Source organism: Microcaecilia unicolor, chromosome 7 (assembly GCF_901765095.1).
Source record: "Microcaecilia unicolor chromosome 7, aMicUni1.1, whole genome shotgun sequence".
Classification (NCBI taxonomy): Eukaryota; Metazoa; Chordata; class Amphibia; order Gymnophiona; family Siphonopidae; genus Microcaecilia; species Microcaecilia unicolor.
The window spans coordinates 74,127,204-74,415,561 of record NC_044037.1 but is presented as its reverse complement, the minus strand read 5'-3'; the positions used below and the strand labels follow the sequence as shown (position 1 = coordinate 74,415,561).

General features: G+C 44.0%; 4 protein-coding genes and 1 non-coding gene across 12 annotated transcripts in view; 1 reads left to right on the top strand and 4 right to left on the bottom strand.

Moving 5' to 3' along the window:
- TRMT12 (tRNA methyltransferase 12 homolog) overlaps nucleotides 1-66,786 on the bottom strand; it is a 68,793-nt gene extending 2,007 nt beyond the window's left edge. Inside the window, exons 1-8 of one of the 3 annotated variants that reach the window (XM_030209688.1) lie at nucleotides 66,629-66,786; nucleotides 66,390-66,479; nucleotides 48,384-48,470; nucleotides 41,914-42,082; nucleotides 37,179-37,377; nucleotides 35,662-35,812; nucleotides 29,692-29,801; nucleotides 1,794-1,951 (exon numbers count right to left, since the gene is read on the bottom strand). In XM_030209688.1, the coding sequence (XP_030065548.1) occupies nucleotides 1,794-1,951; nucleotides 29,692-29,801; nucleotides 35,662-35,812; nucleotides 37,179-37,377; nucleotides 41,914-42,082; nucleotides 48,384-48,457 (861 nt within the window). In that variant the 5' untranslated portion in view covers nucleotides 48,458-48,470; nucleotides 66,390-66,479; nucleotides 66,629-66,786. Of the gene's footprint in view, nucleotides 1-1,793; nucleotides 1,952-29,691; nucleotides 29,802-35,661; nucleotides 35,813-37,178; nucleotides 37,378-41,913; nucleotides 42,083-48,383; nucleotides 48,471-66,389; nucleotides 66,480-66,610 lie in introns of all 3 variants that reach the window. The other 2 variants (XM_030209687.1, XM_030209689.1) reach the window with 2 other exon arrangements.
- A 195-nt stretch (nucleotides 66,787-66,981) lies between these two features.
- CSTF2 (cleavage stimulation factor subunit 2) lies at nucleotides 66,982-131,669 on the top strand. Of its 5 annotated transcripts, none has more exons than XM_030209876.1 (15): nucleotides 66,982-67,062; nucleotides 78,255-78,333; nucleotides 79,324-79,493; nucleotides 79,916-80,052; nucleotides 83,349-83,468; nucleotides 83,567-83,683; nucleotides 92,549-92,657; nucleotides 99,377-99,439; nucleotides 110,981-111,040; nucleotides 111,640-111,778; nucleotides 111,909-112,084; nucleotides 113,383-113,909; nucleotides 127,791-127,868; nucleotides 128,114-128,239; nucleotides 130,456-131,669. In XM_030209876.1, the coding sequence occupies exons 1-14, from the start codon at nucleotides 67,005-67,007 to the stop codon at nucleotides 128,234-128,236; spliced, it is 1,956 nt and encodes a 651-aa protein (XP_030065736.1). In that variant the 5' UTR covers nucleotides 66,982-67,004; the 3' UTR covers nucleotides 128,237-128,239; nucleotides 130,456-131,669. The 5 variants fall into 5 exon arrangements, with proteins under 5 accessions (XP_030065736.1, XP_030065735.1, XP_030065738.1 ...); XM_030209875.1 differs by having other exon boundaries at nucleotides 111,906-112,084; nucleotides 130,456-131,668; XM_030209878.1 differs by lacking the exon at nucleotides 110,981-111,040 and having other exon boundaries at nucleotides 130,456-131,668.
- A 17,229-nt stretch (nucleotides 131,670-148,898) lies between these two features.
- NOX1 (NADPH oxidase 1) lies at nucleotides 148,899-181,394 on the bottom strand. 2 transcript variants are annotated; one of them, XM_030210451.1, is made up of 13 exons: nucleotides 181,232-181,394; nucleotides 176,400-176,495; nucleotides 172,549-172,659; nucleotides 172,309-172,393; nucleotides 171,454-171,605; nucleotides 171,136-171,317; nucleotides 170,432-170,564; nucleotides 167,731-167,823; nucleotides 166,462-166,697; nucleotides 162,593-162,755; nucleotides 161,304-161,450; nucleotides 157,790-157,914; nucleotides 148,899-150,315 (listed from the first exon to the last, which is right to left on the bottom strand). In XM_030210451.1, the coding sequence occupies exons 1-13, from the start codon at nucleotides 181,274-181,276 to the stop codon at nucleotides 150,189-150,191; spliced, it is 1,695 nt and encodes a 564-aa protein (XP_030066311.1). In that variant the 5' UTR covers nucleotides 181,277-181,394; the 3' UTR covers nucleotides 148,899-150,188. The 2 variants fall into 2 exon arrangements, with proteins under 2 accessions (XP_030066311.1, XP_030066312.1); XM_030210452.1 differs by lacking the exon at nucleotides 181,232-181,394 and adding an exon at nucleotides 181,032-181,105.
- Nucleotides 181,395-201,359: 19,965 nt separating this feature from the next.
- Nucleotides 201,360-201,524, bottom strand: LOC115475206. The gene has a single exon (XR_003942987.1). It is a non-coding gene; the product is annotated as a U1 spliceosomal RNA (small nuclear RNA).
- A 9,140-nt stretch (nucleotides 201,525-210,664) lies between these two features.
- XKRX (XK related X-linked) lies at nucleotides 210,665-269,431 on the bottom strand. The gene is made up of 3 exons (XM_030210248.1): nucleotides 268,108-269,431; nucleotides 219,192-219,451; nucleotides 210,665-212,665 (listed from the first exon to the last, which is right to left on the bottom strand). The coding sequence occupies exons 1-3, from the start codon at nucleotides 268,446-268,448 to the stop codon at nucleotides 211,917-211,919; spliced, it is 1,350 nt and encodes a 449-aa protein (XP_030066108.1). The 5' UTR covers nucleotides 268,449-269,431; the 3' UTR covers nucleotides 210,665-211,916.
- Between the last annotated feature and the right edge of the window lie 18,927 nt (nucleotides 269,432-288,358).

Sequence of the window (288,358 nt, the reverse complement as noted above, 5' to 3'; positions counted from 1 at the left end):
TTTTTAGGACAGTTTTCAAAGGAAGTTGCCCAAGTAACTTAATAGCTGGCTAAATTCCTTGGGTTGAAAATTTCTCTTACTATTCAAACAGGTATATTTTTACCATATTTTATTCAACAACATTACATACAAATTATGTAACAATGTAGCTTTAAGTGACTTTTTTGCTAGTATAACTGTGTATTATTGTAATTTTAGTGACATATTAGCAGTTAGCACTGTTAGCAGCTAACAGTGACACATATAACTGTCAGTTGTTACTAGTGGACACATGATTTAGGAAGTGGGTGCAAGGGTTTCACTGATCAGTTAAAGAGTGCAAGAACCAAAAAAGGTTAAGAACCCCTGATTTAAAGGAAATAAGATTGTATATAGTCCCTATACACTAGTAACAGAATTACTTTCAAGAGTTAAAGTGCTGCACTGGAATACAAATAAATGAAAGGGAATGGGACATGATATATGAATACCCAAACTCTTATTTGTGAAAAAAAGGCACCATTCTCAAGGTATTATAAGAGTGTCTCTTTTACTATTTGGGAGGAACTGCATGATGCACTCAGTAATCCAGGCAGGATTATGGGGTTATTGGCTCTCTATATAACAGTGTCTCTTAAGCCAGTTCTGAAGTACCACCTGGTTAGTCTGCATTCCAGATCACAAATACAAATAAAGTAGCATCAAAGATTAAGAATGAAAAACAAGATAACTAAAAAGATACTAAAAAGTATCTGCAAGAAATAAAACTCCTGGCCTAAGCCACAAAATCAAAAGTCTGGGCAAATGAATAGGCCTTGAGTCTCTTCCTTAAAAACAAGATTAATTCTTCTGCCCTAAGTATGACTGGTGCCTTGTTCTACTTCCTAAGACCAGCTATCAAAAATGCAGTTCTGTGGCACTGACAGATGTGCAGCCTTTAGAAAGAGGACAGACATTGAGATGCACCCTAAGACTGCAGAGCCCATATAACATTAATGTGCTACACAAAGAGCTCAGCCCATCCTGTCATGGCTTTAAAAATCAGGGTACAACTATTGACTATGCAAGACAGATTTGCATGCAATGTAGGCACTGTATGAAGATCAGTCTCATCCATATTAATCATAGTTTATGGACCTTGACCTTGACTGACCGCATTACAATAATGGTTTACAATAAAACCATTATATAACATAAAACACAAAGGAACTCCAATGGATATAGGAAAGCATACAACACATTCATTCCCAAAACATACTTTAAAAATCAATTAGCCCCCAAGATAAAAAGAAAAAGCTAAGATAAACAAATGGTCTTTTCACAGATATCCTGAAAAATACACTAGCTAGTGTGTACTCTAAGACTGACTTGAGAAACCCTGCTCTACTATCCGTTTTACTGTGTTCACTGCATATAGTGGATCAGAATCCAGTGCCAGGTCTGGCGAATCTGATTTTAAATATTACATATGGAAATAGCCCTTTTGTACACACTTATAGGGGCCCTGAAGAAAGGCATCTCAGTTCTTCTACTTTCTTTTAGAGGGAACCCCCCCACACCCCCCCATGAAGCTGGGTAAAGAGAGGAGAGAAAATGAGAAAGGAATTCTCTCTCTCTCTTTCCTTGGGAAAGGATACAAGATACTGGGCTACAGATTTCAGGAATGGAAGGAACAGCAATGTGCATAGAGTGAAAACAATTCCTATTCCTAGCCTGCACAGGATGGATAACAGAAATCACCCCTCCAATGCAGAGAGTCTCCTGCAGCTCTTGTCCAATGAAGTAGAAAGTACACAGTGTTGCTCAAAGCTCACCTGTCTGTTGTCCCCTTCATGAACTTGACACCGCTCTGACACACCATTCAGCTGCAGGTTCTTCCTCAGTGCTGTCACTGCATGAGGATTCCACTCGCAGGCATGAACAAAGGCTGCACCAGCGTGTACCAAGTATGGCAAGGTAAAATAGCCAATTCCTAAAGATGGAACAGATAGAAACAGTCAGCGAACAGTCCAGTGATCACAGGTCAGCAGCAATATGAACTTCTCCATGGATTCCAAACCCACCCTCTTCTGGGACAGAAAAGAAATTCAGCCACTATATTTAATACTGGCTATTACCAGTGAAAGACCCACACCCTGCCTTGTGGTGACTTCCCTCCCCAAAAGCAAGAACTTACTGAAACCCACTCCATCAAGGAGAGCAGTCTGATCTGGAAAGCACAGCCCTTCAGAGAAGAACATATTCGTCAATACTGAGCCAGAAGTAGTCAGCGTTGGCTCTGAATACCTGGGTCAGCGGTGGTACCCACAAGTTATGCAAAAAACAGCCAATATTCAGTGCCAAACCCGCATAGCTAACCAAGCAAAGAAAGGACAGTGATTTCCTGTAACTGGTCCTCCTTCCCTGATTGGTTATGTGGGCAGTGGAACTGAATATTGCCAGTGCCTGCAATAACTTCTGGCTCCACCCAAACTCTGTCCCCAGACCTCTCTGACACTACCCAGAAAGTGCCTAAATTGGTCAGAGGGGATATTCAATGGCACTGCCCAATTAAGTGCCACTGAATACCCCCTCATGACCCACTCCAGCCTGGATAAATCATTTTGATTATTGGGTCTATATTCTTTTTATCTTATGCTTTTCCCAAAGCTATTGATGTTTGCTTTCAGATTTCTCCAGCAATCGACTTCAATTTGCATTTGAACGGACCATCTTCCAAGTACTGTCAGCCATTAAAAGAGTGTCACTGAGTAAAGATTACTGAGAATTTGGAATTAGATACTGTGGGTTCAGAATGCTTGGCAAAAAGATGAGACCCAACAACCTCAACACAACTAGGAGAGAAAGACTAAACTTCTCTTAAAGATATGTACTGTGGAAGGAGGTTAGATTGAGAATAGAAGATGGTATGAGCCTATCTAGCCCATTAAATGGGCTGAAGCCAGTAGGCGGAGCTTGCTGGCAGTAGGCAGAGATTGGCATTATTCTTGCTCACCCAAAACAATAGCAAACGCTACTCAAAACAATAGCAAAAGATTATCTCTCTATATAAAACGCACCTCCAACGTTCTGAAGCCTCCACAAGTCCCAACGTTCTAAATGCATGGTGGTGAAACCAGGAATTCGCCCATGAGTGTTGACCCCGTCCCCCCACGTAAAACGTCATGACGTCGAGGGCGGACCAATGACACTCAACCAATCACATCGCGAACCCGTTACTAAGCGACGGAACGTGACATAAGACACATTGCGGAACAATGAAAACCAGCAGCACACAGTTGCTACGCGACATCAACAGCAACTCTAAAAGGACCATATAGATCTCTGCTCTCCACACAAACAACGGACACGGAGGACATATGAGGAAAGGAAAAAAAAACAGCACATACACACACACTCTCACTCTTAACTGGCTGTAATGAGCAACTGACCTACCACTATCACAGGGACTGCTAGCACCTCTCTCTCTCTCTCTCTCTCTCACACACATACACAGAGGGGATGGAAGACAAGGAACGAATCGCTGGGTATGGAGGGGGCGGCAGGGGAGATAAGGCAATAACTGCCTCATGTTTGTGCTGTGCTATGTACAATTATAATGCTGTCTCTTCATTTTGACCCTACCCTTTCACACTCTCTTTCACACAGATGCACACACACACACTAACACTGTCTCTATCTCACAAACACACGCACCCACATACATATACACACTCTCTCACACAGACACACAAACATGCCTCAAATGGTTCAGCTGTCCTATGTAAAATTTCACTGCTGTCTCTTCATTTTCACCCTACCTGTGCACACTCTTTTTCACACAGAGACACACACACACACTTTCTCTGTGTCACACACACACAGACACACATACATATACACACTCTCACTCTCTCTATAGCCTTGCTAGAGCCCGTTTCATTTGTTTACGAAACGGGCCTTTTTTACTAGTTAGAAATAAGGGACTGCCTATGTGTGGTCCATCTATAAAAAGTCATAAGTATTGCCATACTGGGACAAACTGAAGGCTCATCAGGCTCAGCATCCTGGTTTCCAACAGGGGCCAATTCAGGTCACAAGTACCTGGCAAGATCCCAAAAAAGTATAATACATTTTATGCTGCTTATCCTAGAAATAAGCAGTGGATTTTCCCCAAGTCCATTTTAATAATGGTCTATAGACTTTTCCTTTAGGAAGCCATCGAAACCTTTTTTAAACCCTGCTAACTGCTTTTACCACATTCTCTGGCAACAAATTACACGTTGAGTGAAGAAAAATTTTCTTCCATTCGTTTTAAATTTACTACTTTGTAGCTTCATTGCGTGCCCTCTAGGGAGAAGATACTTACCTGTAGCAGGTATTCTCCGAGGACAGCAGGCTGATTGTTCTCACATGTGGGTCGACATCCGCGTCGGCCCAGGAATCGGCATTTTGCAAGCAAAATATAAAAAACGTTTTGCCAGAGTCTTCTGGTGCGCATGCAGCGTACACCGCGCATGCACAGACTAATTTCCTGCCCGTCACATGAACGAGTTCCGCAGTTAAAACAAAAAGCATAAAAAGAAACAAATAACTCCAAAGGGGAGGTGGGCGGGTTTGTAAGAACAATCAGCCTGCTGTCCTCGGACAATACCTGCTACAGGTACGTATCTTCGCTTTCTCCGAGGACAAGCAGGCTGCTTGTTCTCACATCTGGGGTATCCCTAGCAACCAGGCTCACTCAATACAACGATCATTGGTCAACTGGGCCTCGCAAGGGCGAGGCAGGGCCGCCGAGAGACTGGGTCGGGCCCGGGACAAGGCCGCCCCTGGGCCCCCAGCCCTGCCCTCTGGGCCCTGCTCCCACTGCCACCCCCCCACGTTGTCTCCGCCCCCCCCCCCCCTGAGGGGGGCCTGGCGCCACAGTCCCACCCGCCTCCGCCATCGGGCCGGGCCCCTTCCACCCGAACCATTGCCAGCAGAAGTGCTGTCTTCTGACTCCGGCGTGCGCGGCCCACACAGACGCGCTCCTCTCAGCTGATCTTCACTGTACTCTGCAAGGCTTCTCCCATTTTGCAGTCACATCACTGGCCACAGTGCACAGAAGCCCTGCAGAGTACAGCGAAGATCAGCTGAGAGGAGCGTGTCTGTGTGGGCCGCGCACGCCGGAGTCAGAAGACAGCACTTCTGCTGGTGGGGGTTCATATGGAAGGGGCCCGGCCCGGTGGCAGGTGGGACTGCGGCGCCGGGCCCCCCTTGGAGGCCCGGGCCCCGGGAATTTTGTCCCCCCCTCTCGGCAGCCCTGCGGCAAGGACATAACTTAGATTGACCTGAAACCATAAACAACTAACAGAGTGGAGCTTGGAACAGAACCAAAATGGGTCTAGGGGGGGTGGAGTTGGATTCTAAACCCCAAACAGATTCTGCAGCACTGATTGTCCACAATGACTGTCGCGTCGGGTATCCTGCTGAAGGCAGTAATGAGATGTGAATATGTGGACTGATGACCACATCTTCAATGGAGGCTTATCCAGTCTGCCCATTCATATCATCTACAATCCCTTCTTCTGCCTTCGAGATCCTCGGTATTTGTCCCAAGCTTTCTTAAATTCAGATATAATCTTTGTCTTTACCATGAAGAAGTATTTCCTTAGGTTACTCCTGAGTCTGTCCCCTTTCACCTTCATCCTATGCCTCCTCATTCCAGAGCTTCCGTTCAACTGAAAGAGACTCGCCTCCTGCGCATTTATGTAATGGAGTTATTTAAAAGTCTCTTATCATATCTCTGCTCTCTTGCCTTTCTTCCAAAGTATATGTATTGAGATTGTCAAGTCTGTCGCCTCATGCTTTATGACAAAGACCATTGACCATTTTAGTAGCTCCCTCTGGACTGGCTCCATCCTGATATCTTTTTGAAGGTGCGGTCTCCAGAACTGTACACAGTACACTAAATGAAGTCTCACCAGAGACTCGTACAAAGACATTATCACCTCCTTTTTCCTGCTGGCCATTCCTCTTCCTAGCAGCACAAAATAGAGGCTGTTCAGATCTGCACCAAAAATAGAAGCAATACACAGTGGGTCCAGACATAATCTCAATATAAATGTCTATTAAAAGATCACCTGACTTGGTCCATGTTTCACCCACTAATGTGCTGCTTCAGGGGTGTCATACTAAAAATTATAATCATAAAGTACAATACAAAATATAGCAACATGTATATTAAATGGGATCCAGAGCAGTGTATGTAAACTATCATAAACTAAATTACAACATTTATAAAAAAAATTGATCATGCATGGTAAAGTGAAAATACTTACTTGTAGCAGGTATTCTCCGAGGACAGCAGGCTGATTGTTCTTACAAGTGGGTCGACGTCCGCGGCGGCCCAGGAATCGGGAAAAATTTTGCAAGCAAAATAATAAAGTCTTTCCAGAGAGTTCCGTCGCACGAGCAACGCGAGCTGCGCATGAGCGAACGACTTCCCGCCTGCTGCACGAGCGTGCCTCTATAGTTTAATCAAAAAGCATAAAAACAACAACGACGACTCCAAAGGGGAGGAGGGCGGGGTCAGCCTGCTGTCCTCGGAGAATACCTGCTACAGGTAAGTATCTTTGCTTTCTCCAAGGACAAGCAGGCTGCTTGTTCTCACATCTGGGGTATCCCTAGCAACCAGGCTCACTCAAAACAATGAACATTGGTCAACTGGGCCTCGCAACGACGAGGATATAACATAGATTGACCTGAAACCAAAATCAACTAACTGAGTGGAGCCTGGAACAGAATCAAAATGGGTCTAGGGGGGTGGAGTTGGGAGCACTTCTCTTCCCTCCAAAAAACCTCCTAGATGAGGAGGCTGTAGCAGAAGGCGCCTGGTGGGAGAGAGAATCCCTAGCATCATTATGCTACTTAATCTGATTAACAAGATCCTCTACTTTCTCTCCAAAAAGACTGTCCCCCAGGCAAGGAACATCCACCATCCGCTTCTGGACAGAATGATCCAGGTCAGAAACACGCAGCCATGAGAGTCTGTGCATCACTATACCTTGAGCAGCGATTCTGGATGTCACGTCAAAAGTACCCCTGGCCAGGAACTTGCGACACGCCTTCTGCTGCCTGACCACCTGGCGAAAAGGCTCGGCCAACTCCGTAGGGAGTGCATCAACCAAGATGGACAGTTGACTTATCGAGTCCCGCAAGTGTATGCTCGTGAAGAGCTGGTATGACTGGATCTTGGCAGCGAGCATAGCGGCCTGATATGTCTTTCTCCCAAAAGAGTCAAGAGTCCTAGCTTCTCTGCCTGGGGGCGCTGAAGCATAGTCTCTAGTACTCCTAGCTCTCTTGAGAGCGGAATCCACCACCATGGAATTGTGGGGTAATTGGGACCTCATCAATCCAGGTTCACCGTGGATCCGGTATTGAGACTCAGCTTTCTTGGGAATCACAGGGCCAGACAGAGGGGCAGATCAGTTTCTCATAAGGACTTCCTTCAGTACCTTAGGCAAAGGGACTGTCACAGCCTCTTTAGGTGGAAAAGAATAATCCAGGACTTCCAGCATGTCAGACCTGGGCTCATCCTCAACCTCCACAGGGAAGGCAATAGCCGTAGCCATTTCGTGGACAAAAGACTATCTCTGGTGGAGATAGTCTTCTTTCCAGCAGAGGAAAAGGGTCAGAGGGAATCTCAAAGGACTCATTGGAAGAGAACTATCTGGGATCTTCCTCTGATTCAAACGAGCGCTCCTGCTCAGTATCAGACACAACTTGTGTCAAGGTACTCTGACACTGGACCTACCTTGACGCCAAGGAACGATGTCCTCTGTGGCGATGTCGAGAAGTCGATGCCCGATCCGACTGCGGCAAAGCTCCCTCCACCGACGTCGAAGGGGAGTCGACCTTGGTGGCAGCTGACGCCGATACTGCAGGCGGCACCGGAGTCGGAGACCTCACCACAGGAGAAGGGCCAGACACCGCTACAGCAGATGGCACAGAAGGTGCAAGCACCCCCGATACCGGAGCTGATTGTCGCAGTAAGCTTTCCAGAAGTTCTGGAAACAAGGCCCGGATACGCTTGTCAAGAGTCGCCATTGGAGAAGGCTGCGGGGCCGGTGGAACAGGCGGTGTCAGAATCCATGGGGGCTCGGGAGTAGGTACCGGGCTGCCGACAGACCGATACATTGACACCTCCTGTACCGAGGGGGAGCGGTCCTCTCGGTGCCGACTCTCTCGACACCCTGGAGCTCCTGGTACCGTGCGAAAGAGAATGATGACGATGCTTCTTAGCCTTCGCTCAACGCCCGTCATCGAAACTCCTCAGTACCGATAAGGACGTGAAATCCTCACGTCTCCTCGTGGCCGGGTTCAACGAAAGTCGGTCCTGGGTGGGCCTGCATAACAGGAGGCCTCGAGACAGGTGGAGACCCACTCGACGCCTCACTGCTCCCAGCGCGAGTTGGTCTCTAAGCACCCATTACTTCTCTCCTCGACGTCAATGCTCCTGTCGATGTCGATGACCTTGGTACCAATGTTGATGTCGACGTCGAAGGACCGGACTAAGCCCCAAAAAGTTTTTCTCGCTGGGCTTCGAGACGCTTGGGTCCGTTTCTTCATATGAAGACACAGACTACAAGCGGCTGGGCTATGGTCGGGCACAAGGCACTGGATACACCAGGCGTGGGTATCTGTAACTGAGATGGTCCGGTTGCACCGAGTACAATGTTTGAAGCCGCTGGGTGTCTTCGATAACATGTGTATAATTATACTGCAGCAAGAGACCCTCACTGGATCCACCGGAAGGGTGGAAGGCCAGATTTTAGGACTCAGGCTGTAAAAATACCAGCTAGGTTTAAAAATCTATGACTGGCTGCGCAAGGACTTGCTTTTCCTGTAAGTTAATATGTGTCCCCGCTTGGGATCCATCCACTGGAATAGTGGTGGGTCAATTTACATACCTTAAATAGCTAAAACAACTGAAAAAGTACTGACTGGGCCAAACAACAAGAAAGTGATTTAATATTTGAGAATCTGCAAAAAGCAGGTCTGAACAATGAGTCCTGACACAAACTGGTACAACTGTCACTTTAAATCAGATGAACAAAATGGAGTCTATTAGTTTTGTATAGAAGGCTACAGAGGTTATACAGAGTTCTTAAGATGGTGTGAAAAGTATTGCGACACAGACAGATGTGGAACTGTTATCTCAACGCTGCCCAAAACATGCTGATAAGACTGTGTGGGAAAGTATCATCTCAGAAATTGAGAGCTAGGTATCTCACCATAGACTTCTATGGAGAGATTTGTGTATAAAAGAGGGGACAAATTGCCATAGCTTTGGAATTTTTCCCCAACGCTTCTGTCAGACGGCAGGGCTCTGTCCGGTTGTACCCAGAATCTGTCTGCTGATTGTACCTGATTAAAGTCTGATGTCTGTATTCGTACCAACTTGAAGACTTGTCTTTGGGTAAGAAATAAAATGTATCTATCTATTTAAACCTATCTCTGTCTTTATTCTATCTTCTCTTTACCTTACATTTAGCTTACAAGGCACATCACATACACTCAGTTTCTGGAGAAACTTAGACAGATTTTTATTAGGCATTATCTGGGAACATAAATGGCTCAGAGTATACCTAGCTCCAGGAAGACTGAAAGCAGTAGTTATGGGAATTAGAATTCGATTACAGCCCCTAATGCAAACCCAGAACAGACCTCCTTGTGATTGGGTGACAATGAAGGTGGGAGAAATCAGACAGAGCCTGTTATGTGAAATAGGTATCTTTAGTCCCCCGTGTGATCTGGAGTCAGAAAGAGGTCCAAGAGGGGGAAATTAAAACAGTGGTGACCAGCCGTACGCTGACCGTTCACTCTATCCTCCTTTCTCTTCTTTTGAACGCAAGAGGGGATACTTATATTGTGCGTTCAAATGTTCTATGTTATCTTTCTATCACTTTTTTCTCTTTTTCTTTCATTTTTCCTTCCCCACTCTCCCTGCTGTTATTCCTTCATTTTTTCCCTATCACGGCCACTGCCCACTTCAGGGGCATTAATGTTCTGTCCATTCTCACCCCCACTTTAAATACTCCTTTATTCTTCTGTCTTTTTACTTTCTTCCCTGAATGTCTTCATGCCTTGCACTGACCTAACACACCTGCTTCTCTGCCCTTGTCTACGCTGATCTCTATTTGTGGTCAAACCTTCGTTTCTGTCTTTCTATATTCTGTTCTGTTTTTTCTCACCTTTTTTTTTCTTTCTCCTATTCTGTCCATCCCTTTGATTTGAAAGATGTGCGCAAGACTGTGCTTGTTGTGTGAATGATGCATAACACCGAATCCAGGCGACTGCGATTTGGGGTTTGCTGTAAGTTTATTTCAATGTTCAAAATCTTTGGATTGGTCTTTATGCTAGCATACTCGCTTAACAATCCTCAGAGATTGTGCATTTTCTGTTTCCCATCCCACCCTGTGTTCTGTCTTAATCCCTCCTTATCAAATCCTTGTCCTCACTATGTATTCTGTTCTTTCTTCTTCTGTCGCCCCCCCCAATCCCTTTCCCTGCTCTCCTTCATCCTAACTTTCTCTGTCTACCTCTTCCTATTAATCCCCTGGGTCTAATCCTGCTCCGTTTTTCTCTGTATACTCCCGGATCGGGGGAATTTTCTTTACCCTAGGAGAACAGCACGTTTTCAGATTGCTCCCTTCTAAAATCCTTCTGGTTTCTCTGTTCCTATACCTGACAGCCCCCACCTTTCCACAAATGCTATTGCCTTTACTCTGTGTGTGCGGCACATACTTTTGCTTGTGCTGACACAGTTATCCTCGAGATTTTTTTTTATTATTGCCTCGGGACTGTCCCTCCTACTTCCTACAACTCTCTTCTCTTTTCAGCTGCAAATACTAATTACGGGGCTCCGCTTTGTAGCTGCTTACCGCTGTTCAACTGCTGTTTTCCCCTTATCTCTAAACTTCTCTGCCTCCCATGACTTTGAACAAATGCAAGCCGTATCCAAATCTTTGTGCACTACACTTCCCATAACACCCTATTCAGTTCTTTTAGTTTTCTGAACTATGCTTTCCCTCTAACAGCCCACGGCCCCCCTTCTTCCTGTACTTTTCTCGGCTTTTTTGCATAGTGCAGCATTAGAACCTTTGATTTCCGTTTCTCCTCATGGATATGTAGTTTCTATCTCATGCTCCTGTGTTATCTTTTCCGCTGTTACATACATTTCCTGATTCTGTATCTCTTATCTCCCCTTTTTTGTGGTCTGCGGGTCCGCTCTTTTTCCTTTTGCATCTTTTTGTATGTCTCTGCACTCCGTCTGATTGGGATTTTTGTGTGCACTATACTGTACCGTCTCTGTTTTTTTCTTAGTTCTTATCTCTGTATGCCGTTGTCTAAATCTGGCTTGGCTTTTTCACTTTGAATCGCATTTTCTGTTCTTTATTATTTACTGCGTAGTTCAACTGATTGCTCTTTTTCACTGCTGCTCAGTTCTGTGCTCTCACCCCACCCCCATAGCCGTTCTTTTTCCCTTAAGTCTAATTTGAATTCCTTCCTCCACAACATTTTGTTCTTGTTCCCCTTTTTCGGCCACAATAACCCTCCCTGCCCTCCTTTCTGATGCTCTACCGACTGTTCGTGGTCCGTGTAACATTTATAAGGGTGTGGCCCGCACGATACCAATTGGGGTAACTTAACACCTTACATACACCTTTTTGGCTTCTGGTACAAACTAGAAATTATTTTTTTGATTCCCTATAAAACTATTCTTTTTCCTTCTCAGTCCCATGTGGTGTGCGTTTTAATTTTTTTTCTGGAACAAAACTTACTACATTACTAGTAATTGTCATATTTCATATATACTCCCTCTTGGGCTTCGAATCTGCCTTTATAAATCCATTTAAATTTGTCCGAAGAGCTGAAGTTCTAAACCCTTTTTTCCCTCACATATCCTTATCCAGGCTTCCGAAACTGCCATTTCTTTCTGTAGCTTTTAACAAGTGCTGTAGTTTACTATCTCAAGGACATGAGAATCTGGGAAGCTTGCCCACTTTAGCTGCCTTATCAGTCCAGCACTGCTTCGGCAGTCACTTTTAAAAGCTCAGAAAGTGATTTTTTTCCCTCTCCTCTCCCCCTTTTCCGTTCGTTTTTTGTCCCTGTTCTATGCTGAAGTGGTACAAGTTAAACAGTCAATTACACAGGTATTCTTTTTAACCTCTCACTGTCTAAGTATTTCTCAGACTTTTTCAGCTTTGTTTGTCTTGCATGATTGCTTTTGTGCTGTTTGCTATATTATAACGTTATCTACACTTCCTCGCTTGCATTGTGGTTTCGTCCTCCGACTGCATACAGCCTGGACTGGCTTATTTTAAACATTTGTAATAATGAGCTAGGTTATAATATTTCCTGATGAATATTTCCACGTCCTGAGAATGACAATCGCTTTTAAATAATATGGTTCTATAAAGAGTTAAATTGTGTAAGTCTTTATAATAAGTTTGATATGAACCAGGATCCAACACAGAAAGTCACATAAAATTACAATGGTTTATTGTTACATTAAGAGCTAGATGATCCTTTGTATAACTTATATGATAGTATAAATATTCTGTACTATATAGAAGCATTTCTCTGCTTTTACCTTAATAGATATGCATATAAAATAAGTTTTACCTTTCCGGTTGAGAAGATGATGGCTGCGTGCCATGAGAATACAGCGTTGTTTCACTTCAGTTATTTCCTGTTGGTCCTTTATAACCCAACCTTCTCTTTCCTTCTAATGCTGCAGCTGTTCTGTTTGTCATCATTTAGACATATCATTTCAGTCACTGATTAGTATATATGTTTTATGCCGTATCATTGGAAGTTCTTGATGTAAGAATCACATGTTTTAATTTGTTTTTTTCCCCTTCACCTGTTTAGCCACAAAAGCTTTCTGCCATTGCATTCGGGTTTATTTTATTTACTATGTTCCTTTTCTGAGTGTATGGATATTAATTTGTCATATTTATGGGTATTAACTTGTCATATTTGCACAACGATTCTAGTGTCCTGTTTCACAATTTCTTGAATTATATGCTTCTCTTATATTTTCCTGTTTAGATGCTACTTCCAACCTATCCGGTACCCGCCCCAAAAGCATTTAATATGTATTTACCTTTATTTCATTTATTCTAGGGGTACAGCTCTGGACTACACATGCTACAATGCCTTTCTTGCCTTTTATTGAAATCGGTGTTTCAGTAACATATATGGTTATCCCCACCGTCTGTTTCCTTTCTTTTTTTAATGTATACTCTATATGTTTATTTTGTTTGTTTATTGCTCATTCCTTTACTCCCCGGTACTAGGGAGAATATAAAGCTGCTTGATTAATGGTCCGCAATGCCTGTCCATCAATCTCTAAGTCCCACCCACTTCCCCCATATTCTGCATGTCAGACATTTTTCAGACTTTTATGCTTGTGCTCAAGTTTGCCGTGTTTTAATTTTATGGTCATTGCTACACAATTTTTTTTTTATTTCTCCACTTTTTCTTTACATATAAATTGCTTTCCTGTTGTACTACAGGTATAACTGTATGGATGAATTTATTTTTATTATTTGCCCCGTCCTTGCTTAATTTCTTGTGTCCTCTTTAATGCTCTTGAGTTTCCTTCTCGTGGTTTGTTGAGTGGAAAACATATTGTCTAGCGAATGATGAACGTGTAATTTTTCACATTTTTTGTTCTGACTAATGTGTTCCAACTAATGACTTTTTTATGACTGTGCCTTCCCCGAAGAGCTTACATGTTTTTTTCCCTTTTAAAACAATTTTTTTTGCTTGCTACTTCTGAATTAGGTTTCAGAGGTTCTTTCTAGGAACATGCCATATTTCTTATTTCCTTTTTCCTTTTTCCCTTCATTTCTTAAATTTATTTTATTAATTTCTTCTACTAGTGTCATGCAATTAACTTTGATACCGATGTCTGGGACTTACATGCATTGAAGGGAATCCTTCAATGGATGACGGTATCTCATTTATTAGATTTTGAGCAGACTTCCATTCCATTTTTCGGAGTGGCCTGCGGGTTCGGCAGTATTGCCCACCTATGAGTTACTTGTATAGATGAGCGCGGGGTTAATAAAGAGACGTCTAACGACTTTCGTTGCGATTGTGTACAGGTTGACTCGGGTATTTAAAATTGTTTAGAAATGGTTAGTTGTATACGCGGGAGAGCCTAACCTATAAAATTTTTTATTTCACTACGTGCGTTGTAGCCACTTAAGGTTCATTGGGGTGATTATGTTGTAGCTAATCAGCGGGACCCATTGGACCGCTGCTCCTCGACTCAGGAGACCTTATTCGCAGGTTTTTTGAGTTCTTTTTGGGAGTGTTTGCAATGTCCCTTTTTGGGGGCTCTATCATGGCGTTGTAGCCCATGGCCGATAACTGGGAAAAGTTGTTGGCAGGCAAGTTGTAGCTGTCTTTAGAAGCACACTCTGGGGAGTAGTATTTATTAATTTGGGATAGAGTAGTATAAATATATAATAGCTGACACTAAGTATTTATTTACTTTTATACTGTCTCTCTAGGCATATTTCTGTTTGCAGTTTCTGTCTTGCTTTCTCCTAATGGCGCTTGCGGTGAAAGCGTAGAGCTTTCCGCCAATTAGTAATTTTCATTTTGGGTCCCTATGTTGGAGTACATTAGCAGATACGTGAGTATGAATGTGTTATGTCTCTGCATGTTTTACTATCAGGATAATTATTGCTTGTTTTTGTAAACTGTTAGCACCTTATCATTTCTAGATCTCCTTGTTATCTCTGAAGCTGCCTTTTGAATCGCTAACCTTGTACCAGGTTCTAGGTCTGGTCAATATATATATATTAATATTAATCTGGAGCTTATCTGTAGACCACTTGCTCATTATATATATTGGGTGATGATGTTCACTACCCATTATATCATATCTTCCTGTTACTCTTATTATAGTATGTAGAAGTGTCATGTCTTGTTTAATGTCTATATTTTATTTCTATACACAGCTCCCAATATAACTTTACAGTTTATTATTTGCCTTACGTTACAAATAGGCCCAGTTTTTACCATATAATATGTACACTTTACTTTTATTTCGCAGCTGGATCCTTAAAGTCTTCAGAATCAGCTGCCGCCCTTAAGGTGCCCTACAGTTCGTCCCTCATATACGTAAATATACAAACATGATGCCAGGCTCTGCTGTTACAGGCTGGAGATTATTGTCAGGTCCTTGTTTACATTTTGTAATTTAAAGTTGGGAAAATTTTTTTTACTCCAATTCCCTATACTCTATATCTTTTCTATTTCTATATCTTTATCTTGCAAAAAGAATAATTGACAATTACTGGTACTGGCAGGGTAACCGTGGTTGGGGTAACAGTAACTAAAATTATAAATTTTGCAATATACACCTATTTTAAGGTGTCCTCTAGTGAGGTGTTTGATTTTGCGTAACTTATAGCTGGTGTCGATCAGTTGCTTGGGATTCACTACTGATCTAGAGGTTAGTCGGGAGGGTATATCCTGGAGGTGTTGTATAAGACTAGATTTGCCAGTACAATTTGACACAACCCAGATATCGGTGTTCTACCATATCAGAGTTCTGGTACCCAATTCATTATGCTGCCTCTTGAAAGAGTGATAAATCACTTCCCAGGAGACCGCATAAATCTTATAAAGTTTTGCCAAATATGGCATTCCTGGAATAAGTTTCAGCCTGGACTCTCGTGGCCCCGTAAAGGCACCTTTAGAACCAAAAACCTGCAAAGGTTATTAGACTTTATTTACACATACACACCCGATTCTACCCGTCATCTCCATTATCAGATCCTCAGTAGATGGGTATCGACTATCACAGATTATGTGATCCCAGACACTGTAGATCTGACATCGTTATTGATACCTGATGAGGGCAATCTTAATCCGCAGCCTAGTAGACGGCCCCCTGCAAGGGCCGATTCACTCATTCCACATAACTCCAATACTCCTAGAGCTAACAATCAGTGCCGGGACTATCGCTCTCAGCCTACTCCCAGCCATCGAACTGAAGTACAGTGCAACCGTTGTTTCCAATTAGGACATTACGCCATGGAATGTCCGTGCTGGCACTTTCCTCATAGTCAATACCGTCAATCTCCTTCAGACTCCCCATCGCTACGTGTCTCCCGGATACGACAGCCACAGAGAGACCGCAGGCGACCGAGTGACCTCCCCTCGCTAGATAACCCACATCACCAGGACTGTAGGAATGATTACCCTGATAATTGTGGCCGCCGGTCTCAACCTAAAAAAAGCCCACCCGACACTAATAGACTACCTACGGACTACCATTCTGGCCCTAGTCCTGATCGCTATCCAGATGTCCAATGTTATCGCTGTTACCAATATGGACATTACGCACGTAAATGTCCACAACCACCACGGAACAGACCTAGAAATCAATTCCGCCAATTCCGGATCGCCGGTCATTCCCTTTGTGGAACCCGGATCAACGCCGTCCGCAGTGACCACTGATCTAGGGATCAATATTACCCACCCCATAATGACTAGGCGTTACCCCGAACCCGATTTGATTTTGTTGCTCTCAGTTACTTATACTACTCAGCTCCTCATTTAGTAGCCTGAAAACCATTTCTCTGTATATGTATTGGTGTGATGTTTCTATTTCTATTACAGATGACATGTTTTTATTTTATATTTCTACTGGTTTAATTTCAAGTGTATATTTATGGTACCCTACAAATGACCTAACTGAGTCAGCAAGTTATTTATTTATTTCTCTGCATACCTTCCCTGGGGAGTTCTTATCAACTGCAGGGATGAGTAATCCCCAGAGGATGTTCATTTTATGTTTTTATATGTATACCTGAACTGACTTATTTATGCCATTTTACTTTATACGGGATCCCTTTTTAATAAAAGCTGTGTATTGCACATTTTTAAAATGTATTCTGCTTTAACTGTTATGCTGTTTAAATTGATGTGACATTCACTTCTTTAGTTTTTTCATGAATATAAAGCCTTCATTTTTGAAATCTCTCTATGATATGTGTGACATCTGAAAGCTTTTCATTATTTCCTTGTCTAAGAAAGAAGAAATATTTAATAACCATTATCTGTTATATGGAATGAATGCGAGAAATGTTCCCTTGAACTGGCCATTTGGGGGATCATTTTGCGCTGCTCATAGATTTTGTAGTATTCTTGAACTGGGAATTGGTGAGGCTTTCAGACATGAAAAAGGAAAATTATGCACTCCACTCCTTTCTATTGCTCATTTTGTCTCTCTGTCTTTCACTGTGAGTATTTGTGAGAAAAACTGATGTAGATTGTTTGTGTGTTTAACTAACACCTTGCTTCACCTAACTCTTACCACGTGGTAGCTTTGACTGATTGAAAAGGATTACTTAAACTCTATGTGAAGGTCAATCAAGTAGCTACACTTTTTAATGTTTTTTCTTCCATTTCTCTTTTTTGAGGAACCTTGTTCTTGCATTACCATCTGAATATGCCTTGTTGCAATTCAGATGTATCATATTTTGTTTTATTATTATTTGTTTTTAAGCCTATTTTTATCTTACACCCTTCAGGGTGCTTTTTTTAAATATTTTAATTTTTTTTCAATTTACTTAATTTTTCATTCTCGATGCTTTGTTTCTTACCATCCCTCCTTCCTGGCCCCTATTTTATACCCACGATCCACCTCCTAACATTCTGACTTCTTTCAATAACTTAACCACATAAATTGCACTACTGGTCTGTTCAAGTTTTGCCTTTCCCCAGATGGATACAGGAATCCCGTTGACGTCCCTCACCGAGGAGACGACTGCTAGCAAAGAACAGCTACCCGATAATGTATCCGATCTGAAGGTTATGTTACAGCAAAGAATCGCTAAATTAAAAGACAGATGCACAAACCCCAACATTACCTGCTTTCAGAAACGAAACATTATTGAGCGTGAGTTTCAACAGATGCATCAATTGGTCCATGAATAAAAGAGACAGGCTCTCCACTTATTGAAGTTGCAAGAAAATTTGGCCTCTACCTTTCTTTTTGAATCATCTAACTTATAAGTCCTGCTGGCCTCCTACAGCTGAGGGCTCAACCCTTGGTGAATGGTAGTCATCGTAGGTGAAGATTCCATATCTATTGGCGATAAATGGCGACGCATTGCCCTCCATACATCAATAATTGAACATTTACCATCATCTCTAAATTTTAATTGTTTTTCTCTTTTGTTCCATATACTTTACCATTGTTATTTGATCATGTCTTTCTGAAAATTACCAATCTGTCTCGCACATTATGCAAGCCAGAAGTGGGGATATATTATGCAAATCCCAATTCCAAATCCCAATTCCAAATCCCAATTCCAATTTTAATTTTAAGTTGATGGTAGAATAAAGACATGGAAAGATCCCAATTTGTACACCATAAGTACGTCTTCAAGATCTATCCAGGTCCACATGATGTTAGATCCCCCAAGGTTGTGGCAATAATCTTTACACCTTGCAAACTACTGGACCACATGTGAAAGATATACGTGTTTACTCAGCCGCAGAACCAGATGTTACCAGCCTAACCATCTCAAGACCGTCCACTTCCTTCAACAGGCCAGCCTGAAAACCCTGCCCTGTTAGATCTTCCAGATCTCCGTCCAGATTCTTCAGCGCTTCCACCGCCTCAACCATGATCGATGAAAGAGAATTTAGAACTGATACTTAATTTGAGAATTACTGTTGCTGTTTATGGACATTATAGATTCATATTTTGTTTTATTTTCAGTTTAGCAGCAATCCTGTCTAGATATTGAAAAGGTTTTATTTTATTTTCCTATTATTTCCTTTATTGTTCTAATTGTTTTTCTAAGAGTTTCCCTGTTATTTCTGTTTAGGTAATTTAAAATTAAAGTTGATCTTGCTCAGATACAAGGGTAACATCAAACCCTAGTACGGGCTAAGATATCATAATGTAGATGTAAACTCTGTTAGTATCAACCAGCTATGCAATTGTTTAACTCTGGTGTAAGCTTACTTACGTTGCATGTCTTTCTGTAGGTTTGACTAAGCTCCAAGTGGGGTAATGGATATATAAATTGCTTCCCATACTTCCAGGTCATTATGCATATGTCAAGATCCATGCATGACCTCTGGTGATATGAATTTTTCTAGGATTGACAACCTCTTGCTTACTATCCACTTATTAGTGCTCATGGTTGGATGCCAATGATGAGTACTAGTAAGGTCCAGGAATCCCGACCTATTTAAGGATTCTGAATACCTACAAACCTTAAACAGCCTACAATCTGAATACTAGCCATATATTTGTTGAGCCCATAACAATGCTTAATCGAAACCACTGTTCCTTCTCAAGACTACTGAGATAGATACATTAGATTATCTCCCCATGTACTAAGTCATAACAAGACCTGAAAGTATTTATTAGTATGATCCACCTGAAATTGCTATTACCCGTATACCTATACTTCATGAGATTTTGTAGATGAACTCATGGTTTTGTCCCATTCATAAAACCTCTCTCACTACAGGTTTGAGTACACCTCAAGAGGGGTAACATCAAGATTAAGGCCCAAGGGGTTGGGTAATATAAAGGGAATTCCATATGCCCAGAAATATACCACCTAAAAATGAAGTTTTCTGTCTGGCATAATATCTGCTAGCAACCCATAAGAGCAAAACTCCCCCTCTCGTTTAATAGCTTGCCACCTTCTGGAATAGATGATGACACGCTTGACGAGTTTTGTGTCACCCCTCTCCAGAGGGGGTGACAAGTGGGGAATGTATAATTATACTGCAGCAAGAGACCCTCACTGGATCCACCGGAAGGGTGGAAGGCCAGATTTTAGGACTCAGGCTGTAAAAATACCAGCTAGGTTTAAAAATCTATGACTGGCTGCGCAAGGACTTGCTTTTCCTGTAAGTTAATATGTGTCCCCGCTTGGGATCCATCCACTGGAATAGTGGTGGGTCAATTTACATACCTTAAATAGCTAAAACAACTGAAAAAGTACTGACTGGGCCAAACAACAAGAAAGTGATTTAATATTTGAGAATCTGCAAAAAGCAGGTCTGAACAATGAGTCCTGACACAAACTGGTACAACTGTCACTTTAAATCAGATGAACAAAATGGAGTCTATTAGTTTTGTATAGAAGGCTACAGAGGTTATACAGAGTTCTTAAGATGGTGTGAAAAGTATTGCGACACAGACAGATGTGGAACTGTTATCTCAACGCTGCCCAAAACATGCTGATAAGACTGTGTGGGAAAGTATCATCTCAGAAATTGAGAGCTAGGTATCTCACCATAGACTTCTATGGAGAGATTTGTGTATAAAAGAGGGGACAAATTGCCATAGCTTTGGAATTTTTCCCCAACGCTTCTGTCAGACGGCAGGGCTCTGTCCGGTTGTACCCAGAATCTGTCTGCTGATTGTACCTGATTAAAGTCTGATGTCTGTATTCGTACCAACTTGAAGACTTGTCTTTGGGTAAGAAATAAAATGTATCTATCTATTTAAACCTATCTCTGTCTTTATTCTATCTTCTCTTTACCTTACATTTAGCTTACAAGGCACATCACATACACTCAGTTTCTGGAGAAACTTAGACAGATTTTTATTAGGCATTATCTGGGAACATAAATGGCTCAGAGTATACCTAGCTCCAGGAAGACTGAAAGCAGTAGTTATGGGAATTAGAATTCGATTACAGCCCCTAATGCAAACCCAGAACAGACCTCCTTGTGATTGGGTGACAATGAAGGTGGGAGAAATCAGACAGAGCCTGTTATGTGAAATAGGTATCTTTAGTCCCCCGTGTGATCTGGAGTCAGAAAGAGGTCCAAGAGGGGGAAATTAAAACACATGGAAGAAAAACCGGCTTCGGCGAAATCAAACGATGCGATTGTGCCAAAAAAAAAGCACAAAAAGGGGAAAAACCCGACCGCGCGGCTCAAAGGCCGGCCGCATCGAAAAAGAAAGGAAACTTTAATGTGGAAAAAAGTAAAAGAAGTACTGGAAAAACTACTTGAAACTAGTTTTTTTTAAAAATATATATTTAAAAGAAAAAAACAAAAGAATTAAAGAGGTGAGAATCGTGGAGGAGTAGCCTAGTGGTTAGTGCAGTGGACTTTGATCCTGGGGAACTGGGTTCGATTCCCACTGCAGCTCCTTGTGACTGTGGGCAAGTCACTTAACCCTCCATTGCCCCAGGTACAAAATAAGTACATGTATATATGTAAACCGCTTTGAATGTAGTTGCAAAATACCACAGAAAGGCAGTATATCAAGTCCCATTTCCCTTTCCCTCCCAGAAAAGTTCTTCCTGGGCCTGAGAGAGGAGTGACACGAAAACAAAACGCACCTCACCATGGAGAGAAAAGAACTAAAGAGGCACGCTCGCGCAGTGGGCGGGAACTCGTTCGCGTAACGGATCTCTCTGGAAAGACTATTATTTTGCTTGCAAAGTTTTTCCCGATTCCTGGGCCGCCGCGGACGTCGACCCACTTGTGAGAACAAGCAGCCTGCTTGTGCTCAGAGAAAGTGAATGTACATAAATGTGCGAGCAGTTCTGTGTGATACATACAAAATGAAAGTTTTTTTTTTTTAAATAGTAAACTCGTTCATTTGGGATTCAGTGTGACCTGCCAACAACTAACTCCTATGGAGAAATAGCCATTTATGGTGCATCTTGTGTGAACCCAAGGAGCTCACTTTCAAAGAACTTAGACTTCAAAGTTCCACAGATTACTATCAGGCTCATTTTCAAAGCACTTAGCCTCCCAAAGTTCCATAGAAACCTATGGAACTTAGCCTCCCAAAGTGCTTTGAAAATATGCCTCTATGTAACTTTGTAAGTCTAAGTGCTTTGAAAATATGCCTCTTAAGTGTACACATTGTAGTGTAAAACTACAGGCAGCAGTGTCTATAGGCACTTAATCATTACATACCAATGCACAATCCCAAATCGATTATGAGGAAATACTCAGCAGAGCTAGAAAGCGAATGCTACATACCTGTAGAAGGTATTCTCCGAGGACAGCAGGCTGATTGTTCTCACTGATGGGTGACGTCCACGGCAGCCCCTCCAATCGGAAACTTCACTAGCAAAGTCCTTTGCTAGCCCTCGCGCGCCCGCGCGCACCGCGCATGCGCGGCCGTCTTCCCGCCCGAAACCGGCTCGAGCCGGCCAGTCCAGTATGTAGCAAGACAATACACTTCAAGGGAAGACACAACTCCAAAGGGGAGGCGGGCGGGTTTGTGAGAACAATCAGCCTGCTGTCCTCGGAGAATACCTTCTACAGGTATGTAGCATTCGCTTTCTCCGAGGACAAGCAGGCTGCTTGTTCTCACTGATGGGGTATCCCTAGCCCCCAGGCTCACTCAAAACAACAACATTGGTCAATTGGGCCTCGCAACGGCGAGGACATAACTGAGATTGACCTAAAAAATTTACCAACTAACTGAGAGTGTAGCCTGGAACAGAACAAACAGGGCCCTCGGGGGGTGGAGTTGGATCCTAAAGCCCAAACAGGTTCTGAAGAACTGACTGCCCGAACCGACTGTCACGTCGGGTATCCTGCTGCAGGCAGTAATGAGATGTGAATGTGTGGACAGATGACCACGTCGCAGCTTTGCAAATTTCCTCCATGGTGGCTGACTTCAAGTGGGCTACCGACGCTGCCATGGCTCTAACATTATGAGCCGTGACATGACCCTCAAGAGCCAGCCCAGCCTGGGCGTAAGTGAAGGAAATGCAATCTGCTAGCCAATTGGATATGGTGCGTTTCCCTACAGCCACTCCCCTCTTGTTGGGATCAAAAGAAACAAACAATTGGGCGGACTGTCTGTGGGGCTGTGTCCGCTCCAGATAGAAGGCCAATGCTCTCTTGCAGTCCAATGTGTGCAGCTGACGTTCAGCAGGGCAGGAATGAGGACGGGGAAAGAATGTTGGCAAGACAATTGACTGGTTCAGATGGAACTCCGACACAACCTTTGGCAGAAACTTAGGGTGAGTGCGGAGGACTACTCTGTTGTGATGAAATTTGGTGTAAGGGGCCTGGGCTACCAGGGCCTGAAGCTCACTGACTCTACGAGCCGAGGTAACTGCCACCAAGAAAATGACCTTCCAGGTCAAGTACTTCGGATGGCAGGAATTCAGTGGCTCGAAAGGAGGTTTCATCAGCTGGGTGAGAACGACATTGAGATCCCATGACACTGTAGGAGGCTTGACAGGGGGCTTTGACAAAAGCAAACCTCTCATGAAGCGAACAACTAAAGGCTGTCCTGAGATCGGCTTACCTTCCACTTGGTAATGGTATGCACTGATTGCACTAAGGTGAACCCTTACGGAGTTGGTCTTCAGACCAGACTCAGACAAGTGGAGAAGGTATTCAAGCAGGGTCTGTGTAGGACAAGAGCGAGGATCTAGGGCCTTGCTGTCACACCAGACGGCAAACCTCCTCCAATGAAAGAAGTAACTTCTCTTAGTGGAGTCTTTCCTGGAAGCAAGCAAGATGCGGGAGACACCCTCTGGCAGACCCAAAGAGGCAAAGTCTACGCCCTCAACATCCAGGCCGTGAGAGCCAGGGACTGGAGGTTGGGATGCAGAAGAGCCCCTTCGTCCTGCGTGATGAGGGTCGGAAAACACTCCAATCTCCACGGTTCTTCGGAGGATAACTCCAGAAGAAGAGGGAACCAGATCTGACGCGGCCAAAAGGGAGCAATCAGAATCATGGTGCCTCGGTCTTGCTTGAGTTTCAACAAAGTCTTCCCCACCAGAGGAATGGGAGGATAAGCATACAGCAGACCTTCCCCCCAATCCAGGAGGAAGGCATCCGACGCCAGTCTGCCGTGGGCCTGAAGCCTGGAACAGAACTGAGGGACCTTGTGGTTCACCTGAGATGCGAAGAGATCCACCAGGGGGGTGCCCCACGCCTGGAAGATCTGTCGCACCACACGGGAATTGAGCGACCACTCGTGAGGTTGCATAATCCTGCTCAACCTGTCGGCCAGACTGTTGTTTACGCCTGCCAGATATGTGGCTTGGAGCACCATGCCTTGACGGCGAGCCCAAAGCCACATGCTGACGGCTTCCTGACACAGGGGGCGAGATCCGGTGCCCCCCTGCTTGTTGACATAGTACATGGCAACCTGATTGTCTGTCTGAATTTGGATAATTTGGTGGGACAGCCGATCTCTGAAAGCCTTCAGAGCGTTCCAGATCGCTCGCAACTCCAGAAGATTGATCTGTAGATCGCTTTCTTGGAGGGACCACCTTCCTTGGGTGTGAAGCCCATCGACATGAGCTCCCCATCCCAGGAGAGACGCATCCGTGGTCAGCACTTTTTGAGGCTGAGGAATTTGGAAGGGACGTCCCAGAGTCAAATTGGAGCAAATCGTCCACCAATACAGGGATTCGAGAAATCTCGTGGACAGGTGGATCACGTCTTCTAGACCCCCGGCGGCCTGATACCACTGGGAGGCTAGGGTCCATTGAGCAGATCTCATGTGAAGGCGGGCCATGGGAGTCACATGAACTGTGGAAGCCATGTGGCCCAGCAATCTCAACATCTGCCGAGCTGTGATCTGCTGGGACGCTCGCACCCGCGAGACGAGGGACAACAAGTTGTTGGCCCTCGCCTCTGGGAGATAGGCGCGAGCCGTCCGAGAATCCAGCAGGGCTCCGATGAATTCGAGTTTCTGCACTGGGAGAAGATGGGACTTTGGGTAATTTATCACAAACCCCAGTAGCTCCAGGAGGCGAATAGTCATCTGCATGGACTGCAGGGCTCCTGCCTCGGATGTGTTCTTCACCAGCCAATCGTCGAGATATGGGAACACGTGCACCCCCAGCCTGCGAAGCGCCGCTGCTACCACAGCTAGGCACTTTGTGAACACCCTGGGCGCAGAGGCGAGCCCAAAGGGTAGCACACAGTACTGGAAGTGGCGTGCGCCCAGCTGAAATCGCAGATACTGTCTGTGAGCTGGCAGTATCGGGATGTGTGTGTAGGCATCCTTCAAGTCCAGAGAGCATAGCCAATCGTTTTGCTGAATCATGGGGAGAAGGGTGCCCAGGGAAAGCATCCTGAACTTTTCTTTTACGAGATATTTGTTCAGGGCCCTTAGGTCTAGGATGGGACGCATCCCCCCTGTTTTCTTTTCCACAAGGAAGTACCTGGAATAGAACCCCAGCCCTTCTTGCCCGGATGGCACGGGCTCGACCGCATTGGCGCTGAGAAGGGCGGAGAGTTCCTCTGCAAGTACCTGCTTGTGCTGGAAGCTGTAGGACTGAGCTCCCGGTGGACAATTTGGAGGTTGAGAGGCCAAATTGAGGGTGTATCCTTGCCGGACTATTTGGAGAACCCACTGATCGGAGGTTATAAGAGGCCACCTTTGGTGAAAAGCTTTCAACCTCCCTCCGACAGGCAGGTCGCCCGGCACTGACACTTGGATGTCGGCTATGCTCTGCTGGAGCCAGTCAAAAGCTCGCCCCTTGCTTTTGCTGGGGAGCCGCGGGGCCTTGCTGATTCGCACGCTGCTGACGAGAGCGAGCGCGCTGGGGCTTAGCCTGGGCCGCAGGCTGTCGGGAAGGAGGATTGTACCTACGCTTGCCAGAAGTATAGGGAACAGTCTTCCTTCCCCCGAAAAATCGTCTACCTGTAGAGGTAGAAGCTGAAGGCTGCCGGCGGGCGAACTTGTCGAATGCGGTGTCCCGCTGGTGGAGAGACTCTACCACCTGCTCGACTTTTTCGCCAAAAATGTTATCCGCCCGGCAAGGCAAGTCCGTAATCCGCTGCTGGACTCTCTTGGACACGAGCATAGAGGAATGGTAGGCCTTCCTCCCAAAGGAGTCTAAGGTTCTAGCGTCCTTGCCCGGGGGCGCCGAAGCATGTTCCCTAGAACTCTTAGCCTTCTTTAGGGCCAAATCCACAACTCCAGAGTCATGAGGCAACTGAGTGCGCATCAGCTCTGGGTCCCCATGGATCCGGTACTGGGACTCGATCTTCTTGGGAATGTGGGGATTAGTTAATGGTTTGGTCCAGTTCGCAAGCAATGTCTTCTTCAGGACATGGTGCAAGGGAACAGTGGACGCTTCCTTAGGTGGAGAAGGATAGTCCAGGAGCTCAAACATTTCAGCCCTGGGCTCGTCCTCCACAACCACCGGGAAGGGGATGGCCGTAGACATCTCCCGGACAAAGGAGGCAAAAGACAGACTCTCGGGAGGAGAAAGCTGTCTCTCAGGAGAGGGAGTGGGATCAGACGGAAGACCCCCAGACTCCTCGTCAGAGAAATATCTGGGATCTTCCTCTTCCTCCCACGAGGCCTCACCCTCGGTGTCAGACACAAGTTCACGGACCTGTGTCTGCAACCTCGCCCTGCTCGACTCCGTGGAACCCTGTCCACGATGGGGGCGTCGAGAGGTAGACTCCCTCGCCCGCATCGGCGAAGCTCCCTCCGCCGACGTAGTCGGGGAGCCTTCCTGGGAGGTGGCCGCGGTCGGTACCGCACGCGGTACCGACGTCGGGGACCTCAACCTGGGCGATGGGCCAGCCGGCGCCACGCTCGACGGTACCGGTGGCGCAAGCACCGCCGGTACCGGAGGGGTAGGGCGCAACAGCTCTCCCAGAATCTCTGGGAGAACGGCCCGGAGGCTCTCGTTTAGAGCGGCTGTAGAGAAAGGCTGAGAGGTCGATGCAGGCGTCGACGTCAGTACCTGTTCCGGGCGTGGAGGCTGTTCCGGGCTGTCCAGAGCGGAGCGCATCGACACCTCCTGAACAGAGGGTGAGCGGTCCTCTCGGTGCCGATGCCTGCTGGGTGCCGAATCCCTCGGCGACCCAGAGCTCTCGGTGCCGACACGGGGAGGAGACCGGTGTCGATGCTTCTTCGATTTCTTCCGAAGCATGTCACCGGAGCTCCCCGGCACCGACGAGGAGGACGTCGAATCCACCCGTCGCTTCCTCGGGGCCGAGACTGAAGAAGGTCGATCTCGGGGGGGCTGTACCGCAGGAGCCCTCAGGGTAGGCGGAGACCCACCCGAGGGCTCACCGCCACCAGCAGGGGAATGGACAGCCCTCACCTGCACTCCACCCGATGCACCACCGTCCGACGACATCAGCAGACGAGGTCCTGGTACCACCGACGTCGATGCAGCTATCCGATGTCTCGGCGCCGATGCAGAGGCCCGATGCCTCGATGCACTCGATGCAGGGGCGGCCGAGAAAGATGGTCTGGACGCTGACGACGTCGATGCACTCGAAGATCCCGGTGCCGATGCCGACGAAGAGCCCGAGAACAACACGTTCCACTGGGCTAGTCTCGCTACCTGAGTCCGCCTTTGAAGCAGGGAACACAGACTGCAGTTCTGAGGGCGGTGCTCGGCCCCCAGACACTGAAGACACGACGAGTGTCGATCAGTGAGCGAGATAACCCGGGCGCACTGGGTGCACTTCTTGAAGCCGCTGGAAGGCTTCGATGTCATGGGCGGAAAAATCACGCCGGCGAAATCAAAAGCCGAAATGGCGAAATTCGAAGCACCAAATTTAGAGGGAGAAAAAATCTCGACCGAGGCCGAAAAAAGGCCTACCCCGACGACGAAAGAAAACTTACCGGGGCAAAAAAGCTGGAAGTACGGGGAGGATTTACACGAAACCCGGCGGGGGGTTTGCGGAGCACTTCCCGACAAGGACAAAGCTTTCCCGAAGGAAAAAAACACGTTCAAACAAATTGGACGCGCGAGGTCGACTTTCCGGGGCTCGACACGGCGAAAACACGACCGTACCGAGTGCGGACAAAAGAAGACTGGCCGGCTCGAGCCGGTTTCGGGCGGGAAGACGGCCGCGCATGCGCGGTGCGCGCGGGCGCGCGAGGGCTAGCAAAGGACTTTGCTAGTGAAGTTTCCGATTGGAGGGGCTGCCGTGGACGTCACCCATCAGTGAGAACAAGCAGCCTGCTTGTCCTCGGAGAAAACCTAATACAAATCTGTTAACAGTAATACTAATATTATACTTGTGCATGTGGGATTCAGTATAATCTACCATCAACTATCTCATCTAAAAAAAATCAGACATCTATGGTGCATCTTATGTAAAAATTGTGGTAAGCATCTGTAGTTTTGTACCACACTTTTTACATAAGTTGCATCATAGACGTCTGATTACCTAGGGAGATATTTGGGATTGTGAGCTCTCTAGTACTTCCAGCATTGGTATGTAATGGTTAAGTGCCTATAGATCCTGCTGCCTGTAGTTTTGCACTACAATTTGTACACTTAGGTTCACACAAGATGCACCATAGATGGATAGATGGCTGTTTCTCTATAGGAGTTAGTTGATGGTAGATCACACTGAATCCCACATGAACAAGTTTACTATTTAAAAAATATATATATTTTCATTTTGTATGTATCGCACAGACCTGCTCACAAGTATGTGTGTATCACTTACCATACATGATACATTTTTTAATAAATGTAATTTATTTTATGGATAGTGCACATACACTGCCCTGGATCCCATATATTTTATACGCATGTTGCTATATTTTGTATTATGTTTTAAGATTACTGCTTTTAGAATGAGGCAGCCCATGAGTGGGCGAAACGTGGACCACATCGGGTGTTATTTTAATAAAGATATTTATATTGAGATTACTTCTGGACTTGCTGTGTGTTGCATTCCTCTTCCTATGCACCCAAGCATCCTTCTGGTTTCTACCTATTTGGCCACCTTAAGATCATCACATAGGATCACACCCAAGTCCCGCTCCTCTTTCGGGCACAAAATTTCTTTATCCCCTAAACTGTACTGCTCCCTCAGACTTTTGCAGCCCAAATGCATGACCCTGCATTTTTTAGTGTTAAATCTTAGCTGCCAAATTCTGGACCATTCTTCAAGCTTTGCCAGGTACCTCCTCATGTTATGATGGAAGATAAAGATCAGTGTGGCTCACCTAGTGTGCCACTTTGTGCGGATTACCTTCTCCATGCCTTCACTGAAGAGCAAATGATTGCACACTGTAAGGGCAATTCTATAAATGGTGCACAAAAGTTTGCTACTAAATTGGCTAACGAGCCAATTAGCACCAATAATTGGGTGCTATCAATTATTGGCATTAACAATATTGCTTAATACTGGGGATCTGCACCTAATTTACATGCCAGGATTTACACCAGGTTTCAGTTGGTGTAAGTCCTCACGTCCAAAGCTGGGAACAGAATTTTGCTATTCTATAAAGAATGCTCATTCCGGATCGTCCTTTATAGAATAGTGCTGAGCGCTGATTTTTTTTTGAGGCCCATAATTGGGCACCATTTACTGGATCTAGTCCTGTGGGTATATACTACCGGGGACAGTGAAGTCCTCTGGAACCCTTGGACAGATGTGTGCCAGCCTACAGACCACCGGGAGCACTCTGAGCCTTTCACAGACAACACACTGCATGTATATAATGCTGCACAAGACAGCTCATCATTTGTATTTACAGCAAGTATTACGAATCTATTCAGCTTCAAATATGACCTGCTCAGACTAACTACTCATATCCAGTAAAATCCACCAACAGATTTTGAGGAAACTAAAGGTTGGATCACATATTGCTTCTGTTCACCATCTACGGGTGAGCCTCTATGGGAAAGAACACAAAGCTGTGAAGTGAGAAATGTAGAAAAGAAGAGCATAGCCTTCTCTCCTTCTTACCTGCATAGAGGTCCACAACCACTTCATCCCTGCAGAACAAACCTGCCACCCGTAACTTCTCTCTGATGTTTCCAGAAGAAAACATGCACTTGGTCACATCAAATGTATATCTAAAACAGCAAACATAACTTTGGTCAAATTATCTTAGCACCTATCAAAACAGCTTCTTCATTCAACATACTGTGATAGGAGAACCTCTTTCCTGCTACAAGCCTCTCATTTCCACCAAATAGCCTAGTTCAGTGTGTTTGTTCTTCTTCATTCCCACCCAACTACAACCCCCCCCCCCCCCAAAGTTCTTTACTGCAAGATTACATGCCGTGGTTTGTACTAACTAACATACCAATATATGGCAATTCACAAAATGACAAACAAAAGAATGAGGAATGTGCAACATGAACACTGAAGACAATTTTCTGAGCTATTTCCCTATCAAAATTGTCCTATCTGAAAACTGCCCTCTTCTGCCTGGCCCAGAGTATTCATGAAATGTTGAAAGGTGTTTCCAGGTGTGTGTTTAGGTCAGAGGAAAAGAAGTACATCTGACGTGAAACATGCTATTGTACCCTCCCTTTGCTAAGTACATAAGTACTTTTAACTATGCTGCCAGACAAAATAAGAGGTGCAAAGTAAGAAGGTGCATGCATACTTCACATTAAATCATTATCATCTACTGGGGGAGGGGGTAAGTCTATGAGAAGCTGCTTAGCTTTAGGCAGTAAGAATGCACAAATTCTAGACAGTCATTTATGAGCATAACTGGATACCTATGCATGTAAATAGCCTTTTATATAATATCAACTAGCAGTAAAGTACGCACCATGCTTCAATGGTGCACACGTTGCCAGTGGGTATGTGCGTGGAACTTTAGAGCAGGCATGGATGTTTAAAAATACCATCGTGGAAGCCCAGACCAGATATATTCCACGTATTAACAAAGATAGAAAGAAGAGCAGACAACATGGTTAAAAGGTAAAAGAGGGTATTAGAGTCAAAAGAGTATCCTTCAATGAATAGAAAAAGGATCTGAATGAAAAAAATAAGAAGCAACATAAGCACTGTCAAGCTAGATGCAAAGGATTGATGAAGAAGGATAAAAGAGAATAATTAAAAAAAAACTTGCCGCAGAGACAAAAACTCACAGTAGATCAGAAACAGGAAGCCTGGGAGGGAATCTGTGGGACCATTAGATCATGAAGGAGCAAAAGGGGCACTCAGCAAGGACAAGGCCATAACAGAGTGATTGAATGAATTATTTGCTTCAGTTTTGAGCAATGAGTGAGGTGATTACATTTGAAGATGAAAACTATTCAAAGTTGTCAAAACACATGCGGATTGTGAAAAATTGCAGGAAGACCTTAGGAAACTGGAAGACTGGGCATCCAAATGGCATATGAAATTTAATGTGGACAAATGCAAAGTGATGCACATTGGGAAGAATAATCCAAATCATAGTTTCCTGATGCTAGGGTCCACCTTAGGAGTCAGCCCTCAAGAAAAAGATCTAGGTGTCATTGTAGACCATACACTGAAATCTTCTGCCCAGTGTACAAAAAAGCAAACAGGATGCTACGAATTATTAGGAAAGGGATGCAAAATAAGACCAAGATTATTATAATACCTCTGTATCGCTTCATGGTGCGACCTCACCTTGAGTACTGCGTTCAATTCTGGTTGCCATATCTCAAAAAAAGGTATAACGAAATTAGAAAAGGTTCAAAGAACAGCAACTAAAATGATAAAGGGGATGGAACGCCTTCCATAAGAGGAAAGCTCATAGAAAACTGGGCAACAACTTTCAAACTCAAATTAAACAGAGACAAAACCAAATTCCTGGTTCATTCCAGCACACACAACCCCACAGTTCACCAAAATTTCACAATCAACCATACCAAATCGAAACACAACTAAAAATACTGGGAATTATCCTAGACAAACATCTAGCACTGGACAGTCAAATATCAGCAGAAACATCAAATGTTTCAGAACATTATGGAAACTGAGAAAGATAAGAGACTATTTCCCCAATCATTCCGGAAAATGATACAATTGACTATACTATCACAACTAGACTACTGCAATGCAGCATACATAGGGTGTAAGGAAAACACAGTAAAATAATTGCAAACCATCCAAAATACAGCAGCGAGACTGATTTTCAAAAAGTCGAAATACGAGAGAGCAACTCCACTACTTGAAACATTACACTGGCTGCCAATCAAGGCAAGACTACTCTTCAAAGCCAGCACCCTCATTTTCAAGATACTATTTGGAATGGCACCTGTATACATGCAAGATATGACTGAACTATCCCTAAGATATACAAGCCTAGATACCAGAAGCTACCTACTTCTCCACTTACCCAACTGCAGAAACATAACTTACAAAACCATCTACATAGCAGGATTTAGCTACCTGGGTTCTAAATGGTGGAACACAATACCAAAAGCCACAAGAAGTATCACTAACTATCTTCAGTTCAGAAAAGAACTGAAAACCTACCTCTTCAATGAATTCTACAGTTAATCACATAAGCTATTGATGCCCTCTTTATATCATAAATATAAACCACTGTAATTTCTTTACATCGTAAATGTAAAATACCACTGTAATTTCACCTAAATGTAAACTGTAAGCCACTTTGAACTGAAACAAACTAAATAAAATAAAGGTTAAAGAGATGGCGGAGGCAGGATATGACTGAGGTCTATAAAATACTGAGTAGGGTAGAATGGGTAAAAGTGAATCAATTTTTCACTCTTTCAAAAAGTACAAAGACATGGGGACACTCAATGAAATTACATGGAAGTACTTTTAAAACAAATAGGAGGAAATATTTTTTTCACTCAAAGAATGGGTAAGCTCTGGAACTTGCTGCCAGAGGATGTAGAAACAACTGTCATATCTGGGATTAAAAAAATTTTGGACATGTTCCTGGAGGAAACATCCATAGCCTGTTATCGAGACGGATATGGGGGAAGCTACTACTTGCCCTGGGATTGGTAGTATGTGAAACCCCGGGCAAGGATTATGTGATGGCCCTTGGAATAACTCAGCCAGACAAGGTATTAAGTGTGAAAGTAATTCACCTGAGTACAGGGACCTGTTACCTTACAGGCCTGGAACCTCAGATGCAACAGTTTCTTTAATTTAGTAATAGTCTTGAGTAGCCCTCTGAATAGCAGGACAAGCAGTCTGTGGCAGGTGGGGCGGCCCCGCACTGCCCCAAACAGAGCCTGTAAGTTCTCAGGTTTGGATCCAGTCAGACCTCAGCAAGGCTTGCAAGTTAATATCAAGTCCCATTTCCCTTAACAAAACAAAGATGGCTTACCTCAGCTAGATCACAGCAGCTAAACGCTTTTAATAAAGGCATAAAACTTGGGCTTCAATTCTTCCTTCCCTGAGCTACCTTAGCCTGGCCTTGTCTTTTAAACTCCCAGGTATGGACTCTGCCTCTCCCAGATCACTTCCTCTTGGGGTGGGATCAGTACTCTTAAGGTGGCCCATGCTAGTTAGAGAGGGACTTTTGTTAAGGGTGAGAGGTAGTGTTCTATAAACCCCCTCACATTGGGTTTCTGCCAGGTACTTGTGACCTGGACTGGCCACTGTTGGAAGTAGGATACTGGGCTAGATAGACCATTGGTCTGACCCAGTATGACTATTCTTTTGTCCTAGGAATTTGGGCAGAGCGCACATATATATGCTTATAAACTATGCTTATCTCAAGACACAAAGGAACACTATATAGAAAAAGAATGGAATCCAAGTAAAGCAACATTTAAATGACCTCATAACTGGAGTAAGCTTTGATGGCAGCTTCAGAGGTTGGGATGTAAGACCAATGCTAGACAGACTTCTATGGTATGGGTTCCGAAAATAGCAAAACCAGATCAGGATCAAGACTGAAGTGGGCTTCGATGGCAAATCCAGTAGTTGGGAAGTAGGACTGCTGCCGAGCAGACTTCTACACTTTGTGCCCCATTGACAGGGAGAGACAGAGATTAAATATATCATTATTTAATCAAGAAGAAGTAGAACCTGTGCAGAGTGCCATATTCAAATCTTGCCACCTTGCTGGGCACACTGGATGAACCTTGCAGGTCTTCATCTGCTGACATTTACTATATTACGTGTGTCTATGCATAATTCTAGATATGGGCATTTGCATCCAGCTGTTCCCTCTGTGAAGTAGGTTGTCATGAACAGAAAAGGTTTGGTTACATTTCTCTGTGAGCGCTACTATTCTATTCTAAATACTGTATCTGTATGCCGCTAATACCAATAGGACCTAAGTAGCTCACAAAACAAAGTCAAACTAAGTAATGTTTGAGATCACACAAATAAAATTAACAAATTACCAACAGAAAGCCTCTAACTGCATTCTTAAAAACAATTACGTCAAATACTTGTTATTACATAATATGGTAATTCCTAACAGAACACATTTGAAAATGCAATTATATATTTAATACATTTTTATATTTACAGATGTCTTGTAACACTTCAATAAACAATCAGGGATACAAGCAGCACATCACTCCCCACTGGGAGTCCAGCACCTCCCCCTCTCATCTTCTTCCCCCTGCAATTTGATATCTTCCTGATTCTCTCTTCCTCCATTCTCCAGCATCTCTTTCTCTCTCTTTTCCTTCGACCCTGTACTAGACTTGGCCGATACTATGCAACTCCAGATGAGGTCTGTTATACAGTCTCCTTAGCAGGTTGAAACTGATGTTGTGTGCTGCTGATTTCCGAGCTCTGGTTCAATGTATTGTATCAACTAAGCTTGATTACTGAAACACTGTGTACTTGGGTAAGTCAAAGAATCAGTGTCAAGCATTGCAGGTAGTTCAAAATGCTGCAGCCAAAATGTTGCTTCCCCAAGGTCCTACAGAATGAGGCTCTGTTCTATCTCAAATTCTAAGAATTTATCAGCCTGCTAGGGCCTTGAGATCAGAGGGAATTTTACAATTAATAATCCCAACACTCCATGAAATGCATTTTTCCAAGACAAGCGCTAGAGCCTTTTCCATAGCAAGACCATGGGAATGGAACTGGTTACCTGTGGATTTAAGACTGACCAGAACTACTAAGACAATTAAGAAATTTCTGAAGGCTCATTTATTTTCTTGAGCCTTTGTGACAGTTTAAGTGTGTGCAGTTATGGGCTTACAGGGCAGGCTTTGTTAGAGCTGTTTAATTTTTATGAGTCTGTTAGTCTGTTTAGCTCCTGCCAGGTTAAACCCCTCTGAACTGGCCATCCGGCAATATTCAGCGTCTCTTAAATGGTTAATGCTGCTAAATATTGCCTATGACTGCACAGGCACTGTCTGGTTAGTGCTGGAGCAGCTTGGGGGTGGAGTCTGGGCAGAGCCGGAAGTTAAACTGGTTAGCAGAGATATTAAGTCCACTAACTGGCTAAGTAAGCAGATAAAGTTAGGACAGCAAAAAGGCTGTCCTAACTTTATCCGCTGAACTAACTGGACACAGGTCTGAATGCTGGTTGGTGCCCGGTTAACTTCTGGTTAACAACACATAACCAGATATTCAATGTCAGAGCCAAGACATGGACTGGCTTTGAATATCTAGGGTAATTTCAGCCTGTGGCTGTAAGCAGCTTAAAAAAACACTGACTGCCATGGACTGAATATCTACCCTGCAATTAATAAATAGACAGATAGGTGAAAAAAATAACCATCTTCCTGGCCCTCTCTTCCTCCATCTATTCAGTCCATAGTCCAACAGCCCCTTGTTCCTTTCTAGCACATGCGTACTACACCTTAGGGGGAACACTGGTGCTGGTGTAAGCAGTTGTGCTTAGAGGTACGCATGTTCTCTGCCACTTAGGCTCAAAAGTCTAAATAATATCCAAAGCTTAGGCATTTTTGCCAGCAGGAAGTTTCAGAGCATGCAATGAGACTGGGTAGCAATAGACTTAGCAGTAGTGTGAAGAAACATCTAACAACAAACCTTATTCCATTGTCCACATGCTCCACCCAGCTGCTGTTTCCTAGTAGCAGGGTCACTGTCGGGGATCGCAAACCATCTGCAGACACTCGTCCCTGTTTGGCTACACGCTGGACTCCCAGGGTAGAGGCAACAGTGTCCCAGAGCTCTGTTCCTGAAAAAATGAAGTCAGGACACTGGTCAGTATTTGGGGGTGGAGAGGGAGGCAATTCTATAAATGGGCACCCTGATGTCATCTGGTGAGAGTATTTTTTAACAGCATCTGGGTGTCCAGATTCCGTTATAGAATACTAATATAACCTGGTATAAGCGCGTCTTACGTTTACACACCTACAGTTACAAAAGCCATTGAATTGATGGAACTGTGGTTTCATAAATGCTGCAGGTACTAATTTATACTGTAAGGTACGCGTGTAAGAGGGAGGCATGCCCATGTTATGGAAAAGGCACCATGCTTGCCCTTACATGCACAAATGCTAGTACAGTACAGTCTCACTTATCCAACCTTCAGTAATCTGACCATTCGCATATCCAGCAGACACGCTGGTGACGTCATCTAGTTTATTTCTATTAAAAATCTTTGTTTTATATCAATTTTTGAAAAGCAGGAACATTATGCCTTTGTTTATGCATTGTTTGAGGAGTTTATCCAGCGTTTTCAATATTATCCGACTTTTCAGTTACCCGATAATGGGTCGGTCCCATTTACATCGGATAATCAAGGCTGTACTGTATTCTGTATCTTTAGGCACACAAGGGGTGCGTAAATGTGGCTTCCCAGTTACAGAATTGCTACAAGAATGGTAAGGGATTTGCGTTACAAGATGTATGAGGAGAGACTTGAAGACCTGAACATGTATACTCTGGAAGAAAGGAGAAACAGGGGTGATATGATACAGACGTTCAAATATTTGAAAAGTATTAATCCGCAAACGAACCTTTTCCGGAGGTGCGAAGGCAGTAGAACGAGAGGACATGAAATGAGATTGAAGGGGGGCAGACTCAAGAAAAATGTCAGGAAGTATTTTTTCACGGAGAGAGTAGTGGATGCTTGGAATGCCCTCCCGCGGGAGGTGGTGGAAATGAAAACGGTAACAGAATTCAAACACGCGTGGGATAAACATAAAGGAATCCTATTCAGAAGGAATGGATCCTAAGGAGCTTAGCCGAGATTGGGTGGCAGAGCCAGCCGGTGGTGGGAGGCGAGGATAGTGCTGGGCAGACTTATACGGTCTGTGCCAGAGCCAGTGGTGGGAGGAGGGGCTGGTGGCTGGAAGGTGGGGATAGTGCTGGACAGACTTAAATGGTCTGTGCCCTGAAGAGGACAGGTACAAATCAAAGTAGGGTATACACAAAAAGTAGCACATATGAGTTTGTCTTGTTGGGCAGACTGGATGGACCATGCAGGTCTTTTTCTGCCGTCATTTACTATGTTACTATGTAAATGTGGCTTCCCAGTTACAGAATTGCCTTTCGGTGTGACACTTACTTCTATGACCAGCAACCAAGCTTTCTCTTACCCAGTGCCTTCCACACAGGAGCACTGAAGCAATCTTCATTCAGTACGATAAGGTCGCCATGACGCTGCCAGGTGTGAGGCAGGTCTCTGTCCAGTTCTCGCTGCCAACTGATCCCGTATCGTTCCATTAAGCAATGCAGCTCATAGCGCAGCTTTTGGGCTGGGGACTGAACACGAGCCCTTTTTGAAAGAACAGGATTCTGAAAAAAAAACAAACAAAGGAAAAACTCCAAGAAGGTCCACCTATAACTCAGAGCCTACTTTCTAACACATTTGCACCTACAGTTGCACATTTGTGTGGATGTGAATAAAAGCACCTCTGCCAGAATCCCCATGTGCACCATGTCATTTCATGAAAGGCTGTTTGGATAAGGCAACAAGTTAAAAAGTTAATAGGGACACCCAGTCACAGCAGTTTCATAAGATTTCTTTTTCCGGGGAAGAAAATAATCAAGAGAGTATTTGATTAGCACTAAGCTCGGTCGCAGGCAGTGGCATTCCTAGGGGGGCTGACACCCGGGGCGGATCGCCGATGTGCAACGCCCCCCTCCCCCCCGGATGCAGCACGACCCCCCCCCCCAGTGAAAGGACACTCCCCCCCCCCCCCCCGGGTGCACGCCGCTGGGGGGGGCTGCCGCGCGCCTGTCCTTCCTTCGTTCCACGCTCCCTCTGCCCCGGAACAGGGTGTGGTCTGCACCTGGGGCAGACCGCACCCACTGCCCCCCCCCCCCCATCAGGAACGCCACTGGTCGCAGGCTCCCTGAGGCTGCTGGTCTTCTCTTAACCTGGCCATATATGCCAATATTTATCAACAGAGTGGAGTTACTCATCATTGCATATTGCCGCCCTGTAAGTTCTGTCCAGCAGAGACTAGATTCAAAAAGAGCAGGTAAACACAGGCTCGTGAAAAGAACTGAAGATGATTCTCCCTTTAAGGGGGTAATTTTCTCATCTTTGATAAAGAGCTGCAACATCAGGTACAGACTATAAGGGAGGGGATCAGTTTGGTTACTTACAGTTAATCCACTGGAGCTCTTAGTTCTAGAATTAGGAGGCCATGGAGATTTTAGAGGGGAGTCAGTGTCATATTATCATAAGGCCTTAAATAAATTCATTCCACCAAAATACTATATGCATCTTTTGACTCAATAGGCAGTGCATGCAAATGTCTCTCATGAATATTCATTGTAGATATCCTGAAAACTTGACTTGCTGGGGTGCCTCCAGGACCAGGTTTGGGTACACTGCCCTAACCCAAAAATTGCATCCCTAGCAAGGAGACAGCATTATGAACAGGTTGTGTTACGCTCAGGGTTTATAAGATCCAGACTAATAAGAACCTTGTGTTTTAGTCTATCAACAGTCTATATCCATACCTCTGTTTGTCAAGAGGCAGTGACACCACTCTATTGGTCTGCTTCAATTGTGTGCTTTCCTGACCTTAAAATTATTTGGCCTAATTTATTTAATCTTTTACACAAAGTACTCCTTACACCATATATATCTTAAACTTGTTTATTATATTAACGTGCCTATTTATTACTACTAACCTCGAAACTCACATTCTCATGTCGCATTCACACGTAGCTCACAATACTTTTGATATTTTTTGCCTAATACTCACCTCTCAACATAACACGAACAATTTCACCACCATTAACACACCCACACTGAATCTTCCAATCTCGGACACTCTAAAAATTCTTGGAGTCACCATTGATCGACATCTAACACTTGAGAATCATGCGAAAAACACAACCAAGAAGATGTTCAACTCAATGTGGAAACTAAAAAGAGTAAGACCTTTCTTCCCAAGGAACGTCTTCCGAGGTCTGGAACAATCAATGGTACTCAGTCATTTAGACTACTGCAATGCACTCTACGCTGGCTGCAAAGAACAAAGAATCAAGAAACTACAGACAGCCCAGAACACGGCAGCTAGACTCATATTCGGTAAAACAAAATATGAGAGTGCTAAACCCCTACGAGAAAAGCTGCATTGACTCCCTCTTAAAGAACGCATTACGTTCAAAATATGCACCCTGATCCACAAAATCATTCATGGAGATGCCCCAGCCTACATGTCAGACCTGATAGACTTACCACCTAGGAACGCTAAGACATCGTCCCGCACATTCCTCAACCTTCATTTCCCCAACTGCAAAGGGCTAAAATACAAACTAATGCACGCGTCAACCTTCTCCTACTTGAGCACACAATTCTGGAACGCACTGCCGCGCAACCTGAAATCGATCCATGAACTAACCAACTTCCGCAAACTATTGAAGACCCATCTCTTTAACAAGATATACCACAAAGACCAACAAATATGAACTCCTTCACACATACATAGTATTGTTTTTACTATTTGCTTGTTATATAATTCATGCTCCATCATTATCATGTTAATATAATACTAAATGTTTATCTCTTATATATCTCCACTATTCATGATCTATTGTAAACCACATTGAGTCTGCAGAGGTGGGAAAATGTGGGATACAAATGCAATAAATAAATAAAATAAATAAATATGATAAACATCTATATCACTTCATCATTTGATCCACCGTTTAGCTTTTACATCCACATTCTAATGTAGAACAGCAGATCCACAACTGCTTCAATTCCATATTTCAAACCATTTCAAATCGGTGCCTCCAGATCTATATCAGGCATCCTTCTTGAGCACAAATTATAGTGCTTACTACTGTTTATGCTGATCCGTCAGTTCAATTCATTAAGCTCAAAGTTCAAACGTCTTTGTAAACCCGGGCAGCTGTACTGAAAGGCAATTTGAGACTGTGTTCATTGGAGCAGACTCTGTGGGTGCTTGAGCACCTCCAATATTGAGAAAATTCCTTGTATGTGTCCAGGGAGGGGTTATTTTCATTGGGCTTAGCACCCCCAATAATTTTGAAAAGTTGGCTCCTATGCCTATGTTCCATGCAGAACCCCGCAGCGTGAGAAAGGCTAACGAGGGGCACAAGCCACAAACATTCACTCCTCAATGAAGAACCTTTTAAAGTCTTTTAAAGCCAGCTGATGTTCTACATCTTCTCCAGTTTCTCTATGCGAGACCGCATTTCAATATGCAAGACCACATTTCGAAAGTTTCCTTCATCAAGAAGAACTAATGCCCGATATCTGTGTAATATATATAAAAAAACATACAAATACAGGCACAAGTAATATTGGCTTCAATCATTCTATTATACTTGAATTACTCAATCTAAAACAAGGCTGCTTACCATCGGGACTTCAATCCAAGTCAGGGTTTGTCACCACACTCCAAAGAGTGCTGTACACAAGAGCATAAAGAACTATGGTTTAAATATCCCTTTACTCCACCCCTCTGGTGACGTAATCACGTTACAGCCACTCTACCTCAAGATAGAGGCCATTAGGGGCCACCATAGCCCATTCAAAAATATAACTCTGTTCAATATTATGAAGCTGAGTACTTATATCTCCTCCCCGAATAGGTCCTGTTAACTGTGTCAACACTACACATTTTAAATCTTCGATCTTATGCTTTTTTTCTATCCAATGATTGACCAATGAGGCATCTACCTTTTGAATTCTAATATTGCTAATGTGCTCAGCCAGGCGGTTTTTAAGCTTCCTCTTCGTGTGCCCTATATAGTACAGCAAACAAGGGCATATAATACAATAAATGACCCTTTCACTTTCACATGTTGTGTGGGTGGATAAATAAAACCATCTATTGGAACCAGGTATGTTAATCCAGCTGAAGTCCCGATGGTAAGCAGCCTTGTTTTAGATTGAATAATTCAAGTATAATAGAATGATTGAAGCCAATATTACTTGTGCCTGTATTTGTATGTTTTTTTACATATATTACACAGATATCGGGCATTAGTTCCTTGATGAAGGAAACTTCCGAAATGTGGTCTCGCATAGAGAAACTGGAGAAGATGTAGAACATCAGCTGGCTTTAAAAGACTTTAAAAGGTTCATCAATGAGGAGTGAATGTTTGTGGCTTGTGCCCCTCGTTAGCCTTTCTCATGCTGCGGGGTTCTGCATGGAACACAGGCATAGGAGCCAACTTTTCAAAATTATTGGGGGTGCTATGCCCAATGAAAATAACCCCTCCCTGGACACATACAAGGAATTTTCTCAATATTGGGGGTGCTCAAGCACCCACAGAGTCGGCTCCAATGAACACAGTCTCAAATTGCCTTTCAGTACAGCTGCCCGGGTTTACAAAGAAGTTTGAACTTTGAGCTTAATGAATTGAACTGACGGATCAGCATAAACAGTAGTAAGCACTATAATTTGTGCTCAAGAAGGATGCCTGATATAGATCTGGAGGCACCGATTTGAAATGGTTTGAAATAAGGAATTGAAGCAGTTGTGGATCTGCTGTTCTACATTAGAATGTGGATGTAAAAGCTAAACGGTGGATCAAATGACAATGTGATATAGATGTTTATCATATCAAAAGCATTGTGAGCTATGTGTGAATGCGACGTGAGAATGTGAGTTTCGAGGTTAGTAGTAATAAATAGGCACGTGTAATATAATAAACAAGTTTAAGATATATATGGTGTAAGGAGTACTTTGTGTAAAAGAATCTGGAGTGTGTACTCTGGTAATAAATTGGAAACCTCAGGTAGAAAACTAATTTATTTAATGACAGTTTCACTATTTAATATACACAAATATTCTATCATTTTTGGTTGTCAGTCAATACAAACAAAACCTTGCTGACCTTCATCTGTGTCACTGCACAGGTGCTCCCAGGGGCCACACTTGCCATGAGTTCCTGTAGGATCGACTCTGTCAGTTTCTCTTCCAGGACTGGTAAGGTAACAGTACCATCTGCCTGCTTCTGCATTCGGTAGCTATTTGCCAGGATCCCCTTCCTTTCCAAGTACTTCCTGTGATGTGAAAGAAAAGTTTGCAGAATCAAAAAAAGGAAAACAATTATTTGGCCACTAGACATTGTAGGCCAAAGGCTAGAACAGAATTTTTATGTGTGAAATTATATATTTTAGCACCAAGAAGGGGATTTTGACAGGCACCAAGCTACACAATCTGTTTTGGAAATGGATCATAGTTCTGGTATGTATATTGTAGGAAATAAAATGTCATCTAAGAGATCTAAAGGTTGTATAGACCTCGTTTTAATATTTCATCCAAAACCCAACATCTTCAGTAGCTGCAGCTGGAATGCCCAGAGTTACACCAGCTTTAGTAATGGCATAAGTGCTCGCACCTAACTGCCAGGCACATATATACCTGGTAGGCTAGTAGTTTATAAAGGATAGTAGGGACCTATGTTCTTTCATAGAACAGGCTCCTACCAGGCACCCTATGATTGAACTGGCCTTAATGTATCATACTGTATAACAATCCGGGACTTTTGATCAGGTTTCTTGATCGTGAAAGATATATGATGGGGTGCCCTGAAAAAATGATTTGGCGGTCATGATCAGCAAAACACAAACTCAGAAAACTTGGAAAAAATTACCAAGTGCAAGTGAACAACTGTTTAAGGGATGGTGTCATACTTACCCCAATTTCCTGAGTTTGTATTATAACAATTGATGATTGCACTCCACAGCCACAGTCTGTAGCTAAATATTTGGGTTACAGGTAGGATATAGCAGAGATTTAAATAGCTGGCTCAGGATAATAAAAGCTAGGTGAGAAGTTCTTGCAGAAAGCAAGCTTTCTAGTCAAAAGTGGCAGGAAGGCTAGATAGCAACTGGTTAAGACATGCCAATGGGTGCTCTCTTACCTGTGGCATTTCTTTGATCCGTCTCTGGAGTTTTATCAAGCTTCAGCATAGGAAAGAGAAAGGGAAAGACCTGGCAATATCTCTCTGCATTTGGTTCAGTCCCTGTGATGAGAGAGACCACTCTGGTGATTTACTGAGTCCCTGTGGCTTCTGATGTGGCTCTTCCCTCAACTGCACTGGTGGACTTGCAGGTTGGCAGTATAGATAGGACTTTTCTAAGCCCCGTCAAAAGGACCGCTCTACTGCAACTCAGAAGTAATGCTATGTGAAGAATCAGTATTTATTGGGTGAAGCTGGAAGTATGCTGGCCTTGTCGCTGTCAGAGGGACCCCCTCCACCACCATGGCTATATCTGCTCCCCTGAATAGAGCTGCTCAGATGGCAAGAGGTCAGCAAACTCGATGAATTGCGAGTGAAATTGCCCAAGTGGGGGGAGAAGTTGATTCTAATGTTGTAGTGCAGAAGTTACAGAAAGTGTCACTCTGGGATGTCATACAGGGGCGTAATTCTTCTCTCTTGAAGATGTTTGGCAAGTCTAAAGATGTTATAACAATTGTTTCTGAGACCAATGTGGCACAGGCCCAAATGCAGGAACAGCATGTCATTAAGTCTGGTTCTTTAACTTCTCTCCAATTAATAAACTCTTGAAGGGAAATCGACTGAGTTTAGATTTGGAAGCTGCAACAGCCCCTAAACCACAAGGACCCCAGGCTGCCACACCGACCACCATGAACTTTGCAGAAAAGTGCAACAAATCATACATGGAGGTGCATAATCGAACGAAAACATCTATCTCCATGGGCGTTTATCTCCGAGAACGGGTCCGTGAAGGGGTGGACCGAACCATATTTTCGCAAAAAATAGACGTCCATGTTTTATTCGACAATTTGTGAGCTGGGCGTTTTTGTTTTTCAGCGATAATGGAAAATGAAAGCGCCCAGCTCAAAAACGAATAAATCCAAGGCATTTGTTCGTGGGAGGGGCCAGGATTCGTAGTGCACTGGTCCCCCTCACATGCCAGGACACCAACCGGGCACCCTAGGGGGCACTTTTACAAAAACAAAAAAAAAGGTAAAACAGCTCCCAGGTGCATAGCACCCTTCCCTTGTGTGTTGAGCCCCCCAAATCCCCCTCAAAACCCACTGCCCACAAGTCTACACCATTACTATAGCCCTAAGGGGTGAAGGGGGCACCTACATGTAGGTACAGTGGGTTTGGGGGGGTTGGACGACTAATAAGCATTAAGCAGCACAATTGTAACAGGTGGGGGGGATGGACCTGGGTCCACCTGCCTGAAGTCCACTGCACCCCCTAACAACTGCTCCAGGGACCTGCATACTGCTGCCAGGGAGGTGGGTATGACATTTGATGGTGAAAATAAAAAGTTGTGAAACATCATTTTTTTGTGGTGGGAGGGGGTTAGTGACCACTGGGGGAGTCAGGGGAGGTCATCCCCGATTCCCTCTGGGGGTAATCTGGTCATTTAGGGCACTTTTTGGGGCCCTATTCGTGAAAAAACAGGGTCCAGGAAAAGTGCCCTAAATTCTAGCTACAAACGCATACTTTTTTTCCATTATCGGCAAAAGGCGCCCATCTCTGTTCGGGTGATAACCATGCCCCAGTCCCGCCTTCACCACGCCTTCCAACACGCCCCCGTCAACTTTGTATGCTTCCGCGATGGAGTGCAGTTGAAAACGTCCAAGTTCGGCTTTCAATTATACCGCGTTATTCGTTTTTGTGAGATAAACGTCCATCTCCCGATTTAGGCCGGAACTTGGGCGTTTTTCTCGTTCGATTATAAGCAGGATAGCATCCAAAAGGAAGAAAGCACCCATTTCTATCTTAGCTAATTCCTGATCCACCATAGCCCAGTCATCAGCCTCCCTGTCTAACACATGCTCTGCCCAACGGAAACAGGCTCTAGCTGCTACTAGACCACCGTAAATAGTAGCCTGAACCACTAAGGTCGTGACATCAAAACTCTATTTCAAAAGGGACTGCATTTTGTGATCCAGAGGATCCTTGAGAGCAGTACCACTATCAACAGGGACAGTATTCTTCTTGGTAACTGATCATCGCATGCACTACAGGTGGCTGCAAGGCTTCTCTATCTTGTTCAGGTACAGACACATCAAGGGGCATTTTCGAAAGGGACGTTCAAATTGCGATTTGGACGTCCTTGCAGAACGGTGAAATCTAGGGGCAGGGAAACCCATATTTTTGAAACAAGATGGACATCCATCTTTCATTTCGAAAATACAGTCAGGGACGTCCAAATCCTTAAATTTCGCCATCCCTAGATTTGGACGTCCCTAGACATGGTCGTTTCTGATTTTCAGCGATTTTCGAAACCAAAGACATCCATGTCAGAAACAACCAAATGCAAGCCATCTGGTCATGGGAAGCCAGCATCTGTAGTCATTTCAGGCACCTTTTTGTGCCTTAGTCGTAAAAAAAAAACAGGTCCGGGTGAAAACGTCCAAGTGTTCGTCAGGGACGTCCTTTTTGGATTATGGGTCAAGGATGTCCAAGTGTTAGGCACGCCCAAGTCCTGCCTTCGCTATGCCTCCGACATGCCTCCTTGAACTTTGGCCGTCCTTGCAACGGAGTGCAGTTGGGGACGTCCTAAATCGGGTTTCGATTATACCGATTTGGATGTCCCTGGGAGAAGGGTGTCCATCTTCAGATTTATGTCGAAAGATGGACGTCCTTCTCTTTCAAAAATGAGCCCAATCATAGACCAGGTAACCCTAAAGGGGGTGTCAGGAGACTTCCATTGCGTCTGAATCACATCCCTGATATCTTGATGCATTGGGAAGGATTTAGTAACCTTTCTAATCTCTTTTAACAATGAAGATACCACTCATGGAGGCTCCTTAGGTTCCTCCTCGAAACGCAGAACCATAGATACTTGATCAATCAATTCCTGAAAATTTGCATAACCAGAAGTCCTCCCCTGGATGCAGCTCCTCCATCCAACCCTCGGTGGCCCCCAAACCCTCCAGAACCAGAGGATTATCTTCAGGTCAATCCCTTTCTTCCTCAGAAAGTGGGGCATCATCATCTGCTAAATCCTCCCTATCCCAAGCTAGTCTCTGCCGCTGAGGAGGAGGAGGAAAATGAAGGGAGAGGAAGAAACCTGGGGGGGCGGGGGAGAGAAACGACATTTGGACCCTCGGCTCCAATCCTGACTGAACACCTGACTTCAGGAGGCAGAAGGCTCAGAATATGGCTAAAATAAAACCAGGAAAAAAAATCCAGCACCGAGGTTCTCAAAAGAGTTAGCATTCTGTTCAGTTGCCAGAGTGGCTGTCTCACTGAGGGAGCTGTCCAGAACCGATATGTCTGATGCTGCTGTAAATATGGTGGCGGATCCCGCCAAAGAAGGAACCACCATCATTAAAGATTCACTGGCACTTTCAGCAATCTAGGAGTCCCCGCGGGAGGAAGACACCCATGATTTGCCCCCTGCTCAAGTCGTGCAGGACTTACATGTTCCCGCTGTATCCAAACCCCGATGGAAACACACTGGGCACCTCTTAAGCCTCTCACCGCTCATACCACCACAAAATGAAAGCAAAATCGGCACCACAAATGGAGCCCCGAAGAGCACCAGACCCATGCAAATGCGAGGGTTCAAACAAAGGGCTAAAGGCTGCGGAAAGGCACCACAAGAACAGCATTGGCTATGAGTGCTATTTTGTTTTTTTTTACCAGCAGGCAGACTCCACAGGGTCTCAAAGATGCTGTCAGCCAGAAACAGCTAAGCAGCTGAGGCACCACTAAGAATGTGAGGTGGGGGATGGATCCAGTCCCCCCGGTTTGACATACCTGAGGCCAAAGAGACCCCCACGGGCCCCCATCTCAGTCCAGTAAAAGGACTCAGTACTAAGAGGGAAACCAGCCGAAACTAAACCTGACAGCAATTTTTTTTTAATTAGCAGAATCTTACCAAAGACTCCACAAGAGACTGAAGGAGAAGGAACCCCGCACGCCTAAGGCCTAGCTCCTGCAAAGACTTACCACCTCCACCTGCCGGAGACCGAGAACAGACCAACTCTAGGGGGACTGCACAGCCCACTTGTAGGTAGCTTAGAAGTCAGTAGTTCTCTGTCTCCACCTGCTGGTAGAGGTGCATAGTCCATTTGTTTGTGCTGGTCTGGCGGGACACTATAGAACAACTGTTTCTGAGACCACTGTAGCACAGGCTAAGTGCTGGAACAGCATGCTATTAAGACTGGCTTAATGTTGTAGGGCCCACTTTATGGAATGGGCTCCCTCTGGATCTCCGAATACAGCCTTCTTTCTCAAACTTTAAAATAGGGTTAAAAACATACCTATTTAGAAATGCCTTGCCTCTCTTTGGAGGTTATGGGACAGCAGGTCCAAGACCTGTGAGACCTTTGGTGAAGTGTTATCTTTTTTTTTTTGTGTTTTATTGGAGTTCCTTTCTCTTTTCTATAGTTCACATTGTAAATTGCTTGGATGGCCTGAGCCATAAAACAGTACCTCAAATAAATGTAACCTTGGAAGCTAGGACGACTAAGGTGCAAGATTTTAATGGGGCCTTGGGGAGAGATAAGAGGATTTTTTTTACATCAGTGATTGAAGTACTTGAGAAATCAGATGCGAAGGAATAATGTGAGGTTTCTGAACTGCCTGAAGTCTCCCTTGGTTTACCTGGTGGATATGGTGTAGAAGTATTTTACTGATGTATTGACAATGTTTTTTGGATGTTCTTCTGTCAGTAGAGAGGGCTCAATATCTATTAACTGTGGGATGTTCTAGGTCTCATATAGCAGGAAGTTTCATCTCATATGAATCTCACAGGTTTCCTGGAATTATCCTTACAGGTGATCACACAAAGGACAACCTTAGCAGTGACTAGATTGCAATGCTATCTTGTGTCTATATTTCCGCAATTTAGTGAGCTGTTTATGGGTTCAAAGATTCGTATACATACATAGAGGCTTATTTTCAAAGCACTTAGCCTCCCAAAGTTCCATAGAAACCTATGGAACTTAGCCTCCCAAAGTGCTTTGAAAATATGCCTCTTCGTAACATAGTAGATGACGGCAGAAAAAGACCTGCATGGTCCATCCAGTCTGCCCAACAAGATAAACTCATATGTGCTACTTTTTGTGTATACCTTACAAAGATTCGTATAGTTCCTGATTTTGTCATCTTAATTTAAGTAATATTTCTTTTCTGGTTTTGGCCCTTATTTATATACTGTGGACAAATATATATACTTTTTTTGGATTGTTTTTATGCTTAGCATGATTGTTCTATTTTGCTCATGTAACGGGCTTTTTGGATGTGATTACATTAAGTTGAAATATGATAAAAGTAAAGGAAAAAAGTGGTACGAAGACGATTACCATTCTAGATATTTGGCACCTTCATTCAAAGTAACAGCTCTTCTCACTAATCCATACCTGTAGAGCTCTGAAAACAGTGACTCTGTGACCAGTGCTGTAACTGTATTGTCCACCTTCTCTTCTTCTTCCATTCTGTATCCAAAGCTAAAAGAGAAACAAAGAACAGAGTAGTCTGATGGGAAAGATCACATGCTGTATTTGCTTACTTTCTGTTTTACTATCTTCCAGATCTAGTTTTCACTCTCAGTCCATATCAGGTAGAGAATGTACCAATAATTGGGGACAGGAGAAAAAGTTTATGGTTGGATTTCTTCGTAGTTAGCTGGTTGTAGTATGCAAGTTCGGAGTGGCAGAACACTGTCAGAGGTTATTGTGGTTTGGAGGGGGATACCACACAGATTGGTGCTTTTTGCCCTTCTGTTTAACATTTTTTTAGCACTGTTGTGTGAGGTTCTTAAAAATTTAGGTATGGAATATAGATTGTATCCTGATGACGTGAAGTTCTTTTTTCCAATGTGGGCTGTTGATTTGACAAGCCAAGTTTCAACTTACATGATATCATCTATTCAAGAGTGGATGGAGGCAAATGGATTGGTTCTGAATTAGAATAAAACTGACATGACTGTAGGATGAAAGAGGAATGATAGATGGCCTCAGATGTGGAAATGCAGATTAGGAATGAGATGAAATTATTGGGGGTAGTAATGGATGCACATCTTACTATGGAATCTCAGATTACCCGTATCATTGGTACATTATTTGCTCAATTACGTTTGTTATATCGGCTGAAACCAATGTTGTCTTTTTCTGATTTTCGCACTGTTGTGCAAAGTATGGTGATATCGAGGATAGATTATTGTAATTATTTGTACCTGGGGATGCCAGTTGTGAAAACTAAAATGCTGCAGATGGTGCAGAATGCTGTAGTGAGGGTCATTACGGGGCACTCGTGATGTGAGCATATCACTCCTGCTTTGAAGCATCTGCACTGACTGCCTGTGCAATATAGGATTCAATTTAAGATCTTGTATTTTATCCATCAGGTTGTGTATGGCTTGTGTATGGCAAGATTGCATGGTATTTTTGATCTGGGATCAAACTGTATCTGCAAGAGGGTTGAGATCTGACTTCACAATAAAAACTGGCAACTGACTTATCAAAAAAGCATGCACTATGCTTGTACATGGGTAGCAGCCTTTTTGGTTGCAAATCCTTGACTGTGGAATGCCCTGCCCAGCTATCTACATTACTGTACTAATGCAGGACATTTTAAGACATTTCTGAAGACTTATTTGTTCAGCCCTTTTAATATCTTGTGGCGAGACTTTTTAAAGTTTCTGGTTGCTTAGGAAGGGAAAATTAGGTTCTTACCATGATAATTTTCTTTCCTTTAGTCATAGCAGATGAAGCCATTACGTATGGGTTGTGTCCATCAACCAGCAGGGGGAGATAGAGAGCACTCAACTTTTCACAGTGCCTCATGGCCAGCTAGCTCCACTGCCTCTTCAGTATTTGAAGCTTCCAAAGCAGTATGGCAAACCGCAATGGCAATAACACGAACTTTCCTCACAGCGAACGATGGCCCCTTAACAAGGGCATGAACTCACAAAAGGAGGGAATGAACTCATCCTCCTGGAGGGAATAAACTCGTCCTCCACTTTGTATAAACGGAGGGAATACTTGCATCCTCCTGGAGGGAATAAACTCATCCTCCCAAACCATGAACTGGAGGGAATGAACTCATCCTCCTATAACTGTAACAAGAATCCTGAAGACTGTTTTCCAACTCCCCAAGGAAGGAATATAACTTCAGGAAACAAGAACAGCACCTAAAATCAGAATCACTGCAATACAGACAATCATACAGGGAGGGCTCATGGCTTCATCTGCTATGACTAAAGGAAAGAAAATTATCATGGTAAGAACCTAATTTTCCCTTCCTTGTCATCAAGCAGATGAAGCCATTACTTATGGGATGTAACAAAGCAATCCCTAAATAGGGTGGGAACAAGCCACACCACGCGCTAGCACCTGTGCTCCAAAACGCGCATCCCTCCTGGCAGCCACATCCAGCCTGTAATGTCGGGCGAAAGAGAGCTTAGAAGCCCATGTTGCAGCACTGCAAATCTCATGAAGAGATAGTGCTCCAGTTTCCACCCAGGAAGAGGAAATCGCTCTTGTGGAATGTGCCTTAAAGGCGGAGCCCGGCCAGACAGCAGATATGCTAAAAAGATAGCTTCTTTGAGCCAACGGGCAATAGTGGCTTTAGATGCTGAAGACCCTCTGCGAGGACCTGCAAACAGCACAAAAATATGATCAGAGGTCCTGAAAGAATTTGTAATTCGCACATACTGCAACAGAGTCCTGCGCACATCCAAAAGGTGCATTGCCCAAATGAATCTGGAAACTCCTCCTCAACAAAGGAGGGAAGAAAAACAGGCTGGTTTAGGTGAAACGCTGAAACCACCTTAGGCATGAAGGAAGGCACGATCCGAACCGTGACCCCTGACTCTGAGAATTGCAGAAAAGGGTCTCTACAGGACAGCGCCTGGAGCTCTAACACCCGTCTCGCCGAGGTAATGGCCACTAAAAAGACGGCCTTCAGTGTCAAATCTTTCTCTGAAGCACGCCGAAGCGGTTCAAAGGGAGCCCCCTGAAGGGCCTTCAATACTAACCCCAGTTTCCAAGCTGGACAAGGTGCCCGCACGGGAGGACGGAGCCGAAGCACCCCTCTAAGAAACCATGCCACATCTGGATGAGCAGCTAAGGACATGCCTTCAACCTTGCCACGCAGGGAGGCCAATGCTGCCACTTGCACCCACAGGGAATTATAGGCCAAGCCTTTGTGTACACCATCCTGCAAAAAGTCCAGAATCGGCGAGACAGGAGCCCGCAACGGAGAAAGCGCTCTTGAAACACACCAGACTTCAAACTGGCGCCAAATCCTGGCATAAGCCATGGAAGTGGAGCGCTTACGGGCCTGCAGGAGAGTGGAAATTACCTTATTTGAGTAGCCTTTATCTCTCAATTGCGCCCTCTCAATCGCCATGCCATAAGACCAAAGCGGCAGGCGTCCTCCATGGCCACCGGACTCTGTGACAACAGGTGCGGAACCAGAGGTAATGGAAAGGGAGCCTCCAACAGCATCTGTTGGAGGTCCGCATACCAAGGCCTCCTGGGCCAATCCGGGGCGATGAGCACCACTTCTCCTGAATGCAGCCGAATCCGCAGGAGCACTCGCCCTATCAAGGGCCACGGAGGGAAGACATACAGCAAGCCCAGGGGCCAGGGTTGAGCCAAGGCATCCAACCCGGCAGAGCGAGGATCCCTCCGTCTGCTGAAGAAGCACGGGACTTTGGCATTGGAACTGGTCGCCATAAGATCCATCACTGGCTTGCCCCATTTGGCACATATCTGCAGGAATACATCGTCTGCTAGTTCCCACTCCGTTGGATCGATCTGATGCCTGCTTAGTCGGCTTGCACGTTGCTCTGACCTGCAATGTGAGCTGGTGACAGGTACTGTAGATGCAGCTCGGCCCAGTGGCAAATTTGTTCGGCCTGCGCGGCTAGAGCTCTGCACTGAGTGCCGCCTTGTCGATTTATGTAGGCCACTGCTGTTGTGTTGTCCGACATCACTCGGACAGCCAATCCTTCCAGGGTCACTTGAAAGGCCAGAAGAGCCAGAAACACCGCTTTCAACTCCAGGCGGTTGATAGACCACTCCGACTCGTCGGGCGTCCACAGACCCTGGGCATGCTTCCCCTGGCAATGAGCACCCCAGCCCATTAGGCTGGCATCTGTCACAACTAGGCACCAATCGGGGAGCGCCAGCGGCATTCCCCACCGTAACATGCTGTCCGAGAGCCACCACTCCATCCTGAGGCGGGCCGCAGGGAGCCAAGAAAGTCTGCACTGATAATCCTGAGATACTGGAGACCATCGTTGAAGTAGAGAATACTGTAGAGGTCTCAGGTGCGCTCTCGCCCATGGCACCACTTCCAAGGTGGCCGTCATCGATCCCAACAGCTGGACAATGTCTCAAGCTCGCGGGCGGGGCATCCTCAGGAGCAGACGGACCTGATTCTGAAGCTTGCATCGCCTTTGCTCGGGAAGAAACACACAGCCCGAGGCTGTGTCGAACCTGGCCCCTAAATATTCTAGAGATTGCGAGGGAGTCAGGTAACTTTTGGCCATATTGACGACCCAGCCCAGAGATTGAAGGACTGAAACCACTCTGGCTGTAGCTAGATGACTCTCTTTTTCTGAGTCTGCTCTGATGAGCCAGTCGTCTAGGTATGGGTGAACCCGGATACCCTCTTGCCAGAGAAAGGTAGCTACTACCACTATTACCTTGGAGAAGGTTCGGGGAGCTGTGGCGAGGCCAAAAGGCAAGGCCCGAAACTGGAAATGTTTTCCCAACACCGAAAACCGCAGAAACTTCTGGTGCGGGGGCCAAATTGGTATGTGCAAGTAAGCTTCTTTCAGGTCCAGAGATGTGAGAAACCCTCCTGGCTGTACCGCCGCAATGACGGAGTGCAGGGTTTCCATGTGAAAATGCTGCACTCTTAAGGACTTGTTTAGCTCTTTTAAGTCCAGGATCGGAAAGTAAATGGAGTAGCGGCCTAGACCTTGTTCGGCGGGAGGCACCGGGGTCACAGCCCCTATCTGGCACAGACTGTGCAAAGTCTCCTCTACCGCCGCTCGTTTGGTCCGAAGATCCCTGTGGAAGAGCTCTTTTAAGCATGTACGCCCTATGCAGCATTAAAACAAAATCAGGGAAGAAAACCGCTCCCTGACCGCCCGGATCCTGCATAGGGCTGTCAGCTTTATTATTAGCCTCACTCAGTGGACCCCCCCCCCCCCCCCCGGATTCAGGGCTCTCCGTCGCAACGGAGGCCGCGCCATGTGGAAAATCCAAAATGGCGTCCGCTGCCAGCTCAGAGCGCGAAAGATCGCCGCTCGCCATGCTCGGGCCGGCTCTACTGTCTGTACAGCACGAATTACAGAGCCCCGCTGCTGATTTGCGCTTGCCACATTTAGAACAGCGCTTTACAGTCTCCGCAGCCATCGCCGAAAACGGCGGTAAAATTCAAAAAATGGCGGTGCGCGCCAAAAACGTCCCGATCGCAGGCCCACCCTGGAGGAGTCAGAAAACACTCTTACCTCACTAGACCGCGTATCACAGCTCCGGTCCTGCAGAAGAATCTCAAGAAAAAAACCTCTTTTCCAAGGTCGATGCAGTAAAGCACGATGCGACTTTTTTTTTTTTTAACGCTGTGAGAAAAGCAGAGGCAAAAGAGGTAAATAAAATCACTCCGGAGGCTCAGATAAGTGGGAAAGGCAGGGAAAGGCGAACCAATGTGCCTGCATCCACTGAGTGGGAAAGGCCAGGGAAAAGCAAGCTAATATGTCCACATCCACGGGGGCATGGGTAAGGCTGGGAAAGGGCTGACCTATGTGCCTTCAAAGTGAAGCTGCTATAGCCTCTAACACCCCGGCTAACTGGCAAGCCAGAAGCCACCCCCAGGCAGATTTTTGATGGACCTTGAAGAAGCTGCAGCCACCCTGCTTGGGGAGATAGAGAATACTGAAGAGGCAGTGGAGCTAGCTGGCCATGAGGCACTGTGAAAAGTTGAGTGCTCTCTATCTCTCCCTGCTGGTTGATGGACACAACCCATACGTAATGGCTTCATCTGCTTGATGACAAGGAAACAGTAGGTATTGTTATTGTTTGTATTATATGTGAATTTGTGATGTGATATTGTTACCCATTTAGGTGGGATATACATTTTATAAGTAAATAAATAAATAAGCACCACTGCCAACTACAGATACAGATGTTAGATATTAACAGCAATATCAAAACTTTCCTCCCTCAGCAAGATTGGCACCCAACTCTTTTACACTGAAACTTGCACTCGCTCCTATCCTTTTGCCTCTTTTGTGTGACATACTTAGGTTGGACGTACACATGGTCTGATGAAAATCACCAAAGCATTTGATCATTACAGGAAAAGGAAATATTCTGAATCATTTAACATTTTCATTCACCTTTCTTTTTGCAAAAGGTGACAGCCCTGTAGTAAGCATGCATGATATCAGAGGGCCAGTAGAATTTTCCTTTGTGCAACTATTTATACGCCAACTTTATACGCCGACTTTAAAGTTCTGTGCTATGAGACAAGTGTACCTCAGCAACAGGAGCGTACCCAGACTGCAGATTTTGGGGGGTCCTGAGCCCAAAGATGAAGGGCACAAACTTTTGCCCCATCCATATACACATAACTGAGCTAGTGGGGGTCCCCAAAACCTGTCAGCGGAAGCCCTCCTCCTCAAAAGCCAGGCAGTTGGTGGCTCTTTTTCTGGGCTGCCACCTTGCCAGCCATACTCTCCCCCCCCTCTAGCACCATGCACATGCTTGGTTTGTTGTGAAACTACATGTGTGAGGGAACACAACCCCCTGTGCATGTGCAAAAACTGAGCATGTGAAGGGGTGAGCCTCCCCTGTACATGCTAAGTTTCACAGAAACCAAGAGCATGCAGGGGGAGGAGGGTTGGCTGGTGTGGCGGCAGCCCAGGAAAAGTGCTGCTAACTGCCTGGCTTTGCGAGGAGGAGGGCTTCCACTGGCGGGACTTGGGGACCCCCGCCAGTCACAGTAGCAGACTGCATCTCAATTTTGGGGGAGGGGCAGGCCAGGCCCACAAAGCCCCTCCCCCATAGCTATGCCACTGCTTGGCAACTATAATACAAATATTGGGATTTAAAAAGTGTTATTTAAGTGTTTTAATGAAAGTAATTCTACACTAAGAGACCATTTTTACTAAAGCTTAGTGCACACTAATGAATTAGTGTGTGCTGAACGCTAAGCAGCTCACAGGTATAAAATATGCTTCTTAGCATTTAGCATGTATGAATTATGTTAACATGCGTTTAGTAAAAGGGCCCTTAAGTTATTTTAAAATATTTGTTTTAATTATTTAGAAATCATCAAATATATTTGAGTCCCTATTTTTATCAATACATATAAACATAATCATAGTAAAGATATATATCTGTACATGCCATTTTATGTGGGTAACACCAAACTATACAAGTAAAAGTGCAAAACAAGAAGGTGTGCTTTAACTGTAATTACTTAACAAATGAACATGAAGCAGAAATATGGTAAAATAAGTTAACTGCAATCTTTGGCATTTGCCCTTTTACTATAAACCTATTCAAAACTATTAGCCATTGTGGTGTGCTCCCTACCAACCAGAAAAAGCACTACCGGACTCCCCCAAAAATGCTCTCTGAGAACAGAGAAAAGAATCCACCCCAAATGTTCCTCCTCTAACAATGAAAAGCTGTTCCACTCCTTCCAACAGGAAATGCTAAAGAATAAGAACTTCCTTTCCCCAAAAAGAATCCCCCCAACCTCTTTCCAGTCACAGTCTATCTTAGCAGTCCCCTTTTTTTTTAGGGTGAGTGGATCTTAGTCAGTCTTTTGAACTCCTTTTCTCAATAGGAATAACCAGACAGTTACTTTGTTAGTTATTTCTTTCCTTTTTATTCTTCTAGAAGGAAGAACAACAGTCTCAATGTTCACGCAAAGGAAAATAGAGCTGTATGCAAATTAGTTCCAAATGAGTCAATGACATATGTCTTTCTAGCCCTCCCCAGTTCAGTCCCAATTTATGCCAGCTGGTTCCAAACAGTATTAGCAAAATCCTTCAGCAGTTCATCAAAGAAAACTCTTAGCAAAGTCTTTCAGAAGTTGATCTTTCTTCTTCAATAGTCACACATTGTAAGGAACCAAAACAAAACACTTTAATAAAATGCCTCCCCTACCCATTTTGAATTGAGCCCTCTTTCTTACCAAGCCTAGGGCTCAACGATTGGCAGATCCAACCCTTTTTCACACCACAGAAGGCTTAGACTGCAATGTGACCCACCCCATTTCTTCCAGTAACAGGGATTTCACATAAGGAAAAAGAGAAGTGTCCTATTTCTTCATAGGTTAATCATTCACTTCTTGTTTAAAGAGACTGCTACCTTTCTCCGGTTGTTAAAAGTACTAAACCTCCATCTCTTCCCGGAATCTCTAGGCTCAGACATCTCTTCATCATAAGTTCTGGTTTCCTCGGTCAGGGGATAATCCTCCAAGTCTAACTCACTGGGAGATTTTATACCATCTAGCTTAACCTCTCCCTTTTGAATCAGTCCAAGCCGGTCCTTGCAATATCTCCCCTCCTCTTCCTGTAATCCACATCCTCCCTCAGTTTACGTGAATCCCAGTGCCCTCTGTTGGGAAAGTCCTTCATAGAGAAAAATGGCCATTTAACCCTGCCCTCTATTTTCTGTCCAATAACCAATTCCTAAATCCACAGAAGGACATTGTCTCCTATCCTATGACTTTTTAATTTTCTCAGGATTCTCGCTTGAAGAACTTTGTCAAAAGCTTTCTTAAAATCTAGATACACTAGATCAATCAGCTCATCTTTATCCACATGCTTATTCACACCTTCAACGAAATGATGCAAATTGGTAAGGAAACATTTCCCTTGGCTGAACCCACGCTGACTCTGGCCCATGAAACCATGTTTGTCTTTGTGTTCCATAATTTTATTCTTTATAATAGTTTCCACTATTTTGCCCAGCAATAACGTCAGGTTTTCCTGTCTGTAATTTCCTGGATCACCCCTGGAACCCTTTTTAAAAATCGGCATTGCAATGGCCACCTCCAATCCTCGGTTACTACTAATGTCCTATCGAGGATTAAAAACTGGTTAAAAGACAGAAAACAGAGAGTAGGGTTAAATGATCGGTATTCTCAATGGGGAAAGGTAGATAGTGGGGTTCCCCAGGGGTCTGTGCTAGGACCACTGCTTTTTAAAATATTTATAAATGATCTAGAGATGGGTGAGGTAATTAAATTTGCTGATGACACAAAGTTATTCAAAGTTGCTAAATAATTGCAAGAGGATTGTGAAAAATTGCAAGAGAATCATAAGACACTGGGCATCCAAATGGTAGATGGCATTTAATGTAAGTGCAAAGTGATGCATATGGGAAAGAGGAACCCAAACTATAGCTACATGATGCAAGGTTTCATATTAGGAGTTACCACCCAGCATAAAGATCTAGGTGTCATCATTGATGATATATTAAAACCCTCTGCTCAGTGTGCAGCGGCAGCTAAGAAAGTAAATAGAATGTTAGGAATTATTAGGAAAGGAATGGAAAACAAAAATGAGAATGTTATAATGCGTATCACTTCATGGTGCGATTGCACCTCTAATATGTGTGCAATTCTGGTCATGACATCTAAAAGAAGATACAGCAGAATTAGAAAAGACAAAGAAAACGACAATTAAAATGATAAAGGGGATTAGATGACTTCCATATGAGGAAAGGGAAAAACACCTCTCACCTGTCCTCTGTGATCTCCAGCAGCATTCCATGCCAAGGATCTGTTTATTTCCTAGAAACCCAGCAATTCTTTTATGGCTCTACAACAGGAGGCTGGCTGATATCATCTTTTCCTGCTTGGTAGTATTTAAGGAAGTTCCTGTCTCCCAGCCAGTGAGCTAGTCCAAGCTAGAGAGCTACACGGGAATGGGGTTTGTGGGAACTCTAGGGTTCCTGCGGGGACGGAAGCAGCTCTGTGGGGTTCCTGCAGGGATGGAGGCAGTTCCTGTGGGGTTCCCATGGAAGTGTAAGCTGCACCTGCCTCTCATCTACCAAGTACCAAGTTCTTTGAGTGCTGTCTCTTCCTCCTCCTTACTTTAAACAGCACAAATGTGGAAAGTCTTACATAAAGGAGGTGGTAGAGACACAAATGATGACAGAATTCAAAAAGGTGTGGGATGAACATAGAGGATCTCTAACTAGAAAATGGAAGTTATAAAAAAACCTAACCTTAAATGGCTGTATGTGTGTGGCTGTGTCAAGTGACGCTTAGATGGCGACTCTGGCTGTGATGAACTAGGGCTGATACCGGGCAGACTTGTATGGTCTGTGTCTCATACGTGGCAATCTGGTTTAGGATGGGCTGGAAAGGGTTTTGACTCCTCCCTCTCCTTCAAGCCACAAATCAACATTGTCCTCCGTTCTATTTTGTTTGCTTTCCAACGTGTCTGTTCAGCCTGCCCTGTCCTGTCCTCTGCACTTCTACACAAGGTTATCCTGGGCCTTATTATCTCCCACCTAGACTACTGTATTCCCTCTACGCTGGTCTGCTTCTTCATGCCCTGAAAACATCTCCAACTAGATCAACCAGTCAAACTCTTCCACAATGCACAAAGATTTGATCATATTACCCCCCTCCTCCACGTGGAACACTAGCTTCCTATCTCTTCACACATTAAATTTAAGATTCTTCTGCTGGTATTTAAATCAAGATTCCCATCTGTTCCGACCTAACTCAACAATATCCTTATTCCCTACACCCCTCTGTGCCGTCTATGTTCTGCTGACAATTACCTCCTCACCCTTCACCTGTATATGATGCCCTCTACCCATGAATCCGCTTTCTGTATATGGGGGCCCAGCTGTGGAATGACCTTCCATTGCATTTCAGAAACTCATCTTTTCTAATACTACTTAGTTATTTTTTTCTGCTCCATTTTCTCTCTTATACCTCTTAGCTTTCTCCTTATTCTGCCCCCAGATCTTTCTCCCCTTCCCTAACTTCCTCTCTTTCTCTATTGTTTTTTTTTAATATAAACTGCTTTATACCTATGTCAAGGCCCTATGGGTATATCAGGTCTGTGAAATAAATAAATAGGGCACGCAATGAAGCTATTAAGTATTAAATTTAAAACAAACTGGAGAAAATATTTCTTCACTCAATGTGCAATTAAACTTTTGTTGTCAGAGAATGTGGTAAAAACAGTTAGCTTTGCAAGGTTTAAAAAAGGTTGGAATAATTTCCTAAAAGAAAAGTCCATAAGCCATTATTAAGATGGACTTGTGAAAATCCACTGCTTTGTTCTTGGATAAACAACAAAACATCTATTTTACTGTTTTGGGATCTTGCCAGGTTGTTGTGACCTTGATTGGCCACTACTGGAAACAGGATACTGGGCTGGATGAAGGTGAAATTAGGCCTTACCTGCTAATTTTCTTTCCTCTAGACCCTCCAGACCGGTCAAGACGCTTGGGTTATGCTCGCCTACCAGCAGAGGGAGACTGAGAACACTAACTTCAAACTATGTACATAAAACCTGTGCCTAGCCACCTGACGTCAGTATCCGCTTAGCAAAGCAGAAAACCAAAAAACCTGAAAACGAGAAACAAAACCCCTGTACCTGGAAAACCAATAGTCAAACACCAACAGTGTGCTTCCACAGACGGAACGTCCAAACGTCCCGCTCTGTACTGTTTTAGAGTCAAAGAAATTCTCTCCGACCACACTAAACTTGAAAGAATAGTCATAGCAGAACACGGCTCAAAATCACTTCTGATAATACACACTTCTGATAATACACAGGGCGGGCTCTTGACCGGTCTGGAGGGTCTAGAGGAAAGAAAATTAGCAGGTAAGGCCTAATTTCACCTTCCTCTTCAACCCTCCAGACCGGTCAAGACGCTTGGGAAGTACCAAAGCAGTAGAAACTTAAGGGTGGGACCCTCGAAAAGCAGAAGACAACACAGCCGCTCCAAACCGAGCATCCTCTTTTGCCTGAACATCAAGTCTGTAATGCTTCACAAAGGAATGGATGGAAGACCACGCCGCTGCCTTACAAATATCCTGCGGAGGAATAAAACTACTTTCCGCCCAAGAAGCAGCTACCCCCCGAGTAGAATGAGCCTTAAGCACCGAGGGCACGGCACGGCACGGCGTTTCAACAAGTACGCCGACGCAATGGTCTCCTTCAACCACCTAGCCAGAGTAGCCTTGGAAGCTGCTGCCCCTTTTTTGGGACCTCCAAACAACACAAACAACCTATCCGATGCTCGAAAATCCTGCGTTCTGCGCAAATACGACCGTAAAACGCGCCGTACATCCAACTTAGCCAGCCGACGTTGCGTAAGGTCCCCAGCGCGATCCCCCAACACAGGCAAGGAAATCACCTGGTTGACATGAAAAGCCGACACCACCTTAGGCACAAAGGAAGGAACCGTCCGTAAAGTCACTTTCTCCTTAGCAAATGACAGAAAAGGCTCCCTGCAAGACAGAGCCTGAAGCTCTGAAATCCTACGCGCCGAAGAAATGGCCACCAGAAAAACCGCCTTCAAAGTAAGATCCTTACATGTAATGGATGCCACGGGTTCAAACGGAGGTGCCACCAACGCCTCCAGAACCAAATTTAAATCCCAAGGCGGAACCAACGGACGACGAGGCGGCCGAATCAACTTCACTGCCTTCAGGAACCGCCCCACATCAGGAGAAGCCGCCAAGGAAACTCCCCGAATCTTACCTCTAAAACAAGACAAGGCAGCAACCTGCACGTTCAGGGAAGAGAGCGACAGTCCCCTCTCCAAGCCATCCTGCAGAAAATCCAAAACTTCCACCACCGAAGCACGCAAAGGGACATAAGCCCGCTCTTGACACCAGTTCTCGAAGGTGCGCCACACTCTCACATACGCCAAAGAAGTAGACCTCTTGCGAGACCGCAACATCGTATCAACCACTCTGGGTGAAAACCCTTTCTTTCTCAACCGGTGCCTCTCAAGAGCCAAGCCGTAAGCAAGAACGGAGAGGGATCTGCCATCTCTATCGGCCCCTGAACCAGTCGCACCCGAGGCCCCAAAGGAATCGGATCCTGCACCAGTAACCGCATCAGATCTCCGTACCACGGACGCCGGGGCCAATTGGGCGCTATCAGAACCACTAACCCCGAGTGACGACCGATCCGCTGTACCACGCGGCCCACCAGCGGCCACGGCGGGAACACATAGAGCAGCTGCTGAGGTGGCCACGGAAGCACCAACGCGTCGATGCCCTCGGCTCGAGCATCCCTTCGACGACTGAAGAACCGAGGGACCTGCGCATTGTCGGCCGACGCCATAAGATCCAACACTGGCCGACCCCACTGCAACACTATCTGCTCGAACACGGAGGGATGGAGAGCCCACTCTCCGGGATCCAACGTATGCCTGCTCAGATAATCTGCACTCACGTTGTCCACCCCTGCCACGTGTCCCGCTGACAGACTCTGCAGATGAACTTCTGCCCATGACAGCAACTCCGTCGCCTCTACCGCTAACCCGGGACTCTTTGTTCCCCCCTGTCGATTTACATAAGCGACGGCCGTGGCATTGTCTGAAAGAACCCTGACTGCCTTGCCGTCCAGAAGACTCTGAAAAGCCCGAAGAGCCAACCGAATAGCTCGCGTCTCCAGGCGATTGATGGACCAACTCGCCTCCTCCAACGTCCAACGCCCTTGGGCCACCTGACCCAGACAATGCGCCCCCCATCCTGACAGACTCGCATCCGTGGTCAGCACCACCCAGTCTGGCGTGTCCAACGGCATGCCCTTCGCTAGATTCGGAGAGAGGAGCCACCAGCGAAGACTGCCCCGAGCCACCTCCGGCAGGGAGAGCCTCTCCTCCAAACTCTGAAACTGAGGAGACCAGCGAGACAACAACGCTACCTGTAACGGTCTCATGTGGGCCCTGGCCCAAGGTACCACCTCTATTGATGCCGCCATCAGACCCAGCACCTGAAGATACTCCCGCGCCGACGGCGCCCTCTGAGCTCGGAGCTGCCGGATCTGAGACTGTAGCTTGGAGATGCGAGGCGCTGTCAAAAACACACGGCCTCTCTTCGTGTCGAATCGGACTCCCAAATATTCTAGGGACTGCGACGGAACGAGGTGACTCTTGGCCAGATTGACAACCCAACCGAGCGACTGCAGAAAGGACACCACCCTACCGGTGACCTCCTCGCTCTCTGCTTTTGATTTGGCTCGAATCAACCAGTCGTCTAGGTACGGATGGACCAAAATGCCCTGCAAACGCAGCGCTGCCGCCACCACTACCATGACCTTGGAAAAGGTGCGAGGCGCTGTCGCCAGGCCGAACGGCAGAGCACAAAATTGAAAATGTCTCCCCAACACCACAAAGCGAAGAAAACGCTGGTGTGCCTCTAGGATGGGGATGTGCAAGTAAGCCTCCGTCAGATCTAAAGACGTCAGAAACTCTCCTTCCTGAACCGCTACAATGACCGAGCGCAGCGTCTCCATTCGAAAGGAAGGAACCTTCAGAGCCGCATTGACCTTTTTGAGGTCCAAAATGGGCCGAAAAGCATCCTCCTTTTTGGGAACTACGAAGTAGATGGAATAACAACCCGTACCTCGCTCTCCTGGAGGAACCGGAACTACTGCTCCTAACTCGACCAGACGCGCCAAGGTCTCTCGCACTGCTCTCGCCTTGCGCCTGGAATGACAAGGGGACACGAGAAAGAAATCGGGCAGAGGACCGTCGAACTCTAACGCGTAGCCGTCTCGCACAATCTGCAGTACCCACTGATCTGAGGTGATCTGGACCCACCTCTGGTAAAACAAGCGCAAACGAGCCCCCACGCGAACCAGAGGTTGGGCCCCCACACCATCATTGCGAAGGACGGGACGCTACGGGCGTTCCAGACGAGGAACCTCGCCCTCCACGGCGGCCACCTCGAAAGGACTGAGTTCTTTGGAAAAAACGACCCCTAGTCCCCCCGGAGGACCTGCCAGGCCGATATCGTCGAGCTTCCTGAAACCGTCCGCGCACCGCGGACCCCCTAGCAGCCTTAGGACGAAGCTCCGGAAGACGAGGAACCTTAGTATCACCAAGACCCCTCACCAACTTATCCAACTCTTCCCCAAAAAGCAAAGAACCTTTAAACGGCAGCGAACACAGCTTTGCCTTAGAAGCAGCATCAGCCATCCAGCCCCGCAACCACAGGGCCCGACGAGCAGCCACCGCCAGGGTCATGTTCTTAGCCGAAGCCCGTAACAAATCATACAGTGCATCAGCCATGAAGGACGACCCCATCTCCAACCTTGCCAAATCTTGAACCATTGAGGCCCTATCAGCCGGCGGGCTATCCAGCAGCCGCTCCGCCCAGCGGAAACAAGCCCGGGCCACCAGGCCTCCACAAACCGACGCCTGCAGCGCCAACGCAGACAAATCAAAACTCCGCTTGAGAAACGTCTCCAATTTCCTGTCCTGCGGGTCCCGCAACGCGGCCCCCCCCATCCACCGGAATGGCCGTAGCCTTAGTCACAGCCGTCACCACGGCATCTACGGTTGGAGGCCGGAGGGAATCTCTATCCTCCTGCGGAAGCGGGTACAACTTAGCCATGGCCCGAGCCACCTTACACTGATCTTCTGGAGAACGCCACTCTTGGGTAATCATTTCTCTCAGATCCGCGTTCATAGGGAAAGTGCGAGATACCTGCCGAATCCCCTTCACCAAAGGATCCTGCGACCCGGCTGTCACTGGAGCTGACGCCTCAAACTTGAGAATCGATGACACCTGCTCAATAAGTTCTGCCAACTCATCGCGGTGAAAAATGCGGACCACCGAAGGGTCCTCCCCAGGCACAGCAAGCTCCTTCTCATAACCAGCCAACGGCCCCTCATCCTCCTCCAGGGGACTAAAATCGCCCTCTGACTCCGGAGGGGAAAAACTTTCCATGTCCTCCGACCACTCCAAACGTGGTCTCTTAACACTGGCACCCCCCGTCCCAAGACTAGGGGGCTCTGCTCGTGTCGGCCCCGCCTGCCAGGCCTGGAACAAAGACCAAATAAAATCCGGCGGGAAACCCATCCGACCAGGACCGTCCCCCCCAGAAAAACCGGACAACTGACAGCCCAAAGGTCCTCCGACCAACTCCGGGCCTTGCGGTGCCGATTCCAAAATGGCGGCGGTTCCCGCCAAAATCGGGACCGCCGCCACGCTACCAGCCTGAGACACGGCCGGCTCTGGAGGGCCCGACGCGGGAACCTCCGCCGCTAACACCGGCGGAGCGGAGGAAGAAGACTTCGGTTCGCCGCAGAAACGGCAAGAACCGCCAACAACTTCAACCCCCCGGCGCGCACAAAATCTACATCGTAGCGGCTTTCCCGCCATCGCGCCTAAACAAACAGCTGACAGCCCCCTCACCAGAAGCCTGCAAAACAGCGCCCCAAAGCAGCTGAACACCCCTGGAACCCCAGATTGCAGCTCGCTCAGCTCTCCACACCGCTTGGGCCTTCGATCTGTGAGAGATCTCTTTCTTTTTTTTTTTTTTTCAACAAACTTTATTGCAGCCTGAAATTGAGCCCTGCTGCTGCTAAAACTAAACGGCACTCAAGGCTGCAGCACAGAACTGCAGCCGAGGCACAAAGCTGCCCAAACGGGAGAGCCAGTTAGGGGGAGGGACCCGGCCACCCGGGTGTGACACCCCAAAGGGGACAATGGCAGGCCCCACCGGACCCACCAACCCCCAGCACACTAAAGTCTTCCAGGCACAGAGGATAAAACTGAAAAACAGACCAAAGAAGCTCTAAATAATCTCTGAATCCTACCAGACCGGACAAGCTGCACAGGTTGCTTGTCTACCCTCTGCTGAGACTGAGAAGATACTGACGTCAGGTGGCTAGGCACAGGTTATATGTACATAGTTTGAAGTTAGTGTTCTCAGTCTCCCTCTGCTGGTAGGCGAGCATAACCCAAGCGTCTTGACCGGTCTGGAGGGTTGAAGAGGAAACTTCAGTTTATCCCAGTATGGCAACACTTATGTCATGTTCTAATGGCCATTAACATGCGCTAAGTGCCACATGGTACACAGGTATAAAATAGGATGTGTAGCATTTAGTGCACACTAGTGACCATTAACACAAGCTAAGATTTAATAAAAGGGCCCCCACAATTGCCAACAAAAAAACTCAGAGAGAACCTTTATTTTTTTTCTGGGTTTGAATATCTGCACTCAAGATTAATTTGCTGTCTTTGCTTTTCAGCTTGATTTTCAAGCATCATGTTAAGCAGTCTTCTGTGTAACAAAGGGTTTCTGTTTCTAACTCTTGTTGCACCATATGAGACTTGTTTGCAAGTGATACTTTAAAAAATCTAGCTTCCATAATTTGTAGAAAATTATGCAGGAACTTTGGCATCCTGACAACATAAGCTGTTAGCTCGCCTGTCCTCATCATGTATGAAAACTTCCAGGTTTAACATACATTATTGCTTTGAAATGTTGTTGTAACCGTTTTTCATTCAGCCATTCCAATTTAACTGAAGTTGCTGTTTGTTTGCACATAATGCCTCTAAACAGTGACATTTCAGGCTGCATGTTTTATCAGACTTTTTTTTTAATGACTTTCTCTATAAAGCTACCAACTTTGATGCATTGAAATGCACGATTCAACAAAAGGAAGATCCAGAAGTTTTCAACAGAAAGATTTAGGGCCATAGATTACCTAAATATAATTGGTGCCCTCAGTCTGAGTTAGCTCATTTTCAAACTTAATGTGTTTTTCTACCATTTTTGCCACATGCCAGGTTTAATCCCATTCCATTAAGGGCCTCTTTTATCAAGCTGCGCTAGCGCCTCCTGTTGTGGCAATGCCGACAAAGCCCAGATTTTCTTGACCCCTTTTGCATAATTCTTTCCAGCCTCCCTTGAAGTGGAAAGAATAACAAGTTGCATAGCACGGTTCATGGAATTTTTTCCAACATCTCTGCATGTAAACGGATGTGTGTGTGGTGCGGGAGGGTGGTGCCCACCTCCTGGTCCCCTGCAACCTGTGAGTCCAGTAATGATCCTTCTGCCAGTTCACCATGGAAATCCTACCATCTTTTGCTTCCCCTAGAGAGTCAAATTTGGTTGTCTTCTCAGCCAGGGCCACCACCCTCCACAACAGGGCCAATTTGAGGACCTCACTAAACTATCCAATCAGTAGTACGTATGGCACTGTATAGTCCTTGACAGACTTGACCCAAAGAAAGCGAAATGCCAACAAATTATCTTACTGTAATTTTAAGTTATTGTTATCTGTGATAAGTTTTTCCCTTTTATTTTAACCACTCTATATATCACTTTGGCAACACATGTAAAAACTGTCATACCAATAAAGTTATCTAACTGAGCTTTCCGTTCTCACCTCCCTGCTACACCGTCCTAGCTTGCAGTTTCAACTCCTCATCAATGACAAAGATCGCGGATGTGTGGTGTCACCTCTTTCTTGTGATCACTGCCGGTTCAAGACAACATCCAACAACAGCCATCATTTTCCCAGCACAAAATGTGGTACGTTCTTATCATGGTATGAACAAAATAAAGCCCACGTGAACACACTAATACGGAAAAATTGTTTTTCCTTACCCTCCATAACAAACTCACCCAGTGTCTGTTTACAAACACTTCCCGAGAGTGCAAACACCAGACCGAAAGGATAGAGGAATTGCAAAGCCTCAGAGTTACACTCTATTCCGCCCCGACCTCTTCTTCCTCCCACAACGATGGTTCCAGCTCTCCCATAGCTTATACTCCATAAAGGCGTGCAGTTACACCCCATTCTGGCTGCTTTTCACTAACACTGAAAGCAGAGCTAAACCCTGCACGCTCCACACTGCGATCTCTGCGTCAACTGTCTGTTGCCACAAGGCCAAAGCGCCGAAAGCGGGCAGGGTTGCCATGGAGACCGAAAGGCTCGGATCGGAAGCAGCTGGAGCGTTATTCCCGCCGAACCGGAAGTTGTGCGGTTGTCTGGTGGAAGATGGCGAGCTTGGCGGTGAGGGATCCGGCGGTGGATCGCTCTCTACGTTCTGTTTTCGGTAAGAGCTAGGTGGCTGCTGGAAGAGACGAGTGCCTCCGGGCACTTAGCAGGAGAGTGGGGGGAAGTGTGTTTCTGCACGCGCTGGACCATAGACAGTGGCCAGAGCTGTGTGGGCCTGCGAGTAGCAAAAGTCCCTCGACCCTCGCACCTGTTCTAGATCTTCCGACAGGGTCTTCCATAGGAATGAATGTAACGGCTTTTTTTTCTGAGAAATCGCATAAAGTTGCCAACTAGATCCAGATTCTCCTGACAAGGTTGATCCATCCCTGGGCTTACCCCATTGCATGCAGGGACTTGTGGTTCTGATTTCCCCCATTGTAGCCTTGCTTTTCGAAGGGGATCTAAATCCCAATTCCTGCGTATATATATATATATATATATATATATATATATATATATATATATATATATATATATATTATTTACATTAAGATATATATATATATATATATATATATATATATATATCTTAATGTAAATAATTATTTCCTTAGATTATTCCTGAATCTACCTCTCTTTCACCCTCATGTTATGTTGACCTCCTAGCTTCCTTCCCAGACAAAGCTGGCGCAGAGGCTGGCTAATAAAACAGTCGACAACCTTTATAAAGGTATGGAGGGACCTCACATCCAGTCAGGTTTTCAGAGTATCCACAATACATTTGCGTGAGATACATTTGAGTATGTGGGGTCTCCAGTGCTTGCAGATTTATATCATGCAAGTTCTTTGTTGATATTAGAGGTGTGCTTGGTAGGGTTCTGATTGGGCATGTGGAGTAAGTGACTCATAAAGGAATAAGGGAATACCTGATTGAAAGATCTGAAAAGTCAGAACTAAGATCTTAAATGTTAAATGATATTGAAATGGTAACCCAATGTTCTGCTATTAAATTTCTTTGCTCTGTACATTACTTTGACTGTGGTGTTTTGAAAGAAAAAATGGTTTCTTATGGTTCAGGAAACGTTCTTGAAAACATCATCTGTACAGACATATTCATCTCTACAATATGAGTTTCTCTGCTTCAGCCTTTTATTGTGTTTTTATTTAATTCTATTTTTTGTTATTCCTTTGTTTTAACTATTGTTTAGTTGTCAGATTTTCAGTAATTTGCATATTTCTGCTACTGCTTTATTTTTATATAATATTGTATGGATATGTGAGCTGTTGACAGTGTTGTCACTCTCAAGTCAGTTTTATGATGTTTAAACTGTACACTACCTTGTTGTAACATTGTTAAGAAAGGTGATTTATAAATTTGCAAATTAATTTTTGTGATTTTTTTTTTGTTATATTTTTGTACCCCGCTCTTTCCCACTCATGGCAGGCTCAATGCGGCAGGCAATGGAGGGTTAAGTGACTTGCCCAGAGTCACAAGGAGCTGCCTGTGCCGGGAATCGAACTCAGTTCCTTAGTTCCCCAGGACCAAAGTCCACCACCCTAACCACTAGGCCACTCCTCCACAGTATCAAGTCTTTCAAACTTCCTTTCGTTTTCTCTGGAAAACAAATCTGCCAGTTGAATGAATTACAATATTAATTAACTGTAAATGTAGATATTCGACTTTATAACATCGAATGGTTGTTTAACTTCATAAACAACAAAAAAACAAGAGGACTTTCAATGAAATTAATGATTAGCAGCTTGAAAACAAATCGTATAAAGGACTATTTTTTAATAGAGAGCGTAATGAAGTTGTGGATTCTGTTGTCAGAGGATTTGATCAAGGCAACTAGCATAGTAGGGGCCCTGCTTAGTAAGTCGCGCTGTAGACACACTAACGTTTTAGTGCTTACTAACGATAGAGACACCCATTATATTCCTATGGGTGTCTCTGGCATTAGCGAGCGCTAATTTTTAGCATGTGCTAAAAAGTTTGGTTGCCTACAGCACAGCTTAGTAAACAGGGCTCTTGGTTTGAAAAAGAGGTTTGGACAAGTTACTGGAGGAAAAGTCCATAAATAATTATTAACCAGGTAGACTTGGAAAAGCCATTGCTCATCCCTGGAACTGCATCATGAAAAATAGATCTTGTTGGGATCTATTTTGTGTTTGTGACCTGGACTGGCCACTATCAGATACAGGATACTAGACTCACTGGACCCTGATCTGACTCAGCATGAGTTTTCTTAGTTCTAAGTACAGCATTGTCTTGTAACTGAAGCAAACTATCCACGTGACATGAAATTATTTACAAGATAATTTTTGAAAATGCTAGCATCTCTAATTTGTTTCAAATCAAAATCGGTGTCTGAAAGATGAACGTCATGACTCCTGAATCCAAACTTAAAATCATTTTTATTTTCTACTACTACTACTACTATTAAACATTTCTATAGCGCTACTAGACTTACGCAGCGCTGTACAAATTAACATGAAAAGACAGTCCCTGCTCAACAGAGCTTACAATCTAAATTGGACAGACGAACAGACAGCTAGGGGTGGGGAAATTGCAGTGGTAGGGGTGATTTTTATTTTCAAGGATTTTAATAGACATTACTCATGCATCATATAGATATAGAAATAACATTGCCATAATTTTTGCTATTGATTGTACCTGGCTCAGGGCACCATTGACATATGGATGAGTTATTAGTTAAAACAATAAAAGAAAAAAGCTGAAGATTTGCCTGGATTGGACTAAGGATCTCTACTCCTTTGTGTGTATTTTCAGAAGCAAAAGGGAAAGGAATCAGAGGCTATACTGTGCAAACCCTTAGCCGCCTTATTGCAGAAGCAGTATGTTCTTGACAGATTCCTAGATTGCACTTGTGGATTACATACCTGCAGACATTCCATTTTCTGCAGTTTTTTTAAAGTACTTTACCAATGTAGCAGGGCTGTGGAGTCGGAGGCAATTTTGGATGGCGCTGGAGTTGGTAAAAATGTACCAACTTCGATTCCAGCTTCAAAATAAAAAAAAGCATTATAATATTTGGTAAATTTATCATTTTATACTTATATATACATATCTTTTTTTTTCCTGGATCTAAAATTGTATTTATCAGTACTTTAGATCCAGAACAAAAAAAAATTAATGCCTAACATCAATAGGAGTCGGACAATAGAAAAATAGAGGAGTTGAAGGTTTGGTGTATTGACTTTACAGCCCTGCAGCATGGAGGATAATTGTGTACAGGTATAGGTAATCTAGGTTGGAAAATGGACATCTAGGTCCATGTGTTCAAAACTACACTAGTAGTTTATAACAGGCTCAGTGCGTGTGGAATCTCTTCTCTACTATAATAAAAAGCACCTCCAATGTTCTGAAGCTGACTCCATGGCTTCACTGAAGTGAAGGGTTTGTAAGGTTCGTCAGATTCGTGAATCTGTAATCATCTCTCTCGGCCCCGCCCTCGCGCCTCTGATAGGTCCGCCGCCCTCAACGTCATCACGTTTTGATGTCCGCAACGTCATCACGTTTTGACGTCGAGGGCGGCGGACCTATCAGAGGTGCGAGGGCAGGGCCGAGAGAGATGGTTACAGACACACGAATCTGACGAAATTTACCAACCCTTCACTTCAGTGAAGCTACGGAGTCAGCTTCACAACGTTGCAGGTGCGTTTTGTTACACTACACAGCTTCCTAATTTTTCACTTAAACATCGCAGGGTGGCTGGAGGGGGGGAAGGGGGGGGTAACTAGCCTGGAACTGGGAGGGAGGGAGAGAGGGGGGGCAACGACCATGGACCTGGGTGGGTGGGTGGAAGGGAGGGGGGCCGGACCCTGGAACTGGGAGGGATGGGGCAACGACCCTGGAACTGGGTGGGTGGGAGGGAGGACGGACCCTGGAACTTGGAGGGGGGGCAGACCCTGGAACTGGGAGGGAGGGAGGGGGCAACGACCCTGGAACTGGGTGGGTGGGAGGGAGGACGGACCCTGGAACTTGGGGAGGGGGCAGACCCTGGAACTTCCTACTTTACATAACAAAATTCTGTGTTACCTATTACTATGTAAGCTGCATTGAGTCTGCTTTTAGTGGGGAAAGTGCGGGATACAAATGTAATAAATAAATAAACTTGGAGGGGGGACGGGCGGACCCTGAAACTGGGAGGGAGGGAGGGGGCCCCTGGCACACACTCTCATTCTCACACACAGCTCCCTAATTTTTCACTTAAACATCACAGGGTGGCTGGAGGGGGGGGGGGAGGAAGAGGGGGGGCAACTACCCTGGAACTGGGAGGGAGGGAGAGAGGGGGGGGCAACGACCCTGGAACTGGGTGGGTGGGTGGGTGGGAGGGAGGGCGGACCCTGGAACTTGGAGGGGGGCCAGGCGGATCCTGAAACTGGGAGGGAGGGGGAGAAGGGGGAAACGACCCTGGAACTTGGAGGGGGGCGGGCGGACCCTGAAACTGGGAGGGAGGGAGGGGGTCCCTGGCACACACACTCATTCTCACACACACACACTCTCGCACACAGTCTCACTCTCTCTGTCACACACACTCACACATTCACTCTCTCTCTGTCATACACACTCACATATTCACTCTCTATCACACACACACACACTCCGAGAAAAACCTTGCTAGCGCTCGTTTCATTTGTGTCAGAAACGGGCCTTTTTTCGTAGTCTTTTATAAAATATGTATAGTGCTGCCAAAGAAACACATCATTCAGTTACACTCACAACAGAGGAAGCAATTTTATTAAAGAACATGTTCCAATAAAGCGTGGCATCACTATGGGTTCTTATGTGTAAGAGCTAACCCTTGGATTCTACATATAGTACTGTGAGTTGTATGCATAAATTTGAGCATGGGCCCATTTTTTGCACACAACTTAATTGAATAGCAAGCCAATCAGCGCCAATAATTGCTTAACTGGCAATAATTAAAATTTGCTTGTGTGTCATTTTAGGTGTATTCTACAAAGCGGTACGTGTAAACTCTAGTGCGCAGACCCAAAAAGAACCTGGGCGGGCTGGGAGCATTTCTACAATTTATGAACATTGTTATAGAAGTAGTGGGATCTGCGCGGAGATCTGCACCAGGTTTTCATCTGTGTAACTGGTCACGCCTAAATGTAGTCGCAGTTCCCGGTGCTAAGTGCTATTCTATAAACCATTCCTATTTTTAAGCACAGCTTATAGAATAGCGCTAAACACTATTTTTTCAGCAGCAATTTTTTTTAAAAAATCTAGTCCTAAATATATGCATACAGCACTATTATTCTACAAATGTGTGGGTGGTGAATTTTGTAAACCTGCATGTCCACAGAACCGAGCTCCAAAGATCAAAACTTCATAAAAGGACATATTACTACTGAATTCTAGAGAGCTGAACACAATTGCACTCTTAAATTAGCTAGGAGTTGTGTGGGTTTAGTTGTTTAGCCCACCTGTAACTGCTGACAGTGACTGCCTGGAAACACGCCTCCTTTAAATATATCTGTACTGCTGCATATACGTTTACTTCTTATTCGGTTTAAGCTGTGTACCTGTGTATGTGCACATAGATTGTGGACAATGTGCATGTGGCAAAACATAGCATGTACAAGAAATATAGTACTGCAGCAAATTGTAATTAAGTGTTATAAAGTAGTACAGAGAAACCAAACTGGTCACATCTTCCCGATCTTAACAGCTGAGCCAGACTACTTAGCTTAAAGTACCTCTCTGCTCAGTTGGCTCTTCAGATCTGAACCATAGGATGATGCTGTACAGCAGTGTGAATTGGTTGGTAACGGAGATAAAATAAGGGAAGGGGGATGGGATTTGATATATCTCCTTTCTGTGGTTATAATCAAAGTGGTTTACATATTATTTACAGGTAGGTAATTATTGTGTACTTGGGGCATTGGAGAGTTTATTTATTTGTTGCATTTGTACCCCACATTTTCCCACCTATTTGCAGGCTCAATGTGGCTTACATAGTACCGTCAAAGGCGTTTGCCCAGTCGGTTGATAAGAAGTACAAGGTTGAAAAGTGATTGTATGAGGTATATGTGGAGGGTCGGGAGGGATCTTGCTTGTTGCCCAGTACGGTCAAAGTCATGCTGTGTTGCTGGGTGAAGAGGTTTACATGGGGTCGTTGGGGTAGGCCTTTTTGAAGAGGTTGGTTTTTAGTGATTTCCTGAAGTTCAGGTGGTCATGGATTGTTTTCACAGCTTTTGGGAGGCCATTCCATAGTTGTGCGCTTATGTAGGAGAAGCTGGATGCGTAAGTTGTTTTGTATTTCAGTCCTTTGCAATTTGGGTAGTGTAGGTTTAATTAGGATCTTGCCCTGAGTCATAAGGAGATGCAGTGGGAATTTAATTCATTTCATTTTAAGTATTTATATACCGCTTAGACCTAAGCGGTTTACAGTTTCATTTTGCAGGTACTGGGACTGTCCCTAGTGGGCTCACAATCTAGGTTTTCACCATTGTACTACTGTTGTACCTGGGGCAATGGAGGGTTAAGTGATTTGCTTAGGGTCACATGGAGCTGCAGAGGGAATTGAACCTGGTTCTCCAAGATCTGAACCCACTGCCAACCATCAGGCAGCAGCAAGAATTGAACCCAGTTTCCCAAGTCTGCAACCCGCAACACTAACTGTTAGGCCACTCCTCCACTCATAATTAAACTCATAACATTACATGGAAGAATAGAGTGACACCTCCGTAGGTGAATATTTCTCAAAGGAAGATTGCTTTGTTAATCTTCTCATGGAGAAGGATGCTAGGCTGCATAGAGAGGGGTATAGCCAGCAGAAGAAAGGAGATATTGATGCCCCTCTACAAGTCGTTGGTGAGGCCGTACTTGAGTATTGTGTTCAGTTTTGGAGGCCGTTTCTTGCTAAAGATGTAAAAAGACTGGAAGCGGTACAAAGAAAAGCTACAAAAATGGTATGGGATTTGTGTTGCAAACCGTATGAGGAGAAACTTGCCGACCTGAACAGGTATACCTTGAAGGAAAGGAGAAACAGGGGTGACATGATACAGATGTTCAAATATTTGAAAGGTATTAATCTGCAAACAAACCTTTTCTTGAGACGGGAAGGTGGTAGAACTAGAGGACATGAATTGAGGATGAAGGGGGGAAGACTTGGAAGTAATGTCAGGAAGTATTTTTTCACGGAGAGGATGGTGGATACATGGAATGCCCTCCTCTTGGAGGTGGCGGAGATGAAAACTGTAACGGAATTCAAACATGCGTGGGATAAACACAAAGGAATCCTGTTTAGAAGGAATGGATCCACAGAAATCTTAGCAGAGATTGGGTGGCATCACCGGTAATTGAGAAGCAAAATCAGTGCTGGGCAGAATTCTATGGTCTGTGCCCTGAAAATGGCAAGGACAAATCAAACTGAGGTATACATATAAAGTATCGCATACAGTGTATAATGAGTTTATCTTGTTGGGCAGATTGGATGGACCGTACAGGTCTTTTATCTGCAGTTTTTTACTGTGTTACTATGTTTAGAGTACTAAAAGGGAATTGTAAAACTACACAAAAACATGAAACACAGGGAATTAAGACTATCAAAAGGACATTGGCCTTCTAAAAAGTTTTACTATCACAGACACCTGTCAACCCCTCCTCCTCTTATTTTTCCCTTACTGAACTGTTTGGCTTGGATGACTAAACAGAGGAATTAGATAAAGACCTGATCGCAGATATTCAAAAGTTGGGAAGCAAGAGAGAGGTGCTGTTGCTGGGAGATTTCAATCTGCCGGATGTAGATTGGAAGGTTCCCTCTGCGGAATCAGAAAGAAGTAGAGGGATCGTGGATGCTTTCCAAAGTGTTTTGCTCAGTCAAATGGTGATGGAACCCACGAGGGAGGGAGCGACACTGGATCTGGTGCTCACAAATGGGGATAGCGTGTCAAATATCCGAGTGGGTGCCCACCTGGGCAGCAGTGACCATCAAACGGTTTGGTTTGATATGACAGCTAAAGTGGAGAGCGGCCACTCAAAACTCAAAGTCCTGGATTTCAAGCGTGCTGACTTTAGTAAAAATGGGGGAATACCTGAGGAAGGAAATGATGGGCTGGGAGGAAATATGAGAAGTGGAAGGACAGTGGTCCAGGCTGAAAGAAGCTATAAATAGGGCCACGAACCTTTATGTAAGGAAAGTAAATAAAAGCAAGAGAAAAAGGAAACCGATATGGTTCTCCAAGCAAGTGGTTGAGAAAATAAAGGCTAAAGAGTTGGCGTTCCAGAAATACAGAAAAACTCAAGAAAAGGAACACATGGAGGATTACCGGATAAAAATGAAAGAAGCCAAGAGAGAGATACGACTGGCAAAAGCGGAAGAACAAATGGCTAGAAATGTAAGGAGGGGTGACAAAAATTTCTTCAGGTATATTAGTGAAAGGAGAATGACTAAAAAGGGAATTGTGAGACTAAAAGATACTGCGAACCGCTATGTGGAAAATGATGAAGAAAAAGCAAATTTGCTAAATAGATACTTTTGTTCTGTTTTCACAGAAGAAAATCCTGGAGAAGGACCGCGATGGACTGGAAATAATACAATTGAGAATGAAGTGGATAGAGCACCGTTCACGGAAGAAAGTGTTTATCAACAACTTGAAAAGCTAAAGGTGGACAAAGCCATGGGACCGGACGGGATCCACCCCAGGATATTGAGGGAGCTCAGAGAGGTTTTGGCGGGTCCTCTTAAAGATTTGTTTAATATATCCTTGCAGACGGGAAAGGTTCCGAGGGATTGGAGAACGGCGGAGGTGGTCCCTCTTCACAAAAGTGGTGATAGGGAAGAAGCTGGAAACTACAGGCCGGTAAGCCTCACTTCGGTTATTGGAAAAGTAATGGAAGCGATGCTGAAGGAAAGGATAGTGAATTTTCTGGAAGCCAATAAGTTGCAAGATCCGAGACAACATGGTTTTACCAAAGGGAAAGCGTGCCAAACGAATCTCATTGAGTTCTTTGATTGGGTGACAGGAGAATTGAATCAGGGACGAGCTATGGACGTAATCTACTTAGATTTCAGCAAAGCTTTTGACACGGTTCCCCACAGGAGGCTCTTAAATAAACTGGAGGGGCTGAAGATAGGACCTGAAGTGGTGAACTGGATTAGGAACTGGTTGACGGACAGACGCCAGAGGGTGGTGGTGAATGGAATTCGCTCGGAGGAAGGAAAGGTGAGTAGTGGAGTGCCTCAGGGATCGGTGCTGGGGCCGATTCTGTTCAATATATTTGTGAGTGACATTGCCGAAGGGTTAGAAGGTAAAGTTTGCCTATTTGCGGATGATACTAAGATCTGTAACAGAGTGGACACCACGGAGGGAGTGGAAAACATGAAAAAGGATCTGAGGAAGCTAGAAGAATGGTCTAAGGTTTGGCAATTAAAATTCAATGCGAAGAAATGCAAAGTGATGCACTTAGGGAATAGAAATCCACGGGAGACGTATGTGTTAGGCGAGGAGAGTCTGATAGGTACGGGCGGAGAGAGGGATCTTGGGGTGATAGTATCTGAAGATTTGAAGGCGACGAAACAGTGTGACAAGGCGGTGGCCGTAGCTAGAAGGTTGTTAGGCTGTATAGAGAGAGGTGTGACCAGCAGAAGAAAGGGGGTGTTGATGCCCCTGTATAAGTCGTTGGTGAGGCCCCACCTGGAGTATTGTGTTCAGTTTTGGAGGCCGTATCTTGTTAAGGATGTAAAAAGAATTGAAGCGGTGCAAAGAAAAGCTACGAGAATGGTATGGGATTTGCGTTACAAGTCGTATGAGGAGAGACTTGCTGAACTAAACATGTATACTCTGGAGGAAAGGAGAAACAGGGGTGATATGATACAGACGTTCAAATATTTGAAAGGTATTAATCCGCAAACGAACCTTTTCCAGAGATGGGAAGGTGGTAGAACTAGAGGACATGAAATGAGATTGAAGGGGGGCAGACTCAAGAAAAATGTCAGGAAGTATTTTTTCACGGAGAGAGTAGTGGATGCTTGGAATGCCCTCCCGCGGGAGGTGGTGGAAATGAAAACGGTAACGGAATTCAAACATGCGTGGGATAAGCATAAAGGAATCCTGTGCCGAAGGAATGGATCCTCAGGAGCTTAGTCAAGATGGGGAGGCGGGGCTGGTGGTTGGGAGGCGGGGATAGTGCTGGACAGACTTGTACGGTCTGTGCCAGAGCCGGTGGTGGGCAGCGGGACTGGTGGTTGGGGGGCGGGGATAGTGCTGGACAGACTTGTACGGTCTGTGCCAGAGCCGGTGGTTGGGAGGCGGGGCTGGTGGTTGGGAGGTGGGGATGGTGCTGGGCGGACTTGTGCGGTCTGTGCCAGAGCCGGTGGTTGGGAGGCGGGGCTGGTGGTTGGGAGGCGGGGATAGTGCTGGGCAGACTTGTGCGGTCTGTGCCCTGAGGAAAGATCGGGGTAGGGTATACACAAAAAGCAGCAAATATGAGTTATCTTGTTGGGCAGACTGGATGGACCGTGCAGGTCTTTTTCTGCCGTCATCTACTATGTTATGTTACTATGTTTTGTTATGTGCATTGACATCTCTAATCTTTAGGCCAGCCACCCATCCTCTGCCTGTAGCATGACTTGTTCCTGGTGTTCTTTGCCATATTTTTTTTAATGTTTCTCTGCTTTCTCAAACTTGGTGTTCTCAGAACTGAACATTTGATCTTCATTCATTGTACACTACAGTGTAGAAATGTGCCATCATCTGTGTTTCTTAGACTTTTGAATTTATTTATAGTTTCTCATATCTACTTAAATTTGTATCACCTTTCCTCCATGATATAAAGTCTTTGTTTCTCCAGCTGTTGCAAAAATATTCTCTGTTACTGTGGTGGGCATGGAAATAATACTTTGATGTAGGCAAAGTCTGAAGGTAGTTACTTCAGAATAGAATAATAGTACTTCAAGAAAGGGTCTCTGGACCATGGGAATCCAGAGACCCTTTCTTGAAGCTTTTCTGGTGGAACTGGATTAGGAACCAATACGACAACAGCAGCGGTTGTGATGATCTCTTGGGGTAGCAGCAATTTGCTGTGACATTGCTGTACGAAAGCCTGTCTTCTCTTTGATTTATTGGGAAAGAAGTGTACCAGTACAAATAGCTTACATGTGTAACACCATCTGAAAAGTTAATTGGAGAGCAGGCTCAACTTGATCTGTAATGCCAAGTGAAATCTAAGCCAGAAACACACTGAAAAATGGTGGTCCAATCTGGAAAATTTGGGCCTGCCTTAAGCACTAAATTTGACACCTGCATTTTTCCTCTTTTTGGTTTGGTGACCTGCAGTGGGGAATATTCCATATGAAGCAACAGAAGAGCAACTGAAAGACATTTTTTCTGAAGTTGGTCCTGTCGTCAGTTTCCGGTGAGAATGTAATTATTTATTTTTCAAGTTGAGTGAAAGATATACCTCTGTGTGTTTATGTACATATATACACCAGCAGCACATAGGGGTCCTTTTTGCTAAGCTGCGGTAAGTGCTATCACGCATTTACCGTGGGAACTATTCTAGTGTTCTGCAATAAGTTCCCACTCGATGCGCCCTAAAAATAATTTTTTATCTTTGTGTAGGGGGGTGGAGAGTGGGCATTCCAGTGCTGATAAGCTAATGTGTCCATATTACTGTGCACTAACTGATTAATGCAGGATTACCGCAGGAGCCCTTACCGCATATAACATAGGTGTCAGTAAGTGCTCATGTGGTATTTTTTTAAATTTAATGGCCGTGTTCTAATTGAACCATAAGTGCATTGCCATTAATTGAAAAAAAAAAAAATAGAAAATCGGCCATGTTGGTTGTTTCTGATCAATAAAGATTATCATACAAAAAAAAAAGAAAATTGGCCATTTTCTGGCTGCAGTAAAATTAGCCTTATCGTGCAGGAAAAAGCCATGTAAGAGCGTGTTAAGGTCAACTTTTACCACAGCTTGATAAAAGGACCTTGTAGTGATTCTGAAGTTGAATTTTATTCTGCATATCTTACAGTAATAGGCTTTGGTGTATACAGTACTGTGCATATTTTCTTTACCAGATGGGGGAGGGGGTGTCTTAGAGCTATAGGATGTGAAAATATCTAATGATGCAGATTAATGGATATCTGGAGAGCACAAAAGTGGGGGTTCCTTTCAGTACAGTTGATTACAAACTTGATATACGGCCTTAGAAATACCTGTCAAGGCAGTTTTACAACTATCAAAGAACTATAATAAAATAGAAAAGAGGGGAAGGACCAGAAGCCTAGGGCAGGAGTAACAGGAACTATCACAGAGCCAATGTTGCCAGGCTCCTAAATATCATACCGTTGCTTACCTGTCCAGAATGGGAATGTTTTCCTTTCTTTTCTGTATTTTGCAGGTTAGTATATGATAGGGAGACTGGGAAACCCAAGGGTTATGGATTCTGTGAATACCAAGACCAGGAAACGGCTCTCAGTGCCATGCGAAACCTCAATGGACGTGAATTCAGTGGAAGGGCACTGCGTGTGGACAATGCAGCCAGCGAAAAGAACAAAGAAGAGCTAAAGAGTGAGTAGAAGTTGTGAATAAATGAGTGATGGCCCCCTTTAATCTTCCCTATTTCAGGTGATGGCATGCAGTGGCATGTTGCCTCCAATCCCAGTCCTCTGTAGCTAGGGATTGAATAGTTAAAACTGGTTTGAGAATTCCTCTCTTAGTTTTCTTGTGCTCAAGTCTTTTCTAGTCATTAGATTGCATTACTTTGTCTTACTATATTATTCAGTTCATGTATTTACTGTGCTTTCTTCAGAACCAGCGGTGGGAAAAGATCTCATCAAAGCAAAGAATACACCTCAACAGCAAGGTGTTGGTGATAGGAATAGAGAAGACCAGTTGACAGCCTGAAAGAGCTGATATTAGCAACATGTACTCCTGAGAAACGACAGAGCTGAGAAATTTATCTTTGCTTTGAATCCTCTTTTCTTTGACAGATTTGGGCACAGGTGCTCCCATTATTGAGTCTCCTTATGGTGACCCTGTGTCCCCTGAGGATGCACCGGAATCGATCAGCCGGGCTGTGGCTAGCCTGCCTCCTGAGCAGATGTTTGAACTGATGAAGCAAATGAAGGTAAGCAAGAAAGGAATATAAATAATAATAAATTATATTGTTAGACTCTCCATACAAACAAGAGTGAAACGTGTTCAAAAAAAGTCCTGCTCATAACGGGTCTTTCGGAATAGCCACAGTGCCAAAAAACAACCTTACAGAAGGTCTGCAGTTTATAATAATAATAATAATATAACTAAAGCCTTTTATACACTTTCATTGTGTGCATGTAAAGTGGAACATCCAAATCACTTTAGAGGAGTTCTGTATTTTTCTCTAAAGCAACGTGGTCAGAACAGAGAAGATATCAAACCCCTGTCAAAATTGTGTACCCTCATGTTATATAAGTGGAGGAGTGGCCTAGTGGTTAGGGTGGTGGACTTTGGTCCTGGGGAGCTGAGGAACTGAGTTCGTTTCCCGGCACAGGCAGCTCCTTGTGACTGGGCAAGTCACTTAACCCTCCATTGCCCGCCACATTGAGCCTGCCATGAATGGGAAAGCGCGGGGTACAAATGTAACAAAAATAAAATAAAAAATATATATGTAAACCGTTTTGGTCGTACCACAGAAAGGCAGTATATAAAATATTTTTTTGAAGGGGTTTACTTAGCCATGTAGTACAATAGGTTACAGTACAATTGTGCTGTTCATTTCCAGTACAAACTGTAGAGCACATCCTCTGTATTAATGTGCACCTTTACTAATATTGCACTATTCTGCACAACACAGATCCATCATAAGAACATAAGAGTAGCCATAGTGGGTCAGACCAATTGTCCATCTAGCCCAGTATCTTGTTTTCCAAACAGTGGCCAAGCCAAGTCACAAGTACCTGGCAGAAACCCAAATCTGACAACAATCCATACTACAAATACCAGGGCAAGCATTTGCTTCCCATGTCCATCTCAATAGCAGACTATGGACTTTTCCTCCAGGAATTTGTCCAAACCTTTTTTAACCCCAGATACACTAACCACTGTTACCACATCCTCCGGCAAAGAGTTCCAGAGCTTAACTATTCGTTGAGTGAAAAAATATTTCCTCCTCTTTGTTTTGAAAGTATTTCCATGTAACTTCCTTGAGTGTCCCCTAGTCTTTGTACTTTTGGAACGAGTAAAAAATCGATTTACTTCTACTCGTTCTACACCACTCTACACTATCTGCAGCACTACAGGGCAACGAGTGTGACTCCACGTACTGATAGAGAGCCTCATCATTAGTGCACCCTGCTCCACTATATGACTATAAATGTGAATCCCACTGCTAGCATGCCCCTTCCCCAACTTTGCACCCTACTCTACTCTCAAGCCTGATTTATGTAGGGTTTTCCTATAGCAACATTGATATACTTGATACTATTTGGGCAGTATTCAGGGGATTTATCGAGATAACTGTGTCTCTGAATATAGCTAACTGAAGTTATCTAGATAACTACGGGGCAGCCTTTTGTGCAAACTTCCTTAGCGTCCAGATGCACCATCCTGTGTAACTGGGTTGTATCCCCTTCCTGCCAGCAGATTCACATAACCAATATAAGGACTGAGGAAAATCCAGTATTTTCTCTACCTCTAGCACGTGGTCGGTTTTGTGGGCTGGTGTCTCTGGTCCTTGGTCTAGCTCCCAGTGCACAGCACAGGCTCATACGTGTAGACAGGCCAGCGCTGCACTGCCTGTGGGAGCTGGTGGCTGAGCACAACTGCCAGTTCCTTTTGCCCTTAATGCAATGGGCATTTCTGACTTCAAAAATGGATCCATAGGGGATCAGGAGTTTCTTCCAGTATCAGGAGCTGCAATCCAGATGCCTTTGCTGGGAACACAGCCATTGTAGGTCCTGCTGCAGTTTCTGTACAGACAGAGCAGTCTCAGTCCCCATTTGAGTTTGGGAGGGGTTGGAGTTAGTGTCCCTTAACCTGCCTTGGGGGGGTGGGGCCCCCAAGCTCCAGCTGGCTGCAGCAAGTGGTCCTAATTGTTAAGCAGGCACTAGTAGCTGACACTGATTCCTGCTGCTTGGGGGGGGGGGGGGCCATGTGGGGAAATCTGCTCCTGGAGTCAAGACACGGGTTGACCATGTGCTGGCCGGAGGCTCTTCATCCTCTGGAGGAGACCATGATGAGGTGGGGGATCTCTGTTTCACTCACTCTGTGTCTGTGGCTCAGAGGCAGACCTCTCCACTCTCTAATCATTTGTGATAGAAAATAAGACAAAAGACAAAGAGTATTATCATGCCTCTGTATGACTTCATGGTGTGGTCTCACCTTGAATGTTGTGTGCAATTCTGGTCACTGTATCTCAAAAAAGATATAGCAGAATTAGAAAAGGTTCAAAGAAGGGCAACCAGAATAATTAAAGGGATGGAACTATTGATGAGGAAAGGCTTAAAATTTTAAAGCTCTTCAGCTTGTAAAAGAGACGACTGAGGGGGAATATGATAGAGGTCTACAAAATCCTGAAAGGAGTAGAACGGGTAAATTTGAATCGATTTGTTTACTCTTTCAAAAAGAACAAAGATTGGACACTCCGTGAAGTTGCATGTTGATATTTTTAAAACAAATAGGAGGACATGTTTTTTCCACTCAATGAATAGTTACGTTCTGGAATTTATTGCCAGAGGATGTGGTAAAAGTAGTTAGTGTATCTGGGTTTAAAAAAGGTTTGGACAAGTTTCTGTTAGAAAAGTCCAGAAGATGCCCTTAAGATAGACATGGGGAAAGCCACTACTTATTCCTGGGGGAGGTAGCATGGAAGCTTGCTACTCTTTGGGATTCTGCCAGGTACTTGTGACCTGTATTGGCCACTGTTAGAAATAGGATACTGGGCTACATTGACCTTTGGTCTGATCCCAGTATGGCAATTATGTTCACCTTGTTCACCTAACTATCTGGACAGTGCTGAATATCATTGATAACCAGATAAACCTTCGCAATGGCCCAGGAACACCTCCAAACCCATCTTGGGTTTTGCAGGTAAATTTCAAACATCAGGGCTTGACTAACTCCAAACAGCCAGACAAACCCTTTAACAGTCCCCTATGAATATAAATAACATTGCAGCTGTTTTCCCATTGGTTAGTGTGATGAACTAGGAATCAGAACTCCTAAATGCAACTGAGATTATGTTTATCACTAACTCACTGTGTAAAGGGTTGCCTTGTTCCCCTACCCCGGTGCCTTTGTGTAAATGTAATTAGGTAATAACACCATTTTCCTCCTTTTATCTTCTGGGACTATTTCAAACAGTGCAGATGCCAGAAATGCCAGAGTTTCTACTGTGGGATGTTACCTCTCTTATGTTGATGGAAGCAATGTGTCTTTTCTCAGCTCTGTGTGCAGAACAGCCCCCAGGAGGCACGGAACATGTTACTTCAGAACCCCCAGTTGGCATACGCTTTGCTGCAGGCCCAAGTGGTAATGAGGATCGTCGATCCGGAAATAGCTGTGGTGGGTTTTTCCCTTCCCTTCTTATTGGAAGTAGTCAGGTAGTTCCTTGATTATTTGTATTACAATCTTGGACTAACATCTTCCTCATCTTTTCTCAGAAAATTCTGCATCGCCCAGCCTGTGTCCCACCATTGACTGGTGGAAGCCAGCAACAGCCGGTTCCAAATGCACCTCTCAATCAACCAAATCCTGCAGTGTCCCATCCACAGCCAATGGTGAGAGTTCTTTAAGCTCATCTGAGCCTACTGAATATAAGGGTAAATGTAATGAGGTGTGGGTGTGTGTAAAAAAACTGATCATGAGTGTACTATCTTTACTGTGCTTGTTTAAAAAAAAAAAAAAAAAAAAAGAAGGCCTTTGTTATATGCTTGCGTATATATTTATTCAAGGATTCTAACAATGGCCATTTCATTGCCATCATCAGCAGACAAATCCTGACTTGTAGGTTATTTTCGTCGTATTCTTCACGTGGGCATCGAGTGTGAGGTTTCGATCAGTGGTAACTCCAAGAATTTTCAGATTTTGTGAGACGACAAGAGAATAGTATGGTGTGGTTATGGTGGAGAAGTTTTGTGTTATATTGTGAGGTGAGTACAAGACGTTTTCTGCGTTAAGTTTTAGCTGGAATGCATCCGCCCAGGAGTGCATGATTTGGAGGCTTTGCTTGATCTCGTTGGTGATTTTATTTAGATCATGTTTGAACGGGATGTAAATCGTGACATTGTCTGCATATATGTAGGGGTTGAGGTTTTGATTGGCTAGAAGTTTGGCTAAAGGTATCATCATTAGGTTAAAGAGGGTTGGTGAGAGGGGGGATCCTTGGGGGACTCCACATTCAGTTATCCATGGGGGTGATATGTCCGCATTCGTTGTTACTTGGTATGATCTTGTGGTCAGGAATCCTTTGAACCATTTGAGAACTGTACCTCCTACTCCTATTCTAGTATATGTAATAGTATTCCATGATTAACCATGTCGAAGGCACTGGACATGTCGAATTGTAGGAGGAGTATGTTGTTACCCGTTGCAATTGCTTGTTTGAATGAATTCATGCAGATACCTCTTCCCTGGGCTCCCTGATCTCATCTCATGGTTTCCAGTATCATCTCTATGCTGATGACACCCAACTGTATCCCTCCACTCCAGACATCACCGCGGAGACCCAGGCAAAGGTATCGGCCTGCTTATCCGACATTGCTGCCTGGATGTCCAACTGCCTGGATGTCCAACCACCACCTGAAACTGAACATGTCCAAGACCGAGCTTATCGACTTTCCACCAAAACCCACTTCTCCTCTTCCTCCACTTTCTATCTCAGTTGATAACATCCTCATCCTCCCCGTCTCATCTGCCCGCAACCTCGGAGTCATCTTTGACTCCTCTCTCTCCTTCTCTGCACATATCCAGCAGATAGCCAAGACCTGTCGCTTCTTCCTCTTTAACATCAGCAAAATTCGCCCTTTCCTCTCTGAACACACCACCCGAACTCTCGTCCACGTTCTCATTACCTCTCGCCTGGACTACTGCAACTTACTCCCACTTAGCCATCTATCCCTCCTTCAATCTGTTCAGAACTCTGCTGCACATCTCATATTCCGCCAGAACCGATATACTCATATCACCCCTCTCCTCAGGTCACTTCACTGGCTTCCGATCAGATACCGCATTCAATTCAAGCTTCTCCATCTTACCTACAAATGCACTCAGTCTGCTGCCCCTCACTACCTTTCTACCCTCATCTCCCCTTACGTTCCCGCTCGTAACCTCTGTTCACAGGATAAATCCCTCCTCTCAGTACCCTTCTCCACCACCGCCAACTCCAGGCTCCGCTCATTCTGCCTCGCCTCACCCTATGCTTGGAACAACCTTCCTGAGCCCTTACGCCAAGCCCCCTCCCTGCCTGTCTTCAAGTCTTTGCTTAAAGCCCACCTCTTCAATGCGTTCAGCACCTAACCCTTACCGTTCAGTGAATCCAGACTGCCCCAATTTGACTGCCCCTATCGGACCGACCGTTCACTTGTCTATTAGATTGTAAGCTCTTTGAGCAGGGACTGTCTCTCTTTGTTAAATTATACAGCGCTGCGTAACCCTAGTAGCGCTCTAGAAATGTTAAGTAGTAGTATACTAGAACAGTTTCGGTGCTGTGATTTGACCGAAATCCTGATTGAGATTCGTGCAGAATTGAGTGTTTGTTTTTAGGTATTCAGTGAGTTGTTTCGTCATTATGCTCTCCATGAGTTTGGTTATGAGTGGAATAGATGCTACTGGGCGATAATTGGTTAAGTCCATTGTGCTTTTCTTAGCATCTTTAGGCAGCGGAGTAAGTAAGATGTTTCCTTTATCCGTGGGAAAGAGACCATTTTGAAGCCTGTGGTTTACGTGATTCGTGAGGTCTGTTTTGAATTGTTTGGGGGCAGTTCTTATTAGGCTAGTAGGGCAAATGTGTAATTTGCATTGCGACTTGGCGTGTTTTCCGAGCCATTGTGAGATTTCATCTGACGAGAGCGTGCCAAAGTTGGTCCATGATCGGTCTGCTGGGTATTCCCCAGGTTTTGGGTCTAGACATTCAAGGATGTTTGTGTACTCAGTTATGTTGGTAGGTGTCATGAGTCGGAGCTTTATAATTTTTTCATTGAAGTAGTTTGCAAGATTGGTTGCGGATGGGGTGTCTATATTATTAGAGGTAACCGATGTAGTATTTAGTAGTTTTGGCATTGAGTGAAAGGGTTTTCCTCCTGAGTTTGTGGTACAGATGTACCAAGCTTTTCTGGTCCACAAAGCTGCTCCTGCGGATTTTCCAGGTAAGAGATTGTTGGACAGTGTGGGTTTTGTTTTTTTTTTTTTAAATGCATTGGTCGCTACACCTTACCCTATGAGCAATGTTTCATAGTTTAACCTTAACTTAGTCCCTCTAGTATAAGCCATTTGAACATTTTAGGAAGGCCACCCTGAAAAATCTCACCTTGAACACAGTGTTTCTTGCAACTATTTCTTCAGCCAGGAGATCTCGGAAATTCATGAACCTGGAATATGATGTCTGTATCCATGCAGTTCCATCCTTCCTTCCTAAGCTGATGTTTCCATTTCATCTGATCCAATCTATAGATCTCCCTTCTTTTAGTAGAGTGGATTTTGATACTCTGAAATTAACTGTTAGGAGATACCTGGATGTCACGAACAAATTCGGTACTGTGGATAGATTGTCCTGTGTGGTGGGTCCAAGGAAGGGACAACCTACTTCCAAGGTGACCATTGATCATTGGTTCAAAGAGATGATTTTAGCAAATATGGTTTTCCCTTTACTCTAAACATCATAGAATTGATATGGCATATGGGAAATAGGCATCTTTCAGCGCTTCTGTTATTTCTGCTGATGTCTCCATCTCCTGCCCTGTGAGAAGACTGCTTGATTACATCCCACACATCTTGAACTGATGTGGTGGGGCTAAGAAAGTAGAAATTTGGTCTTCTCTGAGGACAAGCAGGCCTACCTATTTTCACAAGTCACTAAAGCAGGCTGTGTGATCCTGTCTGGGTCTTATGACAAGCATAAGAAGAGCTTTGTGGAGCACGAGACATTCTCCACCATGCATGCACAAGTGCCTTCCCGCCCACTGCGCGAACATGGTCACCTCAGTTGCTTTTTTACCATGATGAAGAGAGGGTGTACTTTTTTCACCGTTTCCACACTTGCTTGTTTCAAGAGCTTCTTTTGTGCTTCTGGCGTGTTTTTCTTTGCCTTTTTTAGAGTCCTTCTATTCGTGGCACTTTGTTTTACCTTTTCCTTTATTAGGTTTTTTTGCCAAATTTTTAAATTTCCTTAATTTTTCGTCACCACAAGGCTGCTTTTGGGCCTTGGCCTCGGCCGGGTTCACGCTGTATTTTTTCTCAGATACCTCGCCCCTTTTATGGGCACCAAAGCTTCTTTTAATTTAGCCAAGGAAGTTTTCCTGTCCATGTCCACTAAAGCACTATATCTGGTGCAATTGGACGATCTCTGGAACAGACACCCATTCTTGGTGTCTCCAGTGTTTAGGGCCCGACCATAGCCCTGCAAACTGCAACCTTTGCCTTTGTATGAAGAAAAGGACCCAACTTTCCAGAGAGGCTCAACGCGAGAAACGTTTTGGAGCCAAGTCCGGTTCTTCGGCGTCTACATCGAGGTCAGAGGCGTCAACATTGCTGTCGAGCATCACACCAGCGTTGGGAGCATTGGTAAGCATGGCTGCTGCTAGGCCTGCAAACACTGGGAGCAGTGGTGCATCAAGTGGGTCTCCACCTGTCTCGAGACAGAGCTCCTAGGACTATCCATCGTTGGACCCAACTCTGAGGCTACGTGAGGATTCAGCGTCGTCCTTGGCACCGAGGAGCCTTGGTGACAAGTTTCGGGCGAAAGCCAAGAGTCATTGTCATCAATCCCCCTCAACTTGTGGTGCCGGGAGTTCCGAGGCATCTAGGGGTTCGGCATCTGAGAAGCATCGGTGCCGGGAGGACCACTCTCCGTCCATACAAGAGGTACGGTACCAATGTGCTCTTCTACCAGCAGCTGGCTCTGGTATTGACCCTGAAAGTCCTGCAAACTGTCTCTCAACCGGAGCCCCAGTTTTTCCCGATGTCAGCCCTCGAGCGCTTCCTGAGCTGCTTGATGGCCTTATGCAACGGTGTACATCGGCACAAGGGGTGCTTGCGCCTACCTTGCCTCCCGTTGCGGCCTCACATGGACCTTATCCTGCGGTGTGGCCTCTGACACCAGTAGCGCATGCAGCCCCGGTGTCGACTGCCAGCCAAGCCAGGACCCCCTCGATGTCGGTGGAGGAAGCTTCGCCGGAGTCGAGATGGGAACCGACTCCTTGATGTCGTTCTCTGGGACATGGCTCCTCTGCATCAAGGCAGGCTCAGTCTCGACCCTCCTACAGAGAGGTTTTGTCTAATACAGATGAGAAGCGCTCATGGGAGTCAGAGGAAGATCCCAGGTACTTCTCAGACGAGTCCTATGGGATACCCTCTGAAACCTCCCCTCCACCTGAAAGGAAAAAATCTCCCCCCGAGAGCCTTTTATTTCCATCCTTTGAAAAGGAAATGGTCAACGCCATTCCATTTCCTTTAGAAGTGGAGGACGAGCCCTTGCTTGCCGTACACATACTCTGCTTGAATACTTTCTACACCTATCAGACTCCATAAGGGTTCACTTTAGTGCAATTAGTGCTTACCATCATCGTGTAGAGGGTAAGTCCATCTCTGGACAGCCTCTAGTTGTTCGCTTTATGAGAGGTTTGCTTTTCTCCAACCTCCGCCTTTTTAATGGGACCTCAGCGTCATTCTCACCCAGTTGGTGAAAGATCCTTTCGAGCCACTGAATTTCTGTCATCTGAAGTATTTGACCTTGCACACCTTGAATTGCAAGAGAGCATTGACCTACTACATGGAGCAGACTGTCCACCCAACTTTTTATTTCTTTTGATCCCAACAGGATGGGGATCGCCATTGGGGAAATGCACCATTTCTAATTGGCTGGCAGATTGCATTTCCTTCACTTATGCCCAGGTTGAGCTGTCCTGGCCCTAGAGGGTCATGTCACGGTTCACAATGTCGGACCTATGGTTGCGTCGGTAGCCTACTTGAGGTCAGCCTCCATTGAAGAAATTTGCAAGGCTGCGACGTGGTCTTCAGTCCACACAATCACATCACACTACTTCCTTTAGCAGGATACCCGATGCGATAGTCGGATCGGGCAGAAAGTGTTGCAGAATCTGTTCGGGGTCTAGAATCCAACTCCACCCTCCTAGTCCCATTTTGTTCTGTTCCAGGCTGCACTCTCATTCAGATTGTATATAGTTTCAGGTTAATCTGCATTATGTCCTCGCCGTTGCGAGGCCCAATTGACCAAAATTGTTTTTGATGAGCTTGGATGCCATGGATTCCCCATTTGTAAGAATAGATCGGCCTGCTTGTCCTCAGAGAAAACGAAGATATTTAACCTGTAGCAGGTACTGTCCGAGGACAGCAGTCCTTATAGTCTCACAATCCCTCCCACCTCCCCTTGGTGTTGTCTCCTTTATTATTTTTCATTTTTTGCTGTTAAGGTGACGACGTTCTTGCGGCAGGCGGGAAGGCATTCACGCATGAGCAGTGGAGTGTGTATTGCGCTCCACAAATCTATTCTTATGCTTGTCATAAGACCCGAACCAGGCAATGCGGCCTGCTGTCCTCGGAGAATACTTGCTACAGGTAAGTATCTTCGCTTTACCAGCTAAGTGTCTTTTCTTTTGTCACACCAGATGCTCCAACGTTCCTCCCATATTTTGTTTGGGATCCACAGCGGTTTTTCCTTTCTTTACTTGATTTTCAGAAGCTTCAAGTTGATAATGTTCATGTTGGTATTATGTCTTTTATGTAGGTTGGTAAAACAGTAGTATATTTTATTTATTTTTTTATTTAGATTTTGCTCACACCTTTTTCAGTAGTAGTAAGTTTGTACCTGAGGCAATAGAGGGTTAAGTGACTTCTATTGATAACTTTAAGAGTGGACTAACACAGCTTCCACACTCCTTAACTAACCTGGAAAGGAAAGAAAGAAGAACAGCAGCAGCAGCAGGGTAAGACTTAGAAAATGAAAATCAGCTCACACGGCACAATTCTCTGGAAGGTTTTCAGTAGATTGTCTTTCTTTCAGAGAACTATGCACCCCCCCCCCCCCCCCCCCCCAGACTGAGAAATGCCTGCCCTGTTAAATATGGCATAACCTGCTGTTATATTACTTATATCTATCCCAAACAATTTATCATGGGAGCCCATTCTTAAGAATCTTACCTCACTATGGCGGCGGCTAAGCAAGGGGCAGGCAGGGCACAAGAGAAGAGTCAGAAGACAGAGACCAGACCGTCCCGCTGCAGCCTCGTGCTCTCGTCGACTCGCGATTATTATGGCAGCAGCTGAAGAGAAGGCGGCAGGCTGCAGACAATAGAAGTAAGCCACTGCGCCTGCGTGAAGCGTGCAGGATTATCACCAGCTGATGCTGAGCATGCAGGCTGTCTGGCACGCGCACGAGTACAGACGCTGCCTCTAGCCTGCCTGCGTCGCCGTCGCGCGTGCATCAGAGCAGAGGAGTTAAGAAGGTGAGGTGGTCACGTGCTCATCGAGAAACCTGGACAAATAAAGGAAATGCTGAAATCCGCCACGTGTTAGCGAAAATGGCACGTGTGTCAGTGCTGACACGCGTGTCATAGGTTCGCCATCAGGGCGTTAGACCATTCTTCTAGCTTCCGCAGATCTTTTTTCATGCTTTCCACTCCCTCTGAAGTGTCCACTCTGTTGCAAATCTTGGTGTCATCCGCAAAAAGGCAAACTACCTTCTAACCCTTCAGCAATATCACTCACAAATATATTGAATAGAATCAGCCCCAGCACCGATACCTGAGGCACTCCACTACTCACCTTTCTCTCCTCCGCGCGAACTCCATTTACCACCACCCTCTGGCGTCTGCCCGTCAACCAGTTCACAATTATGTCTAGTGAGCTCTGATGAGATACTTTGAAATCACTAATGATTGTCTTACATTGCACAGGTTATTTGGTCTTTTTGGAGGCTGTACTAAAGGGCAGGCTGCCTCTTAAGCTATGCTAGCTCGCTGGCTGATTATTTCAGCATATCTGCTGGCAGGTAAGCCAGCACCTCTTGAGTTTGAAGACTCACCCCAATAAGGGTGTTGCAACATCTTGGGCAGAATTACAAGCTGTTTTCCCAGCAGAAATCTGCAGATCAGCAACATGGTCTTCTCTGCACATATTAAAAAAAAAAAAAAAACATTACAGATTGGATGTGGGAAAAGCTTCCTTTAGAGCTACATCAGGGGTTACAGATTATCTCCCAACTTAGGACTGCTTTGATATGTCCCGCAAGGTGTAGGCTGGTGTATTGAGGATGCTAAGGAAGGAGAAATTAGATCTTACCTGCCAACTTTCTTTTCATTCGTCCCAACAGACCAATTCAGGTGCCCTGCGTAAGTTATGTCCTGGCTTTGATAGAGTCTGCTGTCTGTCTTCTCTGTTCATGCTTCAAATTCTTCTTACTACAGCTAAAAAAAGAAAGAAAGAGGAGGAATGTATGTCTCTTGTTTCTTCACAGGTGTATAAAGAAGGAAGAATATCTTTACACCTGCAGTAGGGTCTCACTGGTTCCACTGCTTTGTTATCGAAATACTGATCTGACTAAGTTCCACAGTACCTTATAGGGTAGAACTCACAATTCTGTTTCTCTATCTCTACCTGCTGGTCAATGGAAATAAAACCCACAACTTCTGGACTGGTCAGTTTGGACTAAAGGAAAGAAAATTAGCAGATAAGGTCTTATTTCTCCACAGAACATTTACCTCATGTAGTTCTTTATTCTAGAATTCTTTCCACTGCGTGGGTTCAGTGTGTTTAAACTCTTGCTTCAAATTTGCTTCATAGTACAGAAACTTATATTGTGAGCCCACTAGGGATAGAGAAAGTACCTGTATATAATAATGTAAACTGCTTTGGTTGTACCACAGAAAGGCGGTATTGCAAATGGAAGACCAATGACTCATACCCATATCTATACACAAATAGCTTGTTTTTTCATCCAAGGGTTTTTGAATCAGCTGAACTATTATGATTTAGCACAGTTGGCTCAATTTAACTTATGAGCCTTGTAAAACAATTTTTGAAAACGAAGCAAATTTGGATATGCTGTGACTAAGGTTATGAAGACTTTGTGGTTTCTCATTCTTAACTACATACTTTTAAAAATATAATTACATTGTGTGGATTGGTGAAAACCTCCTACTTTACTGCATTTTGAATTTTATTTTGTTTTAGACTGCAGAATTCTAAAAATATACAAGAGTGCAAAGACTTTTGCAAGACACTGTCATTTGATGCTTTTGGCCTTGGAAAATCTTAGAAATCTAGCAAACTGAATTGAATTCAAATAGTTCAACTTAGATCACAGAGAGAAAATTTATTGCCCTTTGATGACTAGTGTGATGCATGGTGGAGCTGTGACAGGTGTATGTGTGCATAGTACTTTGTTTTTTAATGATATGTTCTTTATACAGGGTGGAATGCATGTCAATGGAGCACCTCCTATGATGCAGCATCCTCCCATGCAAGGTGGCGTTCCTGCATCAGGACCAATGCCAACATCTGGACCTGTGGCTCCTGGAGGTCAGTTCCACTTGTCCCTTTTTATTTGTTTTGTTTTGTTTTTTATTCGTACGTAACATAGGGACTCTGAGGGAGCCTTGCTGAGATAGGAGACAAAAAAAGATTCAGGTCCTTTAGCTTTGTAGTAGCACAAAGCCCTGTCATAGTGTGAGGAAATCATTTGACACAAATTTGTACAAATAGGTGTGTTAGATGATGGCACTAAGTCTAGAGGATAAAAACCCTAATCACTAGTCCCAAAGCTCAGAAACTCTTTTTATCCACTTATTTACAGATAAGAAATATGGACCATCAGAAGTATATACAAGGTAGTGGTTTATTTACAGAGCAATATAGAGAAATATCAAACAGCAGTATTCCTGTAATTCCTAATACTTACGGCGATCAAAAGCAACCATGGTGCCTTTGATTCAGCACAGACTTCCATTTATGGTAAAAACCAACCAACTAAACCCAGATGTAAATGTGATCACAGAATTTAAAAACATACGACCTTTAGGTGTCAATAGAGCCTTCTCTATGATGGTAGCTGGAGGCAAGGTAGAAGAGGCCCAGTGGCTAGAGATGGAACTGACTGAGTCCCTGTACAGCCTTATATGTGGTTTGTTATCAGTCATGTCCTTGAAATCGTAATAGTACAGTGGACAATTACTGGAGGATACAATTGTTTACAGTAGCAAGCTAATCATGGAGGACCCTGTCGCGTCAGCCTCAGATATCCTGATATAGAGTGGAATTCCTCTTCCTGTAGGTTGTCTTGGATCATCTGAGCTTCATGTTAGTTGAGTCATTGCACATACTATTTCTGGATCAGGGTCACAGTCTTTATGCTTATCTGATGAAATGCAGTGAACATTTTTGACATAGAGAATCCATGTTGATGGCTTCTGACTTGGTCAGATTAAGGTCTGTGATACAGATACTAAGTTGTGACAGGGGCTATACCCCTTACAATAGAAGCATGAAATATGACAGCAGATGAGGATCTTACATTTCATCTGGTTTGCCCAGCTTCAAATGCTTTTATCATTGGATAATTCCACTGTAATGTAGCAGAAGTTCCAGAATAACATGGAGATAGCAGTACTCTTGACATGCAGGTGAGAGAGATGCACACTGATCTGTATCCCCCTAACCCAAGCAGCACAGGGTGGGGCCATATATGACCATTTGAGAATCCAGAAAAGTCAAATTTATTTCCACAGGATCATGTTTCTTGTGCCAGGACCTGCAGTCTTTCTTTAATTCTTTGTGGAATAAGGAAAAATCTGTTAGTTCATGTATACTTTGTGAGTGTAGAGAGGACTTTGTGTGGTGGGGGTATATACACCATAGTTTTATAATACTTCACAAAATAAAATATTGGCGTTCAGTTCAAAGTGATGAGAGAGAATGGAACCCAGAAGTTCAAATGAGGTCATTTTTTTAGGGTTACTTAATCCTGTTGAACTGTACCAGTTGACTAAATATTAGTCTTCTGTGCACGTGGTAGCGCTGTCCTTTTCCTGAAGTTGTAGAGTGTATGCATCCAGTATCCTTGTTCACCAGGGGTAATGTTCTAAGCACACGTTGGCTTGAGACATCTATTTGTATTGGTGATAACCAAATTATAGTTACTGGCAATGCCAGTAACCTTGAAGATACTGTTGCTTTTGATTCCAACCATCCTTTCTATACATGCCAAAGACGAAAGAGATCTAATGCAATGTATCTTCAGCATTAGTTCAATAAAAGCTCCGCTCTCTGCTGGCCTGTTTTTTCTCTTCTGCTTGGCCTATTTTAATTTGACCTAATTGTTCCTAGAAAAAGTAAAAAGGAGAACTGGCTGAGGATTTTCAGGGACAAGAAGCTGTCAGCAGAAATTACTCTTTCTCTGGCCACAGAGTTTCTGACTGCTTGCAGCCTGGGAGCTCTCAGGAAGAAGAAACTATCAGCAGAACTTTTCACACGTCATGCTGCCCACGAATTCTCAGGGACAGGAAGCTTCAACAGAGTCCTTTATTCTGATTTAGGATTCTTAGGCACAGTGGCATCTCTAGACAGATATATTTGGGATGGCACCTGGAGAGCAAGCTAGGTATGTGGGGAGGCAAGTCAAAGCAACATTTTTCACACTTCGTACCCCTCTTTCCCTTCAACTTTTTAATTAGCATTATTATTGATAGTGTCATTCAGCAAGTTGTTCTGAATGGAAACAAAGTCTGAATTCTCTAAAGAGTTGGTCAGAATTTCTACATAAACCCTGAAGCTCCAGTTCTATATCACAAACCTCATATTCCTCAACAATGGAGCTATCCCTCTTAGAACTTACCATAGAAAAAATATTCAAATTCTGATTATCACCTTATGAACAGCACACACTCCTTCCACTTCCAGACACTTTGTTTTAAAGTAGACAGGATTTTGTTTGTTTTGTGACTGTACAGGATGTGGAGACAACTATTACCGAGTATGTTTTTTTTTTTTTGGGTGACAATACCCCAGAGGCTGCTTCCAGAGAGGCCAGACACTTCAAAATAACAAAATTCTTTGCAAAAAGGCACTAAAAAAAAACTAATAGGAAAAACTTTTCAAGCCATAACAGCTCTGACCCACCTGTGAAAAGACAGTGTTATAAGTATTAGACTAGGCCCTAGAGTAGAGAGCTGCACAGGAACGGGGTTCGCGGGAATCCCACAGGGACAGAAGCAGTTCTGCGGGGTTCCTGCAGGGATGGAAGCAGTTCTGTGGGGTTCCCATGGAAGTGTAAGCTGCGCCTGCACCAGCCTCTCATCTACTGAGTACCAAGTTCTTTGAGTGCCGTCTCTTCCTCCTCCTCTTCCTCCTCCTTGCTTTAACAGCACAAATGTGGAAAGTCTTCCATTAAGGAGGTGGTAGAGACACAAATGATGATGCAACCTACTCCTCACCGGCCTCCCACGTAGCCATCTATCCCCCCTTCAATCTGTTCAGAACGCTGCCGCACGTCTTATATTCCGCCAGAACCGATATACTCACATCACTCCTCTCCTCAAGTCACTTCACTGGCTTCCGATCAGATACCGCATACAATTCAAGCTTCTCCTCCTTACCTACAAATGCACCCGGTCTGCGGCTCCTCACTACCTCTCTACCCTCATCTCCCCCTGTGTCCCCGCCCGTAACCTCCGCTCACAGGACAAATCCCTCCTGTCAGTTCCCTTCTCCACCACTGCCAACTCCAGGCTCCGCTCATTCTGCCTTGCCTCACCCTTTGCCTGGAACAATCTTCCTCAACCCCTACGCCAAGCTCCCTCCCTACCCATTTTCAAATCTCTGCTTAAAACTCACCTCTTCAATTCCGCGTTCGGCACCTAACCTCTCATGAAATATAGTATTACCTACCAGACGGACTCTACACTTGTCTTTAGATTGTACACCTGTCTTTTTAGATTGTAAGCTCCTTGAGCAGGGACTGTCCTTCCATGTTAAATTGTACAGCGCTGCGTAACCCTAGTAGCGCTTTAGAAATGTTAAGTAGTAGTAGTAGAATACAGAGGATCTCTAATTTGAAAATGGAAGTTATAAAAAACCTAACCTTAAATGGCTGCATGTGTGTGGATGTGCGAAGTGACGCTTAGATGGCGACTCTGGCTGTGATGAACTAGGGCTGATACAGGGCAGACTTGTATGGTCTGTGCCTAATATATGGCAGTCTGGTTTAGGATGGGCTGGAAAGGGCTTAGACAGCAATGTCAGTGGCTGGAACATAAGGACAGTGCTGGCCAGATTTTTACAGTCTCTGTCCCACAAATGAGAAGACGAGTAGACTGGAGTGGGCTTCAACGACAACTCCAGCAGTTGGAACATAGGGATAGGGCCAGATAGACATGGTCTATGTTCCAGAAACACCAAAGAAAGACCATAATCAAGTATATAATATCACGCTTGTTGATTTAATCATGAATTGATAATGAGTGTGACTATTGGGCAGACTGGATGGACCGTTCAGGTCTTTATTTGCTGTCACTTACTATGTTACAATTAATCCTCTTTGCTCCCGGGCTGATGTGCAGACCTCAGCTCTGATACAGGCATGAGCATCGGATGTCACCTGACCTACTGGTGTGTGCATGTGGTGACCTCTCAGTACACAGTGCCAGTAAATCAGAGACAAATCTTAGATATGCACACCAGAGTGTTCCAAGTTTCATCTTCCATTCCTTCCTTGCCTACAGTGCTGTGGCTCAAATCCAAAGAGAGACTGCGGGAGCTGACTGGAAATTTCTTTTATGCACCATTAAATTCTTACGGGGATGGGTGGGGATGGGTTAAATTCTTACGGGAACGGGTGGGGATGGGTTAAATTCTTGCGGGAACGGGTGGGGATGGGTTAAATTCTTGCGGGGACGAGTTGGGATGGGTTAAAGTTTTGCAGGGATGGGTAAGATTCCAGTGAGTATGGGTGGGGACGGGTAAGATTCCAGCAGGGACGGGTGGGGATGGGTAAGATTTCTGTCTGCATGCAACTCTCTACCCTATAGCATCAATATACCTCAACTGGGAAACTGGAACAAGATGGATTGTTGCACATTCCTACATAGACATTACCTGCTAGCAGAATCCTTCACTTCAGTCGCAAGGCAGAACAGGGACAGACCTTCACTTGATACAAAATAGGGGACCTCAAAAAAACATGCAGACAGAAACTGAAATGAAGATCCCCAAGAAATCCAGACTCTATAAGTAGTGGGAATACTGGTAAAAGAGAAACAGATGCATTTCTCCTGTATTCTACTAAATATAAAAGTAAAAAAAGATTGACATTTCCCCAAAGTGAATACATTACAATCCTTTAAAAGTTTTACATTTTTTTCCCCACCTTGGTTATCTGGGCACTTTTCTAATTTTGTTGGTCTGTCTGTTCCACTTTTTGTCTTGGTCTTCTCCTAAATTCTTTTTCAGGTTTCCCTTTCTATTTCTTCTCTTTGTTCCTGTCCTCCTTCCCTTCCTTCGTTATATCTGTCTGGCACAGATCTTTTTTTTATTTTTATTTTTTCACTTGTCTCATTTCTGCCTCTGTTTCCATCTGTATATGATTTTTACCCCTCATTCTCCCTTTCTCTCACCCTGTAGTCCTTAGTCACCTTCTTTTTACCTCTCGTCTGCCCTACTGGCTTTTCTAATCTCCCTCCACTTCTCTCCAACAATACTGTTTCCCCATCTGTCTTGTCTTGTTCCCCCGTCTGCTATCCCACCTCTGTCTTTCCCCCATTTCCATTCTCTATACTCTCCCTCTCAGTGCTCATCTTCCCTCCACTGCCATTCATCCCCTAACCAACCCCAGCTTCATGCCTGTTTCTCCTCCTTTCCCTGGTCTCCAGGCTATTCTGTCTCTCATCTCCTGTTTCCTCTCTTTGACCACATGAACTCCATTTCCATCCTTAACCCGTTCAGAGATCTATCTCCTCCTTTCTTATACTTTCCACAACACCCCATCCCAGCCTTGGACACGCATGCAGAACACGGTTAGCCTGTGTTGAAATACAGGATATGCAAGCAAAAAGTAAAAGTACTAATGAAGACAAAAATATAAACTGAAACCTGAGATGACAGTTTCTGCATGCAGAAAAATAAATGCTTTTCATCCTGCACAGTGCCAAATAATGCCAGCAGGTTTAAATTCTCAAGGCTGCCATAATTCAGTCACTAAACTGAAAATGAAATCATTTTCCTACCTTTATTGTATGATGATTTTATTTTTATAATCATCCTATTCCCAGTTTCTGCTTCTCTCTGTCTATGTTCTTAACTCTGTTTCCAGGGCCTCCTGTCCATTTGTTATTTCTTTTCTCACCTCCTTTCTTCTTCACTTCCTGCTCTACATCCATCTTTAGCACTGATCCTTCACATTTAGCTTTCTTCCATTTTTCTTCCTCTTCCTCAGATCTATCTTGTTTTCTACTTCTTCCCTTTTCCTCTATCAATGTGCAGTATTTCTTCTCTCCCTTCCATCCAAGTATAGCATTTCCTTCCTGTGAGTCTGATATCTCCACTTCTCTCCCCACCCCCACCCCCGCAGACCCTACAGACTTGTATGTTCAGTGGCACTGCTTACATCAGGCTCTCTCAAGCCACTCTGAAGCTTCTTTCCCTCTGCCACATCCTGCCCATGCGGCAACAGGAAGTTGCAACAAAGGGAAGGACCATGGGGCTGGCCAGAGAGAGCCTGATGTAAGCAGTGCCAGTGAACACTCAAGTTTGTAGGGCCCACACGGGAGGGTGGGGGAGGAGACAGAGGGAAGGGAAGCAGAGATGTTGGACATCCAGGAGGGAACGGGGGAGATGAAGGAGGTAAGGAGGCAATGCCAGACTTGTGGGGATAGTGTGCTGATTTTATGGTGGCAGAGAGGTGGCAAGGCAATTTTTTGGGTTGGCACTTGCCATCCTGAAGTGGCATGTATCTTAGGGACAGAATATTAGAGACAAGAAGCCATTCTGTAAAGCCCCTCATATTACATCTTTCTGTACCTTGGTCAGTGCTCTTTGCAAAAATGAATCAATGTCTCGTTTGGCTTTTGCTCTTAAACTGAATTAGGTTAGCATTAGTTAACTGAAAACAGACTGCTCTGCGGGCCCTTGTCCCTAATTGGAGTGTAGGAGCTGAAAGGAAGAAACATTCCCTCCCAAGGATCTTTGTGTTACTAGGGCAGGAAATGCATTCTTTCTTCCTGTTGTTCTCACTACCTTTCTGTTTACAGGGGTGCTACAGCCCCAGGTTGGGATTCCAGCAGGAGGACCAGTGCCTCTGGAGAGGGGACAAGGTAAAAAACAGAGAAACAAATGTGGTCCTTTTTTCATAACTTTGAAGTGCTGTCCTGCTTTTTTTGGACATCCAGCTCAGTCTAAACTGGCTTATCTTAGGCCTGCAATACCATGAGCCAGGACCTGCATGTTGCCAATATGCATTGGATAGAACTCTCTCCATCCCTGAAGGGTGACTCCCTTCCAGCTTAGCAATTGAACCCAGATCTCCTGTATGAACACACCTCCATATTACTTTAAAAAAATCTTGGTTTGTTTATATATTGAGTACATATATGAGCTAAATTATAACACATTCTACTTTAGAGACTTTTTCTTCAATTTGAAGTACCTTCTCTACCCTACTTTTGATAGACACTCATACTGGATCTTGTTCCTCGAAAACTGTTTTTGTTAATAAATTAAGCCATTATATAACATCCTGACTTGTGGGTTTGGCTCTTTCCGTACCTTTCCTTTGTTTGTACATTCTTATGGGAGGATTTTGTTTTCCTTTTTTTGCATGCCTTTTTATGTCCAGCAGAGAGTGCTACAGGCTATTCCCACGTTTCATCTCCTTCCTAGAAAAGGGTGTGTGTGTATGTGTTTGTGTACTTGAAATTGAGGTTCTAATGGGGCATTGTTTGAAATGATTGTCATATTAAACTTAGCTATCCATGGGAATACTACAAGGACCATGGCCGTGGAGGTTTCCCTTGTGGTTTTATAAAGATCTGAGGCTGAGAGATTATATATCTCAAAAATGGACAAAATGTGCAGCATTCAGAAGGGAATGTGTGTAGGACCTCATTCTGTACTAGGAAACGGCCAAAGCAATTTTAAGGGGAGGTGATATAGCATATAGTGAGAAGATAGGGAATTGGTGTGATTAAAGAAGCAGATCAAGAAGGATAGTCAGTGGGATTAATCGAACAGACACTAATGGATAGAAGTTGAGCTCCATTAGTGTCTGTTCGATTAATCCCACTGAAAAGGGGCAATAAGTTACACAGACAGCTCTCTATAGGCTGATGCATCAGAGAATACAAAACTCATTGTTTTATTATAGATATTAACTATGCAGATTTGGAAAGAATGGTCCAGGGTGTTGTAGAATTGTCTTTGTTTAAACAAAAGACCGATAAACTGGAGTACTCAGCTTTATACTGGACTATATTCTGAGTCAGAGGAAGATCATATACTATGTGGAGACAGATTATTTGAATAATACCAACTTACCAAGAATAATAGGAGAGTGACCTGTTTAGTGCAGCCATATCAATGGATGAGTTGAGCTGGGTGATACAGCAAAGTTGCTCAATAAAGCACCAGGTCCAGACAGATATGGAGGAGAAATTTGTAAGAGTTTGAGAGAGGCTATATTAACATAACTAGAGAGGATGTATAATCAAATCGTAGTGGCTGAGATTCTGCCTGATAAAAGCCAAACCCAAAGGGTAAAGGTGAAAAACTCCTACGTGTAATCCAAAGAAGAAATCCAAAAAGTAGGGGTGGACCATGTCAAGTCAAGTACACAAGTGGTGCTGAATAAAGTTTGCTCACAACTTCTATCTGGCTGTGAAGATTTTTTTTGGTCCACCCATGCTTTTTGGATTTTTTTCTTGTGAGATTCTGCCTGAGACACTAAACATGGCATATACTGTAGTCCTTCCCAAACAGGAAAGGACCCACAATTGGCAATGTCAGGTTAACCAGCATCATTATTAAATTTTGAGACCAAGCTGTTTGCCAAAATAATGGAGATAGTGGGACTCAGCTCTAGCAAAATACTTTACACCCCAGAAAAACACCACCTTGATCCCTTCCCAGTCCCCTTCCCCTGTAAAGTTTACCCAGCAGCTTCTTCCTCTCCCTCTCTCTCTTACCCCTTGCACCCCCTCACTCTTGGCTCCCATCCCTTCACCACAAGTCCCTGTACCTTATCTTGCTATCCTTTCTCTTCCCCTCCTGTTGTCATGCCCCCTCTTCCTATCCTGCGCCACCCCACACTCCCCTTTGTGCCCCATTCCTTCACTCACTCCTCTCATCACCCCTTCTCCTTTTACTTCACACTCCCCTCTTTCTTTCTTTCCATCCAGCCCCAACCCTGATCCCGTCTTTCTTCCCTTTTTGCCCCCCCTTTTTTTTTTCTTATTAAAAAACCCAACTCACTCTGCACTCACCTCTTCACACCCCACTGCCCCCACACTTTCTCTCTCTCCTTCCCTAAACTCCCCTCTCTCTGCCTCCCACCTGCCAAGGCCAAAAAGTAATAGAAAAGACTACAAAAAAGTAACTTAAAACAAATCTACCCTGGCAGCACTAACTTCTAAAACATGGATCCTATCTATCAAAAGGCAGTGTCTTAAATATTACGGTAGGTCCTACAACATCAGTACATCTATTTGGAAAACTGACCAAGCCAAATTACCACAGATTGCTAAATAAGCAGTGGAGGAAGAGCCTAGTGGTTAGAGCACCAGGCAGACAACCAGCAAAGCCCGATTCAAATGCTGCTGCTGCAACCTATGACCTTAGGCAAGTTACTTAACCCTTCATTGCCTCGGGTACAAACAGATTGTAAATCCTACTTCTTTACTACCCACCTCCCTTCCTCTGCAACATCCTATCATGTTATGCAGATTCTCATTACTGATCTCTGTCTCTCTACAGAGCACCACATTGTCCTCTATGATTTCAGCGTCTATTATGATCTTATTGCCCCTTTTAGTGATTGTCATGAAACGCCTAGCACCCACCTGGGGTTAACCCTGTAGCCACCTTGGAGGGTCTGACCCCAGCACTGCTTAGGCCCCCCTGCACCTGGGCACATGCTGTATACTAGCAAACTCCTCCCACTGACTGGGTACCACTCGCATCTGGGTTAGTGTCTCACTCTCAGGTTATTCCCCGGTGATTTTTAAGACTGTAGGGCCAAACTCCAGGGGTCCCACAGTTCCCAGAAAGCACCCGCATACCCAAAAACACAAACCAGGATTCTTAGTCTAGGACAGCAGAGTCAATAAACTAAATAAGATTTATTGTCACAGAATTTGAACAGTGAACAGAAAATGGTGAACTCAGCAAGCATTAACAGTTAACTGAATATGGATCAATTATAAAACCATCTCAACATTTGTTTACTAACTGGGTGGTACCTGGGGGAGGTTATGGTCTTGGTTCAATTCTCAGGTTTCATCCTAGCAGGACACCTCTCCAGGTTCCATGAAGAGTGGACCAAAATTTACCTCACACCAGTGTGTCTTGGAAATAATAAACAGGATTACAAACAGGAGTTTTCCCATTCCATTACAGATTATTTTCATGGAATCTCCATGCAAAGCTCCAGCCTAAATATCAAACAGTTCAAACCACCTTCCAAACTTTTCTTCATTTAGGCACATTAGAGACTGTTCCCAGATGCAGTTGAGGAATGGGAAGTTATTCCATTTACTTTGTAGTTCCTTCTACCTGGGTTTGGACTTCAAAAGAGTCAACAAAGTGTTAAAAGTTCAACATTTCACAGTGGAAACATTACAGTCTGTAATAGTTTCAGTCCAGCATGGAGAGTTTCTAACCTCCCTGGATCCCAAGGAACTTTGATATTCCTATTTGACCTCCCCACAGAAGATTTCTGTGATTTAGAACATTATCAGTTTATGTCCACGCCATTCAGCCTTTCTACTTCACCAAGGACATTTTTCCAAGGTCATTGTAGTAGTGGCAGCCTTCCTTCTCAAGGATGGAATTCAGATTCATCCATACAAATTCAGATTCAGAATTACAGCAGTTGACTTGCTGATTCATATTACTAAACCAAAAAGATCCCTTCCTATATTAATGGAAAGCTTTAGATTTTTTGGAAGAACAATGGCCAGCAGGAACAAGGAGGTGATAATGTCTCTGTATAAGACTTGTGAGACCTCATTTGGAGTACTGTGTACAATTCTGGATACTGCACCTTCAGAATGATATAAACAGGATGGAGCCAGTTCAGATGAGGACTACTAAAATAGTCAGTGGTCATCGTCATAAAGCACCTGGGGTCAAACATGTATACTTTGGAAGAAAGGCAGGAGAGGGGAGATATGATAGAGACATTTAAATACTTCCGTGGTTTGAAATGTCTATATGCGAATGCCAGGAGCCTAAGAAATAAGATGGGATAGAATATATTGCACTAAATGAAAACTTAGATAAAATAGGCATCTCTGAGACCTGGTGGAAGGAGGATAACCGGTGAGACACTGTCATACTGGGGTACAAATTATATCGTAGTGATAGGGTGGATCGAATTGGTGAAGGGGTAGCATTGTATATTAATGAGAGCCTTGAATCAAATAGATTGAAAATTCTGCAGGAAACAAAACACTTCTTGGAATCACTGTGGATTGAAATTCCATGTATAAAGAGGAAAAGGATAGTGATAGGAGTGTACTACCGTCCACCTGGCCAGGATGAACTGACGGATGCAGAAATATTAAAGGAAATTAGGGATGCAAACAAACTGGGCAACACAATTACCCCGATATTGACTGGGTAAATGTAACATCGGGGCATGCTAGGGAGGTAAAATTCCTTGATGAAATCTAGGACAGCTTTATGGAGCAGCTGGTACAGGAGCCGACAAGAGAAGGTAAAATTCTAGACTTAGTCCTTAGTGGAGCGCATGATCTGGTGCGGGAGGTAATGGTGCTGGGGCCGCTTGATAACAGTGATCATAATATGATTGGATTTGATATTAGCCTTAAAGTAAGTATACATAGGAAATCAAATACGTTAGAGTTTAACTTTAAAAAAGGAGACTACGATAAAATGGGAAGAACGGTGAAAAAAAACTTAGAGGAGCTGCTGCGAGGATCAAAAATTTACATCAGGCATGGATGCTGTTCAAAAACACCATCCTGGAAGCCCAGGCCAAATATATTCCGCGTATTAAAAAAGGAGGATGGAAGACCAAACGACAGCTGCTGTGGTTAGAAAGTGAGGTGAAGGAAGCTATTAGAGCCAAAAGAAAATCCTTCAGAAAATGGAAGAAGGAACCGACTGAAAATAATAAAAAACAGCATAAGGAATGTCAAGTCAAATGCAAAGCGCTGATAAGGAAGGCTAATAGGGACTTCGAAAAAAAGATTGCGTTAGAGGCAAAAACACATAGTAAAAATATTTTTTAGGTATATTAAAAACAGGAAACCGGCAAAAGAATCGGTTGGACTGCTAGATGACCGAGGAGTAAAGGGGCGATCAGGGAAGACAAAGCCGTAGCAGAGAGATTAAATGAATTCTTTGCTTCGGTCTTCACCGAGGAAGATTTGGGTGGGATACCGGTGCCAGAAATGGTATTCGAAGCTGACGAGTCTGAGAAACATAATGAATTCTCTGTAAACCTGGAGGATGTAATGGAGCAGTTCTACAAACTGAAAAGTAGCAAATATCCTGGACTGGATGGTATTCATCCCAGAGTACTGATAGAACTGAAAAATGAGCTTGCGGAGCTATTGTTAGTAATATGTAATTTATCCTTAAAATCGAGCGTGGTACCGGAAGATTGGAGGGTGGCCAGTGTAACACCGATTTTTTAAAAAAGGTTCCGGAGGAGATCCGGGAAATTATAGACCGGTGAGTCTGACGTCGGTGCCAGGCAAAATGGTAGAGACTATTATTAAGAACAAAATTACAGAGCATATTCAAAAGCATGGATTAATGAGACAAAGTCAACATGGATTTAGTGAAGGGAAATCTTGCCTCACCAATTTACTACATTTTCTTGAAGGGGTGAACAAACGTGGATAAAGGTGAGCCGGTTGATATTGTGAATCTGGATTTTCAGAAGGCGTTTGACAAAGTACCTCATGAAAGACTCCATAGGAAATTGGAGAGTCATGGGATAGCAGGTAGTGTTCTAGTGTGGATTAAAAACTGGTTAAAAGATAGAAAACAGAGAGTAGGGTTAAATGGTCAGTATTCTCAATGGAGAAGGGTAGTTAGTGGGGTTCCCCAGGAGTCTGTGCTGGGACCGCTGCTTTTTAACATATTTATAAATGACCTAGAGATGGGAGTAACTAGTGAGGTAATTAAATTTGCTGATGACACAGCGTTATTCAAAGTCGTTAAATCGCTGGAGGATTGTGAAAAATTACAAGAGGACCTTACGAGACTGGGAGACTGGGTGTCTAAATGGCAGATGACGTTTAATGTGAGCAAGTGCGAAGTGATGCATGTGGGAAAGAGGAACCCGAATTATAGCTACGTCATGCAAGGTTCCACGTTAGGAGTCACAGATCAAGAAAGGGATCTAAGTGTTGTCGCTGATGATGCGTTGAAACCTTCTGCTCAGTGTGCTGCTGCGGCTAAGAAAGCAAATAGAATGTTAGGTATTATTAGGAAAGGACTGGAAAACAAAAATGAGGCTGTTAGAATGCCTTTGTATCGCACCATGGTGTGACCGCACCTCGAATATTGTGTTCAATTTTGGTTGCCGCATCTCAAAAAAGATATAGTGGAATTAGAAAAGGTGCAGAGAAGGGCGACGAAAATGATAAAGGGGATGGGACGACTTCCCTATCAGGAAAGGCTAAAGCGGCTAGGGCTCTTCAGCTTGGAGAAAAGGCGGTTGAGGGGGAGATATGATAGAGGTCTATAAAATAATGAGTGGAGTTGAACGGGTAGGTGTGAAGTGTCTGTTCATGCTTTCCAAAAATACTAGGACTAGGGGGCATACGATGAAGCTACAATGTAGTAAATTTAAAACGAATCAGAGAAAAAGTTTCTTCACTCAACGTGTTATTAAACTCTGGAATTCGTTGCCAGAGAATGTGGTAAAGGCGGTTAGCTTAGCGGAGTTTAAAAAAGGTTTGGACGGCTTCCTAAAGGAAAAGTCCATAGACCATTATTAAATGGACTTGGGGAAAATCCACTATTTCTGGGATAAGCAGTATAAAATGTTTTGTACTTTTTTGGGATATTGCCGGGTATTTGTGACCTGGATTGGCCACTGTTGGAGACAGGATGCTGAGCTTGATGGACCTTTGGTCTTTCCCAGTATGGCAATACGTATGTACTTATGGCATAAATGCACAGGAAGTGAGTCCCTTTCAATTGAAAGGAAGCTCTGGAATGAGGGTGCATAGGATGAAAATGAAAGAGGACAGACTTGGAAAATACTTTTAACGGAAAGGGTGGTGAATTTGTGGAACAGCCTCTTGGTGAAGGTGATAGAGACAAGACTGTATCTGAATTCAAGAAAGCTTGAGACAAGTAAATAAGATCTCTAAGGGAGAGGAAGGGATAGTAGTGGGTATGAATGGGCAGACTGGACAAAACCAGAATGTTTACAATCTGCCAATGCTGATTTGATAGAGAAGACTAAAACACAATTAGATGGTTTGAGGGCCTCCCACTATCTTTAAGTGGGAGAATATGCCATTTAAAAAGATGACCTTATTTCCTAAGTGGTCATATGTCCTGTAATTACCAGTGTACTTACTAAGACAAGACTTCAGGTTACTAGGGAAGAAATCTAAGATGAAATATGAGAGGCTTCAAGGCAGTTGGAAAAGGGGAGACATGATTAAGTATAATAGAGCATGCCTTCTAAGGCGCTTGAGTGATTGGGTGCTTGGTAGACAGGACTGTCCCCTCACAGAATATGAGCGAGCTTATATGTACCCATGGCATCTGAACAATCTACTCTATGCCTATAGAGAAAGTTTCCTAACTTCTTAAGACACCGTATAATACTACAGCCATTGAGGGAAATTCTTGAAAGGAATTAAGTTATTATGACAAGATTTGTAGAGTTCCAATCAATTGACGATTAGAGACAATGCAGATTTTCCACCAGGTAATGAGAATGACACAAAACAAAATCTCCCTTACACTGGACAACTACAAAACTGTGTACCAGATAAGACCAGTGTTAATAGCCAAGTTATACATAGAAACTTAACACAAGAAAAGTTTGTTGCATATCTGTATATGAAAGGAACCCTTATATGTGGCTTTCATCCTAATATTGACCAATAGGGCTAATCATAGGACCTGATGAAAGATAGCTCATTTCTTAGCACTAAACAGTATGAAGTGCCTTTGTACTCAGTATTGTTTAATGTGTGCCAGAATTGAAGTCACTTTTATCTGATCTTAAAGCCAGCACCAGCCGGCATAATCAAATTCAAGTTCACTGTTACAAATGCCATTGTAATTTTTGACAGAGTCCCCCCTCTACTCATCAACCTGAAGTGATGCAAGGTTCCACATTAGCAGTCACTACCCTGGAAAAGAATCTTAGTTGTCTTCGTTGATGATACGTTGAAACCCTCTGCTCAATGTGCAGCGGCAGCTATGAAAACAAATAGAATGTTAGGAATTATTAGAGAAGTAATGGAAAACAAAAATGAGAATGTTATAATGCCTTTGTATCGCACCATGGTGTGACCGCACCTCGAATATTGTGTTCAATTTTGGTTGCCGCATCTCAAAAAAGATATAGCAGAATTAGAAAAGGTACGGAGAAGGGCAACAAAACTGATAAAGGGGGTGGGATGACTTCCTATGAGGAAAGGCTAAAGCGGCTAGGGCTGTTCATCTTGGAGAAGAAACGGCTGAGGGAAGATATGGTAGAGGTCTATAAAATACTGAGTGGAGTGGAATGAGTAGACATGAATTGCTTGTTTACTCTTTCCAAAAATGCTAGGACCAGGGGCACGCAATGAAGCTACTAAGTAGTAAATTTAAAACAAACTGGAGAAAATATTTCTTCACTCAACGTGTAATTAAACTCTGGAATTAGTTGCCAGAGAATGTGATAAGAACAGTTAACGTAGCAGGGTTTTAAAAAGGTTTGGATAATTTCCTAAAAGAAAAATCCATAAGCTGTTATTAAGGTGCAGTTGGGAAAATCCAGTGCATATTTCTAGGATAAGCAGCATAAAATCTGTTTTACTGTTCTGGGATCTTGACAGGTACATGTGACCTGGATTGGCCACTGTTAGAAACAGGATACTGGGCTTGATGGACCTTTGTTTTGTCTCAGTATGGCAACGCTTATGTTCTTGTTTTTCACTGAGGTCAAGACTCACCACGTGGGATGCATTCAGATTACGCTATGTCTAAAATGCTACCAAGGGGAGGCTACACTTACACTCCTTGGAGCTGGCCACAGATAGTGAATTATTTCCAACAGTTCTGTATGTAGCAAATATTACCAGACAAGTAATCAGGTTTCACCCAGTAGGTTTCCTGTTGGACAAAGTGGAAGTGCTGAGGGGTGAAGGGGAAAGGAGAGAGGCTATTTATGCAAAAGGTAAGCATAGTGTGTGGATGGCTGCCAGTGGGTTGTTTCTGAATTTTTAAAAAAACACAGGTTATGTTTTTTGGAAGGTCTGATGAAGAGAATTGGCCTTGATTGTCTTTGTGTGAATAATGTATGCTTTCCTATTCAGAAAAAGATGTAATTGCTGGGTGTAGTGCTTGATTCCAAGCTTTCTATGAAACATCAGGTGGTTGAGGGTTATCCAGTCATCTTTTGTCCAGCTTAATCTCTTGTATAAATTGAAGCCTATATTGCCCCAGTATGACTCCGAAGTATGTTGCAGAGTATGGTGGTGTCCAGATTGGACTATTGCAACACCTTGTATCTTGGGATGTTGAGTGTAAGGCACAGGGCGCTGCAACTGGTACAGAATGCAGTGGCAAAGCTGGTGGCAGGAATTTCTAGATTGAATCATATAACACCTGTGCTTAGACAACTGCACTGGCTGCTAGCCTATAGGGTTCAGTACAAAGAGTTATCTTTGATACATCAGGCTCTATATTTGACTGTACAGTCCACAAAAGCAGAATTCACGTCTTTTAGTAGTTAAAAAGGCTTTTATTCTTGCCATTTTAAAACACCTGATGTGGCCACATTTCGCCTTTCTAGAGACTGTGTCAGGGATTATTTATTTATTCAGTCTTGTATCCCACTATTATCCAAAAACATGTTTTGGTTCAAAGTGGCTTACAATATACAGTTAGACTAAGTTACAATAGTGTGTTGCAGTCACAGAGTGAAGTTACAGTAGTGTGTTGCAGTTACAGAGTGGAATGTGACATCATTACAAGGAGGAGACACACACTCTTTATTCTGCTGCTAGCTAATAGTTGATAATCCCTGATGCAGCCTCTAGAGAGGCGAAACATGGCCACCTCAGGTTGTGTTTTGAAGTGGCAAGAGTAAAAAGCCTTTTTAACTATTAGAAGATGTGTATTCTGCTTTTGTGGACTGTACTGCTTTTTCTGCAGTTTTCCTCTTCTGGATTTCCTTTCTATATTTGTCTGTGCCATTCTTTTTTACCCAAACAGTATGTGTCTATCGTCCGAAAAGGTTCTTGAGATCAGAACATACAGTGTGATTACCATTAGACTTAGTAGCAAGATACTGATATTAGATCTTCAACTTTTTCCTTTGTGGGTGTTCATTTGTGGAATGCACTTCCTAGACACATCCATTTATGTAATAATGTGGTGCAATTTAAAAAGTTATTGAAGACACGGTTATTTGCTGCAGCGTTTTATTAAGAGCAATTTGCTATATAGCCGCATTGAGCCTGCCATGAGTGGGAAAGCACAGGGTACAAATGTAACAAAATAAATAAATATTTTTCAGGTGTAGAGAGCAGCACTGTTGTTTTTCTGATTTGTGATAATTGTTATGTTCTGTTCTTAATTTTTAATATTTATTTTTAATTATGTATGGCTTTTTTAGAAACCACCTAGGTTGTAGGCGGTGTATGAATTTTTAAAATAAATAAATAATGGGGAGAAAATGTTGTCTTCAATGTTGGATACAGGGAAACACACCCTCCTTTTGGTGTTTGAGAAATAAATTACACTGTCCTATGACTATGGAGCAGCAGGAGGTGACAATCTCTCCCAAATACAGGAAAGCATTTCTAATGGTATAGAAAGTCTGTATTTATACAAAGCCCTGAGAACATGAAGCTTGGTATTAACAGTATGGGAGAATAAGTGGCGAGGCAAGTGAGGGGTTGGAACATGGAGATGAGAAATTCTGGACACGTGAGTGATTGTAGGGTGTCTGGACTTGGTGAGGGGGGGGGCATGGATCATATAAGAATAATGAGGGGTTAATAAGAGTAAAAACTTCTCACTCTGAGAGATATTAAGGAATATTAGGGTGGGGGGAGAGAAAAAAAAACATGAGAATGATGATAGTCTGTTGCTGATACATGGGAATGGTAGCTTTGTCTTTTTGGCAGTTGTAAATTGAATTGAATGTTGTATGTTTGAAATCACCAGTAAAGAGATTTCAACTAAACTTAGCTATTAAAATTCTATGCTGCACTTACTTTGGGTTGGAGCCTGATTTACAAATGTCTTGCTCAACTGCTTATTCTTTTTACAAACTTGGGCTGTGGTGCAGCATGACTGACAGCCGCCTTGCTTTGGCTGCTGTGTTGTTGCCTTTGGTATGCTTTTGGCAGGAGAGATGGATGTGTCTGTGAGAAGACTGACTGTTTTAACTACTTATCTCTACTCTCTTCCTATTGCTCACCAAGGGACCCTGCAGCATTCGCCTGTGGGACCCACCGGCCCTGCACCAATCGAGCGTGTTCCAGGTATCCTTGGCACACTCAACTTCTAATGCTTAGTGTGTGCTGCATGGAAACCAGCATTTTAACTCATCCATTCTTGTGACACATCAAACTTTCCAAGCAGTCTTTGAAACAGCTTGTTCTTTCTTATTTCCTGATGTGCTGCTTATGGGCATGCATCCTGTTGGTGCTGCAAAGCTAGGTGTTTTTTTTATTTTTTTGAAGGATGGAGAGTCATATTGAAAAATCCAAAGGTAGTTGGCAGCAGCCTCCATGGTGCAGCAAGGAAGCATCTGACAGTATTGGTTCAAGGAAGGGGTATTAGGCAATGTGACACATTGCAGGATTCAGGGAGAAGAATACCTGTCTGCATGCCTGTATGGTACATTGAAAGGAATTAGCTAACAGCCTAGGGAAGGGATGCCAGGCACCATGCCTGTTTGGGGCTGTAATGGTAGGGAGAGATAGTTGGAAAGGTATGAGCATCCTGACTGTATGATGCAAAAAGTGTTTATGCATGAATTTAAAGGAATGGCTGCTTAGTTAACTTAGTTAATGTGCTTTGGAAAGGTTCAACAGTGTGAAACTGGAAGTATTTTACCTTCATCTTTGTGTCCTCTCAGTTCCCATGGTTGATCCCAGAGCTCCAATGCAGCGTGGTCCACCAGCTTCTAGTGTGCCACCCCGAGGGCTCCTGGGAGATGGCCCAAATGACCCACGAGGAGGGACCCTGCTCTCGGTGACAGGAGAAGGAGAACCCAGGTAAGCTTACGTGGGTAGTATATAAAAGTAGTAAGAAGAAGTTAATTAATATGCATTAAATAAAATCTTCCTATTCATGCTGTAACTAATACTCTAACATCTGTAGCAATGTTTTGTCTTCTCCCAGTAGGGGTTACCTTGGACCTCCTCACCAGGGGCCTCCTATGCACCATGTCCCCACTCATGAAACCCGTGGGCCGCCCCAGCATGAAATGAGAGGAGGGCCAATGGGAGAACCCAGACCAATGATGGTAGAGCCAAGAGGGCCCATGATGGACCAGAGGGGACCACCTATGGATAACAGAGGTAAGAGAGTGTACATCAGCAGATTTAGATGGACTGTTCAGGGAATTTGACACTTGATAAAAGTCATGAAAAATTATCATTTCAACACAGGCAGTTTGTAAAAGGTGTTGTGCCTAGCTCAGCTTTGTCTTAACTAAATTGGCATAGTCATCACATTTAATTTGGTAAAAACAACATAAACTTATTTTAAGAAAATGATTCATTTTTGAAGAGGGTGAACTTTCCTTCTTTCTTCTGATTTCAGCCAACCTTCCAGTATCCCTGTCCTATTTATTGCTGCCAGGCCCTGTACCACATGCTGTCTGATCACATGGCTAGATCCCACTACTAGGACTACACTGAAGGACGTGCATACGTAGGATCAGGATACTTAGGAAGTTTGAACCCCAGATGATGAGTTTATGCTTGGCAAAATCTTACCTGATATTCCTTCACTCCCCCTTCCAACTGGGCCACATCTGTAGCTTTCTTGTAATTGAGAGAGCAAGAGGATTCCTCCAATAGTACCTCTGTTATGCATCTGTGGAAAGATGGTATCGAGAGATTGAAGAAACTAAACTATACTCTTATAAGCCACCATGGGGTGCATAAGTGGGAGGGGCTAGTCCCTATGGTACTCTGTCATCCCAAATGACAAAAGGAAGTGGGAATGGAAACCTGGATTCCCAAAGTCTGGACCACAGCGGTTGTGAAAATAAAATAAAGTTAATACATTTTATTTTATTTTCGCAACCACTGTGGTCCAGACTTTGGGAATCCAGGTTTCCATTCCCACTTCCTTTTGTCATTTGAGTTTCTCCGTGGGACTTCTTGAGTTCTCCACGTCTGTGGATTCTCTTTTGGTACTCTGTCATCCCAGCCACTCCAAAACATCTGAGCCTGCTCTCATATCTTTTATGTTAGAGCAGAGCATCTCCTGCTAACTGTTGGCGTACTTCCAAATAATACAGTATCTGAAAACTGAATCTGGAATTTAGCAAAATGCAACAGGTTCATTATTCTTACTTTTATAACAGCAGCCTAGGTTACCATCTGTTTCTAAGGCTTTCTGATTGGGACCTAAAACTGTAAAGAGAATGAAGAAACAGCCCTACCAGGAAAAACTGCAAAAGTCAGGAAATTCTGAATTCTAGTTATCATGACATCTAGACATCACAACACATGACTCTCAAGGGAAGCTGTTCCCTAGGAAAGGAAAAATCCCATAAGTGTGTGGCTGCAGAACATGATAAAAGCTCTGTGACTGAAATTTATTTCTAATCATTTTCTCTAAAGTACATTCTTCTTTATATCTACAGCTGGAAGAGATCCTCTCATGTCTGCCGCCGGAAGAGATCCTCTCATGTCTGCCGCCGGAAGAGATCCTCTCATGTCTGCCGCCGGAAGAGATCCTCTCATGTCTGCCGCTGGAAGGGATCCTCTTATGTCTGCCGCCGGAAGGGATCCTCTTATGTCTGCTGCCGGAAGGGATCCTCTTATGTCTGCCGCCGGAAGGGATCCTCTCATGTCTGCTGCCGGAAGGGATCCTCTCATGTCTGCCGCCGGAAGAGATTCTCTCATGTCTGCCGCCGGAAGAGATTCTCTCATGTCTGCCGCCGGAAGGGATCCTCTCATGTCTGCAGCCGGAAGGGATCCTCTCATGTCTGCCGCTGGAAGGGATCCTCTCATGTCTGCTGTCGGAAGAGATCCTAGAGCTATGGAACCCAGAGGACTAGAAAACAGAGGCCCAGGGCCAGGCCCTGCTCCTCGGGGCCCAATGCCTGTTGGAATGCAGGGCCCTGGGCCCCTTAATATGGGGGCTGCTGGTCCTCAGGTTCCCAGACAGGTAACATTAAAGAACAGAAGCAGAACTGTGTGCCAAATGATAGCTGGTAGAGATGTTTGATTTTATTTACAGAAATGTATAGTCTGCTAATCGGTTTCTAGATTTCTCTGCTCACTCATTTCTTTGAAAACAAGCAGGTTCATTAAGTCACACAAGTGGGTCATGCGATAGAACTGGTGCTGAACAGACAGATTCCTCCAGAGCTTTCTGGAAAGGCCTAAAGGCCTTTTACTACACGTGGGTGGCAGCTCTTGCACTGTCATGACCCTCTATCTTGCTTATGTCCCCGGTGCTAGGTCTCCGTGTTTGGTCCATGGACCATTACCTGATTGAGCTGCAGGAGTTGTGGTTCCTTGGCCAGGGCTCGGCTGCAGCCCGCCATTGGTAGGCTAGTACCAAGCAGCAAAGATCCAGTGGGATCCTGGCCAGCAGAAGGGAGGGGGTAGTTAGTGCTTGGGGAGGGGGGGGGGGGGAGGTGCTTCCTGCGGATCTGCTCTTAGATCTCTGTTGTTTTAGGTAATCCAACATATTGGGAAAGCTCTGAAGAAGGGGGAGAGTGGGCTGGAGAGACCTGGGCAGGTGAAGCACTGTCAGCAGCAGCATGTAGTTGTGTAATTTTGACGTACTGGACTACAGTGAGAAAGCCAGCATTGAGGGGAGAACATTTTAGGACAGAACTGAGGCCCAGATGGGACTCAGGTTGGTGGCAGTCTCAGATGGGGTTTTTCTGCTAGTGAGAAATGAAGTCATTTTGGGAAGTTCTAAAACTGTGCTATGCGATGACTTTGCTATTTTGCCGACGTTACTTCTTTGCTTAAAAAACATCATTGGCTGCCTGTTGAATTCAGGGTGAAGTTCAAGATTCTCCTCTTAACATTTAAAGTTTTGCCTACCTATTTACACAGTTTAACTGTATTCTGTGTGCTCCTTCATACACTACGATCCCTCGGTGATCATAGATTGGTTCTTCCCAGTCTGCATGCTGGCTATTATGAATCTACACCTCGCTATAAATTCTTTTTTTTTTTTTTTTACTGCTGCTGTGCTTCGGAACTCACTGCCCCTGACAATTTGGGGAGAGCGCTCCATCAAATGTTTCAAGATTGCCATTTAAACCTGGATTTTCAACCAGTCATATTCAGGCTGATTTGGGGGATTTCTGCAGATGTCGTCTACTGGATCCTACACTGTATGTTGGATTCCTGTAATCTGTTCTGTTATGAGTGGGTTTCTTTACTTTTAAGTACTTGTAGTTCCTTCCAGTCTCGTCAGTTAAAGGCAGTATAGTACATTGGGAATAAATAAAAAATAAATTAATAAAAAGTGAAGGGGGTAGGTCTGGAGGGTCCAGGGGGCATTGGATTCAACTGCAGAGGGAATCCAGCAGGTGAGTCTGGTCAGCTCTTCACTCCTGTGATACCAGCAGGTACAAACATATGCCAGCTGAGGCCAGAAGGTGTTGGCCTTACTCTGTTTATCCAGGCAGCCAAAGGGGTAGCAGGGGTTGTGTGGAAGAACCTGAAGAGGCCCAGGCTTGATGCTAAGCTACATGGTAGCTGTAGTCCTGTTAGGGATTCAGAATGTCAAGAGGACTGGCTCAGGGGAGATAGTGAGGAAACAGGTTCTCCTGTGCAGTATGTCCCCTGAGGAAGGGGAAGTCTACCATTCAGATGTGAATTAGTTCTCAGTGTTTGGCCTTTTCAGGACAGAGGAGCTGTCCTACCTGAGTATGGTGGAAACATCACTGAAGGAGTCAGTAAATGGGGTCCCAATCCTGAAGGGGTTAAGTTGGTCCATGAGATCCTTTCCCCTCCTTAAGGCCTGCTGTAGGATGGGGGGGTGGAAGAATAGAAGAAAAGAAGAAGGAAGAAATCTCCACGATTGGAGCGAACCAAAGAGCAAACAAAGAGTGGAGTCAGACAATGATGATGGAACAAGGTGATTTTCCTACGAGACGTTTCAATACTCACAGTTTCTATTGAATTCTTGCTCGCTGATCTCTCTTGAAGCTACCTTTAAGGGTAACACTGTTTATTGAACCAGTTCTCCGATTTTTTTTATAAAACCTGCAATTGTCATATCAGAGTGTTTACCCCTGACACAGGTATTTACTGTTGCCAAAACACATTTGTGTCGGGTTCTTCATCATTTACATTTACTGAAAAAAGAATCCCTGGTTCCATCGTTATAGACGGACTCCACTTTTGGCTAGAAGAATAGAAAAGCCTGGAGTTGTTGTTTAGGGGTACCAAGGTTGTGAGGAAATTTTATTGTCTGCCACAGGAGGAGTTGGATCAGCTCTTTGGGCTCCCTAAGGTGGATGCTGTTGTGACTGCGGTCATGAGTAAGACAAAACGATCCTGGTGGAAGGCAATGTGGCCCTCAAGGATGTCTAAGATAGGAAAGTTCAGTTGCTTCTCATAAAATGTTTGTAGCCTTGGCTGTGGGGACCCAAACAGCTATATGTGTGGGTTACATGTCCATGGCTCTTGCATCTGCTAATAGTAGTGTGCTTGGATCCAACTTTGTGATGGATGCACTTTATGGGTTAAGTACCAAGCCTCGGTGGTCATAGTGTAGCAGGCACTCTGGCTCCAGAATTAGGCCACAAGTTTGGCGTCCAAGCTGAGACTCAGCAGGCTACCCTTTAGGGGCTGGCTCCTGTTTGGGAGCAGTTGGAAAAGCTGGTTAAGGACTTGGGAGAACTCAAGCTATAGAGGCTTCTAGAGGACTGCACAGCAGAAGCTGAGAGAAGCTCTTTGAGCAGGTCCTGGCAAAGGGACTGGGTTCACCTCTGTCCAAGCAGGCAAGCTCAGTCCTTTTCAGGCTACATTTCTAGCCGTTTCAGTGTTCTTTCAGTGATCTATAACCTGTCGTTACAATCATCTCTAGTACCTGATGATTGGAGAGTAGCCAATGTAACACCTATTTTTTAAAAGGGATCCAGGGGTGATCAGGAAATTACAGACCAGTAAGCCTGGTATCTGTGCTAGGCAAAATAGTGGAAACTATTATAAAGAATAAAATCACTGAACACATAGACAAAATGTGATTTAATGAGACACAGTCAGCGTGGATTCAGCCAAGGGAAGTCTTGCCTCACCAATTTGCGTCATTTCTTTGAATGCATGAGTAAATGTGGATAAAGGTGAGCTGGTTGATGTAGTTTATTTAGACTTTCAGAAAGCATTTGACAAAATTCCTCATGAGAGACTCCTGAAAAAATTAAAGCCCATGGGATAGGAGGCAATATTCAGTAGTGGATTAGGATTGGTTGATGGATAGAAAACAGAGGGTAGGGTTAAATGGCCAGTTCTTTCAGTGGAAGAGGGTAAATAGTAGAGTGCCCCAGGATTCAGTACTGGTACTGGTCCTATCCTATATAATAATTCTCACCTCCAACGTTCTGTCTTGCCTGGGACCGTGGCTCCCTTGGAGTTGGTCTGCTAGGCTCCGTAGATCAGACTGACGTCACTGGCCGCATTATGACATGATCCTAGCAGACCAGCTCCGAGGGAGCCATGGACCCAGGCAACACAGAACGTTGGAGGTGAGTCGACGATAATGGCGCCGCAAACACCCCCCTCCCCCCCTTCTGTCGTTTCAGGACCCCCATTCCCCCAATCTGTCGTTTCAGGACCCCCCTCCCACTCCCCCCCCCCTCACTGGTCCTCCCCTTCGTAAGAGCCGGCTGCTTAAAAGTTTTTACCTCCTGCACGCAGGGACGCCGCTTCACACAGCGTTTTCTTTCGCTTCTGTTTCAGCTGTTCCTGTGGTCCCGCCCATGAGGGCTGAGGGGGAAGGGGGGAAGAAGAGGGAGAGGGGGTTCTGCAAACTCTCAGTCTCATACACTCTCAGTCTCACAAAGAGTCTGTGTATCGCACACATACTCTCACACACACTCTCTCACACACACTGCATCTGTGTGAAACACTCTCTCACTCACTGTCTCACAAATGCACTCGCACACACTGTCATTCTCACACACACACTCTCTCTCACAGACACACTCGCACCCAGTCTCACTCTCTCTCTGTCACACACACACACTCGCACAGTGACACTCTCTCTCTCTCACGCACTCTCACAAACATACACACTCCGAGGAAAACCTTGCTAGCACCCGTTTCATTTGTGTCAGAAACGGGCCTTTTTTAACTAGTTTAACATATTTATTAATGATCTAGAAATGGGAATGATGAGTGAGGTGATTAAATTTGCAGACGACACAATACTATTCAAAGCTGATAAAATGCATGCGGATTGTGATAAATTGCAGGAAGACCTTAGGAAGTTGGAAGATTGGGCATCTAAATGGCAGATGAGATTTAATGTGGAGAAGTTCAAAGTGATGCACATTGGGAAGAATAATCCAAATCACAGTTATTTGATGCTAAGGTTCACCTTAGGAGTCAGCACTCAATAAAGAGATCTAGGTGTCATTGTAGTCAGTATTCTGAAATCTTCTGACCAGTGTGTGGCAGTGGCCAAAAAAGCAAACAGAATGCTAGGAATTATTAGGAAATGGATAGAAAATAATACAAAGAATATTATAATGCCTCTGTATGACCATAACTTGAGTATTGTGTGCAATTCTGATTGCCAAATCTTAAAAAATATATAGCAGAATTAGAATAGATTCAAAGAAGGGCAGCCAAAATGATTAAGGGGTTGGAACTCCTCTCATAAGAGGAAAGGTTAGGATTCTTCATCTTGGAAAAGAGACAACTGAGGAGGGATATGATAGAGGTCTACAAAATACTGAGTGATGTAGAACAGGTAAACATAAATTGATTTTTTTTTTACTCTTTCAGAAAGTACAGAGACTAAGGGACACTCAGGAACTTACATGATACTACTTTTAAAACGAACAGGAGGAAATATTTTTTTATTTAACAAATAGTTAAGCTCTGGAACTCGATGCTAGAAGATGTGTTATCAGCAGTTAGTGTACCTGAGTTTAAAAAAAAAAAAGGTTTGCACAAGTTCCTGGAGGAAATGTCCATAGTCTGCTATTGAGCTAGACATGGGGAAAGTCACTGCTTGTCCTTGGGATCAGTAGCATGAATCTTGCTACTATCTAGGATTCTGTCAGGTATTTGACCTGAATTGGCCACTGTTGGAAGCAGGATACTGGGATAGATGGAACATTGGTCTGAGCCAGTATGGCTATTCCTATGTTCTTATGAGCATTTTTGGAGACCCACAAGCTAAGGGATAGCTGAGACCCCTCAGGTTCATGAGTTAAACCCTCACAGTGAGTGCCAGTGGTTCAATCCCGAAGAGCCACTGCAGGTGGAGAGTCATCTCGGTCAGTCCATTTCGGAATGGGCCCACATTACTACAGATCTTTGGGTCCTCGAGGTGGTGTAGCAGTTTCACCTTGGTGTTCACAGGGACTTTTTCAGATGCCTTTATGATGTTCACCAAAAGGCAAACAGTGTCTGAAATCTATCTTGTGCACACTTGGAACAGTCATTCCAATTCCCTCATCCAAATGGGTCTATAATTTGAGGTCCCAAAAAGAGAGGATCCTTCTGTCTGATCCTGGATTTCAAGGGCATCAATGTGGCATTGTGGATGCCAAGATGTCACATGGAACCCTGTAGTCAGTTGTCATGGATTTGTGGCAAGGGGGATTCTTTGTCTCCTTGGATGTGGTAGTCTGTTCAGCTGGACTACTAGCGGTTCCTCAGGTTCTGTGTGTTAGGGAAAAACCATTTATACTTGAGTATAAGCTGAGATTTTGGGGCCCAAAAATTGAGGTCTTGCTTCCCTCCTCCCCCTGAGGTGACTGGCATTTCTTATCACTGCTGCCGCCACAGTTGACAAGGAAGTGAAAGCAAGCTGGCCCAGTGTGGCGCCTTGAGCATCCATGCATGCTCAAGGCCTCTTGGTTCTCACCCAGCTGGGCGGTCTTGAGTACGCGCAGATGCTCAGAGCTCCACATTAACCTAGCTTACTTTCACTTTTGTGTCAGCGGCGGCAGCAGCAGCAGCAGCCAAGAGCGCGAATGGTAAGAAATGCCATTCACCACAGGGAGTGAGTGGGAAGCAAGAGAGAAGTACCGATCACGTGGGTGGCGGAGGGGTAGGAGAGGGAGAAAAGTAGCACTCACTGGCGGACAGTAAGGGTGGGGGGAGAGAGGGCTAATATGTCTTGGGCAACTTTTGAGAATTAATCCAGCATATAATAGTCTCAATACTTCAAAAATTTTCAAATTTGACTAGTGCAAATGATCCACGCGTAGTTTAGATTATAAAGAGTATGAAGGAGGAGTTTTTAGATAACAAACGGTGAGATGTGGAGCAGAGAGTAGAGGTTGGCTTGCAATGGAGAAAGGAGTTCCAAAGGGATCTGTCTTGTCTACTATGCTCATTAACTTATATTTATTTATTTATTGCATTTGTACCCCACATTATCCCACCTTTTTGCAGGCTCAATGTGGCTAACAGAGTAAGGTTATGATAAAGTCAGTACATGATTTAAATACAGTTGATCATAAGCTGAGGTAAGAGAGGTGATAGATGGGCTGATGTTGGGTAGGTTGTATGAGAAATGTTTTAGGTGTGTTTGGGTGATTTGGGGGATGAATTGTATCATTGAGGGTGGTTATTATAGGCTTTGTTAAAGAGGTGTGTTTTCAGAGCTTTGCGGAAGCTGGTTAGATTGTTCATGGTTTTCAGGGTTTTGGGTAGCGCATTCCAAAACTGTGTGCTTTTGTGTGCATTTTCCATAATAAGGACACATATGGAGGCTTTTTTCACTTCGAGGCATACTACTTTCCATTCACTCACACTCATGCCCGCATGTAAAAATATTTATAGAACTCATTTCCCCGTATAAATGAGAAATAGTCCCCTTTAGCTTCCCCAATAAGGCCCATAAATTTTCCAGATGCTCTGTCTCATTCAGGTCTACCCTCAACGACCCCTGGCTAGAAATATAATGTTTTACTTGCAGGTACAAAAACATATCTGTGTGTGCTAACCCATAAGATGCTTGGAGTTCCTCAAAAGAGTGCATTTCCCCAACATTTAAGAGATCTCGAAATTTAATAAGACCCTGTTGCGCCCATTCAACAAATGCTACCCTCTCAAAGCCTGCCGAGAAGCTTGGTTCTTGAATGATATGAGCAAATGAGGAGGGGGTACTAGAACCCCTCAACTTAGTTTTTAAGAAGCTCCATAGGGAGAGTAAGTGAGAAACAAAGGGGTTGGGTGAAAGACGTTTATATGCCCGACTGGAGAGAGAGGCCCAACTAGCAGCCCCCAGGGAATAATCCATTACAGAAAGTTGTCTAGGGTGGTAACAGCTAGCTGTCCCTTTGGATTCCAAACAGAGATAAGTTTTAACTGCGCTGCCCAATAATACCATAGAAAATTGGGCATTCCCCTTCCTCCCAGCTCTACCGGACCCCACATCACTTTCTTAGCCAGTCTGGAAGGGCGCCCTCCCCATACAAAGCTAGAAATTTCTGACTGAAGCAGCATTAATTCCGTCCACGGTACTGCTAAGGGGAGAGTTTGAAATAAGAACAACGGTAACAAATTCATTTTAACTGCCGAGATGCAACCCCCCCATCATAACCACCCATTCTTCCAGCTATTAGGTCTCGGCAGAGCTGGTGAAATAATGGGATATAATTTAGTGCAAACAATTTAGATATATCTTTGGGTATCTGAATACCTAGATACCGAAAACTGATCCGTATCCTGCAAAAAGAAAGAGTGTAGTAGCCTCTCCTCCTTCTCTCCCAGAATGGTAATGCCCATGAATTCTGAATTGTCATAGTTAACTTTGAATCCCAACATTATCCCAAAGGAATTCAGTTCCCTGATTGTTATAGGCAGGTTCAACTGAGGCACTCTCACATAAAACAGGATATCATCCGCAAATAAAGATACTTTGTGCTCCTCACCCTTTATCTGTATCCCTTTTATGTCAGACAGGTAACGAACCTGCTGAACCAATGGTTCAGTGGACAATTCAAATAACAGAGGAGGAAGGGGGCATCCCTGTCTGGTCTCCCTCTTTATGGAGAATTGTGAAGAATAGCCTCCATTAATCTTGATACGAACTACAGGAGCTTCGTAGACACTCTGCAGCCACCCCAGGAATTTGGGGCCGAACTCCATGAATCATAACTTCCCATAAATAGGGCCACTCAGCCCTATCGAACGCCTTCTCAGTGTCTTTAGTCAACAGGGCTAATGACTCCCCCTGGACTTGCACCCCCCCCCCCCCCCCCCCCAAGATTATCTTAAGAGTGCGTCTGATATTATCTGCCACCTGGCGTCAGGGCACAAAACCGGATTGGTCTAAACAGAGAATCTGCAGGAGTACCCAACTCAAGCAGTCCGCCATAATCTTTACCAAAATCTTTACATCAACGTTTAGCAAAGAAACCAGACAATAAGAACCACATACCTCTGGATCTTTCCCAGGCTTCAGTATTACCGAGATCACCTCCTCATGCATGCTGGCCAGTATGGAGTGGCCTTCAAAGCAAGCATATCCCACCCTTCTCAAAAGGGGGCCCAACTCAGCGACAAAAATCTTATAAAACTTTGCTGTATATCCTTAAACTCTCGGCACCTTCCCCCCTTTAAGACCCTTAAAATTTCAAAAGCTATGGGGGCTTCCAACTGATCACAGTCAGCTGCTTGTGATCCCAACAACCCATTTCTGGCTAAATACTCTTGAATCTCTGCTGTCTGAATCCCCTCTTCTCTAGAATACAGTTTGGTATAAAACTGAACAAATTGCTCTCAAATCTCCCTATCTCTATAGTAGAGGATATCTCCAGCCCCCTTGATTTTAGTGATGGCATGCATAATCTGGCGTTTCCTAATGTGCTGGGCCAGCATTCTGCCCACCTTGTTACTAAATTCATAGAACCGCTGCTGGACCAAGCACCTATAAAATTCTGTTTGGTTCACCTGAAGCCTTTGCAGTTCTGTTCTACAAGCTAGTAGCTGTGTTAAAATGATTGTGTGCCCTCCCCCTCCTGGTGTAGAGTTTCTAGACGCACTAACTGAGAATGAAGTTCTTTCTTTCCGCGCTTCAGCTTCCTTTTCACACCCCACTTAATGAGGTGTCCATAAACCACCTAAAAGTATCCCAGAGGGTCCCTTCAGATACTTCACCCATGTCATTCATCTCCGTGTAATTTCTAATAACCTCTCATATCTCTACACAAACCTCTGCATCCCCCAGCACGGACTCATTTAATCTCCAGAAAGTGTGATGTTTTTCGCCATTCAAGCCTCGCAACTGAGTCCAAACTGGAGCATGATCAGAGGCATGTATAATCTCAATATTAGTGCCCTGTACCTGATCCTACAAAGCCTGACTACTCCAAATCATATCTATTCTCATATAGGTCTGTTGTGCATGGGAATAGAAGGAGTATGAATGTTGTCACGGATGCTGCAATCTCCACACATCTAGCAACTGCATAAGTTCGTCACAGTGAGCCAAACTTCCCCCACCTCCTCCCTTAGAATGGTCGAGAGTTGTTAGTGATAGATTGAAGTGTCCTCCCATGACCATGTGCCCTGAAGCAAAATGAGAAAGTTCATCTTGCAAGGAGTCAAAGAATTCATCCTGACCCACATTTGGGGCATACAGATTAATAAAAGTTACTTGATGTTCATAGAGACTTCCCCTAATCGCCAAGCATCTCCTTAAATTATCCATAAAAATATTCTCTTTAATGAAAGGGACACCTTTTTTTATATATATCACCATACCCCCAGTTTTACCCCCTCTGGGATTGGCATGTGTATAACACCCACTTTAATCTCTATGGCGAAGTAATAAAACATCCTGTTTTTTAAATATGTGTTTTCTGAATCATGATAACATCCCACCGAAAATGTTTCATCTCTCAAAAAATAATACTTCGTTTTCCTGGGTCATTTAAACCATTAACATTCCATAAACCCACCCGTGAACCCAACCTTACATCCCCTCCCTCAAACCCAGTCTCCCTAGGCGACTGTCCATCTCCCCCACCGGCCAGTAATCCCCCTGAGGAAATGTGTCACTGCCAGAAAAGATCATATAGACATACTCTATATAAGCCCATAACCCCCTTTCAGACTTAACAAAACAATCAGTCTAGTAACTAGTGGAGGAGTAGCCTAGTGGTTAGTGCAGCGTGCTTTGATCCTGGTAACCTGGTTCAATTTCCACCGCAACAGCTTGTGACCCTGGGCAAGTCACTTAATCCTCAATTGCCCCAGGTACAAAAAACTTAGATTGTGAGCCCCCTAGGCACAGAGAAAGTACCTGTATATAGTGTGTACAGCGCTGTGTATGTGTAGTAGCGCTATAGAAGTGACTAGTAGTAGTAACCCCACAATCAAAAGTCCCCCCTCAGCTATACATCCAACCCAGCCATCACCCACACACAATCCTCTTACATATCAAATACCCCCCCCCCCCCCCCCCCCCAAAAAAAAAAAAGACTGTGCACACTGTCATTTTACTGAATACCTCTGCGGAAAGACATAATAATCAAAGAATGAAAGTCGATCCAAAGCAGAGTGCAAATCAAATTACTCTGCCCGTCTCAGTCTGTGGCACTGATACATGATGCCCTCTTCCTGAACAAACTCTCTACCAAGTAAGTGGATTTCTGTGTAGTAGGCAGCATTGATGTGCTTCCTTTAGCCACCTGGATTGGCAAATTCGAGCAGCCCAACTCTGATAGGGCCTTCGAAGCCTCAACCATAGTTTGGACCTTGCGTGTTTGGCCACCTATAGTAAATAATAAACCAAATGGGTAAAGCCGTTGGTATCTCAATCCAGATTGTTGCAAGTATTTTGTAACTTCTCACAATTCCCTCCAGCCAAATCTTGAAACACCATCACTTTACAGTTGTTCCAGGTGAGGTTGCCTAGATTTCTGGCTTTTCTCCATACAGTCTCCTTCACAGAGAAATCATGAAAACATGCAATGATATCATGAGGCATGGACTCTCTCTGAAGCCCCAAACTTCTGTGAGCTCTGTCCAATTTTATAATGGCTGCCCCAGAGTCACCCGATTTATCCTCACCTGGAGCCATAAGAAAAAAGCACATATTTCCTTATCTACCTGGGCGCAGCCCTTATATTTATCCTCCTCAAGTGTCCCCTTAAAACATACATTACATCGTTGAGACCTATTCTCCAGGTCCTCCATCTCCGCTTGTAAATTAGTCCTTGCCTGTCTCTCCATTTTAAGTTCCACCCTTAATGCCTGTAGATCGCCGTCCAGACCATCCATCCTCTCTTCCATTTGCTCCAGGCGATTACCAATCTCTCTCACTTCAGTTCCAAAACAGCTGGCTGTATATCTTTCCGAACCGCTAACATTTCTGCTTTCAACTCTTTAAACCAGTGGGCCACTTCAGTTTTTGTGAGATCTCTTTCGCTCTCGGTGAACTCCACGTGGTCTGGATCCGAGTCCATATCTACCCCCGCCATCTTGTTACAGAGCACCTCGACTTTCTGCAGCGTTCCCAAGCTGCTGATTAGCTTTTCTTCGGTATATTTAAATTTATCAAGCTTTTTCCACACGGCCATCACTCGTAGGGCACCAAAGGTGAGTGTGAAGGATAATCCACATTTAATTATAGGCGTACCTTTTATTTCTCCTCCCTCTCCAGTGGAGCTAAGGAATTTAGACTGATATAAATAAGAATTCAATTTTCTTTAATATTGGGATAAAAATAATTTTTATTGTAACCATTTATTTACTCTAATAAATTTTAGCATTATTATAAAAGAGACAAACTGAATTCTGGAGTGTTTTTCCTTTGCCAGAAGGGCTTTCTTTCAGTCTCTTCTGAAGTTGTTCAGCTCCCCCCCTTTAGAGGCAAGAGGAGGGACTATACAATCCAATAATAAGGCAACTGCACAGAACGTTAAATATGTCCTTAATTTGTATTTGTACCATGAACAAATAGCAAATGCAAGAATACTGACACATAAGGAGAACACACAATCCCCCCCCCCCCCCACCACCACCACCATTGATCCTCTTTAAGGTGGTTTCCCTTTTTCATGTGCTGACCTTCTTGAAGGAGGAGGGTAGCTAGGATAGCTTGTTAACCACATTGGATGCGCATCAGATTCTCCTATGTCATCTGAAAGTTGCAAACTCCTTTCAGAGATTGGATCAACTGTTCTGTTTCTTGGTTCACATTAAGTGGTAGGCTGCATCAAAGGCTTGTTTGGCCCACCAGATAAAGGCCATTGCTTTACCCTATGTATTAGAGGGTGATCAAGTCCCTGAAGGCCTTCAAGCTCATTTGATGAGGACTCGGACATCATCCTGGGCAGCGTTTTGTGTAGTATCTTTGGAGGACATTTATAAAATTGTGATTTGGTCCTGCCTTAAGAAAACTACAAACTGAAGGTTCAGGTGAGGGAGGATGCCGGTTTCGGAGATAAGATGCTATGAGCAGCCCTAGCTTTTTCCTACCCCTAGAATGGGGAAGCTTTGGTATTTCGCATTCATCTGAACCACTCTAGCAGGATGATGAAGATGAAATTTAATCTTATCTGTATATTCCTTGAATCCTTCTAGACCAGTCCAGGATCTGGCCAAGAAGCCGGGAGGTCTTGCTGATTTTCTGTAGAGATTTTTTACATTTTGCCAGCATTTGGCTTTTGTCAGCAGCAGAGTTTGTGTTTTCAGCTTCTGGTTGAATGCCTGTTCCTATTTTCCTTTGTGTTCTGGGAAAGTTGGAGATTACTACCCAAGTCCTGGGGATCTTGATCGGCTGTTTATTTTTCATAAAAGAGAAGTTTCTGATTTTTTTGATCTATTGAGCTTTTATACAAATTACTGGAGTATATCCTGTGGGCAAAGCCTCTTATATAAGTAGTGATGATGTCATGATGTCATTACAAAGCAGTGTTGTCTGACGCCATCTTCTGTCAAGGTGACATAAACCAATTCATCTGGACTTGTCGAACAGGATTCAAGGAAATGAAATTAACAAGTATAATTAAATTTCACCATCTATCTATATAATAAGCACAATATAAGATAATGTTTTGGTGTCTTGTTCCATCATTTTAACAGACCCTTATACTCATCACTGCATAATTTTCCAGAACATAGTAAAACATTTTTGGCAGGAGTTCACCAAGGCCTTTTAGACAATGCTGAAATACATGCCTCTTTTTGATGACTTGTTATAACTTGTGGGAGACAAAGTTATTAGGCTAAAGAAAAATAAAAAATAAAAGATGGTTATTACTAATCCTAAATGCAAGGAAAGCAATTTTCATTCACAGGATTGAGTGGTGCCTACCAGATAGAAGTTATATTTCATACTAGTGATTGATATATTGGAAATTAGTCTACCAACAGCCAAAATAAGCATCTATTGTAATAACTTCTGATAAAAACTGTGGTAAAATTTGTAAAGGTGTCTGGGAACTATGATCCTCCTACCTCCTTTTATGACCAAGACAAATGTCATTCCCTTCTTTTTTTTTTTTTTTTTTTTTAAGGATTTGTTCCTGTATAAACTAATCAACTTGGGAACTTATTTCCTTATAAAATATCACCAACTTATTGCTAGCTCCTGTTGTTCTTACCATTTTGTTGAGGACAGTCATTAGCCTTAACTAGGAATTCCCGCTTGTCACTGCAGGGTATTTCTACCTAGCCATGTTAGGTCTGGATGCAAGTTATGTTCCACCATAATTTCATAAGTCTAAAATCCAAGTTATGTAGTTTTTTATGGAATTTTCCTGTGATTTATATAGCCTCTATATGTGGAAAAGAATGTAATTTTTATGTGTCTGCATAGATTCTGTATATGTTTTAAAGAGGAGAATCAAAGGGCTGTCTCAATTCTGTGTCTGTTGTGCAGGTTCCTGTGATGCAAACAGGAAGTCAAGGGGGCTTCAGTCCTGGACAGAACCAAGTCACCCCTCAAGACCATGAGAAGGTGAGTGAGCAAAAGAGGAAGGGCTATTTCCTCCCATTGAAATGCCTGCCTATTAGCTACGGAGGATTTCACATGCCTGGGCATGAATTGTACTCTTAAAACAAGCTTTAATTAAGTATGTCTGTGCTAAGGTTTGGAAGGTATCACCATGATAGCCTTATCACTGAGAAGCCTTGGTCTACTTTTAAGTTAGACCTGCCACAGATTTTTGTTAATGGTGTTTCTAATTGATTCTGTGCCTACAGGCTGCCCTGATCATGCAAGTCCTGCAGCTGACTCCGGATCAAATTGCTATGCTGCCTCCTGAGCAAAGGCAAAGCATCCTTATTCTGAAGGAGCAGATACAGAAATCCACAGGTGCACCATGACAGGTGAGAGTCGGGGTCAGTTTCCTTGTGAAAAACAAAAAGCGAGAAAAGAACAGTTTGAGTGCCCTTATACCAGAGCAGTGGTAGGTCTGTTGGGAGTTCCAAGATACTATATTTTGAAAAATGAAAAATTGGTGTTAGCCAGTCAGCTGTGGCCCCTTGTAACAGGAGGCAACTGAAACATGAAGCTAAACATGAAGTCCCAGGTAAGGAGAATTACTTCAACTGAGAGCTGAAGACAGTGCAGTTTGGAAATGAAAGAAAACATTTCTGTTGGTTACCAGTCTTGCTTTTCTTGTTTGAGGCAGTACAGTAATTGAAACTCTTCTTTCTGATGTTGACAGATCAGAGTTTCCTTAGTTATGAGACACTGGGACTCTGCCAGCTAGAGCATGGCATACTTCCAGGTACAGAAAAGTCCCATTCAAAATACCATAGGTCTTTGTGACCTTGTTCCCAGAGAGCTCTGTAAACTGAATGTGAGTGAGTCATTGATGGGAGAATGTGGAGCTTATGGGGGGTGGCCTGCTGTTTGAATTAATAACTACCTTTGAGTCTTGGATACATTGGATGCATTTATGCAGGTTTTACAGTTGCTGTGGCTTCAGACACTGTTTTTCAGATTTCTGTGTATTCTTTTTAATTATTATTATTTTTGGTTGACTTGTGTGACTAGCCTCATCTTTATAGCCTTGCTTTCCTGTTGTTTGTTTGTCTCTTCTCCCCCACCCATTACCTCACCTTGCCTCACCTTTATGTATGTCTCCTGTAACCTCACCTTTGTAGTCTTTCCCTTCTAATATTGTCTTTATATATTCTCCCACCTCCACACCAATTAATCTCACCTTGTATCGGTCAGCCCCTTGTACGATTGTTTGATATGTCATCATTTTGTTCACTTGCATTCAGACACAGCCACCCTCATTGCGTTATATTCATGTACTCCTTCCTTCACCATAGTCCTGTGTTGGAGAAACCATACCCGATCTTTATTGAGGGATTGTTGTTTCCTTAATTACAGTATACCTAGTGGTAGAAATGAAAATTCGTTACTGCTTGTACTAGGAAACAAATCCTTGAAATCTAGTATTACATATTTGATCTTGCTCAGCCTAGCAGAAATGGGAAAATCCTTGTTGTAATTAAGCTGGACTTGTATTTGAAAATGATGCTGAAACATGGAGGAAGAACCATTAATTTATGCCTTGCTTTCCAGCTACACCTTTGTAACTTCTGTATACTGGTAATGTTAACCAAACTAATGATCCAAAAAACTTGTTGGATTGATGGTTATGTGAGGCAGCAGTCAACCCAATGGGTTTCTTGGATTGTAAATATGCAGGGGGAAAGTCCTAATTATACCTGGGTGATTGGAAACTCCTCTTAAAACCCGTTCATCTTTCACTTCATCCCTTCTTTATTTTGTTAGCATAGGGGCCATTTTACTAAACCTTAGTGTGTTTTGACAGACATTAGCATGTGCTATGTGGCAGAGAAGCACAGTGGGAATGACCAAAATATTAAAAAAACAAACAAGCTGCTGATCCAAGATTTTCCAAGGTAAAACCTTTTATTATAAAACACCTTATGACGTTCAATGGTTGTAAGGTATGGACTCAACTCAGGCCATGTCTCGGCACAGTTGCCTTTGTCAGGAGTCCAGTGGTTAACCAATGAAGATGATCAAGCCAAAAAAAATGTTATTTAAAGCAGTCTTCTTCTATATGGCAATAAAAGTGCCATTGAGTGCTGAATCTCTGAAGCGGCTGTGGAAATGGTCTTCAAGGAGGCAACCTAACTAGTTTTTTTTTTTTCTTTTTTGGATTATTATTCGCCTGCTTAGCAGAGGAACAGTGGGGTAACAGCTTTTGATGAACGATTCTCAACCCATTTTGGAAGTAACTTCTATCAGATCATACTTTATCAATTAATGTTTTTATACATTCTCGTGGCTGCGCCACAGATACACTAAGATAAAATACATAAACATCTGATGTTAATTCTAGGCCCTTTGTTCTCATCACACAGAATATTTATCACAAACCGGTTGAATGGCTCCTTTCAAATTATTCGAGCGTCACATGCACTCTTATTTAGAAGGAGTCCGTATACGAAAAATGCTTGCTATTTTCACATTCAGACAATTTGCCTTTTTTTTTACATTGTACAAGAAGGTTTATTCCTGTGTTCCAAATTTTTGGCTCTTTTCATTATTACAGGTTATATAGAATAAGCTTGGATACCTGGGGGAAGGATGAAGAAATTTTTCCCATTAAAATCTAGCCCAAGCTATCTTCCCAGAAGAGACGACATATGACCATCTTGATCAGCGCTGCCATCGATTCGTTCCCTTTTCCATTGAAGACCTGGGGCTCCCATCATTCTTACACTGAAAAGACATTTTTTCATCCAGTGCATGTTTCCCTTGTTTTATTTCTCAGATTTGGTTTGTGTGCTGTCATGGTGGTTAGGAATAAAATTTCAACATTTTTTTAGTTTTTGTATTTTGTGACATGGCATTGCTGTCATCAGAATGTCAACATCTTTGTTTCTTGCCAGTATACTGAGATCTCCTTTATTTTTTTTTTAATCCTTGCCAATGTACTGAGGTCTCCTTTATTTTTTTTTAATTCCTAATGTATATCAGTTTTATTTTCATACCCTTTTTTTAAATGAAAGGTTTGTTATATCCATCTGTTTCTTTGCTCTTATGTGATCTTGCTTGCCATGCTCACCAGATGAGTCCAGAACTTGTGGGTTTGCATCCTTCTACCAGCAGGATGCAAACCCATAAGTTCTGAACTCATCTGGTGTGACCTAAAGGAAAGAAAATTAGTAGGTAAGATCTAATTTCTCCTTAGTAGCTCATGCTATGTCCATGAGAGCTTTGCTTTTCTTCAAGTGAGGGCCAGTGAGCTTGTCAAAGAAACTTCATTGGAGGGGCCAAGACCATTACCAGACAAAGCTGCAGGCACTCTCTCAATCACAACCATCCATTCTCCTCTTCTTTAGGTTTTTAATCTGCCCCTGCACTTACCGTGAAGGCTTATTTGTCGTGCCACCTTTTGAACAGTTGTTCTGATTTCTTCCAGCACCACATAGCTCATAGTAAGTTTGGACTGCATGGTGTTCATTGCCATATGAGAGTAGAGTAGGATTTTGGACAACACACAGCTTGAACTTTATATAGAGCTGAATGAAAACAGAATAACTGTTGTGGAGGTATGCCAGCAACAAGGCTGAGGAAAAGGTGGAGGGGGGAGATTGTGTACTGGGAAAAGAGTCAGGAGTTAATAAGCCGCCACTAGCCCTTGGGCTTTGCAACAAAGAGCACTGCTGCGGGAGGTTTTTCATTCTTCTGAGTTTAACTAGCTTCGAAGTTATGGCAAATACTAAATAGAAAGAACCTTCAAAAATTAAAAAAAAAAAACCCAAAACATTTCTTTTCTCCACATAAAGCCAAATTCAGAACAAAATGGAAGGTATTTGTTTCATGTAATTCCTAACTGGATGGAAAATAATTCTCAGTGCTGTTTTTTTTTTTTAAACAAATACTTCTATTTTTCACTATATTCTGCTTTGATTTATTATTTATCTTTCAGTTTACTTTGGTGAATGTCTAGTAAAGTATGTTAAGCACTTATTTTGGGTTTTAATGTATGGTAGCCTGTCCTAACAGCTACTGTGCTGTAAAAATCCTGTGGTAAGTGCCTAACACAATTTGGGGTGGAATCTGGGTGGAAATCGTGCATGGTCAGCAAAAACAGCTATCGCACAGTACATAATCATGCAATAGCAGTCCTGACTGCTGATAGTGCAGCTGCACTGAACTCCGCCACCTCAGCTGGAATTAAGTGCAACCAACAGAATATCAAAACTGGGAACAATCCAACTAAGCACTAAACAAACATTTAAAATTTTTGTGAAAGGTGCTCATTCACTCCACCCTCCCAGCAAAAGAGAAGCAGAAACCGCCACTATTGCATTGTATTAAGTTCAACCATGCCACCAGCAGTCTGATAGCATGACAGCTACCCATTGTAAGTTTTAAAAAAAAACCAGTAACAGCAATCACCCAGCCTTCACTTTGAACCTATTCTCCCTCTCCCCACAGCACCCTTCCCCCAATCCTTACCACCCTCTGATAAAGTCCCCTTTTGATCCTTCCCCTCCCTCATGATCAAGATCCTTTTGGGACTCACCCAGGTGTTGTCATAGTAGTCTAGTGGGCCGGAGCAGAAGCGGTCCTCCTGTCTCTGAGGTTCAGAATTGCACTTTTGACCACTAATAGTCTCATGGTTCTACTGCTAGAGGTCAACCTGCCATATAAGAGCAATTGCTGGTGTGACGGCAGACTAAAATGTGCCCCCCACCTCAGGCTCTGGCCCCCTCCCACAGCGAGGTCTGGCTACGCCCCTACTGATGATTTGGAGAAACTGAAACAAATCTCTATAAATATGGAAGATATAATGGAGCAATTTGACAAATTGAAGAGCAGAAAATCGCCTGGACCGGGTGGTATACATCTCAGAGTACTGATAGATTTGAAAAAAAAACTTACAGAGCTAAGTAAGCTCCTTGAGCAGGGACTGTCCTTCCATGTTAAAATTGTACAGCGCTGCGTAACCCTAGTAGCGCTTTAGAAATGTTTAGTAGTAGTAATAAGTAATATGTAATTTATCTTTAAAATCAAGCACGGTACCAGACGATTGGAGGGTGGCCAATGTAACACCAATTTTTTAAAAAGGGTTACAGAGGTGATTCCAGGAAATTATAGACCGGTGAGCTTGACATCTGTGCCGGACAAAATGGTAGAGACTAATATAAAGAACAAAATTACAGAGCATGGATTTAGTCAAGGGAAATCTTGCCACACCAATCCACTACATTTCTTTGAAGAGATGAACAAACGTGGATAAAGATGAGCTGGTCGATATTGTGTATCTGGATTTTCAAAAGGCATTTGACAAATTACCTCATGTAAGACTCCTAAGGAAATTTCAAAATCATGTGATAGGAGGCAGTATCCTATTGTAAATTAAAAACTCGTTAAACGATAGAAAAGAGAGTTTGATTAAATGGTCGGTATTCTAAATGGAAAAGGGTAGATAGTGAGGTCTGATCTGGGACCGCTGCTTTTTATTTATTTATTTGTTTGTTACATTTGTATCCCACATTTCCCCACCTATTTGTAGGCTCAATGTTGCTTACATAGTACCGGAGAGGCATTTGCAGACTCCGGTGTTAACAAATACTAAGTGATGTTGTGGTAAGATAAAGTTCATGTGGCATAGCCACATTAGGGAATCGAACAGTGGAAGAGTTGTGTTATGTCCATTATATACTTTAGTTTTGTTATGTTGCCGAGATTAGGCATTTAAGTTGGATCGGAAGGGTATGCCTTTTTAAACAGGTTGGTTTTTAGTGTTCTCCGGAAGTTTAGGTGGTCGTACATCATTTTTAAGGCTTTTGGTAATGCGTTCCACAGTTGTGTGCTTATGTAGGAGAAACTGGATGCGTAGGTTGATTTGTATTTAAGACCTTTGCAGCTTGGGTAGTGCAGATTTAAATAAGATCGTGTTGATTCGGATGTGTTTCTAGTTGGTAAGTCGATTAAGTCTGTCATGTATCCAGGGGCTTCACCATAGATAATTTTGTGAACCAGGGTGCAGATTTTGAAAGCAATGTGTTCTTTGATTGGGAGCGAGTGTAGTTTTTCACAGAGGGGTTTTGTGCTTTCAAATTGCGTTTTTCCAAATATAAGCCTAGCTGCCGAGTTTTGAGTGGTTTGGAGTTTCTTTAAGGTTTGTTCTTTGCATCCCGCATAAATTCCATTGCAGTAGTCTACGTGGTTTAATACCATTGATTGTATCAGGTTGCGAAATATTTCCCTCGGGAAGAATTGTTTCACGCGTTTGAGTTTCCACATTGAGTGGAACATTTTCTTTGTTGTGGATTTAGCTTGGCTCTCCAGTGTTAGGTTGCGGTCCATTGTAACGCCGAGGATTTTCAGGCTGCCTGAGATAGGGAGGGTGTGATCTAGGGTGTCGATGCTTGTGGGGTTGTCCGCGTTGTGTTGGGATGAGAGGATGAGACAGTGTGTTTTTTCTTTATTGAGTTTTAGTTTAAATACATTTGCCCATGAGTCCATGATGTTCAAGCTGAGTTTGATTTCGTTGGTGATTTCTGTCAGTTTAGTTTTGTAAAGAATGTATATTGTGACATCATCTGCATAGATGAAAGGGTTAAGGCCTTGGTTGGATAAGGACTTGGCTAGTGGGGTCATCATTAGGTTGAAGAGGATCGGTGATAGTGGTGATCCTTGTGGTGTGTGGTAAAAGCAGTTAGCTTAGCAGAGTTTAAAAAAGGTCTGGATAATTTCCTAAAAGTCCATAAACAATTATTAAGATGGACATGGGAAAAATCCACGGCTTTTCTAGGATAAGCAGAATAAAATCTGTTTTACTCTTTTGGGATCTTGCCAGTTACTTGTGACCTGGATTGGCCACTGTGATGATATGTTTGAGTTTGATTTTACTTGATATGTTCTTGTGGTTAGGAAACCTTTGATCCAGCTAAGCATGTTTCCACCAATCCCGAACTTATCCAGTAGTCTTATGAGTATATTATGGTTTACCATGTCGAATGCGCTGGACATGTCGAATTGGAGGAGAAGGATGTTTTTAACCTGTTGCTATAAGGATGTTTTTAACCTGTTGCTATCTCCAGCTTGAATTTGGCTAGTAGAGTGAGTAGTACTGTTTCGGTGCTGTGGAGGGGGCGAAATCCTGACTGTGATTTGTGTAATATTGAGAATTTGCCTCTATAATCTGTAAGTTGTTTGGTTACCATGCTTTCCATCAGTTTGACTACCAACGGGATAGATGCTAGTGGACGGTAGTTAGTGATTTCATTTGTTTTTTTCTCGGTATCTTTTGGTATCGGGGTGAGTAGGATATTGCCATTTTCCTTAGGGAAGAGACCTTGCTGGAGCATGTAATTTAGGTGGGATGTGAGGTCTTCTATGAAGTGGTCAGAGGCAGTTTTCATTAGGTAGTTGGGACAGGTAATCTAGTTTACAGTGAGTGTTGGAGAACCTGCTGATCACCTGGGTAACTGTTTTGACGGTCAGGAGGGCGAGTTTGACCAGGTTCGGTCAGCCAGGTATTCTCAAAAGGTTAGGTCCAACTCATTAAGGAAGTTTTCGATGTCAGTGTTGTCCTGAGGTAGCATGTTGCGTAGGTTTACAATTTTTTCATTGAAATACTTGGCAAGTTTATCTGCAGATGGGATGTCTGTATTCTTTGTGGTGACCAAGTTGGTGTCTAGGAGTTTGTTCACAAGTTGGTATAATTTCTTTGTAGTCAATCCCTATTTTACTTTTATAGTATGATCTTTTGGTCCGTTTTATTGCATATTTGTATTGTCTTTGTAATTATTTCCATGCGTTGTGTGTATGTTCATCTTTTGCTTTTCCCAATGCTCGTTCGAGTCTCCTGGATTGTGTTTTTAGCTTTTTCAGTTCATCATTGAATCATGGTATATATATAGAGTCCTTTTGTGCTGTCCATTCATTATTGTATATTAGTTGCCAGAATGTTTTCGCGTCTACTTGACCTCTTGTACTGTAGGATGTGTGTTCTTGTATTCGGTGCAAACCCTTCTTCCGCAAGTGTAGGGATAAGTTTAGTTTGTAACGATTGGTCCAGGGTGTTTCTGTCCATTTAATAATATCTATTATTGTTAAGTTCTGGTCTGTTGAAAGTTTGTGAGAGATGAGATCGAGTGTGTGCCCTTTGATGTGGGTTGGTTGCATTTGTGGCCGATTGAGATCCCATAAGTGGAGGAATTCCTTACATTCTCATGTGTCCATGGAGTTTGAGTCTTCTAAATGAAGGTTGATGTCTCCTAGTACTAGTATGTTAGAGTTGGTTACACATGTGTTTGAGATGAAGTCCATGAAGCTAGTCTGGCCTTCGTTCCAGTTACCTGGAGGTCTGTAAAACAAGACACAATTCAGATGGTTGCGTAGGGTTTTGTTGTGGATTCTAATTGAGGCAATTTCAAGTTAAGGTGTTATGGACTCGGCAGTGGTTTCGGTGGTGAAGTGGAATTGATAGATTAGTGCTGTGCCACAGCCTCTCTTTTCCTTTCTGGTCCAGTGTGAGATTTTGTAACCTGGTGGGCACAGGTCTAGGATTATAGGGTCCTTTTGGCCATGGATCCAGGTTTCATTAATGAAGAGTAGGTCAAGGTTTTCTGACATGATCCAGTCTGTTAGTATTGCTGTTTTATTTACAGCGGATCTGGCATTGATGTAACCCACTTGGATTGTTTGGAATGGGTCTGCTGTGTCTGGTGTTGTGTGGACTTTTATTAGTTGTCGTTTCTTTATTATGGTGTGTTTGTTAGGACCCTTCTTTCCCTTCTGTTGTGGTTGTTCGCATGTTGGTGTTCCTTCTTTGTTTAAGTTGTCACTTTGATGAGGTGTGGTGTATCTGATCAATCTTTGATGATTATGTATTATTGGTATAATGTTACTTTCTGCAAGTGGAGTGGTTAGTGTTAGGTGGATCAGTGTTAAGGAGTAGATTATGAGGAGTAGCTTGAATGTATTCATTTTGGTTCTGGTCACTGTGAGCTAGTAGTAGGACCGTGTTCTGGTAGTTGGATGCGTGATGGGACTGTAGTGTTATTTGTCTTCCAGCACTTTTAACATATTTATAAATGATCTAGAGATGTGAAAAACTAGTGAGGTGATTAAGTTTGCTGATTACACAAAGTTATTCAAAAATTGTTAAATCACAAGAGGATTGTGAAAAATTACAAGAGGACCTTACGAGATTGGGCTTCCAAATGGCAGATGACTTTTAATGTGAGCAAGTGCACAATGATGCATGTGGGAAAGAGGAAACCAGACCATAGTTACGTGATGCAAGGTTTCACATTAGGAATCACTGACCAGGAAAAGGATCTAGGTGTCATCATTAATGATACGTTGAAACCCTCTGCTCAATGTGCAGCAGCATTGGCTAAGAAAACAAATAGAATGCTAGGAAAGGAATGGAAAGCAAAACTGAGAATGTTATAATGCCTTTGTATCGCTCCATGGTGTGACCGCACCTCGAATACTGTGTGCAGTTCTGGTCACCGCATCTCAAAGATATAGTGGAATTAGAAAAGGTACAGAGAAGGGTGACAAAAATGACAAAGGGGATGATGGGATTACTTCCTTATGAGGAAAGGGTAAAGCAGCTTAGGGCTCTTCAGTTTGGAGAAGAGAAAGTTGAGGGGGAGATATGATAGAAGTATATAAAATAGTGAATGGAGTGGAACAGGTGGTAGATGTGAATCGCTTTTTCACTTTCCAAGAATACTAGGACTAGGGGACATGCAAAAAAAGCTAATAAGTATTAAATTTAAATGAATCAGAGAAAATATTTCTTCATTCAACGAGTAGTTAAACTCTGGAATTCATTGCCAGAGAACATGGTAAAAGCAGTTGGCTTAGCAGGGTTTTAAAAAGGTTTGGATAATTTCCTAAAAGAAAAGTCCATAAGCCATTATTAGGATGGACTTGTGAAAATCCACTGCTTTCTGTTTTACTGTTCTGGGATCTTGCCAGGTACTTGTGACCTGAATTGGCCACTGTTGGAAACAGGATACTGTGCTTGATGGACCTTTGGTCTGTGCCAGTATTTCAATTCTTATGTAGTCCTTTAAAGTGAGATAGATTGTGGACTGGTTCAGTTTATAGGTTGTTTTATGTTTTTATTGGGTTCGGGAAACTTCCTTGAAGTTGCTTTGGTGGAATTTCCCTGCATTGACAAAACTAGAGACAAATATGGGTAGAACTAAGGACATACTTCCTTCTAACTCTGGAATGACTGCCTTGCATAATATTTGCCTTATAAAACCACATAGAGGCTCAGAGGTAGAAGATTGCCAGTTGATATAGTAGTATGATGTTAGATCATTTCTATGCAATACTGTCATTTTACAGAAAGATGTATTCTGAATTGATGTAACCAGCAGTAGACATAAACATGTTATAAGACATGCTGTGGGGTCAGACCAGTGATCCACTGAATGTGGCATCCTGTCTCTAATGGCTACAGTTCACTCGGAAATACCTGGGAGATTCTTATAAGGAGATCTTTTCTTTTCGCATACTCCCAGAAGCAAGCCTTCTTGACTCTTCAGAAACTTGTCTTGACAGCTTCCTTCAGTGACAGTTTCATAGCTTATTTGTGTCATTAAGTTTGTTTTAAATTTGCTACCAGTTTAATGAAGTGTCATTTGGGCCTAATGCTCTTTTCAAGAGTAACATCACTCGTGATTTTATAAGTATTTAGCATATTCCCTCACAGTTATCTTGACTTTTCTCCATCCTGGAAGCCATTCCATCCCCTTAACCATTTTTGTCCTCCTTTTTTGTACCTATAGCCTTTTTTTTTCACATTAGATGACAAGAATAGCGTAATGATGTCAAGGTCTTTTCCTATAATTACGATCATTTTCCCCTGTATGCATGACTTTGCACTTCCTGCATTTAATTTTGTCTGCCAGTTAGATGCCCATTTCATCAGTCTTACAAGGTTATTTTGCAATTCTTGAGTCTGCCCACGTTTTGACTACTTTGACTAAATTTGTGTAATCAGTCCATTAAATTAGCTCATTCATTGCTCCTTTGGGATGATTAACGAGTAAGTACAAATCCCTGGACACTCTTCTATTTACTTTTCTGCTTTGGGAAATCTGACCATAAAGTCCTACTCTTATTGTCTTTTAACCAGTTACTAAACCACAGCAAGATATTGCTCCTCCTACCCCATTACTTTTTCATTTCTAATGAAGGACTTTGTCAAATATCTTCTGAAAATTCACATACACTATCAGGCTCATTTTTAAAAGAGATGGACGTCCAAAAAATGACATAAATCGGAATTTGGACGTCCATCTCACAGAGATGTCCAAATAGGTATAATCAAAACCCAATTTTGGACGTCTTTTTCTGAAGTCCGTCAGAAGGATATCCAAATCTCAAGGGGGCGTATCAGGGGCATGTTTGAGGCAGGACTTGGGCGTTCCTAAGACTTGGACATTTTTGAGCCATAGTGGAAAAAAGCAAAGACGTCCAGGACTGAAACTTCGACGTTTTGAGCTAGACCTGTTTTTATTACAAATAAGGCACAAAAAGATGCCCAAAATGACCAGATGACCACTGGAGGGAATCAGGGATGACCTCCCCTGACTCCCCCAGTGGTCACTAATCCAACCCCAAAAAGTGTGATGAAAAACATTATTTGCCAGCCTCAGATGTCATACTCGGGTGCACTATAGCAGCATGCAGGTGCTTTGAGTAGTTTAGTAGTAGGTGCAATGCACTTCAGACAGGTGGACCCAGGCCCATACCCCCACTACCTGTTACACTTGAAACCCACTGTACCCACATATAGATGCCCCTTCCACCCGTAGGGGCTATGGTAGTGGTGTACAGTTGGGGGTAGTGGGTTTTGGAGGGGCTCAGCACACAAGGTAAGGGAGCAATGGTCAGATGTGTACCTGGGAGCTTTTTATGAAGTCCACTGCAGTGCCCCCTTGGGTGCCCGATTGCTATACTGCATGTCAGGGGGACCAGTCTACTACAAATGCTGGCTCCTCCCACGTCCAAATAGCTTGACTTTGGACGTTTTAGACTTGGACGTCTTTGTGTTCAAAAATCAAAGACATCCAAATCGCAGGAGGACCATGGTATTTTCGAACGCAAAAGATGGCCATCTTTTTCAAAAATGACCTCCTGCGTCAGAATTTGGACTTCCATTCTTTGTAAAACGTCCAAATTCACACTTAGACATTTCTTTATTTATTTATTTGTTACATTTGTACCCCACATTTTCCCACCTATTTGCAGGCTCAATGTGGCTTACATAGTACCGTAAAGGTGTTCGCCAAGTGCGGTAGAGGAACAAATACAAGGTGATGTTGTGGTCGAATAAGGAAGGTGTGTTTCGGGCATAGTAGGGTCAAGTAGGGAATGTTAAATAGTGTCCGGTACGATCTTTGGTTTTGCTGTGTTGCAGAGTTTAGGTCTTTATGTTGGGTTGGTAAGGTACGCCTGTTTGAACAGGTTGGTTTTTAGTGATTTCCTAAAGTTTAGATGGTCGCAGATTGTTTTCACAGCTTTTGGCAGTGCATTCCATAGTTGTGTTCTTATATAGGAGAAGCTGGATGCATGGGTCGCTTTGTATTTGAGTCCTTTGCAGTTTGGGCAGTGGAGGTTTAGGTATGTTCGTGATGATCCGGTTCTGTTTCTGGTTGGTAGATCTATGAGGTCTGACATGTATCCTGGGACTTCACCGTAGATAATCTTGTTGACCAGGGTGCAGATTTTGAAGGTGATACGTTCTTTGATTGCTAGCCACTGCAGTTTTTCTCGGAGGGGTTTGGCATGTTCAAATCGTGATTTACCGAATATCAGTCTGGCTGCTGTGTTTTGAGCGGTTTGGAGTTTCTTTGTGAGTTGTTCTTTACATCCCGCATAGATTCCATTGCAGTAATCTGCATGGCATAGTACCATTGATTGTATTAGGTTACAGAATATGTCCCTCAGGAAGAAAGGTTTGACACGTTTAAGTTTCCACATTGAGTGGAATATTTTCTTTGTGGTGGAGTTTACTTGACTTTCAAGTGTTAAGATTGTGGTCAATTGTAACACCGAGTATTTTTAAGCTATCTGAAATGGGGAGGGTGTGGTCTGGGGTGTTTATGTTTGTGGGTTTATAGTTATTGTGTTGGGTTGAGAGGATGAGGCAGTGTGTTTTTTCAGTTTCAGTTGAAATGAATTTGCCCATGAATCCATGGTGTTCAGGCCGAGCTTGATTTCATTGGTGATTTCTGTCAGGTCATGTCTGAAGGGGATGTAAATTGTGACATCGTCTGCATAAATGAACGGGTTGAGGCCTTGTTTGGATAAGGACTTGGCCAGTGGGATCATCATTATGTTGAAAACTATTGGTGATAATGGTGAGCCTTGAGGTACTCCGCAGTCTGATTTCCACGGTGGTGATATGTTTGTATTTGATTTTACTTGGTATGTTCTGGTGGTTCGAAAACCCTTGATCCAGCTAAGAATGTTTCCACCAATCCCGAAGTAGTCTAGGAGTCGTAGTAGTATATTGTGGTTTACCATGTCGAATGCGCTTGACATGTCAAATTGGAGGAGGAGGAGTATGTTTTTGCCTGTGGCTATTTCATGCTTGAATTTGGCCAGGAGAGTGACTAGTACAGTTTCACTACTATGGAGGGGGCGGAATCCTGATTGTGATTCATGTAGTATTGAGAACTTGTCCATGTAGTCAGTGAGCTGTTTGGTCACCAGGCTCTCCATCAGTTTGACTACTAGTGGGATGGATGCAACTGGGCGGTAGTTGGTGAGATCGTTCGTTTTTTTTCTTTGTGTCTTTTGGTATTGGGGTGAGTAGAATGTTGCCATGTTCCTCAGGGAAGAGGCCTTGTTGGAGCATGTGGTTTAGGTAGAATGTGAGGTCTTCTATGAAGCGATCGGGGGCAGATTTGAGTAGATGGCTGGGGCAGATGTCCAATTTACAGTGGGTATTGGAGAATCTATGAGTCGCTTGGGTAACTGATTCAGCGGTGAGGAGAGCAAATTTTGACCAGTTATGGTCTGCTGGGCATTCTCCCGAGGTTGAGTCCAATCCTTTGATGAAGTTTTCGATGTCGGTGTTGTGCTGAGGAAGTGAATTGTGTAATTTTATTATTTTTTCATTGAAGTAGCAAGTTTGTCTGTGGATGGGATGTCTGTGTTGGCTGTGGTGATTGGAGTGGTGTTTAGTAGCTTGTTTACTAGTTGAAATAGTTTCTTCAGGTCTTTGTAATCTGGTCCTATTTTAGTTTTGTAATAAGACCTTTTGGTTTGTCTTATTGCATATTTGTATTTTTTTTATATTTGTTTCCGTGCGTTGTGTTTGTTCATCTTTTATTTTTTTCCATGCTCATTCACGTTTCCTGGTTTGAGTTTTGAATTTTTTTAAATTTGTCATTGAACCATGGGATCGAGTTTTGTCTTCTTGTTATTCTTGTTCTTAGGGGTGCTATTTTGTCTAGTACGCTCCTGCATCTTTCGTCCCAGTCAGAGAGGGTAGTGTATGGAGTCCGGTCGTGCTTTCCATTCATTATCATATATCTGTTGCCAGAATACTTTTGGGTCTGTCTGGCCTCTTGTGCTGAAGGTTGTATGTTCTTGTGCATGATATGATCCCTTCTTCTGCCAGATTAGGGATAGGTTTAGTTTGTAGTGATCGGTCCAGGGTGTTTCTGACCATTTGATATCTGTTATTAGAATGTTTTGGTCTGTGGCCAGTTTGTGAGAGAAGAGGTCCAGTGTATACCCTTTAATGTGGGTAGCTTGCATGTGTGGCCATTTGAGAACCCATGAGTGGAGGAATTCCTTACAATCTCGTGCGTTGGTAGAGTTTGGGTCTTCAAGGTGGAGGTTTATGTCACCTAATATTAGTATGTTGGAGTTGGTTACACAGGTGTTGGAGATGAAGTCCATGAAGTTAGATTGGCATTCGTTCCAGTTGCCAGGTGGTCTATAGAACAGTACGCAGTTCAGGTGATCAAGCAGGGATTTGTTGTGGATTCTGATTGAGGCAATTTCAAGTTGGGTTGTTATGGACTCTGCAGTGGTTTCGGTGGTGAAGTGGGAGCGGTAAATTAGTGCTATAGAAATGCCCCTCCATATCAACCAGCTCACTTTTATTTCTGTCCTTATTTACACTTTCAAAGAACAGTAATAGTAAACTGCTGCCTCTCTTTGCTAAATATATTCTGGCTTTTCCCATTAAGCCAGTGGTTCCCAAACCTGGTCCTGGAGACACACCGGGCAGTCAGGTTTTCAGGATATCCACAATGAATATTCATGAGAGAGATTTGCATGCAGTGGAGGTATTGCATGCAAATCTGTCTCATGAATGTTCATTGTGGCTAACCTGATCGGCTGGGGTGCCTTCAGGACCAGGATTGGGAACCACTGTATTAATAGAGATAAACTAAATACTATCTGAGGGAGAGATACCCAAATGAGCAAACATGCACAATAAATATATGGGGTTCTCTTTTTATAAATGCAGTCAACATGAAAAGGTGTTACTGGAAGAAAAGCCTCAAGAAGCTCCTAGACATTAAATTGCCTTACAGGAGCGGGACTTCATCATCATCGGCAAAAACCTCCATAGTTACTGCTATATGAAGGTTTTTGCCGATGATGATGAAGTCCCGCTCTTGTAAGGCAATTTAATAAGTCTAGGAGCTTCTTGAGGCTTTTTCTCCAGTAATTCCTTTTCATGCTGACTGCACTGCATTTATAAAAAGAGAACCCCGTATATTTATTGTGCAACCACTGTATTAAGCCATGTTTATCCATTGTACATGGCATCAGCAGGACGTTCATTGCTCTTATTTCCTGAATCACCCCTGTAAACTCTGAATGCCTAAGAGATAGGTCATAGATAGATAGATGGAAGGACCAAAATAATAAAGGGGATAGAACTCCTCTCATATGAGGAAAGGCTAAAGAGGTTAGGGCTGTTCAGTTTGGAAAAGAGACAGCTGAGGGGAGATAGGACTGAGGTCTACAAAATCCTGAGTCGTGTAGAACAGGTAAAAGTGAATCAATGTTTTACTCTTTCAGAAAGTACAATGATTAGGGGATACTCCATGAAGTTACATGAAAATACTTTAAAAACAAATAGGAGGAAATATTTTTTCACTCAGCAAATAGTTAAGTTCTGGAACTCTTTGCCAGAGGATGTAGTAACAGCAGTTACTGTATCTGGGTTTAAAAAAGGTTTGAGCAAGTTCCTAAAAGAATTGTCCATTGTCTGCTATTGAGATAGACACGGGGAAGCCACTGCTTGCCCTGGGATTGGTAGCATGGAATGTTGCTACTATTTGGGTTTTTGCCAGGTACTTGTGTCCTGGATTTGGCCACTGTTGGAAGTGGGATACTGGACTGGATGGACCATTGGTTTGACCCAGTATGGCTATTCTTTAGTAAGGACATAACCTGTTTTCAACTCCTAAACTATGCAGTTCTCTTGTGAAGTAAATGCAAGTGGATATGAGCCTACTGTTGATTAAGGTAGGTTTGGGCAGGGTAGCATTAACCCTTTGGCCTCTGGACACACAAACATACCCCCCTCCCCCCATCTTAATGTAAATACATTTTTTAATTCCCAGAAATAAGGTTCCTTGAGGTTCTAACAGCAGAGGAACACCAATAGAGACTGAAGCAGCAGGTAAGAGATGTTTGCCAACTAGAGGACAATCCGCAGGGCTGTGTTGAGAACAAATAGACTTCTGCAAGCAGTATTGGCTTTGACCGACCCCCACGCAGACACATGTTCTGACAGCTGCTGACTTAGCAGGGCAGAAATCTACCTTGGACGCCATTGAACTAGCACCTCTAAGAGGGCCTATTCTAAGTGTTTGGGCCATAAGCACGTGCCTAGTTTTCTTATGCTTTAATCCTGCTATGGTTCTGGGGTCCATTGTGAATTGACTAGAATAGACGCTGGAACCAAAGAGGACAGCAAGTGTGAGAGCCACCCTTCCCGGAAGTAGAGAGTATTACAGGAGGTTTAGAATGTCACTCCTATTTCTGTGTACACCCTGTGGGAGACACACATTACACTTGTAAAAAATTGACCTTAAGCTTATGATGTCTTCGGTTCATAATCTTTCACAAATACTTGTTTCAGGTACAGATGTCATTAATTAGAAGGCTTGAAAAGCCTAGAGTACACCTGCTGGTGTTGATACTTCTGATCAATATTTTCTTAGATTTTAGATTTTTCTGGCTGATCTACACTGCTATTGTGTAATGGGGGTGGTATTTGGTAGCTGGTTCACCCCATAGGAGTGACCAGGGGATGAGATGATGGCATTGAAGTTTCAAATAGAGGATGAGGGAGGGAGAGTGTTTGTCTTTACCACCTTTTTTCTATACTGACAAGAGGGATCCTGGGTGCTGAAGAAGGCTAGATAAAAGGAGAGTAAAGAGCTGAAGGTTTTTCCCCCTTTTTGTTTGAACAAAGTTGAGACAGTTCTTGCAATACTTGTGACCAGTGGTGGTAAAGATGTGCAGCCTATAAGTAACGAGCTGGTAGCTAGACATCCCTGAGCAGTCTTGGTGGTAAAGAGAAGTGTAATTTTTGGGAGATTTACCAAACTGGAAACTTGCTGAATGGAGAGGTCTCCAATGTGTCTGCAAGGTTATTTCAGAGCTGCCTGCAGAAGGGTTGGTGACCTAGAAGAGTCCTGAAAGAGAATCACATAGAGCTAAAGGAAAAGAAGAGGCCCAAAGGAGAAAAAAAAAAGAAGTAAACAACAGTAAAAACAATTCCAGTGTCAGAACTATTGATTGTCCATGTCTGTAAAGCCTAACCGATGAAATATCTTGCATCTTTTGATTCATTCAGTAAATGATATTTTTATACATAACTCACTGTGTGGATATTGAACTCCTTCCAAGTAGTGAATTTGAATTGGTGATTAGATTTTAGAGTTATGATGCACCTTTTTCAAGTTCAAGGTGAGTTACATTCAGTTACATGAGTTATTTCCTAATCCAAAATGGGCTTACAGTCTTTGTCAGGGGTTCTCAACCCAATCCTTGGAACACATCCAGTGACTTAGGGTTTCAAGATACCCATAATGAACATGCATGAACTAGATTTGTAGATCATATAGAATGAAAATTCTTGGTTCTCTGTCATCAGAATGGAGACCAGAATATGGTGTACCACAGAGGTCACCGATCTCCCCGGTTTCGTTTGACATCATTATGGCTCTACTGGAAAGAAAGTTGGCTTCTCTGGGACTACACCCTTTCATAGATGCTGACGATGTTACTATCTACATATTTCAAATTATTCTGGAGATTCTAACTAATCTGCAATGTAGTTTAGACACATTGGAATCTTGGGCAGCATTGTTCAAACTTGAATAAGGATAAAGCAAAATTTCTGAAAGTTGGCAGTCCATTTAGACCTGTCACAGAAACCAGCTTCATATTGGATAATGTGACTTTTGAAACAGGTATCCATGGTGGTCTCTAAAGCTTTTAAAATGCTATGGAAGCTACAATGGGTGAGAAGCTTTTTTTTTTTTTTTCTCTAGAAGTTTATCATTTGCTGGTACAATCTTTGGTATTTACTAACTTGGACTATTGCAATAGAGTATACATTGCCAGTAAAGAACAAAAAATCATTGCTGTCTAAACTTCAGACGGTGCAGAATATCACTGCCTGCCTAATTCATAGAGTACCAAAGCTTGAAAGGGCATTCTTGCTATTAGTAAGGTTGCATTGGCTACTTGTTGAGGCCCAGTCACTTTTTAAGTTATGTACATTTGTTTTTCAAATAATTTACGGAATTGCACCTAGCTGTATACAAGGACTTATTCGACTGTCCAATAGGAATGCTAATCCTCAGCCTAGGAATTTTCTCACTCATTTCAAGTTGAAGGAACATTGTTATAAATCTTTACATTCAACCAGTTTTTATTATTTGACTTCACACTGGTAGAATACTTTCCCAACAGCAATCAGGCTTCTGAGATCCTATGGAGTGTTTTGAAAGGCGCTGAAATCTTTTCTGTTTAGGAGATTTGGGGATTTATAATATGACACTGTTTCTTTTTGTCCTTCCATAATTCTATTGTGCTTATTTAGGCTTTTTACAAAGTGTAAGCCACATTGTACTTTGTGGATAATGTGGGATAGAAATGGCTAATAATGTAATGTAATAAAGGTAACCCTAAGGGTCAAGGCGGAGACCTCCCCGTGCCTTCTGCTAGTGCTTCCTAAGAAGTGGGGGGGGGGGGGGAGATTTCTCTCAAAGGTCCTATTTCTGTTGTTTATTATGGCTCCCAATTTCAGTTGCAAAGAAACACAAAGAAGAGGTGCTGACCAGGAGGGAAATAAAGGACTCCAGAGTCCACCCTGATTGTAAATATTTTATTGTAGTATCCAATACATCTGGGCAATCACAGCAAGCTGACACAGCTGTGTTTTGGCATAGTCAGCCTGTATCACGGCTCCAGAACTCCACTTGTGCCAGATTAAGTTCAAGGTTTCTAAGAATCAAGACTACTTTGAATCAAAACTCCGCTGTAGTTGTCTGTGTAGCGCTGATACTACAATAAAATATTTACAACCAAGTCCTTTGTTCCCCTCCTGTTCTTCACTGCTTTTTTGCATTTGTTGCAGGGACTGAGCCTTTTAAATTTTACATCATCCATCAAGTAAAAAAAAAAAAAAAAACCTTTTGAGCCCTCTTTATGAATGCATGCATGTTTCCTGGACGTTTTAAAAATGTTGTGAAACATTGCTGTGGGATATACAGAGTCATAGAGTCATTAGTGCATAGTGGCATAGGAGCCAACTTTTCAAAATGATTGAGGGTGCTAAACGCAATGGAAATAACCCCCTCCCTAGACACAAGAAGTATACCCAATATTGGGGGTGCTCAAGCACCCAGAGAACTGGTGCTTTTGTGTGCTTTGCCCCTCCAAATCGAGCCTGTCGGGTTCTAACAGCCATATGAGTCTAGGAGCTTCTTGAGGCTTTTTCTCCAGTAATTCCTTTTCATGCTGACTGCACTGCATTTATAAAAAGAGAACCCCGTATATTTATTGTGCAACCACTGTATTAAGCCATGTTTATCCATTGTACATTGTACCTGCAAAAAAAGAATAAAATCAGTAATATGTATGTGTTAAGATGAACTGCTTTGGATGGTGGGTTGTCCACAACAGGTACCATATTAAATCTTGTAAATAAGGTAAGAATGTTGTAAGCAAATATTTATGCTTGCAAAATGAAAACATAAAAAACACCTATTTTTAGCATGCTTAGATAATACTTAAACACTGAAGTGCATATTTTTCAAATAAGTAATACTGGAAGCCCTCCAAATTTGCCCTGATTAAATGGGAACCAACACAGATCAGTTTTAAATAATTCCCGAAGAACTGCTTGCAAAACTAGCAAAATGCTAGTAACAGAAAGAAGTGAATATAAATAGTTAAATTTTAATAATAGATACATAGCAACATCAATACAGTGTTACACATTATTTATAAAATGTATTTTTTTTAAATAGACATCAAAGAGCAATAATACATGACATCAAGATCAGTACAGTCACTGCATGGCAGTGATAGCAAATGAACCAACTCTGATTTTACACTGAAGATTTTCTTTTCAGATCTGACTTAACCACCAGCTTTAACATAAGAAACATGGTGGGAAGTGAACATGAGCAGGGCCGCCGAGAGACTGAGCTGGGCCCAGGGCAGAATAGTCATCGCCGCCGCCGCCACCCCCCCCCCAAAAAAAATCATCATCGCTGCCGCCTGCCCAAAATACCTTGGTTGGCCCTGCCAGCTGCAGGCAGCATGGCTCCTTCCTCTGCCCAGCAGTGCCAGCCCCTGCGGCTGCTTTCCTCAGATCGTACATGCTCAGTCTCAAAACTGAGCATTCGCAGCCTGAGGGCCTAGCAGTTGCTAAACAGGCAATGCAAGGGGGGCCTGGAGCCGGAGTTCTCTCTCCTGCTCCTGTCTGGACACCATCACCACGGTCCCAGGAGGAGAGAGAGAGACCCCTATACTGAGCCCCACCTGGGGAATTTTGCCCCCCCCCCCCCCTCAGTGGCTATGAACATGAGAGGATACCAGATCTAATTTGGGCCAAAAAGACCAGTCAGTACAATACTGCATAGCATTGCTGACCTGCCTTATGAGGCCTTTTTACTAAGAAGTACTAAGAAATGGGCTCAGCCCATTTTAACATTCTAGAGCATCCCTAAAATAGGGCTTTTTTTTCTTTTTTAATCTTGGCAGATCTTGCACTACTTTTTCCATTAGTGCATGTGACCTGCAAAAATTAATTAAGGTGGGAACACTTACTGCCTCATATTTAGGAGGTGCCAAGTGCTCCCATGTTAAGTCTGCACTAATGCGAACACTCATTTCTCACCCATGACATGCCCCTGCCCAAATTTGTTAAAAAAAAAAAATTAGCACACTGATGGGCAAATTACTTCAAAATGCTTTAACCCATTTTGCGCTAAGCCTTTTTTCCTCACAAATTGTCACTTAACATGGTTTAGTGTACTTTTGAAACTTTTGGTCATTCCAGAAGCCAAAATGTTTTTTTTCACTAACTTTTTCCTTAAGAGGCATCATGGATCTTTCCTTCATAAAAAGCCACGTGATTCCTGTGCTTACAGTTTATTTGTTATTTGGATCATATTTCTTTCCCAGGTAGTCCGCAAAAAAAAATCGAACAAGGCTAAGTTAATGTTTGGAAAGATACTGCAATTTACTGTTTGTAGCAGAGTCAACTGGGCCGACCACTCTCCTCTCTTTCCTTTGTAATGCCAGATTTTACTGAATGATGGATGGCGAAAAGTGGGTGACCATAGGACCCACTTGTGCCTGCTGTCATTCGCCCAAGGTTCTGCCAGGCTTAACAAAATGAGCAGCAGCATCTATTTGTGTAAAATATATTAGGCCCCTAATAGAACTCCATGAAATAGCAGAACTCCAGAAAAACGTCCTTTGCCTGACTCCTCAGTTCAGAGGTGAGAATCCTTAGGCAGACCCCAAGGACAAACATGGCAGATAATGTAACCAACCCATCCAACAATTAAGTGTTTCCTGTTCTGGAAGGGTTTTCAATGGACAAGTATCACAAGACCAAGTAAAATCTTCCATTGGACTAAGTCTCTTAAGACCATTAAATATGTTCTCTGTGGTAAATGGGGGAGTGCACTAGGAGACAATTCATGGTTTGCTTGAATTGAAAATGAAGAGAGAAAATGATGCAGAGCAGCTTGGCTGATTGCTCCCCCTTTTTTGTGCTCAAAAGTTCTCCTTGTTGAAGTAGAACTGGACTTTCCTTGGATCAAGATTGGAGTGCTGGTGGCAACATGTCTGCAGGGTTTTAGCCAATGCTTGAGGACCACAGAGGAAAACACCCACCACTGATCTGTTTAAAAAAAAAAAATGAATTAGTGGTATGGAAACAGCCGAAAACTCTTTAGCATATGCTTGTCTGGCCTGGTGGTAATTGCTTTGTATAGCCATGCAGCGGACCAGGTTTGATTCCTGTGTAATACTATGTTCTCTAAGACTTCCTTTCAGCAGGGGCTGGGAATTAGTGTCTCTTTGGAATTTCCAGTGTGGGTCAGCTTAAACATAGCTCAACATACCCGTTTGTTCAGTGGCAGGTCACCTATGATTAGATGCCAATTGTACACATAAGTTATTTAATACTAGTACTCATGCCCATGAATGTTACATGTAACATAGTAAGTGATGGCAGATAAAGACCTGAATAGTCCATCCAGTCTGCCCAACAGTCTCACTCAATCAATTCATGATTAAATCAGCAATGAATGTGATATTATATACTTTATCACGAGTCTTTCATTGGTGCTTCTGGAACATAAACCGTATAAGTCTGCCCGCTTCTGTCCTTACGTTCCACCCACTGGAGTTGCTGTCAAAGCCCACTCCAGCCTAGCCGAATACGTCTTGTCATTTGTGGGACCCAGACTGTAAAAGTCTGCCTGACAGTGTCCTCGGTTCCAGTTACTTGACGTTTCCATTGAAGCCTTATTATTATTATTTGGTAGAGTTCCTCTGTGTTCATCCCATGCCTTTTAGAATTCCATCACCGTTTTTGTCTCTACCACCGAGGGCATTCCAGGCATTGACCATCCGCAACTTAGCGGTATTCTATAAATGCTGGTGCAATGCAAAGTAGGCAGGTCCCACATTTACATGTGTAACGGAATAGTGTACGTTATGCACTAAAATTCTGCATTTAGGCATGTGCATGTATTCTTGCTATTGACATGCAAAGGAATTCTGTATAGGATGATCTGCACTAAGTTAGCATTCTATATAGGCCACTCTGCCTGGAACAGCCTTTATAGACTACTAGCATAGCGTGCATTTTGGGGGAGATTCTATATATGATGCCCACAAAAATCAGCGCTGAAATCAGTGCTAAGAGTATTCTATAATTGGTGCCTAGATTTAGGCGGCGATTATAGAACACACTTAGATTTAGGCATTGAAATCATCAACTATGTGCATCCATGCACACCAATGAAAACATAGTGTAAAATACCAACATGTAAATTTAGGCAAACTGGGTCATATTCTATAACTAGGCATGCAAATTTCAGAACGCCCATGAAATGCCCATTTCACCACTCATAACCACACCCTTTTTGCCTGCGCATGTTAGAAGTTCAGCAGACATTATAGAATATGCTTAGTGAGTTGTGTGCCTAAGTTCTAATTGGTGCCAATTAGTGCTCATTTGCTTGCTAAATTATGCACGTTGTTATAGAATCTGTGCAAATTTTAGCGCTGATCTCTAGGCACATAATATAGAATCAGACAGTTTGTGCCTAACCTTCAGCATGAGTATTTATACCTCTCAAAGGCTGGTGTAAATGCTCCCACTCAACTAATGCCAAATTCTGGGAACACCCCTGGCCACTCCCCATAGGAGCTGCATGCTATGAAAATTAGGCATGGATGTTATAGAATAAGACGTAGGGCAGATCCATGTGCAACTCCTGACTGCCAATTAACTGCTTATTAATCCAATTATTGACTTATCACCAATTTAGCTAAATTACTTAGCAAGAGCCATGTGCAAATTTAAGCACCCAACTTTGGGTGACCTATACAGAATTTTCCCATGGTGTAAGGGAGTGCACCTAAAGGTTGGCATGCAAATGTTGACTTATGTTAATATTCTATAACTGAATATGGGTGCCCAGATCCCATTAAAGAATTGCCACTTAGCACATGGCATTTTTAGCACCTAATGTTTGGCTCTCTTTATAGAAATGCCCCTTTGTGACCAGACTTAGGCCCCTAATTAGAATGGATCCCGTGGTAGCCATGGGCCCTGGCCAAGGACTGTTGCAATGGCTGGGCTGAATTAGATAGTAGATATAAAAATTATAGGACAAATTCCCATGTGCTAGTACATGAATGATATGTTATAGACATTTATTTTTTGTGTGTGTTCTGATTTATTTGAATTGGATATGATATAGAATAGTATTAAATAAAACTAAAGGCCATTAAATTCCAGTTCCAACTCAGTTGAAAACTCAAAGAACAACTCCGTCCTCCCCCCCCCCCCCCAAAAAAAATTTTTTTAACTGGTATTGTCCCCACTTAATGGGCTACATCTTTCTGTGATGGGAAAAAGGATCATTGGGGAGAAATTCAGACAATATGTTTCTAGACATTTAAACTAGAGGGTGGGGGGTGAGAAAAGGAAACAAGGGATTTCGGAAAGTCACCCCAAGAATAAACATGATGGCAGAGGGAAAGGTCATGTAAATATAGTAAACCACCTAAACTCACTAAGCACATGGAAAGTTATATGCACAAATGCTCGTAGTCTAAGTAAAAAGGTTCAAGACTTGTAAGCCCTGATGTTTGAAGAAAACTTGGATATTGTTGCTATTACGGAGATGTGGTTCAACGATTCCCATGAATGGGATGTGACCATACCAGGCTATAATCTTTTTAGGAAAGATAGAGAGGGCCGAAGAGGTGGAGGAGTGGCTCTGTATGTGAGAGACTATATCAGAGCGGCTGAAATGTGGGGAACCTGGGGAAAGGAAGAAGCTTTATGGATAGTCCTGGAAAGTGAAGATGGAACATGTATCCACACGGGGGTTTATCTACAGACCTCCTGGGCAAATGGAGAAGTTAGACAAGGATCTGATAGAAGATATTCAAAAGATTGGTATGAAAGGGGAGGTGCTACTGTTGGGAGATTTCAATTTGTCTGATGTGGATTGGAACGTCCCATCTGCAGAATCGGAAAGAAGTAGGGAGATTGTGGACGCCTGTCAAAGTGCCTTGCTCAGACAAATAGTGACTGAACCCACGAGGGAAGGATCAATGCTGGATCTAGTTCTCATGAATGGGGGTAGTGTTTCCAATATCCGGGTGGGTGCCCACCTATGTAATAGTGATCATCACACCATATGGTTTGAAATAAGGGTGAAGGCGGAGTGCGAACGCACAAAGCTCAAAGTACTGGATTTGATAAAATGGGGGAATACCTGAAGAAGGAGCTGTTGGCGTGGGAAGGCGCAAAAGATGTGGAAAAACAGTGGTCCAAGCTAAAGGCTGCTCTAAATAAGGCGACTGATCTTTTTGTGAGGAAAGTAAACAAAAACAAGAGAAGCAGGAAGCCTATATGGTTCTCCAAACAAGTAGCTGAAAAAGTAAGAGCAAAAGAGGCTTTGTTCAAGAAATACAAAAGAACGCAACGAGAGGATCATGGAAGAGATTATCGGATTAAACTCAAAGAAGCGAAGAGGGAAATACGGCTAGCGAAAGCGCGAGTGGAAGAAAAAAAGGCTAAAGATCTAAAGAGAGGTGACAAGACCTTTTCATATATATTGGAGAAAGGAGAAGAGATAGGAATGGAATTGTGAGACTGAAAGATAATGAGAATGGCTATGTGGAGAGTGATGAAGATAAAGTAAACATGCTAAACAATTATTTCTCTTCGGTGTTCACGGAGGAAAATCCTGGAGAAGGACCATGGTCGGCTGCCGAGGGAACGTCTGGGAATGGAGTGGATACTGCGCTGTTTAGGGAAGAAAGTGTTTATAAACAGCTTGAGAATCTGAAGGTGGACAAAGCTATGGGGACGGATGGGATACATCCCAGGATACTGAGGGAGCTCAGGAAGGTCCTGGTTGGACCTCTTAAAAATTTATTTAATAGATCTTTAGAGACAGGAGAGATTCCACGAGATTAGAGACAAGCGGATGTGGTCCCTCTTCACAAAAAGTGGAGACGGGGAAGAAATGGGAAACTACAGACCGGTAAGTTTCATGTCGGTGGTAGGAAAAATAATGGACTCTCTGCTGTAAGAAAGGATAGTTAACTTTCTAGAAGCAGACGGGTTACCGGACCCAAGGCAACATGGCTTTACCAAAGAAAAATCCTGCCAAACGAATCTTATTGACTTCTTTGACTGGGTGACCAAAGAACTGGATGAAGGACGTGCACTAGATGTCATCTACTTGGACTTCAGCAAAGCCTTTGATACAGTCCCCCACAGAAGACTCGTGAATAAGCTGAAAGGGTTGAACTTAGGACCGAAAGTGGTGAACTGGATAAGAAACTGGTTGACCGACAGGTGGCAGAGGGTGGTGGTAAATGGAATCCACTCGGAGGAAAGGAAGGTGAGCAGTGGAGTTCCTCAGGGGTCGGTGCTGGGGCCTATTCTGTTTAATATATTTGTGGGAGATATTGCTGAAGGGTTGGAAGGAAAGGTGTGCCTTTTTGCGGATGACACAAAAATAGCCAATAGATTGGATACCCTGGAGAGAGTAGAAACGATGAGAAGGGATCTCCGAAACTTAGAAGAATGGTCGAGGGTCTGGCAGCTAAAATTTAATACAAAATGTTACAGAAACCAAAAAAGGTTAAAACCAACTTCAAAACAAAATTTATTATATTATGAAAAATTTCAAATTGTGCTCAGTTTTTTTGGTGTTTTACTGCGACTCGAAGACTCAAGATATGTAAAATCAGTTTACTTAACCTTTTTTGGTTTCTGTAACTTTTTGTAGTATACTAACTGGGAACTGAATTACTTCTTAAACCCAGGATTATTTTTTGTCCTAGTTAAAATTTAATGCCAAGAAGTGTAGAGTGATGCACTTGGGGTGCAGAAACCCAAAAGAGAGATACCGAATAGAAGGGGAGAGATTAGTAAGCTTGACTCAGGAGAGAGACCTTGGGGTGTTGGTGTCTGAGGATCTAAAGTTGAAGAAACAAGGCGACAGCTGTGGCCAGTAGGATGCTAGGCTGTGTAGAGAGGGGCATAACCAGCAGAAGAAAGGAGGTGTTGATGCCCCTCTACAAGTCGTTGGTGAGGCCCCACTTGGAGTATTGTATTCAGTTTTGGAGGCTGTATCTTGCTAAAGATGTAAAAAGACTTGAAGCGGTGCAAAGAAAAGCTATAAAAATGGTTTGGGATTTGCATTGCAAACCGTACGAGAGACTTGCTGACCTGAACATGTATACCTTAGAGAAAAGGAGAAACAGGAACGAACCTTTTTCAGAGACAGGAAGGCGGTAGAGCTAGAGGACATGAATTGAGGTTGAAGGGGGGCAGACTCAGGACTAATGTCAGGAAGTATTTTTTCACGAAGAGAGTGGTGGATATGTGGAATGCCCTCCTGCGGGAGATGGTGGAGATGAAAACGGTAATGGAATTTAAATTGGGTGGCGATGCCAGTAATTGAGAAACAAAATGGGAGCTGGGCAGACTTCTACGATCTATGCCCTGATTGTGACTGGATAGGGATGGGCTGGAGTGTGAATTTTAAGGGGCTTCGACGTTAGCTCCAGAACTTAATACAAGAACAGTGCTGGGTAGACTTTTATGGTCTGTGTCCTGAGAAAGGCAAGGATAAATCAAACTCGGGTATACATATAAAGTATCACATACCATGTAAATGAATTTATCTTGTTGGGCAGACTAGATGGACCGTACAGGTCTTTATCTGCCGTCATTTACTATGTTACTTCATGGGCACTGTCTGTACCACAAGACTTCCTTAAGCATCAGTCCCTCTTACACACAGGAGCCAGCTTTGTGGGTGCTTGAGCACATCCAATATTGAATAAGCTCCTTGATTGTGTACAGGGAGAGGTAATTTTCATTGGGTTTAGCACCCCAATAATTTTGAAAAGTTGGCTGCTATGCTGTTACAACTATTTCCTGGATGCCTTTGTTAGTACCTAAAAGCATCAGGAAGTATTTTTTTTCAGCCAGAGTAACTCTTCAACTTCAGCATGCATAGCAATAAAAAGTAGCCTTAGCCTGCCCTTGCTTGGCTCATTCCTGTACGCTAAGGCCATTTTTGCCACTGGGGTAAATGGCTGGTTTTCTGTTTTTATGCATTAATGGCCACTCACTAATTTTCCATTAGCATGTGAGCCTCTATCACCATCTATTTTGTAGGCATTGACTCATATGCAATGCCCATATGCTAACCAATTAGTACAGAACACGTACACTCTCTGCTCCCAGCCCTAAAAAATAACATACATTTTTTAGTGCGTAGGTAGCATGTGCACATCCCCACATTACCGTGGGACACCTCAGCACACCCTGCAGTAAGCCACTCATTAGTGCTTACTGCAAGCAGCTTTGTAAAAGGGCCCCTTAATTTGCTTTCCCAAAGAAGTGCATAGTTATCTTAAACTAGAGAGAGTTGCACCGGGACAGAAATCCAACCCGTCCCCACTGGAATCCAACTCGTCCCCACCCGTCCCCACTGGAATCCAACCCATCCCCGTGAGGCATTTAACCTGTCCCCGCAAGAATTTAACCTGTTCTCACCCAGTCCCCCAAGAAATTAATGGTACATTTTAAAAAATTCCTGTTGGCTCTCTCAGTTTCTGGGTTTGAGCCGCAGCACTGCAGGCAAGGAAGGAACGGAAGTTGGAACACTCTGGTACGCACATGTAAGACTTCTCTGATTCACTGGCACTGTGTGCTAAGAGGTCACCATATGCATGCGCCAGTAGGTCAGGTGACATCTGATGCTCGTGCCTATGTCAGAGCTGAGGTCTGCGCATCAGCTCGGAAGCAGAGATTAATAGTAACATAGTAAATGACAGCAGAAAAAACCGTATCGGCCAATACAGTCTGCCCAATAGTCACAATCATTATCAATTCATGATTAAATCAACAATGAATGTGATATTATATACTTGATTATGGTCTTTCTGGGACATAGACCATAGAAGTCCGCCTGGCCCTATCCTTATGTTCCAACTGCTGGAGTTGCCCTCAAAGCCCACTCCAACCTATTCATCTTCTCATTTGCTGGACACAGACCATAAAAGTCTGTCCAGCACTGTCCTCATGTTCCAGCCACTAAAGTTGCTGTCTAAACCCTTTCCAGCCCATCTTAAACCAGATTACCATATATGAGACATAGACAGTAAAGGTCTCCCAGTATCGGCCCTAGTGCATCACAGCCAGAGTCACCATCTAAGTGTCACATGACACATCCACACACATGCAGCCATTTAAGTTTAGGTTTTTTTTATAACTTCCATTTTCTAATTAGAGATCCTCTGTGTTCATCCCTTGCCTTTTCGAATTTCATCACCATTTGTATCTCTACCACCTCCTTAATGGAGACTTTCCACATCTGTGCTGTTAAAGCAAGAAGGAGGAGGAGGAGGAGGAGACAGCACTCAAAGAACTTGGTACTCGGTAGCTGAGAGGCTGGTGCAAGTGCAGCATACACTTCCATGAGAACCCCACAGGAACTGCTTCCGTCCCCAAATCCCGTGGGATTCCCGCAAACCCCATTCCCGTGCAGGTCTCTATCTTAAACCAGCCTTTTGCAACAGTGATTAAGCTACAGACTCACCTAGGATTGTCTTCTGCCACTTTAGAGAACTCATTATTCCAGATTGGTCTTCCATAGGAGGTTTTCTGTTTCAGACCAGTCACTGTATCTATGGCATTGTCAAAGTTAATTCCAACCTGGCCCGCCTAGAATTAAAGTAATAACAGGTTAAACATGCATAGTCCAGATAGTGACGTATCAAACCTCTTCAGGGAACTTAATTTGCATTCTACAAACACTTGGAAATATATCTGCTTGATTACTTCCTTAATACTATACTCATAAAACAGGTCATTTGCCATTGCTGTACTATGATTTTAGGGAAATTCCTGCATTTCACATGACCATAGGACTGGTTTAACTATTAGGAGATGATCATCTAAAGTGGCAGATTCGAGGGAGTGGCACAGGAAGTTAAAGCAAATCAATACATCTTGACAGCCATACAATCATAACCAGCAATACATACTTTTACACTTTTGTACATTTTTAAAGGATTGTTTTTGGAGTAGTGATATTGAGGTGATCATTACTGTATCAAAATCTTTGGATTGAGGAGGAGCCTGTGGGTCTCAAAATTAATTGAGAGTGCACAAGGCAGAAGACAAGCTTGCACTGGCCCTACATGACTGTAGAGCTACATGGATCAGTTTGGCAAAAAAAAAAAAAAAAAAGCTCCCTGCACAGACAGGTCAAAGAAGGAATGGTATCAAAAGCCCTCTCCTTAGATATTGCTTTTACATAAGAATCAGCCTAGAAATACAATTCCAAATGCATTTTTTTTGTTACATTTGTACCCCGCGCTTTCCCACTCATGGCAGGCTCAATGTGGCTTACGTGGGGCAATGGAGTTAGTGAGTTTATTTTACCGATTTACCCAACATACTCTACACTTTCAACTTGAAACAATTAGTGAAGTATTCAAAAAGTAGCTGTGAGCAAGAGATCAAAATGTTTTGAATGTGTAAATCTTCCTCTTTGTCATAACAAACCCAAATTGGCTCCATTAAAAAAATGCCTTAAAGCCCACAATGTTAAGTAGAGCTCATTTGTGTCAAATCACAGTAACTGAACTGACAAAAATACTGGATGAAAAATCAAGTGAATTTGAAGCAAAGGTCTAAACATGCAGATCATGGAGGTACTGACAGAACTCTGGAATAAAGTTATTCAAAATATATAGATTAGGATATGGTAATAAGAACACTTCAATGTGTTTAAATATGTCTTGGGGCTCTATCAAATCCTTCATTGTAAAGTGAATTCAATTTTGCAGTACAAAGACACAGCCTCAATCAACTGTCCCTCTCAAGTCAATAGCTTTGGGCTATGGAAATTGCTGACAACAGGTCACTGTGATGCTTAAGATTACTTTAAAAGGACTTTGGATGTCTCCTGCTGAGATTAAGAGAAATGTTAACTTTTCAACAATTTTTTTCATCTACTGCTTTGTCACCCTCTTATCTACCATCCATCTCTCCCTGTCTCTCATCCATCCAGCTCCCGCTATTTCTCACTTAACCCATTCCACCCTCTTCCTGTGAGTCTATCATTGAAACTAGTGAGTTGCACGGGGACAGAAATCCAACCCGTCCCCACTGGAATCCAACTCGTCCCCATCCTTCCCCGTGGGGAATCTAACCCATTCCCGTCCATCCCCTGTGGGGAATCTAACCTGTCCCCGCAAGAATTTAACCTGTTCTCACCTAGTCCCCCAAGAATTTAATGGTACATTTTAAAAAATTCCTGTTGGCTCTCTCAGTCTCTGGGTTTGAGCCGCAGCACTGCAGGCAAGGAAGGAACGGAAGTTGGAACACTCTGGTACGCACATGTAAGACTTCTCTGATTCACTGGCACTGTGTGCTGAGAGGTCACCACATGCATGCGCCAATAGGTCAGGTGACATCTGATGCTTGTGCCTATGTCAGAGCTAAGGTCTGCGCATCAGCTCGGAAGCAGAGAATATTAATAGTAACATAGTAAATGACAGCAGATAAAAACCGTATCGGTCCATACAGTCTGCCCAATAGTCACAATCATTATCAAATCAACAATGAATGTGATATTATATACTTGATTATGGTTTTCTGTGGTGTTTCTGGGACATAAACAATAGAAGTCCGCCTGGCCCTATCCTTATGTTCCAACTACTGGAGTTGCCCTCAAAGCCCACTCCAGCCTATTCATCTTCTCATTTGCTGGACACAGACCGTAAAAGTCTGTCCAGCACTGTCCTCATGTTCTAGCCACTAAAGTTGCTGTCTAAACCCTTTCCAACCCGTCCAAAACCAGATTGCCATATATGAGACACAGACAGTACAGGTCTCCCAGTACCGGCCCTAGTGCATCACAGCCAGAGTCACCATCTAAGTGTCATGTGACACATCCACACACATGCAGCCATTTAAGTTTAGGGTTTTTTTTTATAACTTCCATTTTCTAATTAGAGATCCTCTGTGTTCATCCCATGCCATTTTGAATTTCATCACCATTTGTATCTCTACCACCTCTTTAATGGAGACTTTCCACATTTGTGCTGTTAAAGCAAGGAGGAGACAGCACTCAAAGAACTTGGTACTCGGTAGCTGAGAGGCTGGTGCAAGTGCAGCATACACTTCCACTAGAACCCCACAGGAACTGCTTCCATCCCACGGGATCCCCACAGAACTGCTTCCGTTCCTGCAGGAATCCTGTGGGTAATTGAAACGCCTTTGTGTTTCACTTATATATACTGATGTTTGCCAACGTTTGCTTATTTCTGATCTGAAGAATGGGTACCTTCGAAAGCTAATCAAAAAATGTATTACTTTAGTCCAATTAATAAAGGTATCATCTTATTTTCTTTTCTATGTTTTGTTTTATTTCTGTTTATTATCTTTAAAAGTAGACTAACATGGCTACCACATCACTTTACTCAAAATTTCTCCCCAAACATGGAAGGAAGAAAGCCATTGCTGAAGAAAAGCCATAGGATGTGCTGCATTGCATTTGCAAAGAGACACTTAGGGATCCCTTTACTAAGCTGTGGTAGGTGTTAACGCATGCCTAGCACAGCAAAAATGGACTAATGTAAGCTCAGAAAGAAGAAAGTGAATATCCACAACTAAGTTTAGTCAAAGCCCAGACTTGACTTTAATAGAAAATGTTTGGCAAGACTTGAAGACTGCAGTCCAGAGATGATCCCCCGATAACTGGAAAGAGCTTGAGCTATTCTTCCAAGAACATTGAGCAAAATCTACACCATCCCATTGTTCATCCTACACAACTCATGGCTATTATTGGTGCACAAGAAGCTTTCCTCAAGTATTGAGTCAAAGGGTGTGAAGATTTACACAATCAAGGTTTCTTATTCTTAGTTACTTTTGGAATATTTCTATAATTGTCCTTTCACTTGGGAAGTGAAGATTTCTTGTGTAGATTAGCAAAAGAAACTTCTACTTTATTGCATTTGCAAGGCACTGTATTTCTCCTCTCTCCTTTTAACCTTCCATCAGTGACATGGTATCCCCTGCTAAAGATATCCAAGCTAACTCACAATGTTACTGTCCCAGCTGGTAAGGAAGAGTCTGTAGTTCAGGAAATCGGCTTTTCCTGATGACATCATCTTCTGCTCCAAGGAGGCAAGCAGGTCTGCAAACCAAGCAAATGCTCCCGTTTCCCTGCAGATCCAGTAGAAGTAAATCTGCACACAAATGGAAGACACGACTGAAACAGGATGGATATACTTCCAGTGATACAGCATAATGATTACAAGTATGGAAAAGTGGCTGAAAGTTCTGCATGGAAGAGATCACCAACCCCAGTAAAGAAAGGAGACCCCCAAAAATCATAGGGGAAGTATACCAAATCCAAGGGCAGGGTACTACAGGTCCCCTCAAAGAGTGAGTCATGATAGACTGCCCCACAATTATTACTGAACCAGGATTAAGCAAGAATGCAAAGCAGGACAACAAATCTCAGGAGACAATTCTGCAAAGGGCGCTGAACCTGACACCAAAAAAATAAGTATATAAGTACATAAGTATCGCCATACTGGGAAAGACTAAAGGTCCATCAAGCCCAGCATCCTGTTTCCAACAGTGGCCAATCCAGGTCATAAATACCTGGCAAGATCCCAAAAAAGTACAAAACATTCTATACTGCTTATCCCAGAAATAGTGGATTTTCCCCAAGTCCATTTAATAATGGTCTATGGACTTTTCCTTTAGGAAGCCGTGCAAACATGAAAAACAATAACGCTGAGTGATATTCTATAATGGCAAGTACAGGGATATGTGAGGTTGTAGAATATATTGCCATGATCACATACACCACCTCAATGGCAGGTGTAGAGGTTTGCAGCTATCTTGCAGCATTTTTACATAGAGCTTACACTATATTGCAAGTTATGCATGAATCTGGTGATCTTGCCCATACTCCACACGTGTACAACCTCTTACACATACACAGCAATGCCCACATATTTTACAGAATAGTGCCAACCACATATGCGGGACAGTTTCATGCACAACTGCAAATTGGTACTAATTAGTGATATATCCATTTAACAGCCAATTAGTAAATTAAGTTGTTTGCACAACTGACCTTATTCTATAAATTGCACGTGCAAATTTGTACACTAAGTCTAAATTTGGGCACGCAAGTTTATAGAATTAGGGGGAAGAATGTATAGAGCCTTCTGTTAATACAAACCCATAGCAAACAACCTCCATGATCAAGATAGTTGAATTGTCCTTGATGGGAAAGTTGAGAGGAAGTGAAAGGCACTTTTGTATGTGACAGGGAAGGATTTAGAGTCATCTGTGATGAATTCGTTGTTATTACCTTTTTTGTTTTGAGGCTCTGGTCTGCATGTTGGAATTTATACCAGATGGATTTCAGAATAGAGGCAAAAGGGGTGACACCGATTCCAGCTCCAACTAGCATGCTGACCTCATACTGGAAAACATCTTCACTGGCTGTGCCAAATGGACCATCCACTGCAATCCTACCAGACAAAAAGGAATTATGGGTCAAGAAAGGTAGCTTGCAATGGACTTCTCTCCTTTTGAGTAGTCAGTGTGTTTATTATTCTTGTGTCCCTTTCCCTAGCTACCATGAAGTAAAATGTTTGATGCAGGAAGGAGAAGGAGATGCCTAATGGTATCATATGTCAGCAAAACCAGCATTCATAGAAACATAGTATACAACAGCAAATAAAGACCTGCATTGTCCATCCAGTCTACCCAACAAGGTGGCCAGAGGTGCACCTGCCACTTTGCAGGTTACACTCCATGATCAAAATACTGGCATCACGAATAGGGCAATCAGCAATTTGTCACAGTACCAGCCAGTTACATTTGACACAATTATGGAAGAGTGGTTCCATCATTTTAATTGCAGCATTGTCGCATTTAATATCAATAAATTGATTAAACCAGCAATCCAACAATGTTGCAAACTAACAACGTTTTACTTGCTATCAACCCCAAGTGTCTTCCCCCGATATTCTTTCTGACCTTGGGCAAATTATTTTATCTCCTGCTACTTCAGACAGAGCCCTTGTGGGGATGGGACTCGTATCTGGAAAACATAAGCTAAAATTGGAGAGATGGTCTAAACATATTACTATCATAGAATATATTAATATGTTCTGCAGGCTAAATGTCAGCAGAGCCCCACTGAGTTGAGATATGGACAATGTTAGCTTTTGACATGCTCCACAAGGGAATTTTCTGGTCAGTCTTGGTTGTCCAACTATTGTCCCAAAAAATAGTTTTGACTTCTGTAGAAAATGGAACAGACTGAATAATGAAATATCTAGGACTGAACAAAACTAATCTGATCACCCCAGCCATACTATTATCATTGCGTTCTGCCTCTGCTGGGGAGATTGTAATGCAGATTGTCAAATCAGAGCATATGGAGAGAGCAAAGATTGGGCTGGTTACAGGTGCATCTGTTGCCCATCACTTTGCAGGCTGCCTCCTGAGTGATCATTCCCTTAAGACAGCAGTGTAAGTTTTCCCAATGCTTTCCCTGCATTCTAGGATGAGAATATGACACTCTACAGGGAGCTTCAGAGAGAAATCAGGGATATAACATTTTAGCACATATTTCCAAATGTATAAATGATCTATTATTATAGTTGAATATTGCTACTGTACATATAATTTCTTTTTCTTGTCTCCCTCACTATGCCCTTCCTCCATCCCTTCACTATATAGCTGGGCCATTTAGATGTATTTTCAGTCAGTACTGTCTGTATAGCAATTTAAAATCTATGCGTGTGTGAGTAATAAAATCTTCCTTACAAAATGGACCGCTACATGTGGACATACATTTCAGAAATACATATGTGAAGCAGGCATGCTGCTAATACACATACTTTATGCCATCATCTAACATTGTGTGGAAGAGATCCTAACCCACTCTTCTCACCCATTTGTGGGTCCTGAACGCCATCATCCTACAAGTAGATGCTATAGGTTTATTAGTTTAGGCACAGCAGAATCTCTTGGTTATTCCTTTGCACCTGAAAATTCATCAGGACCACACCCATAAGACCTGCTTTAGTGTGGTTGCCCTACACTTTGGAACAGTCTCCCTTTTGATCTTCGTCTAGAAATGTCTTATCTAAGATTTTAAAAGGCCCTAGCATCCCATTTCTTTCAGTCAGTCTTTAGCTCAATGTCTCTATCATTACTTGGCTCACTCTGTTTGGTGAGTTACTGCCATGTTCTGTGGTCTGATTGCAGCAGTTCTTGTTTCGCTGTCTTGTCCTTCTGTCCTAATTCTCCATACTCACCTGATGTCTCTTATTTTTCTACTGATTTGCCTGTTATTTCTATACAGTATATTATACTAGTAAAAAAGGCCCGTTTCTCTGAGCAATGAAACGGGCGCTAGCAAGGTTTACCTGCGGCAGTGTTGGGAGGGCGCAGGATGGCAGCGTCAGGAGGGTGCAGGTGGGTATTTTTTTTTTTTGGGAGGGCGGCAGCCTCGGGGTCCCAGCGGATCAGGTGTTCGGAAGGCACTCCTCCCCCTGCGTAGCTCGGTGTTTGTTGTTCTGCGTCGGGGGGGGGGGGGTGGAGGCCCTGCGTAGGCCGCTGTTTCTCGCAGTGCGTCGGGGGGTAGCATCGGAGGGCGGTTGAACTGGTGATTGGCTGAGTGTCATAGCCCCGCCCTCCACGTCATCACGTTGTGACGCGAGGGTGGGGCAGACACTCATGGGATCTTGCAACTACAAATTTACATTTAGAATGTTGGGGTTCTGAATTATGTGTGGATGGGGCGTGGCTGAGGGCGGATCTATGAGTGAGAGTGAGAGTGAGTGGTGCTGACAGCCTAGAAAACTACAGGGCTTCAGTTTTTCCCTGCCACACATGAGGTTCAGAAAGTTGGAGGTGAGAATTATTTCTATAGATAATTGCTATTATTTTATGTATTGTAACCTAGGCCTCATTTTGTAGCTTTCCTTATATTCCCCCCCCCCCCCCCCCGAACCTTTTTGATACCTGGTAAATAGTTGGCGGTGGTCACTTTTTACCACATACAGGGTGAAGCAAAAAAACAAAAAATTAACCCCCTAGAGTTTTTGTTATTTTCTCAGCACCCGCTTTGAGTTTCAACGAGAAATTTTATGTACAGTACGTATTGAGTCATCATGCTTACATATTACTATTAAACAACATTTCATTATCTTAAGCTATGTTGATGTTAACTGACATTTTACTACCTACTGATTTTTGCACATTAAAAATGTTTGATCTAAAACACAGTAAAGTAACATCAAATGATCAATGTGTCAGGATTTCTTGGTCACTGGATGCTCAAGATGTCCAACCCCAGCTTTAACACAGGTCTTCAGTCACTTTGGGAAATTCTTAACAGCCTTGTCAATCGGTCCCTGTGGCAGGTTGCCCCAGATCATCTGCAGAGCTTCCTTGAGTTAGCGATTGTTTGCATCTTTGGGTGGAGCTTGTGATAGGCCTCCAACTTTGCTCCCCAGATAAAAGTCAGTCACCGTAACATCATTGACAGTAAGCTGATACCCTGGGTATTTTTTTCCAAATAATGGTAGTTTTAGAGTGCAAACATTTTTGTGTGCGCGAAAATCGCTGGGTGGTCATCCTAAAAAGTCTAACTTTGCTGTGTTTAAAGATAATCTCATTTCACTCGGCACATAAATGTAGATCGTAACAGCAAATAAAGCTGTAAAATTTCACATTTCAGTAGTTGCTGAGAAAACAGCAAATATTCACCTTGTTTATTCAGCACTAGAGCATGCTAATGATTTAGGGTGCATTAAGTACCATGCAGCCCATAGGTTTACAATGGGCTGCACGGCCTTTAGCACATGCTAAATCCATTAATACACCATAGTAAAAGGACCCCTATATGTATAACAGCATTGTAAGCTGCAATGGCTGGCATTTAAATTAAAATGCTGACCATCACTGCTGAATTTTACTTCCATAGTTTCCAGTTACACTTCTGGAAGGTCCCACAGAACACCTGTTTACCATGTGACCAAACACATAAAATTATGAATGTACCCATGTCATTTTTGGCAGCTAAAGATCTGTTTGGCCCAATATGGCTGATGGAATTGGTTAACTCCAACTATACCAACATAAAACACAAAGAAAATATTGAAAATTTACCCCAACACCTTTTAAGCATTATTTTGTTCCTATATTCCCTCAACTTACTTGGGTGTATTTGGCTTTTGCTGCTGAAATGCATCGATTAATTTCTCTGTCCAGTCCCCTGCTGACCGGATGTGGACAGAGAAAAAGTCTTCTTCTGGGGCAGAGGTGAGGGTAAAAGGATGCCACTCCAGTTGGGAGATGGAGGGACAGTTAATAAAGACATATTGTCCTACTTCCATCCGGAATCCCTTTTTCTGCATCTGCATTTCCAAAACTTTTGATGGGTGGATAACAGCCTGAAAGAAAAAAAGGATATGAAAGTTTGAGCCCCAAAGAGACAGCATGGGGGCACCATTTTCTTCAGTGACTCCTGCTGGAAGGTGGAGGAATTGTTTCTTCACCAGTGCTTGAAGAGTAGGTGAAAGCTTTGCTACAGACACATCCTTCTACAGTAGGGGTCTTGAATGATCAGTTGAGATGTTCTTCACAACCACCTCTCCTACAACAATCTCCGAGGGCAATGTTAAGAAGGTGCATGGAAAGCCAGTGCCCTGTAGCTCAATGCACACTAAACCCATGCTACTCCTGATGCAGCATACTAAGAGTATGCAAATTACAGCAGAGTAAGCCATGTACACACAAACCTGCAGTAGTCACTGTATTGCGTTTTACATGCAAATCTTAAATTGAGCACAAAGCTTAAAAATAACAGGCTTTCACATATATTTTCTGCATATAGATTTTTATGTGCATCTCACAAAATGATACCAGCACAATTTTCAGGTTCTATTCTCTTTTAACTTGCACTTTATTGCCAAGGTCTCCATCCCATGATCTCTTTTTTTTTCTCTAGCTCTATGTCTGTAATACAACAGAAGAACTGGCACTACAACCTTCACCAATGGTAGCCAACCAAACTGTGAACTAACATTTTACTTCACCTCAGACCAGGAGTTAAACTCTCAATATTTTTTTTAAAAATCATGCCTTTAAGCCTTGAGGGGGGGGGGTGTACATTTCCCTGCATTGAGAGGAAATAGCTAGTATCTTAATTTGTACACAATTTAAATGGAATGGTGCTAATGTGTGCACACACTTCTTGCACATCATTCCTGCATTGGGCACCGAGATATCCACAGGAAAATGTCTTTCCAATAGCACTTTCTGCCCTGCACAAGGCTTACAGCCTTTTACTGCATCAGCCTCTTCCAGGACTTCAGCCGAGAGAGGTCAGAAACTGTGGGGGAAGAGCAGCTCTCTGCAATGCAATGCACAAAAAAGTGCCAGGGAAGATTCAACTATACAGAGGAAAAGCAGCAATGTTCTTACCTTTGTAACAACAACTCTTTGTTGAGAGCGATAAAATCGTATCGCTCGCTCAATGATATAAAGAATGATGGGGGCCAAGACCCAATACCATGTCTGTGGAGAAAATAAGAGAAATAATTGCAGATGTGCACATCAGATAGAGCCTCTGAGAACATATTGAATTTAGAGAATTGTGCACCAAGAAGATCAGTGATGGCCCAAAGCTCTGGAGAAGGGTAGAGGCCCCTTTTCATAGGAGTGTGGGTGGGTGGGTGCAGACTCCAGGCTAGTTAGTCTGATTCTACTCCAGGTGGGTTGGGTTTCCAGAAGTAGCATTGAAGGATTCTGACTATCCCAGACAGATGTGGCAAAAGATAGAGGACATCTGCACTGGGAGAGAGTCTCCACAGGCTTGGTTGGCTGCATTTCAAACCCAGTAAAGTAGAATTGTTGGGGAATCTTCCTCTTTTCTCCAGAGCTCACATCAAACTTTGCTCCTTTTTTCACTAGGGTGAATTCCTAAGTGCCCTTCAGGATTCCTGACACATGGAGAGCTCTTGAGTCTAAATGAGAATCCCATGCCAAGAACGCTCTCCATTTCTGAAAATTAACTACTATTGGACTTCCTATAGATTCCAATTCTCATTGCCTAAGATGATTAGGGACTACAGGGTTCTCCTCTCCTACACTGCATTATTAAAGTACCTTGCTCATTGACAGCTTGCCTGTCAGACCTAATAACAGATGTCCTCTAATCAATAAAATAACTTAAAGAGCACGTTTCCAAAACTCACTCAGGGGCTCTTTTACTAAGCCGCATAGGTGTGTACACGCATCCTACGCATGTCAATTTTGGATTACCGCCCAGCTACCACGTGGCCTTGGCAGTAATTTCATTTTTTACACACGCCAAAAAAATTTTCCGGCACGCAGCGCTAACCAGGCAGTAATCGGCATTGTATGTGCGCTGATGATTACACACCCTGGGTAACACTTGAGACCTTACCGCTAAGTTAGTGGGTGGCAGTAAGGTCTCAGGCCCAAAATGGACGCGCGCCAGTTTTGATTTTGCCACATGTCCATTTTTGGCCCCCCCAAAAAAAGGCCTTTTTTGCAGGTGTGCTGAAAAATGGACCTGCGCATGTCCAATATATGCATCTACACCAGCACAGGCCATTTTTTTGGTGCACCTTAATAAAAGGACCCCTCAGTCTATTTTGTTTGTCAGTTTTGAGCTATGTGGTTAATTTCATTCATCAAGGTAATATTCATTTACTATATCTTATTCCTGTGCTAAAACTCATGGATTTGGCAGAGGAATAAGCTACAGTAAATGAATCTCTACTGTTGGATATGTGCAGTCTGCAAGTGGAAAGTGGAACAGGAAGGGGTGCCAAGGAAAATGGGCAGCCCAGCTAGCTGAGAGCCAAGACCCAGCCTCTTGAGGAAAAAGCTGAAGAAGTTTTCCTATCATTTTCATGGGCTTTTTACTAGTCTGTGTGGTCATAAATATATAACAGAGGTAGGGCAGCTACAGTCCGTCTGTTACATAGTAACATAGTAGATGACGGCAGAAAAAGACCTGCACGGTCCATCTAGTCTGCCCACGATAAACTCATATGTGTATACCTTACCTTGATTTGTACCTGTCTTTTTCAGGGCACAGACCGTATAAGTCTGTCCAGCAGTATTTCCCGCCTCCCAACCACCAGTCCCGCCTCCCATCACCAGCTCTGGCACAGACCCCGTATAAGTCTGCCCTCCCCTATCCTAGCCTCTCAACCACCAACCCCTCTTCCCCCCATCACCCAATTTCAGCTAAGCTTCTGTGGATCCATTGTTGTTGGAGACTGGTGTGTGCATCAGCTTCCAATGGAATATATGGGAAAGCATGTTTGGCCTGGTGGTAAAGAGGTGTGGTAGCCATGTTAGTCCACTCTTAAAGGTTATCAATAGAAATCAAACAAAATAAAACATGGAAAAGAAAATAAGATGATACCACCAGGCCAATAAAAAAGGTAAGTATGCATGGGCTCTTATAGAGGAGCTGCAGGGGACAGAGGCCCTCTTTTAAGCTGCATTGGCTTCAGAGGGAGGCAGGTAGTTTTTTCAGTGTGCCAGTCTCAGAGAGACAGGATGACTGCTAGGGCCAGTGGTAAGATTTGGGGGGGGGGGGGGGAGGGAACTATTTGGGTGGGGCTGGAACTATGGTGGAAGGTGGAGCAAATGTTCAGGAACAAAGTGAGTCTCGGGACAGGTAACTTAGGCTTTTTTTTTTTTTAACTTAGGCACGTTGGTGTTTTTAGCGTGTGTTAAAAATAGACACATGCTAAACGCTAAAGATGCCCATAGGAATACATTGGCGTCTTTAGCATTTAGGGCACACCTATTTCTAGCGTGTGCTAAAAATGCCAGCCCACTTAGTAAAAGACCCCCTTCGAGAGACAAGAGGAGCGAACAGCCTTTTCTGGGAATTCACTGATATATATATATATATATATTAGTATGTTGCAAGTCCCATGCAACTTTCAATATTTAAAAAAGGAAGAGAGTCCATCATTTCTGAGCTATCTTTGATAGGTACATAACTCCACATACAACTGGTGCAATTTGAAACAATTATTCTAGGTTACTTAGAGAGTTGTTGATTCGTACTTCTACAGGTGACAATCAAATGAAATGCAAACCATCTCATAGTTTTTAAAAGTACAAAGATTCTTACAGCAGGCGGTTTTCCTTCAAACTCTGGTTCTATACAGTCACCGTTATCTTCATCCCAATCATCAAAATCATTTTTACATTCGTCATAATCATGTTTTTTCATACTCTCCTCTGTTTGTCCACGTACAATGCGTCTGAAATAGAGAACGAGCAAATTAGTTGTCATTGTTGAGTTAACTTTCCCTTCTCTACTGAAGCCCAACCCAACTCTCTTCTTCTTCTATCCCCTCCTCTCCTGTTCTCTTTTTCTTTCCATTCTTCTTCTCATACTCCCTTTGTTTTGTTTCCTCTCCTCACCTTTCTTTGCCTGGACAGTGAAAGCCACTAAGGTCAGGAAGGCTTAAAATATATAAAACAGTATATCAGGTGGCCAAACAAACCTTATCCTTTCAGATACGTATGTAATTCAACTGTAATTTGTGACCTTACCTACTATGACAAGTCAGATAACTGGGCTTTGTTAGAGCTTGTCTTAGCACAAAAAAACTGGAAGGGTAAGCTGTATCTAAACTATGAAAGCCATGTGTATTCTGTGGGTGCATGTATGTTTTTCCTGTCCAGGTGTTCAAACTATCAATCTGTTTGTGTTGTAGGTGAGTGGAAAGGTGAGTATTTAGAGCATAAATACTGACACATTTACAGGTCTGTTAGCTACCTGAGAATGCTGTTATAAAGGACAAGCATGTTCTGTAAATATTACTTTACCCAATTCCATGGATGAGAAGGCCTGCAAAGAAGACAATGAAGAGATGGTGGGTATACCAGAACACTTCAAAATAGCATCTGCGAATGAACTCTGTTGATGAGGTGATCATGAGGATCAGAGCCAGTGTGATGATCACTCCGGTGATGCCAGCAATGGTTGTGAAGGCCACATAGGTGGGACTCTAAGGTAAGAATACAAAAATTAAACATTTCAGCTTTTCAAGAAGGGAGAAAGGAAAGCATGAAATAAGTACAATTAGTTGAAGAGCAATAGATATTGCCAGTCTCCTGGTCAGGGGTGTGGTCATAAATACTTACAACTGAGCTGTCTAACTTTGAGCGGATGGGATTTAACCAGAGGCCATTTTCACCACCGATGTCACCGAGTTTCCCCAATAACTTGTCTTCATCCTCCAAGCGGCTCTTGTTATACCATTCAATATTACACAAGTGTGCAATGACGTGGACAGCTAAACAGTGGAGAAAGATTGAAATAACAGCTCTAGGTTGTGTTTTAGGCAATAAAAGAGCCAGCAATGAACAAATAAATCCCTGTCATCTAATCTATCAATTCAATCCAGATCTCCAGGGTTTAAGAGCAGGTACTTCATTGACTTCCATTTGGGAAGTGTTGAAAATGCCGAATGCTGGTCACATGTTTAGCAGACCCGCAATCTGTGTGCTGATTGAACTGAACCAAGATCATTTATACTGGCTACACAAAAAAACCTTTCCATTGTGGATTCACTATCCTTTTTTTGTTGTGTTCTTCTACAAAGCACCAGACATAGACCATTATTTTAGTATTAGTTACTCCTGAAGCAACAAATCCAGGACTCACATTACTTCCTTGAGTGGGATGAGTGTCTCTAGAACTAATATGGATATCTCTCTCTCTCTACAATCTTACCCTAGTCAGAAGAATACAAGTTGGGTAAATGTCTTCAAAAAGGTGGTAAAAAATCCTACTAAATACCAAGAAATGAATCTGGGATGGATGCTCATTCATTTTTTAACTATGGGTGCTCAGTCAACTGGGAAATAAGTTTATGTGCCTGAGTAGACAATAACTGAGTTTCCAAAACAGACAGAATACTAATTATGGAAACCAGAGTGTTCTCACTTATCCCAGTGGGAACATCACCAATCTCATTAGTCCAGGGGAGATGTTACCTGTAAGAAGAGCAATGGTGTACCCCACCAGCTTGTGAAAGGTGAGATTGTTGTCCAGCTGTTTCCTCATGGTGCGGCCGCAAAACTAGGAAGGAAAAAAAAAAGAATGGCCATTGCATAGGCTGACGGATATGGAATTCAGCTCTTTCAGTCAACCCCTTCACCAGACAGAATTCCACTCACTCCACATGTTCACTAAAGACTAACAAGTGTCACCATGTTACAATGCCTATAACTCACCGAGCAGGTGCCACGGAGGAAGGAGAGAAGGTTCCGGCAAACTGGCAGTAAGATCAGCAGGCAGTTAAAGTTCAGGCAGGCAGCAGAAGCACGAGCCCAAGCCAGGGACGACTACAGGAAGAACAGAAAGAAAACTCTGAGCTTAGCAGCAGCTTACAGGGAAAAAAGAGATACCTCACATTAACATCATACGGCCTGGAAGGCAGGGCCTTCTCAGCTCTGGTCCTTGAAAGCCACAAATAGGTCTAGTAGGGATGTTGTTTTATGTTACTGGCAAATGAAAATGAGCAGAACCCCCCCCCCCCCCCCCCCACACACACACACACACAAAATTTAGTGATTTGTTTGCCATCAATAGAATACATTTTTTAAAGTGTACACTATTCATGAAGAGGATGCACTCTTTCAAAGAAAGTGAGGCGTATTTTCAAAACACTTAGATTTACAAAGTTCTATAGGTTACCACGGAACTTTGTAAGTCTAAGTGCTTTGAATATGAGAATTCTATTTCCCGATAGTGTGTGCAAGTGTGAACCACTGCACATGCACGCATGATCGAGAAATAGTGCAACATAGCTCCCATAATGGAAAAATGCCTGGAAGGTTTTAAACAAAAATCAACATTCCCATAAAGATGCAGGACATAACATGAAACAATAATGTTCTGGCTGTACACCCCTATAAATTAGCCTTGTTTTTACACCACTTGCATGTTAATAGATCTAATGAACAGTCATGGTAGATATCTTTGCGACTCTTGCTGAGAACCTTCCATTACAATGGACTTTATCAGGCAGAAATATTCCTGCATTAACTAGCAAAGGGGGATATTAATGCCACAGAAAGAATCCACCAAATCACAGCAGATGGTGATCATGTTCAACTAATGCAAAAGCAGCACCAATAAAAAAAGAAAAAAGCAACTGTACATAGGGGTTGGAAATATATTTTGAAAAAAGGGACCAACTCGATTTTTTTAGGCGCCAGGAAAAAAGATATTATTCTCGATATGTAAGCTCTATCAAATGCACCTGTTTTTGATCTGCTGCATTTTTCATGTATTTTTATCTTTTTCTTTTCATGTGTCTTCAGAATTTTTAAAAATATCTTTCACTTTTTACATTTTCTTCTCTCCACTTTTCTGGTGCCAGGGGGCTGGTTGCCTCAGGCCTCCACTTCTCTGTGCAGTGCTAAGGGAGGAGATAAGGTTGCCCTGGGCCACTATTCTGATTTCTGGGTGGTCCGGTGGCAAGGAGGCTTCCCTGGATCATGGCTGCAGCATTGCATGCAGCCCAGCAGTCACTGGATGGAGCACTACACTTTGGTTACCAGGGCTTCAAGGCAATGATATTTTTCCAACCTTGCTTTGAATAATTACAAATAACTATTCAATTAAAGAAATTCAGTGTCAAGGATAGTCCTGTAATACAGGAATCCAGGCTTGGTTTCTCTTATTCTACAGAGCCATTTGGACGTGGGTGTAATACAGTGGCATAGCTACGGATGGGCCTGGGTGGGATCAGGCCCACCCAGCTGCAGTGCCACACTGTCCAAGTCTTAGGAATGCCCAAGTCCCACCTTGAACACATCTCCAATACGCCCCCTTGAGATTTGGACGTCCTTGCGACGGACTTCTGACAAAGACGTCCAAAATAGGGTTTCAATTATACCAATTTGAACGTCCAAGTGCCGATTTATGACACTTTTTGGATGTCCATCTCTTTCGAAAATGAGCCTGATGGTGACTAATAGTGTCTATGATGTATGTATATATGTGTCAATCAATGGTGCATACCTACTTCCATGGGTGGAGAGATGTATGTGTGTGTGTGTGTACTTGGGGGGACTGCATGTTGGCAGTGTGTGTCAGGGGTTGTGTGCATATGTATGTGTGCTTGTGTTGAGTATGTGTGGTGGGACTGTGTGTGTATGAGGCTGTAAGCATGTAGGCTTCTCTCTCCCTTGCACTTTCCTCTGCCCTCCTGCATTTTCCTCCTTATCCCTCTCACCTTCTTCCTATTCTTCAGTGCCCTTCCTCTTGTACTCTTCCTCCTTTCCTCTTACAAATCCATACATTGTTCCTCCCTTGCTACCCGTGTTCCCTCTAAGGTGAGTTCGTGAGCGATCGCTCATACAAACTTGAGCGTCGCTCACTTCGGGTCAACATTCACCCACTAATGTCTCATTCCTCCCTGTCTTCCCCTCCATGACACACCTCAAGCCATCAAGTAAGATACCACAATGTTCCTCTGTGTCCCTGCCGCTCCTTCTATCGACCACCGCTGGTTTCTGGGTAGGCGCGTGTCTGCTTCCAGGGATACTTCGAGGGAACTCATGAGGGACGCCTGCACTTCTCAGTTGAGGACTATTAAAGGAAAGCCTTGCCTTCCCCTCAATGCCTTGACTTGCTTGTGTGCAGTATTGCCTGTCAGCCTTGCCTGCTTAAGGCTGGCTGCTTGGCTTGCCTGCTTCCAGCATCGGACTTGCAATTCGAGGGACTGTTCCTTTTAAGGAGGAGTGTATGAAAATATTTGAACCAGCACTAGCCCTTATCTCATCTCAGCATCTGGCACTCAGGTATGCTTTTTGTAAGAGATGTTTTCCTAGTGTTTTTATTAATGAAGTTTGTGGTTTCCAATATTAAGTATTGGTTGATATTTGTAACAAATCTTGAGTATCCAGGTATTATTAGCTTTTTAATTTACATATGTTTTAAAATTTGTTTTGTATTTGGTTCTAAAAATGGTTGTGTATATTTCTGGCCACTTTTAATGTATTTATTTGATGTTATTTAATTTTTTGATGATTTTAGATTCAGTTGGGAAAACTTGATGCAAATTAAATTGTTTTTAACTTCTGGACAGGCTGTTAATGTTCATAGAACTTATAGAAGACAGAAAAAGTAAGAAGAGAAACTGTTTGAATATTCAGTGAAATTATGAGTAGAAATAAATGTTTAATAATTAACACTAAATTTGCTCCTTAGATAGCTCAGGGGGACCCCCCCCCCCCCCCCCCCCCCCCCCATTCCTCAGATCTCTCACTTTTTTTTGGACTGTTAGGCTGTCTTCCATGCTTGCTCGAAAAAAAAAATTAGTACGCAGCAGGCCACTCCTTAGAGGGAACACTGCCTGCTACCCAGCCTTGTACTCTCTCCCCCTTCCCTGACACCTGCCTTTTAACTCCTTTCCTCTCCCTTCCTGCACTCGCAATCTCTTTTCTGTTCTCTCTAACCCCACCCTTTTCCTTATGCTTCACACCCTCACCTGCCCATTCCCTTCTCTCAATTCAGGCCCGTCTTTGATCACAGACCCCAGGGACTCCTGCCAGGTCTTCCATCCCACAGGTCTGCATCACCTGGGGACACCTGTCACCTGCTCTTGAAAATGGCTTTTGACCTAAAGTAACATCCCATTATATATGTATTTGGTCAATTGTATCCTCCATTTGGAATCCACACCCCGGGTACTAGGATTTATCAATGGGTTGGGGGAAAAGGCCAACTATGCAGTTTTGAAAAGTGGGAAAGGACATTTTGATGTGTGGGACAGTAAGCTCCCACTTTTTACCATAGTCAATTTAATTGATGCTATGCTATGCTTCCTGCTTGTAACCTAGGTCTCCTTATGTAGTTCCCCTTTATTTATTCCTTGTATTTTTTTTTGTATTGTAAACTGCTTAGATATGCTGTGACTAGTAGTATATCAATTAAAGGTGGAATGTAAAATGGCAGTTCTGAGGAAATGTTCCTTTAATTCTCTAGGATGAAATTGCTCCAGAAAGCTGGGGATGTCCCCAGTCACTGTATGCTCAGAAGGTCATTGATAAGAGACTCGCACTCCATTACTCACCCCCAGGATCACCCTGGTGTAGGCAAATGTCTTACTCTTCTCATAAGTATGGAAAGTGAGGCCAAACAAGATGATATTCACCCCCAACCAGGCTGCCTGGGAAGAAACAGAAGGAGTGAAAAAAAAGATAAAGCAGTGGTGAAAAAACTATGCTGGAAAAAATATATATTTTAATGACATTATTGTAGTTATTTAAAATGGAAAACAATACAACATACAACGTTTAGAGATGTAACAAAACAGCTTAGCAAACTTTAACATTGGACAGCTTTGTAATATCCCAAGAAACACTTCTAGCATTGGCCAAATTCATGCATCCTTTCATCTAAACAGCCCAGTAACTCTAGCATGGTCTGTGTTGGCCAACAAGGCATGAATATACCTGATTTTATCAATATTCAACAAGCCTTGCCACTTCTTTGAATTTGTTCCTTACCTTTCAGTTCAGGTGCATAAGCTACTTCTCTGCACTTATAGTTTAAGTTGTTCCTTAGGCAAAGGAGGGTGATTTATCCAAGATGTGCCAGCATATGGGATTTTAACCCTAGCTTCTCCAGTTCTTAGTCCACTGCTCAAACCACTAGGCCACTCCTGTATGTAAGCTTAAAGTACTTCTTAAGAGGTGACCATAACTTTTGCCTTCCAGTTGTCCCTTTGGTGTTGGTACAATGGCATTTCTACCTTGTGCCAAACTCCTACCAACCATTCTATTGTTGGAGAAACAGGGTCACTCGATTTGCTAACCAAGCTCCTTTGCTCACCATCAGGGGTTTATTTATCATCAAGATGATCATACTTTGTCTATCTATAATGCATTAGAGCTTTGGGGTGTATATTCACTAGCTGCTGGGGACTATAGATGCATAGTTCAGGCAGTCACTGTATTCCCATAGGCCAAAAGCAAGGCAGGGGATACACTGTGGTACATTGTTTAGTTGAGTTTACTTGGCAGACTGCCCATTGCTCAGTACAACAAAGCTGTATTTAAGCGCACAACTATGGAACGCACTGCCAAAAGTCGTAAAAACAACGTATGACCACCTAAATTTCTGGAACTCACTAAAAACAAACCTGTTCAAAAAGGCATACCCCACCGACCCAACATAAAAGCCTGAATATCTGCAACACAACAAAACCAAAGTTCGTAATGGACATAACAACTCTTCCTCTCTAAGATCCCCTAATGTATCTGTCACACATGAACCTTATTCTACCACAACATCACCTTGTATTTGTTCATACCGGAATTGGCGAACGCTTACTATGTAAGCCACATTGAGCCTGCAAATAGGTGGGAAAATGTGGGATACAAATGTAAGAAATAAATAAATATACAAAAATTCATAGAGTCTAGAAATAATAAGAAGAGGTGACAGAACAGCTGTCCTGAAACAGACAATATGGTACATGATTCCTACAGTTCTACAGGCCTAGAGATCAGCAGGGGAGGCTGGGACTTTGAGGCAATAGAGGGGAACCATGCTCAGGTCAGGTCTGAGGGTGAGAGAGAATGGTAGAGGGATGGGCAAGAAGGCAGGAGTGTGTTGTCCAGTGTAGGCAGGGAGCCTGTAACATCTGGTACATCTTCAAAAAGTGACAGCTAGTATATAAAATAATAAACCCACCCCACTCTTTAGAAAAAAAATGTTACCGTAAAAGTGCTGGAGAAAAGTGGTAGGCAGACTCTCAGATGCAGTTTCTGATCTTATGTTCACCAAAACCTTGGGTATGCAAATAATCTCCTTTCAGAACCATGGTGCAAGCGCTCCTATAAATGTTAATTCTGAGCACAGGCCTAGATTTCACCATAGACCTACTATGTCTAAGGCTAGAGTTGCAAAATTTTGGGCTTGACAAACTTCCAAGGGTTGCAAAATACTAGGGCAGTTCCAGGAGTCAGCACCATGTCAGTAGTATTATGCATCCTACTGAGGGAAGCAGAATTTCACAACATCAGCAGTCTACTCTGCACAGGTAAATCAGTCCACCCACCACCTCTATAAAACTTTCTCTTTGTACTGTACAGAGGCTTCAACAGAAGGATAAGGTTGCTGGGATTCATGGCAGTCCTACTCCAGGACATGCTCAACCTTCCTAGGAAGAAGGGGGCTGGACAGCAGCAAACTCCTGAATCTGAGGGCTGGCACTGGCTCTCCTTGCAGCAGAAACAGCCCTCTGTAGTCTGTTTATACGTCCTGTTTCAGCTACATCTTTTTCAACAGCCCAAAAGTTCACTTGGAAAAATGTCAATGCTCTGACTTCCAAAAATGGAGGAAATGTGGTTTTAAAGTGTATGGCATCATTCATACAAACTGAATCCCAAAGAGCTGTTGAATGTCTCAGGCAGGTCTGAAATATAGGGTAACATTCAGAACCGGAAACCTCACCCCGCTTTTTCCTATCTTCTGTGCCAAGAAACTGTTGGGCAGCAGAATGAAAACTAAAGCAAACACTTCTTCACACAGTTAACCTGTTGATCTTATTGTTTCAGGATGCGTTAGACACAAATAATACAACTGGGTACGGAAGAGATCATTAGATATATCTTACTGTAAGATATATCAATCACAGACTATAACAGAATCAGGGATGTCACCTGGGTTCAATGGCTGCCAGAGACTGGATGAACGGAATGGATAGCCTTAGACATAACCAATTTCTTTTGTATGTGCCTGAAGCACCTGATGCTTGCTATTGTCAGAAATTCCAGGGGTTAAAGGGACCTTTGGTCTGACTGAGGGGCTGATGCACAAAAGTCCCTGCAAACAACCCATTACTTGTAAATCCTTGGTAACAGCTAACGAGTTAGAAATAGGGGGTGATGCTGAAAGGAAATCTAATGCAAATGAGTTGCTCGCAATTACAGTAAGCAGCGTGGTAGAGAATGCACCAGCGCATGTATAGAACAGCGCATGCATAGGACAGTCAATTGTAGAACAGCAGTGTGTGATATGGATGCATCTCCACAGCATTTCACTGCTACTCACAGATTTCATACACATACAAGGAATAATTTGTGTGTATGAAAGCCATGTGTAGCTTTTTTGTTTTCCCAAAGCTACATGCTTTTTTGTTCCAAGACAACATTGGGAGAGAATATTGATCATGGCAGGTTTACCCTGGCTTTGGTTTTTGCTCTAGCTACTGCAAGTTACTTTCACTTTTTCATTTTCAAGAATGGGTTGTCCACATCAATGAATAATGTGTGCTCTCTTCATTTAAAAAGAAATCACTTGTGTTAGATGAGTTCATGAAGGTCACAATTCTCTGCCTTTCAAAATACCAATGGAAATGCTCAGCAGACTGCTCTACTGAGAAGCCACCTGTCATGCTACCACAATTCCTGACCTCCAATAAAATATTTCCTCTTAAAAAGTAGGGGCTGCATTCTGTGAATCACTCAGAAACAGCTGTGAATTGCTAGGAATACACATTTAAATAGTAATCAGCTTGTTTTAATATTTTTGCATACAATTCTCATTGTCTGCTACTATGAACGGTAAAAAGCAGGCAGAGGCAGAGTCCCTTTGTGCATTTCTTGCTGAATACCGTGCTCACTAAAGCAGGGTCAAAAATCACACATTGCAAGCATGGAATGTTTTGTGCATCCTTCCCTTCTCCGAGTATGGCAGTTCTAACCGTGTTATATTCACCACTCACTGTGTGACCTCAAACAAGGCATTTAACGATTCTGGAAATTCTTTTGCAGAGTACATATGTTTCCATATGAAATATCTTGTAAAATGTTACGCTGGTTCTAGAAAAAGATCATCCACATACTCTGGCATAGCACACTAAGCAAAACATGGCCATGCTGAGTCTTCCCGCAATAGGCCTTCAGAACTTAATAAGCAATAAAGACATGTTGTATTTTCAAGCTTGGTTTCCTCATACTTTACCAGCTCACTCCTTTTCGCTATTGCTGGTACTTGGTTGGGGCACAACCAGACTACCAGCTGGCTAGGGAAACCATCAATGATCCATAATCAGCAGAAGAAAAACTCGGGCCATGATATAACATTTTTTTCCTCACAGCAAATGAGGTTTAGAATAATCACCCCAAGAACTAAGGAATGTGACCAAAATGATGCAATTAAAATCATTTTGAAAGCAATCTTTTCAGCTTTTCCAAACTAATCAAAAAGGGAAAAGGTGTTTTGTTTGTTTATTTTTTTATGTGACTAAAGTTGCACTTTTGAAATTGTATCATGTACCATAATTTTGACCTGTGTGGATTTTTCCATTAAAAAATGTAAGATGTGTTATACTGGGTCAATCCCAGCATTCTGTCTCCAACAGGGCCAGTCCAGGTTACAAGTATCCTGCAGGATCCCAAGAGCAGGTCTGTTCCATGTTGCTTTTTCCAGATCGACGGCTAATAATGATTTGTAGATTTTTCTTCCAGGAGCTTTTCTAAACTCTTTGTAAATCCAGCTATTGTTCAGCAACAAATTCCATAACTTGAATGTACATTCAGTGAAAAATACTTTTTTCAATTTGTTTTAAATGTGCTACCTATTACTTTCATGGAATCTTCCCAAAGTGCGACAATTCCTTTAAAATCCAATTTAATGAATATAAGAAGTGCCAAGCATGAGTTCTGAGTGGCTCAGCAGTCTGGTTCTACCGTACCTGGGAAGCAGTAGGTTCTAAAAAGTTGACCTGGATTGTCATAGTTGGAGTGGCACTGCTCTCCCTCTGTCTGATCCTCACATTTCTAATCAAGCATATTATTATTAATAATAATCCTATTTTAATGGCCTTTTCTATACATAAATTCATTGTGGTTAAAGCTTGTTTTAGGAAGCAGATAAGTAAACTAGATTACTTACCAGCACCACAGCAGAGAACCAGTTATTCACCAACCAGTTTCCCATGAGGATATTTGGAAAGTGTCTGCACTCCCACTCAGCCTCTTCTCTTCTGTCTTTCTTGCCTGGCTCCTGAGCAGTAAATTCCTTTTTTTCGAGGTAGTAACCTGCTCATCTGTCTCAGTCCTGTATATAGTCCTGTGTGGATGTGTAAATGTGTTTCTGTCTTTCATCACCTGCTTTAAATAACATGTGAGGTGTCACCACCCTGATGGCCTTCCCATCTCTGCAGCTGGATAGGTGAATTCCCTCACTGACTTTCAGGAAATGAATTCCAGCATCACTATACCTTTGGTATTTCTTTTTAATCACTTACATTTCCTTGGGTAATTCTTGTGCCAGCAGAGCCTCAGAAGGAGAGGTTCTAGCCAGCTAGAGGTGAATTAAGTCAAAAGGGAGAATTTTCAAATAAATCTAGCCTTTTAAAAAGAGATTCATGAGCTTTGATTACGCTCTCTGAAAATTACACTCTTTTGCCCAGCTAAAAGAATGCATTCTAACACTTGCAGTGACAAGGAAGGGGGGTGGGTGTTTGCAGGGAGGCATGTAAGACAGTGTTGTATGGAAAAGGATGGTAAAAGTAAGGCTGCCAACTGGATCCAGATTCACAAGACAGGGTTGATCCAGTCCTAGGTTTACCCCATTGTATGCAGGGACTTGTAGTTCTGATTTTCCCATTGCATCTCCTAAGAAAAGCAAGACTATAAATCCCAGCATGCACTGGGGTAAACCCAGGACTGGATCAACCCTGTCCTGCAAATCTGGATCCAGTTGGCAGCCATAGGTAAAACTTGTTACAGCACCTGTTCTGACAAGCAGGTCTAGGCAGTGAACAATCTAAAAAGAGAATATGAAAAAAGAATGTCATTCAAAACTGGATAGAAATTAAGAAGAACATACTAAAGTAAACAATCAATTGCTTTCTGAGAGGCTGATGCCTGGCTAGATAAAGATCACATTGTCTAAATGACAAAAGCAAGGGCAAAAAAGTGAGTTTTAAGTAGTACTTTGAACCTAGTGAATGACTGCTCATTGCGAATGGGGGGGGGGGGGAGGAAGATAGTTCCAAAGTATATGATCCAGGAAGAAAATGTCAAATGCCTGGTCCAAGACTTCCCCAACTTCCTGCACTGCATGTCTCAAGTATCTGAAGAGCCCAGCCACGTAGGAGAAGACAAATAGACTTTGAGGCATCAAGGAAGGAGTAAAATCCAGAGCTCAGTTGTAAGGGTAAATGCGGAGGCAGGAGCAGGGCATGGAAATGCATTTTTAAAAAATGTTGCGGCATTAAAATGAACTTGGCATGTTAAAAATTAACACGTTAATTGCATTATTAACGTGTTAATTGCTCACCCCTAATTTATACCTTTTTTGCAGCAGGTGTAAATTTTGCACATGAAATTGGTATTACTTATTTTGTCTTTATAAAATACTTCAACAAACAAACAAACAAAAAAGACATGTCTTTAACTTACATTCAATATACCAACTTTATAGATTTAGGGACTCATTTTCAAAACAGAAAAATGTCCAAAAAGCAGCACAAAGTGGCAGATGGACGTGTTGGTTTTTTTTTGCCAAAACATCCAATTCACTATTTTCAGAATCCATCTTAAGATGTTTTTCTATGCTGTTCATCTGCAGTGCATCCAAATCACAAGGGGGCATGTTGGAGGTGTGTTGGGGGCGGGATTTGGGTATTCCCAGAACCTGGACTTTTTTTTCCAGAGCTAAAAGTTAGACCTTTTGGTCTAGACCTATTTCAATCACTACTAAGTCACAAAAATGTGCCCTAAATGACCAGATGACTACTTGATTAAGGCATGACCCCCCCCTTACTCCCCCAGTGATCATTGACCCCCCCCCCTCCCTCCCTCCCACCCCCAAAGATACATACCAGTGTCTATGGCAGCTTCAGATGTTATGACCAGTCCTATTATTGTTACATTTGTATCCCACATTTTCCCACCTATTTGCAGGCTCAATGTGGCTTACATAGTGCCGTAAAGGCATTCTCCAAGTCTGGGAGAGAAAGAAATACAAAGGTGATATTGTGGTCGAATAAGGGTACATGTGTTTCAAGTATAGTGGAGGTTAAGGAGAGGAACTTCGAGGCATATTTTCAAAGCACCTAGCCTTCCAAAGTTCCATAGCTTTCTAAGTGCTCCGAAAAAATGGTAACTTACCAGTGAGAATATAGTGTGTTACAAAGATGATTAAAAATTTGGCAGCACATCAAGGAGTGAATGATTTAGAAATGAGAATCCCACAGCCCTGCAGTTGTTTATTTGAATAATAATAAAGCAACATTTCTGTATGGTTAAATCCACTTTGTTACCCCTCCGAAAAAAACTGCACTGGCTTCCAATCAAAGAACGTATCATCTTCAAAATCTGCACCCTGGTCCATAAAATAATCTACGGCCAAGTCCCAGGATACATGACAAACCTCTTAGACCTACCAATCAGAAACATAACCAGATCTCGAACATATCTAAACTTCCACTATCCAAACTACAAAGGACTCATATACAAAACAACTTACGCATTAGTGCAGCAAGCAGGTCCCTGGAGTAGCCTAATGGTCGGTGCAGTGCACTGTAAAGAAGAGGACCCAGGCCCATATTCCGCTCTGTTACACTTCTGGTGAAAAGTGTGAGCCCTACAAAACCCACCGAAAACCTACTGTACCTACAAATTGGTGACACCTGCAGACATAAAGGGCTAGTGTAGTGGTGCACAGTTGGGTACAGTAGGTTTTGGAGGGCTGACTACACAATATAAAGGGGTAAGGGTGAGATGTGTATCTGGGACCTTTTATGTCCACTGCAGTGCCCCCTAGGATGCCCCACTCACTGCTCTGCTGGGTTATCTGTGTGGCCAGTCTACTAAGGGCCTTGTTTACAAAGGCACGCTAGCGTTCTTTAGTGCACTCTAAAAATTAGCGCATGCTGTGTAGACGCCCACAATATTCCTATGGGCACCTACACAGTTAGCACATGCTAAATTTTAGCAAGCATTAAAGAATGCTAGTGTACCTTTGTAAACAGGGCCCTAAGAATGCTGGCTCCTTCTACATTCCAATGGCTTGTTTTTGTGTGGTTTTTCCTTGGACTTTTTTTTTTTTGTCCAAAAATGGTCACAAAAGGAAAAAAATGCACTGTGCACAAAAAGTCTAGGAAATGGCCATTTTTGAAACAAAAAGAGACATTTTTCTGGTTCAAAACTTGCTATGTTCACCACTTCATTTTTAGACATTTTCAGCAAAAATCCAAAATTGGATTTAGACGTCATATCGAAAATGCCCCTCTTAGTCAAATGGGACCTTAGAGAAGCTTTTTAATAAAAATGAAGGACCTCTAGGGTCCCATTAAACTAAATTTATAAATTAGTATATTGAATGTGATGGGTTTTTTTGTTTAAATTTTGATTTTGTCAGTATAGTGGGGTGGTTTGTTTCAGCCATTATAAAATAGGCACCTTGTTAAAAAAAAAGTTACCTCATCATATCTTTTTAAAGATTGCATATATTGTTGTTTGCTGATCCTTCTGCCTGTATCTGCTTGTATCCATCATCCATAGCTTCTCCACTTACCCTGGTGTCTGTCCTTCGCCCAGTGATAATTTTCTAAAAAGAAAACCAGGACCGCAGCGGGCAAAGTTCAGAGGGTTTCAAGTTGGCAACAAAAGGTTCCCAGTCAGTGAACAGATCATGACTTGCATTCCCTGCTGCTGCTTCTGCTCATACTCTGCTTGCCCTCTCCTCTGCTGTTCCTGTTCTTATCCTGTCTGCCCCGCTTTCCTCCCTATTTATATTGCTTGGGCAGTCTTGCTACTCTAACCCTGCTGCAGGTAAGATTCTTTTCTACTATAGCCACAGAGCAGAATTCAGTGAACAGCGAAGAGCACAGCAATAGCCAGGAGAATACAAAGAGTGACCTCACTTCCTGACAGGAAGAACATGGAGAGAAGTGATGGCCACAATGCCTGTAGCCGCAGCAGACTCCATGTCTTTTCGGTCTAATGGATAATCTGTCTAGTGAGAAGTGATGCAATCAAGGAAAGCCTGTCTAGGCCAGGAAATTCAATAGTAAATACCTTTCCAGCTTTGTAGAACTATGGATTGGTAATACTGGAAAATCAGGAAGTTAGACTGGATTACTCAGACTGTAAGCGTGCATATCTAGGGAGGTAATGGGGTCACGTTAAAGCCCCAGGGATAAACAAAGGCATGGACACCCACCCAACTACCTTTACCCAGACCTTCCATGATGCTCCTTCACTTTCCTTGAATACTGTATTGTTAATTTGCTCCAGAGTAACAGTGCAGAAGAATATTGCATTGCCTGGAAGTGCTTCTAAAGTTTGTTAGTTGACCTCTTGGGCCAAGCCAGTGAAATTTCCTCATAAAGAAGGAAGACCTGCAGAAACACAGGTGAAGACCCAAGACGGAGTTGTAAATCAGCACTCAATAGCAGCAAACATAAAAAGGCTAATTTTATTTTTATGTTTATTTGAATTTACTATACCACCTACTCTGACAGGCGGGTCAAGGCAGTTTACAATTGCTAAAATCTAATGACGCATGGAAAATGAACACCAATGGTCACAGGAAAGAGAATAACCACTCATACTGGATAAGGTAGGATGATATCACATTAGACAGATGTGTAGTCGAGACTTGAAACTGGACATACATGTAGGTAAGAGACTGGCTAATCTCTCCAATATAACTGCTCTCAAAAGCCAAGGTGAAAAAGTGGACCTTTAAGTGGATTTCTTTCTGGGCTGAAGAAGAGTTGTAATGATGTCTCCAGCATAACCTTTTTTCCTCAAGCTTGACTTTTTAATAGTCATCTGGATTGGACTTTGAGAAAGTATAACACACACAAATGGACTCTTATAAAACAGAATCAGGGTAAAAAAAGGATGTACAGTGCATGAACTTGTACAGTCAGCATGTTCAGGGGCAGGGTTTGAGAACAGTCACGATTTACATGTGTGTGTGATTATTGTGCGTACAAGCAGTTATACCTACTCTCAAGCAGGCTTTATCGCTGTGCCTTCAATCTAGTTGCAACTGGTGCAGTATTTGTGCTATTTTACAAAGACAGAAAGGTACCTGGATATGTGTCTTTATAAAATAGAGCTAAAATTGGCACCTTGCTGCCCAATTAATCAAGGCACCGTTATAAAATTACCCTCAAAAAGGGGAAATTTGCAGAAAGTCTTGTTGTTCAAATATATTGGTTTAACATATCAGTGTTGCAGTTAGAATTCTTGAAGTACAGATGTAGGGACATGTTCTAGGGAGAATTAAGTCAATTCTTGTGTAATGTTGTACTGGTCAGCAAAAAGCTAAGGTCATGGATTGGGCCTAGTACCAAAGTACAGCAATAATTCCTAAACCACTCTTAGCTAAACATAGAAAAACTGCAAGGCTTGTGGCCAAGAGTTAAAACTTTATGCTCTAAAGAAATAGCACCCCAGCAAACACCCTACAAAAGACCTCTCAAAATTCCTAGTATTAACCTCTAGAATCTAGGGTGATGGTTTCCAAATCTTTCCCAGAGAACCCCCAGCCAGTTTGGTTTTCAGGATACCCACAATGAATATTCATGAAATAGATTTGCATGCACTGCCTCTATTGCATGTAAAATTATCTCATGAATATTCATTGTGTAAATCCTGAAAACCTAGCTAGCAGGTGGTTCCCTAAAATAGGTTTGGGAACCCTTGCTCTAGGGCACTACTTCTCAACCTTTCTAATTCTGTGGCACACTTGTGAGCTTGTTGAATCCCTGTGGCACACAAAACCAAATTCTACATGATCATCAATCCAACAACAGGAGAGGAATGGCATTTTTTTTTTACCTGTGGGGCCTCATTCTGCTGGCCAGCACATATGGGGGCAGCATCTCTTATGAGCTTGCAGAGTCCTACCTGTTCAAATATCAAATTGAAGCCAGTAGAAGAGGCACACAGGTAGGAAACGGAAGGAAAGGAAAAAGGGAGGGTAAGGTTACTGTATTTCTGGTAGGTAAACCTGTGCTACTTGTTTTCTGTAGTGAGCAGTTCATTTTACTGAGGTAATAGAGAATTAAGTGACTTGTTGAAGCTTCAGGGGATTTGAACTTTGGTTTCCCTGGTTCTCAGTCCATTAGGCTACTTCTCCACTGCACCACACCTGTGCCTAGCCACACCCCTATCTGTCACCACTAAGGCACCACACCTGTGACTAGCCACACATCTAGCTGTCACCACTAAGGCACTTCAAGGACTTTCCCAAGTACCTATTCATCAACAGTTAAGTGACTCAGTTAGCTAGCAAAATTTTGGCAGGTAGGCCTGATTTTCAGCTGAACATCAGTGGCCCGAAGTTTAATTGGAAAATAATTGGCTACAGAAGTGAGAGCTGATTGGGGGTAGGGTCAACAGCATCAATTTTCTTCACGACATCTTCACCATATTCAGGCATATCAGGAGGGTGTCATTGCTGTCTTTACCATTCTGCACACAAGTCATTCAGGAAGTGGGGCAGGCAGCACCATAATTTTTTTTTTGTTACATTTACCCTACGCTTTCCCACTCATGGCAGGCTCAATGCGGCTTACAAATTGTATACAGGTACTTATTTGTACCTGGGGCAATGGAGGGTTAAGTGACTTGCCCAGAGTCACAAGGAGCTGCCTGTGCCTGAAGTGGGAATCGAACTCAGTTCCTCAGTTCCCCAGAATTATATAATTATATAAGAAGGCTAATTTTCAAATAAATGTCTCCAAATTCTGGTAATCTAGGCAACTACCTAGTTCACCAACCTTGTCAGCCATGAAAGTTGTGCATTCTGGGAAATTTGTGAGAACCCTGCTTGTTTTCCATATCCTAACTCAGGATGTTACCCTTATCCTAATTGGTCACCCCCTTGAGGCAGGTAGCGAGGCAATATGTGGAAGATGTGTTCCCTGGGAGCTAATTCTTTAATTTAGTCTAAAACTATCATATTAAATCTTATCTATGGAACAGTTTAGAGATTTTGTTCCAGGTACTCTCAACCCCATTCATCCTTCAGTTGTGTTCTGAATAAATGTGTCTTCACTTCTAAATCTGAATAAGATGTGCCCTAGCACAGAAAACTTACAGTTTCTCAAAGGCTTACTTGCTTACTTACTAACTTATTTATATTTTATTTTATTTATTTATTTCAGCACTTGATATACCCCAAGTGACCCCTGAGGTGACTATGCAGTTTACAGTTTCTATTACAGGTACTTTGCCCTGTCCCTAATGGGCTCACAATCTAGTTATATATTGCATCACTTTTGAATTATTTTTATGTTGGTCTAATAAAGCATATCACAACCTTCCAGGATATTTCTTTATGAGGGTAGGAGACGCTACTGCTGGTGTCATATTAAGTTCTAGCCCAGCTTGCGCTGTTCAGTGCCTACTCAAATTTTGTGAAAAGAACTACAGGCTAAAAAAAAAACAAACCCTCTACTCTGCTGTACGTTTCCTTCCTGATACTAATTGTACAGTTGTGTACTTTGCATACCTTTTTATATAATAAACGTAGCAATTATTAGAGACTGACTCACAACCTGTTGACACCAGGCAAGTGTACTTAAAAATCAGTAGGATAATAGGTCTGGGAAATGGCATTTTTCTCACACTATACTTCCTGTTCTGAACTTCAGGCTGTATATTTACTAATTTATCTTGCCACCAAGTGGTAAGAATCCTTCTGTTGGAACATATGCCTCTGGGAAAGCCATCATCTCTCTGGGTACAATAATCTGACACTAAGAAATGTACATATTTTCAGAAGGAAGAATGATCTAGAAAATGGAAAGATGTTGCAGGGCTCTTTTTTCTATCTCAATCTTACTTGTCATTTAGGAAACTTTTGAAAACCTTTTTTTTTTTTTTTTTTTTAGAAAATTTTGTACTTAACTTGATTTTTACTTGAACTGTTTCCCAGAAGCTTGTTTTGGCCTCTTTGATTGGAACCCGCTTAGAACTGTTGAGGTGTTAGCGGGCTATAAGCTCCGATGTAATGTAAAAGATTATGGTGTGAAGTTTTAAGGAGGCAAAATGAGCAACTTCAGGAAAAAAAAATTCAGTATCAGGAAATGGGTGGCTTGGCCTTCTGGGGAAGCTGATGGAGACGAAAATAGTAACAAAATTTAGGAAAGCAGATCTTTACGACCACTACCCCATGTGGGCCGCCGCGGAGCTCTGATCATCTTTAGATTGGTTCCTGCTTGTTTTTCTGTCACTGTTAGTGACACTGAGGAAAACTGAAGCACCGCGAAAAAACTCATCGGTGGGGCTCAGTGCGGGGTTCATCAGCTGCGTTTAATGCTAAGGTCCTGTCGCAAGAGGATCCCGTCGCGGAGTCGCGATCCTGTCAGCGGGAGTGGAGCACGGAGTAGTGGTATAGAAGGAGGACTGAGTGATCCCAGAGCCATTGACTGGCCTAGTCTACCCTGCTCCTCATCGACGTTCCTACAGCCCAACCGCCGACTATCGGAGGCCTGACCAGTGCACTTTTGCAGTCGGGGCAATCCCTGTCGGCGTTGCCTTCTGGTACTGACGACGCCCAGCTGAAGGGGGCCGCCTGCCTTTAGATCTCCTCTGGTATCCCGAATTGGTTGAGCCCTCTTCATTTCGTCCTTCGTCCAGCACCGCCTCCTCTACAAAGGACTAACAGCTGATGAGCTCTTTCCTACCGCCTTCACTGTTTTGTCTGCTGGAATACCTAGAGAACGGTTCCTAGCCATGATGGGACAATCTTCAGCGTTTGGCCTCCCGCAAGATCTGATCTTCTGTGTCTCGGCGAGTTAAGATCTGATTCTGTACTATTTTTCCTTCCTTTCTTTTCCTTTTGTGTTTTTTTCCCTCATTTGCTTAACTTTTTGTATTTATATTCCCTTCCCTTTTGCCTTCAACTGTCATTGTGATTCTTTTCCTTAGTTCATTGTAAGCCACTTTGGGGCTGCGTTACGTGGCAAAAAGCGGGGTATAAGTGATCTAAAATAAATAAATAAATAAGTATGTGACTGTGACCAGTCCACTTTTGTGCTTTGATTTTATGGATAGTATTGTATGCTTTTTTCTTGTTGTGGTTGTTGTTTCATATGTTGGCTTTGTCAGGAATATTATTTAGGGCCCTGTTTACTAAGCAGCTTTACAGGCACATTAAAGTTTTTAACATGCATTAACCATGTATGCACGTTAACCATGTACATGCCTACAATATCCCTATAGACGCCTACATAGTTAGCGCATGCGCTGTGTAGGTGCGCTAAAAACACTAACGCACCTTAGTTAACAGGGCCCTTAATGTGTACATGGTACCAATTTGCCAAGTGCTAAAGTCGTGAGGATTGGCATACTGCATTTATGCTGAAGATCAGTTTTTTATGCCTTTGACAGAGCCTATCCCTGAGATAATGACAGCTGAAAGCTATTTTTGATGAGCTGAATCAGTGGATGTTCATGAATCAACTGAATCTTAATGTGTGTAAAACTGAAATCCTGTTGTTGACCAATGAATCTCTTGCTCAATTCCCAACTGAAATTGTGATATCTCATACTGTAATTAAGATCTCTTCAGTAGTGAAGGATCTGAGGGTGTTGTATTCCACAATGTCCTTTTCAGCCCCAAATCGATCTGTGATTAAGAAATCATTTTTAAGCTATGTTTCTGTTTTAAGCTAAGTTTCTATTTCTATTTCTATTCGTGGTTTATATACTGCCAACTCTCCCAAAGGATCTGCAGCAGTTAACAAACCAGAATAAGCCTTCACATAAAAGGAAATTACATTCCCCCCCCCCCCCCCCCCCCGTTTACAAAGCCACTTTTCAGGGGCGTAGCCAGACAACAGATTTTAGGTGGGCCTAGACAAGAAGTGGGTGGGCACCAAGTGTTCTCCCTCCCCCCCCCAAAAAAAAAATATCTCAGCTGGCGGGAAAATGCTTCTTTCTACCTTGGCAGTCTGCAGCAGGCATGCGCTGAAAACTTAGCATGTGCAGGTGCCGGTATCATGGAGGATAGCGTTTTTGTTACCATCAGGGGGAAGTCTTCAGCTAGCAGAGCTTGGGCTCCCCACCAGCTACCGTTAAACGTGTGCTACTGTTGGGTGGGCCTGAGCCCTAAGTGGGTGGACCCCGGCCCACCAGGCCCACCTGTGGCTACGCCACTGGTAGCAATGCCGACACAGTCCATTCAAGGTGAATGGGCTGTGTCAGCATTAGTGCACCGACAATCGCTAGCACAGCTTTGTAAATGGGGGGGGGGGGGGGGGGGTTACTTAGCTATAAGTTACATCAAACAAGTACAATTATGTTATAACTCAAATAAAAATGTTTTTAAGGTCTTTCTAAAAGCAGAATGTGATGGATTGGTCTAATGTCTCGAGGGAGATCATTCCAAATCTGGACTGCCTAAAAATAAAATGAATTCTCATGAACCCTCTTTAAACATATGTTTTTAGATGTGGGATAGCCCATTTGTAAAGTGCTTAAGGAACAGTTACTCTGCTCAAGAACTGGAAAAACCAAAAGATTGATCATATCTTCAGAATTCAAGCCGCAAATTGCTTTAAAAACCAAGTAAGCTATCTTAAATCTAATCTGTTTAGGCAGCTAGTAAAGGAGAGAGGGAAAGGGAATGGGGCTTGGTATACTGCCTTTCTGTGGTTTTTATAGTAACATAGTAGATGACGGCAGAAACAGACCTGCACGGTCCATCCAGTCTGCCCAACAAGATAACTCATATTTGCTGCTTTTTGTGTATACCCTACTTTGATTTGTACCTGTGCTCTTCAGGGCACAGACCGTATAAGTCTGCCCAGCACTATCCCCGCCTCCCAACCACCTGCCCCTCCTCCCAACCACCGGCTCTGGCACAGACCGTATAAGTCTGCCCAGCACTATCCTCACCTCCCAACCATCAGCCCTGCCTCCCAACCACCGGCTCTGGCACAGACCGTACAAGTCTGTCCAGCACTATCCCCGCCTCCCAACCACCAGTCCCGCTGCCCACCACCGGCTCTGGCACAGACCGTACAAGTCTGTCCAGCACTATCCCTGCCTCCCAACCACCAGCCCCGCCTCCCGATCTTGACTAAGCTCCTGAGGATCCATTCCTTCGGCACAGGATTCCTTTATGCTTATCCCACGCATGTTCGAATTTCGTTACTGTTTTCATTTCCACCACCTCCCGCGGGAGGGCATTCCAAGCATCCACTACTCTCTCCGTGAAAAAATACTTCCTGACATTTTTCTTGAGTCTGCCCCCCTTCAATCTCATTTCATGTCCTCTCGTTCTACCACCTTCCCATCTCCAGAAAAGGTTCGTTTGCGGATTAATACCTTTCAAATATTTGAACATCTGTATCATATCACCCCTGTTTCTCCTTTCCTCCAGAGTATACATGTTTAGTTCAGCAAGTCTCTCCTCATACGTCTTGTAACGCAAATCCCATACCATTCTCGTAGCTTTTCTTTGCACTGCTTCAATTCTTTTTACATCCTTAACAAGATACGGCCTCCAAAACTGAACACAATACTCCAGGTGGGGCCTCACCAACGACTTATACAGGGGCATCAACACCCCCTTTCTTCTGCTGGTCACACCTCTCTCTATACAGCCTAACAACCTTCTAGCTACGGCCACCGCCTTGTCACACTGTTTCGTCGCCTTGAAATCCTCAGATACTATCACCCCAAGATCCCTTTCTCCGCCCGTACCTATCAGACTCTCCCCGCCTAACACATATGTCTCCCGTGGATTTCTATTCCCTAAGTGCAGCAGGGAACTACATTATAACTACATTCAAAGCGGTTTACATAGTATATACAGGTACTTATTTGTACCTGGGGCAATGAAGGGTTAAGTGACTTGTCCAGAGTCACAAGGTGCTGTAGTGGGAATCAAACCCAGTTCTCTAGGGTCAGAGTCCACTGCACTAACCACTAGGCTACTCCTCCACTCCACTTCATAAAGCTAGACACAGAATCAAAGTGACCTCTACTAAATATCAATTTTTTTCAGAGTCTAATTTTGTCAGGCTTGGATTATTGTAATATTGGTTATATGGGATTGCCTGCTGTGTGTATTCATTCCTTGCAGGTTGTAATGAATTCTACAATCCACTTGTATGGTTTGTCGAAGCATGAATGTATCTCTCCTTTTCTTCAGAAGCTGCAATGATGCTCTGTCCAAGATCGGATTAAGGTTAAACTTTTAGTGATGGTGCACCAGAGTTTATACCAAGACTTTTCCAAATATTTATTGAATTGTCTTCATTGGTATGAGCCAAAACAGGCACCTCACTCTGAGAACTCTTGTAATTTGGAGGTGCCTCAATTGGAATACACAAGGAGGTGGTTTAATTCCATAGCGAGTCCCTTGGTATGGAATAAGCTGCCAATTATCCTTAGGAGGCAAAAAGAAACTGTTAAAGCAGCATTTTCTGAAGCAGGCTAGGACTTGATTTCAGTATAATGGGGACATGGTGCTATGATCAGTGTGATTGTATTTTTTATGTATGTGTATGATGTGGTTTTATTATGTGTGTATATTTTGTACTCCACTCTGGATAAGAGTGATATATAAATGGTAATAAATGAAATGAAAATGAAATATGATGTCTTACCTGTGATTTTTGTATTTGATGTTTTGATAAATACTGTACTGCTTTAGGCGATTCTAGAGTACTGGGAAGGTGGTCTCTGAATGCTAATAAAATAAATAGTAAATAGAATAAAATAAACACAGAGGATCCCTAGCTATAAAATGAGAGGAAAGCAAAGAGATCAATGGCGGGGTATAGCACTTCACCAAGAATGAAATTGGAGAGGTTAAAGAGGTTAGGACTTTTCAGCTTGGAAAAGAGACGGCTGAGGGAGGGATATGATTGAGGTCTACAAAATCCTGAGTGGTGTAGGTAAAAGTGAATCAATTTTTCACTCTTTCAAAAAGTACAAAGACCAGGGGACACTCAATGAAATTACATGGAAACACTTTTAAAACACATAAGAGGAAATATTTTTTCACTCAAAGAATAGTTAAGCTCTGGAACTTGTTGCCAGAGGATTTGGTCATGGCTGGCCCAAGGGAAGATGCCACCTGAGGCGGAGTTAACATGCTGCTCCCCCCCCACCCCCTGTGCTGAGATGCCGCCCCCCCCCCCCCCTTCATGGCATTTTACCTCATGGTGATATTCCAAACCTGGCAGCGGCAACAGTTCCCATACGCTGCCCTGCCACCGCCGGCACCTGCCTCTTCCCTTTACTGTGGCTGTCCAAGCCTCTGACAAAACAGGAAGTTACATCACAGAGGCAGCCGCAGTAAAGGGAAGAGGCGGGTGCCGGCGGCTACAGGGCAGCATATGGGAACCACTGCCAGGTCTGAAACATCACCGTGAGGTAAAACCCCATGAAGGGGGAGATGCCAACCCTCCAAGCTGCCGCTCCTGATAAGTGCCACCTGAGGCCCCTGCTTCAGGTGGCCTAATGGTTGGGCCGCCCCTGGATGTGGTAACAGTGGTTAGTGTATCTGGGTTTTAAAAAAGGGTTGGACAAGTTCGTGGAGGAAAAGTCCATAGTCTGTTATTGAGATGCAAATGGGGGAAGCCACTGCTTGGCCCGGGATTGGTAGCATAGAATGCTGTTACTATTTGGGTTTCTGCCCAGGTACTTGTGACCTGGATTTGGCCACTGCTAAAAACAGGATACTGGACTAGATGGACCATTGTTCTGAACAACTGTGGCTATTCTTATGTTCAGAGCAAATGGATCTTACAATCTTTTTCTGCCCTCCTATTCCATGTTTCTAATGCATCAACCAGAGTCTAAAGAAGTGTGCCTCACACATGGATCTATGACTATAAGAAGTCAGACATCGTGTGGTCTAGTTAGGGATTTTTCAAAGTGTTTGTAGTACTGAAGCTTAGAAGATTTGCTATGTTTCAGCCCTCAAAGAAGAAGTCCCAAAATGTGCTTCACTGAGGGATCAGTGTCCACACATATTAAACCAGTTAAAATCCTAAGCAACTATAAATAACTCAGATAAAAAGAAAAGTAGGTTCAGCATGCCTTTACATCCATGACTCAAGATCTAGTGACTGGAAGGTCATATTACAGGTAACAAAGTTTCTACTCAAGGTAGCATATCTCAGATCCAAACGCTGGTCCTGACAATGGTAGAACCAGGGCTTTTTATGAGGGGGTACTTGGGGGTACTGAGTACCTGCACCTTTTCAATTGTCTGCTAAAATTGATTCATGGACCCCAGGTTTTAATGAAAGAGCTCAGGCTCTACACGCCAATTCTGCCTTGACATAGATTCTGTGACTGGTTGCAGGGGGCCTGGCTAATGTGGGGTGGGTCCTCAGTGATCATCCTACCCCTGAAGAATGGCCTAGCATTTGAGTACCGGCACCTTTTTTGCTAGAAAACACACACTGGGTAGAACTAAAATTTTCTGGTAGGGGGTGCAGGTGAACATGTATAATTGTGTGCAAATGTTTAGGCAGAAACTGACACAGCCTCTGCATGGAACATAGTTAAACATGACATCTTATCTGCAACTGTCAATGTATAATTTCTATTTATTTGAAGGGTTTTTTACAGATTCAACATAAGAAAACAGTGAATATGACAGGTGCAAAAATATGGACACCCTTTCAGTGAGTACTTTGTAACACTTAGGTAAAATTCCTAGACAAAATAAATGACTGCTTTGTGCAGTAACTGGTCCAGGAACCAACAAGAGGGAGAGCTATATTAAATCCAGGGGTCCTTTTACAAAGGCGGGCTGAAAAATGGCTTGCGGTAGTGTAGGCGCGGGTTTTGGGCACATGATGATCCATTTTTTAGTGCGTCTGTAAAAAAGGCCTTTTTAAATTTTTGCCGAAAATGGACGTGCGGCAAAATGAAAATTGCCGCGTGTCCATTTTGGGCCTGAGACCTTACCGCCGGCCATTGACCTAGTGGTAAAGACTCATGCGGTAACCGGGCGGTAATGACCACGCGCCAAATGCCACTTGGCGAGCGTCCGTTACGCACGTCCGAAAATAAAAAATATTTTTCAGATGCGTGTATCGGATGTGCGCCAAAAATGAAATTACCGCAAGAGACACAGGGTAGTCGGGTGGTAACTCCATTTTGGCGCACGTTGGGCATGCATAGACGCTTACGCACCTTAGTAAAAGGACCCCCTAGTGCTTAGGGGAATGCAGGACTTGGTGCAAACAGTAATTATGTTGGATCTGTTTGGAGTGAAGACGCCAAAGAAATCCACTGTTCCAGAATGTAACTTTTAAACGAGCAACTATGATAAAATGGGGGAAATGCTTAAAAAAGAAAACTAAAAGAAGAAGTCACCAAGGTTAGGAGTTTAAATCAGACATGGACATTATTTAAAAACAGCATCTTGGAAGCCCATTTATTAAAAACAAAGGTGGAAAGAGAAGCAACCAACAGCCAACATGGATAAAGGTGAAGTGAAAGAGGCTATCGGAGCTAAAAGAACATCTTTCAAAAAATGAAAAAAGAATTTGAATGAAGAACACAAGAAGCAGCATAAGCACTGGCAAGTTACATACAAAGCATTGATAAGGAAGGCTAAAAGAGAATCTGACAAGACATTTCCTGTAGAGGCAAAAATAGGGAACAAAGTGCAAACGAAAGTCCAAGAAACAAAAACAAAAAGTACCAGAGGCCCATAAAACCATCCTTAAATGGACCCGACACGGTCCGTATTTTGGCGCACAGCACCTGCGTCAGGGGTCACGAAGTCTAGCAGACTAGGTACGGCTGTGCTTTACAATATGAAGCATTTGCTGAGAGCAATATACTGCGCCGCTGTGTTATCCCTTCGCATCAGATGAAACAAAAAGATTCTTGTGAACGACCGTGTCGGGTCCATTTAAGGATTGTTTTATCTAAGCACATGATTAAAAGTTTTTTGACCTTTTTTTGAGGGCCTCTGGTACTTTTTGTTTCTTGGACTGTAGAGGCAAAAAAAACATAACAATAATTTTTCAGGTATATTAGAAGCAGAAAGCCTTTGAGGGAGTCAGTGGACCATTAGATTATTAATGTGTAAAAGGCCATAGTGGAAAGTGTAAATAAATTCTTTGCTTCAGTCTTTACTGAGGAGGAGAGAGCTACCTGTGGTAGTCAAGGGTGATGATATGGAGGAATTGAAACAAATCTCAGTGAACCTGGAAAATGTACTGAACCAAATCAACAAATTAAAAAGCAATACATCACCTGGACCAGTTGGTATACACCCAAGGGTCCTGAAAGAACTAAAAAATGAAACTGCTGATCTACTATTGACATTAAAATCATCAATTTACTATTTTTTGTTACATTTGTACCCCGTGCTTTCCCACTCATGGCAGGCTCAATGCGGCTTACATGGGGCAATGGAGGGTTAAGTGACTTGCCCAGAGTCACAAGGAGCTGCCTGTGCCTGAAGTGGGAATTGAACTCAGTTCCTCAGGACCAAAGTTCACCAGCCAATTTAACACCAATTTTAAAAAGGGATTCCAGGGGTGACCTGGGTAATTACAGACCAGTAAGCCTGTCATCAGTGCTAGGCAAAATGATAGAAATTGTTATAAAATTACTGAACATGTAGACAAACATGGCTTAATGGGACAGAGTCAACATGGATTCAGCCAAGGGAAATCTTGCCTCACCAATCTGCTACATTTTTTGAAGGCATGAATAAACATGTGGATAAAGGAAACCTGTTGATGTAGTGAATCTAGATTTTCAGAAAGCTTTTGACAAAGTTCCTCATGAAAGACTCGAGAAAATCAAAACACCATGGGATAGGAGGCAATGTTCTGTTATGGATTGGGAGCTGGTTAAATAATAGAAAACAGAGGGTAGGGTTAAATGGCTAATTCTCTTAATTGAGGAAGGTGAATTGAGGCATGCTCTAGAGATCTGTACTGGGACTGATGCTTTTTTAACATAAACTACAGATGACTCAAAACTATTCAAAGTTGTTAAATCCTATGCAGACTGTGAGAAATTGCAGGAAGACCTTAGACTGGGCATCCAAATGGAAGATGAAATTTAACGTGGGCAAATGCAAAGTGATGCACATTGGGAAGAATAAACCAAATTATAGTTACTTGATGCTAGGGTCCACCTTAGGAGTCAGCACCCAAGAAAAAGATCTAGGTGTCATCGTGGACAATATGCTGAAATGTTATGCTCAATGAGTGGTAGTGGCCAAAAAAAACAAACAGAATGTTAGTGATTATTAGGAAAGGACTAGAAAATAAGAAAAGAATATTATAATGGCTCTACATAGGTCCATGATGTGGTTGCACCTTGACTATTGTCGCCACAGCTCAAAAAAGATATAGTGGAATTAGAAAAGGTTCAAAGAAGGGTGACCAAAATGATTAAGGTGATGGAATATCTCACATGAAGAAAGGCTTAAGAGGTTAGGACTCTTCAGCTTAGAATAGAGATGGCTGAGGTTGGATATGATAGAGCTCTACAAAATCCTGAGTGGAGTAGATTGGGTATCTGTGAATTGATTGTTCACGTTTTCAAAAAGTACAAAGACAAGGGGACACTCCATGAAGTTACATGGTAATACTTTTAAAACAAATAGGAGAAAGTATTTTTTCACTCAACAAATAGTTAAGCTATGGCAATCATTGCCAGAAGATGTGGTAAAAGCTGTTAGTGTATCCAGGTTTTAAAAAAGGTTTGGACAAGTTCCTGGAGGAAAAGTCTATAAACCGCTATTAAAGTAGACACAAAGCCCATACTTATTCCTGGGGTTGGATTGTGACCTGGATTGGTAGCATGGAATCTTGCTATTCTTTGGAATCGTGACCTGGATTGGCCAATGTTAGAAACAGGATACTGGGCTAGATGGACCACTGGTCTATCCCAGTATGGATATTCTTTTGTTCTTATGTTTACCTCCTTTGACAGAAATAACAGCTTCCAAAAGTTCCTGGAGCCAGCTAAAATACTTTCTTTTCTGACTTTTGGAATTTTTCTTACCCATTCAGAAAGAACTTTTCTAGCTCAGAAATATTCTTAGGGTCTCCTCATCCACTGTACACTTGAGATCTCCCCACAGATTTTCAATAATATTCAAGTATGAAGGCCATTCCAAAACTTTCATTTTTCTTTCCTTGTAATAACTTCATGGTTGATTTTGAGGTATCTTTTGGATCATTGCCTTACTGAAATATCCATCCTCTTTTCAGCTTCAATTTCTTCACTTTCTATGGGACATTAATTTAATCTAAGATATCCTGATGTTTACTTAAAGCATTCTTTTTTTTCTACCCACAGAGGGGCCTTTTTATAAAGGCAAGTACGAGCCTATGAGCGTGCAGCACACATCAAATCAGCATTACCACCCAGCTAGTTCATGTGCCTGGCGGTAATTCTGAGTTTGGCGTGCTCCAAAAACACACAGTAGAAAATAATGTATTATTTTCTACCATGGGGTGTTCCTGGCAGTAATTGGCAGTTGGTACTTCCTGGATAGTTACCGCATGGGTAACACGTGAGCAATTACCACTAAGTCAATGGGTGGTCTTTAAGGGCTCAGGCCGTAAATAGACTTGCGCTGGTTTTAATTTTGCCGTACATCCATTTCCTGGTCCAAACCCCCCACCCACATTACCGCAGGCCAGTTTTTGGCGCAACTTTGTAAAAGGGACCCACAATATTTTCTGTGCAACTGACTGCCATACAGTTATAAAGCATAATAGACCCTCCCTGTGCTTCATAGTTGGCAAAGGATTCTACAAATATGTCTTGTGAGACTGTGGCTGAACGGTTTAATTTTCATCAGTTCAAAGCATTTTGTATCAAAAAGATTCAAACTTACCAGGGTTAGAAATGGTTAGTACTGTAGTAGTTTTCTTTTGCATACTTTAGATTAATACATTTGTTGATGAGGTTGTAGAAAATGTTGCCTTCTGCGAGGTCTCAATGCAGATCATTGTTATAAAAGCAACACTATAGACTGGACAACTCCTCCAGTGTTAGCTAAATTTTTCAGTACATCATTTATACTAATGTGTTGGTTCTGGTTAGCACATCTTTTTTTTTTTTATTAAAATATATTTTCTTGAGATGAGAAGAGACAAGGGGCCCTTTTACCAAAAGTGGCCTACACCCAGCATGTGTCTTTCCTGCATGCTAAGACCATTTTTAGGGGTCCTTTTACTAAGATGCGCTTAAAAATGGCCTGTGCTAGTGTAGATGCATGTTTTGGAAAAACACAGGTCCATTTTTCAGTGCACCTGCACAAAAGGCCTCTTTTTTTTGGCCAAAAATGGACGTGTGGCAAAATAAAAATTGGCGCACGTCCATTTTGGGCCTGAGACCTTACCACCACCCATTCACTTAGCAGTAAGGTCTCATGCATTAACCGGGTGGTAATCATCAATGCGTCACTACTGATTACCACCTGGTTAGCGCCATGCGGTAGCAAATAAAAAATATTTTCTGGCACGCATATCAGACACACGTAAAAAATGAAATTACCACCTGGCGCACGCGGTAACCGGGCGGTTGTTTCAAACTGATGCGTGTTGGACTTGCATAGACGCCTACGCACCTTAGTAAAAGGACCCCTTAGTGTGACGGTAAAATAGCCCCATTTTCCATATTAATGGCCATGTGCTAATTTCCCCTTTACCGCATGGCCATTAGTTTGTGAGCCCTTACCGCCACCTACATCGGAGGCAGTAAGGGCTCATGCGCTAACCACACGCTAATCGGTTAGTGTGGCAATGAGGCTGCGCTGATTAGCACAGAACACGCCTACTCTCCACCCCCAGACATGCCCCAGCACTAAAAAATAAATTCCATTCTTTAGCGTGTGCGTAGTGTGTGCCGATCCCAAAACTATCGCAGGATGTCTGAGTACGCCTCACAATAGTGCTTTTTAACCTGCAGTAAGCATGCATTAGTAAAAGGACCCCCAAGAGGGAAAATGCATTGAACAAAATAAATAAATAATTGAAATTAAAAAATAAACATCTGAAAACTGCTTTTAAGCAGAGCTCACAAGAACACAGGGGAATGCATGAATGCAATCCATCAGTACCATAAATTATGCAGTTGTGTTTCCCACAGTGGGAAAATCATAGAGGTCAGCACCACCCAGGTACAATGTCCGAGCCGAACTGTGAGTGTGCCACCTTCTGGATCATGGACAATCTTCCTTGCCAGGTATCTGTTGTGCATATCCAACAAGATATCAGACAGTTCTAGCAGAAATTTTCTTGGGTCTTCCAGATCTTGCTCTGACTACAACAGTTCCACATACCTTCCATTTCTTAACAATGTTTCTGGGAACTGAATTTATTAGCTGGAAGCATTTAATATATTTTTTAATATCCTTCTCCTGCTTTAAAAGAGTAAACTATCTTCATTTTCAAATGTTCGTAGAAATGCTTAAAGGAGCCCACGGTTTTTGAAAGTAGACAGAACAACAATCAAAAACTAAGAGGTTAGAAGGGTCAGAGCTTTTGTTCAACCATGGAATTATCTTCTCTTGACTAATTAAGGTAAAATTATGTATCATACCTGATAATTTTCTTTCCATTAATCATAGCTGATCAATCCATAGACTGGTGGGTTGTGTCCATCTACCAGCAGGTGGAGATAGAGAGCAAACTTTTGCCTCCCTATATGTGGTCATGTGCTGCCGGAAACTCCTCAGTATGTCGATATCAAAGCTCCATCCGCAGGACTCAGCACTTAGAGAATTACACCCACGAAGGGACACTCTGCCCAGCTCACCACCGCCGAAACGGGGGAGGGGAATTAACCCAGCTCATCCCCACACAAGTGGGGGAGGGGAATCCGTCCAGCTCATCCCCGAGGAGCGGGGGAGGGACACCACACCCGCCGATGCGGGGGGATCTGGCTTATCCTGCAACCGCAACCGCGGGAGGAGCTGACTGACCCTAACACCGCCGAAGCGGGAGGGGTACAAAGCTGCCCTACAGCCGCACGAAGCGGGAGGGAGTGCCGGCAGAATTTAAATCTCAATCCAGCCCCGAAAAACGGAGGGGAGAGGAATGCAGCAGCTCACTGTAACACAAACTCGTCTCAACTCTTGAAGAATCCAAGTGAAAAAACTTGAACACGAAGTCTTTCTGAAGTAACTGAAGACTAAACTTGAACCTGAAATGCAACCAGAATAAAAACAGTACAGATATCTGGGAGGGGCTATGGATTGATCAGCTATGATTAATGGAAAGAAAATTATCAGGTATGATACATAATTTTACCTTCCATATCATCAAGCTGATCAATCCGTAGACTGGTGGGATGTACCGAAGCAGTACTCACCCAGGGCGGGACATTGAAATCCCTGACCGCAACACTGAAGCTCCAAACCGGGCCTCCGCCCGAGCCGCCACAGTCAAGCGGTAATGCTTGGAGAATGTATGAGCCGAAGCCCAAGTTGCCGCCTTGCATATCTCTTCCAAGGAGACGGACCCGGCCTCTGCCATCGAGGCCGCCTGAGCTCTAGTGGAGTGAGCCTTCAGCTGGATAGGCGGCACCTTCCCCGCGGCCACATAAGCCACTGCAATGGCTTCCTTGACCCATCTCGCCACTGTAGGCTTAGCAGCCTGCAGACCCTTACGAGGACCTGCAAACAGGACAAACAGATGATCCGATTTCCGGAACTCATTGGTCACTTCCAAGTATCTGATGATGACTCGTCTCACATCCAGATATTTAAGAGCAGAGTACTCCTCTGGGTAGTCCTCCCTACGAAAGGAAGGGAGACAGAGCTGCTGATTCACATGGAAGCGAGAAACAATCTTGGGCAGGAAGGAAGGCACTGTGCGAATAGTCACTCCTGCCTCAGTGAACTGCAGAAAGGGCTCTCGACATGAGAGCGCCTGGAGCTCGGAAACTCTTCTGGCTGAAGTGATAGCCACCAAAAAGACTGCTTTCAACGTCAGGTCTTTCAGAGATGCCCTCGACAAGGGTTCAAAAGGCGGCTTCTGCAATGCTCTTAGCACCAGGTTGAGATTCCACGCAGGCACCACTGAGTGCAGAGGAGGGCGCAGGTGATTAACTCCCTTGAGAAAGCGCACCACATCTGGCTGCGAAGCCAGGGAAGCACCCTTCAGGCGGCCCCTGAAGCAAGCTAGAGCCGCCACCTGGACTTTAAGGGAACTGAGCGACAGTCCTTTCTCCAGACCTTCTTGCAGGAACGCCAACACTGAAGAAATTGGAGCAGTGAAGGGAGAAAGTGAGCCTGCTTCACACCACGCTGCAAATATACGCCAAACCCTGGCGTAAGCAGTAGAAGTAGAGCGCTTCCTCGCTCTCAGCATAGTGGCGATGACCTTGTCTGAGAAGCCCTTCTTTCTCAGACGCTGCCGCTCAATAGCCAGGCCGTAAGACCAAAGGGGGAGGGATCCTCCATCACCACGGGACCCTGATGTAACAGGCCCTGCTCCACTGGCAGCCGCAGAGGATCGTCGACTGAGAGCCTGATCAAGTCCGCATACCAGGGACGTCTGGGCCAATCCGGACCCACCAGGATTACCCTGCCGGGATGCTTTGCCACCCGGTCTAGCACCCTGCCCAACATGGGCCAGGGCGGGAACACATAGAGAAGCTCTTGAGTCGGCCACTGTTGGAGAAGAGCATCAACTCCCAGGGAGCGAGGGTCCCGTCCTCTGCTGAAAAAGCGCGGCACTTGGCAATTGGCCGATGACGCCATCAGATCTAGGCTCGGCTGGCCCCAGCGCTTCGTGATGTCCAAGAACGCCTGAGCAGATAGCTGCCACTCTCCGGGCTCCAAGGTATGGCGACTGAGAAAGTCCGCCTTGACATTCATGACTCCGGCAATGTGGGCCGCTGACAGCTGCTCCAGGTTCGCTTCTGCCCACTGGCATAGATTCATAGCCTCCTTGGCTAGAGGGGCGCTCTTGGTACCTCCCTGGCGGTTGACATAGGCCACAGCCGTGGCATTGTCCGACAGGACCCGTACCGGCTTCAACACCAGTACCGGGATGAACTCCAAAAGCGCCAACCGAATGGCTCTGAGTTCCAGGAGGTTGATAGACCACTTTGCCTCTGCAGGAGACCAGAGCCCCTGCGCTGTCCTTCCCAAGCAGTGGGCTCCCCAGCCCGACAAAGAGGCGTCCGTCGTGACGACAATCCACTCCGGGGTCACCAGAGGCATTCCCGCAGACAACTTGTCTGTCTGCATCCACCAGCTCAGCGCCTTGCGCACTGCTGGGTCCAAGGGAAGGCGCACAGCATAATCCTCCGACATCGGAGTCCAGCGCTGCAGCAGAGATTGTTGTAGTGGTCTCATATGAGCCCTGGCCCAGGGCACTACTTCCATCGTGGCCGTCATAGAGCCCAACAGCTGCACATAGTCCCAAGCCCGAAGAGGAGAGGCTACTAGGAACTGGTCCACCTGAGCCTGAAGCTTGACAATCCGATTGTCTGGCAGGAACACTCTGCCCACTTGGGTGTCGAATCGAACTCCCAGATACTCCAGGGACTGAGTCGGGCGCAGCTGGCTTTTCTCCCAGTTGATGATCCATCCCAGGGAGCTCAAAAGAGCAACTACCCGGTCCACAGCTTTGCCGCACTCTGCATAAGAGGGGGCTCGGATCAACCAGTCGTCCAGATAAGGATGGACTTGTACTCCTTCCTTTCGCAGGAAGGCCGCGATGACCACCATTACTTTGGAAAAGGTCCGCGGAGCAGTAGCCAACCCGAACGGGAGGGCTCTGAACTGGAAGTGTCGGCCCAGGACTGCAAAACGCAGAAAGCGTTGATGAGGAGGCCAGATGGGAATATGCAAGTATGCTTCCTTGATGTCCAAGGATGCCAGGTACTCCCCTGCCTTCACTGCCGCTATAACAGAGCGGAGAGTCTCCATGCGAAAGTGCCGCACTTTCAAGGCCCGACTGACCCCTTTGAGGTCGAGGATAGGCCGGACAGAACCTCCTTTCTTTGGTACCACAAAGTAAATGGAGTAACGCCCCTTGCCAAGCTGACTTTCTGGCACCGGAACGACCGCACCCAGGCGGATCAGATTGTCCAAAGTCTGCTGCACTGCCACAGCTTTGACCGGAGACTTGCAGGGAGAGAGTACAAACCCGTCTCTTAAGGGTCGGCAGAACTCTAGCTTGTAGCCGTCTCTGATGACTTCCAGCACCCAAGCGTCTGAAGTTATTGTGGTCCACTCGCCCAGAAACGAGGACAGCCGTCCTCCAACCTGCACTGGGGCGTGGACCAAGACCCCGTCATTGGGTACGAGACCCTGGGGGAGGACCGGAGGGAGCACCTCCGGGACGGCGGTCTCTGCGAAAGGAATGCTGCTTGGGGGAGAAATTCCTCTTAAAGGAAGAGGGGGCAGAGGAACCTGACCTGCCCGGGCGGTACCGACGGGCTTCCTGAAACCGTCCTCTGGAGGTACCGGGACGAGCACTAGCCCGAGCCCTGACCTCTGGTAACTTCTTGCCCTTAGACGTGCCGAGATCGGTCACGATTTTGTCCAGCTCGACCCCAAAGAGCAGCTTGCCTTTAAAAGGCAATCTAGCCAGGCGGGATTTAGAGGCGTGGTCAGCAGACCAATGTTTCAGCCAAAGCCACCGCCGCGCAGAGACTGTCTGAGCCATGCCTTTAGCTGAGGCTCTCAAGACATCATACAGCAAGTCTGCCAAATAGGCTAAGCCCGATTCCAGGGCCGGCCAATCAGCCCTCAAGGAATGATCCGAGGGGGAAGCCCGCTGCACCATAGTCAGGCACGCCCTGGCCACATAGGAGCCGCAAACTGAGGCCTGCAAACTTAAAGCAGCCGCCTCAAAGGACGACCTTAAGGCCGCCTCCAATCTTCTGTCTTGGGCGTCCTTTAGGGCCGTGCCACCTTCCACCGGCAACGCCGTTTTCTTAGTCACCGCAGTGATTAAAGAATCCACGGTAGGCCAGAGATAGGCCTCACGCTCACTTTCAGTCAAAGGATAGAGGCGGGACATAGCCCTAGCCACTTTAAGGCTCGCTTCAGGGACATCCCATTGAGCCGAAATTAAGGTGTGCATGGCATCATGCACGTGGAAGGTTCTAGGCGGGCGCTTCGTCCCCAGCATAATGGCAGAGCCAACAGGGGCTGAGGGAGAGACGTCCTCCGGAGAGGAAATCTTCAAAGTGTCCATGGCCTGTAACAACAGGTTGGGCAAGTCCTCTGAGCTAAAAAGCCGCGCTGCAGAGGGGTCATCCGCTCCATCCGAGCGGGGATCCGTCTCCTCCAAGGAATCCGCAAAGGACCGTTGGGAGAACTCAGATACGCTGCCCTCATCTACATCGGAGAAGACAAAGTCCTCCAAGGCCTGTGAATCAACCCGAGGGCGTTTACCTCTGGGAACCTCAACCTCTTTACCAGACGAGGGAGCAGGGGCAGCGTTTTGCATAAGGAAGGCCTGATGCAGCAGCAAAACAAACTCGGGGGAGAAACCCCCCAGACTGTGCACTTCCGCAGCCTGGGCTACAGCCCTAGACGCACCCTCAACCGGCGCTCGCAAGAGCGGGGGAGAGACATGCTGCGCATCCAAAATGGCGTCCGGCGCGACACTCCGCGAAGGAGCCGCGCGGGAAGAACGGCGCTTAACTTTAGCCGCTTTTGTGCCGTCGCCCAAATTAAGGGCGTTCATGGCATTAATGTCTCCAACCTCAAGGGCGGCCCAAGAAGAAGCCGTCCGAGCCGCGTGGCCTGCCAAGATGGCGGAGGCGAGGAGCGGGGGATGGGCGTTTATGGCGGGAAAAACCGCCACGCCGGAGGAAGGACCGGGACATTCATCGGTCACGAAACTGTCACCCAACAAGGGCGAATCAGGCTTTAAGACCCCCGCATCCCCTCTAGAAGCGCACAAGCGATCCGGGGAGCGACTCTTTGCGCCCTCGCCCTCCGACGCCATATGCCACGAGGAGAAGAATCGGGGAACCCCCTGCCCGCTATAAAAAGGTAAAAATTACCTGCTGTCCGCTCCGAGCTGTAACGACCTGGTGTCCCAGTGAGTAGCTGCAATAAACGTTTAAATAAACGTCGAAATAAACGCCTTTAAGGACGTTCAAAATTTTTTTTTTTTTTTTTAACAGAGCCAGCGGGAGGGGGGAGAAAAGGAGGGACCTGGCACCACCAGGTTTGCACTTGCTCAAAAGAGCCCTCAACCCCAGGCACTCAACAAAACCTAAGAATTAGGCTTGGAGGCCTAGCCAGAGCTGCTGCTGTGTGTGACCACCACCTGCTGAGATAGAGAACATACTGAGGAGTTTCCGGCAGCACATGACCACATATAGGGAGGCAAAAGTTTGCTCTCTATCTCCACCTGCTGGTAGATGGACACAACCCACCAGTCTATGGATTGATCAGCTTGATGATATGGAAGGGCTCCTTTTACTAAGCTTGCAGTATGTGCTAGCGTGCGCTTACAACTTAAAATGGCTTACTGTGGGACGTGCTTAGGCATCCTGTGGTAAGCTCCTAATCTGCACATGCTACCTGTGTGCTAAAAAAATATATATTTATTTTTGCATGAAGGGAGCGTGTCTGGAGATGGAGAGTGGGTGTTTCTGTATTAAACAGCACATCTATATTAGCACAGGATTACCACATGAGCCCTTACCGCCTACAAAATAGGTATCGGTGTTAACCCCCAATAAATTTTTTTAATCACTATGCTCTAACGGTGACAAAAAAAGGAGTGGGATGTCAGATTGGTGATTTACATTAATTCACTTTTGCGACTGGTGGCAACCTACTTTCAAGGACCTATCTTGTTCTATACATTGTGAGCTTTTCCAGTCCCGCGTTTGTTGCTCAGATACATCAGACACATTAGAGGTTACACTTATTCAGACTCCTGACGCCAGGCGGTCATGCCGAAACACAGCACCGGGTTGAGTCTCAGAAATGCCCTCCAATTAATAAACGTTTTATGATTTGGACTTTATAACTGCTTCGTCTTCTGTTGGATGTGTCATCTGATATCCCACTCCTTCGTTTTTTGCCTTACAACTTGTCGTAGTGGTGTCCTTGCTCCTCCACTTGGTGGTTCTCTTCTGACATCGGTGCATGACCATTAATGAAAAAAAAAAAAAGGAAAATTGGCCTTAGTGCATGGGAAAAACCCGCGTAAGGGTGCACTAAGGCCACTTTATACCACAGCTTAGTAAAAGGATCCCTAAATGCCTAATGAGTCACCAAATTGTTTTTCTGGCCTTATTAACAACTTTAAAAAAGTAGTTTATAAAGTCAGAAAATAAATCAACTGGAAGGTAGTCCAATCTTTTGCACCTGTCATATTCACTGTATTATTTTGAATCTGTAAAAAATAAAGACTGAAAATAAAAATTATGACAAAGTTTGGAAAAAGATGTCATGTTTAACACTGTACAAAAAAGTAGGGTGAACACCAGAAAGCACACCCTACATTTTTAGTGCATTTGGATATTCTCGTAGGGAATTGTTCTTCTTGTTTTCTGATGTTTAACATTGTACCATGAAGAGGTTGTGTCAGCTTCTGTTCACTTATGGATGCATTGAAACATACAATTTGATCAGGGGGGCCTACACAAAATAACCACTTAGAAGGTGTGAAGAAACAGTATGTTTTAAGCCTGTAAAATGTATTGGATATTTTCCTGTATTATGTTCTGAAGTGTATTTCTCCAATTTGGCCAGCAGGTGGTGTTTCTTTGCTGTAAAGCTGTTATAGGGAACTGAAGGGTCCTTTTACTAAGGTGCGCCAAAAAATGGCCTGCACTGTTGCAGGCGTGTGTGTTGGACGTGCGCAGGTCCATTTTTCAGCGTGCCTTGAAAAAAGGACTTTTGGGGGGGGGGGGGGGGACGCCGAAAATGGAAGTGCAGCCAAATAAAAATTGCCGCGCATCCATTTTGGGCTGAGACCTTACCATCACCCATTGACTTAGCGGTAAGGTCTCATGCATTAACTGGGCAGAAATCATCAGCGTGCGTACACTGACGATTACCACTCAGTTAGCGCCATGCGGTAGAAAATAAAAAATATTTTCTGCCACGTGTATTGGACGTGCGTAAAAAATAGAATTACCGCCCAACACATGCGGTAGCTAGGCAGTAGTTCCATTTTTCAGTTACTTGTTTTTGCACATTTTTTGTCCACTGTTCCAAGTTGCTCCAGCTAAATCTTGTCACCTTGAGCGAGCAAATTCTTGTGCTTATTCCTATTCTGTAGTTCCTATTTGGAACAAATTGCCTCTTTCTTGTAGATCCGTTGATGATTTACTGGAGTTTAGGAAAGCCATTAAAACTGTACTCTTTACTTGAATCATATCTTGTATGATATGGTAATTGATGGCTAAGAAATTATTATTTATGTGTTAAGTGTTTTACTTAATTTGTGAGTTTAAAGCTGTTTAGTTTTTGTTACTTTTTGTTAATTACATATGCTTCTTTTGTAATCTGTTCTGAGCTTAATTGGAAGGACAGGCTAAATATCTTAGGGGCCCTTTTACTAAGCTGCGCTAAAAAGTGGCCTCACTATTTTTAGCGTGTGGATTTTCCACATGGAGACCACTTTTAGCATGGCAGTAAAATGGCCTGAATTTCTATTTTTCCATTCAGCGCATGGCCATTTCCCAATTAGCGCATGGCCATTAACATGTGAGTCCTTACCACCACCTATTTACTAGGCAGTAAGGGCTCCCCTGGTAACCCTGTGCTAATAAGGCAGTGTATGGCAATTTACCCATGTTACCCGACTGGCTCAGGGCATGCCTACACTCTGCCTCCAAACACGTCCTCTGTGCTAAAAGCATATTTAATATTTCTAGCATAGGATTAGAGCACGCCAATTTCAGAAGTACTGCGGAACGCCTGAACGTGTCCTACGGAAGTGCCTTTTTAGCATGCGGTAAGCATGCGTTAGTGCTTACTGCAACTTAGTAAAAGGGCCCCTAAATAAATAAAATAAATATGGGTGTGTTGGGGGTGGGGGGGGATCAGTAATCAAACCACATTTTACACAGGTAAACACAGCTTTACCCACTTACAAACTTTTGATGATTGCTCCCTTACTCAGAAGTCGGAAAGAGACACCGAAGAAAAACAGTTTTTTGTGTTTATTATGTTAAACCCAGGGATTGTATTAGCAGTTACAGTGTAAAAATGGAATTTTTGGCTTTCATTTTCTGATAATTTGGTCAGAGCTTGGAAGAGGCATAACTGATAATTTTCTGCCTTCAATCTCAGCATAAGAAACTTAGGGCCCTGTTTACTAAGGTGCGTTAGTGTTTTTAACACACCTACACTTAGCCATGTAGGCTCCTATAGGGATATTGTAGGCACGTATATGGTTAATGCGTGTACATGGTTAACGTACGCTAAAAATGTTAACACGCCTATAACGCTGCTTAGTAAACAGGGTCCTTAGACATAAATAATGCAGAACTCACATCCTTGTAAACAATCTCACCAGTCTTAGATATCAAACAACATTTTTAAAAACACATAAAACAGCACCATTTCTACTCGTAAAAGTCTGGGGGGGGGGGGGGGTTCTGTTTGCAAGGCCTCACTCCCTACATTGTCTCTTTTAGATTTAGTTCACACCTTTTCAGTAGTAGCAAAGTTACATTAAAGTACACACGGTATTTTGCCTGTCCTCAGAGGTCTTACAGTCTAAGAGGTCCTTTTACTAAGCTACGCTAAAAAGTGGCCTGCGCTATTTCGAGAAAAAGGGTTTCCCACGCGCTGAGGCCACTTTTAATGCGCAGTAAAATGGCTGCATTTTCTATTTCCCCCATTAATGGCCAAGTGCTAATTTCCCAATCAGCGTGTAGTCAATAGTGCGTGAGGCCCTACTGCCACCTATTTACTAGGCAGTAAGGGCTCTTGCGTTAATGATGTGCTAGCTGGTTAGCGTGCACCGATGCAGCTGCACTGAATAGTACTGGGCATGCCTACTCTCTGCCCCCCAGCGCTAAAAAACATTTTCTATTTTTTAGCGCATGGGTAGCACCCGCCAAACACAAAAATACCACGGGATGCCTGAGCACGCCCCATATTAGTGGATTTTAACCTGCAGTAAGCACATGTTAGTGCTTACCACACAGCTTGGTAAAAGGACCCCTAAGTTTGTACCTGAGGCAATAGAGGGTTAAGAGACTTGCCCAAAATCACTAGCAGTGGCAGTTGAACCCTGGTTTCTCAGCCTGCTGCTCTAACTACTACACTACACCTTTCCCCAGGGATTCCTGGGCTTTGCTATTCAATATGTTCCGTCAATCCTCTCTCACAAACACTGCAAGTTATCTTCCCTGGCCAGAAAGGCAGGACAGGCCTTGTCAGAGTCTAATCCAATAGTGTCCCCTACAAGCCATACCCAGGGTGTGTGAGAGTCATTTCAGCAACGCTCCCAACCATGGCCAGCCCAAAGAGCAAAAGCCTAGACCGGGAATCGATCCCAGGACTCCTTCTTGGCTACATAGAGCCCTAATCACTACAGTCTTGCCTGTTTCTTTTAAGGCTATGGTGTTTTATTGAAATCTTCATTCTTGTAACTATAGCTGTCTTGAATGCCTTCCATATTTCTGCCAACTCCAGATTAGACAATGCTGTGCCTAATTCCTGGCTCATTACTGTCTGCAGTCACAAGAGGGCTGGTGGGCGGGTGGCTCCTACGGCAACAGACACAGCGCAAGCAGTCAGCAACGTTGTGTGTGAAGAGCCGCCGGCAAGGGTGGAAGTACTGGTAGAAGAGAAGCATGAAAAAGATGGCCAGGCAGTATCCCACCAGCAGCTGCACCACCAACACTGCAGTGCAAAAGTACTCAAACACTTCTGTCTTGAAAAAGTACCATAAGATAATGAGGGCTGCGTTTTCCAGCAGGCGCACACAGTAGTGAACACCCAGTCGCCCCCAGTTCTGTGCTTTGTCAATCAGGTCCCGGTCTGCCAGGTTCAGCTGCACGGCAGAATAGCAGAACATGTTGATGCCCGCATAAAGGAAGCTGACCATGCAGAGCACCACTATGGTGCCTATCCGGCTGAAGTTTTTATCCACGTTCTCCGGTAGAGGGGCTTTGCTTCTCCAGAACTGGACCCAGGGCAGGAAGAAGAGGACCAGTAAGTTGACAAGAACGATGGGCACAATCCACACCTTGAAGACACTGCAAAAGAGCACCAGACAAGTGACCCGTGTGGCTATCTCCAGGCATCGCCACAGCACAATGCAGACAAACGCCAACGGGCGCAAATGAACCTTGTAGTCGTCGTATTTGATCTGGATGGCCAAAATGTTGCAGACCAGGGCACCGTAAGTGACTGATGCCAGGGATATGCCCATGAGAACTGCTGTTAAGTGACATAGAAAGAAAAGAGTATTAGAGTGTCATGTAAATTCAGAAGGCTTTACTGGATCATAGTACATTACCAGATTGTCTGGCTCTACGACCATCATTGGACTGGAAGGTCTCTAACCATGCTAATAGTCGCACAATACCAAAGAGACTGAAATGGCTTGTGGCAGTGACACAGCTTCTGCATGCAGCACAACGTCACAGAGACTATAAGGATTTACCTCCGGATTCCATAGAGAGCAACTGAAATTGTGCATGCAAATCCGGTCATATTCTGGATTTATATATGCAATTTAATTCCTTAACAAGCCAATCAGTGTCAATAATTGCCACTTAACAAGCAATCATAGGAGCCAACTTTTCAAAATTATTGGGGGTGCTAAGCCCAATGAAAATAACCCCTCCCTGGACACATACGAGGAATTTTCTCAATATTGGGGGTGCTCAAGCACCCACAGCACCCACAGAGTCGGCTCCAATGCAAGCAATTATTGATACTAATTGGCATTAATTAGAATTTATGCGCACAACTTGCTAGGCGTATTCTGTAAAGTGGTGCAAGTAAATTTTAATGTGCTCTGCCATAAAGGGAGCATGGCCATGGGCGTGGAATGGGTGTGTTCTGAAAATCTACGCACACGGTTATACAATACACCTGCTCTGCGCCTAACTTAGGTGCCAGTAATTACACCAAATTTTACTTGGTGTAAATGGATGCACCTAGAGTTAGGCTCAGGCATGGCCACTAGGCATATTCTATAAACTGGTTAGGCGTATTCTATTAACCGTGCCAAAATCTAGGCGCGGTTTACAGAATACGCCTAGGCGGAAATATTTCCAGCACCACTTTTTCAGGTGCCATATACAGAATCTAGTCCTTAGTGTCCTCTTACTGCCTCCACTAGCAGGCCCAGTTACTGGAAAGAATCATGGGACTACCCCCTACCCCCCAAATTTTCACCACCAGCCCTGTGAAGAATAGAGGTTTCATGGCAATGCCACAATGATTGACTGAATAATCTTCAAGAAGCACAAGCCTCACTTACCACCCAATGAAATCAATTCCCCACCTCCCAAAAACATTACGCATAGAGAATTTCCATCGTGTGCCTCCATTTAAGATCAATGAAGGAAAAGTAAAAGCAAAACACAGAGCGAAACTCTGACTAATGTAAGCTGACCTTGCAATATTATCTGACCAAGGAGTGCTCAGAGATCCCTAGAGATGTCTTCAAAGTACATTCAGAGAAAGACTTGGCAAAAAAAATGGCATTATACATCATTAAAAAAAAACACTTAAATACATTTGATAAGCACCTGTAAGGCAGTTCTATAAAGGAGCACCTATTTGGAGCCCATTTTACCAAGAAAAGCAAGTGCTTACTTTCCCCTATAGAATACTAGCATAAATGGTTATATACACATTTGTGTTTACAGCTGGTATAAATACCTGCAGCTAGAGTGGGAAGATATGCATATAATTTATAATCTTCTATGTTACACCTGTGTGCCCCACCCATTCTCTGTCCAGACTCTACCCACCTGCAAACCAGGGGCGTACTATGTAAAGCCACGGGGGCATGGGCCCCCGTAGATTTGGCCCTGGCCCCCCTGCCACCAATCCCTTTGACCCCCCCCTCCCTGCCGCCAACCCTCCCCCACCACCGCCGCCGTCAGGTACCTTTGCTGGCGGGGCTCCCCAACCCCCGCCGGCCGAAGTCCTCTTCTCCGGCGCAGCCGCATTGCTGATCTGCAAGGGCAGGCTTCTGTTTCTGTGAGTCTGACATCCTGCACATACAACATACAGGACGTCAGACTCACAGAAACAGAAGCCTGCCCTTGCAGATCAGCAATGCGGCTGCGCCGGAGAAGAGGACTTCGGCCGGCGGGGGTTGGGGAGCCCCGCCAGCAAAGGTACCTGACGGCGGGAGAGGGTTGGCAGTAGCGGGAAGGGGGGGTCGAAAGGGTTGGTGCCGGGGGGGGGGGGGTCAAAAATGGCAGGGCGGGGGGGCAGCGGCGCCGGGGGGGCTAAAATGTGCCCCCTCACGCCAAAGTCTGGCTACGCCCCTGCTGCAAACTATGAGCCTTCAAAGATATTCACCTACTTACAGAATAGTGTGTAGCTGGTTTACTGTTAGTTACATGCATACATGTCCACATTCATGAGCAAATGACTATAATCAGTGGTGTAGCCAGGAATTTTTGACAGGGGGCGGGACAGTGAGATCTTCCAACCATCAGCTTTCCAACTGCTTGTGTATTGCAAGCCTCATTCTGGTGCTCCAATAGCCTCTCTTAGGGAACATCAAGCCTCATTCTGGTGCTCCAATAGCCTCTCTTGCTGTATTCCAAACCTGATTCTGGTGCTTTGTACATTCCAGGCCTTACTCTGGCGTCCATTCTGAGGGGGTGCATATGCAACAAATGCACCTTGTAATAGATTCACTACTCACTAGAATACCAGCATTTACACATGTACTTGCTATAAATCTACATGGTTCCTTATAGAATTACCTCCTACAGCCTGCCATTTCTGCACATAAACCTGTTTATGCATGTAAATGATTTTTAAAATTATCCAGAATGGGATTTAACAGGGTGCCTATGTGAGAAGTCCAGAAAAGAAAAGATGCCTATTTTATGCTCATTCTGTAAAGGCCTCTGACATGTCAAACAATCCAGCCAAACAAGTTCATCAGCCCATGAACCTGGAATGCTTTGCCGAGACTCTTGAACGAGTCATTGGATCATCAAACTTTTAAAAAACTGTAAAAAACTTATTTGTTTCCTAAAGCCTACCCCGAAGTCAGCAATGTTGTTTAACCTACTTTTTTTCCCGTTTTGGTAGTTTACCTGCTCTTTACCCTCTGTCAGCTTCTCCTTGGTTGCTCCTGTTTTCCCATCTGTATTCTCTTATTTTAGCTCCTCTGTACTTCTTTGTATCCTATTACTGGAACAATTTTCTCCTGTTGTATTATGTAATTTTCTTGTAACTTTGTTAGCCACATTGAGCCCACATAAGCTGGGAAAATGTGGGATACAAGTGGACCAAATAAATAAATAAACATCAAAAACCAGTAACCAAGAAACACCACTCTCAAACTCTCTAAACCAAAATATTCAGGAAAGCTTTTAAGCAAAAATTTATCTCAGCACTATTACTTCTTCAGTCTAATCGTCAATCCAATTTATAGTTCAGCATTAAAAAATTAATTGTTTTATTATCAAAAAATACTTACAATTGTCCATATAGGACTCGATTCAGGAAATGGTGCTGGAAAAATGTCACCGAAAAAAAAATCTGCGTAAGTGCTATTCTATGAACAGCCCTCTGAGTTGTGTGCCATTTATAGAGTAGCGCTTAGAGCCAATTTCCACGCCAAACTTTGGGCATGAGGATTTGCACCAGGTAGAACCTGGTGTAAATCCTGGCACGTAAGATAAGCGTGGATCCCCGATATTGCATGCGTCTTTAGTGAATACCCCTGACTCACCCATGCCCCTTCCAGGGCCACACCTACTTTTGAGTTGCACACTGTTAAGCGTGTAGCATGATGTGTGCACAGATCCAAATTGTTCACACCAAATTATTGGTGCTAATTGGCTCAATAGCCAATTTAGTTGCATGCAAATCTCAGGATAGCACGCAATTTTGGGCACATAAATTTGCATGCCATTTATAGAATCTTGGGGATAATGTCTATAAATAGCATAATAAAAAAGTTAACAAATTGAACACTTATCTTAATTTACTTGATGCAATCTTCAGTGGACCATACATTTCTCCATTCTGCAACATATTGCCCCGGCAGTGTGAAGTGAAGACGTGGGAAGCTGTCTAGGCAGGTACTGTACATTGCAGGATCTCAGAACCAGCCACAAGAACATACAAACTCCCCAAAAAGTGTAAAGTTATGCATATTTTATAAAACATGTGTGTAGATAGCACCTTCACCCCCTACTCTGCGCAAACTACACCCTTCAGAACTCCTATGTGAAGGTGATGTAAAAGTAGACACACTTTTCCATTCACCTACTTTTTATACATGTGGAAAATCCTGTATAAAAATTTGCCCCAATGGGGGTAATTCTATAAGAAGCCATGTAAACACAAGCAGCAAGTGTGTGCATAAATGCCAGTATTTTAATTATTTATGCGCATATGCAAACATATATGTGAAAAAATGCCAATCATCCATCTAGCACTATTCTTTACATAAATGCTCATGGTGTGTACTTTAGAGACGGGTGTCAAATGAGGGCAGTCTGAGCAGAACATGGGCAGGGTGAACACTTACCTGTGTAAATTATAGAAATATATAAAATTGAACGCGTCTCTGTCCAAGCTAGGCATGAGCATTTACACCAGCACTATGGCTGGTGAATGTGCTCACACGTATTTACCTGGCAACACTAGTGTTCTACAAAGAAAAGTAGGCACCTAGTTTATCTCATAGAATTGCCCTCAATTTCCCTCATTCCATAAATTTGTGCGCCCTACTTGGCACTTACGGGCTGATGCTCAGAAACAAATGTGGGTGCTAGAGGCCATTAGCGCTGGACTAGCGCACACATTAATGAACGCAGAATGCTCAGAGGGCTTCTTTTTACAAAGCTACACTAGCGATTCCTATGCAGCAAATGAGAGGAAGCCTATAATAATTGAATGGGCTTCCTCTCATTTGCCGCACTGGGAATTGGTAGCACGACTTTGTAAAAGAGGCCCAGAGGATCTAGTGCGGGAAACAACGAGCATGCCAAAGATTAGCACAAATAGCATGCTAATGTAGTCAAACAGATGTTAATGAGCTCATTTCCTATTCCCTCCCAATGCTCAGAGAACAGCACAAAAATAGAGCTGTCCTTACTGCTGAAAGAATAATGTCATCTCAGAGCAGGTATTAATTAGGGTGTTTGAAGAAAAGATTTCTCATGATTCTTTCTTTAAAATCTGCCAGCTTTTCTTTAATTTTGAAGCAAAAGGAAGCTCGTGCAAGCCCCTAAGCGCCAGTAGTGGTAAACAAATGCGCACGAGTCCGAACAAACCTAAAAGTGAGTTATTGAGTGCTGGTAGTGTGGATTAAAATTGCCAACAGCTCCTCCGTTATACTTGTTCCGACCTGGACCCATATCCACTGAGAATAACCTTACACATCAGTGCTATCTCTCTGAAGGTGTGCCCACAGTCTACCAAGCAGTGCATAATTATCCCATGAGGAATGATGCAAACTATCTAGGGGTTACAGGGTGTCTTTTACCACTCGCTAATCCGGAAATACCGCTGGACCAACGTGGCCGCCGGCGGTAGTTCTGGCTGGAGCGCGTGCCATTTTTAGCGCTTCAGAAATTATTTTTCTGTAGCGTAGCACTAACCCAGCAGTAATCAGGCATCACCGCTCACTGCCCGGTTCATGCCGGGTTACTGTAGGAGCCTTTACCACCACCTCAAAGGGTGGTGTTAAGCGCTCCCCACTGCATTCCCACACAGTAAGGATTATCTTACCTCATGGCCATTTTTGGGGGGGCCATTTTACCCGTGCGGTAAAAGGAGCCCTGGCGTGCAGGAAAAATGGCCCCTGCCGCTACCGCAGGCCCTTCTTCCCACAGCTTAGTAAAAGGACCCCACAATTATTTAGAAGGTAAGCAAGAAAATCATGCTAGTGGAGGAGGTGGCAGGAATGTTGCTATTGAGATCCAGGGTGTCCTGGCAGAAAACCTTTAGTCCCTAAAGGCAAGCACAGATGATCCAATAGGAAGTGAAGTGTGTGCTCTGATGGAATGAGGGAGGAGGTGCTGTGAGGGAGCATAGCTGTTGGGGGAGATAGCTTAGCTTAGTGAAGCTTTGTCCTAGCAAAGGAGTTGAAGACTCTCTCTGTTGCCAACATTGTCACATGACTAGATGAAGGCCACACATAAAATGAGAAAGACTAGTGGGCTCATTTTCGAAAGAGAAGGGCGCCCATCTTTTGACACAAATCGGGAGATGGCCGTCCTTCTCCCAGGGTCGCCCAATTCGGCATAATCGAAAGCCGATTTTGGACGCCCTCAACTGCTTTCCATCACAGGGACAACAAAGTTCCCGGGGGCGTGTCGGAAGCGTAGCGAAGGCGGGACTGGGGCGTACTTAACACATCAGCATCCTCGGCCGATAATGGAAAAAAGAAGGGCATCACTGACGAACACTTGGCCGACTTTACTTGGTCCTTTTTTTTTATGACCAAGCCACAAAAATGTGCCCTAAATGACCAGATGACCACCAGAGGGAATCGGGGATGACCTCCCCGTATTTCCCCAGTGGTCACTAACCCCCTCCCACCCTAAAAAAACATTTTAATAATTTTTCCAGCCTCTATGCCAGACTCAAATATCATACCCAGCTCCATGACAGCAGTATGCAGGTCCCTGGAGCAGTTTTAGTGGGTTGAGACTTTCTTTCAATGGTGAAGTTTTGGAACCATTGCTCTAACTGTTAGCAAGACAGAAAGGTAGCCCACATCAATCAACACCCATTTTTCTCTCACCTCTTGTAACTGTGATGTACTTTTCCACCACACTAACATACAGCTGTAAGGTAAGCTGAGGGGTAGAGCCCAGAAAAGCCTGAATGACAGCTGTACGTTTGAAGGCGTTGCGATGTGTGGCCAGCCTACGGGCTGAGTGGCCAATTTCCTGCTCAACCTCCTCCTCAAATCCATGTTTCAGTTTCTTCTTGCGAGAGATGCTGACGTATGGTTCCTCCTGTCTTCCCATCTGGAAATACACGAACAACGCCTCCACACACCTGCAAGCACAAAACACATCCTGCTTAGCCGTGTAATATGTAATACCTCCTCCACCGGCTACACCTCAGGGTTTACTTTATATGGTGGGGGGCACTAAGGCCTGAGATGATACATTCAATCATTGTCACCTTTCACTGGGTTTCTTCTAAAGTTTGATTTGGTAACAGAGATGCTCGCCCTTTCTTTTAAGAACTCACCACACTAGTCTACCCACTCTTTCCATCAGCCTCTCTCCACACATTAATGCATCCCCCAAGCCTGCAGTATGTTATTTTATGTTATGCTGAAGTTATGTATATACTGGCATGCACCATTCCTTGCTTCCCATCTCAGTTCAGAGGTCAAGCTGTCCATCAGTAGAAAATGTTACATTTTCACAACCCAAAAGTAAACCCAGAAAACTGGTCATGAGCTTACCATCCTTGAGGGCATTCTATGAATAATGGTGTGTCCAATATTTCCATTATATTCTCTGCTTTATAGAGGTTTACTTGGTTGAATTAAACTTTCATCTTGATTTCAGAAGTTATTTATTTATTTGTTACATTTGTATCCCACATTTTCCCACCTATTTGTAGGCTCAATGTGGCTTACCTAGTACCGGAGAGGCCTTTGCAGGCTCCGGTGTGAACAAATACAGGGTGATGTTGTGGTAAGATCAAGTTCATGTGGCAGTCACATTAGGGAATCGGAGAACGGAAGACTTGTGTCATGTCCATTACGTGCTTTAGTTTGGTTGTGTTGCAGAGATTAGGCATTTAAGTTGGATTGGTAGGGTATGCCTTTTTAAACAGGTTGGTTTTTAGTGATTTCCGGACGTTTAGGTGGTCGTACGTCGCTTTCAAGGCTTTTGGTAATGCGTTCCACAGTTGTGTGTTTATGTAGGAAAAACTACATAAACACACAACTGTATTTGCTCCGGTGTGAACAAATACAGGGTGATGTTGTGGTAAGATCAAGTTCATGTGGCACAGTCACATTAGGGAATCGGAGAACGGAAGACTTGTGTCATGTCCATTACATGCTTTAGTTTGGTTGTGTTGCAGAGATTAGGCATTTAAGTTGGATTGGTAGGGTATGCCTTTTTAAACAGGTTGGTTTTTAGTGATTTCCGGACGTTTAGGTGGTCGTACGTCGCTTTCAAGGCTTTTGGTAATGCGTTCCACAGTTGTGTGTTTATGTAGGAAAAACTACATAAACACACAACTGTATTTGCTCCGGTGTGAACAAATACAGGGTGATGTTGTGGTAAGATCAAGTTCATGTGGCACAGTCACATTAGGGAATCGGAGAACGGAAGACTTATGTCATGTCCATTACGTGCTTTAGTTTGGTTGTGTTGCAGAGATTAGGCATTTAAGTTGGATTGGTAGGGTATGCCTTTTTAAACAGGTTGGTTTTTAGTGATTTCCGGACGTTTAGGTGGTCCTACGTCGCTTTCAAGGCTTTTGGTAATGCGTTCCACAGTTGTGTGTTTATGTAGGAAAAACTAAATGTGTAAGTTGTTTTGTATTTAAGTCCTTTGCAGCTTGGGTAGTGCAGATTTAGATAAGGTTGTGTTCAATTCAAAATCAATGAGGTGCATTCTTTTTTAAAAATAAAGGCATACACTAATAAAGGGGGGTCTTTTACAAAGGTGTGATACTGTTTTTAGCACATATTAATGATTGGCGCGCACTAAACGCTAGAGATGCTCATAGGAATATATGCTACTTCATTATACTCAGCTTCACATTAATTAGAATCTTAGTTAATATATAAAGATCTAGTCAGGCAATTTTCAGATCAGCGCGTGTGCTTCCGTATTGGCTAGACTGAGCCAAGCAGTTTTCAACTTGAAAACTGCTTGGCTCAGTCTACCCAATGCTTGAAAACTGCTTGACTCAGTCTAGCCAATATCTACGGTCTGTGCCCTAAAAATGGCAGAAACAAATCAAGGTCAGGTAAACACATAAAGTAGCACATATGAATTTAAATTGTTGGGCAGACTAGATGGACCGTGCAGGTCTTTTTCTGCCGTCATCTACTACGTATGTTACTATGTTACTTGAAAACTCCTTGGCTCAGTCTAGCCAATACGGAAGCACACTCGCTGATCTGACGATCCCATTAAAAGAAAATTGCCAGACTAGATCTTTATATATTAACTAAGATTCTAATTAATGTGAAGCTGAGTGTAATGAAGTAGTTGATTGATGCACTGCCTTCACTAGTTATGTTAGTATATGCCTTGTGAATACGTTCATAGGAATATATAGGCATCTCTAGCGTTTAAAACATGCTTATTTTTAGCATGCGCTAAAAATGCTAGAGCGCCTTTGTAAAAGGACCCCATAGTTCTATAGGTTGTAGTGTGAAAGTTTGGATACTCACTGCTATGGGTATCCAAACTAATTACTTATGAAAATTCTGGTTCTTCAATATTTAAGATTCTTAATATACTGCCCTTTGGTGGTACAGCCAAAGTGGTTTTACATATTAGCGGCAGGTATTTTTCTGTCCCTAGAAGGCTCACAACCTAACTTTTGTGCATGGGACAATGGAGGGTTAATTGACTTCCCAGGGTCACAGGGATTTATAGTGCGAACTGAACCCGGTTCCCCCAGGTTTCGGCAGACTGCACTAACTAGGCTACCCTTCCACATTATTAGGATATATTTACTGCCTTTTTGAAGAAATTCTCCCAAGGTGGTGTACAGCAAGATTAAGGCAGAAAAACACAAGACAATTACAGCAGTAGAAATATTCAAATACCATTCACAGTATAACATAGTATGCAAAAAAGGCGCACCTTTGTAAAAGGACCTCATAAGTGCTGTAGGTTGTAGTGTGAACGGAGGTCACTCATTGCTATGGGTATCCGAACTAATTACTTATGAAATTAAGAAATTCAGCCAAAGTGATGTACAGCAAGATTAAGGCAGACACAGACAAAAGACAATTACAGCAGTAAAAATATTCAAATACCATTCACAGTATAACATAGTATGCAAAAAAGGCACTGAATGGGGAAAAGATCCTAAATCTTCTACAATGGATCTGAAAGTCACTGAACTGCATTTGACTTCATGAACTTGAAATCTTAACTGCTGTTGTCCAGTTTTTCTGCTGTCATTACAGCTCTAAGAAGAAAGAACCTATTTATCTTATAAAAACAGCTCAAATAAAGCAAGGGTTCTCAAGCTGGTCCTCAGGACATACCCAGCCAGTTGGGTTTTCAGAATATCCACAGAAATCAAACAAAATAAAACATGGAAAAGAAAATAAGATGATACCTTTTTTATTGGACATAACTTAATACATTTCTTGATTAGCTTTCGAAGGTTGCCCTTCTTCCTCAGATCGGAAATAGGAAGAAGGGCGACCTTCGAAAGCTAATCAAGAAATGTATTAAGTTATGTCCAATAAAAAAGGTATCATCTTATTTTCTTTTCCATGTTTTATTTTGTTTGATTTCTATTGATAACCTTTAAGAGTGGACTAACACGGCTACCACACTCCTCTACTTAAGACAGAATATCCACAAAAGAAGATGCACAAGGTAGATCTGCATACACAAGCAGCAACAAACAGCAGAGGTAATCCAGAGAAGAAGAAGACAATCCTAGGTTCGCCACATACAATTTTATTGTGCAATGACCTGACTCAGCCAAGTTTCGGCACTATGCCTTCATCAGGGGTCAGCAAACTGTTCGAATGTCGAAAACAAAAAATGGCACATATGAATATGCTCCCAATGGAACTGCAATCGCTATCATGTGCAGAGAACAGAGCACCACTGGTTTGCATAACAGTGCTCCATTCTCTGTGCATGATAGCAATTGCAGTTCCATTGGGAGCATAGTCATATGTGCCACTTGTACTTTTCGACATTAGAACAGTTTACTGACCTCTGACGAAGGCACAGTGCTGAAAAAGTACAAAGACTAGGGGACACTCAATGAAATTACATGGAAATACTTTAAAAACAAATAGCAGGCAATGTTTGTTCAGGCATAGAATAGTTAAGCTCTGGAACTCGCCACCTGAGGATGTGGTAACCGCAGTTAGCGTATCTGGGTTTAAAAAAGGTTTGGACAAATTCCTAGAGAAAAAGTCCATAGTCCGCTGGACAAAGTCATGGAGAAAAAGTCCATAGTCCGCTGTTGAGATATATACTACTACTACTTAACATTTCTAGAGCGCTACTAGGGTTACGCAGCGCTGTACAATTTAACATATTTAATATAAAGGAAGCCACTGCTTGCCCTGTGTTTGGTAGCATGCAATGTTGCTGCTTTTTGGGTTTCTGCCATGTACTTGTGACCTGGATTGGCCACTGCTGGAAGCAGGATACTGGGCTAGACAGACCATTGGTCTGACCCAGTATTGCTATGTTCTTATGACAAAAAAATGAGATGAAAAGGAGTTTCAAAGGAACTGGCTGGGAAAAGGTAAAAAAAAAACCAGAATAATGCTGTGGAAATATTCTATCAAATTTAGAAATATGATAACTGCTCAGAGAGCGAGGAAGAGTGGAATCATGGACAACTGTAACAGCCACAACTTTCAGAGTGTGGAGGACGGTAATCCTCCAAGAATGCAAGGGAGTGTTTCAGAGAAACTCCAGTCACTTTAGTGATTAAGAGTATAGCTGGAAGAATGTTAAGTTGTGTGGGTGAGGAGGACACAGATATAAAAGTGTAGTGATGTGCAAAATGAGTTGTCCTGCAGTATTTGGACAATAATAATCTACCCCATGTTTGCTGTGAAGAATAAATACATAAATAAAAGGAAAATTGAATGGTGTGAATATCCCATTACAATCTTAACAGTGTGGACTTGTTTTCTGGAGCAAAGGGGAGAAAATTCCCCTTCCACAGCTCCTTCTTTTCAAATGGAAGCACCATGGTGCCAATTTTGAGAAGGACCAAAAGAAGCTGACAAGGAAGGGGACTCCTCCACCTCAGCACTGGACTCAGATAAAGAGTTCACCTCATAAAAAGAATGGCAGAACAGAAACCTATTGCAAGTATTAGGAACTGTTTGTTTATAAAAAAAAAGGTATCCTTAGCAGTGATTGGGTGAACTTACTTCTGTCCAAGCTTCCCATTGTGTCTTGGGTTCTCAATGTGGTACTAATCCAGCTGAGGGAAGCTCCCTTTGAGCCATCAGACTCCTGTGACGTGAAGTACCTGACCTAGAAGGTTTTATTTTTGGTGGTGGTCACTTCAGCATGCAGAGTCTCAGCTTCATGTACCATGTACAAGATTTATTGATAATAGGGTTGTTCTGCACACACATTACAAGTTCCTGCCTAAGGTAACGATAGACTTCCACCATAACCAGTCAATCATCCTTCCAATATTGTTTCCCAGGCCACGTACACAATAGCAAAATGTCCTTGGATTGCAAAAGAGCCACAGCCTTCTATCTGGAGTGGACTGAAGCCCCTAGAAAGTCCATCTAGCTTTTTGTTTCTTAAGCCTGGGACTGCCATAGCCAAATGCACTCTAACCAATGTCAAAGCTCATAATGTCAGACCACTGCAGTGTTACCAGCCCAACCACCTCCATGGAAGAGACCTACAAGGCTGTGATGTGACCTTCTAGCACACATTCACATACCATTACTGCTTGGAGAGGGATTCAACAGTAGGTTTGGTCACATTGTCTTGAGGAATCTTTTTGAGGTATAGAATCCAACTCCATCCGCATTAGAGCATGTTCTTATGATTTCCAGATCACCTTTGTTAAAAATAAATAAATAGGGTCGCACGCATCTAGGAGAGCTGTAGACCTCGTTTCCTGATTTCAATATGCCGATGTGAAGAGGCAAGGCAGCGGCCCGAGCTTCCCCAACACCTGCCTCAATACCTGCTGGTCCAATGGTCCGATTTGTGAGGACTCCAGGGCAAGACCGGGAGATCGGGAGCGGTTCCTTAGGAAATGCTGGCGTAATGGAGGAAGTATCGGCATCTCCAGGACTCAATGTTACTCTGAGCCCCGATTTGAGAGCTCTGCCCCCACAGCCAAAATGGACTAGTTCTCCCTCCGAGGGAGCGAGCGGCCAGACACCAAAGAGCGGAACAGGCCTGGTCTCGAGTGAAGCTCAAAGTAAGCGTTTTGAGAGGGAGTTAGGGGGCCGGCTGGTACCCCCAGAAGAAAGCAGCCCGATGTCATCTGAAGCGGGTCAACAAGGCACAGAAAGTGGGACGATTCCAGAATTTTTGATGAATATCCTGCTTATAATCGAACGAGAAAAACGCCCAAGTTCTGACCTAAATCGGGAGATGGACGTTTATCTCACAAAAACGAATAACGCGGTATAATCGAAAGCCGAACTTGGATGTTTTCAACTGCACTCCATCGCGGAAGCGTACAAAGTTGACGGGGGCATGTCGGAGGCGTGGTGAAGGCATGGTTATCACCCAAACAGAGATGGGCGCCTTTCGCCGATAATGGAAAAAAGTATGCGTTTGTAGCTAGAATTTAGGGCACTTTTCCTGGACCCTGTTTTTTTTCACGAATAAGGCCCCAAAAAGTGCCCTAAATGACCAGATTACCACCAGAGAGAATCGGGGATGACCTCCCCTGACTCCCCCAATGGTCACTAACCCCCTCCCACCACAAAAAATGATGTTTCACAACTTTTTATTTTCACCCTCAAATGTCATACCCACCTCCCTGGCAGCAGTATGCAGGTCCCTGGAGCAGTTGTTAGGGGGTGCAGTGGACTTCAGGCAGGTGGACCCAGGCCCATCCCCACCCTACCTGTTACAATTGTGCTGCTTAATGCTTAGTCGTCCAACCCCCCCAAACCCACTGTACCCACATGTAAGTGCCCCCCTTCACCCCTTAGGGCTATAGTAATGGTGTAGACTTGTGGGCAGTGGGCTTTGGGGGGCTCAACACACAAGGGAAGGGTGCTATGCACCTGGGAGCTCTTTTACCTTTTTTTTTGTTTTTGTAAAAGTGCCCCCTAGGGTGCCCGGTTGGTGTCCTGGCATGTGATGGAAACCAGTGCACTACGAATCCTGGCCCCTCCCACGAACAAATGCCTTGGATTTATTCGTTTTTGAGCTGGGCGCTTTCATTTTCCCTTATCGCTGAAAAACAAAAACGCCCAGCACACAAATTGTCGAATAAAACATGGACGTCTATGGACGGACCCGTTCTCGGAGATAAACGCCCATGGAGATAGACGTTTTCGTTCGATTATGCCCCTCCAAGCCTCCTGGGATTATGGCAAAATCGGCAGAGGAAACAACAAACTAACGCTGTTTCTCAAAAAGTTAATGTGATTGAAAGAAGAGTGGATAAAAATGAAACAGATATAAAATCTCTTTCTGAACGGTTTGATATTATGGAAGAAAAAGGTACAAATATTAGACATATACAAACAGCTATGTTAAAGGACATTTCAAACCTCAGAAGTAAAGCGGAATTACATGAAAACCATATAAGAAGATATAATTTAAGATTTATAAACTTTCCGAGAGTAAAAATGGTTAGCCCATTAGAAATGTTAAAACGATATCTTAAAGAAGTGTTGGAGATACCTGAGACAAATTTACCACCTTTTACCCAAGTGTATTATGTGCCACAAAAAGAACAGGAGCAACCATAGCAACAAACATCTTTGGATGTTACAACTTTCTTGGAAACATCAGTTACGGAGAAGTGCACCGCGGCAACTTTGGTAGCCACGGTGGCTTTACTACCGGACAAACAATGGTTGTTCAGACTGTTCTTTAAGCACAAAGACAAAATGTTTTTGGGCCTAAGGATACTCTTATTTCCAGATGTTTCGAGGGATACACAAAAGAAACGAAAACAATTCCTGATATTGAAACCTGCTGTGTTACAACTAGGAGGCACATTTTACCTTAGATTTCCCTTTAAGTGTATTGCATGTTACAACACACAAAAGTATGTTTTTATGGACCCATCTCACTTAACGTTTGTAGCCTCAAAAAGAGCTGTTATTTTCTCCTAGATGTGAATTTGCTTTGTAAAAGTTTTCTTTTTTTTTCCTCCTATTTCAGAATCCCCTCTAACATAATGTGGACTTGAGTGTTGTTAATATGTGATATATATATATATTTTTCTTTTTATTAATTTGATAATTCAACACTTTCTAATCAAGTGTAATTCCTTGAATATAAATGTATATGTATAAAATAAATAAATAAATAAAACATTGACAAAAATGGCCTGTTGCCATCAAAAATAAAGCAGCTTGCCAACTGGAACTTTAACAAAAAAAGGAAGGAAATGAAATAACTAAAACAAGCTATAGCTACAGATCTCCACTTCTAAGGACAATGATATTCCACTTGCCCTTAGAGAAAGCACAAATTATTTACCTGAAACAGATGCTGTCTAAGAAGAATATCAATCCTTACAAAATAATCCCATCTCCCCTAGGAGTTGGCGTCACCTAATAATAACTTTACATGGTATCAAGGTGGCTCCATGTGATGATGCCAATGTGAGACATCATGCATGGACTCAGTAGATCAATCTAGAATAGTGGTTCTCAACCAATGTGTTGGAACACAATGGTGTGTCACCAAGAGCTGAGAGGTGTGTGTTACCACAAATTTGACAGCTAGCTTGTGTTTTCCTTAACAGCCACGTGTGTGACTGGTTGAGGAAGGTTGAGAACCAGGAAATTGGGTATTTGAAATCTCCATAACTAGTCCCTACTTCTGTTACCAAATCCAACTGGGAATGTTGAAGACATCTGGCTCACCCCTTTCCTCCATCCTGGTAGTCATCACCTTGCATCTGCATTTCTCTTGCATCACTGTTAGCACTATGAAAGAATACAAAGAGCTTTTTCTTTGTTTAGCTGTGAAGTGTAGTGTTCAGTGTGTCTGACATGTAAAGATTGTCTGTCAGGTGTGTCACAGCAGAAGAAAGGTTAAGAACCACTGAAAGCTCTAAAACCTTTGTTTATGTAGCAGGTTGCCAAAATATATATATTTTGTGCAGTTGTAGGAAGAACATTCTAGGCCCCTGTTCCAGAAAGGGGGCAATCAAATCTGAATAGAGGGTAGTCTATTCATGGAAAATAACCCAATAGCACTGAAGAATAAGCGTTTGAAGAGAAGCATACAACTCTGAGTTCAGGGAGAAGCCTTGGCCTTCCTCCCCCAGAGGGGTCTACAGCAAGAAGAGACAAAAATCAGCAGTACATGGGTTTTCCCACTCTGGGGCCCACATGAGCTTTGGCTCCCTGCTGAAGGGGCTAAACTAGAAAAACGCACAGGGATTGTCAGTCTGATCCACAGCTGTCACCTCAGTGACATATGAATAGTTCATCAGGAGACCTGATCCTGATCCTCTGAATGAGAGTGTAACAGAGTGAAGCTGCTGCCAAGATACAGTCCTTATGGGGAAAGGATTTGAAAGCTGGGACTTTAAGGCAGGGATGGGCAATCTGCAGCCTGCCATTGAATTTTATGTGGCTCACAAGATCATGGGAATACACACAGAAAATGTCATTAACCAGAGTTTGAGACAAGACTTGTCTGACAGTGTTAGCAACTGTTTGTAAAAACAGAAGTATATGGTAACAGACCATTCTGGTAATAATTTATGTTATTCAGTCATCACATTGAGTTTTGTTGGCAGTGAATTATATGGCACATTTGTTAGCACGTGTGGCCCACTAGAAATAGTACTGACATTTATGCGTTTCTCTGTGTATAAAGGTTGCCCACCTCTGCTTTAAGCAGACAGGATGTAGGACCCAGCTGCCAGTCAATCTCGCTGTGCTAAACAAGAAAAAGAGCATTGGGGAACAGTCACCTAGGAGAGAAGGTGGACAGAAGTGCGACTGGAGCACAGGAGATCTATTTGCTTGCCAAGAAAAAGTCAGGGGAGTAAATAGCTGGGCTTAACCCATGTCCAAAAGCTAAATAATAACTGTGAAGGCTAACAACGGAAAGAGAGACTACTGCTTAAATCATCATACAGAGGAGTAAGGATTTTTACAACTGTCTGGTCTGTAAAGAGATGTAAAAAAATGTATGAGTTGGAAGTTAAAGCACTGCTCAGAGGAGGCCAAGAGTGCTGAACTATTTGATTCTTTTTGTCACTACTTCACTTTGTTTTTATGGACTATTTGCCTCATTTTGCTATCACTTCCTGTGTATATATTTGTAATTAATAATTATCTCACAGCCATGTTGCCATCTTTGATTTTACTGTGCCTATCTAATAACTTTAAGCCTGTCATTAGGGGACCCTTATAATCATCCATGAGCATTGAGAGAGAAGGTATTTGGAGATCCTGTGTGCTCTGGCCTCAGTGGTATCCCTCAGCCCCAAGGTCTGAGACATCCACTACATTTACATTTCTCCATCCCAGGTTCTGTCAGATGAGGTCACCCCCCCTATCGAGGACTGATCTGCTGTCTTGAGAGGACACTTGTTACAGGTAGGCAACTTTATCTGTACAACAGCAGAGCAACAAAAAATTGGTTTCTTGTGCATATGAAGGACATAAACTAGGAGTTAAGGTTACAGCCGGTTGGAGGCAAGATGGCGACTGGGAGGGAGAGTTGAGAAGACGCTCCTAGCCCACTTACCTTACACTTCTTCAGATAGTATTTCCCCCCCCCCCCTTTTTTTTACAATGTCCAAGAGGAGGGGCAAACAGAGAGCAGGTCCCGCGGCTTCTGTTTCGCCGTTAGTGGGCTCCTTGGATCGCTTTCTTAATCTGGGAACGGTATCGGGAGCTGGAACTCTGTTTCCGGAGAGTGGGGGGGGAGGTGAGCCGCCCCTCCGTCTGGAGACAGAAACATCATTAAGCCCCGAACAACGGTCAGCTCCTCCCATGCCGGCCGACACGCCGAGAAGGGGCCGGGAAACCCCTGGTTCCCAAGCGGTGACGGGGCCTCCCGGCGCGGGACCTAACCCGGATGGAAGTCCGCCGACGGTAACCGCACATGAAGTGCTGGATTCAAGGGAAGAATTTATCTTGACTGGGAACCACCAGATGAAGGAAACGGAAATCTGCAAATATATTGAATGTTCACTTTTGGTGGAATACAGCATCAGAAATCTGAATTTGCCATGGCAGAGAAGTCTTGGATGACAATCTCTTCGAAAAAAGTCTGGTCTCCCCTGGAAAACTACCTCCAATCTCTTTAGACCTAACCTTAGCCCAGTATAATGGAATTACATATCAGACACCTGGACAATTTTTTTCCTATTTTCTTTTCCTACCTTTTTTTCCTTTGTTCCCAATCCATTTCCTTTATTGTTCCTTGTTATTGTTATATTTGGAAAAATAGTAAATATTTTGAAAAACAAAAAGGGGGCTTATGGAGGAACTTAAACACGTAGATTTACCAAGTAAGTCTTTTGGGGGGGAAAAACCAGACAAAATAACTTTGGAAGCTATTTGAGAAGCTTTAAAGAACCTAGAAACTTCATTTTCTCAAAAACTTTCCCCATTGATTGATCAGTCTCAGATTTTATTAAGCAAAATACCAACATTAGAAGGAAAAATACAAGTTATGGATAAAATAATGGAGAACAATATGAAAGATATACAAAACTTTCAACAGGTACAAGCAAATTTAATTAAGGAGGATACATATCTTCAGAATAAAATAGAAATTTTGGAGAATACACAGAGGTCTAATACACTTAAACTGATAAATTTTCCAAAACAGGCTTTAATAGCCCCATTAATAACTTTCAAAAGATATATGAGTGACATTCTGAAGATACCAGAGAAAGCATATCCTCCGATATCAAAAATGTATTACCTGTTACCATATTAAAAAAAGGAGGAGCAAACGGAGGACCAGAGGACTGAAATAACATTTGATACTTTGGATTTGAATTTAACACAGGCTTTGGAAGTTGACAATCTAGGCTTAATGCCAATGACTTTAATAGTTTCCTTTTTGTATTACAACCAGAGAGAGATTGGATTCTTAAACAACTTTTTCTTCTTTTTATGAACTATAAAATAAGAATGTTTCCGGATGTTTCTAAAGCAACCCAAAAGCGGCGTCAAGAATTCCTTAAATTACGCCCAAAGACACAACAGTTGGGTGCTCTTTTCTGGTTAAATTTTCTGTGCAAATGTGTAGTAAAATTAAATTCTGTAAAATATGTGTTTTTTTGATCCTAAACAATTTAATTCCTTTTTGGATTCTAAAATAGCTCTATTGCCTTCAGCACAGTTAAGACCAATAATTACATCTACTCCGTGAAATAGTTAGGAATTCCCGGAACTTCCCCTCAGTCCTTAGTTTCCTAAAGGAAAGAATTATTAGCATTATTCTTTGTAATTCTTCAGATATTGTGTTATGCCTCTAAATAGTGGACTACAGATGAACATAATGGAAGTTTGATGCAATTTTCATCTTATATTTCAAGTTTAATTAGTTCTGTTAATATTTGTTTTTTTCCCTCTTTTACCTATGTTAATTCTCAATATAAGATGGAAGTACATATAGAATTATATTTTTCTTTCCTCTATGAATCATCTTTGCTATATCAAGATATATTCTTGAAATTAATGTAAATTGTAAAAAAAAAAAAAGAGTTATGCTTACAGCCAGGAATACAGAAACTTAGATTTACAGAGCCTTTGATATGCTTCACAGCTGAATATTTCAGAAACTCACATATAACCAACTCAACTCTTCTGTTGTACGCTTCCCTAATGTGGCCACGCCACATGAACTTTATCTTACCACTACATCACTTTGAATTTGTTCTCACCGGAGTCTGCAAACGCCTCTCCGGTACTATGTAAGCCACATTGAGCCTACCAATAGGTGGGGAAATGTGGGATACAAATGTAACAAATAAAAATAAAAAAAATCTCTGAGGTGCATATTTCTTGCATGAAAGTTCTGAATTTTAATTATTTATTTATTTGTTGCATTTGTATCCCACATTTTCCCACCTATTTGCAGGCTCAATGTGGCTTACATTGTTCCGTAATGGCGATCGCCATTTCCGGAATGAGAAATACAGGAGGTATTGCATTAAAGTTCATAAGTGACAGGGTACATTAAGCAGTCAAGTATAGAGAGTTCATATTCGAAATGAGAAATAGAGTGGTATTGCGTTAAAGTTCATTTGTGACAGAGTAGCTGAAGCAGTCAAGTATAGTGAGTTTGGTTTTGTCCAGTTCTGGTATAAGTTTCATTGTCTGGTGTTTAGGATGGTTCATTGTGGTATGCCTTATTGAACAGGTTGGTTTTTAGTGATTTTCGGAAGTCAGTTAGGTCGTACATTGTTTTTATGGCATTTCGGTAGTGCATTCCATAGTTGCGTGCTTATGTAGGAGAAGCTGGATGCATATGTTAATTTATATTTTAGTCCTTTGCAAGTGGGGTAGTGGAGATTCAGGAATGTGCGTGCTGACCTTTATGTATTCCTGGTTGGAATGAGAGAGGGAGTCTCGTACTCTACTAAAATAATGATCAACTTGATAAAGAACGTATAAAAAATTACTTGCTCACAGTCACCTGAATGTCAGTGGTGGAGAAAATTTGAACTGGTGGTTTTCTGGCATTCTGAATCATAGGTCTGCACTCTGGCCACTAGACCTCCCTGTATCCCTCTCATACACAGGCAAAAATACATAGTAAAAATACATAGTAAAAACTTTTTTAGATACATTAAAAGCAGGAAACCGGCCAAAGAGTCGGTTGGGCCGCTGGACGAAAATGGTGTTAAAGGGGCGATCAAGGAGGACAAAGCCGTAGCGGAGAAATTAAATGAATTCTTTGCTTCGGTCTTCACCGAGGAGGATTTGGGGGGGACACCGGTGCCGGAAAGAATATTTGAAGCGGGGGAGTCGGAGAAACTAAACAAATTCTCTGTAACCTTGGAGGATGTAATGGGTCAGTTCAGCAAGCTGAAGAGTAGTAAATCACCGGGACCTGATGGTATTCATCCCAGAGTATTAATAGAACTAAAAAATGAACTTGCGGAGCTACTGTTAGAAATATGCAATCTGTCCCTAAAATCGAGTGTAATACCGGAAGACTGGAGGGTAGCCAATGTTACTCCGATTTTTAAGAAAGGTTCCAGAGGAGATCCGGGAAATTATAGACCGGTGAGTCTGACGTCGGTGCCGGGCAAGATGGTGGAGGCTATTATTAAGAATAAAATTGCAGAGCATATACAAAAACATGGACTGATGAGACAAAGTCAGCACGGATTTAGTGAAGGGAAGTCTTGCCTCACCAATCTAATGCATTTTTTTGAGGGGGTAAGCAAACATGTGGACAATGGGGAGCCGGTTGATATTGTATATCTGGATTTTCAGAAGGCGTTTGACAAAGTGCCGCACGAAAGACTCCTGAAGAAATTGCAGAGTCATGGAATCGGAGGTAGGGTATTATTATGGATTAAGAACTGGTTGAAAGATAGGAAGCAGAGAGTAGGATTGCGTGGCCAGTATTCTCAGTGGAGGAGGGTAGTTAGTGGGGTCCCGCAGGGGTCTGTGCTGGGTCCGTTGCTTTTTAATGTATTTATAAATGACCTAGAGATGGGAATAACTAGTGAGGTAATTAAATTCGCCGATGACACAAAATTATTCAGGGTCGTCAAGTCGCAGGAGGAATGTGAACGATTACAGGAGGACCTTGCGAGACTGGGAGAATGGGCGTGCAAGTGGCAGATGAAGTTCAATGTTGACAAGTGCAAAGTGATGCATGTGGGTAAGAGGAACCCGAATTATAGCTACGTCTTGCAAGGTTCCGCGTTAGGAGTTACGGATCAAGAAAGGGATCTGGGTGTCGTCGTCGATGATACGCTGAAACCTTCTGCTCAGTGTGCTGCTGCGGCTAGGAAAGCGAATAGAATGTTGGGTGTTATTAGGAAGGGTATGGAGTCCAGGTGTGCGGATGTTATAATGCCGTTGTATCGCTCCATGGTGCGACCGCACCTGGAGTATTGTGTTCAGTACTGGTCTCCGTATCTCAAAAAAGATATAGTAGAATTGGAAAAGGTACAGCGAAGGGCGACGAAAATGATAGTGGGGATGGGACGACTTTCCTATGAAGAGAGGCTGAGAAGGCTAGGGCTTTTCAGCTTGGAGAAGAGACGGCTGAGGGGAGATATGATAGAAGTGTATAAAATAATGAGTGGAATGGATCGGGTGGATGTGAAGCGACTGTTCACGCTATCCAAAAATACTAGGACTAGAGGGCATGAGTTGAAGCTACAGTGTGGTAAATTTAAAACGAATCGGAGAAAATTTTTCTTCACCCAACGTGTAATTAGACTCTGGAATTCATTGCCGGAGAACGTGGTACGGGCGGTTAGCTTGACGGAGTTTAAAAAGGGGTTAGATAGATTCCTAAAGGACAAGTCCATAGACCGCTATTAAATGGACTTGGAAAAATTCCGCATTTTTAGGTATAACTTGTCTGGAATGTTTTTACGTTTGGGGAGCGTGCCAGGTGCCCTTGACCTGGATTGGCCACTGTCGGTAACAGGATGCTGGGCTAGATGGACCTTTGGTCTTTCCCAGTATGGCACTACTTATGTACTTATGTAGGCAGCACAAAGCCAGCGATATTAAGACTCTCTGGAAAGAACTAGGAGGAATAACTTATTTCAGTTATTGCTGACACACAGTGTTGCTCTAAAGACTACTAGAAGTGAAGGCCCCTATGACACTAAGGCACTGGTCACTGTCCAGAATTAACACAGCTGTTCCCCCTTAAACTCAGAGCCAGCAGAAAGCGATAATTTGCAGGGGGGAACCCTGAGAAACAGCCTCAGAATGGGATAAAGCAATCCGTAGTTTCTCAATGCACCTTCTGGGTGCTTTCACAGAAACTTCATTCTTCAGTGCCCTGAATACTCTCTGCCTGATTCCAGATAGAACAGCTCTATGATGCACTGACACCACCCAGCAGCTGTTTCCCAAGAGTCTCATAATGTTAATCCAGTGTGTAGAGCAGGTGAAGCTGGAGGAGTCTGGTTGCATCACTGTTGTGCTCTGGAGGTATTTCAATCCTCTCATGTTCTCGTCAGGACGGATCTTTTATTTTTACTCTTTTTGTGATAAGTCCGCCAAAGTTTACCCTCCCCTTCCCTTTTGTGTCTGTACCAAAGACCGCCTCCACCCCTTCCATTTAGCAGCTGCCACCTATATAATCGGGCACCACTGTTTCCCATTCAAAAACACAGATTTACTGGCACTTAAAATTTTAAAACTGCCAGAGACCTGCCCACCTCAGACAGTTGAAAGTGGAAATCTCTACTCCTCCTTCTCCCGCTCCAGGCCATCCTGACTGAGCCGTCCTGATTGAAACACAGTGATGTCTACTTGTCCTCATTTGCTCTTCTTCATGCTGGTAATAAAGAGACCCCACCCTCTCATTATCCTTCCATTTATTACAGTATGACATTTTATAGCCCTACTTCAACTTCATAGATCTATACAGAATAATTCTAGGGAAATTCTGAGCAGAAAAAAATTAGAAAATTCTGCATACATTATTTGTATGCTTTTGTGCAGAATTCCCACATCACATCATTTCATTTATTTATTTATTAGAATTTATTTACCGCCTTTTTGAAGAAATTCACCCAAGGAAGACAAATGTAGAGCAAGAATAAGCCAAACATAGACAACCGTACCAATAAACCTATTCAAATAATAATCCACACTGTACTGTAAGTAGCATACTATACCATAATGAGTATGTTATTGCATTACCAAAAGGCCTGACTGACTACCCTCCCTCCCCACCCATCAGTTTTATTTGTTACACTCGAGGCAGGTTCAGTGCGGCTTACATAGTAATAGGGGTTACAAGGTATAGCAGAGACAGTACAAGCTGTGGTATAACAGAATATTTTTAACCTTTCAGTTTGACCTTCTCCTACAGCATCACTCTCCAAGCTCCCCAACACCCCCAGCTCTCTCTCTCTTACCCCAACTTTGCTGGAACCCTTTACCCTCGCCTGGTAGGTCGAGTCCCCACCCAGCTTTCTCTGTCCCTTCCCAGTTTTCTCTCTCTCTGACCTCCAGCCCTCTCTCTGTTCCCCTAGTCTTTCTCTCCCTACCCTCCAGCATGTCCTCCACCTTCTGCTGTTCTCCCTCCCCAACTCCCAGCAAGACCCCTAGTTCTGTCTGTCCCCAACAGTCACATACCCCCCTCTCCTTTCTCCTCCTCCTCCCTCAAGCACATAACCCCCCCCCCCCACACACACACACAGAAACTTCTAAATCCCAAGCTAGCTATAACCCTCCCCCCCTCTACATGACATATTTTCTTGCTGCCGCCACCGCTGCTCCCCTATGTCCTCTTATGCCACCAAAGTTTTAAGAAGAGTTAGCACTGTACAGGCCCCTCCAAGGCAGACTTCATATCAGAGGGGGAAGGCAAAATATGGCAGCACTTCAAGGTGGAGCTTGGGACAAGTGCAGAAGGAGGTAGGAGGCAAAAGTGGTAGGCCCCAAAGTGGGGAGGGAAGGTGGAGAAGAGGAGATAAGATGTTGGCCAACTGGGGTGGGGGGTATGGAAAGATGTTGGCCACCTTGGAGGGGGGAGGGAGCAGAGATGCTAGCCACCTGGAGAAGAGAGTAGAGAGGGGAAAGGGAAATGCTGAACTACAAGGGGGTAGGGCTTGAGCCATCCTTTGTAAGGATGCATAGCTAATGTTTCACCTAGGACACCTTGGGCTGGTTCTGTATGTGACTTTTTTATGCCCTACTTCTACTTCCCAGGCCGTAAGATAATGGTAAAATAAGTTCTGCTCTTGGAGGAAACACTGATTGGCATAAATGACAAGCCCAAAGGCAGTTTCTTCTCTATGGCTAGCTAAGCCATCACACTAAGAGATGGGTAACGACAGGGCCTGTTTAAGCCTCTGCACTGCACAGAGGCTGTTTTTCTAAACTGATTAAGTAAGCTAACATCAGTTCTGCTTACTATAAGCACAATAAGGAAAAGGGTTAAGCAGAGGCCTCTGAAAGAAGAAGAGTAAAATATTTCCATTGATCTTGCAAGTGAAGAAGAGGATTCAGAGCTGCAGCATCCAGGAGGGCCCAGGGTTCAAGAGAAGAGCACCTGTGATCTGCCTCCATGGAAGATGAAGTAAAGAGAAGCTGGAGAATACCGGAGCTTTCAGCTTAGGAAGATTCTGCCAGTAAGAGATGAAGACGAATTTTACTACACCCAAGGGTAGAGAGATAAAAGCAAGGTGAGCTATAGTTTTTCTAATTTTTGACTCTGTACATTTATTGCTTCTTATCGATTTAGACTACTTAAAGACTTTCAGTAAACTATCTTGGTTCAGAACAAATCTTGGCTTGGACAGTGAGGTTTTGGAAGTGGAACTAATAGGAGTAGTGAAACGAATGATCCCAGGGACCAACAGATTCCCAGTCCAAGCTGGTCCTGTTCCAGAACCCTGTAATCCCCAGGTGGCAAACCTAAGCAGGAGAGTGCTTTGCTCATCTTTGGTTTTCCCCAGGATTGAGATACCATTAAGTGTTGGTACTTTAGGGAGAGAGAATCAAGTTTTTTGGGCCAGAAGATATGGATATTTCTAGTCCTGTGTTGATGTACAAAAGAACATAGGAAAATTTGTCTTTGCATCAAAAAGAGGCTTTTGGCCTTGGCATGTCATTTGTCATGCATTTTCCTTGTGCATTTGTACTGGTTTATCTCTAAGTATGCTTTCTGTAAGACCTCTTAAGATTTTATCCTTTAAGCAAAAGCTGTCTAGTATAATCTGCAAAATTTAGCTGCTTAGGGTATTGTACCAATGGCACATTTTCTTTTCTTCATCTTTTTTTTTTTTTTTACGAACTTCCAAGGGTTTTTTATTTGTTTCATCCCCCTCCCTTGCTTGAGGCATTAACATGTGAAGAATGTTATATAAAGGTTATTCATTCTTTTTCCTAGCACAATATTGTATGGTGTACATTCAATATTTTTCAGTTTGGCTACTAGAATGTAAAGTTGAGTGCCAAATTCAATGCTCAACACTATTCTATAAAGAGTGCTTATCCCGAAGTGCCCTTTATAGAATAGCGTTGAACGCCAAATTTTATCGGCGCCGTTTATAGAATCTGGCCCTATATGTCTATACGTGAAAAACAGTCCTAAAGTAACCCATATACCTGCAAACTCTATATAGTGTGACTAGAGTTGCACGCATACATCTGGGCATATTCTGATTTATGCACACAACTCAATTGGTTTACAAGCTAATCAGCGCCGATAATTGGATGTTAACAAGCAATTATCAGCATTCATTGGCACTAATTAGAATTTATGCACACTACTCACCAAGCATATTTTATAAAGTAGTCCATGTAAATTCTCAGCACAGATCTCAAAAGTGGGTGTGGCCATGGGAGGTGCATGGGCAGGTCATGGGCATTCCTAAAATTTACACGCAGTGTTATAGAATAACCCACTCCATGCCTAAAGTTAGGCGTGGGCATTTATACCAGCTTTTTATTGCTGTAAATGGCTGCGCCTAAATTTCAGTTGCGTGGATGGCACTGTGCGTATTCTATAAACTACGCCTAACTTTAAGCAAAGTTTATAGAATACGTGTAGGTGCGTTTTCCATCCAAGCCGATTTTTTTTTTTCAGCACCAAATATAGAATCAGGCCCGTAGTGGCTGAAAATCACCACTATGCTTAGCTGCCAGCAGTCACAATATCGTACATGTATTCAAGCACCACCTGCCTATATAGCAGCGCTGTGTGTGTATAAATACATATTTTTTTTCTTTTAACACAGGAGGAGCAAGAAGAAAGAAGAGCAGGACAGCGAATGCAGCTGCGCCGGAGACTGGCGCTGAAGAAGGCTTCAGCTGGCGGGGGTTGGTGACCCCTGCCAGCAAAGGTATTTGTTTTTGCGGGGGGAGCGATGAGGCGGTGAGGGGAAGCGGCAAGGAGGTGAGGGGGAGTGACGAGGAGGCGAGGCAGTGGGGGGAGATGAGGAGGCCCCCAACCTCGGGCTCTGGCCCTCTCCCACCGTGAGGTCTGGCTACGACCATGGTTTAGGGGAAAAATGTGATCTCGGTTTACATTTGGATGGGTTCATATTAGAGTATATACGGTACACGCTGATGGCCAGTAAAATAGGGGGTGCCTAGGTGCATCTTGGTTGCCCAGCCCAGAGAGGTTGAACACAGAGAACAGTGAGAAGGAGAAAAGAGAACTAAAGTCCTAGAGAGGAGAAAAGGTACAATCCTGAACACTGAAAAACTGCACCATCTGTCAGGAGCATGAGAGGGGTGTGAAATTGGAGACCAGGGAACACCCCAATGCTCTAAAACTGTCTACACCTAAGGCTAGTAACCAAAAAAAGTACAAGGTGCCTTCAAGATATTGGGCATCTCAGCTGTACTTTATTAATCAGACCCAACACGGTCTGTGTTTCGGCTAGAAACGCCTGCGTCAGGGGTCTAATGGTGGTATCAGTATTCAGTCATCCACGGGGGAAAACACCTTTTCTCTTGAAAAAGACAAATCTTGGGTGAGAGACGCCAAAACAAAACACAAGAGAACTAAACAAAAACAAAACTTCGAAAAGCTTCCCACGAGGACTAAGACTAACAAGAAGGAACAGATTGTTCCTTGGTAAATGCCTTTTCAATCTGAGGATGTCTAGCAGCTTCAGAGAGGGTTCAAAACCTGTCTATCAGTGAAGGAACACAGGAGATCAAGAACCGTGAACACTCTGAGCACATCTAATAGTTTTTGCTATTTTTTTCATGTTGTTTTTAGGGACTGTATGCTTTATTTTCCATGCTTTATACAGCTGGGGAGGATCCAATAACGAATATCTATCTATATTTTTATAAAATCTTAACCATGAGCTACCTCCTCCAATAAATTTCCTTGTTGGGATATGAGTGCCTGGCTAGAGATCTCTTCTTCATTAAGCAGCTTCCATAGGAGGGGACCTTGTCACAGGTCTGTGTACCTAGTGGGCACTGGGAGGGCTCTGCAGCACTGCCACTGAGTGGGAGCGAGGAAATTAATGCTGGCTTAAAGCAGACCCAACTGCTTAGCCAAATATATAGCTGTTAGGGAGCTCTGCAGCATGGGAGCTTGACCATGCAGCATACAGAAGTTCTGCCAAATAGGGGACCCAGGAGGAGGAGGGCTGTAACCACAGTCTGAGCTAGAGAGTCAAGAGCTGCCACTTGTATGAGTGGGGAGCATAGGAGCCAACTTTTCAGAAATTGGGGGTGCTAAGCCCAATGGAACTAACCCCTTCCTGGACACATACAAGGAATTTTCTCAATTTTGGGGTGCTCAAACACCCACAGAGCCGGCTCCTCTGGTGGGGAGAGAGGAAGGGAGGATGGATACTGCTGGAAGAACGTGAGAAGAGGAGAAGTTAGGAAGGGGTGAGGTGTAAATTTAAAGCCTATGGGCAGCTTCCTCATAAATGCAGCCACCTGTGCAAATGAATGAAGATGTCTGGATATCACTGGTAAAGTTGAAACGTAAGACTTTTCTGCTCTTCTAGATAGTCTAGGGAGATGTAATTGTTAGCATTTTATGTTTCAACTTTTTTATTGAGAATTTCATAGAAACCAAATACCACAAATTCCATCTGCACATCCAAAAAAATCTATCTCAGAAGAACAAGATAAAACATTGAATATTGAACATCCTCAAAGATTTTTAACCCTTACCTCCCCTTCCCCCAACTTAACCCCCCTCCTCTTGCCCATGCACATTTCCCCTGCTGTGTCGTTAACCCGCCTAACAAACGTTATATAAAGCAGAGTACCCTTAAGCTGCCCATTCCCTAACCTCCCTCCCTCCACCCGAACCCCAACCCTCCTTACCCCAGTGCAACACTCAAATAACCTGACACCAACATTTACCCATTCCAGGGAAGTCTATTCAAAATTTGACTACGCACCCTTGGCAAGATTTTATACAAATACACCTCCCATACTGCTAGAAACCTCTGCTGCCTTCCCAAAGACAAGCCTGCACCCCTAGCTTCCCATATCATTAACTCATGCAATTTATTCCTCCAATCCCAGAAGGATGGAGGGTGATCCTGAGTCCAATAGATAAATATGCATTTCTTCCCCAAGACACAAGCCTTTCCCAGGAACAACTTTTCTCCTCTCGTGCCCATCCGCCATAAACAAGGAGCACTAAATAACGCCCTCTCATAGGTTAACATAAATGTTCTTCCCAACACATCTTGGAGAAATTGAGATATTGCTGACCAATATGTAGAGATCTGTCTACATTGCCAGAAACCATGAAAAAGCGTAGCCTCAGCCCTGTTGCATTTACGATAAGACTGTGTATCAGATACCCCAACATAAAAAGCCTGCCTTTGGGAGATGAATGCGCTATGTACCGACCTAAAATGACATTCCTGCAGTTCAGCGCTATTGGTTGCCAGATGGGAAAAATTTTCCTGCTATGCACCAAGCTAGTACCACTTTGGAGGGCTGCCAATAACAACTTAGCAGATACTGGTCTTCCCACCTCCTTGCTCCACCTATCCGCAACCACCTGCAAATCCTGTGCTTGTGCCTTCTTACATAATTCTCTATGAAACCACGAAATCAATGTTTGGCCTACAGCATGTCCTTCTAACATTTCACGTAGCTGCACACCAAAATGAGGCAACAAACTCTCTTTCGGCAGCAATCTCACATGGTGAGCCAACTGAGCGTAAGCCAATATGCTAGATGGACCCTGCCCACAAATTTCTGCAAAGGCCGATAATGACAAAAAAGAACCATCCTGCTGAATTAGACTTTGTAAATTAGTCACCCCCTTTTCTTTTAATTGTTGGAATATTTTATTGTCCCTTCCCGGCAAAAAATCTATGTTCCCCTGAAAGGGAAGCCACACACTACTCAAAGGGCTCTGTCTCTAACGGAAGCAATGCTCTCCACAGTTGCCACAAATGCCTAAGCAAAATATTCCTACTGAATTAATTGTTAGCATTTTATAGTTGAATGTTACTATTTGTGATTACTATACTGACTAGAATCTTGTCTAGGATTGTACAGTGGAATATCAGATTTTAATGAATAAATAAATGAAGCCCTGGGTAAAGAAGTTAAGATGTGCTATTTCTATTTGTAGGATAGATTTTATCTAGAATGCAGTGCTATGTGATAAAGTTTGGTCTTGACTTCTTTTGACCTCAAGATTTATTTACTTCCAAACATCCTGAATGTAGTATAATTTCTCTTCCAGAAATGGACCTTTTTTCTTTAAAACTGGATTGCTGTTGCCTCCCCACCCCAAACGGTATGAAGTTAGTGTCACATTTAGGAGCATGAAAACATTCTGTCCCTTTAACAACAGAACCACAAGGGAGAAAGTCTCTGCTCAGATCCAGACTGGTATTTCCTCTCCACCTGAGCAGATCAAACATTTGCCCACAGGAGGTTTCCTTAAAAAGAAAGTACTCACATTGCTCAGACAGGCTTGCCCTTGTCTTAAAATGAGCTCACTTTCGCCATGCAACCTGCCCTTCCTCCTCCCCCCAGAGAGAACACTGCTCTAACAGAAAAAAACAAAGTTACTTTCCTGTAATGGAAGTTCTCTGTGAACAGCAGGATAAGTTATCCACATGCGGGTGGCATCATCCCATTGGATAAAGATGTTCTCCAATAGCTCAGAGATTTATTTTTTTAAATCCCTCTGAGCATGTGCAGTAGTTACCCCTGCCAGGCAAGCCCAGACAATCCCACTTCCTGCCTCAGTCAAGCCCTAGCTAGGGGAATGGATCATCTGAAAAGGGGAGGTGGGTGGGTTTTGTGGCTAACTTATCTTGCTGTGCTCAGAGAACTTCTGTTACAGGTAATTAACTTCATTTTCTCCTAGGACAAACAGGATGCATCAGCCACATGTAGGTGACTACAGAGCCAAGGGACGTAAGTGGGCTAGGTACCCAGGGGTGTGCTGGTAAATTTTTAACAACGGGCTCTCTCTCTCTCTGGGCATAGCCAGCCCTGCAATTTGGGGGGGGGCATGGGTGGACTGGGGGGGACAACGCATGCCCCTCTCTCTCTACCTCATATAGGCATGCTATGGACTGCCACCACATCACACTGCTTGTTTCTGGCTCTGAGCAGCAAGCTGGGACTTCTTGCACATGTAGGAGAAGTCCCAGCCTGCTGCTCAGAGCTGGAAATAAGGAGCGGGGAGCAGCAGCAGTCTATTCACTTGGCTGGTGAAGCTCAGCATCCCCAGCAGCAAAGTAAAAGACAATTGAGGTGGGGAGCCAGTGGTTAAAGTAGCCATGGAGGGCCTACTTTAACAACCGGGTCCCAAAATTCTTCAAAACTTAACAAACGGCTCTCGCGAGCCCATGAGAGCCTGCTCCAGCACACCACTGTAGGTACCCCAGTGGATTTGGTTCTTATGTCCCTTGAAGTGCTGAGATAGGATAATCCGTCCCACCCAGGAGATATAGTAAATTAGAACACACCCTCCTTAGGAAAGTGAAACAGAGCAGGTTCATTTTTGGGGCCCCATAGGATCCATAGTAGTGATAAAATGGTGGAACTTGTTTGAGAATCCCAGTTGATGAGGTGACTATCCACTAGGTATACACAAGGAGGTTAGATTGAGAACAGGAAATGGTACAAAGGTATCTAGCCCATTATATGGGTTGAAGCCAGTAGGCGACACTTTCTGGCAGTAGGTGGAGATTGCCACCACACTGGTTAACCCAAAACAACAGCAAATGCTATTGACAACAATAGTAAAAGATTATTAGAAATAACAGACTGCCTATGCATGGTCCATCTGTAAAAAGTCAAAAGCTGTTCCAGTTGGACAGGCAGTGCCTTAAAAGGTGGAAGACAAATGATTTTTTTTCCACTTATTTGACAGCTTTTTAAATTTTTTTTCCACTTTAAATTTTTATTAGGATAACTCTGCAACAGTCAGTTTCTCAAAGAGCACATCCTGCTCACATTCGCCCACGCAGGGGCTTATAAACACTGAACTACTACATCTGGAACTAACTTATCCACTATGTCTACTGCTACAAAACTCATGATATCAAAATTCTCCCATTAACAGTATCTACTGCCCAACTAAACTGTGTACCCCTAATATACAACATCCCCTTCCCCATCCCTCTAACCATCTCCAACCCCAACTCAACTTGAGAACACCCCCTGTTTTTTGGGGGCGCTCTCACTCCCCTTCCCCCTCCCATCCCCCCTCCTATATTACTCCACAAACCTAAATACTTATCAGCTGCTGTTGTAATCGAGCCCATCCACCCTTATGACGCAATGCCCCCTCCCTGCAGTAAGCCATTAGTCGCTCCATTTGTATTAACTGACCCAATTTACATTTCCAGTCACCCAGTGTCAGGGGGGGGGGGTCTGCCCTCTTCCAATACTGTGCTATGAGGCACTTGGCTGCTGCCAACCCCCAGCGCAACCATTTCCGCTCCTCCCAAGAGTCCCTCAGGTATAAACCTAGATTGTGAGCCCTCCAGAGACAAAGAAACTCCCAATGTACCTGAATGTAACTCACCTTGAGCTACTAATGAAAAAGGCGTGAGCAAATCTAAATAAAATAAAAACTGGTTATATCACTGCAAGGCACTTCCTATTATCTGGGTGCCAACTAAAAGAAAGAGAAGTCAGCTTTAAGAATAAACATGCACCACCTGCTGGCTAAACAGGAGAAATACACTTCAGACATACTTAAGACAGGAAAATATCCAATACATTTTACAAGCTTAAAACACACTGTTTCTTCACATTGCCATTTAGACCTGCTTCCCCAGACGCCTAAGTGTTAAAAAAGTACTCTGATTGAGTAGAGCTCCACTGGAGGGGTTAAGTCACCCCCTTAATCCCCCAGTAGTTGCTTCCACCCTCCCCTACATAAATCTGAGCATACGCACCAGGGTGGGAAAACAGGGCAGGCAGCGCGGCACCAAGTATCACCACAGGAAGGCTTCTGCTGGCGGCCCCCCACCAGCCCAGGTATGTGGGGTTGAAGTGGAGGCAGACAGCAGCAGGGAGGCAGAGCAAAATGTGCCCCTACAGTTTGGACTCAGCCACCTTCCCCCACCCCCCCACAGACACACAAATCAAGGTCTGGCTATGCCTCTGGTTCCAGTGCTACTGCTCTGCTTTCTCAATATTCAGCACCAGCCAGCATTAGGACGAAGGGTTTTTTGAGTGCAGTTTCTCTGAGCATTGGGAGGGAATAGCTAATGACCTCATTTACATCTGTTTGCCTACATTTAAACACAATTTGTTCTAATCTTTGGTGCGCAGGTTGTTTCCTGTGCTAGAGACTTCTGAGCATATTAACGCTGGTGCTAGTCGGGTGCTAATCGCCTCTAGTACTGGCGTCAGGTTTTGAGCATTGGCCCATAAACTAGGTGCAGAATTACCCTTTTAAGTTTGTACCTGAGGCAATGAGGGTTAAGTGACTTGCCCAGGATCACAAGGAACACAGCAGGATTTGAATCAGGCTTTCCTGGTTGACAGCCTGGTGCTCTAAGCATTAGGTTACTCCTCCGCATTACATTTCATCTGCCATTTAAATGCCCAGTCTCCTAATCTCACAAACCTCTGTCATTTTAAGAACTTGAATAAGTGTGTCATTCACAAATCCAATCACCTGACTTGTCATTTCTATTTCCAGATAATGTACTGTGACAAGGCTACAGCCCAGAGGTACAAAATGAAACAACAAAATCCTGAACTATGTCTCCCAGAATGCATTGCCCGTCCCAGCAAGGGGAGCCCCAGGGCTAGACAAGATGATTATATACCCACTCTGACCACAAGAGGGAGGGAGGGAGAAGGAAGAAGCCCAGTTCCCTGGCTCCGTAATCAATACATGATGCCTCCCACCTGTAGAGGGAAGGGTGGGGTGAGAAGCAGGTGGAAGAGGGGGTTAAGGAGGCTGAGCAAGAAGCAGAGGATGGAATGGGAGCTGGAGAGCCCTGAGGCAGGTAGCACCTGAAGGTGGAAAGCTATGTGTTTAAAAGTTGTTTTTTTTTGTTTTTTTTTTAAAACCTGTTGTAAGGAAGAAGCCTGTTTTGGATTAGAACTGTTTGCTGTGGGGGTGCAGAGGACTGGAAGAGTTATAGGCCTGGTTCCCCAGCTGCTCTTGTTTGTTGGGTAAGGACTGAGGGAGCTGGAAACCCTGGTTGGATAGGAGGGAACAATCCTGTTGAAAGGCCAGCACTGCTTGTGATACGTACTGTGAAAAGGAAGTATTTCCAAAGGGAACTATTGCAGCCCTCAAGAAAGGTCAGAGACTTTGGATTGCTGGGTGAGGGGCAGCACTACCCTGCCTGGGGCAGCCCTAACCCAGGGCTGGACTGAAGCTTTTGTTTGTAACTTGGAAACAAAAATAAAAAGAAAAGAATATTTGAAAGTATCTGCTGGTGGCAATTTGTGGGGCTTGGATTAATCCTGGGGAGGAGACTTCCTTCCTCCCCCTACTGGCATAGCGGTCCCGTTTAAAGTACAAATACATTAAACAGCACAGGTCTCAGTACAGACCCTTGGGGCATTCCTCTAGGAACCCCTTTCCATGTTTTCTTTTCTTTAGTCAGTTTGCATTCCACACAAAGATATTGCCTCCTATCCCATGATTCTTTCATTTAAATGAAGGACTCCTGGTTCACCCCAAACACTCCAGAAAGAAATTATGAACAGAACCTACTTCCTTACACAGAAAAATTTCCCAGGGGATTTTTCTGAGAGCTTTTTGGATTTGAAGTTTAGACCTTTTTCAAATCTGAACTCAAGATATGTTATAATCAGGTACACAAATTATTTTCCTGTCCAAATGGGTTCACAAGCTAAGTTATACCTGAGGCCATGGAAGGTGAAATGACTAGCCCAAGGATATAAAAGAGGTTTAGTGAGGTGGGTCGCTAAGGAAGCGACTGCTCCCCCCAAACGGACTTCCCACGGCGCCAGTGCCTATTTTTCACGTGGTCTGTTGCATGAAAAATAAGTGCCATCAGCAGTCTTCTCTCTGTCCCTCCCGTCCCCCCCCCCCAACACCTCAACCCGGCTACGCTTCTGGGACACAAGGAGTGTCAGTGCAAGATTTGAACCCTGGCTTTCCAAGTTCACAGTCTGCTGCTCTAACCACTACTTTCAGCTAGAGGAGATTTGGGGACACTTATAGTGTGACAAAATAGCATATTTCCCCTTCTTCCATTTTCATTCATGTCAGTTCAGGGACTGGGTGTGAAAAGACCTGGTAAGGTGTGTCTCATTAGGGTAAGGCTGCCAACTGGATCCAGATTCACAGTTACCCCATTGCATGCAGGGACTTGTACTCAGGGCCGTGCCAACACGGTAAGCACCGCAGGGGGGCGCCTGCCTTCAAGGGCGCCGCCCTGTGGTGCTGCCGTCGAGCTATATTTAAAAAATATTTAAAATAAACCTTACCGCGTTGGCGCAGTGGCGCCTATGCGCATGCGCTGTCTTCCCGTGGGATAGGAGGAGTGGCACTAGCTCCGATTAGTGCGATCCCAACTCTCAAGTCCCAGCTGCATCTGCTGTCTGCAGCCCCTGGGTTGGAGCCCAGAGGTGAAAAGTGAAGGCCGCTAGCGAGAGCAGGCAGCAGGTCTAAAGTGAGAGGCAGGGTCATGTGTAGGCAGTGCTGAAGTGCAGGGACAAGTCTCACATCTCATCAGCAGGCTGTTAATTGATCGGCAAGAAGCAAGGGGAGAAAAAAGGACATGTGTCGAGGTGAGAAAAAGTGTAATTCCTACAAAAGGGAAAAGGGATCCAAGCAACCACTTCAATGCTTCATGTGATGAGGCCCCTCTTCCCCCCTCCCCCCCTCACATGAAGAGCTGTCCTAAATCCCTAGTCCTGCCACAGGAAAATACAAGCCTTTTATTTCAGAAAGCGCTGTTACTCTGCATTCAGAACCTAGCGCTATACAGCGACCCATTTATTAGTAGCATTAAATCAATTTATTTATATGTTGCAAATGGTTGAAGCAACGGTGTTATGAATTTTCATTTTGTTCGCATAGCATTAACACCAAGTAAATGTAGATGGATCTAGTTTTTTTTTAATTTGTTAACGTAGTGAAGCATTTTATAAATATATGTTGTTAATGTGCACATGCCAGCCTGCATTTCTACATAATTTAGTCACTGCTGACCACTGCTAGTTTTGGATGCACTAATTGATAGCATAGAAACACCCACTCCCTACCCCCAAAAATACATGCGGGTAGCGTGTGCCAATTAGGAACTCTTTGTGGGAAGAAGAGACAGTGAAGTGGTTTTTAACCAAGTTGAAAGAATAGGATCAAACATTTATTTATTTATTTATGCATGCATTTGTACCCCACATTTTCCAATCAAGTTTGTCAGTTCCACGTGGCTTACAGTTTGCTTGAGACTGGCATGTTACATTGTCATTTCGATTTGACAAGTTTCATGTTCGTTTACTCTTAGTAGTATTTCAGTTGGTGATTAGTTTGACTGTGTGGGATCATCGAAGAAAGATTTTCTGAAAAAGTGAGCTTTCGGGTGTTTTTGGAAAGTTATGTAGTCATTCGTGCATTTTAGTACTTGTGGTATCGTATTCCATATCATGAACTGATCATCAACAGCTCCACACGGGGGGGGGGGGGGGGGCGCCAACTGATAGTCTGCAGGGGGGCACCAGAGACCTTAGGCATGGCCCTGCTTGTACTTCTGATTTTCCCATTGCATTCCCTACGAAAATCAAGACTATATGTTCCAGCATGCACTGCGATCAACCCAGGGCTGGATCAACCCTGTCCTGTAAATCTGGATCCAGTTGGCAGCCTTACATTAGGGTGACAAAGACTGTATGAAGTGTGTGTGTGTCTGTGTATAGATTGACAGAGAAACAAATAGACAGATGGATGAAGTTTCCCCAATAGGCACTATCGCTGGAGTTTGTTTTTTTTTGTTACATTTGTACCCCGCGCTTTCCCATTCATGGCAGGCTCAATGCGGTGAAATGTTGCCTAAAAATGGTAGGATAACCATGCTGAAATCAGGGCGAGTTTACTAATAATAATCATAGATGGACTCATCTAAAGAAAGCTGAATTCAAGAAACATGTGAGTCTGGTGAGGTTTATATCATGCTAGTGCAAAGAGGTTCATGGACTGATTGGGACAGAAAAACAAGGGGTTCCAGACCTCACACGTACATACAATTTCTTTCATTTCCCTGTTCTATCTGACGAATGGGGATTCTTACTTTCTTCTATAAATGCATGCTTCTTGCCAGGGCTCGATTTGCACTCTGCTGAAAAAAAGGCGGGGACGGGATCCAAGAGAAGGATGTATAGTTTATTGAGTCTTGGATGCTTCCTGGATGAACTATACAGTTTTACAGGGATTTATAAGGGCACATTCTAGTTATGTGCATGAAAGGATGCAACTTATTCTGTATAATTACATGGATGTTTTATTTTTGTGTATAGATCCTCTGCATCACTTTGAGCAATGTACACGTGGCATGCAATAAAGACATTTAAAATTTTTAATCAAATCAGATTAGGGGGGATGAGTGTGAACAGCACTAACAAGGTTTAGCGATGGCAAGAGCTGCCATCTGTCACTGTTTATTGCAATATTAGCCAATGCGAAATCTTCTCTGATCACAGTAGAAACATGACTGCGCACTTCAGTGTGTGAAGTGAACAACAGCACTCTGTAGGTCTTCTGTGCTTTGATCATGAGGCAAAACAGTTGGGAACAGGGTGGGCGAGGGGAGATAGCAATGGCAGCTGTGATTCCACTCATGCCAAAATTCATGCTGTGAATCGGACAGTGTTTAACACAGTGAGAGTGAAGCATTTGCCAGGGTTCCGATTTTTTTTTTTTGAGGGGTGGTTTGGGGAGTGTGTACAGAAAGGGAAAATTAGGTTCTTACCATGATAATTTTCTTTCCTTTAGTCATAGCAGATGAAGCCATTACGTATGGGTTGTGTCCATCAACCAGCAGGGGGTGATAGAGAGCACTCAACTTTTCACCGTGCCTCATGGCCAGCTAGCTCCACTGCCTCTTCAGTATTTGAAGCTTCCAAAGCAGTATGGCAAACCGCAATGGGAATAACATGAACATAACCTGAAAGAATATGTAATTCGCAGATACTGCAACAGAGTCCTGCGCACATCCAAAAGGTGCAACTGCCCAAATGAATCTGGAAACTCCTCCTCAACAAAGGAGGGAAGAAAAACAGGCTGGTTTAGGTGAAACGCTGAAACCACCTTAGGCATGAAGGAAGGCACGGTCCGAACCCTGACCCCTGACTCTGAGAATTGCAGAAAAGGGTCTCTACAGGACAGCGCCTGGAGCTCTGACACTCGTCTCGCCGAGGTAATGGCCACTAAAAAGACGGCCTTCAGTGTCAAATCTTTCTCTGAAGCACGCCGAAGCGGTTCAAAGGGAGCCCCCTGAAGGGCCTTCAATACTAACCCTAGGTTCCAAGCTGGACAAGGTGCCCGCACGGGAGGACGGAGCCGAAGCACCCCTCTAGGAAACCATGCCACATCTGGATGAACAGCTAAGGACACGCCTTCAACCTTGCCACGTAGGGAGGCCAATGCTGCCACTTGCACCAGCAGGGAATTATAGGCCAAGCCTTTGTGTACACCATCCTGCAAAAAGTCCAGAATCGGCGAGACAGGAGCCCGCAACGGAGAAAGCGCTCTTGAAACACACCAGACTTCAAACTGGCGTCAAATCCTGGCATAAGCCACGGAAGTGGAGCGCTTACGGGCCTGCAGGAGAGTGGAAATTACCTTATTGAGTACTCTTTATCTCTCAATTGCGCCCTCCTCAATCGCCATGCCATAAGACCAAAGCGCAGGCGTCCTCCATGGCCACTGGACCCTGTGACAACAGGTGCGGAACCAGAGGTAACGGAAAGGTGAGCCTCCAACAGCATCTGGTTGGAGGTCCGCATACCAAGGCCTCCTGGGCCAATCCGTGGCGATGAGCACCACTTCTCCCGGATGCAACCAAATCCGCAGGAGCACTCGCCCTATCAAGGGGCCACGGAGGGAAAGACTACAGCAAGCCCAGGGGCCAGGGTTGAGCCAAGGCATCCAACCCGGCAGAGCGAGGATCCCTCCATCTGCTGAAGAAGCACGGGACTTTGGCATTGGAACTGGTCACCATAAGATCCATCACTAGCTTGCCCCATTTGGCACATATCTGCAGGAATACATCGTCTGCTAGTTCCCACTCCGCTGGATCGATCTGATGCCTGCTTAGATAGTCGGCTTGCACATTGCTCTGACCTGCAATGTGAGCTGCTGACAAGGACTGTAGATGCAGCTCGGCCCAGTGGCAAATTTGTTTGACCTGCGCGGCTAGAGCTCTGCACTGAGTGCCGCCTTGTCGATTTATGTAGGCCACTGCTGTTGTGTTGTCCGACATCCCCCGGACATCCAATCCTTCCAGGGTCACTTGAAAGGCCAGAAGAGCCAGAAACACTGCTTTCAACTCCAGGCGGTTGATAGATCACTCCGACTCGTCAGGCGTCCATAGACCCTGGGCATGCTTCCCCTGGCAATGTGCGCCCCAGCCCTTCAGGCTGGCATGTCACCACTAGGCACCAATCTGGGAGCGCCAGCGGCATTTCTCGCCGCAACATGCTGTCCGAGAGCCACCACTCCATACTGAGGCGGGCCGCAGGGAGCCAAGAAAGTCTGCACTGATAATCCTGAGATACTGGAGACCATCGTTGAAGTAGAGAATACTGTAGAGGTCTCAGGTGCGCTCTCGCCCATGGCACCCACTTCCAAGGTGGCCGTCATCGTCCAAGCAGCTGGACAATGTCCCAAGCTCGCGGGGCGAGCATCCTCAGGAGCAGACGGACCTGATTCTGAAGCTTGCACCGCCTTTGCTCGGGAAGAAACACATAGCCCGAGGCTGTGTCGAACCTGGCCCCCAAATATTCTAGAGATTGCGAGGGGGTCAGGTAACTTTTGGCCATATTGACGACCCAGCTCAGAGATTGAAGGACTGAAACCACTCTGGCTGTAGCTAGATGACTCTCTTTTTCTGAGTCTGCTCTGATGAGCCAGTTGTCTAGGTACGGGTGAACCCAGATACCCTCTTCGCCTGAGAAAGGCAGCTACCGTGTTTCCCCGAAAATAGGACATCCTCCGAAAGTAAGACCTAGTAGAGGTCTTGCTGCAATTTGAAAATATAAGGCCTCCCCCGAAAATAAGACCTAGCAGGGGAGGCCTTATTTTTCGGGGAAACATCGGGGTCACCCCCCCCACACCCGAAATCGCCGGCTCCCCCCTCGATCGGCAACTCCCCCCACCCTCAGTCGCTCCCCGGAACTAACCTCTTAAACGCTTCCTTTCACCTTCGCACCTCGCCGCAAGCAGCAGGGCTGGCCACTCCTTCCTTCCGTGTCCCGCCCTCACCTGACGTTACGTCAGGCGAGGGCGGGACACGGAAGGAAGAGTGGCCTGCCCTGCTGCTTGCGGCGAGTGCGAAGATGAATGGTGAAAGGAAGCGTTTAAGAGGTTAGTTCCGGGAGCGACTGAGGGCGGGGGGAGCCGGCGATCGAGGGGGGGAGCCGGCAATCTCGGGTGGGGGGTGTGACCCCGATGTTTCCCCGAAAAATAAGGCCTCCCCTGAAAATAGACCTAGCAGTCTTGGGGAGCAAAATTTAATATAAGACAGTGTCTTATTTTCGGGGAAACACGGTACTACCAACCATTACCTTGGAGAAGGTTCGGGGAGCTGTGGTGAGGCCAAAAGGCAAGGCCCGAAATTGGGAAATGTTTTCCCAACACCGCAACCGCAGAAACTTCTTGGTGCGGGGGCCAAATTGGTATGTGCAAGTAAGCTTCTTTCAGGTCCAGAGACGTGAGAAACTCTCCTGGCTGTACCGCCGCAATGACGGAGCGCAGGGTTTCCATGTGAAAAATGCCGCACTCTTAAGGACTTGTTTAGCTCTTTTAAGTCCAGTATCGGGCGAAAAGACCCGCCTTTTCGTGGCACCACAAAGTAAATGGAAGTAGGCGGCCTAGACCTTGTTTGGCGGGAGGCACCGGGGTCCACAGCCCCTATCTGGCACAGACTGTGCAAAGTCTCCTCTACCGCCGCCCGTTTGGCGGCAGAACCGCATCGGGACTCCACAAACATGTCTCTCACCGGGGCATCGAATTCTATTCGGTATCCGGCTCTGATCAGGTCCAAGACCCACATGATCTGCGGAGATTTTGCCCACTCCTCGAAAAAGAGGGAAAGTCTTCCTCCGATGACAGGAAACGAGGGAGGGGGCCGGCGCACCATCATTGAGAGGGTCGCCACCTGAACTCCAGGCCTTGAACCAACAGCTGCGGAATGTTTTGTCCAAACGAAAGGATTTTCTCTGCTGAAAGCGGGCACGCGAAGTGAACCCAGCAGCACGCCCCGGGCGGTACCTTCTAGCTTCATGGAAGCGAGGTGTGTAAGAGGAGCAGACCGCCTCACCCTTAGAGGAAGGCTTCGGCCTCATCTTCGGCAAGCGCTGAGGTTTGGAATCCCCAGGCCTTAACAATGTTTTCCAGCTCCTCACCAAACAGGAGAAGGCCTTGAAAGGGCAACTTCACCAACCTTTGCTTAGAGGCCATGTCCGCCACCCAATGTCGTAGCCAAAGAGTGCGGCGAGCTACCACTGTTACAGCCATTGTGTTTAGCCGAAGCTCTGGACCATATCATAAAGGGCATCAAGCCAAAAAAGGACAAGGCCGACTCCATCCGCGGAGCCACTTCAGATAAGGTCTCCGCTCCATCACCGGGCTGTTCCACTGCCTGCTGTAACCAAGCCAGGCAGGCTCTAGCAGCATAACAACTGCATGCCAGACGCCCGAAACAGTGAGACCTGCCAAATCAAAGGACCGCTTCAGAGCTGAATCAAGCCTGCGGTCTTGATATCCTTCAGGGCAACACCTCCTTCAACAGGGAGGGTAGTTCTCTTTATCACAGCTGTGACCAGGGCATCCACTTTAGGCATTGCAAAGCGAGCCAAATGTTCCTCACTCAGAGGGTATAATTGCCCCATAGCCCTGGCAACCTTCAAAGGTCCCTCGGGGTCAGCCCATTGAGCCGAAATAAAGCTCTTGGATGGAGTCATGCAAAGGAAAGGCTCGAGCAGGCTTTCTGGTACTAGCCATCCCTTGGATTAACAGAGGATGCTGTGCCACTCCCAGATCTTCAATCGAGAGGGCTTGTAAGGCATCTGAAATAAGCACTGGCAAGCTCCTCGCGGTGGAAAATCCTCACCGCAGACGGATCATCAAGCTCCTGTGGCAATTCTGCACCCAGACTCTGGCTCCTCAGCCCAAGAAGTTCTGCCAGACCCCTCAGAATCCTCTTAGCCCGACCACGGGGGGGGGGGGGGGTGTAAGGGGGGGCACCACACTCAAAAGGGGAATTAGCCCTTCTGTGTTTATCAGGAGGATAAGAAACAGGCAAGCCAAACTCCAAAAGGCCAGGATCCACCGGGGGGGGGGGGGGGGGGGGGGGGGGCAGGCAGAGGGTCCGAAGATCCCTGTGGAAGAGCTCTTTTAAGCATGTACGCCCTATGCAGCATTAAAACAAAATCAGGGGAGAAAACCGCTCCTTGACCACCCGGATCCTGCCCAGGGCTATCAGCTCTATTATTAGCCTCACTCAGAGGACCCCCCCCCCCCCCCGGATTCAGGGCTCTCTGTCGCAACGGAGGCCGCGCCATGTGGAAAATCCAAAATGGCGTCCGCTGCCAGCTCAGAGCGCAACAGATCGCCGCTCGCCATGCTCGGGCTGGCTCTACCGTCTGTACAGCATGAATTACAGAGCCCTGCTGCTGATTTGCGCTTGCCACATTTAGAACAGCGCTTTACAGTCTCCGCAGCCATCGCCGAAAACAGCGGTAAAATTCAAAAATGGCGGTTCGCGGGCCCACCCCGGAGGAGTCAGAAAACACTCTTACCTCACTAGACCGAGTATCACAGCTCTAGTCCTGCAGAAGAATCTTAAAAAAAAAAACCTCTTTTCCAAGATCGCTGTGCTAAAGCACGACGCGACTTTAATTATTTTTTTTTTTTTAACGCTGTGAGGAAAGCAGAGGCAAAAGAGGCAAATAAAATCACTCCGGAGGCTCAGATAAGTGGGAAAGGCAGGGAAAGGCGAACCAATGTGCCCGCATCCACTGAGTGGGAAAGGACAGGGAAAAGCAAGCTAATATGTCCACATCCACGGGGGCATGGGAAAGGCAGGGAAAGGGCTGACCTATGTGCATTCAAAGTGAAGCTACTATAACCTCTAAACACCCCGGCTAACAACTGGCAAGCCAGGAGCCACCCCCATGCAGATTTTTGATGGAGATTGAAGAAGCTGCAGCCACCCTGCTTGGGAGATAGAGAATACTGAAGAGGCAGTGGAGCTAGCTGGCCATGAGGCACTGTGAAAAGTTGAGTGCTCTCTATCTCCCCCTGCTGGTTGATGGAACACAACCCATACGTAATGGCTTTCATCTGCTTGATGACAAGGAAAACATTATTTCTTGTTAAGGAAGAACTTTAAAACTAATATGATGTGTAACCTACATCACCTCTGTTCACACTCCCTTCTCCATCCCCCACCCACATACATTGCTCATTTTGTTGTTGTTGGGTTTTTGATTTTTTATGGTGAAGGGTTTGTTTGTTCTTGCTTTTTTAACTGTCTGCAGCCAGGAACAGTAAGGACCATGCATACCACAAAAACCAAGCTTTCAGTCCTGGAGAGAGAGGAAAGATGTCTGCCGCTAGTGCTACCCACAAGTTAAATGAGTGGTGCTGAGTGTAAATATCAAAGGAGATGCCCCTCCAGCTCTCCAGGTCAACAGTGCATGTTTCTTCTTCTTCTCTTGTCATTATAAGCTAGACGGTTTCTTTCCCAGAGCTCTGGACAAGGGTTAGTTCTTCCTACTGTGAGAGACAGTTCTGCATTTTGGTATCCGCTCTGTACTTGTGACTTGGACTAGCCACTGTCAGACAGATGGTGCTGGGCTCAATGGACATAGGTCTGACTCAGCATGGCTTTTCTTATGTTCTTCCCCTGCAGCAAGGTCTTCATTCATGGAGGAACTTCTCAACCAGGTTCCCCATGGCCTATGTTTCTGCACAATCACATGGACTCCTGACAGTAGAGTAGCCCCATAGGATCATATCTGATCTCTCAAGTCTATGGGCCAGATTCTATAAACAGTGCTCAAAAATGGGCACTGGAACACATCGGTGCTAAGTGCGATTCTATAAAGTGCGTTGTGCGCCCTTTATAGAATCATGCTTAGCACTGATTCCTGCACCTTACGATTGGACGGAAAATCAACAAAGCAGATCGTGATGAAAAAATGCAGCATTACCAGAATCAAGAGAGTGTCCAACATATCTTATGTCAGCACATTTTTCTGGTTTATTCGGTTGAGCTGTTTTTTTTCAATATATATACTAGAAGATTCACAACTTTGGTTTTCAGTACATTTGGTTTCATCAAATCTACCATATTTTGACAGTAGTGGATCATTGTGTAGCCCCTGAAGCAGCCCTGCTGGGCGAAACACGGCCTGTGTCGGGCTGTACTGTATTTTTTAATATCTATTAATAAATTACATTTTTTCATCACGATCTGCTTTGTTGATTTTCTGTCTTGGAGTTTGCAGACCGTCTGCCCCTTTGATTTCTTGGACCCTTATGACTGGACACCAGACTTACACCTGCTAAATCTGGTGTAAATGCTAGTGCCCATGGTGGAACGCGGAGATCTAGTATTCTGTAACAATACGCACACCATTTTAGAATGTCCCTGACATGCCTGTGCCCCTCCCATGATCACATCCCCTTTAGAACTGAGCACGATGGGATTTGGGTGCCATATGTTATAATAGCGCGCAGCTAGATGCACCCACAAATCCTAATTGATGACAATTAATGTCAATAACTGATCGCTAGCGGCCAATTATTGTGTGTTAATAGCTCATTAGCCAATTAAGCTGCATGCGCACCTTGGGATCACTCACAAATTTAAGTGCCCAAATCTAGACACCATATATAAGAACATAAGTGTCTATTTATTTATTGGAATGTATTAACCGCTTTTATGAAGGTGATGTACAGCAGGTACAGGTTAACATACTGTTTTTACATACATAGTTTTGCCATACTGGGACAAACCGATGGTCCATCAAGTCTAGTATCCTGTTTCCAACAGTGGCCAATCCAGGCCACAAGTACCTGGCAAGATCCCAGAACAGTAAAAGAGATTTTATGCTGCATATAGAATCTGGGGGTATATGTGTGGATGGTTTGGGCGTCTCTGAAGGTTTCAGATCTCTTTCATTCTACAACTTCAGTCATGGGCAGTGTAATTCTATAACTGGGCAGCTTGCAGACGTGAGACCTTAATTACATACATTAAGAACTATTCCATAAAGAAGTATGTAAGTGCTATAGTGCATAACTGCAAGAGGGCAGAGCATGGGTGTATCTCCTTTATACATAAATACTTAATTATACGCCAGATAAAGGAAAAGCAATGTACCCAAGCTCCTCGGATGATTGTTGGAGATGTGAGAAGGGGAGGGGAACTTACTTTCATATATGGTGGGAATGCCCGGTATTGCAGGTATTCTGGGAAGAAGTAACAGGCTTATTAACCAAGGCGGTGGGTATTCTGTTCCCTTGTGACCCTAAGTGGTGATTATTGGGTTGGGGAAAGGGGGGGGGGAGGGGGAGTGGCAACGTAGAATTAAACGAATGGGTATGGCAGCAGCAAAAACGATTGTGGCTTTAAAATGGAAACAAACAAGGGGTCCCACGGGGAAAGACTGGGTAGAGAAACTTAGGATGGTAGTGGCAATGAAAAAGATGACAGATAGACGTAGAGGGAGGGATTCCGCCCTACTGCAGAAGAATGGATGCATTTGGAGGCAATCCTGGATGGAAACTCAGAGAAAAGGGCTGGATAAACCAAAGAAGAATGGAGGAGGTGGGGAGGTCAGGGGAGGGGAAGGGGGGAATGGGGGGAGGGTGGGGGGGTTAAGTGGGGTGGAAGCAGTGCATTTTTTGTAGAAAAAAAGGTGCCGGTACTCATTATGGGTGGGGTCACCACATATGGCTCCACCCCTATGATAGCCACACCCACATTAGCCACACCCCTATATCAGCCATGGCGCATATAAACAGACATCATTGAAAATATACTAGTATAGGAAGAAAAACAATAACTTGTGATTTTTTTTCATTATAAATCATTTCTGTAAGATGTTACAGCTCCAGTATACCCAGTGCAAAATAAGACAACAGATGTAAATTCTCAAATTGGACATATTCCAAACACTAAAATGAAAATAAAATAATTTTTTTCTACCTTTGTTGTTTGGTGACTGTTTTCTATCCATACTGGTCCAAGTGTCTGATTCTGCTGCTGTCTATCTGTTCTCTTAACTCCGTTTCCAGGGCTTCCTTTCCAATTTATTTCTTTACTTTCCTCCTTTCTTCTTCCATGTCCAGCATTTCTCCTCTCTCCCCGCCAAACCCTCTATCCATCCATGTCCACCAATGCTCCTCTATCTCCTGCTCTGCTCTCCTCTCCATCCATTTCCAGCATTTCTCCTTCCTCTCCTGCCATCCCATCCATGTGCATCTCCTTCCTATCTTCCCTCCCCTCCATCCATGTCCAGCATGTCTCCTCTCCCCTCCCCTCCCATGTCCAGTGATTCTCCTCTCTCCCCTGCCCTCTTCTCCTATCCAAGTCCAGCAATTCTCTCTTCCCTGCCTTCCCCTTCCATCCATGTCCAGCAATTCTCCATTCTCCTCTCTCCCCTGCCCTACTATCCCATCCCCTCCATGTCCAGCGATTCTCTTTTGCCCCCTATCCCCCCCTCCCTTCAATGTCCAGTGACTCGCCCCAGCCTCCACCTGCCCCTGAGATCATTCAAACCCCAGCCCCATTTGCCCAGCCCCCCTTGCCCATACACACATACCCCCAGCCCTACTTGCCCATACACACACCACCAGCCCCACTTACCCACACACACACCCCAGCTCCACTTGCCCCCCCACACACACCCTCAGCCCTACTTGCCCACACCCCCCCCCAGCCCCACTTGCCCACACACACATACCCCCAGCCCCAATTGGCCACACACACCCCCCAGCCCCAATTGGCCACACACACACACCCCCAGCCCTACTTGCCCACACACACCCCCAGCCCCAATTGGCCACACACACACACCCCAGCCCCAATTGGCCACACAACCTCCCAGCCCCACTTGCCCACACACACACACACACACACACCCAGCCCTACTTGCCCACACCCCCCCCCAGCCCCAATTGGCCACACAACCCCCCCAGCCCCACTTGGCCACACAACCCCCCCCAGCCCCAATTGGCCACACAACCCCCCCAGCCCCACTTGTTCACCCTCCCCTGCTCGCTCCCTGCTGTTTGCACCGATCCCTGCCTCGTAAAACTTATTTTTTCGCGAACCGGCAGACTGAAGAAATAAAACAAACAGCTGACAGGCTTGCCTCCTTCGATCGCGTCGGCCGCTTCCTTTCCCTGCATTCTCAGCGCATCCCGCCCTCGAGGAAAGGAAATGACATCAGAGGAGGGCGGGACGCGCTCAGAATGCAGGGAAAGGAAGCGGCCGACGCGATCGAAGGAAGCAAGCCTGTCAGCTGTTTGTTTTATTTCTTCAGTCTGCCGGTTCGCGAAAAAATAAGTTTTACGAGGCAGGGATCGGTGCAAACAGCAGGGAGCGAGCAGGGGAGCCCCAGAAAAAAGGTGCCGGTACGCCGTACCGTCACGTACCGGCACAAAAAAAGCACTGGGTGGAAGAGATACGGGAGAAAATATGGTTTGTGGAAACTGTTAGGCTATTGTAGTTTGGAATGTTATTGGAGACAGTGGCTCCAGAATGTTGTTAAATTAGTTGATTAATAAAAATTTATAAATTAAAAAAAAAATACATAAATACTTAACCATGCCAACCTATGATAGGCATAGACCTAAATATAAGCACATCGATGCTGACTTACACTAGTATTCTATAACAGAATCTTGGCACCAAGATGCCATTATTCAACTGTCACTCAGCACATACCATTGAGGTGCCACGTTACAGACTTGCTCCCACAGGGTCTTTTACTAAATATTAGTGCAAATTATCTGCCATAGCACTCATTTTATTCCAATAGGCCTTGCTACAGATAACATGGGCTTTATTTATTTGTATTTTGCTCACACCTTTTCAGTAGTAGCTCAAGGTGAGTTACATCACTGGGTGTTTCCCTGTCCCTGAAGAGCTCAATCTAAGTTTGTACCTGAGGCAATGGAGGGTTAAATAACTTGCCCAAGATCACAAGGAGCAGCGGTGGGATATGAGCCAGACACCTCTGGATGTCAAGACTGGCGCTCTAACCAGTAGGCCACTCCACCACTCCATTCCACTTCTACTTTAGTTTAGCCACCCATTTATTTATCCCAATGGACTCTGTACCACGCATCTTGTCCCCATCTATATATCTGCATTTGGCCCCTCATGGTAAGCTGTATCGTAGAAAAGCATTAGTATCATAGCAATGTTATTTGAATATCCTAATGTGTGCTTATTAGATATTTCATCACTATTATGCTTTCATCGTATCATATCTCTGTTATTTGAATTTCAGTGCTGTTAAATGTGTATATTTTTGATCCTGTTTCATGGTAGTCCTATTATTAGGTTTCAATTTGCTGTTTTCAAGTTTTCCTCTTTTATGTTTATACTTGTACGTTTACTATTGTTATGCTGTTAACAAAAATGTAAGTTTGATGTTAAACTGTACCTACTATACACCGCCTTGGGTGAATCTCTTCATCAAGGCGGTTAATAAATCCCAATAAATAAATAATCTTTAGTACAAGACCCCCATAGTATTTTGCCAGCTCTTATATCAAAAGGCACCACACACTGGTCACAAAACTCTGTGTAGCCATATAGGGTTAGGTTCTCTGTATGAAGCCTGAAAAATCCGCACCGAAATAAAACTATGCCTAGGCATATCCTATAAAGTCTGCCTAAATGTAGGCGTACTTTATAGAATAAGTCTAAATTTCTGTGCAGATTATAAAATACTCCAAGTACCTGTCCATGTGACTACATTTACTCAAGGGCAGTGGCGTACCGTGGGCGGGGCGGTGGTGGCGGTCCGCCCCGGGTGCACGCCGCTGGAAGAGTGCAGAAAGCAGCCGCGCGGCTGTTGGCTCCGCTGGTTCCCTGCTCCCTCTGCCCTGGAACAGGTTACTTCCTGTTCCGGGGCAGAAGTTGCAGGGAACCAGCGGAACCGACAGCAGCGCGGCTGCTCCCAGCAGGTAAGAATGCACCCGGGGGGGGGGGGGGGGGAGTTAATGCGCCGGGGGGGGTGTCTTGCTGCACCCGGGGGGCAGGGACGGACGCGGACGCCGCTGCACCCGATGGGGAGGGGGTGCGCAGCGGCGATCCACTCCGGGTGGCAGCCAACCAAGGATCGCCACTGGTCATGGGCAATTACAGCAAGTAAAACTTAGTGTAAATCCCGATGACCAAATTAGACGTGAACCAGGTGTATTCTATAAATACGCGCCCTTGGCCCATGGCCACACCCCGTTTTCAACTATGCAACTTAGAATTTGTGTGCATCATGTTATAGAATACACTTAAAGAGTTCTGTGCAAAAATTCTAAATAATAATTGCTTGTTAAGTGGAAATTATCAGTTCTGATTGGCTTGTTAACTATAATTAAGCTTTGGAAAAATGTGGGTAGCTCGACTGAGTGGCCTAATGGATAAGGCATCTGACTTCAGATCAGAAGAGTAAGGGTTGAAATCCCTTCAGAGTTGGTTAATTGTGATTTCTGCCAGCTACTTGTGACCTGGCCTGGCCACTGTTTGGAAAACAGGATACTGGGCTAGATGGACCACTGGTCTGACCCAGTATGGCTACTCTTATGTTAAGTTGCGCACACAAATCCAGAATATGACTAGATTTGCACGCACAACTGAGGTCACACTATACAGAATCCCAGGGATAGTGGATGTCTTGGGCCTTCTATAAGCCAGAGTCTTTCCATTTCACTCACCACTTTCCTCCTGATTCCAGTCGGTACAACGCCAGCCATACGTATGGGCTATCTTTTGGTGTGGGCTTTAGACATTCCATTATTGCAAGACAGCTGGTATTCAGAACAGGATCTCCATTCTTGGAATGAGCGGATCCTTCCCTCACTGGACATGAATACAGGCATTCCCACCTGTGGAACAGGGGAAGCCAAGAACAGAAGACCTGGTGTGGCCTCACTCTGAGGTGACTGAGGGCCAGAGGATGTGGTTGCAGATGCTGACTGTCCCTTTCATCTTCTCTGCCTATCCTTGGAGGGAAAGGTCCAGTCCAGCATCACCCCTGAGTAAACAAGGTTCTCTAACACACCATGAGACCCTCTCGGATGTCTCCCCCTGCAGCCAGCCTGAAACAGTTTTTGATGTATTCATATTTTAAATGTGCCAGGATGATGCTGGCTTATTTTAATGATGAGGAACAGTACCACAGCCTCCCCTTCTGCAGCACAGCAATGGAATCTAAGTAGGAGGAACTACTCAAAGGAAGCACATTTAAAGTGGTACATAATCCACCTCCCTGTTTGCTCAGCCTACTGACTAAATAAAAACAGAAGAATTGCCAGGTAGGAGTGCTGACTGCGTGCTGTCACATGATGGGGCTCCCTGCACCAGCAGCACACCAAGTAAAGTGAAACAAAAAGGGCTCAGATCTCCTGTAACAAACACAATTCACCTGTGAGACAGCCTAGAGCAGCAAATCCTAAAATGTGGGCCAAGAACTCAGGAGGGAGGCTGATCCATCAAAGGTAGGAGTGTAGGTTTAAGGACAGCTTTCGAAAAAATTTAAACACAGAAAAGAGTGAAAGAAAACTACTCCTTACTGTTCTCTGTGACACTGTGAAGTCATAAGAGAAGAGATTCTTTTTTTTATCTGGTGACAAAGCCCTTGGCTTGGAGACAAATCCCAGGAGTCCCGGGAGATAAAACAGGCTGAACTCTCTTGATACACCTAACAGTAAGAATCCCTCAGATCTGCTAGAGGTTCACTGAAAGACAATAGATTTGTATGTGTGTGTGTACTTGGCATCAGCCTCGCTGTGATTTAAGTCTGGCTTCTTCACTTCTTCAGTGCCCCTTCATCTTGTGGGCATCTGAAAAGTCTTCTACGACCCACTTTTCAGCTTCAAGGAGCAGCCTGCCAACAAGTGCCCTGGGAGGCAGGTGCAGACTGACCATTATAACAATAGGGCAGTGCCCGAGGGCTCACGGCAGTAGGAGGTCCGATCTCCCCTAGCTTCCATCTAATTTAATCACATAAGAACATAAAAATAGCCATTCCGGGTCTGACCAATGGTCCATCTAGTCCAGTATCCTGCTTCCAACAGTGGCCATTCCAGGTCACAAGTACCTGGCAGAAACCCAAACAGTAGTAACATTCCACACTAGCAATCCCAGGGCAAGCAGTGGCTTCCCCCATGTCCATCTCAGTAACAGACTATGGACTTTTCCTTCAGGAACTTGTCCAAACCTTTTTTAAACCCAGATACGCTAACTGCTGTTAACATATCCTCCAACAGCAAGTTTTGAGAGAAGCTCACGACCCATGAAAGTGATCTGAGGGCCCAGATCACTATCAGTCCACCCCTGCTGGAAGGTGTCCATGTGTTCACTGCTGGAAACGCTGGATCAGAGGAACATCAAACCGGACAGCTTCAAGTCATTTTTATATTTAACCAGAGAGTAAGGAATGGAACACAGCTGTATAAGCTCCAGCAAGGCCAGAATTTTCCATAATTCCGCCATGGCTAATTCTGATTTTTATGTGAAAGAAGATTTAAAGGAACAGCTGGAAGAGACTGCTCCAGGAGAAAATGGGTATGTTATATGGTTTCACAAATAAGGTTCACGAAAGGTGGTATTTAGAGAGCCAATCTTGTATTTTAATATAAATTTACTATTTAGTTAAGTACATAAGTACATAAGTAATGCCATACTGGGAAAAGACCAAGGGTCCATCGAGCCCAGCATCTTGTCCACGACAGCGGCCAATCCAGGCCAAGGACACCTGGCAAGCTTCCCAAACATACAAACATTCTATACATGTTATTCCTGGGATTTTGGATTTTTCCAAGTCCGTTTATGGACTTGTCCTTTAGGAAACCGTCCAACCCCTTTTTAAACCCTGTTAAGCTAACCGCCTTCACCACATTTTCCGGCAATGAATTCCAGAGTTTAATTACACGTTGGGTGAAGAAAGGTTTTCTCAGATTTGTTTTAAATTTACTACACTGTAGTTTAATCGCATGCCCCCTAGTCCTAGTATTTTTGGAAAGCGTGAACAGACGCTTCATATCCACCTGTTCCACTCCACTCATTATTTTATATACCTCTATCATGTCTCCCCTCAGCCGTCTCTTCTCCAAGCTGAATAGCCCTAGCCTCCTTAGTCTTTCTTCATAGGGAAGTTGTCCCATTCCCGCTATCATTTTAGTCGCCCTTCGCTGCACCTTTTCCAATTCTACTATATCTTTCTTGAGATGCGACGACCAGAATTGCTCTGATTTATAAATAAAAAAAAATTTAAATCTTCTAATTCAATTAATTTCAATTGAGCTTTCTGACATGTTCACCACAAATTAACACAGCTCCAAAATATCTTTCAAACATGTTTCTGAGAAATGGTCACCAGAGACTGAGGTTTGATTGCAAGTATCATGTCCTGCTGACACATCTTTCCAAAGAAAACTGCTGAACAGAGTGAGAGCATACACAGTTATGCATTTATCTAACAGCAGGAGAGAGAGCGAACAAGAGCCTGTACAGTTATATGTTTATCTAATAGCTGAAGAGAAAATGAGTCTACACAGTTATAGGTTTATCTACGGCTTTTTTTAGCAAGCAGTTTCTCCTGCTCCTTTGTATTTTCAACTCGGTCAACCAGGACTGGGATCTGGCATAACCGCTCAGGGATTTTCATCTATTTACATCCTCCTAACATACATAGGAAGTCGATGCACTAACAAATGTTAAATTTTGTGCACAGGTTCACTCAGCTTTAGTGCACAATTTTATGGGTGCTTTATGTAAAAATGGGTTTTGTGCAAGAGCTAACTGCATGCAAAGATCACACAGACACCAGTGCACACTGCATTTAAATCCCATGGTAATGAGGCTATTAGTTATTCAACACAGATGTAGAAATGCGCAAAAGACCCAAAGAGTAACCGTATAGATTTACTCCCTCTTCACAGGGAGCACAACTTTGGGGCTTTATCACCAAATAGAATGTGTAAAAGGTTAGCTAATTCTTCTCCAGTCAGCTTTACTGAGGATTTCATGCCTGTTTCTTCTCTTTTCTGCAAGTGTATAAAACACAACTTTTTTCTGGTTTCCATTAGAGCATGGGTGAAAAAAAAAGACAGTTCTGAGGGAAAGGTGTGCTGGAAGAAAGAGCACAGTGCTGGACTGTTGAGAATCACATATGCGCACAGGTCTCGGAACACGGAACTGTGTGTACATACATCTGTACATGTGCTGGAATGCTATTCTGTGCATAAATATTGATTCTGCAAAAATGCTGTGTATAAAATTGCATTCATGCAGCTCCCAGTGCCGATACAATCTTTTCGTGCTCAGATCTGTGCACGAGATATAGCTGCCACTGGTGCATAGCCGTGTACGCCTGCATCTAGTGTGTTTTCCCATTAGTGCACATTTTTTGCATTCTACTTGTTTCCACTGGGAAGCAGCATTTTTGAGCTACGCTTGTGTTAGAAAGCCATACAGTCAGCATTAGCACACAGCTCTAATGCAAGCAGGACTATACCAAGCTGGAATCACAACCTGTGCAATACACCCCCTGGTGCCCCTGCCCCACCCACTGCATCATGGTCAAGAAGAGGACACAATGGATAGGGAGCAATTTTGGTGACCCCCCGTCTCCCTTACACTCTATGTGGATGCACCTCCTTGGTGCAGCCCTCAGTGCAAGCTTCCTGCATTGGCCCCTTAGTCTGGTCATTGCAGTGGAGTCATGCATCAGTGCTCCTTCCAGAACCCTGCAAAAGTGGGCCCTGAATCTGGCCACTAGGTGCCATCTTTAAGAAATTACCACAACTCTTCCTTCCCCCTCCCCCACCACCATGCTTCAGGGCTGAGCACACTACCTGCAAGGCATGCCCAGTCCAGTGGGAGGCACAATATGGGCCAACTGAAACCCATATTTAACCAGGTAAGATGTAACTGATTCAAAAATACTGTACTGCAGCTTCCTAGCAGCCATACTAGTTCTGTAGAAATCTGAATGCTTTACACATTGTTAACTGTGTAGGACTGTGATGCATGATCAGTCCGTTCTACACATATTCCCTGGGAATAAAATCAAATGAATAAATCCAGAAATTAATTCTGGCGTAACTAATCCTGCAGTACAAGGGTTTGCGTGTGAAAGTCATGCTTTCTACTCTAGAAATGCTCTGTTATGCACAGGGTGACTTTCCCTCAAAAGTGCCCCTTTACACAGTAACTTAGCCTTTTTGACTCCTTCATAAATTGGGCACCCAGGTAATTCTGGTTTGTTTGTTTGTTTGTTATACTGAAGAAACTTTTTGAAAGCCCCAGACTTTCACCCTCTTAGTTTTGGAGATTTGCCAAATTCACTCTGCTGGAAAGACTTCAGCTGCTGTTTTTGAATTGATTGTTCCTACTGATGGATGTTTATCTCTAAGTATCCAACGATCTCTAACCTCTCAGGAAACCAGGTTAGTTGGCATCTGAGTACTTTGGGACTCTCTCTCTCTTATCAGAGTTGTTGAAAAATCATTTTATTTGAAATGTTTAACTTTCTTTCATAAAATAGGAAGATCAAGTAGAAACTCCAGGCAAACCTAAGCAGCCACCTAGTTTTCCAAAATTTGAGGGGGGGTGGTGTCAGGTGCAGCAAAATAGTCAGTACAGCTGACTGGGTGGAACAGCTTGGCTGGCAAGGATTTCCCAAACTCCACTGGCTGAAGGAAGATTGAATCTGCCACTGTAGGCAGGGCCCCAGGGGGAGCTGAGCTGTAGCTCTGTACCACTCACCCTCCTCTTCCATGAGGCTGGTACTGTAAGCATATTCATAACACACTGTCATGGGGCCAGCACTCCCTGAAGCTGATTTTGAACGTGCTGGTGCAGACAGGAAGAGGAGGAGCAGGGCGGGAACAAGGTTGCTTCCTTATCTTTGCCCCCCTTCCCTTCCCCCCAAAAATAAACCCAAGCACCAGCTCTGACTAGAGGTCAGGTTGAATGGTCCTAGCCTAGGTCTAATTCAATATATTTTGGTAGCTTGGAAGCTCTCTGCTTTCAGGCTTGGGCTGGGAAAAAGGAAGAACATAACTTGTTTTCAGAGTTTTTAAGTGTTTTAGTGGCTAGTAACGAAAGATAACAAATAAATAAAATAAATAAGACAGACAGAAAGCGCAGTTCTACCTGATTAACTAACACAAAACTGACCAATGAAGAAAATTAGGCATCTTTATGACGGGGTAAGAAAAGGGTCCCACTTTAACTTTAAGGGAGGCCAAAGAGTTTCTTCTCACCTGATGATGGGTCCCAGCTGCAGAATATGCATCAGCAGCACCAGAGGCCTGTCCCGACCCAAATCCCTGTGGATGAAAGTGAGGGCCAGCTGGATCAGGACGGAAGGAACCAGCATGAAGAGTATGGTCATGCCCATCCAAAAGCCATCTTCAGTGCGACTGTAGCAGGCAGCCAGGATGCTGGCGGCGATGCATTCTCCACAGAAGAGGAAAGTGGAGATCAGGATACTGAAGGGCGGTCTGGTGGTGGGGCCGGGGCTCAGCTGGACAGAGCCTCCATTCCCTATAAGAAATGAGGGCTGGGCAACCTCCCCAGCCGGGCTCTCGCAGACTCTGTCCATCCTTTAGGCTCTGAGCTGTGCACAGGGGGACAATGCCAGACTTCTTGCAGAATCCACGCAAAACGATTCACGTTCACTCCCTCTAGTGAAGCTTCACGGGCAGGCGAACGAACCTGCCATTTAGGCGCCCAACATGTATCGTTAATCGCCAGCCTGGTATATATATAAAAAAAAAAGATTCTTAAAACTCCATCCAGGATATCAAGAATTCTGTGTAAAGTTCAAATGTCACGATGCTCCATGCATTTTACCAATTTTAAAAAGCACACACTCATCCGATCCGTTTCAAAGCCTTGCAGAAGTTATAATGTGCAAAAACCCAAGGCCAAGGTGAAAAGATGCCAAGCTGTCAAACTAGAAGTGGGCGGTGGGTTTCTTGCGAGTCCCAGACTGAAGCATGGTTAGCTCCCCCCAGGCAGTTGCTCAGACTGCCTGCCTGCTGAATCCGGGACGAGCTGCAAAGAAAACAAGAAACATCTCCTGCAACTTCTTCGCAGCTCAGTCGCCTCACACAAAGGAAACTCGGAACTGGAAGAGGCGATCGGAGCGCTCCTCGGAGACCAACCCTTCTCCCCCTCGTTGCCAGTTACCGTGGGAACCTTGTTTATTATCTGCGAGGACGAGACAGGGCAGACCGTCAAACGCAACTCACTTGCACAGTCCCCTGGAATACCGCTCAATTTTGTATCAGAAACAAAACATTTTGCACATCAGTTGGGTATTGGAGTTTTGCTGCCACACAAAGCGCTGTCCCTGAATTTAGCAGAGGGCGGAGACTGAGCAAGCGAGCAAAAGCACTTTCAAACTGTAGGGACTAGACACAAAGGTGTAGGCATACAGAAACAGTGAAAGAGAGCGCAGTGCTTTCTCAACGCGCAGAAGTCACTTCCTTGATGGGTGCTGGGGTGGGGTCCGATGGAGAGGGTTGACTGTTCCGTTCTCATGCGTGCCGTGCAGGGCTGTGCTGAATTCCTATGCTAGTGATCAGGAACACTCCCTTCTGCCTGCTTATGCTTACAGTACAGTTAGTGCTGATGTGGTGAAGCAGGTGTGCCTGCCTGTCTGACCACAGTTACAATAGTGCTCCGGGGCCCTAGTGCTCACTGTGTTTCAACGGGGACATTTTTGCATGGCAAAGAGACACATTAAGCCTAGGTTAGAGCTGTGTTCTGGCTTAACCCACCACATAACAAAGTTTAACCCCCCCCCCCCCCCCCCATTCAGTAAAAAAAAATCTACGTGAATAATGCATGTACAAAATATGTGTACGCACGCACACAGGAGATCACCCTGATTGCTATGGAAACATATGGGCATCAGGCTTGTGTTCGCCTCGGAATCAATATTTTACAGAGAGGTTGTACTGGGACCTTGAGGAGCATTACCTGTGCATGCACTGCAATGTGCAAATATTGGGTTATGCAGATTAGATGTGTGTATTTGGAGTACTAAAGTTATACTGCACTCATAAATATTGTTGATATGTTATCATGTGAATTTCAGCAGCAGAGCACATAGCTCACGCGCCACTAGAGCACCTTCCCCTTATCAATCATGTCATCACCTCTGCTCCTCATCTCCCTGACATTTTATTCTTTCTTTTGGCTATATTGTCCATCAATAGCATACTATTGGTATATTTTGCAATAACAACAACAACAAAAAACAAACTCACAAAACAAGCGCAGTACACTATAAAACTATACAGGCAGCAGCTCTCAGGTGAAGTACTCTTCAATCAGCTACTGCATTGCATTTTCCCTGGTGACATCTGATCCCATAGCTAGAGGGCAGTTGTCCAACTCTGGTGGCACATTGACAGTGGTCTCAAGTTGATGCCTCAGTGCAATGTTTTGAAGCATGCAGCACACTGTCACAATGCCCACCACCTTGTCAAGGGAATACTGCAAGAATTCTCCAGAGAGATGCCATCAGCGGAACCAGCTCTTCAGTACCACAACGGTATGCTTGACGGTACCCCTGGTAGAAGTGTGGGCATTGTTGTACAGGGGGTTCGTCGACCACGGCTTGCATCCATATCCACCATCAACTATAATAACACAACTGTCAATTAGTGATCTATAGCATATCAATGACTGAAGTTCTTTAAAAGTTGACACAACATCCCCCTCCCAACTTTCCAGTGATACTTTTCAATGGGAGAGCAGCACACTTGTACACCCCTCCCTTCCTCCCTTCTTCCCTCCTACCACCCTGATGGCTATCCATCTACCCCCACAGTCCTCTAAACCTCTGCCCCCCTCCTCAAGATCTCTAAGCCCCTTGCCTCTCCCCGTGTGGTATGGCATCTGACAATAACACTCACCCTGTAGCCATCTGTGATCAAATTTGTCATCTGCAAATTTGCGTTCGAGAGCAGAGTTTTCAAGGATATATGAGTCATGGCAGCTCCCAGGAAACCCTTGGAGACAACATCCAGGAAATCCATCTTAGCATCATAGACCATTATGGATGCTCAAGGAGTACTCATACTTATGGTTGTGGTACACCATTTTTGTCGTCTGATGGGGGGGGGGGGGGGTGACTAGCACATTGTTGCAATTAATGGCACCCAAAATGTTAGGCATAATAGCAATTTGAAAAAAGGCCTGTTTTAACTCATGCAGTTGGTCTTCCTCTTCCAGGAACTGGATATACTGCCATTTTTCAGGGCTTGCAGTACCTGGGTCAAATGTCTAGAGAAATTAGACTGGTCCAGACACCATTGTAACCCCCTATCGCATCCTAGAAGTTTCCAATGCCAAGAACCAGCCGGATACACAACAGCTTCATCAACTCAGGTACTGCATGGGACAGAGCTGTTGGTGGATCAATATCATCTTTTGGTTCACAAATTGCAGTTCTGGTTAACTGATAGTCATACTCCACTTTTGGTCTGACCTATCTTCCAAGGCCACCCACGTATGATACACACGCTGCTGTTGTTGGGCACGCAAAGGCCTAACCAGCGGCTGCTGTATAATCCCTCTTTTCCTGGTTGTCCTCTCCCCTCGGCTTACCATCTTCATACTCCTGAAGATAGCATAGGAAGAAACTTCCATCCATGTCTGTTGCAAACACAAGATGCAAGCACTTTAGAGAGCGCAAGATACATGCACTTATAAAGAATGTGCATCTGTTGCAACAATAGAAAGAGAAAACTATCCTGACAGCCTTTGTGGTAGTCTCCTGCCTTAAAGCAAACCTTTTTGAATGCACTGTAGACGCACATCATATGTGTACATTGACTGAATTCCTATGCGTTCATAAGGATTGATTCGTTGTTGGTGTTTTTGTTCCACTACACCACGGAACACACACGCATATAATACACGCACATGGTACATATCACCACAGACAATACACAGGACATATTTCCCACACATGTGCAGATACTATTAAAAAAAGCAAGCACACTACTTTCCGAAGGGCAGAACACACACATTTAAATACATACAGATGGCATATTTCCCACACACACATACATACATACAGATCTATTAAAAAATGCTAGCAGACTGCTCCACTGAGAAGTTGCCCTCATGCAACAACAGCTTTTTCACATTCTGGACAACAGTTTACACAGGAATGTTGTGTGAAGTTCAAATGTCTGGTAAGGTTGCTCCATGCCTTTTACCAGATTTAAAACAAACAAAAAAAACATCTGATCAGTTTCAAAGCCTTGCAGAAGTTACAATATGCAAAACCAAATGCCAAGGAGAAAAGATGACTAGCTGTCAAACTGGGGCTGGATTAAGACCAACTGATGCCCCAAAGTGCAGTCCAACAATGGTGGCCCTCAGCCCCTTCCATTGCTTAACTGTCAAGACATTAAGACTAATAAGTGCTGAGAAATATCATTATTGTATGAAACAAAATATATATATAATGATTTGAAAAACACTGAAATTCATGTTGGATAATAGGTGGGGCAGACAGCAGTGAAAGAGTTAAGGGCATGATAGCTAGGGGAAAAAACCTTGTGGTGTTCCCTTTCCCTTGGCAGTGGCATACTGAGGGTGGGGCAGTGGGGGCGGTCCGCCCCGGGTGCACGCTGCTGGAGGGGTACAGAGAGCAGCCGGGCGCCTGTAGGCTCCACTGGTTCCCTGCTCCCTCTGCCTTAGAACAGGTTACTTCCTGTTCCGGGGCAGAGGGAGCAGGGAGCCAGCGAAGCCAACAGTCGCGCAGCTGCTCCCAGCAGCTAAGAATGCACCTGGGGGGGGGGTTGATGAGCCAGGGGGGGATGTCGTGCTGCACCCTGGGGGGATGGACGCCGCTGCACGCGGGGGGGGGGGGGTGGTGCGCAGCGGCGATCAGCCCCGGGTGGCAGCCGACCTAGGATCGTCACTGTCCCTTGGTGTCCTCAGCACCTACTTATTTTGCTTAATAGTTAATCCAGAGCTGTGGGAAGGGTTTCTTGTGAGTCCTAGACTGAAACATGGTCAGTTGTCCATGCAGTGGCTCAGACCCCTCCCCTCCACTCCCCACCCCAACCCAATCTTGAGCCCTTTTCCAATTCTTCATTTTTAAATTATGTTTTATGGTTCAGCAGTTTCCTGCAAGCTTTTGTGTTTCTAGTTGGCAGTGGCAGCAGTGGCGTACCAGGGGCGGGGCGGTAAGTGCGGTCTGCCCCAGGTGCAGGTAACAAAAGGTGCACTGAGCAGTCATGCGGCTGTCGGCTCTGCCGATCCCCTGCCCTCTCTGACATCAAATTCCTGTTCTGGGGCAGGGGACTGACAGAGCAGACAGCCACGCAACTGCTTAGTGCACCCCCTTGCTTGGAGGAGGAAGAGCGGGTAGGGGGATGTAATGCACCTGGAGGACAGGGGTGCTCTGCCCTGGGTGGGAACCAAGCTAGGTAAGCCACTGAGTGACAGTCCTTCAATCAGTGGCCAGGGAATGTGGTTCCTTCTGCAACCCAATATCATGCACCATCAGGCTGACCATTAGATGTCACTATTGCACAACAGTAGGGACTCCCTGTCTCCAGGGCTGCAAACACTGCAGCATCTCCAGCTTTGGTCTGAAGTTGTAGAAATCATGGGCAAGAATCAAACCCTAATCTCCTGCCTAACAGCACCTAGTAGTGCCACTGAACCCCAAATCTCCTCCTTCATTTATGCTCTTTTTCTGCCTTTTGATCCTCTTTCCTCTTTTCTACTAATCATTTTCCAAATCTCTTTCTCTATTATGATATCAGATCATCTCGTTTTCCCCTACTATGTCTACCTAATGAACCTGAATGTAACTCACTTTGAGCTACTACTGTAAAAGGCATGTGCTAAATCCAAAATCCCTTCCTATCCTTGCATCCTGATACCTCCCCAATCACTATCTCTCACTCCATAAGGTTTCAGCCTGCCATATGCTTTGCTCTCTCTATTCTCCTGTATCTGTCAGGCTTCCAAGGCACACACTATCTTTATTTGTTTGTAGAGGCCATGGAAACAGAGTCTCCGAGGTCCTAAAGCCCTCCTTTTTTCTAATTGCTCTAGGATTCAGTGGCAACATTTGAAAACTCAGGAGGGGAGGGGGTACAGGGAGATGATTTTAATTTTAAAAGGGGTAGGTGTAAAAGGAGCCAGCTCTGTGGATGCTTGAGCACCCCTCAATAGTCAACAAATTCCTTGATTTTCCAGGAAGAGGTAATTTTATTCAGTTTAGCACCCTCAATCATTTTGAAAAGTTGGTACCTATATGTAACAAAAGTGGCAGAGGCAGATGGCCCCTTATAGACTAACCAGTTTATAAAGGCATGAGCTTTCTGGGACCTGAGTCTTCGGAGTTCAAGTTAGGACATGGGTTTCAGCATGAGAGGTGATCTACTCTGCACATTTTTGAAGGCTGTGAATGATAGCGTCACGGCTAAGACTTCAACTTTGGTCCTGGTCCAGTTATTCTTCTCTCAAAAGTATTCAGTCCCACACCCAGCTCACACTACAGAAGATGGAGAGTATTTTCTAGAATGGGGCCATTGTATTGTGATGGAGGTGGCAAGTTGAAGGGAGAAAAAGGCAATTGGATGGTATAAAGCACATTAAAAGCCTGGGCTTCCTAATCCATCCTGGGGACACCACAGCCAGTCTGGATATCCACAATGAATATGCAACTTCATGGGAGACCCATATTCAAGTTTATAATGGATAGCCTGATCTAAATCTAATGATGCCCAGGGCATAGGAAATTATTGGGGGTGCTAAGCCCAATGGAAATAACCCCTCCCTGGACACATACAAGCAATGTTCTCAATATTGGGGGTGCTGAAGCACCCATAGCACACACAGGGTCTGCTCCTATGGCCCAGGGTGATTTTTTTTTCTATTACATTTGTACCCTGCACTTTCCCACTCATAGCAGGCTCAATGTGGCTTACATATTATATACAGGTACTTATTTGTACCTAAGGCAATGGAGGGTTAAGTGACTTGCCCAGAGTCACAAGGAGCTGCCTATGCCTGCAGTGGGAATTGAACCCAGTTCCCCAGGACCAAAGTCCACCACTCTAACCACTAGGCCACTCCATCAGGGCTGTATCTGTTATTTGTATTAACTGCTTGTTCAATTGTATGAACCAAGCACAATAATACACAATAATCTTGTAATACACATTACAAGATTTAAGACAATATTTTTGTTTCTTTGATCACCCTTCGCTTGGCAAGAGGGAATCCTCTTTGATCTGAAAAACAGAGACAGAACTCAGGAAAAATAACAGAAGAACTCTGTGAGAAACACCTTCCTAGCAGTTAAGCACCCTGATTTTTGAAGGCCAGGCAAGTCGAAAAAGATGAGTGATGGGCCAGGATAAGAACAACAGGAGCATTCTGTTACATTTTCCCAAATAGTAAACTATTCTAATATTTTTTTACTTTATATTTATTAATTTTTGCAAAATTAATTACAAGCATTCACTTGTTAAGAAATACAATCAGAGAGAGTAAACTACTTTAAAAGGAAAGAAGCAGTAAAAGTGTATAAACCTGGCACCTGACACGACAGACCATGGCAAAAGCCATATTTGAACCCCTCAGGTGGATAAGAATAATGTTTCTGTCTCACAGGAAGGCATGCCCAGTCCTGTTTGTATTAAATCAAACACTGGATACATTGCTCTGTCCTGGCTCCCACCACCAATAGGAGACCTGATGTACTAAAATATATCTCCAGTTTCTTGTCTGGGGGGGGGGGGGGGCAATGCTTAAAATACACTCTCCTGGCCGAGGGGCTCCTCTGAAGGCAGCTGCTTTTGGGATCTGCTTGAGATTTTAAAAAGTCCTCAGATAGCAACAATGCTAACCTGAGGGACTGCAGCAGGCACATAATGTAGGCCATGAGTGTACCCAGAGTGCCGTGCACACAGAATAAGATCAAAGTGTGTGTGTGTGTGTGTGTGTGTGTGTGTGTGTGTGTGTGTGTGTGTGTGTGTGTGTGTGTGTGTGTGTGTGTGTGTGTGTGGTGTGTGTGTGTGTGTGTGTGTGTGTGTGTGTGTGTGTGTGTGTGTGTGTGTGTGTGTGTGTGTGTGTGTGTGTGTGTGTGTGTGTGTGTGTGTGTGTGTGTGTGTGTGTGTGTGTGTGTGTGTGTGTGTGTGTGTCACCATATTACAACCATATGAGAAAACAGGGACATGATTGAACTCATAGGCAGCAGAATGGGATGGGCTACGATGTCATGCCTCTACTAATATTTTGCCCAACTAGAGAGCCTGGGGGCAAGCATGGACCTTGGTTTAATTGACATCTTCAACCAAAAAGAGGTTCTGCTGATGAACAGGATTAGGCTATGAACCTGGCCACCTCCCCAGTCTGTTGCTCTCAAACCTGCTGCAGGAATAAGAAGGACTTTAAGACCCTGGAGAAGCTCAGCTGTACTGCATAAGGTAATACAGGGCACTGTGCTATTGCAAGAATAAACAGGCTGTTCCTTAATATAGTCAGCAGCAGAACCAGAGAGAGAGAGATTGATTCACTAAGCTTTTTCCCATGGCACAGAACAGGAGAAGAGTCTTAGTGACTTAGGTCCAAAGATAAAGAATCATTTAGGTCATATTCAAACCTCACTGCCTGATTTTCCCCCTGCCCCACCAGTCTTTTCCTGAGCTGTGGCAAGTCCAAATTTAGGCATAGCCACCTGCCTCCAGTGCCAGACTTATGTATGCATTGGAACTTTGATATGATGTCATCATCTGGGCCTGCTGCTGTGACATCACACGGAACATGGTAACATAGTAAATGAATGGTCCATCCAGTCTGCCCAACAAGATGAACTCATTTTACATGGTATATGATACTTTATACGTATACCCAAGTTTGATTTGTCCTTGCCATTCTCAGGGCACAGATCGTAGAAGTCTGCCCAGCATTGTTCGTGTACTAAAATTTCTGAAGCTAACATCAAAGCCCCTTAAAATTTACACTCCAGCCCATTCATTTTTATTCAGTTACAATCAGGGCGTAGACCGTAGAAGTCTGCCCAGCACTGGTTTTCCTTCCCAATTACTGACATTGCCACCCACTCTCCGCTAAGATTCCGTAGATCCATTCCTTCAAAACAGGATTCCTTTGTGTTTATCCCACGTATGTTTGAATTCCATTACCGTTTTCATCTCCACCACCTCCCGCAGGAGGGCATTCCACATATCTACCACCCTTTCTGTGAACAAAATACTTCCTGACATTACTCCCGAGTCTGCCCCCTTCAACCTCAATTCATGTCCTCTAGTTCTACCACCTTTCCATCTCTGGAAAAGGTTTGTGGATTAATACCTTTCAAATATTTGAATGTCTCTCTCATGTCACCCCTGTTTCTTCTTTCCTCCAAGGTATACATGTTGAGGTCAGCAAGTCTCTCCTCATACGGTTTGCAACGCCAATCCCATACCATTTTTGTAGCTTTTCTTTGCACCACTTCCAGTCTTTTTATATCTTTAACAAGATACGGCCTCCAAAACTGAACACAATACTCCAAGTGTGGCCTCACCAACGACTTGTAGAGGGGCATCAACACCTCCTTTCTTCTGCTGGTGACAGCTCCATTTCCAGCAAGAAAATTCAGTTCTGGGTCCAGACCCTGTGGCATCCGGTTTTGGGGGTAACAAGAAGCTTATGCAGGAGGCAATCCAGAGACCTGTCAGCATGCAAGGGCCCACAAGACCTGCACTGACAGAGCTGCTCAGGGGCAGGCAGTTCAGCCTTTCACCCTCCTCAATTCACTTTCAGGCCCCTACACTCCTGAAATTTGGATAATTAAACACAACAATCATGATCACTCCAACAGCAACCCTTCTCAGAACAATCGTGTAAACAATTAATAACTTTTAAATTGATTACAAATTTGTACTCAAGTCACATTTTTAATTGTACCCCTGAGCAACCACTCCTCCTGAAGCATCTACTCTCCTCCCAATGCCCTCAGAGAATCTATAGCTCCAAAGCCTACCCAGAGCATGTACCCTCCTCCCAAAGTCCCCCCATGAGTATCCTCCTTCCCAAAGCTCTTCCCTAAAAGCATCCACCATTCCTGAAGCCCCCCAGAACATCCAATTTCCTTCTGAAGTCCCTTCTCCAGATAATGTATCCAAAGCACCACTAAAGCATTTACCCTCCTCTATCCACCTTCCTCTTGAAGCCCCCAGAGCATCTACACCCTCCTGAAACCCCCTCCCTAAGACCCTCAAATGCATCCACCTCCCGATGATTCCACCCCATAGGCTCACCCTCCTAGGCCTACCTGAAAGATGAAAGATGGTCTAGGGCAGCGGTTCCTAAACTGTATGCCGCGGCACCCAGGTGCACCGTAGCGAACTCTCAGGGGTGCTGTGGCAAATCTTGACCTCCCACCACCCACAATCCAGCATCGCTCCCTATTTCCCCCTCCCACAGGTCCTCTGCTGTGTCTGGCCGTTGCATCAGAGAGGGCTGGACGTGACAGAGGGAAGGCCCCAGAGTGCCTGTGTGAATTGAGGACAGCCCGAAAATGTAAGCTGCAAGCACTGCAGCAGTGGTGGGGGAAGGAGAAGGAAGCGGCAGCCATCCTAGACCTGCGGGAAGGAAGGTAGCGAGCGATGCTGAATTTGGGGAAGGCAGAGGTGTGCTGGACCTATTAGGGGGGGAGGCTGCAAGAGAAGGGAGAGATGTCCTAGACCATCTGGGAGGAGAGGGGCTGCAGGGAATGGTGTGCTGAACTTTCTGGGACGAGGGGGCTGCAGGGAAGGGAGAGGTATACTGGACTACCTGGGAGGAGAGTCTCTGGACAGTGCCTCTAAGGCCCAGATGCATCAACCAAACGTAAAAAAAGCAAAAACGTAAAAGCCATTACGGAATTTTAAAAAATGAACAATGCTCCAAAAAAACAAGTCGCACATGTTCGGTGCGGTATTGTAAAGAACAATGCATCAAACTGGTGTAATCCCCGTCGGTAATCGACTCCTAAAGCATGCGCAGAGCAGCCCAGCGTTATGCTGTCTGCTCTGCGCATGCCACAAACATCAAAAAACCAAAACACAAACACGTGGATCGGGAGGGGGCAAAGGCACTCATCAGGAGCGTCCTGTATGGACGGCCTTGCCCCCCCCCCCCGCCCATGGTCGCCGCTGCTGCTCCCCGCTTCCTCCGCCAGCATTAAATAAAGAAAACAAAAATCAAAGCTTTAAGAACCCTGGCCCCCCCCTCCCTTCCTGTCTCTCAACTCTTTCTTTCTGCAGGTTTCTTACGTCAGACGGGGGCGGGGCCAGGTCAGAGAAGGAGAGAGATGTCCTGAAGACTGCAGCGATCTGATGGTCTTCTTGCCCGTGCAGCACCTTCATACAGAGGTGAGAGGCGCTGCACGGGCCCGGTAATGCGTGGGGGGGCCTGGTGGAGGGGGGGAGCGGCGGCAATGATCTCAGGGGGGGGCGGTGGGGGCGGGGCATGGGGGTGGAGGATGGCGGGAGGCGGAGCTGTGTGCAGAAAGAGTTGAGAGACAGGAAGGGAGGGGGGCCGGGGCTCTTAAAGCTTTGACTTTTGTTTTTTTTTATTTAATGCTGGCGGAGGAAGCGGGGAGCAGCAGCGGGGGGGGGGGGGGGGCAAGGCCGTCCATAAAGGACGCTCCTGCCGAGCGCCTTTGCCCCCTCCCGAACCTTTTTTTTTTCTTTTTCACTTTTATAGTGATGCAGGGGGAGTGGGGAGCAGCAGCGACCTCGGGCGTCAATAAAAGACGCCCCTGATGCGCGTTTTCACCCCCTCGCTTTTTTTTTTGTTTTTTACATTAAAGTTTTTCGTCGGATAGCCCTAACGACAGGTACAGACCTGTCGTTAGCTTTCCGGCACTTTTCCTGCGTTAGGGTAGTCGGAAAACTTTGATGCATCTCGTTTCTATGGGGTTTCTACACAATTTGCTCATCTGCATTCCGTTTTCGTTTTCTGCTACCGTGGTCGGAAAATGGCCTTTAATGCATGCCATGGTTCGAAAATTCTTTGTTACAGGGTCGTTAAAGGGTCATTAAAGTTTAGTGCATCTGGGCCTAAGTCCTGTAATGAACATCAGTCTGTAAGGAAGCTGCCATCCTTCCCAACCCAGGTTTCAGCAGCATCTACTTGTAGCGTTTCAGTTTTGGAGTTCTGGAAAGCCTGTCTCAAGCTTCCGGAGGTAGAGGCAGAGTAATGGGAGAGGAAGCCACATGATCTACTAGTGACTAGCATCCTGCTTACTGGGACAGAAGAAGAGTCTGCTTGTTCTTCCCTGTCTCTCCTGGAGTAAAATGACATAATCAGTTCACAAGGGCAAACCTATGTTATTGTAGCGCCCCCTAAGTTTCAGCAATGTCTTGTTCCTTGGCAATAGCTGAACTGGCTACTATAGTGGTCTGGGATAGGTTGTTTTTTTCCCCTGGGAACAAGACACACTTCCACCCTTGCATCACAGCCACTAAGATAACCAACGTTGTTAGGTGAGTGAGTGAGACCACCATACAAGTGACAGACAATCAAGGGATCCTGCTGGCATTTACCAGATAGCAAATCTTTACTGCACAGATATTTTTAACATTTTAAAATATTTCAGGCAATGTAAAAGAGAACATTTGTTTAAAGTGCTATCAAATTTAAAAAGACATTTAAAATCCCTTAAAAAATACAACAGTTAAAACCAGAGCTGTGCTTAGTAAAGTGCAATATCTGTTCTGCCCCATATTCATGGAGGCAAGGTGCATTATTATGTATATTTAATATGAGTATTATTTGTATTTAATTACATTGTCTGTGTAGTCTGTGTAATAGATAGCACTTTGTACTGGGGATTTTCCCCACACCCTATGGTTTGCAGGATCATGTGATTGACTTCTTGTAAGCTTTCCCTATTGGCTGTTAGGGCCAGCCCTCTCTCTCTTCCCCCCTCCCCCCTCCCTGTGGGCTTTGTGAGAGAGCCTAGTCTTGCTAGTGTGCCTTGGTGATCAGCAGGTGTTCTAGGGGCTAATCCCTCCTTATTTACTGTAATTGCATCAAGAGTTTTCACCATTTCCCCATGTCATTCCCCTTTTATTTACCCTGAGGTTCTCCTTCATATTTCCTTTGAGAGTTACAGCTTTTCCTGTCAGAGTGGCTGAGGGTCTGGCCATCTCCTAATCTTTGAAGTGGCTAGATGCAGGCTCTGTTGCAAAAGGCAACAATTCTGTCTAAGCAACTGAACTGTAAATTGGATTTTCTTTGTTTATTATGAGTACTACAATAAAGAAGATTTGCTTAAGAATTGAGAGTCTGCTGGTAAAGATTCTAATTGGGAATGGTTTAGCTGGCTGTTTAAGTTACACTATACTATGCCTAAAACAGCACAATAACAATTAAATATAAGTATTATTTCTTTTCTCTCTATCACAGGATCTCCTTCAGATTAAACTGTAGCAGCTTCAGCTCTAGCTTCAGGTAAGACTTATTTGTGTTTTACTAGATTGTAAGCTCTTTGAGCAGGGACTGTCTTTCTGCTATGTTTGTGCAGTGCTGCGTACGCTTTGTAGTGCTATAGAAATGCTAAATAGTAGTAGTAGTAATTTAATTTCCCAACTCAGGATGTACTTATCACGGAACCTCTTCTATTTCCATTTCAGGCCCCAGCAGGTACTCAGGTAGGTATTTAACAGTTTCTCTTCTAGCAATATGTTCCTAAGGTAGCCTGTTCCCCTAACATGTGTTTGTGTTTTCTTGCAAGAACAACTCAGTTGCAGGTAAATAACCCACTCGGCATTTGCCCTAATGTCCCTCTCAGCATTTGTCCTAGTGTCCCTTAAAATGCAGCCAGTATCTGGCGTCAGGAAACAAAACAAATAAGTGTGCACACTAAAAATTATTTTAAAAAGTCTTCATTGGCTCTGCAGCTTTCTTGCATTGGGTACCAGGTGGACGCTCCTCCAGGCAGGAACTCTAGACCTCTGTAATGTTCTCCTCCATAGGACAGGAACTCAGGAACAGAATACCCACTATCCTTTCTGTAACAAATCCTTAAAGCAAAACCCTGCCTCCTTATTGTGTGCTTTCTATGTCAGTGTCTTCTTAGGCAGGTGGGCAGGCCATGAATTTCTAACCACTTTTAAAATAAAATATTAATTGAGGGAGCCCTGTGCTAATCCTCCCATTGGATTCAGGCTCCATCTTCAAGCTCACCCAGTCAGCCTCATTTCAACCCAAATGTTCTCTGACAACAGCCTTAACAGCCGCTCACTGTTTCCAAAGAAGCTCCAGCAACTGCAGTTTCTGGCACAACTCTGAAGCACTTAGAGTCTCTAGTGGCTCCCTGTGCAGTAATGCTGACAAATCCCATTACTTTGAATGGGCTTCCTTGCATTGCAATGTGGGAATCGCTAGCATGTCTTGGTAAAAGAAGCCCTTACTGTTTACAGCTTCACTCTGAAACTTTCACGCTGCTTTCCCACTGAGCTTCTGTTTTTCAAACATTAGGCTTAATAAATATTTCCCTCTTTAATTTAATCCAGGTTGCAGACACACTGCTGCTCTAACTCCCAGCACTGCTCTAAGAATTTTAAATGTATTCTGGCTTTTAAACACCGTCTTCAAACTCACTAAATCCAGTGAGAGTGACCACTCATAGACTCCAGTAAATTCTTCTTTCTATTAAAATCTAAGTTCAATGGCCCTCCCAAAGGCACAGCCTAAAATAATTAATTAATTTTCCTATGAAAATTTAAAATAATTCCCTCAGAACCCGCTAAGGGCTTGACTTAACAAAAGTGACTCTTGCCATTTCCAACAATTTTTCAGCTCCAGCATTAACTTGTGTTTTCCTAAAAAAATCCAAACTTTTTTCCCCCAAATACATTTCAGGGTTTTTCTTTCTCCTGCACCTGGCAACAAGCTTCCTCATCATTTAAACCATCAATACTTTTAAAGTTAGGCACTTTTAGTCAATTTTCCCCTCAAATTTAACTCAAGATCTAATTCCAAGCACACCTCCCACACACATTCAGCTATTACCTTAGTTTAGCTCCAACTGCTGTAATGGTAATCCCCCCCCTCCCCGATTACATCTCTCAGCTTCCAAGGAGTTCATGCATGCATGTGAGAACATTCTACTGCACATGCCACATGTTCATCACAGGACTTCCACAACTACAGAGTTTAAAAAATCATTTAAAAATATTGCTCCCATTCACACTCTCACTCATATCTCAGAGCTCTGACAATCAGTCTTCCAGCCATGCAATCAAACTCTCACCTAATACACTCTCAGGAGGCTTAACAACTCTCTCATGGGCCGATGATCAGAAGCAAGCGCAGGCGCTAGAGGCTGTTAGCGCCTGCATTTGCTACCTCCCCATGATCAGAGCCCCCGAGCACATGAAACAACTCGCTAGTGGGCTCTGAATGCAACTAGCATGCAAATGCATGCAAAACAGGGCTAAACATATTCATCCCCAATTATCAGCGACCAGCGCGCCAAAGATTGGCACACTGGCCGCGGCAAACCTTACACCAGCTCGGAGCTGGCGTTAGGGTTTCCATACCATTGGGGAGGAATAGTGAAACCTGTCCAGCATGCATTTGCATGCTAGCAGGCCCCCATTTCCCCCAATGCAGCAGCCCCAGCAGGAACCCCGAGCCAAGATAACCCAACCCTACCGACACCCCTCCCAGCAACAGGGAGCTGGAGGTCCAGCGGACCTCTGGTCCCCCCCCCAAACCCCCAACAAAGGTTCAGGGGGAGATGGAGATCCTACCCCCCCCCCCCCCAAGCATTCCTGAAATGTCCCTGGTGGCCCAGTGGGCTGCAGACAATCCCCCCACCCCCTACCTTAAGTTGGAGGAGGGAGGTGGCCTCCCTCCTCTTCCATCGGCGCCACCTGCAAAATGGTGGCGCCCGGCCCTGCCCAGTGCTTCATGCCATATAAGGGAGAAACCTTATAAAGAGATATTTATAAATTATCTAGAGATGGGAGTAACTAGTGAGGTAATTAAATTTGCTGACAACACAAAGTTATTCAAAGTTGTTAAATTGAAAGAGGATTGTGAAAAATTACAAGAGGCTTGGGAGACTGGGCATCCAAATGGCAGATGACATTTAATGTGAATGCAAAGTGATGCATGTGGGGAAAGAGGAACCTGAACTATAGCTATGTAATGCAAGGTTCCACATTAGGAGTCACCAACCAGGAAACGGATCGAGGCATCATCGTTGATGATACATTGAAACCCTCTGCTCAGTGTGCGGTGGTGACTAAGAAAGCAAATAGAATGTTAGGTATTATTAGGAAAGGAATGGAAAACTACTACTACTTATCATTTAAAAAATGAGGACATTATAATGCCTTTGTATCGCTTCATGGTGCGACCGCACCTCAAATATTGTGTGCTATTCTAGTCACCGCATCTCAAAAAAGATATAATGGAATTAGAAAAGGTACAGAGAAGGGCAACGAAAATGATAAAGGGGATGGGCAACTTCCCTATGAGGAAAGGCTAAAGCGGCTGGGGCTCTTCAGCTTGGAGAAAAGACGGCTGAGGGAAGACATGATAGAGGTCTATCAAGTAATGAGTGGAGTAGAATGGGTAGACATGAATCGCTTGTTTACTCTTTCCAAAAATACTAGGACCAGGGGGCAAACAATGAAGCTACAAAGTTGTAAATTTAAAACGAATCGGAGAAAAGATTTCTTCACTCAACGTGTAATTAAACTCTGAAATTCGTTGCCAGAGAATGTAGTAAAAACAGTTAGCCTAGTGGAGTTTAAAAAAGGTTTGGATAGCTTCCTAAAAGAAAAGTCCATAAGCAATTATTAAAATGGACTTGGGGAAAATCCACTGCTTATTTCTAGAATATTTAAACACACATGAATACAAGTATGTTTTTTCTTCTTTTGCTTATTCAATATATATAGTGGAGTAGTCTCATATATATCACACGGAAAAAACGTTTTTGGTTTTTTTCACCCAATGACTGGATGTATTGCCCTTGTGTGTTGTCTAATCATTGACTTAACCTCCACCAACCTTTGCTACTCTTATAAATATTAATCCATCTCTCTTTAACTGAACACTATCAGCAAATTTTGTGCAGCACTTAACTTAAACGGGTTGGTGCTCTTAAAACCCCGACAGTCATTGGGTGAAAACAACCAAAAACTTTTTTTCCGTGTGATATATATGAGACTACTCCACTATATATATTGAATAAGCAAAAGAAGAAAAAACATACTTGTATTCATGTGTGTTTAAATATTTTGTTACATATCTTATGCTCGACAGAGCGCAGGCATAATTTCTGTTTTGACAATTATTTCTAGAATAAGCAGCATAAAATGTACTGTACTGTTTTGGGATCTTGCCAGGTACTTGTAACTTGGATTGGCCAATGTTGGAAACAGGATGCAGGACTTGATGGACCTTCGGTCAGTCCTAATATGGCAATATTTATGTACTTATGTCCCTATCCCATTCTTTCTTAAATTCAGACACAGTCCTCATTTCCACCACCTTAACCGGGAGGTGATTCCACATGTCCACCACACTTTCAGTGAAGAAGTATTTACTTAGATTACTCCTGAGCCTATAACCTCTTAACTTCATCCTATGCCCTCTCATTTCAGAGTTTTCCTTCGTTTAAATGAGCCTCACCTCCTGTACATTAGTGCCACAGAGGTATTTAAACATCTCTATCATATCCCCTCTCCCCCATCTTTCTTCCATCTGGGCCACCAGTGGCCCGATCTTGGTCTCTCCTCCCCCTCGGAGGCCTCTCTCTCTCCCAGACGCACATGTGCGCTGATCGAACATATGCAAATGGCAACCCCACATGGCCCATGGTGCCCAAGAACCGTCATGAAACCGGACCCACTGTGGCAGCTTCTGCCCACTCCAAAAGGCATTCCAACCCTGCCTCCCATCAGCGGAGCCCGGGTCCCATGAAGACAGAGAATTAAGAGGGGGATCTGGAAATAATGGTGCCGGTTCTCAATTCCCCCAACAAGCCTGAATTTCAGGATTACCAAATATGCAAAATTAACCCAGCTCATAGATTCAATGTATGCAAATGTAAGTTATGAATAGTTCCGAAAACCAGACCTACAGAACCTGAGAAACCCTAGCATCTGGGCCCCCTAGAGCCTCTGGGCCTTCGGGCACTGCCCAGTTGCCTGGATGGTCAGTCTGACCGTTCTAGTAAGACACCCTGCTTTCCCTGTGGCAGGGGGGACAGGTGCTTAGCAGCACAAGAACCAGCTTTTCAAAAGTGAACCAGGAAGCCCATGAAGCCAAACTTTGCATGCAATGAAATACTGGAGAAACAGAAGTGCTTCTTTTTCTATTGCACTGTGCATAATACACAGACATCAGAGATACACATGATTTCCAAAACTAATTGAGAAGATCAAAGGCTTTCCACAAAAGAATGAGCAGGGAAAACTGCGAAATCCTGGGGGGAAGAGGAGAAACAGCAGCTATAACAGCAAAATGTGTTATACCCAAGCACCAGAGAAGAAAAGTCACCTGACCAAGGACTATGCAAACCAGAACCAGGACCTGGGAATTGTTCCTGTTATTGAGCTCTCTGTATATAACTTTACTTACTGTTGTTACTATTACTTTGAAATTTATCTCCTGTTTTATATTTCTTTATCTACCAATAAATTAAATACTTTGGCAACACATGTAAAATTGTCATGCCAGTAAAGGAACTGATTGCTGCCTGGTAGTAAAGTCAACTCCAATATTTCCTCCCTGCTCAGTTAAAAAGTTTGCTCAGTATTGAAGGGGGAAGGGACTCAAGCACCCACAGAGCTGGCACAGTGATTAGCAGCTTCCTGTATGCACAATGAGAGGTACTTAGCTGCTTCCTGAGTGGCAGAGGGAGAGGCAATGAAACCAAACACTTCCTACGTGGCAGAGAGAGACTGACTGCAGGTTTTCTGCATGGTAGTGGGAGTGATATTGAGACTGAGACGTGACCTTCATGGGGGGGGGGGGGGGGGGCAGAGCAAGGGGTTTTGAACTAGTGCAGTAAAAGCCCTGTTTCAAGAATGGAAGAAGCCCTTTAGAAAACAGTGCTTTGAGCGCTAAAAGATGGCTATTTCTTCAAACCTGACACAGTGCAAGCACATCAGTTTCCTGTGTAATTCAATAAAGAATGAACATGTTTCCTTTATTACTTTCCTTCCGGAGTCGGTGTACCTCCCAGTTAATTCTCTGCCCCTGCCTGGAGCTCCACCAGGCATCCTTTCAGCATCTCAGACCCATCAGTTCCAGTTACACATTCTCATGTCTTCATTTTAGTGTTTTATTCAATCATCAGACATTCTGAGCTCAATGTAATGAGTTGTGTGTTAAGATGTGCATTCAAATCAGAACACAGGTCATGAAAACAAAAACACTTTACTTGCAATGCAGTAAACACCATGCAAATTATTGTGGCAAATTATTGTGTCCAGAAAAATTTGCATACAAAAAGGGGCATTTTCGAAAGGGACGTCCAAGTTTTGATTTGGATGTCTTTGCAAAACGTCCCAATCCAGGGGCGGGGAAACCCATATTTTTGAAACAAGATGGACGTCCATCTTTCGTTTTGAAAATACCGTCAGGGATATCCAAATCCTTAAATTTGGTCGTTCCCAGACATGGACGTTTCTGATTTTTGGCGATAATCAAAACCAAGGACGTCCATCTCAGAAACGACCAAATGCAAGCCATTTGGTCATCATGGGAGGAGCTGGCATCTGTAGTCACAGGACACCAACAAGGGACCCTAGGGGGCACTGCAGTGGACTTCATAAATTGCTCCCAGGTACATAGCTCCCTTGTGTGCTGAGCCCCCCAAAACCCACTACCCACAACTGTACACCACTACCATAGCCCTTACATGTGAAGGGGGGCACCTAGATGTGGGTACAGTGGGTTTCTGGTGGTTTTTGGAGGGCTCACTGTTTCTTCCAAAAAATGTAACCGGTGGGGGGGGGGGGGAGGGGGGCTGGGTCCGCCTGTCTGAAGTACACTGCACCCACTAAAACTGCTCCAGGGACCTGCATACTGCTGTCGTGGACCTGAGTATGACATCTGAGGCTGGCACAAAATATTTCGAAATATGTTTTTTGAGGGTGGGAGGGGGTTAGTGACCACTGGGGTAATAACGGGAAGTCATCCCTGATTCTCTCCGGTGGTCATCTGGTCATTTCGGGCACCTTTTTGTGCCTTAGTCGTAAGAAAAACAGGTCCAAGTGCTCATCAGGGACGTCCTTGTTTTTTTCCATTATGGGTTAAGGATGTCCAAATGTTAGGCAAGCCCAAGTCCCGCCTTCGCTACACCTTCGACACGCCCCCATGAACTTTGGCCGTCCCTGCGACGGAGTGCAGTTGGGGACGTCCAAAATCGGCTCTCGATTATACCGATTTGGATGTTTCTGTGAGAAGGACGTTCTTCTCTTTCAAAAATCAGCCCATTAG

Bases quoted from the DNA above. Each gene is read 5' to 3' on its own strand.
- NOX1 (XM_030210451.1), bottom strand. From the start codon at position 181,276: ATGGGAAACTGGTTGGTGAATAACTGGTTCTCTGCTGTGGTGCTG. The intron at 171,606-172,308 runs GTAACATCTCCC...TCCACTGTTTAG, and splicing joins CACCATTGCTCTTCTTACAG to CTGTCCACGTCATTGCACAC. The intron at 170,565-171,135 runs GTAAAGTAATAT...TCTCTATTTCAG, and splicing joins CTTCTCATCCATGGAATTGG to ACGCATTGTACGTGGACAAA.
- XKRX (XM_030210248.1), bottom strand. From the start codon at position 268,448: ATGGACAGAGTCTGCGAGAGCCCGGCTGGGGAGGTTGCCCAGCCCTCA. The intron at 219,452-268,107 runs GTGAGAAGAAAC...TTGTGCTTGCAG, and splicing joins CAGCTGGGACCCATCATCAG to GTGTGTGGAGGCGTTGTTCG. The intron at 212,666-219,191 runs GTGAGAGAAAAA...GTCACTTAACAG, and splicing joins GTACATCACAGTTACAAGAG to CAGTTCTCATGGGCATATCC.
- CSTF2 (XM_030209875.1), top strand. From the start codon at position 67,005: ATGGCGAGCTTGGCGGTGAGGGATCCGGCGGTGGATCGCTCTCTACGT. The intron at 80,053-83,348 runs GTAAGCAAGAAA...GTCTTTTCTCAG, and splicing joins AACTGATGAAGCAAATGAAG to CTCTGTGTGCAGAACAGCCC. The intron at 127,869-128,113 runs GTGAGTGAGCAA...CTGTGCCTACAG, and splicing joins CCCCTCAAGACCATGAGAAG to GCTGCCCTGATCATGCAAGT.